The sequence below is a fragment of the Strix uralensis genome, chromosome 3 (genome assembly GCF_047716275.1).
Source record: "Strix uralensis isolate ZFMK-TIS-50842 chromosome 3, bStrUra1, whole genome shotgun sequence".
Taxonomy (NCBI): domain Eukaryota; kingdom Metazoa; phylum Chordata; class Aves; order Strigiformes; family Strigidae; genus Strix; species Strix uralensis.
Window position 1 is genome coordinate 16,134,552 of NC_133974.1, and position 288,358 is coordinate 16,422,909.

A 288,358-nucleotide genomic window follows, 5' to 3' on the forward strand; every position below is an offset into this window, starting at 1 on the left:
AAAGTCGCTTGGATCTGCAAACTTACTAACCTGAAATGTTCCGAAGTGTTTTGAATTCAAACAGCAGTGGGTTGGTTGAGTGCTTTCACAGGATTGCTTATCTCCCAAGTCAAAAGACAACAGTTCCTAGAGTTCCTTTTAGGAGCTTTGTTTTCATAATTGCATGTGATCTACAGAGCTTTGGGAAAACGGTGTTTTTAGCTTATGAAATAATTTTATTTGATGGAAAACATAGGCAGTTGATTAGTTCTGAAAATGAAGATTTGAAATTATTTCTGGAACGATCCACAATCCTTATGAGACTGTATATAATAGAGAAATGCACTTTTCAGTTCTGAGGCTGCACTACTACTACACAGGATTGTCAAATAAAGACTGTAACAAAGAACTGGTGTATCAGAAGCCTTTGCTATAAGGAACAAGATGTAAATATCATGAGTTATGCCTTACACTGTGTAGATGCTGTTTGCATTGTTTGCATCCAGCTCTGCATCAACTATGGTATCAACACTGAAGTTAAATAATTGGGCTTTTTGTACATACCTGTATCATGTCTAGGTAGTTACTGATGTAGATTTATTGAGATGGTTTGCATTTCTGCCTTTGTACAGCAAAGAAATAAAATGAGCTTATAAAAATATTAAAATAGCCTAATCGGTCAGTCCAATGAAACATGTTGGGTTGTCTTTGTTGGAATTCACTGGGTAACTACAAACATTAAAACTGATGTGAAAATTTTAAATCTGTTATCTGTGGTGCTGGCAGCTAGCAGTTTGTTTCTTGTGATGCCACAATATCCTAGCAATTTTCAGAAGAAACATTATGATCAATAATTACTTAAATTGTTCCCTTCCAGTTTCTAGAGTTTACATACAGCATAGCTTTAATCTAGTACCATGATCTCTTTGTGGCTTAGCTTGCAAAAATATGTAAAATACTTTAGAACTACATTTGTATTCACCTATCTTTAGTATCTGTAAAATGAAGCTTCAGCATTTTGATACTGGCTTTTCTAAGTGAATTGACTATCACTGTACAAATATCGTACTTAGGCTCATTTCACTCCAGTAATGAAAAGTGTATTTCGTAGTTTTCCATATGGGGAAGGATGGGTTGGTTGGTTGATTTTTAAATCAGAACTCCCAGCTCCTCATTTTCCCAATCACACAGTATCAGCAACTATCCATCTACTTGTGAGAGAGACCAACAAAGTTATTAAACCTCTGAACTCATTTTAACCAGCAACTCTACGGCTTTTTTAGACAGATGCTGTGAAATTAAATGCCCTATATTCTACTAATAAATACAGGTAAGGTAGGGCAGTTGACACTGGAGACCTTAAATATACCTAAATACAGATTGAGAGTTAATCCTCTTTTCTACAAAGTTCACTAGTTCTGCAAAACGTGTAGTAGTATACTATGCAAATTGGGAAATATACCAGGTTCAAGCTTCTGTCAGAAAGTAATCTTGACTTGTGTATGTGCTACCAAATTCCAGCTCGAGAATGTAGGACTTTGGTGTTGGATGCTATTTGTCTGCATCTCTATAAAATGCAAACTGCAGGCTGAGCTGTTACAACAATAAATAAAAGCAAAGTGAAGGCACATTTCATATGTAGATCACAGTAAAAATGGGGAAGGTGCTCCTCCAATGGAGCTGGGCCTGGGGGTTAAAATTAAGAAGGTCATCTTTTTGCACGGGAAGGTTGTCCTTTTCCTTCAGTGGCTGGCTTCTTTCCAGGTGGCAAACTCACTATTTGAATTTTTGTACTGCTGTTCTATTTTGGTGGGGAGAGAGGTCTGTGCCTAACAAGTATTTATTGATCCCCCTACCCTGGTTCAACAACATGGGATAACATTTGCTGTGAAACACTTACAAATTTCCAGCACCAACAACTACTGCTATGTGTTAGGGCAGGATTTTGTTACATGATGATACAGTGTTTTGAACTGTGGAGCAAGAAGTATACTTCTACAAAATAACTCTCTTATAAACGGAAGTCTGTCTTCAAAAGCAGAACATACTTTATTTAATTGAAACATTAGGATTTTTTGTTTTGAACAAATCTAGTGATTCTGGTTTTCCTCCCTCCTTTGTGGGGGTTTTCTAGCTGTAGAATTAATTTTTTAACTTCAAGCTACACAATTATCACACTGAAGTGGGAGAGGCTGTAATATAACAGTTATAATTATTTTCTTAAATACATTTATTGTTTTAATAGTGCACCTTCAGTGGAACAAATGGACTCTTGAAGATAAAACCACTTTGTTGTAGCTACTTGGATACTTAACTGTATTATCCACTTGTGATACTGTAAAACAATACACTGTATAAGCTCAGTACACTAACTAGCTGAAAAGATTAGACTTGAACTTGAGGAAAAGTTCCTGAGTGATGCTGAACTTAAATACAAGTTACAAGCTCACTTAAAAACTAAATGTGATAGGACCTGACTCTGAGTTTGTATAATCATGCTTGGTTTTTTTCTGAAAGGTTATTAAGATTAAAGTATTTTTGTTGAGTCCATATCTGTCCATTTTCAGCATATTTGTATGTGTAAGCACTTCCCTTGGCTATTTGAGGACTGCCTGTAATAAATTAAAAAGCTCTAATAATGCTTTTATCTTTCCTTCAATGAGAATGGCTGAGCATCTAAATGCATTAATCAGCAATAGCGACAGCCAGGATCCATAATTATAAAATGGCCTGGTTTTGCTGACTCTATAACTGGAACAAATGCCGCAAGTTGCCAGTTCAGCCCTTATTTGGTATGGGAAATTACTCGTCAGTTTTCAGATGTGAACTGTAGTTTTTAAATAATGTGATTTCTAAAGAAGAGGGAAGATTGCTTTAAATTATGATCTTTTGGAAAGCACTTAAAAGACAGCAAATTCCTTCATTTTGAATAATCTTTTTGTTGTGTGTGAAGAGCCTCGTTATAAGCATAATTAAATTACACTGATTTCAAAAGTCACTTCAGCTCTTGTAATTTTCAGTGGTGAAGTTAGCCTGCTTGCTAGACAACCGGCTGGTTCCAAGTAGCTGGAGTTGACTGCAAGCTTTAAACCCTTGTGTGTTCCCCAATCTTGGTGTATAGGCTGGCTCTGGCACTGTGCTGGGACTTAAGGAACTGCTGAAGTGTTTATCCACTATCCGGAATCTGCTATTTTTGGTTCCACTGCTGATCTGCCAGCGGGAATTTGTGAGAAGTGTGTTGAGGCTAAAATCACAGAAATTATACTTGATTGTGTACGGTTTATGTAAGTCTACACGAGGCTTCTCACATAGATGTTTACTGAAGGATTGGGATACTTGTTTGTAAAAAAACATGGTGTATGTTCGGAAGGAAATCTTAATGATGCTTGGAGAGAAAGAGGAGCCTGGTTCTCTCCATGTATCTCATAAGTGGTTCCTTCCCTTCCTTTCATCCCACCGCAGTCTGATGATGGGCTGTCTGTGGGCCTGTAGTTGTGCTCTCTGGACACCTGCACCTATACGTGGCTGTGAGAGACTGAAGTGTCCTATGACTGCCTCAAAGCTTGCTTGTGTCTGTGCAAACCTCCAAGAGAAGCTGCTGCCGCCTGTGAATTGGTCTGGGGGATGTCGCCCAGAGAAGCAGGAGTGTATTGAAGGATGCACCTCCCCACTTCCTTGCGGTTGCATTGTCCGCACTCTTTAGACAAGCCTCAAAGGGGCAGAGGTGTGCTGAGTTGGCCCCATCCTGTAGCCGTTTGTGGCTCTACTGTGTAGACCAGACCCCATACATGCATTGCTAATGAACTGACAAGAGGGAAACTTCCTGCCCTGAAGCCAGATGCAACAAAGCCTGTTGGACCAGAGAAAAAAAAAAAAAAAAAAAAAGGCGAGCAGATATGCTAATCAGGGGATACGATGAATTTAAAAAGGCAGCAGAAAATTTTGCTCAGTGTGCATCTACCATCGAAGCCAGATCCGTGTACACCCACCACCAAAGAACTGAAGACTGAGGACCAACGGGACACAGCTGGATCCATGGTGGTGACTATTCTTGCAGCCCTATTCTGCATCCTTGCTTTACTTCTGTCTTTTCCTTCCATTCTGTCCTATCGCTACCCCTCTTCACTTCTTTAATAATAAAAACCTGTTTTGGGTATACGGCATTTGACCTCGTTTGTGTCTTAATCTCGCTCTTGGGATCATATCGAAACCTCCCCCGACATTGGATCGGGACAGTGGCTTACAGTAGCTCCTCACAACGTGAGCCATGCGTGAGGCAGCATTTGTAATCACCCCTGGATTAACTGATGGGACTACAGGAGACGATCCTAGAAGCTATAACAGCAAATTCAAAAGATATAAGCTCAGGACATCATTAGTCTTTTAATGACTTTTATTAGGCCTCTAACATTTCATAGCATCCTTCTTCAAAAGGAAAACCTAGCATTAGCACTTCAAATTAAAAATTTAGGAATCTAAAAATTTGCAAGAAGCTATTCGAGCTTCTGGAACAGTTTTGCTTTCAGTCTTTTGTAGATTCTAATGTAAATCCTGCACAGATGTGCTTTTAGATAATGCAGTATTTTTATATATATATATATATATTTTTTAATTACAAGGCACACAAATTCTTAAGAGGCTTGCTGGCTCCTAAACCCAGGATAACATTTGTGTGCACAAAGTGTGACCTCAACATTAGAAGAGTTCATTCTAAATGTGAAAATAAAAGTTATCTGTCAGAAGAAAATTTCAAAGTCCAGTAAAAACATTTCAGAATTTATTTGGATAATAAAGTTTTACAGGGGATTGTAAATTAGAGATGGGCCCAGACCTTTAAGCACAACTTAGAAGCAAATATCTACAAACTTGAAGAGTAAAACAAGGTCAGTGGGCCCCATGTTTATTATACCAGTCATTAATGGTAAAGCTTGAAGCTAGATACAGACTTCTCTAAAGATCGAGATTTCTGGCTGAGATTTAGGGTGACAAAAATATTTGAGAGGCAGCTGGGATTCCAACAGAAGAATTCTGGATCTGGAAACATGAGTGAAGGGGGAAATTCCCTCCATTATTTGCAGCAGTAGCTGTTTGTAGGCAGTTACCTACTTTTTTTCTTTACAAGCATGCAAAAAGAAGTTCTTGAACATGGGTATGTGTAGCAAATATATTCTACTAAATACTGCAAGTGGTAAAATTTTAGCATGGCATCTGGAATAAGGGAAGGCATTACTGTGATTTTGAAAAGAAGGACTCACAGTCAGTGTCTCTAATGCTGTTACTGGTAAGAGCCATCATTCTGCAAACTGTGATGAGACTGTCTTCTGACGTTCCCATCTGCTAGGTTGTACTCTGCCTGTGCTCTTGTTCAGAACTGTCCAGAAAATAAATTGTATGTAGAATGAATGAATGAATGAATGAATGAACTCCTGTTTTCCCCTAATGAGACTCATGAACATTCAGACGATTTCCTCATGAACATACGGCAGCTATGAAAGTACTCTGAGTAACACCAGACACTCTGCTGGGCACTCACGGATCAAACCAAGCTTCCCAGAAGTTAGTTGTGATCTCTTCATGATCACTAAAACACCTGTGAAAACAGGACAATATACACTTACATGTCCCTTACACTAAAACAAGGTTGCACAGAATTCGTAGTCAGGAGCAGAGAACTGTGATTTACTTGATAATGCTACTCCCCACAAATCATCAAAGAACATTTTTACCAAGCAATGTTCTTATCACCAATGCTGGTAATACTTTAGTTTTGTGTAAGAAACAATTTTTCATGGCAAAAATCCCCCTGGTGTTAGAGACAGATTCAACCTTAACTGCCCAGCAATGTGTGCAAGGCTTTCAAACTGGTGAGAAGCTATCCTTACTCAGCTGAAGAGAAACACCTTTGAAATGATGCAAAATGATTCCATCCTGGGAGAATATTCATGAGGGAAATACAGAGATTTGCCTCAAGAACTGCGGAATCAATTCTTCCTGTGATTAGAGGTTTGAAAATAAAAGCAAAACACTGTGAAAACATTAGCATTGTCTTTCTTTTGAGATCAAACAAGTCTTAATTGCAGATTTTTCTTGGAGAACTGAATAAAGGTATAAATACAAATGACAATCTTTTAATTGCCAAAGTTGACACAGAGGTTGGCAGTCTCAATGCACAGATCAGCGGTTTTGTTTGGAAAGTATCAAAAACACAGACAGCCCTGGGCCACTGAACAGCATAAAAGGAAAATATGGATTACTGCGTATTTATTGATTAGTTATGTGTTTCTCTAGCCTGCATTATAAATTTAGTGCATATTGAAGCTCAGGAATCTTTCTTCTTTTCAAAAAGGAATTCAATTTGTGACATTAGATGATCACACTATAGAGTCTTAAAAACAAGTATTTTCCAAATGAAAGTATCTTTATATCCCCCATCTGTTAAATACTGTTCCTTTCTACGTGAAGAACATGTAGAGTGTTATAATCTGGAGAGAAGGGGTTGGAAGGCTGTCCAGATATTGTCTCTATGCTATGTATGTGTCTCTGAGGATCTGTTGCCTAGAAATGAAAACAAGACAACAATAATTGTTTACATAAATGTTGCCTGAAAACTTCTCAGGCATTTATGCTCCCTCTGCTGGCTTTATGCCAATGGATCATTTCTTAAATTGAAGTGGGAGCTATTTTTGGGGGGTAAGGAGGGAAGTCTACAAAATGGCATTTATGATTCGGAAAGAAAATGGTATAGCTGTAAAGGGGAAAAAAAAAACCCTGAACGCCACTTAAAAAAATTGTTATTACCTTTGAAATCAAACCTGATCAGTATGGTGTCTGTTTATTCAATTAATCGTCTCTTATCAGTTTAACAAAATTGAGGTTCACTAGAAATAGTCATACAGGCATATGTCTTATTGATGGCAAATTGTGGCTTTGAAATGAGTATGAATAAGCTGAATAAATTACACTTGGAGCTGAATTGTTACACTTCCATATTTTGTATAGGTAATTCTCAGTTTAATAATGGATTCACAGTGGTAATACTGGTAGTACAGATGATTACTGAGATACAGAACTAGGATTATCAGAAGGACGAGATTTGGGGTTTCTGTTTCCATATACTCAGAATCTCAGTGTGGGCTGTCCTCCAAGGACAGTTTTACTTACATATAAACCCATACATCCTTTCAACACCACATCACTCTGCTATCAGGCAGCTTGCTGCCTCTGGACATATCATTCCTCTGTGCTGTGCTCATCTGCAAAAAGGGGGTGACTGCCTTGATTGCCTTTGCAAACTCCTATCAGTTGTGGTCTGCAGTGACCCCTGAGAGCTTCCCCAGGATGCTCCACAGGATGCCCAGCACCAACAAGGGCAGTCCTTGGACTTCTTGCTGTGCTTCATGAAGCAATCACAGTGGCTGCCAGGACCACCCAGGTGCCCTAGAAGAGCATCCTCTCTGAAGACAGCATCAGAAAACTCTCTGCTATCTTGAAAGATGCTTCCCCAGGGCTTATGGATGCTCTCTGTCTCTACTGCATGTCTTTTAACAAATTAAATGGCAAAATAAATTCAATGTTCCAAACACATAATCAAAAGTAGCATCTTATTGACAATTTCAGTGGATAAGCCGAAGTGTGCAAATGTACAAATAAATATTCCTTATGTTTATTTTACATATACCGCAATTTTTGTTCCTTTGGTAGTCTACCAGTCGTGTATTATGAGACAGGAAAATCTGAAACATCTGATTAATCACAGAATCACAGAATCATCTAGGTTGGAAAAGACCTTGAAGATCATCTAGTCCAACCATTAACCTAACACTGACAGTTCCCAACTACACCATATCCCTAAGCGCTATGTCAACCCGACTCTTAAACACCTCCAGGGATGGGGACTCCACCACCTCCCTGGGCAGCCCATTCCAACGCCTAACAACCCGTTCTGTAAAGAAATACTTCCTAATATCTAGTCTAAACCTTCCCTGGAGCAACTTGAGGCCATTCCCTCTTGTCCTATCTCTTGTTACTTGGTTAAAGAGACTCATCCCCAGTTCTCTGCAACCTCCTTTCAGGTAGTTGTAGAGGGCAATCTTCAGTATAACTTGCATTTTTTCAATGACAACAAAATTGTTCCCTCTCTAGGTTAAATAATATGACATTTTCAAAAACTTAGAGATAAGATTAACCCTTTCCTCACACCTTTTTAATCTCCCAGTACATCTTTTTACAGCAGCCAGAGAGGAACTGAAATAGGTACATCCTGCCAGCATCGTGCCTTGCGTGAAATAAACACTCTAAACAACCTGACTGGTGCGGAGTTTCATGGGCAACTTTGGTGAAAGGCAATAAAAGGGAGAAGTGATCTGCCATTTCTTATCCGTTGATGTCAGACAGGTCCCTAGCCCCACACTGACTGAAGTGCACAGCATCTAAAGACCCAACGAGAGATAGATGCGAGCACTGCGGAGTGCCCGGGCTGCTCGCTGGCTCCCCGAGGCTGCGGCGCCACTAGAGGGGTGTCTACAACCATCCTTCCACCAGTTTCTGACTCGCCAAACCACCACTTCACATTCCTCACCAGCTGCAGATTACACTCAGCATCAAACAGTAATGAAAATGCTGTAAAGACTGTATCAGAGGGCTGCTCACCATGGCCTAGGGAAAGTATTTGGAAACCACCGAACTGGAAGGATGCGATGCAATGCTGGTGCACCACAAGGTCCAAGAGAGCTGATCAGAAATCTTCTGGTTGAACAGTTTTCCATGATCAAATTCCAATTTCGTGGAAAGCAAATGGCTTCCCCCCCGATTGCTAGCTGCTGCTCTTTCCAGCACATCAGACACGATCCACCCAAGTCTTTTCAACAGCCCAAGTTCAAGGCTTCCAGGTCTTGAAAGATCAGAGGGTCTGGGCTGTGGCAGTACCAGCTGACCGACTCTGTGGGCTATGCAGCTGCCTGCCTGCAATACCGGTCATGGGGGAATCTTGGACAGCTGCTTGGAAAATTCTGAAAAAAACAAATTTTGTTCTTTTCTGTACTGAAATCTCTCTTCATGCTGCTGCTCTGTGGCAGCATCACATCCAGCACTGGAATTCTCTTTTACTGTAATGTTTCCTACACTATTATCAACTACGGATAGATATATCTCTTTTTTTTGTTTGTTTTCTATGTTTTAGCTTGTATCTTGTGGCATGGCATAATCTAAACTATGTTACTAGGATGCTCAGTGACAAAAGTCCTTCTTTTAATTTTTTTATTAGTTGTAAATTAGTTGACTAGAAAAAAATGAAAATTTAATAGTGAAGAGTCCCCCCTCCTACAGGGACTGACTGTTGGAACTGACAAGACAAAAGGGGCTGCAAAGAGATGAAGAAATTGGTAAGCTGAAGAAGTAAGAATTAGTTGTAAGTGCTATAATAGGCCTCGTGCACTCCAGAACAGCATAATTAATGAGCCCTAATTTATTACCCTGGCTGGGTAGATGGGTCGAACTCTTATACTTAAAAGATAAAAACATGTTTTAATTTAGATGCAAAAGAAGCAGCATAGATTTTAAAAGTGGTAATAGTTAGAGCTGGATGATTTATTTATTTATTTAAATAGTTAATTCCCCGGAAAATGTGGTTTCAGTCATGTCTAAACTATTTGCTTCAAATTTGCTGAATAGTTTTGGCTGGAAAAACAACAAAGGAGGGGATAAACTCTGTTGGAGGAAAGTCCCCAATTACCCAACAGCTCAATGATCAGAGCATTTACTTAGGTAGCAGAGACCCCTTAGCAGAGGCTGTTCTGAGGCAGGCTACCCTCAGTCCTTCCTGTTACCACTCTGATTTTGTCCTGACAGAGAGGGATGGGGACACACCTCCCAAGGGAGCACGCTGGTTCCCAGGGTGGGAAGCCATGCTCCTCCCTGCTGACCCAACGAACTCCGTGCATTTGTGCAGGGAAACAGCTTCAAGGCAAGGAAGAATTTCCCCTTTCTTCCACTTCAGGTCTCACCAGTCCTTTGACATCTTCCTAAGAAGTAGAATTCTGCTTCAAATTCCCTTGTACAAAAGTAGGATTTCCTTAACCAAAGTATCTCCACACTATGAGATTAAAAAAAGAGACCGCCTCTCTGCTTTCAAGCATCCACAGCAAATATTCTACATTGGATCAAACAGAACATTTAATGGTCCACTCAAAGAAATACCTTCAGGTTATTTTCTTTCAGCAAGGAAAACCGGCCAGTTTCGTTACGTCCAAACTGTGCTAGTTTTTATTATATTCACTGTGGGTTTTGAACAAAAATGCAACCTCCACAAAGTCTTTAACTGGTCGTGAAATAGTTTGGTTTCACTTTCATCCAGGCTGCACTAGGCATCTTACAAACCATTATGTCTTACAAAGAACTGAAAAAGACGTTGAGGGCTCCCAACTCAAGTCCCTGCGATGGCAGTCACATTGTACAGCCCTTTCAAAATGCACTGATCATGCTGCAGGTAGTTATTTTCTTGCTGCCTTTACTTGTATGAAGGTTGTACCAAAAGCCCAACATTTATAGCTAGAGACTTTCTTATTTTCCATCTAAGCTCATCTGTGGACAATTTACATGCATATGTTCTTCTGCCAGCATTGGTTGGTAACATACAGAACTCTTAGTCTCCTTGGTGTTGGTGTCCCTACAGACACCACCACATTCTCAGTCAACCCTCTGCTGGACTTAGCAAATTGAGTTATTCACCTCACATAAAACAGGCTGCCTTGTTCCTCTATCTCTGCCCAATTCTCAATTTCAGTTCCTCTCCTTGTTAAACAAGACTGTCCTTCTTCTTTGACAAAATGAGGAGAAATAGGAAAATTGTATTTTTTCCAAACATGAAGAAACAAAACAGGATTCCTGGATATTCCTGGATATTCCCTGCCTCTCTGTGCTGTTTACTTTGCTGCTCCACTCTGATGTTGTTTAAATACAAAATGACATAATTTCTCCATGCCAAGTGTAAGCCCTTATCTACAAAGCTACATCTTCACTAGTGCACACACAACTGTTCTTATTCCTATTTTACAGCCCCTGCAAGTTCCCCAAGAGTAGGCACAGCAACCGTAGTTGTTTACACCCCATATCAGCTAGACTGGCTTGTTTTCCCCACAATTAACAGTAGCTAAGTCTTGATGAAAAGCAGATCATAGCAATGACAGTGCTAATAGAGAGACACATAATGTGGGTATTCAGGGATGCACACAGAACTACAGCAATAATCATCTTTATTTAGCCCGTTCTATACGAGTCATCTTCTACAGGCATTTCCTCCTAATTGCAGGGAGTGTTCGGTGCCCAGGGTTTTACTGTCACTTTCCAAGCCAGTTCCTGCATACTTAGGGCTAAAGGCCAGATCAAAAGAAGGATTTTTTACCTACGATGGTTCTTACACCAAAATCCAAGATCACAATCCAAAAATACTCTTTGCAATAGCTGTCTAACTGTGAAGGTCGCTAAGTTTGCTATCTGCCTCTCTGCCTCCATGCTGCTGAGCGCTCTCTTTGATAGACTAGAGAGCCTTTTCTTCCTGGCCTCTTCATCTTCTTATTAATGCATTTTTACTAGATAAAGACTGCTTCAGCAGAATGCATGCTTAAAGAGGCAAAACCACACACAAACCTGCATGATAATGGCTAGGAACTTTATTTGGAGGTAGAATATGCAGCACAAATTACTACAGGACGGAGAAAGGAGAATATGTATGTGGGTTCTCACTCTGCTAAAGAATTCTGGATCGGATCAGGATGGACATGCTGTTCAGATTACATATCATCTGGGAAAACACAGGGTTTCAGGCACATTTCTTACAAGAAGTTCTATTCAGTATGCAGTTGGGCACTCCTTTCTAACGTGTCTGATCCTCCCCAGGTTTTCTATAATGAGCCTATTTGCCCAATTCTGGACTTTGGCTTCCATTTAGGGAAGCAGGTGTTTAAATATTTGATCTTAAATCCAGGCTGAACTATCATCAGAAATGCTTGTGTTCATATGGGCACATGTTCACTGGAAAAGGTAAGTATTACAGGCATGCAAGTGACAGGACTGAATCAATCCTTAGTCCCCTTGTCAGAACTGAAAGGAGGCAGAAACAGCTTTAAGAGGCTATGGCCAGCACTTCCGAGGGACCAGCAGCTTTGTACGCTTCTAATTTTGCAACCTTTACAATGTGTCATTTAAAGAAACTGCTGGAGATAATGCTCACAGCAGAAATAAGAGCGGCAGAAACCCTCCTCTGCTCCAAGGTACTGTGAGGTATAAGCAGCCCATTGACAGCACGATGGAGAGGATTTCACAAATCAGAGCAGCCCCGTGAACTGCTGTGACTTACACCTATGGGACACAGAGGCCTAAACTTCGCCTAAATGCAGAAAGTGGCAAAGGAAAACTTGAGGTCACTTTGTTCTCACTCTCCAAGCTACGCTTACTGCAAGTTTCCTCCCGAGATTTACAGCAGAGAATCTGGCACAGCAGCATCACGTAAGCATTTCAATTAACCTAGATTCACAGTTTCACTTCTGTCTTCTCAATGCATCCAAGAAACTACGAAACTACCTTATTAACAAAGCAATGTTAGTTAGCTGGGGAGAATTATGTGGCCAATTAAAAGACAGGCAGAGACCAAGCCCTGCATTATCAGGACACACCCAGGCATTATGCAGCCACTTTTGTTTCACACCTCCTTTTCCTGATCCTCTGGTATTTGTGTTTAAGATACTGAACTGAACACAGCACAGACAGTACCAACTAGTATTTCTGCATTTATCAGCTATAAATGCTGTTTAAAAGAGCGGGAAGCAATGATACCTGGCATACCTATTAGAGACAAAGATATATTCCTTCCCAAGAAGAAACAGTAGTTGTAGGCCTTTACCTATAAAGTTTACCATATGAAGATATTTTTCTTTAACATTTGCTTGATTACTTTGGTTTGCATTTAATTATACAGATGGCTGAGTGGTTTTGTAATTTTATAGCTGGCCTGTGCTCTTGATTGATGTGGTAGTGTCATTCTTACTGAGGGCTGGTTTGGAAATACATGGGGTTTGAAAAGCTGCTTGTATTTAAAGCCACTAGTTGCAATGCAACAGATGCTGTACTATGAATTAAATGAAGGAATGTTAAAAAAATGGTTTTCTGAGGACTTTACATAACTATAGTATTTGCACCAAGACAACACTGGAATCAGCAAGTCAAAAATGATGATTGTGGCTGACTTTGCGACTCCTTTAAAAACATGTGCTTTTATATCTCCTAATATAGAAGTCATGTACCTTTCTTCCTGTCTGTTTTCATTAACCTAAAATGAAGAAAAGGGGGTTATTTTTAAAGGTTTTAAAGGTTATTTTTAACCCAGAAAAAAAATTATTAACCCTTAGACTGATTAAACACTAACATGTGAGAAAGGAAAATTAAAAAAAAGAAAAATACACAATAAACTTATATTCCTTTCCATCCCTATTTCACATTTATGAATCTAAAAAGAAAGAAACCCTTATGTCAGTGAAATAAATGTAAACTATATTCTGGAGGTAGAATGATGATATTGAGCTACAACCTCCAAAGCCTTGAGACCTCATTATGTAACAAACCACCTCTTGTCCTATTTCCGTCACAACAACAATGATTGACTGTGATGTTCAAACCGTCAGTGCAGCTGTCCTGGACACCCCAGAGGGGAGGGATGACACGGTTATGCACCTTTGCTGGTAGCAGTTTGACATGGCTTAATTTTGACACCTTTCAAAGACTGTGTATTTGCTTGGACTATTTTTTCTTTTTGTCCTTACTCTGTTGTCACAAGTTGGTTCTCATTCAGGATGAGAGTCAATTCATGTCTCTAGGCAGAGATAGGCCAAGAGATCACTGGCAACTCACTTTTAACTTCTCTATGCATCTGTCTTCCCATATGCAAAACACAAAAATGGAGTAGATCCACATGAGATGCTAAATCTAAATTTAGGGACCCTACCAATTAGCAGAATGAACCCGTCAGTAGTGCTCTTATGCTCTCTATATAATACCTGCAGAGAGTGGGAGCTTAAAAAGAGGCTTTGCAAAAGCCTTAACTAGTCAGCAGCAAGTGCTAAAAACACAGCAGGCCTTTCTCCTAAAACAGATGCACAAACGGGTAGTTTGTCTCCTTTTTCTTCTTTTGCAATAGCTAGTAGTGAAAGCATGCCTGAGGTCCAGAGCCAAATTTCTCTTCCTGAGAAGGCTTGATCCCTAGGAAATACCTGAAAGGAATGACCTGAAACTAATGACTTTCAACCAATAAGCCCAGTTTACCAACTTCTTACAAATCTGCTCATAAAAATGCAGCCGGTTCTGAAAATGGTCAACCGCAAATTCCTGACTGCCTTGGGACACCTAAGACCTATTTGAACCATAGACACCTAAAGAGTTAAATGGCATTTCAGGGAGTAGAGAGAGAGGTGAAGAACCCAACTGTGGACTCACAGGCTTAAAGCTGCAGCATGCACACTGGAAGGCTTGGACTTTGCCTTACGAAACATGGTAAACAACATTTGACAATTCACTGGATCGGACTTCAAAACTACCAGACACAGACCAAGTTAAAACAGTTCTTCCTTAGATGGTCAACATTAGTGACAAGTGTTATCATAAGACATATATGCCACTATAGGTAGAAAAGGTAGAACTGTAAAAAGACAGCAGAAGGTGGCGTTATTTTTCCTTTGGGACATATTAAAACAGTGTTTTTAGCAAATACTGAGGGAAAGATCTGACTTTCTGGGTACTCTTTTTGTCACTTAATCACTTATAACCAGCAATAAAGCTTCTGCTGATGATTTTGTTGAGGATTTGTGTCGTACAAAGGAATTCAGCTGAATGCTGCTGTCAATTTGTCCCTGTAACAGAGTAAAACTTGTTTCATCAGTAAACAGATATATCCTGAAGGCTGGAGAAACAGATCTATTGGATAAGAATTTCAAGAAGGTACTGTTTCTACACACTTGCTTTTGAAGTCGCAATCACACTTTTTTTTTTGTACGCAAAAAAGGCTGTTATGCTTATTTAAGAATTTGTTACCTTTGTTTAAATAGTGCTCTGGACAATGACACTAAATCATATAAGCTAGATAAAGTAAAGATTAGTTTTTACAAAGCTTATTTAATAGATAAGAAAAATGAGGAAAAGAGAAGCAGCTTGCCTATAGCCAAGGGGAAACTGAGAGCTTAGATCTTCACATCACCTGGTGCTCAACTCAAAGCTCATTGAAATCATCCCTATTGTTGACAGTAGCAAAACCCAGCGCAGGTTCCTTATTGATCACTGGAGACACACTCCCCATGTTTGGTCTCTTGTCCAAACCTATTTTAAATCCCTTGTTAAAAAACACAAAACATTTTTGTTGTGGCGCTTACAAGAAATGAGCCAATGAGTAGGCTGTATGTGAAGAAATCATGTTTCTTTTAGGTAATTTAGAGCTTTTAATGGTTGACACGCTAGGCTGTGTCACTTCATGATCCTACTAGTACCCACGTCCTAATCCTAGTAGCAACCCTTCTAGTTGTTGCACCTACTTCTTTTATCTCATTGCAAAGTAAACTGCTCAAGCAAATTATGTAATTTTTTTGTTGGTGTTGCAGTAAAGTGGATCCTAATCTGTTTTGGGGATGAAGCAGTCCTACGACATAAACAGTGCCTCTTGAAACAGATTTTCACCAGTTTCTTCAGAAAACTTACAAACTCAAATGTGGTTCCCTGAACGAAGCATGAGTCACAACGCCCAATTTGACTTTTTAAAATGTTCACGTGTGTGCGTCTGTCTTTTTGTCACGTTTGGGGATTTTGATTCAGTGGACTTACGGTACACACAATCCAGTTATGGGGTATGGGTTGATATGCAGACCTGACCTTCCCTCGAGCTGGGGGTTGTTCAGCACCAGAGCCTTGACTCAGAATATCAGTGATCTCACTCAAAACCATGCAAGTGACTCACATATTTACTTCTCTCTGACTCCCTCTCCTCTTCCTTTCAAGTTAAAATATTGGCCCATTTTCCTGACATCAGCTCACTGACATCCAGCTATCAGCTGAAAGCCAACACAATAAAACTGTTAACCTTTCCCCCCAGAGGTCCCTCCACCTCTGTGGACGGCACTTCTATGGTCTCTGTTGTTCTGCCCAGCATCGTCAGCCACATCCGTGGGCTGCTGGAACCACAGCTCGGCCACAACCTCACCACGTCACCCCGGCCGTCCAACTTGCCTCCTCCATCCCCGCAGACACAACTCAGGCGGCCAACGGCCCTCTCCCCACTACAGCCTGCTCTTGCCTGGGTCTGATAAACAGCACCCTGTCCCCCTCGAAATGTCCGCTGAGCGCAGCAAGGTGGCTGTAACCACGTCCGACACATCATCTTCCTCAGGGTGAATGAGGGAGGTCTGCATCTTCCCTGGCACAGCTCCTCACCTTCCAGCTCTCCATCCTCCCTCCTGAACATGCCCTGAGCACTGCTGCTCTACCTGAAACGCTGCTCACCCACTTTCTCAAATGTTTATTATTTTTTTCTGTGTGTGTGCTTCACACTGGGCGGACAGGAGGAAGTCTCAGCCAAAATTCACCCAGTCACCAGGCAGCCTTTTCTCTCTCGGGCTGCTGTGCCCCTGCCCGACCCCTCCACCGGGCCTTGCCCGCGGCGGCTGCCTCGGGGGCGGCAAAAACGGGAGGTCACCTTGGTGCTGCGGCCGGGCGGCGGGCTGGGCACGGAGGGGCGGCCCGGACTCCCCGGCCACGGGCTCCCCGGCCCCGGGCCTCCCCTCCCGGCCGCGGGCCGCTGAGCTCAGGGTTATAGTTAGGCGGTGAGTGAGCGCTGAGCTATGCGCCGCCGCTCGCAGCGGAGCCTTGTGGGTAAGGGAGGCCGCCTCCGCGGCGCGGGGCCGGGGGAGGAGGAGGCCGGGCCGGGCCGGGCCGGGCCGGGCCGGGCGGGGGGCGGGCGCAGCGGCAGCATTAGCAGCGCACAGCGGCCGGGCGGCGGCCGCAGCATGGAGTGAGCGGCGAGGTGAGGCCGGCAGGGATCGCAGCTCCCGGCCGAGCAGCAGCCGAGGCGGAGGAGAAGGAGCCGGAGTCCGAGCCCCGCTCCGCGGCGGCCGCTCCCCCTTTCCCTCCCCGCCTCCCTCCTCCCTCTGAGCGGGCGCTCGGCCGGTGCGATGGCCCGGCCGGCGGCGGGGAGCGGGTAGTGAGCCGGCGCCCGCTGAGGGACGCCCCGAGCAGGGGGAGAGGCGGGGGCACGGCGGGAAGCGCTCCCTCCCTCCCGCCTTCCCTCCCACCTACCTCTCCCCTCCCTCTCCCAGCGCCCGGGCGGAGCAGCGGCCGCTTCCCCGCGCCCTTCATGCCCGGGCGGCCGCGAGGCGGCCAACGGCCCCGCGCTGCCCTCTGCTCCCGCCTCGCCGCCCAGGCCCGGCCCGCCGCGGCCCCCGCCCTTCCCCCGGCTTCTCCACCGCGCTAGGCCCCGGGCCGGCCCGCCGGGCGACCCCGCTCAGTCCCCTCCTCCCGGCGGCGGGGGACGGTGTGCCGCCGCCGCTAGGCGGGCCGGAGGATGAGCCAGCAGCCGGCGGTGAAGATGTCGGCGGCTCCCCTCACGGCGGAGGCGCTGGAGCCGGCGGCGGGGATGCTCGAGGGCCGCCAGAGGAAGCTGGAGTCCATGATCCGCGACCCGCGCTCGCCGGTCAACGTGGAGAGCCTGCTGGTGAGGGGGGCGGCCGCGCCGCGGGGGGAAGCGCTTGGCGGGGTAACAAAGGGAGCGCTGCCCTCGCCTCGGGCGGGCGGGAGGGGGAAGGAAGGCAGGCAGGAAGGAAAGGGCTCCCGCGTCCCGGAGGAGCTTCCCTGGGGGGAGGACGAAGGCTCCTTCCCGGGGTGGGGGGCGCGCCTCTCCACGCCCCTGGCCGGGCCGCCGGCGGGGGGCACCCGGGCACCTGAGGGGAGGCCCCGTCGGGCGCGGAGGGGGCGGGGAGCGGGCCTTCGCCCCCCGGGGGCTGTTTTTGGGGGGGGGGGGGTGGGGGGTACTGGGAGGATTGCGCCGTGAGCCGAGAGCGAGCCCTCTCCGGTTAAGTACAGCTTATTTTGGGGAAACAGAAGTGTCTCTGGAAAGATCTGACCCCCTGGGGAGGAAAGCGCCTCTTTTTTTTTTTTTTTTTTCTCTCAGCATCGTTTATACCGTTTACTTTCGCGCCTCGTAATCATAGCGTGTCCGTTCCCCAAGTACCTGCTTTTGTGTGCGCTGCCAGGCCCCAGTGCCCGTCCTTTGGACCTCCCTGTAAAACCGTCCTCTGGTAAAGTTGAGGTTTTCTGTGCGATGTGGAAATAATTCAGGAAAAGGACACGCCTAAGGGAGAAATGTAACTGGGGGGTCCTGTGGGGTCACGTTTATTTTCCATTGGGGCAAATTGATTCGTCTGTCTCCTATTTCAAATAGAATTTTTCTGTGTGAGCGTATGAAATATAATTTCCTTTAGTAAGAAATCCATGCCCTCAGGAAGGAGTGGGATGGGAGTTATATTTCCCCATTTAAAACATCCAAACCCTGGAAAGGCAGTGAGAGGGAGTCTTTATTATTATTATTTTACTTTTTTTTTAACTGAATTTAAGAGTCTTCAAACCTTACATTTCCAGTCTGTCCCGAGATTTCCAATGTGTCCCAGTTATAAGGAACAGAAAAGGGGGGAAAAAAAAATCCCAGTCTTTCCAAGAGTTGCTCAAGGCACTTACACTGAGTCTTCTTTTTTTTTTTTTTTTTTTTTCTGCTTTCAAATGACTCAGTTCTGTTTGGCCAAAAATACAGGAACTGACTGAACAGTATGTATGCCTCTGCTGTGTGGAGAATATAGGAATTTCCTATAACATCTGAAAAATGTTCTCGAGGCTTTAGCACTGTATTACTCCTCTCATAGATGTTCAGAGGGATAATGACAGCCATAGTCAATGAAGGGGAGTGGGAAACAGTGCTACACATCTAACTGTATTCAGATAAGTTTTTGCCTAGGCCACAGCAAAGATTGCTGCCTCTGGGCTTCACTCCCGGCATTTTCACTTTGGTATTTTGCTAGGAAAACTTTGACCTGTGGCCAAAAAAGAGCAGTTAAAAATAGTACAGTCGTTCTGAAAAATGCATCAGGTTAATACTTAACCCCAGCAGACTTTTTCACACTCTGCTTTTATACTCAACAGTGTGTTTCTTTTATTCTCTTGCCTCCCCTGCCTTGGACATAGATTAGGTACACTAAAAACCGTTTATGTTTCTGAAGAGAAATTCTGATTGCGAAATTGAGACTGGGCTGCTTAGCACTCGATTTTTTGTTTTGTTTTGTATGCTGATAATATAGACCACTTCATGTAATACATTGGACAAATCAGCAAACCAATGGGAGAGTGTTAACTGGATTGTAAATACATATTTTTTTATGGTAAGGGTCATCACTTTGCTTTCTGCACTCTCTCTGTAAGTACTGTTAAAAAAATTAACAGCAAGTAAAATATAATGCTAATCAGTCAAATATCCTAGCTTGTGCGTTCTACATGTCTGTGTATGAAATAATTAACTACTTCATGTTATTTATTATTTTTATTTAGGAAATTTGCAATAGATTTCCCTTAAAAGCTTTTTCTTTCGGGCTTTGGTATATTTTTTTATGCTATTTGACATTAATTTTGAATTGGCATTCTACTAGGCAGTCTTGAGTATGAAAACATCGTATTCAAAGTGCAAAATTTTCTTGTTTACTAAACAGCTCACTTTCAGTGTAAATTATCATAAGTGGAAATGTGTTTTCAGTTAAAAGTAGAAATACAGCAACAGAAACTAAGAGTTGGGGAAAATGTCTTAAAAAGACTAGCTGGAATGCCTCTATTTCATCCTCCAAAAATAACATAACCAAAACTAAAAACGTGGAATGGAATTCAAAATGGAATTCATTTCCTTACACTGTAAAAAGTCATAAACAGCTGCTATTCTGCATTTTGTGTGCATACTTTATTTTTGGGAAGCTGTAAAAAGCAAAAAAGTAACTGTTAATCTACAACACATGCTGCAAATTTGAAAGATGTGAAAAGCTGAGGTAATAAGCTGTCTTTCTCTAGATACCAATTCCACTGCCTATCAAGAGATAATTTATTCAGTGGCTTTGAATTAGAAGAGACTTTCTTTATGTACCTTCCTGACCACAGGATGGCTGACCACATCCATCGATTTCTTCAGTAGGAGAATCTATGAAGCCAAATACATTGACTGATTATTTTCCTCCCATCCCCTTTTGGGGCTCAGGAGAGACTGTTAGATTTTCTACTGTGATTTTTGCTATACTGTATGCCTTAACACTTGTCTATTTATGCCTGTTTGAGCATAATCGTTTGTGCTTGATTAAAATACATCTTTGAAGAAGACATGCTGTCTCAATTCACAGGTGTTAAGTGATGTAGAACTCGCCATTTAGTTTGGCCGGGTAGTTAGTTATGAAGCCAAAATTTTTAAAAAATGTAAATTGAAATGTGTAGCATGGTTATCACCATCCTTTTTCTGCTAAATTTAAAAAAAGGTAATTACAGTGGACTTTCTACTCATTAGCATGGTTCAAATGCATAGCCTGCACCTGCTGGATTTCTTCTGGTGGTGGTCTGATAAAGAGATGAAAATGGCAATGCTAGAACTGTAGACATTGTTCCATGGTAGGTTTCAGCAAAGACATCTACAAAGGGAAGTGGTTTTTGCAACCTCCTTTAGACATCCACTGAGTGTTCTTTCTCATTGTATCATGTTGAAAGCCCGTGTTAGGTTACCTATGCTAAGATAAATAACTTTTTTATTGTCGTAGCCGTGATATGGTCTCTTACTCTTTTTGGTCATGTAACATTGCACTAGTGGTTATGAAAACCTGGTTTGTGTATTACTGTTAGATTGTGCAGATCACTTTGTAAAACTACTGTATTCTTATTATTTGCTCTTCTACCACTTTGTGTCATCTGCTAATTTAACAAAGTGACATTTTTATGTGTACTGCATGTACACATTGATGATAGCATTTAATGGTATTTGACCTTGGGTGATCTATAAGAAACACTTCTATAAATACATTCCTACTGAATAGTTCCTGGTTGACTGCTACATTTAAGAAGAGCTTAACAGTTCTCAAATTCATTTTGTATTTATGCTTTTGCATATATGCTCTATCTAAAGTATTAACTGAGTTATTTCATGTAGTATTAAATACGTGTTATTTAAGGGTGCACTGGTAAGTGTTAGCTGAAGATTTAATGTGTTCTAAAACTAGAGCGGACAGGTCAATGTAGGCTGTGTAAAACTAATCCAGACCTCCACTTCCTTGCCATGTGTAATTGTATCACTTCAGCACATGCTGAACTCGACTTCAGAGTTTTATGGTGGTGATGAACAGCTCTGATAAAATTTATCATCCTCCTCCCTGCAGTTGTCTGCCTGGTCTGTTTTGCTGGAGCTGCAGTCGAGTGCAGTTGCCTAGAGAAATAAACTGGTGTCAGCCCTTGGTCTCGTTCAGTGCAAGCCTTAGGATTTTAGTGTTAAGTTTAAACCTTGACATTACACTAGAGATGTAAAGTGTTGAGTATCTTCTGCCTGCTTTGCTATGGTTGTGTCAGCCCTTGAAAGAAGGAGTTCTTAAAACTTTTATTAGGCAGTGCAGCAGTGGAATTGTGAGTGCAGTGCTGGGCTATGCTGGGAATGCATTCATGGTGGACTAAGAAATGGAGGGTGCTTAACTGTTTCAGAATATATATGCCTTAAAACTTTAAAAAAAGAAACAAAACCAAAAACTAAACCAGAACTGCAGTAATTTGCTATTTCTTTCTTTGTTAAAATACAGCTGACAGGTAAACTGTATTTATACTAGTTTGAACATGTATAGATGTTCATCTAGAGCTGATCCTTGCCATTGAGACCCTAGAATTTTACTCCTAACAAAAAGTGGGTTGCAGATACAGCTGTGACTCTGAGCTGATGCACCCATCTGTCCACAGCAATCTCATCAACTGGATAGATACCAACTTTATACAAAGAGTGTTAATTTAGCAGATCACTAGCCAGAGTTCTGTTAATACAGGGCCTCCAGGTCATCATGGCTGACACTCATGTATCCCTTTGCAGGATTTTGGTTTTATGAGCTTTCAAAGCGCTTCATATTTAATATGAAGGTTGCATATTTAATATGAAAGTGATCTCATTTTCCTAAATTTGTTGCCACATAATTCTGAATCAGTAAGAACAATCTGTTGTGTTAATTTGAGCCAGCAAGCACAGGGAAGAGCTGAAAACGCAGCAATTAGTGGGATCTGATCTGAAATTCATTGCCCAGTAAGTAGTCGAAAGGCCAAATGATTCTCTGTTCTTGAAGAAAGTATTTTTTTCTTGTTTATTATAGTTCTTGTGCTGTTATTTCTCTCTTAGCTTCTGACTTGATGAATTTTCTATTTTTGATCTGTAATTTCAGAACATCTACTTCAGAGTTGAAAAAGATAAGCTTTAAAGAAACAGAATTGTCTTTTGTTCATTGTTCCAATGTGATGGATTTATATATAGCAATATAGTTAACTGGAAAAGGACAGTTCTATTTTCTGACAGTTTTACGTGTTCTTATATTCTGTTTTATTTCATGCTAGGATTAAAGCCTTTCACTTTTAGTTTAAGAAAGGAGAAAAGCCACTGTATTCAGCTTTAATACTTTTACTGCCACGTGAGATGTGTGCGGATTTTGTGTGTGTATTCACAAGAGGAATGTTCACTCCCAGTATTTCACCTGTATTGATCAGATTGCAGAGCGGGTCATTGGTATCCTTTAGTTGTTCAGTCTCTGTTAACAGATTCAGGGGAAAAAAAGAAAAAAAGACAGCCATGCTATCAAATGAGCACAGCTCTCTCCTGCTTTGTACATGATGGAGTGAAAATACAGGAACTCTTCCAAATATTAGTAGCCTCAGTGTCAGTTGGGGAGTGTGTGCAAATGCTGATTAAAAGTACATTTTCAGTTTTCAACTAATGGCAGAGTAATGCCAAAGCATTTGGCTATTTGTCTAGTGAAGCAATCCATAACAAAAGCTGCCTAATTTAAAAAGAAAAAAAAATGCTACCACAGTAACCAATCTCTGCAGCTATCAGTTGATGATTTCTTGCCAGTGTTTGATCTACAAAATATGATTGGAATTATATCACTGCCACAGAGGAGCTGACTTTGGATTTTAAGGATGAAAGTCACTGAAACTTGGTGGTAGAGTTTTACATAATGGAAGATATAATTTTTTTTTTTTAAATATATATGGTTTTATAACCCATAAGGGTGTTTTTTGGGGGGAGGATGCTATATTGTGTCCAAGGTTGTTTTAAACTGTTAAAGTGAAAAGCACCAAAAGTTTCTGGTAACAAATTTATTTAAAATACTTTTTTCTTGGTACATCCCATTGGTTAAGAACAAGAATACTATGTTTATATTGGCAGCTTTTGCTAGTAATAAACTTAATTTAATGAGTCTTTCACTATGTAAACAGAAAGTTGAATGTAGTGCTCAGTTCTGAAGCTATACCTACTGTGCTTGAAGCTTTTGCTGCTACCGTAGTGAAATGTCAAAACACTCCCGGTATTGCCAGCAGCAGTGCATCTTCGCAGCCAGTGACATGCAACCTTCTTCAGTGCAGGTGAAGTGTCACTTGCTTTCTTATTTTGGAACATTATATTAATTACCTGTTAATAAAAGCTTTAAGACCATATGCTTAAAACAGTGATTTGGTCACCACCTAATGTGCAGAGGCTCTGTATTTGGAAGATTGTGATTCTGTGAATTTTGTCCAATTTTCACTAGGTTGGATAGTCTCAATCAGTAACAGCTGTTTATGTGGTGTGGACTTAGCTTTTATTTTTCTGTGTTCATCTGCTATGGTTACAGCTGTCTAGGGAGGGGGCTTTTTTTTCTCATATGAAATAACATGGAGTTTATTTAGTTGTTTTGTTTTACATGAAGGGATGGATCCAAACTTCTTCATCAGTTTGTGAAATATCCCTCTGGTTCAGTCTCTGCTTCAGTTGTTGTAGGATCTGGAAGGTGATAGACGTGAGAAGAAAAACAATCTGGGTGCCACATGCAAGTGGTTTTTCATTATGTTTGTCTTCCAGTAACTTTATTTTATGTAGAACGATTTACCTAAGTCAAATTTTTTGCAGTCACCAAGCACATATTTTGAGTTTTCTGTGTGCCCAGATAAAGACTGCTGAGTTTTGATGTTAGTGTGCGGCATTGCTACTTTAATGCCATAGTCATATCATCATTCATTTTTAGTAGTAGGACGGTGTCGTTCAGATGGTACAGGCAGAGGGAAATAAAAAGGATGGCATGCAGAAGGGTCTGAATCCTTGTTTAGTACTAGCACTGCATGTCATCAGACAAATCTTTCTTCGTTTCCAACTATATGAAATACAGATGACAAAGCTTTTTTTTTTTTTAACCAGTACTGGAGAAGAATTTAATATTTAGAATGAACTTATGTGATATAAAAATGATGATCACAAGAAAACTTTATGTCAACATGTTTAATTCTGAGGATTCAGATAACTGAGTGGTTGCTTTATTGCCTCTTGACTGTTCTAAATCATGGGTACTGATTTTATTAGTCTGTATTTAAAGTACAGAATAACAGGATCCTGCATAAAGCAGGATAAAGTTTGGGTGACTCATCCAAACACAAGAATTTGTTTTATACTTTTCTTCAGGAGGATATGAAGAGGAGGTCGCATACAGACATGAAAGAATATTTGAACCACGAAGAAAGAAGAAAAGCTAATCTTTACCAAATACTCTTTTTATTATTTTTTTTAAATCTGAAAACAAATAATGTTGACTGTTACTATTACCAAATAAATAAAAACTGGAAGGAAAAAATGCTGAAGTTCCACACTTCTTCAGAATGGTGTTTAAAGTTTAACTAAAATCTTGATTACTATTTAAAGGCTGTAATGCATCGTTGTTCTTTGTCCATGTCTGTCTCTGCTGTTATAGGTAGTTGTCCAAAGTCTGTAGCTTAGTTGTTGATTAAATATCAAACATTGCTCTCTCAGCACCTTAGATTTACTCTAGTATGGCATAGATATAGAGAAATACCTTTGGATGTTCCTTGGAAATTACTTTTTATTGAATGAACTGTGAATTTGAAAAACCTAGTCTACTTGTGTTTGTTGCTACTGTAGAACTTGATTGACCCTCTGTATTTTTCATTTCATTTTTGTCCTTGGTGTTCAGGTCTGCAGATAGATTGCATCATGTAACATAAATAAAACCTTATACTGTGACATAAGGATCTGATAGGAAGGTCAGAAATATGATTGAAAGAATGTCTAAAAACACGTACATACCTTCAAAGAGATTTTTCAAAATGAAGAGTGCTGCATTGATAAATCCACTGTAGTCTAAAAGCTATACTAGCACAGGTTTTGGTCAAGGGGTATACTGTCATTTGGCTTGCCTGTGCTATGAAAATGTTCTATTTCATACGGAAACTAGTTTTAAACTGGTTTTCCCTGTGGTTTCTGAAACTGGTTTGTGCTGGTCTCCATTTTCAGTTTAGTGCTGATTATGTTGAGTACAAGATTAGGGAGACAAGCCTTGTCATTTGTTGCATGTATAGGGGACAGGTTTTTATTTGTAAATTACTTTTAGCACCATCTGGTATACAGGAAAGTGTATGTTGTAGTAGACTTCTAGTATGTGCAGTAAGTAGATATAAGATGTTATGGGGTTACTAAATATTGTTTCCACCCCATCTTACACAATTTTATAACCATGCTTGACTTCTGAATGCTTTTTTTTGTGGAATTTTTAAACTTTTTGATAGAATAAGCATGAAGTCTTTCACCTTAGGAATAGAATTATTCCCTCTAATAGCGCAAGAAAATGGAGAAGAGCGGGAAATAATACCGTGTTGAAAGCTGTTGGTTTAGTGAATAATGAAAACCTTTCTAATGCCAGCTGTATGCACGCACAATCTGTTTCCGTTAGTGAACGTTTCAGGACCTCTTCCTCCAACAGTAAAATTCAGCCCACTTGGGCATTAAGCTATAGTTTTTATTTCTTGGCCTATTCAATTTAGTGACCTCTTTAGGGTGTATAAGCCTGGATTGTAAAGTACTCTTCTGCCCCCCCCCCCCTTTTTTTAAAAATTTTATTCTTTCATATGAAAAGTGACTGAAAACAACTACTTGGTTTACTCACATGACAAGGAGGTGACAGTTTACTATTGTATTGCAGCTACTGCTAGTAATTTAAACATTATTCTGTGTTTAATTTTTTCTCCGTGAGTATGAAGTAGTTAGTAATTTTGTTAAAGAAGAGTTGCATCCATGCTGGTATTATATATACCTGAACTAACCTATAGATCTGATAGGGAAAGCTAAAAATAAGTGCGTTTTCAAGATAAAAATTCCTATTACTAAATTGGAAGGTTGTAAGGCCCTGGTTTTTTAATTGCTGTCAAGTTCACTGTTCAGTATTACTATGAATAAATTGCTTCAGTTATATGAAATGTGCTTCTTTTTTATTTATTTTCCTTAATCCCTATCCCTATGGCTTTCTGCACTGTTCATCTCCCCAGAACTGAAGGGTTTGTATTGACTCTGGAAATGATGGCACTTATGTCAGTGAGGCTGGGGAGCAGCAGAACTCTGGTTATCAGAATTCTGGTGGCAAAACCTGAATGTAGCAGCAAATAAGGTGTGCCTAGTGTTTATTGTTTTGGGAATATTTTAAGCTTAAATTAGAAGATAAATATATACAAAATAATAAATATACTAATACAAGCTGCATCTCCTGAAAAATACTATGCTGGCAAGTCCTTTTAATTGTAGACATCCAGCTAGTTCTCTGTTTTGAAAATAATTTCTAACTGTTAAGATTATGAAGAAAACCTCTAAATATGGACAGTGTTATGAAGAATGGTTCCTACGTGTAGAAGCCTGAAACAGTAGCGCCATGAGGTGTGAATCACTTCATCTATTTTAATGGTTGGCTGCCTCTGAAGAAAGGCAATTTAAGTGTCAAAATAAACTTCCAGTGCTCTTCATTTTTTTTAGAAGAAATACCAGTGTTTTTTTCCCATGTGTGCCCTGCAGTGTTTCTCAAGTGAAAAACTTCTTCCTCAGAAGTCCCAACTGTCCCCTCTCTACCTGTGAAAACACCATTGCCAAAATTTGGCATATTAAAAATGGAAAATGTAACTTTAAAACCAATTCTGTAAAGTCTGACATTGTTCATTATTGAAGAAACTCCTAGATTTATTTTATATGACTCTATGTAGGACTTACTTCACTGAATTAAAAAGCCAGAGACAATGCTGAGCCTAACTGTAGAGTTTATTTTAAGTTTTCTATGCAGTATGGTACGTTTTGGTTAGACTGTATTGTTGAAAATGTGTTTGGTCATGTGGCATTCACGTTTTGAAATCCCACTGCCTAAATTTATGAGGGAAGATTCACAGTGTATCTTTCCAACTTGGATGTAAATTGCTGAAATTTCAGTATACTTGCAATCCAAGTACTTTTTTATTAAATCAAAGCCAAGCAATGTACAATGACATTATTTCTGTTTATCAACATGTTACATCAAATGGATGCTGCATGTGAGGCATTATGTGTAAGCTGTTTTGACTTCTTGTAGTATGTAGAAAGCAGGATTGAAGAAAAGTCTTATACACTTCTTACTCCAAGGTAAAACTTTTTTGTTACATTTTTATTTCAAGCTTAATTTCTAGATCATAAATATCAGAGGAGGCTACCATGTGATTGAACTCCTTTCTTGACACATGGGAATTGTTTTTGGTTTTATACCCCAGGTAATTTTCTGAATTGTGGAATTGGTATTGTTTTTACTGCCATCATGTCTTGATTTATTTTCTAACGTATGAAACCTTACCACTATTGGGTTGTCTCCTAAAATGTAAGGGGAGTGAGGAGGGGAAAGACATAAACATGCTTGACGCTGTAATATTGTAGGATCACTGATGCTGAAAGTACACACAGATCATGAGAGATTGATAACATTTTTTTGTGTTTGATTCCATGCAAAATAGTCATGAAAGTAAAATATCACTGTATTCTATAAGTCTGTATCTATAACAGTAAACCAGTGTCAGGGTCCTGCCGTGCTCTAGCCATCATGGCATTGTCCTCTCCCCAGTGTTAAGTTCCTAGCATGCCGTGGTTATGGTGTGGGGAATGGAGGTCTTGCACAGGGACTCAGGTGCTGCTGTTGTTTCACTTGCTGCTACAGATGTGGTCTTGGAAACCATCATTCATCCTGAGCATTGTCAAGGTTCATTTTAAGCATAAATTACTGATTATTCTGCTGGTTTTGACTTAATTGCTAGATTAGACACAGTGTGACAGAAAAGGCTAAGAAATATTGTGGTGAAATTCTGATTGCCGTTCTTGCAGCAGAGCAAGAGGTAGCAAAGTAGAAGCAGGAGATCTTTTACTCTGAAATAATGCAACTCCAATTATCTGGTCTTAATCCCATGTTCACTTTCTGAAAATGCTGGTCTGTGAGTACATGGATGTAGCTCTATTCCATAATTAACTTTTGTTGTATTATTGAACTCCCTTGGACAGTGAGGTATGTATAGCAGATTTTCCATGAAGGGTAGTAAGGAATGACAAGAAACCTGAGTCAGTTAGAGACACAACTTCGTATGGAAGAGCCTGTAACATTAGGGTCATGCTCTTAAATGATGTGAAACGGAAAAACTGCCTTTTGTTGATGTAAGGACTTTTTTTTTTTTTCCCCCCAGATTTAAATGCTGCTTTAGTAGACAGCTGGTAATAGCCTCTGCTTGCTGTAGGGTAGTGCCACACGGGTGTGGCTGGCCTGTTTGTAGTTAGTTCAGGGATCTGTGCGCTGTATATGTGTATATATACATATAGGATGCCTGACGCAATATCTTACAGGAGACATATATAACTTTTCTTCTCCCCCACAACATTTAGCCAAGTGCATACACCTCTTATGACCCTGGTGATCTTAACGTACAGGAGTTTTTCCTTCAAATGTAAAAACTGTGATTCCTTGGGGAAGGAACTGATTCAGATGATTTTTGTGGGAATTGATCTGCTCAGGTCTAATGGAAAGGTGAGATAGTATTTGCGTGTCAGAATTGCTTGTTGCTGAAGCTTAAGGAAATTTTAGAAAACATTAAGTTGTTATCTATGGGGATACTATTTTCCACTTATAGAACCATAATGAACTTGAAGTCTATTATCTATTTTGCTTTGTTTTCCCAAGTAACTTGGGATATTCACTTAGCCCTGCATTTCTTGCCATATTTTTGTTTCACAGTCATGTTTTTTTATTCTTTGTATTCCAAAGACAAATTTGCACAGAAAGGGGGAACTGATCATGTTGGAATAAACACAAGCTAAATAAACTGAAAAATACTCTTCCATGTTAAAATTCCTTTTAGCTACCATAATCTCAGCTGATATTTTTAATATCAGTATGTAAACAAATTCTGATAGAATTGCAGTTTAACTGTCTTAAAGGCAGACATGCATGTCTTCTTTTAAGTGACATGATGATTAAGGCAACGTTTCACTGCCCAAATGCATGAAGGTAATACCACTACCTTGCAAAGGTACTGGAATAAAATCTATTGGAAGAAAATTTTTATACCTGGTTTAAGTTTTACAGTGCCTAGGAGTCTTTCCTTGTAATAGCTTTATCTTGAAAAGACTGTGAAATAGTCCTGTAATTCTAAAGATACAAGGTACTTAATTGTCAGATTGAGACCAAAGTTCCTGAGGATGTGGGTTCCTTTGTGAAGATCTCTATCAGCCATACACAAAGACCTTTAGAATGTCTTTCTGTCTTTTCAGATAAGCTCTGTCGTCATCTGTTTAAGAGCCATGAGTAGTTAGGGGATTAGGGAAACCTTAAAATGCTGTAGGATGCAGTATCTGTTTCTGAATGACTTCTAGAAACAGAAAGAGATGAGATTTTGCAGATGCAAGTTCACTAAATAGGAGAGTATGCTCTTGGGTCAGACAACTCTGGTCTGCAGTGTGAAGGTAAATACAGCAGTAATTAAGACTAGCCTAGCTATTTGCAGGTAGCCTATAACGCTCTGAAGGAAGATACAACAAAGGTGAACCTTTTATTTCTAAAAAGGTGGGCACAGCAGAGGACAGACATGCATTCTCAGTGGTATGTATGTGCAAATATTAATGGAGACAATTTGGCTTTTCTGCCTCAGGAGTAGCGTGTTTAGAAGAGGAATAGACATGGTGGTCTTGATAACTGAAATAAGGTTTTCTGGATTATTCTTTAATAGTACAGATTTTGATTTTTTTTTTTTTTTTTTTTTTAGAAAAAAAGGTGTGCATAGTTTTGTATTTATTTAAGGGCTTCAGTCATTAAAGATAGTTACAAACAAGTATCTGTATATTTAACAAAAACATATTTATCTTCCAAGAGTTTGTAAATGAACCAGTAAAACTGTACACTGTTGAAGGGAGATACCCAGCAGTTTTTAATTTTAGAGCAATACATGTTCAGAAATCTGAAGAAGACAGAAGTTTTTCAGTACGGGAAACTGAACCTGAGTGATCTCAGAAACTTTTAAACCTGTGTCATTCTCCCTTAGCTGTATGGATCCATTTAAAAACAAATGGCTAACAGAGTTCCACAAATAGTTTCACTATCAGTTAAAGAAGTAGCTCCACCTGCTTCCATGGGGCACTACCTTGATGGTGACGCAAATGTTTGTGCTGGTGTATTGTGAATTGAGTAACTAATCTGGATTAAAACTAACCTGAATCATTTTCCCAGTTAATCCTGGCAGATTTGCAGAACACAATGGTAATTACCGCTGTGACATTTTAAAAAAAACACAACCCACAATCCTAAACCCATCCAAAACATACTAAAAAAATCCACAGTGTATCTCCTTTCCTCAAAGAACTAGGTTGCAAATGGATGGTGTGTTTATTAATTAAAATATGCAGTGTTTATTAATTAAAATACGCAGCCTACTTTTTTCAAATGCAGCCCATTATCTGTGTGCCCTACCACAACGTTGGTAATGAAACCTTGAAGGAAGTGATGAGAACTAAGTTCCATGCACTGCTGTGCAAATACTGTAGCTATTTTAAAAACTGCAGAGCAATTCAGCTAGAATCTGCTAATATAAACTTAGAAGAAAAGAGAATTGGAATAAAAGAGTGAAATAAATTCTGCTGTTACATTCAGACCTATGTAAGAAAGTAACGGGGTAATAGCACACCATGTTACTAGCCTATGTACAGAGAAAGTTGTAGAAACTGGAAAGGTTTATTTTTTTAAAGAAACTTGAAACAGGCCAGTTCCTATTAGTACTTGTTTATGTTTGAATTCAGGTAACTTAAACCTGTTTTTTTGTACTGTAGTCTGTCTGTTGCTTTAATCTGTTTTTAGTTAAAAAACAGGCTTGTGTATGTGTAAACAAGCTCGTTTTAAAGATGAATACTGGCTCATATTTTCTTCTGAAAATAGTGGAATCCATCAACATATGAAATGCCAAAATGACTGATTTGAGGTCTTAGCTGCCAGGGCTTTATTTGGAAGTTGTTATTAGTGTATGTTACTGTTGCTCCATATCTAATATGTACGTTATGTTACACTGGCACAAAGCAGAGTGATATCAGTGCAGCCTGCTTTGGTACCTGACTGGATTAAATTATACAAGTACTAATTTGACTTTATACTTATGCAGTGTTTTCTGATTTCATATGCTCACATCAGGGCAACAACATCAACTACATCAGTAGTGTTATATTGAATCAAGTTTGGTTTAAGTTTAAAGAATAAAAGGGGTTACTTCTAGGTTGTTAATGGAGAGGTGGGTATTTTTATCACAGATAAACTATACTGAAGGTTCCACAGAAAATAAACGTTTACTTTTACAGTTGGTAAAAGAAAAAATATTTCTAATGATGGATACCATTTGATACTGATCATTGATGTAGACTTTTTCAGTACTGATATCAGAAGTCTTTCAGAATTGCAGAAGGGTTTGGCTTGGAAGGGAACTTTACAATCATGTAGTCCAACCCCCTGCCATGGGCAGGGACATTGTCCACTAGATCACGTTGCTCAAAGCCCTGTCCAACCTGGCCTTGAACACTGCCAGGGAGGGGGCAGCCACAACCTGTCTGAGCAACCTGTTGCAGTGTCTCACCACCCTCACTGTAAAAAATTTTTCCTTATGTCCAGTCTAAATCTACGCTCAGTTTCAAAATGTTACCCCTTGTCCTGTCACTACAGGTGCTGGTAAAAAGTCTCTCTCAATCTTTCTTATAAACCCCCTTTAAGTATTAAAAGGCTTCAATTAGGTCTCCCTGGAGCCTTCTCCAGGCCAAACAACCCCAGCTCTCTCAGCCTGTCTGCATAAGGGAGACGCTTCAGCTCCCCAGTCATCATCTTCATGGCCTCCTCTGGACCCGCTCAAGCAGGTCCATGTCCTTTTTATGCCAGGGGCCCCAGAGCTGGACACAGTACTGCAGGTGGGGTCTCACAAGAGCAGAGCAGAGGGGGAGAATCGCCTCCATTGACCTGCTGGTCACACTTCTCTTGATGCAGCCCAGGATGTGGTTGGCTTTCTGGGCTGCAAGAGCACATTGCTGGGTCATGTCCAGCTTTTCATCCACCAGTACCCTCAAGTTCTTCTTGGCAGGGCTGCGCTCAATCCTGCCATCCTTCAGTCTGTATTGCTGTTGGGGATAGCCCCGACCCAGGTGTAGGAAATTGTACTTGTCCTTGTTGAACCTCATGAGGTTCATGTGAAGGAACAGGCCGATAGTTTACTGGAGTTACAACTGGAATTGGTATTCTTGATTCTTTGTCTGAAAATCTTACGAAACTATGTCAAACATGTGTCTATTCCTTCCATAAATCTTGCAGTGTCACAACAGTTTTATGTTCAGTTTGTTTCGTATTTGTAGTCTGATATTAAGCAATTCAGAGCCCTGTTTTGGTAACAAAACAGATTGAGCATGGTACAAAAAATATTTTTTCACCATTAGAGTGCAGGAACCATGAGAGGATCACTTTTTGTAGATACCCGATCTCCTGGTCAGACATGATAAAGGAAATTTTCTTTCGGAGAAGTATGTATCCCAGGGGATGGTAGTAGTCAGTTATTTTCATAGAAGTTCTTTTTTTGGCAACACTAATGCAAAAAATCAAATACAGCAAATCCCAAATCTGTATTGTTATACTGTGCAGATTCTCTGTCACAGTGGGGATGTTGTCTCATATCTCTCTTTTATTATAAATTCCTTTCCCAAGATAAACAGATTAGATAGCTAGACTAGGATTTTTTTTTTTTTATTATTTAACAAATCATGAAAGTGAAATGGATCCTAGAGAGATGGATTCCTGAAAGTCTTTTGAAAGACACTTTGTGGTGGGGGTAGTGTTATTCAGAAATATTATTAGGGTGCAGTTTTACAAGCAATTACAGGCATGTTTAGCTTAAAACATTTTAGTAAATCAAATAAATGAGCCCTGTTAGACGTGAGCTTGTTTTAGTCTAGATGGCCTTGGATTTGGTGATTGTTTCTAGTGACCGTGTCAGGTTTTTTGGTCATCTCTTTGATATGTAAGGTACTTGTATCCACTTCATTTTAATGTTCTCATCTTAAAGCAACATGGAGCCATTTCAGTTGAGACTAACAAATGAAGTCTGTTTCTTAATAAAAATATGCTTTGTTTAAGTGGATTCACATCTTAGACTGATGTTTGAACATGTGTTTTGTTAGCATGTAGTTCTGTGAGCTTAGTCATTACTGCTTTGAAGCCAAACAGTTTACCTTATGTGAAATTTAGTAATATGTTCAACTTAGTTCTGTAGAATTCGACCCCTTCTTTCTCAGGTATTTCATTGTGATTTTGAAGTGAGTTTTGTATGCCTTACAGAGAAATAATTGGAGGAAGAGGAAAGGGCAGATGTCCTGGGCCCAGTGATGATTTTATTTTATTTTTTTTCAGACTCCAGATGTTTTGTTCTGTTACTAGAATATCCGGGTGAAACTTGAATTGGAGTGTAACTGGAATGTTTGTGACTGTGCCACTGTGATGAAAATCACAGAATTAAAAGTTACTATCACATCTTTGAATACAAATAGGTTGATATTACATTTTTTATTATTTTTCTTCAAGACATTGAATGTTTTCCATGCTACTGTCAGCTTTTCTTTGAGATCACTGGTAGGAGCTACAGTGTGTCTTGTTATGCATATATGTATGTGTATTTGGAAGTTAATATTTCTTTATATTACTGAAAGTGAAATTTAGCCAGAGATATGTTTCATGTGCATGACTTGAGTAGTTACAAAAAATGTGTTACCCTTCATATCCCCCATGATTATTTAAGTAATTGTTTATTTTCTGAGTTATTCATCTACTTCGACAAATATGAATATGTAACACTGGAAACAATAATAAAAAGTATTTTTCAGTGTTTTTAGTGAGGGAATACATACCTTACCTGTCTTTTCTTTCCTCTGAGCTTTTCAGTAGGTTTAGTCAGGTGATACTGACAGATGTCCTGTCCTGTTCATCTCATTTTGCCAGTCATTTAGTGAAAATCACTTCAGTTGTATATACGCTTTGCTCATCTTAGTGTGAGCTGCACTACCTTAATTAGGCTAGTCTTGGAAAAGCAATTTCAAGCCAAACTGTCACATAATAACCAGCTATTATCTCTTTTTCTCCCTTTTCTCTCCATATGCACACAGGCCATCTTTAAAGAATAAATATGTTTTAAAATTTTGAGCTAAAGATAGTATTTGCTAACCTCTTATAAGTATTTGTGGTAACTTCTCTTTATTGTACGTAAGAGAAACTTTCTGCAACAAACTTCAAATGTAGTTGAAGAACACACTTCAGTGTTATGAAATGCATTTTAAAAATGAGGTTGACATAAGTAAAGAAAACTATAGTCTGTCTCAGACTTGTGGGGCTGGCTGCCCTCAGAGCTCCTGCAATCTCTCCTTGTCTTTAGAGTTTGGGGAATGAGACTCTCTTTTCTGTAAGCTGTTATGCTGGCTTCCTCAACTATTATATTTGGAGACGTCTTGTAGCAAATAAGCACCATCTGACTAGGAAATGCAGCTTGCACTGGAGAAGTTGGTGAGCTTTTCTGTGATCCTTAATTTGTGTGGAATTTCATTCCCTAGTTTTGGACCAGGCTCTCAAAAGCTCAGACTCCTAGACAGAGATGATAAAACTCTGTTGTAGAAAGCCTCTTTGCTCAAGAGGAATATAATTATAGACCAGGATCTTCAGGTGGGAGATTTCTCCGATGCCTTCATACTGTAAGGTGCAGTTCATGAACACAGGGTTTCTCGAGGAGTGCTAAGATCAGTCTTGAAAGTCTAAATCAACCACAGGAGCCAAAGGCAAATGTATTGAGATGACTAGTCTGGCTGTGGAAGAATACTGCAATGTTTTGTACAGCAGGACTGGGTTCCAGAAGTCTTCATGTCCATAAAATTGTATGGCAGTACTCCAGCCAAGATTTAAGATAAGTGAATAACTAAGACTTATGTGCAGAATGGGGTAGGAAGTTGAGAAGGAAAAGTGTTGTTTGGATTTTTGCAGGGTGGGTTTTTTTGAAGGGTAGGGAGGGAAGAGATTTTCAAGTTGACAGTGCAGATACTCAGGATAAACACTCTTTCAAACTACTTAATATAAATCCAAACAACACTTTTATGAGAGGGGTCACGACTATTGTCTTAAACAGAATGAAAGACTAAAACTATTTGGAGAGGTGATGTTACCACTTCTCTGTAGAGGATGGATCAATTTAAAATAGAATTATTTAAATGACAATAGTTTGTGATTAATCTTTTCCCAAAATATATACATATTGATATAGCTGCGTGTGTTAATTTACAGCTGAATGTGACCCTTGTGCAATATGTAAATATGACTTTCTTACAAATTACCTCTTTTTCACTCTCTCTAAATTTCCTGCTCTATTTCCTAAGCAAAAGAAGGTACTGTATTCATGCTTGAACAGTTTTATATTTAATTATATAAATATTCACTATTTTTACATTTTGTCCTTTTTTTTGTTTGTAAGGAAGTAAAGGATGAACTTACTGGATGAGTCTTTAAAATATGTAGGGAGTGTTTTGTTCTTGAGACATCTATCTGTCCACTTGGATGTGAACCACAACCAGCAAAATGCAAACCATTTTCGATAGATAAACTAATAGCTATTGATAGTATGCTTAGCATATTTTTCTTGCAGAGTTACAAAAATATTTTCTGTTCTTAAAATAGACTGATTAGTATGACCAGAAACAATCAGTTCTAAAGGCTTAATACATCTTCCTTTCAATTGCAATTGTATTGGTAGAATAAAAGAAACAAGTTCTTTACTGTTTTTTGTAGTGGTGGATTTTCTTTTCCCCCCTCGCAGTTTTTCAAGTTTGAATGAAATTACATTTTCTCAGGAGTAATTACCCATGCATCTAACTGATCTGTCTTGGTTGCTGTATTCTTTCTGCTGTCTTTCCACTGATCATTTTACTTACCTGACCCTGCAGTGAGCAGGTTTCAGGGGCTAAATGGCCAAAAATGAAAGCTGCAAAAGACCTGTCCAGTTTAGCTCACTAAACTGGCTTGCTCAGGATGAGAAAGGCATTGCTGCTGAGTCAAAGGAGGGGTGGGGATTTTTGTTTCGGGGACAGGGAGACAGGTTTAGACTGTCCTGGAACTTCATCCTCAGACCTTGAATAGATCATTGCTGTATGCAAACATATGCTGCTTGACTGGTTAATCAGCAGCCCTGAAAATTACTGTGGGTTGCTATAATTGATTTACTCATTGTTAGATGCCTGCAACATACACATCTTTGGAAGCAAATAATATTGTTAACCTGCTTTCGAAGTTTGTTTTGGGAAGACTCAGGTGGAGTAAATTCTTGAGACATCCATTTTAACTGCTGTGGATATCACATTTCACTGAACTATAGCATAGGCATGAGCTTCTGATTTCTCTGCAGTTTTTATTCAAATGCTTCTTGATAGTGTCGACAATGTAATGGCTGTTTTCTACAGTTTGGGACAAATGGAAAGAAATAACCTTCAAAAAGTTCTCTTACACTTGTCTTTGATACAGCATGTATATTAGAATGCCATATAATGATAACAACTTTATTTGAAAATTATCAGAATTGGTCAGTTAATGAGAAGTACAAGCTGTTCACTAAATTCCATCTCAGAACTCCTCCCAGAAAACTACTTTTGATCATTTTTCTTCAGTGAATTAAAACAAAGCAATTACCAACATACTTTACAGTTTGAACATTTTCACATTTGTTATTTGTGGAAGTCCTTCAGGCTTTGTTAAAAGATGTGGCAAATAACTACTTCATCATGTATTCCAAGAGTCATGACAACGTCTAGGCTCTTTCTCCTTTTACCTTTAACACAATCCTATTTAAATTATTTTAATAGACTATAATGTCTATACATAGATTTCAAATTTATTAACTTTATTTTTTAAAACTTGCATTTTAAAATAACTTTCATACATTCAGTGTGTGCAATATCTGTTACGATTTGTTTCATATAAGCCAGATATTTTGAGATATTGAGACTTGGAGGTAGGCGGTGTAGGAGGGATAAAGTGCATAGATTTTATTTATAAAACTCTTAGGTGTGTTATTATTAATGTCATGTTAGGGAGGGAATGTATAAGAGGGGAGAGCTTGTATTAATGTTCTCATTTACGTAACGTTTTAATGAAAGGCTTAATTGGCCGAAAGGTGTATCATGTTAAAGAGGTGGAACAATACCACACAGCTAAAACTTAAAGATTGGAAAGACTTCTGTGTTAAACTATGAACTGCATTCCAAAGAAATTATGGAAAATAAATACTACAAATGTAAAGCTGTAACTTCATATGGCCACCCAGGCGCTCTGTTGATGCTGGTGTTCTAAAGCCCCAGCAGTTTATATAGTGATGTGCGTCTCCTTAGGAGATGGTGCCAGGCTAAATCCTCTTCTGTTCCCCAGTCAAGTTTTTGAGGTGCTCTTAAATAACGTTTCTATCACACATTTGCTAATTTACTGATAGCATTTTTCAGCTACGTTGTGTGCTTCTGTTGAATTTCATTGTGTAGTCTTGCTCACACAAAAATTCTCATTGAAGCACATGGAAGTTAAATGCTTATAATAAAGCTACAACTTAACTAAAATTGTGTGGTAAATGTAATACTTTCACAGAAAAGCTGAGATAGTATCATTCCATGTAACAGACCTCCAGAACCTCTTTATAAATGGTTATTAATAGTTATTTAGAATTTCTTTGCTTTTGTGAAGTTGGTAGAGTGCTGTTGTTCAGCTGTGAAGTAGGCTTGACTATTGTTTTTTGCCACTGAGTAGACTAAAAAGCGAAAAACCTTCAGAGAGCGATCTAAAGAAGGCACTAAGTTTAAGGAAAAATTCCTGGTGTCCTCCACAGGTCTGTATGTGCATCTAGGGGGAAAAAAGAACAGCTGAACTGTTGTAATGTAAAAAGAATTCTGAAAATTATTGTTTTAAAGCTTGACTTTCCTAAAAAAGTCTCTATCTTTAAAAGTTTGTGGTCTTTTCAATCTGATGGTTTGAAAAGGTCTTCTACTGTGTGATCTGATTGAGAAGAGCAGCATGCATTGTTAATACAGCAGATCTCTTCACATGTAACAAAAACAAATAGTTGTAGGAAAAAATGACATGGCAACCTGGACTGTGTAGATAAGATGAGTTAAAAAAGCTGTAAACATGCTGGCTGAGTAAGACTCTGAAGAAGATGTATAACTGTGGTCAAACATTTCATATTAAGATCAGTTAATGACAAATTATGGAAATAATGTAAGATCAGTTTTGAGAGAGTGAAATCTTGTCTGGGAGTCAAGCTGAGATGGAGCTATAGCAAGGAGAGAAACCCCAAGCAAAGCAGGAGAAAAGAGGAACACAGGAGCACGACTTTATTAAATAACTACTTCTGACATTGTATTACTGACAAAGCACCACTTTTTAAAAATTCTTAAAGTAAGACAGTTCCGCTGACTTCAGTAGAAATAAAGTGAATCTTGACTGAAGTGCCTTATTGTAGCATGAAGTAGTAAGAAACTTACTATTTCTGTAGCATAAAGAACTTCTGCAACTTGGTTTGAAAGTGGAAGTTGAAAAAGCACTTAGCTCATTTTCATGCCTGCTGCACAGAATAGCTTACCTCTGCATTTATGGGGACAGTACTTCATGTTCCTCTGAGTTGCCCAAAAAAATCACAGCATAAATTTCCATTGATCTTCATGCTTCTATCTTTAAAATGTGCATTCAGTCCTTTTCTGTCCAAGGAAGGACCTAGATCTTTTAGTGGGACATGAGGTGCTAGCGGAAGGTTGTGCAGCTGGTAGGTGGCTATGTCATAGGGCTTCAGGAGGGGTTGTTGAAGGTCTCTGAATACTTCCTCTTTTTTGACTTTGTGAGAAAATTTAAAAGGAGGGAGTTGGTTTACTAAGATTGGGGCTATTTGGAAGAATACAGTTAATTACAGTGTGCCATAATTATGTAGTCAGAAAGTGAGTTTGTGTAGAGCATTGTGATTTATGTTGTCACAGCTACACTGAGTGTAGTTTCACTTTTTTCTCTTGCCAGTGTCAGAGTTTAACAAATGTATGGTATCACGCTTTGAGTTTTAAGTTTGACATACGCATGGTTTGTATAAATTACAAGGCACTGCAATATTGTTTAAAAATTCCTGCTTTTCACACAAACATTCACACAGTAGCTCATGCAGATGGCTATGTGTTATGTAGTATCTTAAATTTGAGGCAGATCAGGAAATTAAATAAATTTCCCATCTAATCATGTATTTACTAGAGGATCGTATTTGAACAGCTGTTCACAGGGGTGGGCAGGTGCCCTATTCTGCCTTTGTTCAACTACTTCCTGTAGTGAGTGGAACATATTTTTAAAATGAAGCAAAGTATAATTATAATTTCCTAAACATTTTAAAAGATGAAAATGTCATACTGTTAACTTTGCACATAAAATCTTTATTGCAGCAACTGAGAGGTTAAAATTAATATATAGCAAAGCATGGTTGCAGGTTTCCATGTATATTATAAAGTAAGATTGGATTTCAAATTTATAGGTAGCTTCAGAACTTGGGAGACTTGGGAAAATGTCTTCCTGGTATGATTTCAACTTACTGCTAATTTTCCCATAGCAGATTTTTTTATCTAGTACTTTTTTTAAACCCAAAAAAATCTGAAATTGTAGTAGTAAGAGTTTTCATATTTAAAATATTTCTTCATGACAAAGGGAGTGCGTTAATATCTTCATTAGCATTCTTACTAATTGAACTGCATAACTGTAAATGTAAAATTGATATGCAAAACAGCACGTCCTAGTAAACAACCCTAATTTCTGGTAAACTGCATTTTGGTAAAGAAAGATTATGTTTGTTCAACTAAAATATAATTCTGTATCAGAAATAAGGATAAGGCTTCTGTTCTGAGGGCAGTGTTGGCCTTCGTGTGTAGCTGAAGGACAGTCTCCTAGTTTTGAAAATACTTGTCTGTGGGCTTGGGGATATTTATTTTTCTTCCCCTTTGTAGTTTTCAGACTGGCAGATGTTTCCATGAGGTGGAGGGGAAGAGCTGGCAAATACTGATGGGGAAACAGCTCTGAAGGCTTCCTTGGCACAGCGTGGGGAATTCTGGTTCTTACTCCTGAATGTGTAAAGGGGCGTAAAGCCCGCACTCCTGACCGCACCGTAAGTGTGGAGTGACGGGACCGGAGTGGCTGTCCCCTGCCCACCGCATCGGTTCCTGCTCCGTGCTCAGCAGGGCACCGTGTGTGTGTGACTGGGGACTGGGGTGCTGCTTTCCCGCTCCTGCTGCCGTGGGATGCACTTCTGCGCACCGCCTCGGCTGGCGGGCACGGGCATGGCTGCTGGTTCTGCTGAGAGTGCTCGATAAGGGTAAAGCGATAGATAGATTCCTTTTAAGTGTGTATTTGGATATAGTATATTTGCATATATGTTTCAAGTTGTTTGAATTTTTTAAAACAAAATAACAATCTGTAAAATTTCAAGCAGCAGATGATTTATATAGTAAGAGGGTCAACTTTTATGCATAGTTGTTAATGGGGGTGGTCCATGAAGATTTTTCCCAAGTTTAAAATAAGTTACAAGTTTTATTACTTTGAAAGATACTTCATAAAGAGATGCTATACTTTCTTGGTTTATTTAAAGTGATCTTCCTATATACAGCACTTGGCACATTTAACAAATGTATTTATACAACTACAACAAGGGACACTTCAAGAAAGTACAAGGTTTCTAAGCGTTGAGTAACTCCTGAACTGTAGAAACTCCTGACAAAGTGGGAATAAACAGGTGATGTAACAGAAAATGATACTATTAAGCTGCTATAGTTGCTTTCGTTGCATAGGTAGGTGTTTTCTCGCAAATGGATGATACTGGTAAACATTTTCTTGTTTTAATTTATGGCACCTCACAAGCTTACTTTTGGTCTTGAGGCCATTTGCCTTCCATTCACAGTGTACATTCTTCTGCTGGTTTTGGCTAATAAAGGGGTGGAAATGCAGCATTTTTGTTAAACTGATCCTATTTCCCAGCAAAGGAAATCAGTTGCTTACCCGAGTGTTGAGTTTGCAGCATGGATGAGGTATGAGCTGTGACATTGGTTCAGTGAAAATTAGTGAGAGGGAGGAGAAAGTGTGTGGTTGTGTGTGGTGTATCTTGTGTGGTTGTGCATCTACTCCAGACAGAAGTCACGATCTAGAAGTCTGCCTGCATTTCAAGTTACAACGGGAAGTTCAAGTAACAGCTGTTGATAATCCACTTTTTCATTTGCAGTGCAGCGATAAGGCTGTGCTGGACTCCGGGCGTAATCTTCACTGCTGGCATTGCTCTGAAACAGTCATTGGCATAAAATACAGTTAGACAATCTGCATGGGGGCTGAGTCACTGCTTTGGGTGTTTTCACTGGGGAAGGCTTCATTGACTTGTTGTAAAGTACCTCTCTCTGGGAACTCAGGGCACTTGTGATTCTGAAATCAAGGCTGTCTTCTTGGCAGAAGATAGGACTTCTAAAGTTGGAGTTTTTTTATTTGATTTGTACCCTACACAACCTGTGCTGTCTACCTGAAAGGCATCTCATTTGTGTCCTCATGTCTGAGGTGCTGTCATCCACACTCTTGCTTTGTAAGCCTTATCATAGAATTATTTAGGTTGGAAAAGACCCTTAAGATCATCAAGTCTGACTATTAACCTAACTTTACAAAACAAAAAACTTCCATTTCCAGATAATTTGTCCCCACGTTATTCCCATGGATGTAATGTGGGGGATCCTGGAAACCACTTACAAATAATGAATTATATACTGAATAGTGTACATGTACTAGTGAATGACCTGAAAGAAATCTATCTTACTGGGGGCACATGTATTTTTCCCTAATTGAAACTGGGAAGGACTCAGATAAGAGGTCATAAAATCTGATTGTCAATTTCTGATGCTTTATTGGTGTGCTGTATTTTATATATGTGTGTGGGAGTACCTGCAAAAAAATTACATGGTCCTTTTACAAGACATTTATGAACAGAAATTGTAAATAATTCTAGAACTAGTTAGTGGTTAAACTAGTATTCTAGTTTAACTATCTAGAATAGTTAAAATACTATTAAAATAAACACTGGTTTGTTTTAATAGTATTTTAACATTTTATGGGAAAGCTCACTTTTGAAATAAGCAGGCAGCTTCAGTTTCTCCCATGGTGTGGTTCAGTGGTAGTTACGGAGTTAAACTTCCATTTAATTAATCTGCTGACTTCTTAAAAAAATTTACTATCTAGTTACAATTTGTCATATAATTCAGTAACTAATGGGATTTAAAGTCAATGCAGAAACATTGATTTATAATTTGAATTAAACCAGATTGAAAAGGCCATAACACTTTTATCTGGTCCTTTCTTCCTTTTGCCCAAGTTGCAGTGATAACAATATTTAGAATTCCTTTAAAAATGTCTTTGGAATGATCTTTGGCATTTCCCTGTGTAATCCTTTTCTATCCTTTCATCTGTTTAACTGTTGACCCCCTTTGTTGTCTGCATTATGTCTGCTAAAACTCTGGCCTGTTTTTCTGGTCATTTTACTATAAACCTGGATTTTAAGTACCATGATTTACTGAAAAAAACCTGTGGATTTTCATTCTTCCACATCCTTTGCATGAACAAATGGAATCTACTCTTCAAGCCAAACTTTCAATATTGTGATGATGTTTTGTAATGTTTCAGGTCATAAATATCTCCTAATTTAATGACTGCAGTATTTCTTAGCCTCTTTAACACTTCTTTGCTTGTCCTTTGTACAAGGGATTTTACATTGCTGCTATTGGGCAAATACACATACTTTTCAAACAGGCACTCCATGGTCAATTTATTATTCGGATGTTAAGTCACTGTAGGATCAGACAAAATGACAGGGATTGGTTGCACATTAGTGAAGTTTCACAAATAGTTGTTGTTGTGGTGAAAACAGTAACTGTAATTCAGTGTTTCTGAAAAGTACATTTAAACATGGGTGATTTGAGCACATAATGAAGTTAGGTATATGCTTTCGAAGAACTGAAGTTGTATTTTCAGATAAATGAGTCAAGCATAAAGGATTACTGTTTCTAGGAGTTCTATTTTGGTATCTAAAGTATTTCCACTGAGAGTAATGGCATTCTGAGTGAAGAGATGGCTCAAATATAGAAATGCATAGTGTGTGTAGTACAGGGTGATACAAAAATTTATAAATAAGTATTAGAAAGTAAGCTGCATTGTGAGTTATTGCACCTTTCCTTTAAGTGACTAAAATCAACGCAGTAAGTTTTTATAATGCTGGGTTTGTGCATTAATATTGAAGTGGTTTTTTTGTGAGTTGAAAGTAAAAAGGGGATCTTTTTTTATCTCTCACCTGCATACCTTATCTTCCTGATTTGTGTACAGGAAGTTAGGGACCAGGAACTCTCTTAAAGAGTAAATGAAGGTAAAGATGTATGTTGACTTCAAAATGTAGTGGTTTTGGACCAAATTTATTCTTGGGAGCTTGAAAACTTTTATGTCCATCTGAAAATCCCATTACAGGTCTCATGGCTAAAATGATGAATGTGCGTATGTACAGCAAAAACATGAATTTTACTTCATCTGTAGTGAACAGAAGAGTGAGTGTGCAATGGCTCAGGGACATCTTTACTGTGAAGAAAATATATTTAGTACTTCTAGTTTCAGAACAATTTTGCAATGCTGCTTATGTTAGTAGAGAGAGGTCTTTTGAAAATAATAATTTCCTAGGTTGCTAAAATTGTGCAACTAACGCTGAATTGAAAATTAAGGTAGTTCTGTCTTAAAAGAATAAGACACTGGAGTTCTCTTAAAGATAAATCTTATATTTAAAATATTGCTACAACTTGTAACTGTTTTCATTCTTAGCAGTAAAAGACTAAGGAACTGCATCATGATTTTGAGTCTCTTCTGAAAAGACTGCAGTTTCCTTTGCTAATTTGATGTGATTCCTTTTGAGAAATGCAAACAAAAAGATCTTGTATACATAAGCACACCCAACTGTTTGATTTGCACCTACAGCTGGAACACTGGGGAGAAGAATGTTCTGGGAACTCGTTATGCAAATGCCAGACCAAGTGTCCCACTTAATTTCAGAGTTACCATCTAGAGTATTACCACAACAAATAGCCTTTTTTAACTAGAATGAGGTTTAACCAGCTGTAAAATTGATAATCAGTCATGGTATTTCAGAAACTGCAGTGTGAGTGGTTTTTGCATTGTCTGTGCGGTAATGAAAATCAAGTTCCTAGAACGTTGAGTGTACCTGAACTGTTGTTTTTAAACTACCAAAGAGAAATTTTATACACTTAGTTCTGTTGGTTTTCTTTTCACTGAATGAGAGATGAAGTCGCATGTGGGAAAGAGGACACAAAGAAATATTGCACAGCCATGCGTTCCATGCTGGAAGGATGATCTTGATGTGGAAGGGGAAGTGGAGTAAGGTTGAGCCCTCAACCTTTATTCTATTATATCCTAAGTTTTGAAAAATTTTCCTCATAATATAGCTGTGTATGTATGTAGTTGTAATGCCACTCCCAAGATTTGTAAATTAGCTTTAAATAGATGCAGTATGACTTTAAAATGTCACTAAATGGTAAATAATTTTCTTGTTCTGTGTATTGCTAAGATTAGAAAAATTGTTTTATTCCACATAGGGCTGATACTAAGTCCTTTCAAATGTTTTCTGCAAGCTCATAGCCTGCTTTACAGCAGTGGCACTTGGGTTGGCTGTTGCCAGAGCCTCCATTTTCTCAAGTTTGAGGCAAGATACAATATACTGCTGGTTTCAGAATGTTTTTTCTTAGCATCTGTTGAAACTCTTCTCTTTTTTTCCTTGTGTATTTTTGAGTTTGATATCTGATGTCCTCTTTTGTCTAGAGCGTTTAATACTGAAGCTGAAAGAAAGTCTCTGTCTTATTTCCTTGTAATTATTTGTAGGGACTGAAGACAGTTGCCCAAAGTAATAACATGAAAGTGGATCACTAGATTGAATCAGGAGTTTGTCTAGCCTAACTACCCTTTTTGCAGCAGCAGCCAATAGCTCAGAAGTGCCCTGGGATGCAGTGCAGGAGAAGGACTATTCTGTTACATTCTCTCAGCCTGTGGAGACAAGGCAGCTCGGGGACTCTCCGAGGCAGATGTGGTGTTTATCTGTCTTGTAGCTTTTGACAGCTTTATCTCCCTCGAATCGAGTAGCCTTTATCCCAGTGTAAACTTCTTGGCAGCAGAAACATCCCATGGCAGTAAGTTCTAGCTTGACTCTATGATGTGAAAAAACCTCTTCTTTCTGTTTTGAGTCTCTTGCATACTAACTTCATTTGCCTTCCATCTTCCTATTAATGGGGATCCAGCTAGCCAGTGAGTCTGAGTCACCACATACGTAGGAGACAAGGTGCCAGTAGATTGCCTGTGATACTGTCTGATGTTGTCTCTGCTTATTTCAATTTGTGCTTATCCATCAGGCATCTCTTATCTTAGATTTGGCTGCAGTACAAAACAAAACAAAGTCATGATCTTCCACAGACAGGCCTCGGGTCTGTTATCGATGACACTGTGATAATACAATTCATGATGAAATATTGTTTCACAAAATATCCTGTCAGCTCTTCTAACAGCAGTGTCTAGCCAAATAATTTGTGGTATTTCTGGAGATGCACATGGCACCTTGTCAGTAATTGAGCTCTTATTGAAGCTATATTCAGAATTGAATAAAAATACCCATCAAAGGATAATTTAGAATGCAAAGGACCTGTGGAGGTCTTCTGGTCCAAGCTGCTGACATGCTCTTACGCAGGTTCAATTAGATGATGTTTAAGAATTAGGTTTTGAAAATATCTAAATACAGAGATGCTATGTCCTCTCTGGGTAACCTGCTTCAATGTTTGACCATGGTGGGAAAAATGTTTCCATATACGCAATTGCAGTTTCCCAGGTGGCAACTTGTATCTGTTGCCTCTTGTCATACCCCTCTGCCACAAGGTCTACTCCTGATTCAGAGCCAGCTTCTTCTTCACCAGGACTCTCAGATCCTTTTCCTCAAAGCCACTGTCTAGTCAGCAAGTGCCAGCCTCTCCTGGTGTGTGGTGGTATTCCATCCCACATGTGGGAGTCTGCGTGTGTCTTTGAACTGCATGAGGCTCTCTTGGCCCATTTTCCCAGTCTTTCCAGGTCCTTCTGCATAGCAGCTCTGCCCTCCAGTGTATCAGCCTCCGCCCCTGGTTGTTGTTATCCATGAAGTTGCTGAAGGTACACTGTATGCTAACTTTTGGGTCATTAGTAAAAACATTCAACAGTATTGGTCCCTTTATCATTCCTGGGGAATGCTAGCGGTCACCAGCTGCCAAGTGGGACTTGATAGTACTGTTCATGATGATTCTCTGAGCCTGACAGTCCAGCCAGCTTTCCACCCAACTGATCATTCACTTACCCAGCTGGCCTATAGGATTATTGTAGGAATCAGTGTTGAATACCTTGCTGAAGTCCAGATAAACAACATAAACTGCTCGGTCCTTGGGCAGTGAAACTGTCATCTCATTATGGAAGACAGGTTGATTAGGCACAATTTGCTTGTGGCCAATTAATTCATTTATCTCTTTCTTCATGTCTTTGGAAATGATGTCCAGGGACCTGAAGTTAACTGGAATTCTGGCCCATTGTTCTGCAGATCCTTCTTGTTGCCTTTGTTGAAGATGGGCATGACACTTGCCCTTTTCCAGTTAATAGGAACCTCCCCCAGTTGCTGTAATCTTTCAGAGGTGGTAGAGAGCAGCCTGGTAATGATTTGACTGGCTCCTTCACCCCCCTCAGATGGATCCTGTCAGGGTCCCTGGAGTGGAGCTGTGTATGTCCCAGGGGACACCAGCAAAAAAGGCATTGAGTGTCCCTAGGTCTTCTACCCCACCAAGAAGGTGCGCCCACATTTACTGTCTTTTGCCACTGATTTATTCATAGAAGCCTTCCTTCTTTCATACCCTTTCACTGCCAGGATCTGAACCTGTCCTTGTGTGTGGGGGTGTACATGTCTGTGTGTATATTCTGGTTTTCTAGGGACAGTGTAATTCTAAATGCTTCCCAGTTTAAGAGAAATAGGTTTAATCTCAGTCATTCAGATATTTAGCTGCTCTCTTCTGCATGACACAAGATGTTTTACAGTAACTGAAGTGACAAATACGTTTATTTTATTATGGTCTTGTATGGCATTTGAGTATCTCACAGACACTGATAAGGTGATGTTTTTCCCCACTGAAGCAAAACTAAGGTGCTGCGTATTAACAGAAGAAGTATTTATTGATTATGGTTTGTCTGTTCAAGCTGCAATAGTTCGGAATTTCTTCTTGGTTGTCTGGTATTATGTAACAGTTTATTTTTAAATACAGTTCCTTCTGATATAACTTGCAATTGGCATTAAAAACTTCTGCAAATGGACTCATAAAGCAGAGGGTATAACACCCACAGACTGGAAGGTGTGGCTAGATAAACAGATCAGAAGTCAAGACAGTTATCTTCCCCAGTTTGTGGTCAGCTGTGGTAGAAATTTTAAATTTTGTAATGAGTTCTTCTGCTAGCAACTTCTAAAACAAGGTTTTGCACTTACCTTGATGTCTTTTAAACCTTAAGTGGATTTTAGTGACTAAACGAGTAACAGTTCTTCCGTGACTAAATTAGTTCATTGATGAAGTAGTTGAAAAAATTCTTCAGAATAAATTTTCTGCTCTGTTCTATGGCCCTTTGCATCACCTCCTCTTCAAAGAGAGGTGGCCAAAGGTCTTAATAAAGCCTACCCACAACTTTGGGAAGTAGCTGTTTGCAGTGTGAAAGTCCTGACTGATCTTGTAGGTGAAATAGCTAATTTAGATTTGTGCACAGAATGAACTTGTTGCTTAGGGAGTTGAAAAATGAGTAATTACAGCAACAGGTTGCAATAGGCACTCGCTTCCTCAGGCTTTCTGAAGTGAGTCTCAAAATCTGCAGAGGAAGTTCCTGTCAGCCATGCTTCTTTGCTACTGCTTTACTTCATACATTTTTACAGTAAAGAAATTCCTTATTTAAGGACTGCCTTTATCTTCCAGTAGACCAGAAGTTTTTGGACTTGATACAAAAACTGATTTAGTGGTGCTGACTTGCATATGCTCAGGTCAAAAAGTAATTGTAGCATCAGAGAGTAATTCAGCTTTGAAGACCTCAGGAGGTCATCTAGGTTCAACCCCTGCCCAAAGCAGCTGCTTAAAGTCTGTCCCAAGTGTGAATCTGGTCTCTTTTATACAGGACGGCCAGTTATGTGGGTTTGATAGGTGGGGGAGAGTTGTTTTTTCCCTCTTCTTTTCTGTTTTTCTCTTTTGGCAGGTATTTCAGGGATAGGAAGTTTCTCTGAGTTATTTCAGACGACAAAGACAAACTTACAGTTTTTGTTCCAGAGAAAAACATAGGAGATCAAACACTTCTAGTTGGACTTGTCAGGAAATCCAGCATGTTCCTTTCCAGTCCTAGAGGCTGAGGCTAGTGACCTCTTAGGTATCACTTTGTTATTTAAGTTGGTGAAAGAACTTCAATTCTTTGATAATACCTTATCATCATGGATTTTGCATATGATGGAATTATTACTCTAGTCAATCCCTAGAAGCATATGTATTGAGTTTCAACAGAAATCATCCTGAAAAGTTCCTGTTCTGCTTTTAAGCCAATAATGTTGTATTTGTAGTCCTGACACAGGAATTGAAATTGAAGTGTTATTTCTGTTATTTTACATATTTAAACATTATATTATATTTACATATTTTAACATTTACATGTAGGCTTATTTTATGGGAAAATGCATTACCTGTTTGAGAGACAAAATTAATAGTGAATTTGACTTCAGTCTAGGGTCATCAGTGAAGTTTGCTTCTAGGATGCATGTTGGACTAGAGTAGTGTATCACAATGTATTTATTTAAAACTCCAGATGAATCTAATGTATGCCATGGGAGTTATGCTATGTGAACACACTGTTCTACTAAAAAAAAACCCTAAAAAGCATTTCTTCAAATGGATTCCATAAAAATTTTTTTTCCAAGTTTACTCTCTTTTATCAATAATGGAGAAGATCTGTATTAACTAAGATTGTGAACGGATAGAACTACTTTCAAGAATGTCAGACTTTAAAAATAAGGCGCTCATATTTCAGGAAAATAATGTATACTCACTAATTAAATAAAATGATTGTAAATAATTTCCTTTATTGTCAAATTCATTTGTGAGCCATATTTTAGGGCTGCTTATAATTTTTCTAAATTAAAAAGTAATCTCCTTACCAATCAATAATGCATATATATTATTGCAAAAATAAAAACTTGTTTTTCAGATGTTTCTACTTTTATTCAATTTATTTTAGACTGGTGATTGGTATAAATGGATATACATATTCATTTTGTTTAAATTCCATTCGTTTTCCTTCAGTGTCATTAGCTAACTACTCATGGAAAGATATTCTTAAAATAATTGTTTGGTCCATATTACTAGACAATAGACTCAAGAGTAGGTCTGGGTTGAACAAGGTCTTTTGACTCATTATTTAAAATTAATTTTTACCTCTTTTGGTTTTTTTCCATGTTTATTTAATCTTTCCTCTGATTCTTACCTGCAAGGTCCCTTTCTTCCAGCAATCATTTTTACAACTGTTAACTTTTCCAGAAGTTCTCCACAGAACATGGCCATCTGTTCATATGCGCATAGCAGCTAAGTGGTAGGACTTCACTCTGTTTTGACTATTTCTATTTGACTTGAAATGTTTCTGCTCTGGAGTATAAACAGTACCTCTTTCTGCCAGCGTATGGATCAGCACATCCTGATACCTGCTGGATTGGTCTTGATATCTTGACCTTAAAAAAAAAAAACAAAACCCTCCATCTGCAGCAATAAGTGTTCTGAGTTTCTCCATACTTCATCCAAATTCTGTACTCCAAAGTTAGATGTGATTTTAATTGCTTTGGTTTTATTCATCATTTAACTGTGAATCTGGATTCATGGAATTATGGTGGAGTCCAGCACTTAAAATTTAAGAAATACATGGTGCAGCTGATTAGAATATGCTGCTGACATCAGATTTGAAGTTAGGCAGGAGATAACATGATAGACAGGCTATTATTTATTGGGTTAGAAATGTTCTAAAGAGTGATTTTAAGCAGTTGCTGATATTTTTAGTACAGGGAGATTTTGTAATAATTTCTTCTGAATCAGTGATTAGAAAAGAACAAGTCCCTTTATTACTTCTAGTCAATCAAGCTTTTAAGGGAGTAGGATGCTAGGTGGTATCTTGATTTTCTTTTCAATCTTTGTTATTTGCAATTCCAGTTATTGTAAAACATATTGTTAGATTTTTTAAATATTTAATAAGTATCCTTTCTTAGTTATTAGATTGTGTTCTTGCATCTTATTTATCTGACTGCTAAATAGATTAGTAAAAATATATAATATAATGCATCTGTTTGCATTAAGTGAAGGAGTGTATAACAAATACATTTATCCAAAAATAAGCTCACAGTGGAATCAAGGGATAAATGACTTTGATAGCATTACGTGCAATGGCTAGCTGCTGAAATGAGTTTCACAGACTGAACTGTTTTGAAGGTGCAGAAAGATAAGTAGAATAATTTTCATGATGGAGAAGTAGTACTCTAATATGAAACAAGGATGGCCTTCTGGTCAAAATATGATTTTAAGAATAGACTTTTCAACTGTCTCCTACCTCAACCACAGATGAGCTCCCTTGGCTTTTATCTGTGTTCCTGGTATTAACTTCTGATTCCTGCAGCTGTAGCCTTTGAAAGCCCTGATTCAAAAGAGAGAAATGAATCAGAAGCTGTGTCCTGCATTTGGAATTTTATGAAACAGCAGGTAATTCCACTTTTTCAGGGTGTCAGAGAAACAATTCCAGACACAGGTTTGTTTTCTGTGCATTTGTAGATAGTCTTTTTGCAGTTCTAGTACTTGTACTATTCTGCTTGACTGCTTGGGAAATCTTTACCTGTACTGATGCACAAATGGCTTGCTGCAGGAGAGGCACAGTCAAAATTACCAGACTGCTTTTGCTCTCTTGCTAAGGAACTAAGCTTGCAAATAAGGGCCTTGGAGAATTCCAGTTAATAGGAAATTATCTCTAGTGTTATTTTGACAGGTTTGCAATGCTGGGCTGGGCTTTGCTGCACATTGATTTTTTTGTTTGGTTTTTTTTTTGAAAGCAATACAGATTCTAAAATCAAAGGTAGCTAAAGAACCTGGAAGTGTACAGTGACTTCAGATGAAATCAGATTATGCTGAACAACTGAATTTTCCATGGCTACAGTAATAACCAGCAAAACATGCAAGACCAGTTTTATTTTAAGGCTATTATTAAGAAAATAACAACAACTGATTTGGAGGAGAAAAGTGCATTTTTGTAATGGTTAAGTGTTAATACATTGTTTTATTAAAGTGAATGATAGTGTAGAGGGCAATCCCAAGCACAAATACAGGCTGGGCAATGAGTGAATTGAGAGCAGCCCTGTGGAAAAGGACTTGGGGGTGTTGGTTGACAAGAAGCTCAACATGACCCAGCAATGTGCACTTGCAGACCAGAAAGCCAACTGCATCCTGGACTGCATCAAAACAAATGCAGCCAGCAGGTTGAGGGAGGTGATTCTCCCCCTCTACTCTGCTCTTGTGAGACCCCACCTGCAGTACTGTGTTCAGCTGTGAGGCCCCCAACGCAAGAAGGACATGGACCTGCTCGAGTGAGTCCAGAGGAGGCCATGAAGATGATCAGAGACTGGAACACCTCCCTTATGAGGACAGGCTGAGAGATCAAGAGAAGGCCAGAGAGACCTTATAGTGGCCTTCCAGTACTTAAAGGGGGCCCCCAGGAAAGATGAGGAGGGACTCTTTATCAGGGAGTGTAGTGACAGGACAAGGGGTAACAGTTTTAAACTGAAAGAATGTGGATTAACATAAGATGTAAGGAAGAAATTCTTCACCATGAGGGTGGTGAGACACTGGCACAGGTTGCCCAGAGAAGTTGTGGCTGCCCCCTCCCTGGAAGTGTTCAAGGCCAGGTTGGACGGGGCTTTGAGCAACCTGGGCTAGTGGAAGGTGTCCCTGCCCATGGCAGGGGGGTTGGAACTAGATGATCTTTAAGGTCCCTTCCAATCCAAACCATTCTATGATTCTTGACAGTCTACACTAGCACAAATTGCTTATCACTTCCCTGCTTTTGTTAACCTCTGTGGTTGTTTTCCAGCTTGTCTTTTGCAGTCCTCTGTATAGGAATTCACAAAGCTGGACACAATATTCTGGCTCAGACTGGAACAATATCAGCAAATGATTTCTGATCTTTATTTACAAAAGAACATTAGTTCTCTGTGAGGGCTTATACAATGCACCTCCTGTTTATGCATCCTAAATTGGACTAGTCTGCTATAACCCTGTGTCGTCTTCTGTTATCTTCTTGTTTACTCATTATTCCCATTTAATTTATTTGAAAAGCATATGTTGGTGGGGATTTCCCTCCTCTTTTTGTGCTTATCCTTTGAATTGCATCTGATTGTATTTTTTTTCAGATTTTTTTCCTTCATTTTGAGATTCTTTTAAATGCAATAAAAGCATGTACCCAGAACTATGATCTTGGTATCATTTCCTGATTTTTATTTGTTCTTAATAGATAAGTTACTTATTCTGTTGCTTTGAGGTAATGAAAATATTCTGTAGAACTGGAACAGGGCAAACCCAGGGAAATTTTTTTTTGACACACTTCTCCAAGCCCTGATAACTACCTTTTGAACGTTTTCTCCCATGATTTCCTATACAGTATTTTTTTACTTTGCTAATGAGAATGGTGAGTCTTGTGTTTTACTCTGTGTTAAGATGCTTTGCTTTATTGACTACATCATATATATTACATGACACCATTTTATTTTTGAGAAGAATACAAAAAACCTTAAACCCTGGGTTTTACATGTTAATCTTCTAGGTGTTTACAAATTGATTAACATCATCTTCTGTCTCCCTCTCTCTGAGTATTCTCATCTATAGTTTGGAAAGCCCTTCCCCTTTTAATGGTAGTGCTTTGATTTGACCTTTTCAGTCCTGATGACCTCCCTGTTCTCCTGAGTTCACAAAGAAAATTGATTAAGACAGTCTCCTTAAATATTTTAGACTGAATTTCAGTTGATCTTGCTGTCCTCAGCGCGTTTCTTCATGTGTAGTGATTTTTTTTCAGGATTTTTTTTTGTTCTTACACCTTGTAAATATGGCCAGATATGCAACATTAAAAAGAAAAATAATTACAGAAAGCATGGAAAACTTAAGCTTTTTGTGCATTCTTTGCCCTTCTTAACAACTTAATGGACTTTTATTTTAATTGTTCTTATATAAAGTATCTTCCATTCTTTCCTCTTGTTCATTGTAAACCACAGCTCATTATACACCTTTGCCTTTCTGATCTTTATTTACATGCTTTTGCTGTTCTGTAGTATTTTTCCTTAAAGTTGTTCTGGTTGCATCTTGAACACAATTTTGTGATTATTCTCTTTTGTTAGTATTTAAGGCTGAAGCTATTTTTGGTCTATTATCATCCTGTCATTAACAATGAAACAGTTTGACAGTGTGCCTTTCAAATAGCAAGGTAAATTGTATAAAACCATTAAAATATGCATGTAGGATGTAGCACATGAGATGACAGTCCTTGAACAGAATTGCTTGTATGATGAAGAAAAATTTGCATTTATTCAATAGTAGACAACATTAAAATCGTTTCAGTCATTTAAATAATTTCAGTATTTGTTTACCTCCATATACAGAAATCAGATTGCAAGTAAAACCTGTTGTTAAGTATTTACATACTTATTTGTGGACAGCAGCTGCTTTTAGGTTTCTAAACTGAACATACTGTTAAATCTGTTAATTAATGTAGAACTACTAAAGAACTTCTAGAATAGCAGGACCTCCCAGCAGTAAATGTTGACCGCATTATCATGCCCAGAATTATTCCTTCACATACTGATTACGCTTAAGTAAGAGAAAAATGAATTACAACGTATCCTAATGATCGCTGAGTAGGATAAGCTTGGGAAAATGGTATATTTGCCTTGCATATGACCTTTCAGTTGTTTTTCGTGTTGTATGCTCTTATTGAGCTGTGAACCTTATATCCAAAGGTAGCTTCTATGGAAAGAAGTAATTGCTTAGGAAAGACCAGAATTATTTAACAGTCCATTTGACATATGGAAGGATATAGTGGAGGTTTAATCATGGTGAAGTCAATAGATGGTCAGTTCCTGTGTGCATAGATTTAGGAAGTTCTGCTTTAACAAGCATGTAGGTCAAGTTAGAAAAATGTAATCTGAAGTTACAGACTTTTCTATCCTTACTTTCCACTGCAGCATAGTTTATTAAATTTTATTTTAGGATTTGGAAGACTGGCAAAGGGGAAAGGAATAGCGTTTTGGTTTTCTTATATGTAATGGTTTAGTGAACTTCTCATAGAATCACATGGTTTTGAGTCACAAGGGACCTTGAAAGATCATCTAGTCCAACCCCTCTGCTGTGGTCAGGGACATCTTTCACTAGATCAGGCTTCTTACATTTTCCAAGTACTGCAGGATTATGAATTGTTTGTGGATACTAAGGAAGCAACTGATACCTCTTATGTTCAGTTGTCTTAGTTTTTGGTCTTGAGTTTTACTTTTTCTCATCATGAAAGTGAGGAATAAATTGAAGTAACCAGAGCTGTTGTGGCATCCTGTGGAGTTTACATGTACATATCAACATTGGACAGGTTCAAATAGCTATTTTAATTTTAGAAATTGGTATCAGCACAGCATGGTTTAGTTCAGTGAAGGCTTCAGTGGGATTGCCTAGAATTAGTGTTGAGCTGCATATTTAGAAGATACCATTATTTTTCCCTATTACTGCCCCTTTTGTCAGAGAGAAGAACATAAACATTTAGTTCCTCTATCTCCTGAATAGGAATGAAGAGGAACTCTTGCCTGCTTTTTCTTCAGGTCATTCAGGCCTGTAACAGTGCAGGCTGCTTGCTGGGAAAGCCACACTCCATGGTGTTATCAGAGGTGGTCGTTGCTGTCAGAGCAGCCAGGAACTCTTCCCCTGGTATAGGAGGGTGTTGCAAAAATACCTAGTTTGGACTTTTCTCTTGGAAAACAATCTGTGGAGAACATTTTTGCATGTTTGCTGTAAGCAGAAGGCTCTTTGCCAACAGTGCATTTGTTTGGAGACTGCTATTTTTGGCCTGTTAGTTTCTGAGCCTTTTGTAATAGCAGAAAGAGGAAGCGAACAGTGAAATCACTTTAATAACATATTTCCTGGTTGAAGTGACTTATCTGTGAGGCCTAGACAGAGGAGATGTCATTTCCTGGATTACTTCTCTTCATTTTGAACAGTCTGTTTTACTGTGTAATCTTTTGACCCAGCTTCTTAATTATAGTGCAGTTTTCGTGTTAAGTAATGTAAACTAGGCGTTTTAATGAAAATGTAAAGCTTTAAGGAAACACCTTTTGACAAAATGCTAACGTGCAAGACAAGTCTTTCATAAACGACATGTTGATATGAACTTGAGATCCCTTACCTTAAAATTATGTTAAAGAGCTTAAAATCTTGTCTTTAAAAGAGTATGATAATAAGGTTTGTTCTCAGGGATAAAAAAATTTGACACACTTTCTATTCCTCATGATGCTGATACTAATCAACTGTCTTTGACGGCAGCTGTTGCTGACTGTCCTCAAGAGTTAGGACCCTTCCAAATAGTTAAGAATAGGCAGTTGTGCTGTTCTCAGATTTCTGCTTATTAATAGCTACTTGTGAAAATTCCATGAAAATGCAGAAGAAAACTAATAAAAGTTAACTGTAAATATGGTTCTCAGTTTTTATAGCCCACAAAAAGGCTGTGGAATCAGAATGACATGGGAAGAAACAGTGACATCTGAAGTGATGATATACAGCTCAATTTAAATTGGAAGTTACGGTTGTTTTGGACCTTGTGATCCAACTTTACTAAAATGTCTGTTGCGGATGATAAATTTATTCTTTTACCTGACTTTGTGCATAAGGTATAAGTAGAGAACGCTATGAATGTTTTACTTGGTCAACCTCTAAAATATCTTTGCATGAAAAGCATTAAAATACCAGATGACCTTGCCTCTCTCCTCCACAAAAATATGAAGAACAAAAATATGTCTTATTGATTTGTGTTAGCACAGAGTGCTTTTACATCTCCTTTAAAATGTCCACCCAGTTGTTAGTGATCATTAAAATATTGTTTCAATAGCAATGAAAGAAGAATGTAAAAGGAGCAATAAGGTATTAGACTGTGAAGAGAGAAATAAAGTAAGAAGGTGCTTAGAGCTCTAAAGAACTAGTTTTTATTTTTGAATCTGTGCAGTAGAAACGAAAACTGTAATTCATCAGAAAAATTATGTTCAGGACCAATTGTGAAATTGTAATTGCATTAAGGGATTCTAAATGGTAAGAAAGACTCTTACTTTGATACTGTAAATTGATGCTGTAAACTACAGGCATATATTAATGCAGTTATATTGGAAATATATTAATGAAAGTGTAGCTTCAAGTCATAGTTGATGTTAGAGTTAGGTCTTGTGAGTAGACTACCAGCTAATAGGAATTGAGACTTCATTGTGCTGGGTAAAATCGTAAAAGATGGCCCAGCTGTTCATCAGGGCATTTAGTATGGTCCTTTTTTACATGTTGCAAGGTGAAGATCTGTATTTCTACTGACACATTGTGCTACAGAATGAGTTAACCTTGTTTGAAGGCAGTGTTTGCCAAACAGAGTTTGCTGTTACAGATGCTATTGTGTTATTTTCTAGGAAGTCACCTCAAGTCAGTACTTTCTGTTGGCATTTGTCCAGATTATTGGGCAGTTCCTGTCAAATTCATGCAGTGACTAATCCATAAGTATTTAACAACTTTATTACTTTGGTTTGGTTTTACTGTATTTTTTGTAAAAATGTCATCAAATTTAAGAATAGGTACTAAGTCTTCTGTCCTGAAAGATGAGTACAATGTCCTAGTGTGTCACTTCTTTATCCTTAATGGGTCTTGCAGGAACAGTTATGGTCAAGGCTGACATAATGATGATAAATACTGTCTTAAAGTAACTAAGATTGATAGTGTGTCTTCCTCATTGACTTCTCTTTTTGCTTATTAACACTGTTTTTATAAGGAAGTTCTAAGATGTGGTGTTTAAGACCTTCATAATACAGTTCATGTTACATAAGATTCAAGAATAAGATTCCACCTTTGCTCTGCGTGGCAGTGGAAATATTTTAGGTGTTACATCACAGGATGGTTGAGGTTGTCAAGGACCTCTTGAGATCATCTAGTCCAACTGCCCTGCTCAGTGCAGGGTCAGCCTAGAGTAGGTTGCCCAGGACTCTGTCCAGTCAGGTTTTTAATATCTCCACTGACAGAGACTCCACAGTTTCTCTGGGCAACCTGTTTCAGTGCTTGACCACCTTCACAGGAAAAAAAGTGTTATGTTCAGATCGAATTCCATGTGTTTTACCTTGTGCCCATTGTCTCATCCTGTCAGTGAGCCCTACCTTTTCTTCATTCCCTCCCATCAGGTACTTATACATATTGATGAGATCCCCTGCCCTGAGTCTTCTCCAGGCTGGAGAGTCCCAGCTCTATGAGCCTTTCCTCTTAGCAGAAATACTCCAGTGCCTTAATCTCCATGGCCATTTGCTGGACTCACTCCAGTAAATCCCTGCCTTTCTTGGTTTGGGGAGCCCAGGAGTGGACTCCAGGTGTGGCCTCACCAGTGCTGAGTAGAAGGGAAGAATTGCCTTTGTTGACCTGCTGACAGTGCTTTCCCTAATGCAGACCAGGATGGTGGTGACCTTTTTTTTGCCTGCGAGGATGCACTACTGGGTCACAGTCAGCTTGTTGTCCACCAGGACCCTTGGGTCCTTATTTGCAAAGCTGCTTTCCAGCTTGTCACACCCCAGCCTGTAGCTGATGCCTGGGGTTATTCCTCCACAGATGCAGGACTTGGCATTTCCCCTTGTTGAACTTTGTGATACTAAACAGTTCTGGCCCCAGTGGTGGGTGCTGGGGTACACTACTAGTGAATGGCCTCCAACTGGACTTTGTGCCACTGATCACAAACTTCTGGGCCTAGTCTTTCATAACAGTTTTTAATCCACTTCATTTGTTTAACCCATACTTTGTCAGCTTATCTATGACACTTCCCAAGACACTTTCATTTGTTAGGAGCTAAAAAAAAAAAAAAAAAAAAATTGCAATTAAATTTCTTAATTTTGAAAATGTGCTTAATCGTTAATGTTTTTTGTGGTGAAAAGTGACATCTCCACAGATGAGGTAGTTGTATTTGTGTGTGTGTGTATTTATGACAGCCTGGCATTCAAAATGCATTTAATAATCTTGGGCCTTTCCTTTAACTCTATCCAGGTAGATAAATTATTAGAGTGAGTATAATAATTTTAGTTATATTTGCAACAAAAGATAACTTCCCAGATATATTAAGAAAAAAATAAATATAAAATCTAGTTCTGTTGCTTGCCTGTTAATAAACTTGATGTGGTCTCTGACTTAAATCTCTGTGATGCACTGTCAAGGCTCAAAAACCTGAAGAATCGGTCTTGGGATTTTGTTCTTAGAGCAATGAACAAAGCTGCCAGTTCAGACAGAACACGGGAGATGCTGAGTATGAATGGAGTCTCTGGCTCTTCTTAGTATCTGAAACTACTTTTTATTTTTAATTGTCCCTGTGTAACTGGAAAGGACTTTGGGTTTTGAAGAGTAATTTTTTACGTTTTACTAGGTTGCTGAAAAGTGGAAATGAGTTAAGTCTTGTAACAGGCGCTTAAAATACTATTTTTAGTTTAGATTTTGATGATCTCATCCCTTGCCATTTTAAGAGGTCTCAATTGTTTTCTATGGAGGCATTGATAATTGGTAGCAGAACGGCATGTAGAGTTCTGGCTTGTCTTCTGTTGAGTCACTTAGAAAAAGTAATCTAGTCTTTTGAGCTTGAATTATGTGGTGAATTGTCTTCCTAAGTTTGGGTCATGTCTTGCTTCCAAGAAGAAAAATGTGCAGTTAGTTTTTGAATATCCAGAATAAGGTAAGGTAGAGAGACTGTGATCAAAGCAATAAATAATATGGATAATACAAACATAAAGTTTTTGAATACGGAGGAAAAGTGTAATGTAAGTAAGCAAAACAGATTGACCAAACTGAGTATCTTAAATCAGTGTTTAATAAGTAAGATTGCTTACTGGTTAAGAGTAACACTACTATTGTAGTTTAAGTCCCAGTGCCACTAATCAGTGGTAATGTATCTGTACTGTTTATAGACCAACTTGGAGCCAGTCAGTGTGTGTTAGCTCCTTTGCTGGTTTGTAAACATACTTGAGAGCTTGTTTGATTTGCCTACTAGGAATGTAATGCATGCTTGAATACTATATAATCAGTCTCAGTGTAGTAGTTTTAAGAAAGCTGTTAATTAAGATTTTGGAACTCACTTAACTTTTTTTTTTTTTTTTTTTTCCCCCAGGATGGCTTGAATTCTTTGGTCCTTGATCTGGATTATCCAGCGCTGAGGAAGAACAAGAACATTGATAATTTCTTAAATAGATGTAAGTTGCAAGTTGCCCTTAAACAATGACATTGTTGTGATGTCAGTCATAGGAAACTGAGTGGTTAGAAATGCATTGCTCATTTTCATTTCACTGATTTTTTGTAACTCTGAGCTTCCATATTCAGAAGGCTTTAGAGGACCAGAGAAGTTTCATTTTGGGGAGTCATTGTATTGTTGAAAATATGTTGGAAAATACCAGATGTAAATTGTAATTTTTCCAACGGTAGCTGGAAAAATCCTTTTATGTTATTTTTTTATCTTAAGTATGTGCAGCAACATAATTTGTAAAGCATATCCCAGTTGCTATTCTTTAGGAATTAATTACTCAAAATGTCAACATTGTATACACAGTCTTATTTAACCTAACAGAGAAGCCTGCTGTTGATTTTTAAAACTGAATTATTATACCTTAATATCTGTTGGTGCATTTTTGAACCTTTGTGTAAATGTTTGTGATTCTCCCCAAATTAATTTTAGACAGGATCTTGGAGTTTATGGAATGTATGAAAATGGAAGACTGTTACATCAGAGTAGCTGTATATAAACAACTTTTTTTTTCTTGTAAAAATAGTGGATTATTTGCTCTAAAATGTAAGTTGCAGTGAATAAGCCTTCCTGGAACAACTATGCTTTGTAGTAAGCTTATTTTGAGATGTATTTTTTTAAAAAAAAACATTTTCTATTGCATATGTTGAGCTTACTGCAGATGTGGTCTTATTAGCAACTCCTCTTTTGATTCTTTACTGGTAAGAGCTACATGTGTCTGCTCTCCGTTGCTCTGGGACTCTTTAATATCTACTCATGCTCCTCAGTTAAATGGTGGCTGGTGTACAGTCATCTGTGGTGAGTTCTTATGTTTGGAATTCAGTGCCTCTCTGTGAGGTTTAGCAGAGCCCCATAGCTGCACATACAGCCTTACAGTTGGCAGTGAAGTCTCATTTGGAGAAGTCACTGAAAACAGAATAAAAAAGAAACAGCAGATTAAGAAGGAGAAGCATATCTTGGGATTTTTTTGTAGTTTGAGTTCAGAGGAATTCATCTGTGCTTTGTATGTGTGATGGGAGGGAAAAGCCCTATCTACAGCAAATATGAAAGTGACATAAATGACAGTATCAGTAACTTTTATGAGCTGTTCAGATTCCCCTTTACATTACAATACTATTTTTGCAGTAAGACAAAATTAGAAACCTTTTTGTAATCAGAAGAGCAATATCTTCTGGCTATTAAAAATAGCAACTATGGGAAAACAATTTAACCTTGGGAACAGGTTTGGTGGTTGTGGTTTGGTGGTTTGTTTTTTTTTTTTCCTGCAGCCCCTGAACATTCTTGCTGTCTTCCCTCTTCCAAAGGCTGTTGCTTGTTCTCCTACTCTAGGTTCTTTCCCATTGTTATAGTAAATATCAAGCGTCTAATGCGGCCTGCAGGCTACCAGCAATGGCAGAAACCTAAAAATATCCTTTCATCACAATTTTATTATTGCCTTTTTTTAAAAATCTGCTGACAGTTTATAATTGAAATAGCAAGGTATTAGTTAAAGAAAATTCTGAGATGAGTTTCAAAAAAATTCACAGTAGTTAAGAGTTTTGAGGGGTGCACTTTATCCTTACCTGCTGGACTTCAAAAAAGCATGTAAGAGCTGGCTGTTTTGGCTCACACATTGTAAGGCCATGCATCTCTTAAGAATCACCCATGTAACTTCTCTCCTGCTTCCATACTGCTTGGGAGAGAATGAAAAATAGTGCTGCGTATCTTCTGTGATTTATGCTTTTTTAAAAAAAGTGTTTCTGAAATGAGAATTTTGTAAACATTTGAAGCCGCTAATATTTTGGCATTGCAACTGAAAGAATCAGTCCTGCTACAGCGATTTGTTTCAGTCCTTTCTGACACAGGTGTTTGTGTGGTTTGTGAACCAAATTGGTGAACTGAGCAGAATTAATGCAGAGTGGAGTGGTTGGTTTGTTTATTTCTTTTTGTTAAAACTAGTCAGGCAAAAGAAAAGCAAAGACCAGTTTCTGATTTTCATTTCACTTCACTGGTATTTATGCCAGCACAAAGGGAGCTGCTCAGGTGCAGGAAAAAACACGACAGTTGAGTTCTTACCGGCATCACCATTTTATGCAATTTCAAGTTGCTGAACCCATAGCTCATGTCTTTTTGGAAATTGTTCTGAGGGTAGCAAGTATCAGTGGAAAGGAAGAGTGTACACAGGCCTGCTGAAGCCATTTGCTACCTTGGACTGGGAGGAAGAGTGAGAATTGTATTAAGAATTTATGCAACAGTAAGTTGTTGCTCTCTTAGGTTAGGGAACAGCGAGTTCTTGTCTCTTCCGATTTTTCTCAGCAGTAGCTGTAGCAGATGCCTAGATGATGTCAAAATGTCAATGTCGAAAGGTTGTGACAAACTGATAGGCTGTCTGTGCTGGGAGCCTGGAGCCTGCATCCCTTCTCAAGGCTTCCTGAGGCAACCGTGGAGAGGTGGCGGGGCCATGTTGTGAGTTAGCACTCTGTAGAGAAAAGAGCAAAGGGAGGCAGCTGGGGTGGAGTTGTTGCTTATGATTGTTTTAATCCATATTACACAAACATTTTTTTTCCACACAAAAAAATGGTGGAGAACACTGCAATAATCATCACACTTTCAGTCAATTTGGTCACAATTTTTCCACAATAACACCTTGAGATGGAAAATTTTTCTTCTACCATATTCCCAGGGGTTTGAATACATCCTACTTCAGACCTACTGCAAGTCATTATTAATCAGGTTAATGTTTTATTAATAGTCTATTGTAAACTATTTCATTTTTAAATTAAATCTCAGATGAGACATTAAATGATTTTCAGCTCAACTCATAGTTTCAAGCTGAAATTCAAATGTTTTAACTCATTTCACAAAGCTAGAATTTATTAATTGCCTACAATAGGAGTTTACTATATCCTGTTTCTGTGACCACTTCGCAGAAGCAGCCTCTTCATGTGTTTAATATGCAAGAAATTTTTTCATTTCCTGGTTTCCCTTACTATTCTGATTTCTTACCACTTTCTCTAAGGCACTGAATCAAAGCAGAGGCACATAAGTATCTCATATAATACAACCATTTATTTTCAGTCTTCTGTATTGCTTTAATCAACTGTTAGGAGTCTGATTAAATTGCTACATTTTTGGAGTATTCATAGGACTGAAAAGAAGCTTGAGCTTTCCAGCGTGGGCTTGATGTAACAAATCTTTCTTGGTCTTTTCTTTTCCTCTTAAGTCATCTAGGCTATGACAACAGGTTGAATAAATTCTTCCAAGTCACTTCTTCAGCCGTCTGAGATTTGCTGAGTGTTGAATCATGTCTTAGTGACTTGTGCCTTTTTTGGTGGTGTCCCATGCAGGTACTACATAGCCTGTTAGCTGCTTCAACTTTTGGGAGCAGAAAGTTAAATAATTAAGCAACAGTTTTAAACAACAGTTAAAAATATTTAATCATATATAATCTTACCATCAGGAATAGAAGGTCATGAAGAATGGATTTTGAGGAAGTTCAAATAGCAGCAGCAGGAGTGCTACTATCAACAGGCCTGGTACAATCCAAAAGCCTTGACTCGCTAAATGGATCAGTGACTTCCTATGCATTATCCAGCATCACTGAAAAATTGGAAACCTCTATTTTTAAAATTATTTGCTGATGTTCTGGAGGTTGGCAAACTTCTAGATGGCAATAGACATGTTTACAGTAGAAGGAACTTTTAGTACAGGTGTGTCACTCATGCAGCAGCTTTGTGAACCCCCTGAATAAACTTTCTGGAAAGTGGCTTTTACCATTTTCCTCTCCAATCAGATGCTGCTTACCTTGAAGTTTTATCTGCTAGGATTAATTTCTTGCAAAAGTAACAGTTCTGGTTCCCTCCCTTACATTTTGTTATGTTGCTTGAAGTTGCTGAATCATATTCCAGCCATGTGTTTACCAACAGAAATGCGTTATCTAGTGTAGTGTTAATGCCTATCATTAATGTAATTCTCTGTGCTCCATACTTCCTGTCTGTGACACAGATGAAATGTCAGATGCCAAGAAGAATCTTAGAAGTTTAGTGCACTGTAGAACTCACATTGAGTTAAGGAGCTAATTGCCCCTCTGGTTTTCTCTTGGCTTCTTTAAGGCCACTCCTTGCCAGGTCTCTGCAGTCGCCTCAGCAGGCTGGGCTCTGGTTCCATTCTTAATGATATTGTTCTGGTAAGAGTAGCAATGGGAGAGGTATCAAATAAGCAACTTTTCCCAAGCAGAGCATGAATTAGAGCACAGTGTTTAAGACAGAATGTCTTAGATGTATAAACAAGTCACATGTCAGTGTTATTAACCACTTTTCCATTTGGGTACTTCGTAGATACAAAGCAATTCAGTTCTGCCATGAGGCTTACTTTCATTAAGTCAGGGATGTGTCCTCTGCAAGTCAGAGGACTGCTGCTTTCCGTTTCCCTGTCTTCCGCTCCTTTCGTCTATGTAAGACAAAATACTTCTCGTGTCCCCTTTCTTTTTTCTGGAGGGGGAAACACTAGCTAGTCTGAAGCTATGCCTTCTAGTTTCTGCTGCTTCTGCAAGGTCTCCAGCAGCTTCTTGTTCCTCACACACCTTTGAACAGATATTATGTATGCAGTCCTAATTACTTCAGTCTTCCTGTTGTGCTTTTTGTTTGGTTTTGGGCGGGTGTGGGATTGCAGCACTTCCTGGCTGTACTTCAGTTTAACTTCTGGCTAGACTTTTGCCTAGGGCAGCAACTTTTGACTTAATGTACTCCATAGCAGCACTCATTGACTGACTGTGTCTGGTCTGTGGGGATAAAATTGCACTCCCTTGCATTTTTATTCCTCCTATATACACACCCCAGAACGGCCTGATACATGTTCTTTTTAACTTTTAAGAAAATAACCTGGATATGAACATTTTTTTTTTTCCTTAAACAGAAGAAAAACGTGGCTTTCTCTTCCTCCCCACCCCCCTTTACTCTTGTAGTCACGTATTTATTCCATTTTCACAAGCACTTGTAACCTTCAGCCACATTCTTGCTGCCAGCTGTCAGTGACTGATCCAAACACTCTGCCCTTTCGGAAAGTGAAGCTTCATTTGTTTAAAGGTTATAGTGCCATTTTCAAGTAGTAAATCAAAAGCTGTCTTTAAACACTCTTGCTATCCAGCATTCCTGGTCCTTCCTGTGTTAAAGAAGAAACGTGAGTCATAGGTGATGACGTTCTCACATTTTAGGACTTTTACTCAAACGTTACAATATTTTTGATTCCGTTATATTCTAGGGCTGGGGAGTCCATCTAATGTCTTCCTTTAAACTTAACATTTTTCTTCTGCTGAGCTTTGTGCTGTTGCAAATGAGGCTGTAAGATATCTGTGGATACAGGTACCACAAATGTACAAACTCATCTGTGTGAAACCTTCTGAAAATTCAGTCCTCTTCTAAAAGGATAGTGTTGGAAGGGTCTCCTGCACCTTGAATTAGAGCTTGTTATGTGATACATGAATGAATTCATATGATCCAGTATGTTGCAATTATGACATTGCTTTAGAGTTTCTCTGAGCTTGCCTTCTTGCAGCCCGTTTTTTGTTTCAAGTTAGTTCCATGCTTGGATTATCTGTTCCATATCTGGACAGAATAGACAGTCCATCTGTATAACTGATATCTCCGTAACACCTGCATCCCTAGGTGGTTGATTATTATTTTTAACTAAGATTATTAAATCTTTGTTAAAGGAGTTAGGAGGGTCAACCTCATTGCTTTCTACAGCTTTCTCAGGAGAGGACATGGAGAGGGAGGTGCTGATCTCTTCTCCCTGGTATCCAGTGACAGGACATGTGGGAATGGTTCAAAGCTGTGCCAGGGGAGGTTTAGACTGGACATTAGGAAGCATTTCTTTACCAAGAGGGTGGTCAAACACTGGAACAGGCTTCCTAGAGAGGTGGTTGATGCCCTAAGCCTGTCAGTGTTTAAGAGGCATTTGGACAATGCTTTAACTTTTGATCAGCCCTGAATTGGTCACACACTTGGACTAGATGATCATTGTTGGTCCCTTCCAACTGAACTATATCCTATTCATCTTTTAGTAGAGCAGGTGGGATTTCTCCATCCTCAGCATTTCACAGGGATGATAAAACTGGTAACTCTGCAGTTGGTATCTCATTTCCTTACTTCATATACTGTTGGGTTTTCCATTGCTTAGCTGCAGTATTTAATACTTAAACAGTTTCACTGCAGCTGTATTAATAATTTTTTGTAATGTCTGTATTATATTTTGAACACAGCAGTATTGCTGTGAATTTCTGACCAATAATAATGGAGCTATGTAAAACTACACCCTAGTCTTTCAACATGTTTAAATCCCTGCCATCTCATTTCACATCTGAAAACATTTGAAACAGAAACATTTGAAAATAAATTCACATGATTCCCCTCCCTTGTGAGATATAACATTGTGTTCAAACATGTAACTGCACATTCTCTCTGATATGAAATTTGCTGATACTCCTTCTCTGCTGCTGCGTCCTGTGAATTTGCATTTGTCCTCCTTGTCTTGTGCCAGAGTTTATGATCTGCAATTAAGTAAGCTTCAAGCACACTCTTCCCTTCTCAAACTGCAAAATTAGTTCACATCATGAACGAAATAATAAACTTGGTGTGAGTGAAGCACTGTGCTGTCCTATGCTTCCTGTCTAAACTTCCATGATTCACTGTAAAAAACAGCTTCAGAATTATCTCAACTCCTTTTCCTGTTCACACTCCGGATTACTTCACAGTCGTATTGGTACACCAAATGTAGCACATTTTTCTCCTTTTGAGATTTTTAGTTGCCCCTGTCCTTACAACCTTACTAGCGGACTCTTTTTTTTTTTTTTTTTTTTTTTTTTTTCTTATCTCTCCCCTTCCCCTTCACACCCAATCTTTTCCTCAGAAGAAATTTTTAGTTGCATTTTGTGTTCCACAGGTTAGGAAAGACCTCTGGAGGTCAGCTAGTCCAACTCTCTGCTCAAAACCAAACCAGTTTTGATATTAGATCAGGTTGTTCAGGTCCTTGTGCAGTTGAATTTTGAAAATTTCCAAAGACAGAGGTTTTGCAGCTCCACTGGACAGTCCCCAATTCTAGGGATTCTTTCCTACACAGTAGGATTTCTGATGTTCCAACTTGTGTGTTGCCTCTTGTCCTTAGAAGTGCACCTTAGAAGTGAAACCTCTGTTCAACTTCTGTTGAGGCCAACCATTTAGACTTCCCTAAGCTGAACAATTCCAGTTCTCTCAACTTCTCTATGAGGATAATGTGGCCTCACCCTCTAAGCATCTTGGTGGCCTTCCATTAAGCTAGGGAATGTTTTGATATTTTTCTTGCACTGAGGAACTCAAAGCTAGACATTGCATTCCAGATGTGGTCTTAAGTGACAAACGGAGGGGAAAATTCACTTCCCTCAACCTACTGGTTATGCATTTACCAATGCAGCCTTGTATGCAGTCAGTGCAAAGGTTTGCTGCTTGTTCCAGTTTGTTCATCTTGTTGTCCACCAGGGCTCTTGAAGTCCTCTTTCTCAAGGTGCCTTCTAGCCGGTGAGTGCCGTCCTGTACTGTTGTGTGGTGTCATTCCATCCCAGCTATAGGACTCTGCATTTGCATTTGTTGAACTTTGTGAGGTTCCTGTCAACTCATTTACCCATGCTGTCTGGGTCCCTCTTAGGAGCAGCCCTGCCCTCCCATGTATCAACTTTGAACCACTGACCGTGACTAGCAAGTTTTCCACCCACCTTGTAATTTCTCTGTGCAATCCATGATGGCCTGGTTTGGCTGCAAAGATACTTTGAGATGTTCTGTTGAAAGTCATGCTCCAGTCAAGGAATGGAAATGTGCACTGCTTTCCCCTTGTCTACCAAGATAGACATATCGTCATGGAAGGCAATCAGGTTAATCAAACATAGTTTGTCCTTTTTAGATCCATTCTGGCTATTCCCATGCTTTCTCATCCGTCAAGTGCTTGGAAGTGGATTCCAGAAGGATTTGCTCTGTGATCATCATGAGCAGTGAGGTTAGGCTGCTGTTCCAGATTTCTGGATCCCTCTTGGTGCCCTTCTAGAACACAGACATGACATTTGCCCTTTACTAGTCATCAGGAGCCTCCTGAAGTTGCCAGGACCTTTCAAAGGTGATAGAGAACAGCCTGGTAATGCTGTTGACTGGCTCCTTCAGCATACTCACATGCATCCTGTGTCATCTCAATGTCTGGTGTATGTCAAGTTTGCTTTATTGGTCCTTAATTCTGACTTCCTCTACTGCAATACTTCACTGCCCCATACTGCTCTTAGCTTCAGGGAGCTGGGAGGCCTGTGAGCCAAGCTTGCCAGCGAAGTCTGAGGCAAAAAAGGCAGTGAGTACCTTGATCTTCTCCATGTCCTTTGGCACTAGATCCCCAACCCCACTGAGAGCAGCGGGCCCACATTTGCCTCATTCTTTCTTTCATTGCCAGTGTATTTATAAAGGCTCTTGCTTCCTTTCATAACCCTGGCTAGTTTCAATTCCAGCTGTGCTTGGCTTTCCGAATTCCATCCTTGGATGCTTGGGAGATTCCTGCTGGGTAGCCCATCCCTGCTTCCATGTTCCAAAACCTTTGCTTTTTGTGCTTTAGTTGAGGCAGTGGTTGCCCATTCAGCCAAAGTGGCTCTCTGCCATGCCTGCTCGATTTCTAACTAACTAGAACAGACTGTTCTTCTGCTACGAACTTGTCATCTTTGAAGATCAACCCACTCTTCTACCGTCCACAGCAGCTTCCCACAGGATCCTGCCTGTGAGTTCCCTGAACAAGCCATAGTCTGTTTTCCTGAAGTCCAAGGTCTGCTATTTTCCTTCCTCAGTTCTCTCAGGGTCTTAAATTCCACCATCTCATGGTTGCTTCAGCCAAGGCTGCCACATACTTTGTTATCCCTGGTCAGTTCTTTTTTGTTTGTGAGTAATAGATCAGAGTGCCTTCCTGACTCGGCCTGTTGCTCACTTGGGTCAAAAGAAATGTTCTTGATGGTCAGGCATCTCTTGGATTGCCAGGTTGCTCTTCATGAATATGTAGGAATGGTTAAACTATTTACAAGTTGTTCGTTATCATTAACTCCCTGCTGACAATGTCATCTTTAATGTCGTACTGAATTAACTATATCTCTGATCCTTTTTTTTTCCTGTATTCAGAGCAGAGATCCCCTTTCCTGGGATCAGATTCCATGGTCTTTGACCCTAAACAGAGATCTCAAAATATATACCTCTACTCCTCTCTGAATATAAGCATTGACAGCTTTTCATACAATTTCATGCTTTTCCCTGGGTAGAGGTCTTGCTAGAACCAACCTGTTTTGTTTTGTTTTGTTCTTCCTCTAAGCATGGGGGGGGGGGGGCAGTGTCAAAGGTTGTCACACTGAAGAAAGATTACCTCCAGTGTCATGGATTCCATTCATTGCTCTGATTATCTTTGGTCCTTGTAAAAAGAATAGATTTTAAAAATGCATTTAGCCAGGAAATGCATTCACTAGCATGCTACATTTACAAAATTAAAGAGTCTAGGACCTTGCAGTGTTTTTAGAATTTTCAGAGGTTGAATTTCACCGGTTTCCCTTACAGATTCTTACAACTGCCAACAGAAAATACTGAAAGACAGACCTTATCTGCAGAATATTGCACCAGAGGATACTTGAACCAGAGCATTGTAGACCTAGTTTTAAAAAGTGTAGAACTACATATGCAGTGAAGACTAAAAAGCATTTTGAGATGGTTAGCAACACAGACATACATAAACTTGAATTAGTATTTCATATGAAAGGAGTGGATCTGAAGTCATACCCTTGCATGATCTGAAGTTGTACACAAAGGTTACTGAGTTCTATTTGTTGCCGTTTGACTGCTGTTGAACCCTCCAAGTGTGTAGGAGCAGGTTGCACCTGCAGTGCTTTTGCGTGTACCAGGTACTTTCACACTCCTGCATTATCAGTGGAGTGTTGGTGGATCCTGGCAGCACAGTGGGTGGCAACGAATTTTCTTGAAAATTCAAGATAGGCATCTCGGGTTCTGTTCCTTACTGGAGTCTTCCTGTAAGCTTGTGAATGATAATTAGAGGTGTGAAATGAGAGTCAGCAAAATCCAAAAGATATTTCAGTTGTTATAGCTAAAGGTAGATGGTTAATGGTTTCCAGGCAAAAATGAAAGGGGATATTAATAGTGACTGCAGATTTCAAGAATTAGCAAGAAGGCTCTAAATATTTAAATAAAAATAGCTTATTTTGACTCTAAATGAAAAACGTTAGTGAAAATTCTTGTATTCTGTTGATACATGCATTATCCAACTTCTATTTGATTTGTTTTAGATGAGAAGATTGTGGAAAAAATCCGAGCTTTACAAATGAAAGCTGAAGACTATGATGTTGTTAAGGTGATTGGAAGAGGGGCTTTTGGAGAAGTGCAGCTGGTAAGAGTGTAATGATTTAATGATTAGACAGATTTACGGCTCTAACCAAAACCTTCCCAGTCTCGCATGCTTTATAAGTGCATTCTTATAAAGAGTAAGTGTTATTTTCGTTGTATCATGAGGTCATTTCTGTGCATAGTAAACAGTACACTAGAGTTTAAAACATTGGATTGGGAGGGAAGGACTTGTGAAACTGTTTGCTATCCTTTGATCAAAATGGAAAAAGCAACTTCATGGCAATTCTAAATTTCTTTGCCTGCAAGCATCACTGTATAATAAAATCTGAAGCCTTCCTATGAAAGAGCAAGCTGATAGTGCAACAGGTAACTTTTGTTTTGCTCTTATAGTTGAGGTGCTTGCATTGTATTTAACTGATATGACTGATGTAAGAACTTTTAAAAGACTTTTTTCTTAGTATTGTCCACTCAGCATTGTGTCCTATATAACATCTAATGTAAGAATGGGATTACTTTTTAAATTTATATTGCAGGAAAATTCTATTTTTAAAAATAAAATACAATCACAATACAGAAAATAACTTAGTATATCGTGCATAGTCTGCTTTTAATTTAATTTTGTTTTTTCCAGGACTTCCAAGTCATACTGTGTGATAAATAGCACAAAAATGTGAGCATATGTATAAAACAGATTAATATGTCAGTTTTGAAATAAGCTATGGGTGTAAGCACCAAATAGAATTGAGAATACAAACACCAGGGACAAGTTATGAGCTAACAGATAACTGTACATCAGCTGATCCATGATAATTTTCTGTGTAAGCATTTTTAGAGGAAGAACGATGTGAAGCAAGTCAATGGAAGGGGGATCAACTAATTTGCAGCAATTGAAGCTTGTTATCTTGTTACCATAAGGTAACAAAAATTACCTTTTTGCTTGTGCCTTTTGACATGGAACTGATCTTTTACTGTTCTGTGCTAATTCTGCACTAGGAAGCTGGGAAAATCATACTGTCTTGTAATGTAAAGCAATTCTGGAAAATACAAAGATGTTTTGGAGTTTTGTTAAGGAATGTGTCAAGATCTTGTCTCTGAAGTGCTTATAGAAGGTACACAGAGTGTAACGGCAATAAATTTATTATCAATTTATAACTTTATGTGTTTTCCATATTAGTATTGGTGAAATTGGTTGGAACTCAGGGGGAAAAAACGCCTGCGACTAGCCTAACACTATTTGCCCAACTCATGGGTAATTTGGAAATTCAGATGTAATTCAGGTAGCAGTTAACATTTAATCAGCAATTTTTATTCATTTATGTAGTTTTTTAAGGCAACTAAATCCAAGTGTGGTGATGTGAGAACATAGCTCCCTCTTCCCTGTTTCTTTCTGCATCGCTTGCACTTTGTTTTTATCCAGAAGAATTTATGAAGTATGGAGAGGAGTATTTCCAAAGATCCCCATTTTTGAACAAGACTTCAAAGAATTAATGTGTGTCTTCATATGCTTTTATATCCTTGCTGGCAAGAGATTAAAAACAATACCAAAACCTTCCGCAGAACCTTACTCATTTGAGAAGGGGCTGCTGCAGGGAGCTTTGTAAGAAGGCGGTCTACTCTTTGTCTTTTCACTGACAGTCACGTCAAATGGTTGTTTTAAAGTCTTTCATAACACTTTTTTTCATTATATATATATATCCACTTAGAGTAGCTAATAGAGATGCTCCTTTTTCATGCACTTGCATGGGAAGTCAGTGAATAATCAAGTTGTAAGGAGCAGAGTTCCTCTGAAAAAGAGAAGATGCTAATAACAGAAGTCATGCGCATTTTTTCAATGTCTCACTGATATATTTGCTGGAAGCATCCAAGAGAATTGTATTTTTAATGTGCTTCAAAAATCAAAATACATTATTTTCATACGTATATTTCTAAGAACTTAAGGGTTTTTCTAAATAATTTTTCATTTTCTTTTTAACATTTCATTTAAAATATAACATTAATTTCTTCTCGCTTAGAATGGAAACTTTTTTTCTTGATTCACTGTTATGAACAATTTAAATTCTAAAGTAGAGGTGATTTTTCACAGTGTACGTACTGCAGTTAGGTAGTTTGAGGGGTCTGAAGACAAACTACCTCTCATTTGCCTCATCATTATAATGGTAGAATGCATAGTAACTTGGTCATATAATGATGGTTTTTGGTTTTTTATTGTTATTGGTTTTTAAAATTCTTTAAATAAGCCCTTCAAGTCCCAAAATAAAAAAAGCTAAGAATGCTTGGTACTGGAAGGGAACTTCTGTGTGTTCGTACAGAGCTCTTCTGTACTTCATGTTAACTTAAAAGAACATTCTTCTTCTGGAATGTGAAAATATAAGTAGAAATCGTAATATTATGCAGTCTTACAGCTAAAAAGCAGTGGGTTAATAAATACAACTGTAGATCTGAACTAATATTAGCTGGTGATGAGGGCATACATACCTAAATTTTTTGCCTCACAAGGTATGATACAAGTTTAAACTATTGAGCTAAGCTATATCTATTTCTACTCCATTCAAAATGTTAACACCACAGTTGCAGATGATGGATTTGCAGTAATCAAAGTATTTTGCAACATGTTCTGTGATCAAAATAGAAATTTGCTTCAGTGGGGGCTAAACGCAGAAAGAACCATAAATAAAACATGATTAAGTACATAAGTTAAATTCATGAATGTCATGTTATCAGTGTGTGCTGTTGTGTGTAAATATTTGCAGCACAAATATTTGTTAAACTTTTGTAGTAAATATAACAAGCCAAAAAATTATGTTAATATACAGCATAAAATAGTCAGCTATGACCTCCTTCATTTAATTTTGTTTCCCCCAAGCTTTCTGCTCCAGTACAGCATTTTCTTGTGAAAGAAGTGGTGTGGAGAGATCAGCTTTCCAGATTCTAGCAAGAAAGCAAAACACATTCGCTGCTGTTGTATCTTAGTGAGATTTTTTTTTTAAAAGCCTCACTTTTCCCCCCTTCCTCCCCTAGAAAAATTAAAAAATTCAGTCCAGTAAAGAGAGATCAGATGACTCTGGTCTGAGCATCTGTCTTTGGAAAAACAATTTACTTATAACTCCAGAAGTATTAAACTCTATTCTTGAGCTCTGGCCTCTGACTTTGCTGGGTCTGTAGTAATGGGGAAAGCTAAGAAAATAATTGCCAGCTGCCAGATCACTTCTTCTCTTATGCAGTGCTGTGGATAAACGTGACTGGTGTCTAGGGCAGACAGAAAAATTGAATTATGGTCCTTAATATGTTACTTGTGGTTTATGCAGAAACAGTAATTTATGAAAGCTCATCCTGAGTGCCTCTTGTTTGTTTTCACTCGAAAAATCCTCTTGATTTGAAATTGAAACATAGCCTTAGTTCCTTCTGCCAGGTCTAATCACGAACTACTGTAACATTGCAGTGACACAGCAGATTGACTTGATCATGTACTGGAATAGAAAACTAAAGCAAGGCCAACTCTTTTATGTATTTGGGTAGTAAAGGATGGTCTGGGTGATAGTCCTTACTATGTGATTTCTTAGTTTTGCAAACAAGCGGTTGTCATGGCGTATGTAAACAGGTGCTGGTTTAGTTTTTTCCATTAAGTGCTTTGTTTATTAGGTTTAGTTCCCCAGCCACTGTTGATGTAGCTTCTCTAGTAATGCAAATAAAGCAGTCATGGTCTATTACCTGAAAATCTGTCAGGACATGAACTTTGGTACCCTATCGGTAGTAATTTCTTACAGCTTTCTTAAGTATTAGGATATTTGTGATTATTTCAAACCTTAAGAGTTCATTTCACAACTCCACTCTAGGATCTTCATTTTCTTTAATCATGGAAGAGATAGTACTGTTATCAATACTGCGTACTCAACCTGATAACTTCAAATGGATACGTTATTTTCTTTGCCTACAGATTGTCTTCTGACACGAATGCTGTAGAAATTATGGATGCGTTTTGTGTGTCCTTGTTTCCTGAAAGTCTTACGTTGATGAAGCAGAGTAGGGGGACATTCTTACTTCTTAATGCATTTTCATAAGTTAAACGAGGCCATGTTACTCAGTGCTGATGGCACGAAGGGATTTTCCTACCTATTTTGAGAGTTACTGTGGTGAGCTGCAGTTTAAATTTGGCAGTTCATTTAAACAGTTGGAAGAAATTGAAACATCATGACAGTTTAATACATGAATAATCTGCTATATGAGCCAATATATGTATGTACAAATATAGCTCTGGGTAAAGAGCACGGTGGCTAGCAGCTAAATAGGCTGTCTCTGGAGGCCATGGTGGCGATACAAGGAGTAACATCAGCGATAGGTCTGTTCACCTGTATGGCATGCCAAGACATACTCACTCTTTGGGTGTGCCAGTCTGCTAGTTGTTGCTTTGGTTCCTTGATTTTTGTAGAGAGAGTGAACCTATCTTGACACTTTCTCAAGAAATAATTTAGCCAACTAATAACCTATTGGACCTTAGAGAGGTGCACAGACTGTGATTGCTGGTCCCCCTACCCCTGTTTACTTCGCTTCTCCTCTGCATGAGCTTGCTTCAGGCTGTGCTGACTTCCTGAGATTCTTTTTTCCCAAGTAGTGGGAGACAAATGCAGGCAGCTATACTAACTACATCCAGGCAAGAGTATACAATGCTTTTAGGAATTGTAAACTACTAAATACATTGCAGAGCTTTATGTGAACTTCCACAGAAAATGCATCTTCAATTAAACCTCTTTTTGAGGTCGCTGGTCTTTGTGTTTCTTCTGGTTTTGAGCAGGATTACAAAAGCTCTACTTTATGTATAGTATGTGGTGTGCCACCAAGTCTTTGTAAATAATCCCATGTGGGATTAGTAAATGGTAAGGAGGTAGTTTTCAAAATCCTGTTTTAGGACACCTTCGCTAGCTGGTTAACTGTTAATGTCTTAAAATATACATGCTTATAGAGTTGTTAATGCATGTAGATAATGTGTTTCTGTTTTGGTGTATGGTTGGAGTTCTTTTGGATCTAGCTGTACAGAAGGTTGTTGGTTAGTGTTAGACTATGCAAGATACTAATCCTAAAACTTTTGTACCTATATCTTCAGAGCAAAAAGCCCCAATTTCAAGAATGGTAAGTTCATAAATAATAATGTTTCTCTTCACGTTCTCACTCTTTTCAGGATTTCCCCCCACACCCCTTATGCTTCTCCTGTTTCTAGAGATCATACTTGTTGGCTTCAGCAACACTAGTGTTTACAGCTCCTCAGGAGGAGACTGATGCTCCCAGATCTGTAGACCACGTAGGTGCCTCTCTGTAGCTTTGCACTGCAGACATAATGGACCTGAAACATTTACAGTTGTTCAGGAGAAGAGCCTATTAAACACTCTTTCAAGTAGCGTAATTAAACTCGGACATTGTGTAAAACCTAGAGGTTGGAGGATATGGTTTATTTTACTAAATATGAGGGTTTTAAATGTGCCAGAAAACTGTAACAGTTTGGTTCTGATTTCACAAATTAGTCCACTGAATTTTTTATTTTAATGTGAAGAAAATATGCAGAAACTTAAGATGCAGTTAATTTCTTTTTTTCTGCTGACTCGGACATCTTGCAGCTGAATGCTTCTCACCTTGATTTCTGCAAGGAACACTCAAGAATGTTAAAAAAAGCCAGTCGTTTCGGTAGTTGTTTCATAAACTAGCATAAATCTAATGCTGTTTCATTAGCAGAGTAATGACTTTACAGTCTGTACTTTTAAAGATTTTGTTTCATGTCCATATTCAGATGAAGTTTTAAAAAAAGTTTTAATTTCAGTTTATGTTATTAATTTTACACCATTTAAAGTGAATCTAAGAACTACTTAAGAAATAGGAGCAATCTTTTATTTCAAAAATAAAAATTGGAAGAGGCTGAAGTGGACTGCTTGCAGAATTTCTGACATGAATGCAATGGATATAGATGGTGTTCACAATATGAAAATATAAGCAGAGTTGCATTTTATTTCTTCTTACACAATGGAACTTTTCAAGGTGGAATAGACAAACATTTCCTTTTTTCTTCTGTAAACGGAATTATTTCATTTTTTGTTTTAGTGTTCTGGGTGATTTGAAGTAGGCATGTTCACTCAGAAAACATTAAGAAGAGCAATCCAGTTCTTTAGAGAAAGATGGTACTTTTCTCATTCTGAGTTTTGGGTTGGGTTTCTTTTTGGGTTTGGTTTATTTTGGTGGGTGTCCCCCCCCCGTCCCCCCCCCCAGTTTCAATTTGAGTAAGCAGACTATTGGAGTCAGCTGTCATTTTTATGCTCATAGCCATAGGGAGGAAGAACATAGGCTTGTACCACTGCATCTTCAATTAAACAGCTACCTCCTAAGAGCTCCTGCGGCATGTTCTTCTCAAGGCCCTGCAGTTCCTCTTCTGGGGTTGCAGCGGCAGCTGCAGCAGTTGGCCAGGCTCTGGTGTATTTTCCTTCGTTTGGCATCCTTCTTGTTCCACCCCTGCTATGCTTTTTTGGAGCAGCTGTTAGAATTTTCTTTCCAGGTTTGGAAGTTCTCTAATCCTTACTGTATAAAAAATTGGGTATATGAAGACCTGGAGGCATTGCATCCCAGAAAGCAGTTTGCACATTGGAGAAATATACTATGCTGGTATTCAATTTTTTTACAAGGCATTTTAAAAAAGTTGTTTCTCTTCTTTCTCAACCAACAGGTTCGCCATAAAATGACACAGAAGGTTTATGCAATGAAGCTACTTAGTAAATTTGAAATGATCAAGAGATCAGATTCGGCCTTTTTCTGGGAAGAAAGAGATATCATGGCCTTTGCCAACAGTCCGTGGGTGGTTCAGGTAAGGAAGAAATGTAAGAGTAAAACAATAATAATTATAATAAAGCCATAAATTTTTCCCAGTCTAAGGCTGATTTTGATTTTACATCTGAACTCAAATCATGGTTTAGGTTCAGATTTTACTCTTGAAAAATGCATATTTACAACAGTTTCACTGAGTTTTGTGTATTTGGCTGAGTTAGAAAGTAGATTAATTTACATTTTAGTCATTACAAATCCGTCATAAAACAGTATTAAACAGATTTTTGACATATCCACATAATTATTTGGAATAGAGAGTATACCTTTCCAACTAAGAAAAATTCTATATAGAAACAAATGTCAGCATTATTTCCAGTCTTTCCTCATGATACAGTCAGTTTGATCACAGACGATAGGTATTAAGAGTGCTTTAAGCAGTTACTGTCTTTTCATCTGCAGTTTGGTAGATGGATAAGTGTATACTCCTGGTCTCCTGCAAGGCAGGAGGTTGTAGCAGTGGTTTGCTTGAAACCATCTTCTTTTTAGTGGTCAGTTACTGCATCTCAGCTCAGAAGTGATATCCCAGTAATGGAGAGCTGACAACTTCAGCTGGTCTTGAACACTGTTTCTTGCAGCTAGCTGTATCATGACATGTATCAGCATCATGTTTGTAATATGAATTATGCCTTTGGGAAGAATTAGTACTGAATATTGCAATTTGTTGTAACTGGGAAATTACACCAATTAATAAAAAAAGTAGTGAAAGCATATGCTTAGAGAAATTGTATTTCATTTTATTAAATAATTAATACATTCAAATGCTCTTGCATATATTGCCGTGCTTCTTGTATTTAATAAGTAAAGACTGGCTTTAAGCTTTCCATATAGTCCATAAAGTCCATAGCACTTCATGTGTGCAAGAAATGCTTTACAATGTTTTTTTTTCTTTAGGTGTTTTGCCCATCTGAGCATATTCTGTGTTCTTGCCTATATTCAGCAGCAATACTTAACCAAATAGATGAATCTTTGACTCCTTTGTTTTTGATAGTAGTTGTCTGGAATTATTTTTATTATTCACATGCAGTTGAAAGTAATGAGAATTGTATGACACTCAATTTTCAAAGGAAGGCATAGCGAGCGAGATATAAAAGTGTGTATTTGTAAATAGCAAATGAATTAGTGTAGTTGCAGTTGTGCCTTCTGTGATGAAGTGTATTAGTATGCTATATTTAGGTAATGTGGTCCAGTGGGATAGGACATTGAGCTGGTTTTAAGAAAATGTAGGTCCTGTTCTGAGCTAGAAACTAGGACAGATCACACTGCTTCTCTGTGCCTTCTTTTTTATGTGAAAAGTGAAACCAGAGCTCTAGATAATTTTGATTATTTTTTTTTTAAAGAAATCTCTTGAGGGCAGTAACGAAAGTGCTGTATAAAGGCATAGCATTGTTATTTGTAATTGTGTTATATTAATATCTTTGCATGTGAATACAGAGACTATTTTGGATTTTTAGATTTAATTGCCAAATGCATTATCGTGTATTGTATATGCTATCAATTTATGAAAACAAATACAGGGCAATATATGTATATTAAAATACGTATTTATAATATAGGTCTTCTGTCACTAATATACAATAAGTTTTAATCTAAAGGTCAAATCTTAATAACATTCCTGGCTTTCATGGTTCCTCATCTCCACAAACTCCATGTTTTTGATTTCCTCCTTTTCACACATCCTCTTTCTCAATTGTCTTTGAATTTTGTGTGGGTAACTTAAAGATGTGAATGATTTTAGTTTTTAATGTAAAGGAGCAGTGTTCCCTGAGAAATAAAGCAAGAGGCTTTCGGAGACTTTTTCACACCAGTCATTGACAATTGATAGTAATGCTTTTTGCTGGTGTGGGCCATTTTCAGACCTGGTGATCTCTGGGTGAAATCTCTAAAACTTCAGCACTCGGAGTCTGAAGAGTCTAAAGAAACTAACCTTAGATTCACTGTCGTGCCACTAGGAAACACACTAGCTGCAACCTATACCAGACCATTATTTTATTGTTAAGGATAATTTCTTTGTGTTGTGTTATAGTTGTGTTCAGGAATATCTTTTTTTTTTCTTTCTTATTTCAATATACATGTTGATTTAGGACAAAATCAGTAGTGACAAGTATTTTTGTAAATATGTACAGAGATAAGATTTATAATAAAATTTAGAAACAGTCTCAGATGCTGTTCACTGTTGAGCTACCTTCAAATCAATACATGATGCTCCCTTTCTCAGATTTGATGTTTTGCATTTTGACTCAGTGATACTTTTTAATATCAAGAAACATGGGTATATAGAAGCTCATACTACTAAAATAACGAGGAAATCTTTTTTTGCTTGAGGAGGTTTTGAAGTTCAGTAAATTTCAAGGTACTGTCATAATTAATAGAAAATGTAGATTGAACATAAAAAATGAAGTTACTTTTCATCAATCTTGGAAACATATGCTCAGGTTTAATGAAACTTCAAGATAAAGTGCTTTATTCTTTTTCCTAGCTGTCTCTGAAAAGTAATTGTGCTTTTTTCTTTTCCTTTTTTTCAATGTTGCAGCTATTTTGTGCCTTTCAAGATGACAAATACTTGTACATGGTAATGGAATACATGCCAGGTGGAGATCTTGTAAACCTTATGAGCAATTATGATGTGCCTGAGAAATGGGCCAAGTTCTATACAGCTGAAGTTGTTCTTGCTCTTGATGCAATTCACTCCATGGGCTTGATACACAGGGATGTGAAGCCTGACAATATGCTTCTAGATAAATATGGGCATCTGAAGCTGGCAGATTTTGGCACTTGCATGAAAATGGATGAAGTAAGTATGCAACTGATTAATTTATCATCTATAAAACTGTAATTCTGAGGTTATTTTCTTATGAATTATAATACCCAAAGGAGTATTCATCAAATGGTCCGCATGGTTGGGAAGCTGTTCCTTGTCTCCTAGTTTTAAATACAAGGGTACTTTAAATAGTGTAACCTTGTCTATAATAAACTGTTCTGGCACATGGAAGAAGGATGTAAACTTACTTTTTGTTGTTTTTGAAAGCATGTGTGTTTATGAATTTCAGAGGTTCATTCTTTTTGCCAAATGTCTGAAAAGCTTATGAGACAACTCCTAGTTTCAACATTGGTAACCCTGGAACAGTTCATAAACTGACATTTTTCTGTAAATGAAATTATTTTATAGGCAAGATACAGTGTGTATTTTTTTTTTTTTACTGTGTCTGTTCTCATAGCATCCTCTAGTGGTCATTAAAATCAGGTCACAGTAAGGCAGCAGTGGTATGTGATACATTGATTGAAATTTGTTAGCTGTTTGTCAAGATGTCATACATTTTAGTTTCCCAGATTTTACCATGTACAGCCAAATACAGTTTTCTAATGAGATTGTATAAGAATATTTCATTTCTAAGAGGATGTAATACTTTATATTATTAAAGGAGACTTAAAAATAAAGGTACCCTTCGTAGTTTACACTTTTAAAATCTTCCCTGACAAACAATGTTATGCTGTAATTTACGCAATATATTCTTCCTGTGAAAAATTATAATGGATTCTAAAAAAACTGCATATGAATGTGTGTTACGGTTTGCCTGGCCTTTGAAAGGTTTCTGTATTAATGTTGGCAAGGATGATCCTTTTAAGCTTATTTGCTTTAATGTGTTAGATTTTTTTTTTTTTTCTGTATTGTTTAGGCAGTGCTTGGTATAATCTCTGCAATGTCCTTAATTTGCATTTGCATCATTAAGTTAATGTCTCTTCAGCTGTATCTATAAGTACTGTCTGGTTAGGTTTTCTTTACTGTGACTATATTAACTTCTGTGAACAACTACAGCTGTTTAGTGAGGTTCAGTAGTCTGTTTAGTTCTGCTGTAGTTGTTACTCTGAAGGCAGATAGATTGTTTACCTTAACTTTGATTATTTACTTGCCTATATTTTAGGGGACAGGATTTACTTTAGTTGAAAAAATCAAAAGCAGTACATGATCTCTTAATTTAGTCCTTAAAAAAATTAATCTTGGTTTTGAGCCAGTGGACTGTAGGTCTTAAGAGAATCTGATGTTCATCAGAACAGGCAATAAAAAAGCATCAAAAAGTTCATAATACAAATCTACAGAAAAGGGATGATCCTTTATGCTATTTTAGGGATCCCAGAAATGGTGAGCCCAAGACTTTTTTTCCTTTTTTTTGTGGTTGTTGTTAAAAGAAATACTAAAATGTGATGATCATATTATAAATGTGAGAAGTGCATGCACATTTCTTGTAAAGAGTTATAGTGAGCTCCAGTTTGGACTGGGCATCATCAGTGAACCAGTGATGTCCTAAAGAAGTTAACTTTTTAACAGATGACATTTTAAGTTCCTCATGTTTCTCAGACTCAGTGGAATGGCAAAAATTTTTTCATACAGGAAGCTTTAGAAGTTGAGAGGTTCTGGATTGTCTCCAAATCTCATGCTACTTCTTACAAAACATGAACGCATCCCAGCTGTGTAAATACAATATTGGTGTTGGCAGGAGGATTTCTAGAAAAGACATGCTTACCCAAAACTTACTTATTTTTTCTGATTTGGAGTTCTTTTAGCAGTTGTGCACATTAGCATCTTCCTTATGCTGTTGAGAGCCCAGGAAATTTCTGCTGCAATTTGGTGAGAGACTTTTTTTGACCTTTGCTGTGGAATTGAATTCAGTGTCCTCTTAAGTCTTCCAGGCCAGTCCAGACACTTGCAGCAGAATTCCTCCTTACCTGAAAAGAATTGCTAAGTGTTTTGGTGATCTTTTCCAACATAAAAGGAATTGGCCTGTTAATGTAACTCATTTGTGATGGTTTGGGGGGTTTTTTGATTTTTTTTTTTTTTTTTTTTTTTTTTGCTTTGCTTTTTTTAAAACCTGCAACAAGGTGAGTACCTCTATACTTGAATAAAGAATGGAGTTGGCCTCAAAGGTTTAGTAGGAATTGTGGTTCTCTTTTGGGGTATGATAAGGTAGTCCAGGTCAGGTTTCACCAGACTCTGTAATCTTTGGGTTTTCTATAAGAAACCAGACAGTAGTTGGCTTTGCTAGCTTTCACAGAGCTAGGAACTCTTAGTGTTGCCAGGTTCAGTACATAATGCTGTCTTGTGCTAACTAAGCTTTTAGAATAGCACAGGTTTAAAGGATATCTATTGAAAAAAGATGTGACCGAAAGAAGGGATGTTTACCATTTAGGATTATCACCTCAGCTCAGGCAGTTTAGCTGAAAGAAGGAACGTGTTCCTCTTTTTAGAACTCAATTTATTTCTCATTGAAGCTCGTCCAAGACTCTGCTGGATCCTTCTTGCTTCAGTTCATTGTCTGCAGCATGCTGCACAAGTCCAGGTGAAGTGTTAACACCTGATCTGAGCTATCATAATGTTTCAACACAAGCACTCTCCAGCTCTTGTTTACTGAAAAGAACTTCATGAGGAGCAGTGCAAGCCTGATTCTCAGCCTTGGTTCAAGACAGCAAGTCAGTCAGGTTTGATGGAGATCCTCCTGAGGATGAAAACGGAACTGCTTTGTATTCAGCAATATATTTCTGAATGATACTAGGAAACACTACAGCCTCACCACCAAGTTGTCATAAGCTGTGAGAACATGCTGTCTCTCCTAGGCAGCCTTTTTAAAAATTCTGCACTGTACATTTCTCACATAGCTGCAGGAGATGAGTTCCAAGATCCACCTTGATCTTTTGAGGTGATAAGAAAAGTCTTAGGTAAAACACTGGCCTGAGACTCCCAAAAGGAAGCTTTGTATGAGAACTACTATAGTAAGTGTGCTATTCAGGAATAAAACAGAGGCTTAGTATTTGAAACACAGGAGTAACACTTTGCCCAGAGAAGACAGCACCCTTTAGATCTATCTCTTCAAATGTTGAAATACAGATGGCGGAAGTCATCATGCAGAACCTAGGGACTGTCAAGATGTCATGTACTGCACAGAGAGAGGACTTCCCTGTTTACTTGGCTTTGGTGCCAGAGATCATAGAAGCTAGTCTGACTGTGGTATTAAGAGTATCCAGTACTTATAAATGCATACAGAGCAATGCCTAAGTTCTTTGAAAGAACAAGTGTATAAATGAGAGGAACAGAAATCTGGGAATATTATATTCAGATGATAATGGACCAACCTCCCCAGGGATGTGGTAGAATCCCCATTGCTGGAGGTTTTCAAGCTGCGGTCAGACAGGGTCCTAGATAATATCATCTGGGCTCCCTTTCCCCTGGCAGGTTGGTCCAGATGATCTTTCAAGTTCCCTTCCAACCTGGGCTGTTCAGTGATTCTGTGAATGCATTTTTAGATTTGTTCCTGAGACAGAAGGTAAAGAGTTTTACGGGGAGTAAGTACAACCAACTCCGTGCTTCAGAGAGATACAGTCTATTGAAAACTGATGTTAGCACACAGGACCTTTTTAACTGTAGAGATATTTTTTCATTTTACTACTCAATTCTTTGACATCTTGTCTGAAAACTTAAAGCATTGTTACTTGCAGTTCTTTAGCATCTGTAATGTCGTTGGAAAGAACTTCCTTTGTTGCTACATACCACCCATCAGACTTGGGTAGGCCTGGCTTTTTTTTTTTTTTGGTGCAATCTTTGCTTTGTTTGCATAGGACTTCATAAATTATCAACATGTATAACATATTAAAAAGTGTTCTTGTTTTGGTGTATTAATTATAGAGGAATGGGAAATGGGTGTTATTAAGTGCTTAGGTGTCGAGGTGATGAGGCTGTGATTGAAGCTGTGGTCTTCAGAGAAATCTTTCAGAACTGTTTTGGTGACTTTGTATTTAAAGCAGCTTCTTACCCAGGGAGGGTTTCAGGTGTCTTCAGCCAGTCGTCACTATGTGAAGATTCAGACTTTCCCTTATTTTAATTTTGCACTTGCGTAAGGAAGAGAGAGACATGCACCAGTGTTGGAGGCCTCATTAAGGTGCCACAGTCCTACTAAATCAGCAGAACTACATGAGCCTAGAGCAATTTCTCCAGTGCTCAAAGAAAATAGAGGCTTAAGCTTCAGAGAAGACCTGTAGGTTTGTGCACAGAGTGCTGTTACAAGCAGGATTTTCAAATAATGGTTCCTGCCATGCACCAGATCTATTTTTGACTGTTCTCAACTTGAGATTTCTGGAGCCTTTGGGCTTTAGTTTATTTCCTAGTGTTAAAATGTATTCATCTGTACTCTTCTTTGTCCAAAGAATGCATTAGATCTTCTGGAAAGAGTTAACTTCATTTTCTTATTCTAGTATGATCAAGCTATGAGCTAACTGGTTCTTAGTATAGAAAGCAGGAGTTAGTTAACTTGCTCTTTGTTCTGGAACTGAGAAGTTAAAGCTTCCTTTAGATATAAGCTTCAGCATGGAGTTGTAGGCATTTGCCAGGAGGACATCTGAAGTACTCCTTAAATCAGTCACTGCAGTATTTAGTCATCACTTCAGTTTTGCCTGTCACTTCATGACTTTCCAGGATTCTGGTTTAGTACATGAATAAAAGCTTTCAGCAGTTTGTATTGTGTGTGAAAAGAAATATTATAATTTGGTGTCTAATTTTTACTTGTCAATACAATTCCCAAAGCAAAATGTTTCTCTTCCATCTTTAAATATGTTTTGACTTTATTTGTTGCTATTAATATTCTGTATTAATATTCAGAATTAACATGTATTGCCATTCATGCTGATGGCAAAATGCACCAAGAATTTTGTAAGATGACTTAAAGAAGATTTCAGGTTGAGAGATGGACTAAAAGCTGGGTATATTTTTGGTACTTCTCTAACTTCATCCAGGATTTCGTTTCATTCATCCATCTGGTCTCTCTGTAGTGAATGCAGTGAATTTTGTTAAAGGAAACAAGGCTTATAAGCCTGAACCAGCATGCTGACAGATCTAACGATGCTTCTGCGTCATTTAGCCCCCTGCATTTTCAGTTTCTCAGTGTGAAGCAAAGAGGATGAAGAATCATGCCATTAATACAACTGTGTTAATATGTTAATGAAAATAACTTTCTTTTAAAAAAGCTTTGCTGTTCTTTAAAAATTGCGCTTACTTTTACAGTTTTCCTATCTTTAAATAAAAGCCAGGGTGTGATATAAAAATTTACCTATAACTTGTTTTATTGTCTGAATTAGACAAAACTGTTAGGTATCTACGATGTAGGGCCTATAACTCATAGCATGTCAAAACTATTCTGAAGTTTGTCCCTGAATTTAGTGAGATAAGAAGCAGTCTGATACGGTGTGTAGCTTCATATTGAAACCAATAGTAAAAGTAATAAAATTGGTCAATTCTTGAAAGATGTAATCAAGAAAAACTGCCAGGGAGTAGGCAGGGGAAAGCACGTTACCAGGAACTGCCATTTCAGCCCATATTGCTTCTGGAATAAAAACCAGTGTCTTTCAAACACATTCCTCAAACCAGCTATTTTGGGCTATATTTTTTATGTTTTTCTGGTCTGCTAATAGACAAATCATTTAAAGACTCGGAAATATTTTTAATGGAGCTGTTTGAATTACTGTTGCACAGACAGGTATGGTGCGCTGCGATACAGCTGTGGGAACCCCTGACTACATATCGCCTGAAGTTTTGAAATCACAAGGGGGTGATGGTTATTATGGACGGGAATGTGACTGGTGGTCTGTAGGAGTTTTCCTTTTTGAGATGCTAGTCGGTAAGTAGTGATTTCTTCTATTAATGAGATTATCGTTCATTCTTTACTGTGCCTTTAGCTGTAATTTGCTGCAAGGGAGCTGGTTGTACCTCACTATCTAACAGCTTCTGACTTTTGGCTGATGCTGTTGTTCCATTCCTGTTCTCTTTGCTGTTGCTCTTATGCTGTGACAGCTGTTTGCGTGCTTGCTCAGTGATTAGTTCCCTGACTCGGTTCAGCTTAAAACTAATTCTTAGAATAGTTCTAAAGGGGATCAACTACCTCACCATCTCATGAACATTTGTGCCACATCGGGGGCAGTCTAGAGTATTCAGGGATGCAGAGATGGGAAAGGAGTGGGAAGGGCAGAACTGCCTTTTTTTTTTTTTTTTTTTTTCCTTCCCCACCCCCGTACTAGGAATGGCTTCTGTTAGGTCAAAATGACTGTGGAAGTATGGCTTGACTCTTTCTTTTATGCTTGAGTCAGGATTTTTCAGTAAAATATACTGGACTGCTATGGCAACGAACATAGAATATAATCTGTTAAGGAGATGAGTCATTTGCATCTTAAAATACAGTGAGGATCAGTATTATAGTCTGGTAGCAAAATACTGATTATAGAAGGATGGAATTGGGCATATAATTATTAAATATCCAAATCGGCATGTTCTGGGAATATTGCAGATCGGATGTTTCTGGTATCCTGAGCCAGGAAAGACATTAGAGTATATGATGATACTGCAATCTCTGTGTCTTTCAATATTGAGGCATTTTGACTTGCAAAAAGTATGTTTTATAATTAAGACTCACAAACAATTTTAGCAATAAAGTTCTTTAGTTACTAAAATTGGACATAGCTGTCCAGAATGTTTTCTCAGAGCCTCTTCTCTTTTCTTCCTCTTGTATCTGAGAGAGAGAGGATTCTCCCCTTTTATCCTTCTAATGAAAACATATTTTTGAAGTGAAATCTTACTTCGTTTCTCCATATCCCACACACTGTTAGTGTTTGTGTATCAGGTTCTGCCTATGGTCTTCTAAAACTTTATGCCTTAAAGCACAGGAAGCGTTGTGTTGTTCTGGTTTTAGTAAAGATGCAGTACTAATGAAAATAGTACTACTTTTTATTGTGTGCTTAACTAAAAGCTAAAATGTTGGTCATGGGATGAATCCTAACATTAGTTCAGTGACTTAGGATGGTTTTGAGGTGTGGCATAAATCAAAGCTGTTTCTGAGACTGAAGACAATTGAGAAGGGGAAGTTTTGGAAAGAGGGAGACAGCAGCAAATATCAGTGATTTCCCCTCCCCCCAAATATACTGATATGGCAACCTAATCAATTTACTGAAAGTCTAGGAGTTTAATTCAAGCTGGTGTGTACTAATTTCTTATTTTGTCATAAAATAAGAATAAATGACAGAAAGAGGCTAAAGGTAGGCTGCTTGTGTTCTTGTTTTGTCCATTGGTCTGTTCATAATTTTTTTCATATACCTAGCTTTTGCAATTTTCGTACCTTGTTGGAAGCATGCAGTCGGCATGCTGACCTCCCTGCCAGGTGATCCCCACCTGCACACAACACACCAGCACGGAGGAAAGAGCCTAGCTCACGTGATTGATTGTTCACCTTCTCTCTTAAACCTATGGATTAGTTGTGAGAAAGGATTTATGTAAAAGTTGCAGCCTCTTGATTACTGATGCAAACCAATACAAAATATTCAGAATGTTGTCGGTTAACTTGAACGTCAGTTACCTTTATCGATGCTGACTCTTTTCAGTTGTCCCAATTTTACCTTTCTTAAGGATATTTGCAAAGAAACTAGATTTAACTAAAGCCTATGCTGCAAACCTTTAGGTGAGAAAGGTCTATGGTTTTAAAAGTCACCTGCCCATGTTAATATGTGCACCCAAGCTAATATAATTTATCAGTCAACAAGATTTATTCATGTGAGTTTAACAGTGCAGTAACACACTGTGAAGGCTCCGGCTCAGAGCTGACTTGCCTTAGGCAGCTCCAGGGTTAAGTAGGGTAGACCTATGTGCCTCTGAAACAGTCTTTGGAGAGCTTTGGTGGATTCTTTCCAACAAATGTGCATTAGCAAATCTTTAATGAGTTTTGGTCCGTTATACCCATGGGAACTCTTAAAGATGGGGATTTATGTGGGTGTCAGCCATCATGTAAATTAGAAAACACAGTGATAGTCTTCAGGTAGAACAAAAGATGTAATTCATTGGGCAAAATTTTGGTAGTGATATGCAGGATAGAAAATAGTTTAGTTAGTAACACAGGCATTTTAGGGAAGGAATATTTTTAGTAGTAGACGTTATTTTGTACCATGCATTCCAATTTTACTGCGTTTTAAAATAAAAGACAGTTTTGGGTAAAACTACTCCTAGAATTTTCTTTATATCTTTTGTCTTTTTTAATTTATGTGACTTGAACATGACTTAAAATCACAATCACTTTACTATTTTATTTTCAGGCGATACTCCTTTTTATGCAGACTCGCTAGTAGGAACATACAGTAAAATTATGGATCATAAGAACTCACTACATTTCCCAGATGATGTGGAAATCTCTAAGCATGCAAAGAACCTTATCTGTGCCTTTTTAACTGATAGGTAAGTGCATGTATTATTCTAGTACTGTTTTTATTTTGGATGGTATTAGCACATTATAAAATTAATTCCTTCCATTTCTTTTCCTAATCTCTGTTCAAATATCTTCTGCAAAATCTCCTGCTCTCTAGTTTTTCTTCTGGGGTGTTTTTTCCAGGTATTGTATTTTATTTCTATGAGCAGTTCTGTCAGCTCTTGTTAACAACACAATTTGTGCCAAACAAATCCTTCCAGTGGCAGTGTATAATACTGTAACAAACCTGTAAGGTTGAAAGTAATTTGTAAGCTCCAAGGCAGGGACCAGATTGTTGTGCTCAGTGTCTAAGTGGGTGTTACTTAAAAAAATGAAAGCAAATACTTTTATGAAAATAAGGATGTATTTACTGAGTTTGTTTAAGCTTGCTTAGAATGTTTGTACTTTTTTTTCATTTGCTTTGTTGTATTAATTGACAAGTACAGCTAACAAACCAGTAAGGATATTGTTTTGGCTATAAGTAGATCCTAGAGGTCTCCCTTTGTGGAACCGAGCCGTTTATTGATATTAAGCTGTGTAAACTTGTTTTTAACCTGAACACTTACATTTTATTTAGTTCAGGAAAGCAGAGATCATCTTCAATTTCTCTGACTTAAAAGAAGAACGCTGTAGGTCCATAGTTAACTCTGTATCGATGATGTTGCCTTCTGCTTTCCTGCAGTCACCTGAACTTGGCTACAGCAGAGCATCCAGCCTTTACAGAATGAGGGATTAGGAAAAAAACCGCCTTATAATGGGTTTTGCGTTCCAAGAGAGATTGTTTGCTCTGTTGAGCAAGATTGTGGTTACTCAGGAAGGATGTGCTTTAACAGCATTTTTCACCCTTAGTAGCTGAAGGGTAGAGAGAAAATATGAGAAGAATTTAATAATGTAAATGTGGCGAGGTGTACTTCCACTACGTGTGTCCGTCTTCCTGTTTACATTTAATACAGTGCTCGAGGGATTTATTTGAAACAGATGCCTTTTTTCTGTATGTGTGATCACTGCTGAAGCACTTAAAGAAGGAATAAGCATCGACCCTATGATTTATTAGTTCTTTTGCACACACTATTTTTATGTCCTGTTCTTGTAGATAGTTTTAAGAGAGACTCTTCATGCAAACCAAAAGTTTCTTGTTACACTTAAGATTTACTTCACTGCAAATATCAGCAAAAGATGTGTAAGGGTTAGTTATGGGGCAGAGGATGGAATTCTTAAAATATTTATTTCAATCCAGTTTTGAATAACTGTTCTGTGCAGTAAGTTAGACCTTCCTTCGCTTGCGTCTTAAGGTTTGTCATGTGGTTTGGCAGACATGGAACTTATGCAGTTCTTTTCCCCCTGAGGGTGTTGGGTTTTTGTTTGTTTTTTTAGTTTTTTCTTAGTTTTTGCCTCAGCACTTGCTTTCTTGATTTACTCCCCACGTGGCAGACTCCAAATCCTGGACATTTTAGCAGTCGCAGGGAGAGTGCCTGCTAAGAAACAGAGTACATTTTATAGAAATGTAAAGAAACTACAGATCAGTGGTTGGTGGCTTTAAAATTTTTTTTATTTATTTGAGCATTAATGTGGTTAACACAATCTTTACTGAAAGTTTCTTTGCTGCTTATGAGCAAGTCAGAATTTAAATAGCAAACAAGTGCTATTATTCCAAGTGTGAATTTGGCTTAATTGCTATGTTTAGGGATGTGCGACTTGGGAGAAATGGGGTAGAAGAAATAAAGCATCACCCTTTCTTCAAGAGTGATCAGTGGAACTGGGACAACATTCGAGAGAGTAAGTAAATTAGCATCAGAGTTCTATTTTTATTCAGTATTTGAAATAATAGAAATAAAAAAACTTATCTTTTCTATCAAGAATGTTGCTCAAACTTCCATATTACTCATTTGCATTCTAAAAATTCTATCAGTAAGGGTTAGTAAATACACATTTTTTCCTACTGGAATTATTCTCACTTTTATCATGCTTTTAATGTATAGATTTCAGTTTTGAACAACAGAACTAGATGTTTCAGAATTCTAGCTCCAAACAGTGCATGTTAAATTCTTTGAGGTTTTTGTTGTTCTGGGGTGGTTGTTTTTTGTGGGGTGTGCTTTTTTTTTACCTTCTGTAGTTAAGACAGTAGTTTGACAGCGGTCTTGTCAGTTTTACCACTTTTCATTTAAAACATTGTGAACTTGATAGCTTTAGCCAAAAACGAAGTATGTCAGTTCAGATCATGAGCTTGATCGTAACTTCTAAGGTCACGTATTTACTGAATTTTCTTAAAATTATGATTGTATTTAGAGTTCTATTTTCACATGTGATTACCTTAGCAAATACACTTTGTGCTTTAGATACTCTATGCATTAGGCAACTAATGTAAAAATGGATTTCTCTAGAAAAAACTGTTCACATTAATATTTACAGATCTGCTACATGACTAATACATATTTAACTAGCAGGACAACTTACATGATAGTCTTTTTAACAGTATAGAGATACTAGTATATAGCAAGTGGCTGAATCTTGGAGTAAAGTTGATATTTTCTCCCCTTTTTATAGCTGCTGCTCCTGTTGTTCCTGAGCTTAGCAGTGATATAGACAGCAGTAATTTTGATGACATTGAGGACGACAAGGGAGACGTGGAAACCTTTCCAATCCCCAAAGCCTTTGTGGGAAACCAGCTGCCTTTTATAGGATTTACCTACTATAGAGACAATTTGTATGTGATACTTTAATATGCATTTTTAGAAATACACCTGCAGATTTTTCTTATATCCTATCCCTTTTTTCACTCTAGATACCGAATTTATTCGTTCCATTATATTCATTAACATCCATTTGTGAAGATACAAAATGCAGAGTTTAAGTAGAATATATAATTTGCTGCTATTTTGGTTATTTTGATAGTTCTGATTAAACACAGTATTTTTATAGGTACAAAATTACATGGTCTCTTAAAACTTTCAGGGTTAAAATACTGATTTGTAATTTAGTTCTAAAATGGACTTTTATGAGTAGCTTTAGAAAAAAATTTACATGAGATAATAGCTTGCTAGGACTCAACTTGAATAGTTAAGAAATAATTGTATTAAAAAAAAAATATGCTATGGATTTGAAAATATATTTCACTTAAGATTCAAATCAGAAAGACACACTCACACTGAAATAAAACAAGCTTCATTCTGAGAATAGCATAGGACAAATTAAGACTTGAGAGAATTGATTAAAATGAGTTGATTGGCAAGGTTGCCAGAGTTGTTGAAAACTTGAATAGGAGCTGGAGGGATTTGTTTTTGTTTTTGACAGGTTGCTAAGTGATTCCTCTCAGTCTTGCAGAGAAAATGAGTCTGTGCAATCTAGTAAAAATGAGGTTAGTGCCTTTTTTCATAAGTATTAATGGTATGATTAACTAATTTTGTTAAGTCTGTTAAGAAAAGACAAAGTCTAAAATAAGTTTTCAAGAAATTTTGTGGGAGGCTTTTTGTCTTTTAATGATCCGCAATAAAAATATTTTCTGTTTACAGGACAGCAAGGAGGTACGTATATTGTTTGAATCATGAAAGGAATAAAAAGATTCCTACATAATTTATACAAATGTGAAATATCTTAAATGTTTATTCACCAAATTGCTAACAGTAAACCAGTTGTGTTTTGAAACAGTTGTACTCAAGCATTAGATATTGTAGTTTAAAGATGAATTAATACAGATTTTTCTCAAATTCTTTTGGCATCTAGAATTTGTTTGGAAAATAAATGTTTAAAGCTCTGTTTGCATCAGCAAACAGCATCACTCTTGGGAAGGTGGTGAGTTTTGGCTCCACAGTTTCCTGAGTGATTCATGATTGATTTTTTCAGAGTTTGGAAAAGTAAATTGTCACCTGCAGTGATAAAGGAATGTTTAAATCGTGTTCTTAGTTGAAGTGAGTGTATGGAGCATGTTTATCCAGCTTTTGAAGATTGACAATTGAAATCAAATTTGCAGATGACAGGGGAATGCTATGGAATTTTCATGTACTTACTTCATTATGTTACTTAAACATTTTTATTATTCAAGTGTAGATAGTTTATTGTTAACATTTCTTAAAACTTACAAGTCCTTTTCAAAGTTCAAGAAATAAATAAAGGAAATGTATTATGTATTGACCGGCATAAATTTAAATGCAAATGTTTATTAGACTCCACTTCATTCCTTCCTGTGATTGCTGAATAAAAGAATAGTTTTAGACATTGCTGAATAGATTAACAGTTTGAGAGTTTCTCTTTTAAAAAGAAATGCTGCTGCTGTTTAAAATACATAGTGTCACATTTATTATATTTGCTTTATGTTGTGTTAGTAAATGTAGTTGGTAAAATTTTGCATTTCACTTCTGACAACCTTTTTTATTCATATTTTCTCAAGCAATGAATGTCCAGTTTTGATGTCCTTTTCAGTGTCCCTGTGTGGGAGTCTTCTAATTGTAACAATTATAAAGTGTTTCAGAAAACTACATTTTAACATTTCATGTTTGGCGGGTAGAGGAGGAGAGGGAAGGGAGGAAAGTAAATGCTTTTGAAAGCCTGAAGACGTGCAATGAATCCAAACTCTATTATTTAATTTATTTCATGAATATTTGGATACTTGGCTCACAATTTCTTTTTAATATTTTAGTAAGCAGAACAAAACATTCCCAAACCTGAAAAATGTTTGTTAACTTCTGTGTGTTAGACTAAGAAATTCTTCTTTATGTGAGGTCATTGAGCATGCTTAGTAATGTTCTCTGAATATTGTCCAATTTGGTCATGTGCCCTCCTTTTTATTTTTTAACTTCATTTAGAAAAGACTATCCCAAAAATCCTGCTGCAGTGGAAGGTCTGTCTACAGAGAAAGAGTACAGCAAAGGGCCAGTAACAATATTCTTTGCTCGTAGAAATTTTATGACTTACAATATGTGGCACATAATTTCCTGATGGTTATATTTAATGTAGCGTGCAGCAAATTTTGTTGCTATGGATCTGTATCTTTAAAATCATCAGGATTTAATACCTTGTGAAGATGTAACCTTCTAGTGATGATTTTAAAATAATATAGTAGAAGATTGAATTAATTTTCCTCACTTTCCCTTTTTTTGTTATTTAATTGAATTACACTTGTTTATGTGATACCATTTTTATATGTGGGCCTTGCTTTTTTGACATTTTACACAGTTTCAGAAAAAACTAAGCAAGCTGGAAGAACAGCTCAGTAATGAGTTACAAGCCAAAGATGAACTAGAACAGAAGTACAGGTGAGACTGTTTTGACATGTTCACTGTGTTTATAAAGAAGTTTTATTACACCTTTGGGTTTTGAATGCTTAAAGGCATTTTAATCCACTCTGGGGGTTCCTGACCCTGCAAGCAGAATTTACTATAAATTGCTGGCTTAATTCTGTTACTCCTGTGACTACTGTTTTATTTCTTCTTTTTTTTTTTGCCTTAACTCTCCGTAAGAATCTGTCTATTGTTTGAGCGATTTCCCCAGTCCTTGAAGTTTCATGTGGTTGCTGAAGATAGAATATCTTAAGTAAAATTAATGAGACACATCCAAACATTGTAGTATCTGTATAATCAGCAGGGTTTAAAAATATGTTTTAAAATTTCTTCAGGTCTACTAATACTCGTTTAGAGAAGATAGTGAAAGAACTAGATGAAGAGGTAAGTCCATAGTTTTTTGTACTGATATTAGAACTTTAACATTTGTGTGGGCTTTTTTACTTAGGAAACACCAAATTACTTTTGAGTAGCTGCATATTTATAGCAAGTAGTACCAGTTGATTTCTTGATATTCACAAGCATGAAATTGTTGTCACTGCTAAAATATTTTCATTGTGATTTCTGTATTACAACTACATATTTGTTTCCAGAATTTGTTTTTTTACTGTGTTTTTAATTTGGAGGACAGCATGATATAAATATCCCATATATGATTCTAAAAATTTAAGATGTGAGAGTACTGCTGCTAGAAGAGGAAGGCCATTCTTGGCATCGTTCAAACAGTGTCAGTAAAAGGACCCTATTTGTTGCACAGCTTTGCATCTTAGTTCTCCCACTAATTTGTCATATCTTTAGTGTATGTGTACAGCTTTATGCGTTGCTCATCCTGGCGCATGTCAAGACCTTACATTACATGTTTCTGTGCTTCCGGAGTGGCTGCTAGGCAGGTTTACCACATTCATCAAACAGTCTTGAAATTGTAAAAGCTCCTGGCCGTAATAGTCCTGGGCTGGATTTGACAACGTGTTCTGATACACTGTGTTTGCAGCAGGCAAATAGACTGTGTCTTTCTCCATTACAAACTAAACTGAGTGTGTGAGCTGTCTTTTTATCATTTAAAGAATACCACTCTTCTTTATGTAATTAGTGGTGTTTTTTTTAACATATCCAGATAACTTCAAGGAAGAATGTGGAGTCTGCAGTCAGACAGTTAGAAAGAGAGAAGGCTCTTCTTCAGCATAAGAATACAGAATACCAGAGAAAAGCAGAACATGAAGCAGATAAGAAACGCAATTTGGAAAATGAGGGTATGTTGAACCATGCTTGAAGGGTTCCATTTTGATAAGGATTTTTAAAAGATAAAATAAATGAATTATAGTTCAAATTGAAGCTTTTTCATGACATTCATTAACCATGTTGAATTGTTTTTATTATAGTTAACAGTCTGAAAGACCAGCTTGAAGATTTAAAAAAGAGGAATCAGAACTCTCAAATATCCAATGAGAAAATCAATCAACTACAAAGACAGGCATGCCAACTTTATATATGTGCATTTTAAAATAATAGCTGTTTGAAGTACAGATTTTGTTAGTAGTGGAGGGAATTGAAATGTGTAATGGAGTTTTTAAAAGCTGTTCTTTCTTGTCATGTTGGTGTTAAAAAGTAATCTTAAAATACACTTCTTTTTATTTTTTTTAATCCATAAAATCTAGTACTCTGTAGTAGAAATGGTAGTTGTTATATTTTAATTGTTGTTTGTGAAGTATGTTTTTGTCTATCTTTAGTTGGATGAAGCCAATTCTTTGCTGCGGTCAGAGTCTGATACTGCAGCCAGGTTAAGGAAGAACCAGACAGAAAGCACGAAGCAAATCCAGCAGCTGGAAGCTAATAATAGAGAACTACAAGATAAGAACTGCCTGCTAGAGAATGCAAAACTCAAACTGGAGAAGGACTTTCTCAATCTTCAGTCAGCTCTAGAATCAGAAAGGAGAGATCGAAGTCATGGATCTGAGATAATCAGTGATTTACAAGGTATTCATGCATATCTTCTGAAGTTAACCTTGCTTACCATTTCAGAAATAAAAATAGGTTTTGGTGATGTTTTTTGAGCTTCAGGTTGTGACTAGATTAGTGTGCTGTTCTATACAATTTTATGCAAGTGTGGACACACATTTAAGAGAAAACGTGTGATAACATTTGTAAAATGTTATTGATAACTTAAAATCACCCAAAGGGAGATGTTCTTAATAGTCAGAATTAGAAGCTGTTAGGTTTGAAAAATTTTATCTCTAAGCAGATAAAGTACATTCTTTTTTCACACACTGCCCAGCCTTCTTGATGCTTTGGTTGATTTTAGGTCGAATATCTAGCCTCGAAGAAGAAGTAAAAAATGGAAAGAGTGCATTAGCCAAACTGGAAATAGAGAAGAGACAATTGCAGGAAAAACTTACAGATTTAGAAAAGGTAATGGCACTTCTAAGTGAACATTGGTGTTACATTCTTACGGAATTTTTAAATTTGCGCTTTTATTACTTGAGACATGGAGACAAAAAAGCCTTGTTTTCAGTGTTTATTCTTTTTCTTTGCATTTATTGTTTTTGCAGTTTGAGAAGTGGGGGGGAAACAGACATCATTTCCCTTATGATTATAATACATTATACTTCTAAAGTACATAATAATGTACTCCAGTGTGTAGCTTAACAATGCAGTAGTAACATTACATCTGTTGGGAGTTTTTTTGAACTGTCAATATTGCCAAAAATAAAAAAGCTTCTGCTAATATTTTTTCCAACAATTTTGTCATTGAAAAGTATTTAAAAAAATTCTTCAATAAACTTAATCTTTGAGCTGCTCTTGTTACAGACTGTTGGTTGTTAAGGCATTAATTCTATAATTACAACTGGGGACATCACTTTGCCATGCATAGAAAAACATTTGTAGAAATGAGTTCTCAGTTAGCTCCTTAGAGTCTGAGCTCTCCCTTCTATGCCCAGCATACTTCCAACTAGCGTGCTACTGTTGTCTAAAATTCTGTCTTTAACCTGATGTATTTAATGTTTTATTTCAATGTAATTTTTTCTTTAACAGGAAAAGAGCAACATGGAAATAGATATGACATATAAATTCAAAGTTATGCAGCAGAACCTTGAACAAGAAGAAGCTGAACATAAAGCCACAAAAGCACGATTAGCAGACAAAAATAAGATCTATGAATCTATAGAGGAAGCAAAATCTGAAGCCATGAAAGGTATCTATTTGACCTTACAGCTGGATTTAGGTGTAAATTACTCAAAGTAGATAATATAATCTTACAATGCTAGTGGAAGCCCAAGTGTAGGCTTTTTTTCTTGATTCCCTTGTTCTTTTTAAATATTATCAGTGTTGTAAAAATCAATCATAGTCCCTTTGTCCTTGCTTTTTTGCTAGGTTAAAGATGCACTGGTTTAGTCTCAGAGTAAAATAGGTTCTCCATTGCACACACCACTAATTCATTTTCTGTGCTAGTGTATTCTGAATTAACTTTTCTTAATTTATATTACTGAAACTGCTTGAAACATTTTTATTGAGAGCTTATCTGTGTTCTTACTCAGTGTACTCATACCTTTTTGTGCCTTCCTAAATAAAATATAAGTCAGCAACTTAATGATTTAAATACGGTAGACCAGATTTAGAAATGGCAGAGCCTTTGCTACGCTTCCATAGTCACCATGCATATTCTGGTGCATCTCATGACAACTGAAATCTCTTGGAGAGAGGGATAATTACAAAACAATTCCAGAAGATGTTTCTCACTGTTGAATTAAATGGCTTATGTTTATTGCAGCTACTTAAAAAGCTACCTACAGATGCTCATTCCAACTGCAGAGCATTTACAAAAATTTTGAGCATGTAGATGTTCAAAAGAAGCAAAAAAGATTCAGTAATAATGGCTGGATCACTTGGCATATCAGGTTCCTGAACAGCTTCAACTCTTTAAAAATGATTTCAAATTAATCATAGTCAAAGCAAAACTTCAGTAGGTTTAGATGGATTGTTTTTAAAAATTCACCCTATCTCAGATGTGTTGCAGATAAACTGGAAATTATCTTGAAACTCAAAAGTAGGAAGTTTCTATCGGTCAGGAGTGCTTGCAAAAGCATCCTCTGGGTGTGAGTTTACTCCAAAAATTTTAATGAATCACTTTTCAGCAGTCCTTCTCTTCAGTGTTAAAAGGATAAATATGTTGCTTACTGTTAATATGGGATAGACACCCTCCTCCCCTCGGCCTTCAAAATCTGCTGGTTTACGCTGACTGACATCTTAAATCTCTTACTTCACAGAAATGGAGAAGAAACTTTTGGAAGAGAGGGCTTTGAAGCAAAAAGTAGAAAATCGGTTGTTAGAAGCTGAAAAGCAGCGCTCCATGTTGGACTGTGATCTCAAACAATCACAACAGAAAATCAATGAGCTCCTTAGGCAAAAGGATATACTAAATGAAGATGTAAGGAACACTGACAAAAGGAGTCTGGAGTGAAACCTGGTTTTCAATGTCCTAATATTTTCCCTGTTACAGCTGTATTTAGGAATGTCTGTGGATAAGAATGGCAGCAACTTTTTCCTTCTCTGTATTTGGAGCTTTAAAAAGTCCACTTTATGGAGTGTATTTTCATTTTTCTGAAATATTTCAGCATTACTGATCTCAAAAAGTTTTTCTTCTGGAATGTAAAATGCTTTCCATGAGATTGACAGGGAAAAACTAGCTTATTTATCGTGTGCTAATGCCTTTATTCAGGAAACAGCTTTGACTTACCAAAAGATGTGAGCATGCTGTACAAAAATGTAGAGGAAGTCAGTAAGAGACACTGTTTAAATGTTGCTTTCCTGTGTAGGTCTGTAAAATTCACAGCTTTCTGTTTATTTTTCAGGTAAAAAACCTGACATTAAAAATAGAGCAAGAAACACAAAAGCGCTGTCTCACTCAAAATGACCTCAAGATGCAAACACAGCAGGTCAACACCTTGAAAATGTCAGAGAAGCAGTTAAAGCAGGAGAATAACCATCTTCAGGAAATCAAATTAAGTCTGGAAAAACAAAATAACGAGCTCCGCAAGTATGCAGAGTTGCTCTATATTTTTTAGTAATGTTACTGATTTGTAATTGTTTTTGGGCAGAAGCTGAGAGCATTATTGATTTTAAAAACTTGCTGCATAGAATATGCTATTCTACAGTGCAAAACTTGATTGTTGTTTACAATAACTTACAGTGACTCTAATTGAGATTTGCCCTAGTGATTCAGGAATGTATAGATTTGTAGTAAAAGGTGGATGTTACCCTGAAAATCTTAAAAAACCAAGCTTAAACACAAGAGTGTGAGGACTTCAGAGAAACCCTTCCTTAACAGAAAGTCTAGGTACTTTTTTTTACTTAAATGATGTAGGACTTCAGTGAAGAGGAAAGTTACTGGCATTATTAGTCCTGGAGAGCTTACCAGAGTTAGAAATGAATACTAATACGGAGCTGTGAAGCGTAACCATTGGAAATGTATAGTACTAGAGATGTTTAAACATATCTGTTGGACCTTCAAACAGAATTGTGTTAAATCCTAGCATTTCTTTAAGGTCTTAGAATATTTGCACCTGATAATAAATTATTATTTTTTTTTACATAAACAACATTCTTGTGAATGAAAACACAAGTTTAGCACATACATTGGATGAATCTCATTCTTAGGTTCTTTCTGACTTCTGATGGGTTTATCTCCTTGTGCTTTATCTTTTCTGTCAGCAAGATGTAGTTACGTAGACAGTGGCTACATGTGACGGTTGCTGTAACATGAAACACTGGCAGAAGTCTTTTCTGTTTCATTACTGTTCTTTGTTATGGGACTGACTAACTAATTTTCTGAGTTGTTTTAATAACAGACGAATTCAAGGAATGACACATGTCAAAGAATTTTCACAGACTGAAGTCTAGTAAACGAAAGACCCAAAACAATCTGTCAGATCAGTGACATTTTATATGGAAATAAAATTCTGTCAGTGGCTGTTTGCTTTACCAGTGTCTTACTGGTTAAACTATGTGACTCTGTTGTAGTTAGTGTGTAAACTGACTTCTTATTAGTGCAGTGTTCTCAGCTGTACAAGTGAAAAAGAGAGCCTGGTACCCAGAGGAATCCTCAGAGAAATCGCCAACCATGTTTTGGTCAGGAGATGACTGAAGATCTTAAGAGTGTGGATGCCATTTTTTCTATTTACTGGTTTGGAATATCGTCGTATCTTTTCTTTTAAAGTATTTTATTCCTTTCTAGGGAACGTCAAGATGCAGATGGACAAATGAAAGAGCTTCAAGACCAACTTGAAGCTGAACAGTATTTCTCGGTATGTTTTATGCTTCTTTATACTAATCTGTTTACTAAGTACAATGTTAGCTTTTCTTCCTCCTCAGCCATCAGGCATTTCACATCTCTAACCTAAAGTTAATTCTTTTTCTTGTGTCTGTCTGCAGTGTTGTCTGCAGCCTTGTCATCACTTCTTGTTCTTGATCAATGAGCAGTGTGAAAGAGCTCATGTTAAGAAATGGCTCAGCTTTGGAAGGGAGTCCCAAACACAGTTCAGAGGGAGGGAGGAGTCAAGCAGCTCATTTTTCCACAGTGTGAATAATTTTCTGCATGTTTCAAGCCTTTTGCATTCAGCATGTCTTCCACACTGCATGGAGAAGAGCTGTGTACCACGAATCATGTGGTGTGACAAAACATGTGCATTTAAGGCTTGGAAGGAACTTTTTGCATTACAGCCAAACTTGGTAGAGATCTGTTGGGAAATTTTGCTTTATTGTGATAAGGTACAACAGAAAAAAATTTACTGTTGTTAAAAATCATCACTAGTACATGGAGGTTAATTTATATTAACAGTGCATGGCGAGTCGCACTGCAGGTAGAGGCTAAAAGGCTTATTTCAGAATTAAAGGAAAGAAGAATTTACTGTAGTCTTTAGGTCAGTGAGGACTATCTGAAGTTTTAGTAGATCAAGAAGTTGCACACATTAAAGGAGAGAAAGGTTGAGTAGAAGTCAGTTGACAGCTGTGGATGAGCCAGAGAGAGACAGTCTGTCTTGAAAACCCTGCAGTAAGTCCACTTGCAGTTGTCACATGACCTGTATTCAGTCATTTGAGTGTACAGAGCAATATAATTTTTCTTTCGTTTCCTTTAGAGCTCTAGATTTGTATCGATTTCACAAAATATTGCATTTCAAGTGCTTTTTCGAATCTGTTTTTCCCTTCCTCCTATACTTTTTGCTCTTTAACTGTCACGTTCGTTTCATGGATTTGTGTGGTTAAAGTCTAAATTCTACATACTTACATCAGACAAAGGTTTAAAATAGTAGAGAAAAATAAATTAATGATTTTCCTTGCTTTGGATACTTTTGATTTTCTGTCAAGTAGTGATTTTCACATTTAAGAGTCTCTTTAACAGTATGTTTACAAAGATATAAAATGTGTATCATACATCTATCTCTTCACAAATATCCAAGCTAAAAAAAAAAACAAACCCAGAAAGTAAAATAACTGAAACATACTTGTGAATGATGATGTTTAGTTAAATTTATAGAAAGCATTGCACAATTATACTCTAATGGAGTGTGTGATTAAAGAATTGCATACAGGGTCATCTTGTATAATTTTTTGTGTAGCTTCAAGCTAGAATATGCAAGTCACATCCTTTTCTTTCCAACTTTGAATTCTAGACTCTCTATAAGACACAAGTTCGAGAACTTAAAGAAGAATGTGAGGAAAAGACCAAACTTTGTAAAGAAATGCAGCAAAAGATACAAGAGTTACAGGATGAGAGGTAGGTTTTACTAGTTGTACTACTAATACATTAAAGATTAGGATGGCATTTTGTTCTGTTCTTCTTCCCGCCCCTGCCCCTGTAACCTGCCATTTTTTAAGTTAATAGTATATATCAATAATTTGCAGAGATTCCTTGGCTGCTCAGCTAGAGATTACTTTGACAAAAGCAGATTCAGAACAACTTGCACGTTCCATTGCTGAAGAACAGTACTCTGATTTGGAAAAAGAGAAGATTATGAAAGAGCTGGAGATTAAAGAGATGATGGCTAGGCATAAACAGGAACTTACTGAGAAAGATGCCACCATAGCCTCTGTGAGTAATATGAATTGTAATCTTGGTGGAGGTTTACATGAGCTTGAGTTTTATTTGCAGTTTGAGTTATCCATTGTTATTTAGCATAATTAGAGGTAAATGATATACAAGTATATCTGATGTTTAAAAAATATTTTTCCCATGAATGAATTTTTTTTTTAAAAAATAGCTTATGTTTCTTCCACGCATCTCTCTGATCATTCTTTCTTCTGTGCTCCTGCCCCTCTTACAACTAGTCCCTTTATCCTTATCCTGGTTTCACTCTGAATCATTTCCTTCTGTCCTGCAATGCTTTCATATGCCAAATGAGTTTTGTTACATAGTCATGTGTACTTCTTGTTTTGTAGTTGGAGGAAGCAAATAGGACGCTAACTAGCGATGTGGCTAATCTTGCTAATGAGAAAGAAGAACTAAACAATAAACTGAAGGAAGTACAAGAACGTATGTATTCTCTGAACCAAATGTAATTTATTATGAAACCAGTTTTGTTATTTAATAGTACTGCTTTCTTCTGTAATGAGCTTTCATAGATTTTTTTTTAATTATCTTGCTACAGAAATTACAAAACTAAAAGAAGAAGAAGCAAATGTAGGAAATATTAAAGCACAATTTGAGAAACAGTTGTTGAATGAAAGAACATTGAAAACCCAGGTAAGCAAATGTCTAAAGGAATGAAGAGATAGTGTTCATGAATCAAATAATTTTTCATAGAAAACTTTCCGTGGTAATCTATTTATATGAACCGTTAAAGCTTTATTCTTTTTTGCCTCTGAAACAAAACATACTGATTCTTTTTTCCTTTTTTTTTTTTTTTTTTTTTTCTAATAAGTGGACTTTCAGTTTAGTGAAATTGCATCTTCATGATTAGGATAGATAGAGGAACCTAAGCTAGATGCAGTCTAGCAAAACTCTTCATTTCAGTCAAATGAATTAATACTTTACTGTTTTCCATCTTGATTTATATTCCTCTATCAGTTCCATAACCCAGTATATTTCTGCTTTTAGTCTGGATTGTTTTTTAGAACCAAGTGGCATTTTAATCCAGAAATATATTTTGGGGATAGATAATGAAAATGGAAAGGAATGTTTAAATGAGTAAAGTGTTCACAGCTAATGCTTACTTAAAGTGAAAATGACATCATTACCTTCTTTTCAATTTTGAGTAATACATTGAATTAAAGCAACTTTATAGTACTGGATTGAAGAGGTCTTAGCTTACAGTTAGATTAAAAGTGTCTGGTCATGGATAGGAGAGAAGACTTTATTTCTTCATGCTATAACTGTGTATTTGTTGGTGTGGATTTGTCTTTTTTCTTCTTTTCCATGGGAAGGCTGTGAATAAATTGGCTGAGATCATGAATCGAAAGGGTCCAGTCAAACGTGGAGCTGACACTGACGTGCGGCGGAAGGAAAAAGAAAATAGGAAACTGCATATGGAACTGAAGTCTGAACGAGAAAAGTTAACCCAAATGATGATCAAATATCAGAAGGAAATCAATGAAATGCAAGCAGTAAGATCCTTTTGCAAATAGAAACATTGATAGCATTTTCTGTAATTCTCATTGAATTGATACAAGCTTTAAGGTAGTGTATACAGTCGCTATTTCTGAATTTCCCATGACCAAAGGAAATATGCAGTATATGTATTGAGATTGGCTGCAAAGTCTGTGTAATTTTCTACTTATGTTTTCTCTGAATAACTGAGTATTGGGATAATAGGAAATCTTGTCATTTATCCTTACAGCAAATAGCAGAAGAGAGTCAGATACGGATTGAACTCCAGATGACTCTGGACAGCAAAGACAGTGACATTGAACAGCTTCGTTCACAGCTGCAGTCACTGCACATCGGTCTGGACAGCAGCAGCATAGGCAGTGGACCTGGAGATGCCGAGGCAGATGATGGATTCCCTGGTATGTTAATTTTTATTAATATTTCTGCATTAATTGTGTTTATATCCATGTTTTACCATAGAAGCTGAAGTATTAAATTAATACTCTGATGATGCTGTAGCTTTTCATCCTCCTGTGTTTCTACGGTACTATCAGCACTTTGATAGTGATCACTGTCCACCTACTAACTAAATCTGTCTGTAGTCATACTTCACCTTACATTTATTTAAAGAACTTACTTTAAAAAATTCTATTGTACCCCATTAAAACTAAATGGGTTTTTTTTTCATTTTATTGTGGTGGTTACTTTGCAATTACTGTGTTACGTGATTAAATGTAAAACTAATACTCTCTTCTTAGAGATTCTATTTTGACTTATTTTCTACCTTTTTCCTCCTTTATGCTTGATGTTTAGTCCATATCACTCAATCCCACACTATGGAATCCATGTCCTTTACCTACCAGCACTCTTCTACCTCTGTCAGTATTGCCACTAAGCCTTCCAGTTCTCGCATGCTTCTCGATTCTGATTCTGACTCAGAGGAAGAACCTTTGTCTTGTTCCCACAGCCCTACAGAAGTTGATAGCACAGGTGACATCCCTGAGAACTGTTTGGTTTTGTTCTTACCGTGTCTTTTTCTCTGTTTCAAAACTAACACTATTAATACATTATTTAAAAAAAATCCCAAAAAGCAAATCTGGCAGTAAACACACTGCAGTGGCAGTAAACGTTGCCATCAAAGACATGAAAAAGTTTACATGAACAAATAATTGGCCTGTTTTCTCTAAACATTTACAGATGCTTGCTGCCATTTATAAACCCACCGTTTTTATTAAAGCATTGAATAAATGAGCCTTATGGCCTTGTTTTCCAGGTAGCTCTATCCAGTATCTACAGCTATTTGTATGACCCTAAGATACTGGATACAAAAAAGTCAAATCTTTGTATTTAAGTGAAGTGTGGAGATATGTAACTCCTCACTATCTAAATTTACATTATTTGTTCCCAGAAATCCAGTCTTCTGAGTATTACATTGTTTTGCCTTAATTTGAATCTTATATTTGATTCTTGTATGGTAAGACAAGCAAAATGTATTCATTTTTCCAGATACATAAAGCATGTAGTGAAATGATATGACTGGTAAAACAGAGCTTTGTTTTACTCATTCTATATTCATTTTATACGACTACACATACACTGTGTTGAACAAAACTTATGCTTAACGTTGATGTTGGAGCCGGGTTTTTTAATTACATTCAAATTTCTGTATTTCACTTGAGGTTCCTTTTAAAGTGTGAATACATTTTCACTGAAGGCAAAACTTGTTTGGGGATATTGACATTACTTCATCAAACTAGAGTAAAGAATAATGCATTTCGTCTATTTTCCTCATTCTCTGTTTTTTGCTGTGAGATTTCTAATAAAAGAATCATTAAGTACATACATAATTTTTTCATTGTTAGCTGCTGTTGTGGTATCTGCATGGTTTTCTTCTAAAGTAAAAATTGTATCTAAGCTAGGACTTTTTGCTGACATAATTACAGCAGATTTGAGGTATGATCGTTGAGTTGTGTTGTCTTTTTCCCTTCTATTGCTTATAAGCATGTACTGTAAAAATTTTGGAATATTCTGCCCTTTCTCTGATCTGTTAGTATAGAATGGACACCAGAAATGAAGAAATGTAACCCAAAACACTAATTTTGTCCAATTTCATGCGATAGTATTAGAGATTACAGAGAAAAATAAGGAAAATACTGGGTTTTTTTCCACACCATTAGCAATACATGCTTCCTGGATCTGGGGAAGGATTTTTTTTTTGCATCAGCATTATGCTTGTATGGGGTGTAGTTGAAAGGAATAATTTGAAATGGTGGGCGTGAGGCAAAAATATACGTTATAGAACTGCTTCATGTACTTGGTATGTACTTTAAAATGTGTCATCAACAGCAGTGCTTATAGAGAATAAACTTTGAAGACAGTGCATATCTGAATAAATACCTTGCTTCAAGAAGTCTCTCTAGACAAAATGAGAATTGTATGAACATCTAATAACTATTTGTTACACTGTGTTAAACATGGGCAGGAGCCTGCAAATGCTCTCTGATAAGAAGGAAAATAGCTTTTGCAATTTTGGAGCATGTTTATGCTCTTTCATGGTTTTGTGTTTGTTACTACATAAGGCTTCAGTATTTTTGACTTGGAGGTTTCTCAGCAGCAGTAGAGGTTATCTGCTAGGGTGGGAAACTCGTTAGAAAAATATTATTGCAATTGAGTAGTTCTTCTTAATAAAACATAGGGGAAAGAAATGCTTATATTAAGTGCAGGTCCTAAAAATAGGGTGAAAGGCTGTGCGATAAAACGTATTACCAAACGCTAGGAAAAGTGTGATCCTGCTGAGCTTTTGGTTACTACTGAAATGTGTATGTCAAACAACAGCTGAGCTGTTAATACTGTTGATAAATCTGATCTGACCAATGTGTCAATGTAATATAAAATATTGCAAGTGTGTGAAAGGGCAGTTGAATTTAGGCAAGGATTAAGGATTAGCGAAAAATTACTTCTTTTGGATTGGAAAGCCTAGGAGATATAGGCAAAATTAGAAAAAAGAAACATTTATGGAGCAAAAAATATGAATTAAGATACTAAACTTCTGACATTTTACCCAGCATATAGAGTATATGGGTTACTTGTGGTGGTAGTTTGCCTTTTTTTCTCTTGAACTGAATGTTGTATGGTCTGTACTAATATCTTCAGATGCTCTTTGAAAAGGTAAAAGGTTGATAGACTTACGCATTTTAAGTCTTGAAAAAATTACTAAAGGGCATGTGTGTGCTATAATTGCAAGTTTGCTCTTCCCCTTCTTCCTCGTGCCTACTACTTTTTTGTGATTGCATTGTTGGTTATTGGATGTATTCAGGAATACATAATTTAATTTATTGTGATATGTTTTGCAAGACCTTGTAGTTCATGTTCTCATGTTTGCTCTGTGGCTTTATTATTGATATTTGATAACTTTAAAAGTGCACAGTAATCTCAAGAATAAAAAAGTTTTGTGAATATGTTCTTTAATATATATCTCTTTTTCAGAATCAAGATTGGAAGGCTGGCTATCACTGCCTGTTAGAAATAACACTAAAAAATTTGGATGGGTTAAAAAGGTAAGAAAACCAGATTTATGATCTTGTTTCATGTGTAGTCTGGATTTTAACCTTACTGCAGGTTTTCAACACTTTAATTTTTCTTAGATACATGTTCTCTCATTACTTAAATGTACAAAATACGTTAGCTGGTATAGCTACATCTGAGGGGAGCAGGTTAAGACAATTGTAATGGGTTAAGACGCTTTGTCCAGCCAGAGGTGGGAACAGCCATTCGGGATCTTCAAACGTTTGTACGTTCAGCCATAAGCGTTCCCAGCAGTATTATGTAGCTGGAATTCAGCAGAGCTTGGAAGCAGATGCCCTTGACAGATCCTTTATTTTATTTAGGAGATAAAACTAACTACTACTCTTCTGCCTTGTGCAGCCTTCACTCATTTACTGATTTTCAGTAACCTTTTCAATGGGTCTTTGCCCAAAGAGTAACATACACGTTTTCATACCAATTCACTTACTGCTCAGTCAAACTGTTCATTCTGGACAAAATTCTGGAAGTAGGAGGTCTTCTAGGCAACAAGTTTTTTTATGAAAATTGCTAGCAGTGCTGGTAAGTATAACAGTGATCTTTGTGAGTATGATCCCTATTAGTTCTGAACTGCATGTGTAGAGTAGACATCATAAGATGACAGTTACTCTCTCTACCTGTCCAAGTGAAAATTAAATCAGTAAAATAAAAGTGAAAAGCCTTTATCTTACTTTCTTCTAGACTTTCATTTTTATCTCTTCATAGGTGCTTAAATCTGTTTAAATATCAATTAATCTGATAACATAAATTGATTTAAGAGGTAATCAGAATTTTGTTTATTGGCAAGTCATGGAGTTAGCATACAATACTACTATTGTCCATTTAGCTACCATTTAATAAAGTTGTAGAAAAATACTGCTGTGACATCTTTGACATCTGTAATGAGATGGTTTAAAATGTATATTTTTATCCTTTTCTGTCTCCTAACAGTATGTAATTGTAAGCAGTAAGAAGATCCTGTTCTATGACAGTGAGCAAGATAAAGAACAATCTAATCCCTATATGGTATTAGATATAGAGTAAGTATTATCATGTGAGATGCTTTCTTCCAATTTGTCAGTGAACTTTTGGAAAGACTTTGACAAAAGGCCTTTTGAGGTTCAGTCTGGGAGCACAGTGTCAAATGGGGCGTACTTTTCTAGTTTGAACTACAGAGCTGGGACTTCCAGTGTCTGTTGTGATGAAGAATTGCGTTTGCTGTAAGCAGTGGTGCAGCAGTTGTGTGCTGCTCAGTCTGACACAGGGAGCTCCGTTGAGCTCTGATGTAACTGAACTGCTTCCACTAGCTCAACTAGACTTACCTCATATACATGTTGTAGCAAAAAATGTTAAGAAAACTGTAGCAGAGTGGCTGTAATTCTCAGTGTTTGTACATTGTCACTTACAACATGCTTTTATAGGTGGGTGGTATAGTTAATTTATTTTCGTAATGACTGCAGAATGTGGATATTCAGAGATTGGAGCATGGGGAGAGGATTCTGCTAGAAAGCTACTGGCAATCATTCAAGTCACATGATGTTTTTTCAGTGCTGCAATTTTTTTTCACAAATACGGCCGCATACTTGTGACTTCTTTTTATTTAGGGTTTTTGGAAATTCATATGTAGGATTGAAAGATAGGACTTTAATCAAGTGATGAGAAATTTGTACTGACAAATCTTTAATGGCTCTAAGTCTTAATGTTGTATGTTTTATCCTAACTTACTCTGTTAATTTAAATTCATCATTTTGGTAACATTAATTTTCTTATTGAAATAATTTCCCATAGCAAACTCTTCCATGTCCGCCCAGTCACTCAGACTGATGTGTACAGAGCAGATTCCAAGGAAATTCCTAGGATATTCCAGGTATTCAGTAATAAATTAATATTTCTAGTGTAACAAACATGGTATTTCACACATTGTCAAAAATGTTTTCATAACTTTGTCTAATGAAATATTTACTAAAAAATTCTTGGGAAAAAAATTATTCCAGTGTAATTGTTCAGTCTTTCGACTAAGAAATTTACATTTGTCATCTAGGAGTACTGAGATTCTTTTGCTTTGGTTCTAGATTCTATATGCTAATGAAGGAGAGAGCAAAAAGGAACAGGAATTTCTTGTGGAGCCCATGGGAGAGAAGTCAAATTACATTTGTCACAAAGGACATGAGTTTATACCTACTCTTTATCACTTTCCAACCAATTGTGAAGCTTGTATGAAGCCACTGTGGCATATGTTTAAACCTCCTCCTGCTCTAGAATGTCGCCGTTGCCATATCAAATGTCACAAAGATCACATGGATAAAAAAGAAGAGATTATAGCACCTTGCAAAGGTAAACAGCAAGTATTTGAATATGCATATAGCCACTGGAGTCACAAGGTGTTCTCATAGATTTAGAGGATTCTAGTAATGGTCTGACACCAACTAAACATAAACAGGTAGGTTTTTCTTTTGTTAGTATGTAGCCATCAGAACCTTTCTAAGGGTGTCTACGCGAGGATCAGCTCACTGCTGTGAGTTAATGGCACATGGCCAATATAAGGACATACCTGTTGTGTTGTCAGCCTGTTGTGTTGTAAAGCATGGTAGTTGTAAGGCTGCTCACACTGTGTGTTGTGCTGCATTGCTATGCAAACTGATAGTGTGAGTGCACATTATGAAATAGATGACATACAGTGAATTTTGTTCTTTGTGACTCACATTACATAGTTTCTTGGGCTCAGGCGCACCTCTTTGTGTTACCCTTCCCTGATTTTTTCCATGTGAGTGTGTGTCTTCCATAGTACTAAGTTGTTACCCTCTAGATCTAAGGAGGAGGCGCTGTCAGCAGCCAGGAAACTTAGTCTGGCAAAATCTCATTCACTTTGCCTTTGATTTCTCTGCTGATTTCTCTGTGTGTGACTGTGAGAGTGTGGTAATCTGACAACTAATTTTTGATGTAGGGATATGTTTAGAATAACAATATTCATTCTTATTAAAAAAATTCTTATTGCAGTCTACTATGATATTTCAACGGCAAAGAATCTACTACTGTTAGCTAATTCTACAGAAGAACAGCAAAAATGGGTGAGCCGACTGGTGAAAAAAATACCCAAGAAGCCTCCAGCACCAGACCCCTTTGCTCGATCTTCTCCCAGAACTTCCATGAAGGTACAGCCAAACCAGTCCATCAGACGACCAAGTCGACAGCTTCCTCCAAACAAACCAAGGTGTGACACAAGAGCTGCTATTTAGTTTATTGCTTTAAACATTTTACTACCATTAATGTTGTATATGTTAATAAGGATAATTGACCACAAATGTTGTCAGCTACTGACATGTGATCTAGCATGTCTTTTATAAACCTCAGTTAAGTTATAAGAAGAGCCCCTATGTTTGTTCCCTTGTTTAAAGAACCTTGTGTTACCTGTTAGTTAAGCCTACCATACTGAGAGTCTATCCTATTGCTCTTATGTGTAATAGGCAGAACTTGTAGCATCATCTGAGCCTAATAGTTCCTGTGAACTGGCAGCTGGTAGGGAAAATGGGGTTTAACTAGGCAAAGAGTCAGTGAGAGGGGTGTGAAGATTTAAAAAAAGAAAAGAGAGAAAAAGGTTTAACAGTTTTCAAGATGGCCACTACTATACCTGATTTGAAATTGAGAAATGAAGTTAAGTGCTTGTGGTTCTAATGAACCTTGGAGAGAATTAAGTGCCTTCAAAAGGCAGTCTAGAAGGCCTTATGTGTAGTAAAAGACTACATGTCTCTTGTTTCTTCTTGCTTGATTTTGAGGCATGTGTTTGAATTCCTGCCCTGCTCTGTGCTTAGACACCTCATTGTGGATTTGTATGTTAATGTGTGTTTCATGTGACCAAATGTAAGTATTTCTATGTCTGACTCCATTTACAGTTGATGTTTAGGAAGAGTTGGTTTCAATATTCAGTCATCCCAGTGTGTGAACAGCATGTTCTGGGACACCTACAGTGAAGAGCTACTTCAGATGAACCTCACTTTTGCATCTTTGCCCATGTGGGTTCCACAGCGTGGAGCCCATTGCTGCAGTGGTAGGCAGCTTTCTGAGCATCACTCGTGCCTTTTGAAAGAGAGCAGGAAGGTGGGAGGTGGGGGGGGGGGTCACCATTTGGTCAAGTAGCTGGAGCACTTACCAAAGGGTGGGAGAATTGGCTTCAGTTCCTTATTCAGCCTAGAAGGACTCATGCACATGTCTCATGATTCCTAACAGAATAATCTTAACAAGTTCTTCTGATTTGGGAAGAAAAGTCCGTACGAAAAACAATAATGTATTACTGGATCAGTTTTAAGGAGCAAAATCCTGTACTGCATTGTGGAAGTGATAACATTCTGCAGGTAGTGCTTATGTGATTGCACAGTATGGAATTTCTAGGTTTTTTCACTTTGCCTTTTTCATCACCTAGAATACTAGCTAATACTTGGTTATATCAGTGCCCAGTTGTTGACAGCCTGTGAAAAGTTTGGTCTGAGTTGTTTTGTTTGTTACAGTATTCCAGCAGCAATGGACAGTTCAGCAAAGGCTTAACATTTTTCCCCAAAGAGATAATTTGGCAGTGGCTAGACAGTATTTATCTCCTTGTTTCTGTGACCAGACTGCCACCAATATCTAAGCTGGCTGGTTGAAAACTGGCTTGGGTGAGCCACCACAGTGGGGAATGCAGTGTAGTGTGCTCTTACTGTGATGCTGCTGTTACCACAAAACGGCCTTATGCTACGAAGAGTTAGAGCTTAAAAAATCACTGGTATTTTAATGTGCGGAAATGCATAGTGAAAGGACTCGAAGTAACTTAATTTCACTTCCCTCCTAACTTCCATACAGTCTAATTTTTGGTGATTGATTTTACATATTTAAAAGAAAGTCAGACCTCATAATTTGAATTTTAAATTACTCGATTTTTTTTTTTTTATCATAACCATTCAGGTAAAAAGTTTTTTAGTCACTGCTTTTTAGGGACTGATTATTGAAGAGTTTGTTTGCAAAACTAGCCAAAATATCAGTGATTGGGTTGAAGCAGGAATCAAGGAAACATTCATGACAACTTGGGGGACAAGTAGAATGCTTTTCTTCTGTGTAGTGTTTACAGTCTAATTCAGTATTGTTACTCTGTTTCTTACTGTTGACATATAACAGGTATATTATAAATTCTGATTTTTATTCCACAGCAATTCTTAGGTGTTCTGAAAATAATTTTTCTCCTTCTAACACCTTTCTTTCAATCTTCATGACCTTTTTTATAAAATGCTTTCATAACGCATTTCATTTACTCTTACCATTCTTTTTAGTTGTGGTCCTCCTCCACCATGAATCAGTCTTGAATGGGTTTTTTTCTGTGTATATATTTTTCTATCTGTATGTTTTTATAATGGTGGGAAAAGGAGGAGTATGAATATTTTTGTGTGTAAACCATTTTATTTTTGCAGTTAAAATTTCCAAGTTAGCTTTGCATATACACCTAAGAGATGAAAAAGTGTAGTTCTGTGAGGTCATGTCACCTATCACCTTACTAATGCAGCTCTGTCAAACCAGTGGAAATTTGTATGGATTTAAACACTTTTAATTAGAAACTACATACTTATAAATTACTGTAATTGCTATGGCCAATTTATATCTGACTGGTGCTTCTATGAGGCTTTTGTGCAAGGGTTTACCATATGGAATAATTCATTTTTTTGTTATGAACTTGATTAAGAATGAAGATGCAGTTGCCAGTTAAATCTGGAGACTGAGTGGCTGGGGACAAGTTGGAGATGAGCCAGCAGTGGGCCCTGGCAGCAAGGCAGGCTCTGGGACTGCACCAAGAGGAGTACAGCCAGGTGATTGAGGGAAGAGATTATGCCCCTCTGCTTACTCCTTAGTCTTCAACAAGATCCTGCCTCCGTGTTTGGGCCCCCAAATTCAAGACAGACATTGACAAACTGGGGAAGGTCCAGCGGAGGCCACCAGGATGGTCAGAGCAGAGACTTGAGGAAGCTGGGCTTGTTCAAACTGGATGAAGGACATCTTCAGGGGGTATCATAGCAGCCTGCCCCTGCCTGTGGGGAGGTTATCGAGGAGAAGGAGCCAGGCTCTACAGTGCTGCATGGTGGGAGAGTGAGAGACAAGGGACTCGGTTGAACCAAGAGAGATTCCAACTGAATAGAAGGAAAAGCCAACACAGACAGCCGGGCAGGGAGTCAGGCTGGTGAGGCTGGACAGGCTCCATCCCTGGAGGCTTTCAAGACCTGATAGGACAAAGCCTTGAGCAGTCTGGGCTGGCCTTGCAGCTGACCCTGCTTTGAGCAGGAGGTTGGTCTAGAGAACTCCTGAGGTCCCTTCCTGCGGGAGACATGGACATGCGAACAACCAGATCGATTAAGCAATGCCGATTTTATTATGGTGGAGCAAGCCTTTTATAATGCAGGTGAAAATCACATGATACAATGACATGGTATAATTCTTTCTGATTGGACAGTTAGCTTTGCACATGCTCCTTAAGCTCTCTTCTGATTGGATGAGAACTGCCACATCGACACTGTACAAACTCCTTCTCCGTCCAGACCCACACCCTGAAGTTCTTTAACTTCCTGGGTTCTTCCTCATTCTTCCAGGGTCATTTCGTCACATCCTTGCCGACGCTAAGGCTTTACCAGCCTTGCTCATGTGCAGGATTGCTCACATGCCCATTTCCCCGCAGGAAATCCATCTGAATCCCCACACCTTCCAACCTGCATGGTCCTATAAATGCTGTCCCTGCTAGGAATTTCACACAGTGATTGTTTCTCCAAGGTTTTCATGGCTGTTGTCCTTTGCAATGGTTTAAGAAAGGGCAAACCTGTTTTTGATACAGACCATACAATTTCTGCTTATCCATTCAGTTGGATTGTGCCAAAAGGATAATTCCAAATTGGAAAAAAAAAAAATCAACTTTAACATGTTTCAATAGCCATAGTTCTTATAGTAAGTGAATATTGAGCCTTTTCAGGGATATATCAGATTTAAAAGTGTAAAAACTTTTAAAACCTGAAAACCCAAAAAACCCCCGAAACCTATTTTGTTTAAAGCATGTGATGAACTGTATTAAACACAGTAGCATGTTTTAGTTAAAACACACTGAACTTTTTTAGGGTAAGGTTTCTATCTCTGCCTCCTATGGTTGGCACATAATCCTGATTTAAAATCCATTGAGCTTACTGGAGAGGTGACTAGACTGGGTTTCATTTCTTGTAGCTATAGCAATTGAGGAGTTAGTACTTAAGATATTTGTCTAAGATCCTTTGATAACAACAGGAGAGATGAATGCTTCTAGCCAATGATTCATCCCATCCCAAAATAAATGCCTAAAAGAGGTAAAATGACTCATTTACTGACAAGATTTGCCTCGCCTTTTTTCTTTGTTCTATAGCGACCATAGAAGGAATGCAGGCAGCAATGCATAGAGAACAAATTGATATGTCCTCTTTTTTGGCATTGCTTAGCTTTAAATAATGATCTACAGGACAGCTGTATAGTGAAATCCCACTGTATTTGAGATATAGGAAAATCCTACTGTATTTGTTTGTAAATTCAGGTGATGCTATTTTATTTGATGTTCTGTGCAGCAATCAAAGTTACTTTATTGGAAAAATTGTTAGCCTTGTGTTACTATCTGGAAAGGGATAGCGGGAGAGCATAAAACTGCACCTCAGTCAACCAGAACAGCAGCAAAACAGAAAGCAGCTAATTTTATGAAATGTACATTTTGGTCTTTTCTACTGAAATATTTTGGGGGAAAACTCAATATGGTAAGTGTTGTATGCAACTGAATGATTGGTGAGATAAATTTTGAATTAATACAATATTCCTGGCTTACATGAACACTTAACTGAATCTTCATATTCCATGATAGGCAAAGGAATGAACACACCTTAATACAGTCTTTTACTTGAAAGGTTTAGTGATAACAAATGGAATTTTGAAGTCTTTTATAGAAGTGTGACACACATTAAACATCAAACCCTCCTGTTGCAGATTACTTGATCTGGCATTTAAGGACTGGGATTGGTCATTTGATGATGTTGATGATATTGATGGTGATGATGATGACGATGTTTTTGATTTCTGAAGAAGTATAAGGGGTAAATCTAAATAGAGAGGAATGGATTTGTTTGCCTTTGAATACAGCATGCTATGTTGGATTTTGTTTCTCAAAGCCGAGAAAATACAAGATCTCATTTTAATATTTTAAACAGTAAAAATGAGATTCTGTTCATGATGTTGATGAATTTTTAGAGGAGTCATTTTCATTAAAATGAAGTTGTTGCCTTTGTCGGTGTTTTTATTTTTCTAATTTTAGATCTTTTTTCAAAATTCATGTCTGCCTGCCTGAAAAAAAAATACTGCTGTTGTCAGAGTAGTTGCTCATCTATAGTGCTAATATTGCTAACCTTTGCAGATAATTTTTGAATGCTAAAAGGGAGATTGTAGCAGTTGGATGTTTAGCTGAAATAGAATTGATATTTACAAATACTTTTCATTTTTGAGCTTTTAATATAAACTGACTGGTCTATGGCTAGCAGACATGAAATCACCAGAGTTCTGCATTTTGCTTTTCTACCTGTGTTATGAAGTGAATTTGACTTGGCTTTCCTTTGCAGTGTGCTTTTTGGGTACCTAACCATGCATTTGAAAACTACGTAAACAAATGGGCTTTGCAGCTTCTGTGATACGGTTTTCTTGACTGCTTTACAAAAGATACGGCCGTTTTATTGATCTAATTTGTCCTATGGCTTACTTAAATATGCAGTGCAAATGTACTGGAAATAGTGATAACTATTTTATAGTTCTCAACGTTTAATCATTTTACATGTTGATGAAGTGTTATTTTTACACAGAAAAACTGCATAAATGTTAAACTCCTAAGAATTCCTTTAAATAGTATGTAAGGTGTGCCTCAGCCTTATAAAGGAATGGGCGATGACAGCAACACTAGGGCTGTACCTCAGCTGTGTACTCAATTAACTGAGATGCCACCTCTTGTCGAATTTAACTGGCTTAGTGTTTACAGTAACAAGCATTATGTTAATTAAATATATGCATCTTTATGTATTAAAAGCTTACAGTTTACTAATCTTTTAGAAGTGACTGTTACATTGTGCAATTTTACTTTACCCTCATATATTACAAGGGGGTTTAATTGATTTGGGATCATAATGCGTAAGGATGTACTATACTTAAGTAAGGATGCTGTTGAATGCAAAGGAATGACATTTCTTCTAAGTATGCTGATGAGCCCATCTTAAATGAAGACTTTGAGGAAGTGTATTTTTGTCAGATTTACATTTGCTGCATTTACTGACCAAACTTCCTGCTTCTTTTTCAGCTAACTGCTTTCCGTGAATGCAGACACAATTCGAGGTGATAATTTTCTTCCCGTTACGGCAAGACTGAAACATATCCCAAAATATATTAAAAATATATATTTTCCTGAGAGATTGTGCTATATATATCAGAGGTTTACATTTTTGCTGCAATATAAATTACTAATCTCTGAGGGTTTTCCTGTATTCCCCTGAGTGACTGATCAAATGAGGAATGGTTGGTAAATAGTAAAAGGATGTTAGGTAATCTTTTAAACTCTGTTCCACAAAAGCTTTCTTGGCAAGACACATACACTACATTTCATAAAAGGATCGAGAAGAATGACTATTAAAATGGAAGAAACTGACTTTTCAGCTTTCATAAAGATGCCACCAGCATGCCCGCAAAAACAGGAGGAAGATCCACCATAGTGATATAGACTGCATCTGTAAGAAGTGACCATTATACTGTGTATATATATTGTACTGTAATACTGCAAGAGGGTTTTAAAAATCTTTCCACTTTATTTTTTTATGCTTATTAATCAGATACCGTTACTTATTGCAGTTGCAACTATGCACTTGTATAAAGCCATAATGTTGAAGTTTATATCATTCATACACGTCTATCAAAAGCTGCATGTCAGTGTTCAGCAGCTAGTATAAGTTTGAAGTATATGCTAGTTTCAGCTACGTCATCATGGGCAGTCCTGTTTTATCTGTCTAATTGCCTTAATTTAATTTTTTTCAAGTTTTTTGCCCATTCTCTCTATTTAAGGAAAAAAGAAGGTTTACCAGCTCTTAGGATGCAATTTTGCTTTGTGGCAGAAAAAATAGTGCACTATTTTTACACCTAGTAAGTATATCAATGTCAGCCTACTTTGAATGTATATCAACTGGTTTTAAGGGTGGAGAAGCGTTGGTTACAGAAACAATGTCTGATACCATTGGAATTACTAGACCATTTGCTTGTACATGTAACTGCTCATTCAGCCCTTTTTACAAACCTCAATATTAGTTATTGACTTATATTAACCCTCTTTAAGTGCTATGAAACTTCATTTTGCCTTGTTTTTTGCATACTCTCCTAGATGTGTGTTTTATTTCTGGGAAAAAAAAAAGAATCTGTGACTATTTTTACATTTCACAAAACAATATCCAAGGACTGTCACAATCTAAGAAAAGTAAAACATACTGTAGATGTATTTTAAAATTTTAAATCTGGTTCTCTAGCACATAGCTGTAGGCATAGATAAATATTTCAGTAGTGTGTTTTGAGAACTGATAGCTGGGAAGAAAGGGCCTCAGAGGCACTTAATCTGACTTTTTTTTAACTTGGACTTGTACAAAAAATATAATTTATGTGGGCTCATTCATGATGTGTTCATAATTATCCCAGAAAATGCATGTTTTATACAACTACAGTATGCGATGTTAAACATATTGACAGTAAAAAATGTAGTCTCCTATTTGGTCTCTTTATATATATAAATATATATATATATTTAAAATATATATATATATAAAATATTGTGTGGGAGTGCAGTAATTTAAAATATGATCTAACACTTCAATGAAGGAGGACATTTCACTTTAAAATTTTGTTTGTTTGTTTTTGTTTTTTAAAGAGTGTTGAAATGTTTGGAAGGATAGGACCATGATTTATTTAACACTATCATGAAAGGTGGACTTGGAAACACTGAAATACTGAAAATTAATAAATATATTTACATTTTGTAACCTCTTCTACAGTTCAGCTTAACAGAGCCAGAATGTATTCCGTCTTCTATTTATGCACTCGCAAAGTAAAATGTGGTTTGTGAGTTCTTAAATTCAAAACTAAAACTTTCATATCATTTCTGTTAGGTATTATAACCCAGCACACAGCTACAGTGTTTTTTCCCTGCTTGTTTTGATTTACAGAAGTACGGTATATTTTTAGGTAATGCAGATTTGCATAGAGTACAACATTAAAAAATGTATACAGTAAAACTGTTTCCATTCACTGAATGCATAAATATTTTATATATATATAAAAAAAATGTTACATTGTGGGAAGTTCTATCCTTTTCTGAATTGGAGAATATTATATATATATTTTTAAATAAACTATTTGAGTAAGGTAAAATAGTTCCTGAACTTGAGAAGCTGATAATTAATTGAAATATTTAAATATATAGCCAACTACTGCGGCAGATATGGGAAAGGCAAGGGTTGCTCAAAAGGAAGCCAAGCAAAGGCTGTGTGCGGAGGAAGCATGGGCTTCGAGGGCGCTGTTTTGGCAGGCCACCAGGTGCTGGGCCTGGATCTGTTGCACTTACTCTCCTTGGCTTGCCCTCACTGTGAATCCCTGGGGCTCCATTAAGCCTGACATTTTAGGAAATGTACTGTATTAGAGTATTTACTAGCCACAGTTTATACATTCTATACTTGTACAAATAGTTATTAGCCATACATGCAGCAGGCTGTATTGAGATGGTATCGTAGGATGATACGGGCTGATAAGGAGCACTGGAGGTCCTCACAGCAGGGCTGGCTCCGCACAGGTTCCTCAAGGCTTTTGAGGTGTCAGTGCCCCTAGGACTGGAAGTATCATAGCATTCATCAGTTCTCCTTCATGCAGTTTGTTGCAGAACAAAGGAGCATCCTGGGCTGTGTTGAGCTGCATTGTGATGATCATTTGGCCAGTGCTATGATGTGCACAAAGCTTGTTTGGTACCCAGGACACAAAAGGCAAGGCTGCTTTTCTGTTCTTCTCACTTCTGCTTCAGACAGCTTCCATCTGCTGATCTATGGAATGCAAAGAACATTTAAACATTAGTTCCTGGAGATTGTGTTGTTACCTTATTGTCCAGTGGTAACCTTTTAAAATTTTTGAGAGAAGAACTGAGGAATATTGGTCTTAAAGTCACTGATGTTTAAACACTTTATTTTTGTCACGGGGCTGTCCCAGCAAACAGGACGTATTTATGGCCTGGATGACTTTATCTATAGAAATTCTTGCATTGCAAGTCCTTTTGTTTCACAAGAGTAAACAAATAGCATAGCCAAGCTGCAGATTAACCTTCTGGAAAAATCAGGGGTCAAACTTGGAGCGAGAAGCTCAAGACACTTGTAGGGAAGTTGCTCTTTGGTTCCCATCCAGGAGCTCACCAGCACAGAGGCTGAACAGGAAGACCCCATCAGAGTTAACGTGTCAGTTGTCACAAAGACCTTTCTGCAAGGAGATTTCCACTTCTGTCCTAGTTGTGTACTGCAGTTTCCTGCTTCTAGTGGTTCCTGCCAAAGCTCAACTCCTCACAGCGCTGCCAGCAATCCAGCACCAAGTCTGCAAACTGAAGGAAGCATTGTGGTTCTTGTGCTTCATGGTTGATGCTGTAACCAAAACGTGACATGGACAATAGTACCACGTAGGACTTGGAAACGTGCAAAAGGCACAGGTATCTTGGCAGTCAGTGACAGTGGCCAAATTTAAAACATCACTGAAGTTTCACTGCAAGTGTCTAAATCTCTTACTACCTCTGTTGAAGACGCTGAACCCCCTGTATTTTTGACAGGCATTCAGTGACTCTCTGAAGTCACCACAGCCAGGAAAGCTGCTGCTAGAAATTAAATGCTTTCTCTCTTTAGTTTCTCAGGCAGTGCTGGATGATCATTACCAATTTGAGCATTCATGTTTATAATCTTACATGTATTAGTTTCCCACCTAGCTTTGTGAGAATCATCTGTGGAAGAAGATTTATATATCGTGGTCTCACCCATCCTGTGCTTGTGAGGTCGTATTTGGGATGCTGCTGTGAAAAGGGGGAACTTATATGAGAAAAATTTTCTTACCTGCATTGCTCTTACAAACCCTTACCACCTCCTTATTCCATTTCTAAGGCAGGAGAAACAGCAGTCCATGGTCCAGTTCAGGGAATTGGAGTATTTCAGTCTTCTCCACATTCCTGGATAGTTTTCCTTGGCATTTGTGTTTAAAATGGTGATTCATTTATTTTTTCATAGAATCATAGAATATCTGGAGTTGGAAGAGACCCATAAGGATCATTAAGTCCAAGTCCCTGCTGCTTGCAGGACTGCCTAAAACTAAACCATACAACAAAGAGCATCATCCAGATGCTCCTTGAATTCTGACAGGCTTGGTGCCTTGTCAGTGATCTTCAGAATAGTTTATGGACCATCATCTCTGCATATACTACACTTTAAATTGAAAACATTATTTGTTATTTTTTAAGATGATCCTATAAAGCACTTAGGGGATTATGGGGTTTTGCCTACTGCTTTGAAGTATCCCTCATGAGAGTGGGAAGGAGTTTTATTTTGGATTTCCATAAAAGATGTTGATGGAGTGGTTCTGAAACTAATTTGTGTTCTTTGCTGAACTTGCCTATAAAGTGGACAATGATGTACTCCGACATGCTCAGCTGAGAAATGACACAAGTCTACTGAGAAGTGTGTGGCAGAAAAGAACACTGTGTCTGAACACATAGAATCTAGTTCTTCCCAAAACCTACTGCAGTGAATGGAAAAGCTCATTGTAAAACCATAGCTCCAAGAAGTGGGGACTCAGAGGAACTGTGATTTATTAGCACAGGGGTACTAATTACCAGGCCTTGTTATGAAGATTGGGGCTTTGTAGGCAGGAAGCAGTGTTTTCAAGGGTAAGAAAGTCAAGTTACTACCTGATACTTGCTACTGCAAGTGTGAAGCTAGATTTGACCACTGCTGCTTTTGCTCCAGTAATCTTGGAGAAGCATAAGGATTAAAGGGATCTTTCAAAAGGGAAGTCATGGTGAAAAGTAGCAAAATTACAAAGTTATAAGTGTACGTAGTCCTGCATACCTCAAAGAAATCTGGAAAGACACATTCACCCTGAAAAGAAAGGGCAGTGTGTGCAGCAATTGCATGTCCCTGCAGCCCTTTTCAGGTTGCTTGGAGGACCTATGCAGAAATGCTTTCACAGCCAAGGCAACTGCATGTGATGCTTCAGTGATACCACCCCATTTTGAGGTCTAGGCCTTCAACATTTGTTCAGAGATGTGAGCCTACTTGTATGTGTAGTATTCTGTTACCATGTCCCAGTGTGCCTCTTGGGTCCTCCAGTTCTTGTCTTTTGTCAGCCACCCTTGCTAGCTCTTTGGGATGTTTTTTTGCCCAGGATGCTGTTGCACCCCTTGGTAAGCATGCCAACTCAACAAGAAGTACATCAGGCTTGTGGGATGACTTCCACTCATCCTCTTCTCCTTTGGCTTGCCAACTCTTGCACTGAATTGCCATGTTAGCAATGTATCTAGGATATGTGCTACTTTTTATTAACGAGTGAATTGGAAAATTTTTTTTTGAGGCATCTAAAATATTGAATACCTTAACTGGTTTAAGGCTGAAGGAGCCAGGAACGCCACTGTCTGAACCGTTTTTCACATTCGCTGGCCCTAGTGTCATTTCTTACCTCAACTGTGTTCCATTTTTTGAATAGGCTCTCTAAGCTGATCTTGTAGCTAGGGGCAGGTCTGGCTGCAGCTTCAGGGCTTGCATCTGCTTGCTGGATCCCGTGACCTCATATGCCTGTGTGATGTTGTCCAGCACATTACAATCCCCATGTACTGGGGGCCAACTGAGATTCAATAGGATCTGTGTAGCCACTTGTCTGCTCTGGAGCGATGGAAGGGTTTGATAAATACAGTAAGGAATCTCCCATATGTGCTTCATATACCGCTCAGAGCTACAGCAATGGTAGTTTTATTACTGGGAAGGCATATGTGCAAGTGTAAAACAACCATCAGCACTGAGAAAGGAAAATATCTTTCAGCTCAGAGAGACCATGAGGACTGTACGTCATGCTGACTGCATTTCAAGGAACACAAAATCACTCAAGTCACTGTCTTGGAAGTCAGCTCAGTGGAATATGTATGAAGTCAGTTGCTCAAAGGTGAAAGAATTTCTTTACAGTAATTGGGTAACTTTAAAATACGCTTTACACAAGTTCAATTTGTACTTCTTTAGACTCCTGATTTACATGACGGGGACACCGAGGCACAGGAAGCGTGTTCTTCCATTTATGCTTTTCATATCGTACGAGATAGGTCCGCATCTTGCTACTGCTGGCCAAAGCCTCCAAGTTCAGAAGCAGGAACTGTATATCCCAGAGTAGGCATGTTGATTCACAGTTGATTCACAATTACAATAAGGTGGCAAGTAGGATTTATTTTCAGCATGGAATCATGTTACTATTCATTTTGAATCATAATCATTATTAGCTAACTTTTCTTGTCACATTTTAGGCTGGTGCAGGTTCTGTCATTTAAATTAGTTTCCAGAATATTTGACAGATAAAACAAGATGTCTTGTTTTGACCTCTTAAAGCTCCCTTCCTGTGAGTCAAGAATACCACATACAATACAGAAGTACTCGTTTAGGCCACTGACAATTTAAGACAGTTATGAGCTGAAATAATGAAACAAAACAGGGCATGAACAAAATTATAACAATTATTTCAATTGTGCTTTAGGTATCCCCAATTAAATTTCATCAAGAGTATCACGTAGTGTAAAAAACCTCTTACATTACCCCTGGTCCAAAGACTGGATTATTTTCCAAGGCAGAGCTGGTGCTTGCCACAAGCCGCTTTCAAGGTAGAATGGAATAGTTAACGTCTTTAACTTGAAGAGGTCTATACGTCTGTCTTGCCATCGGGCAGGAAACACCTGAGGTCCATGAGGACTCAGGTCTGTCAGACTGCCAAGGTCTTGCAACTGGATCCAGCACAGGTGATGAGCTGGCAGGTTCTTACGGTGATGTTTACTGTGGCTCCCAGACACATACTTGACATCAAGATCCATCATTCTGATAACTCTCTAAGTATCTTGGAGAACTCTAGCTCAAAATTAAGCAAATTAAATTCAGTACAAACCAAGAATTCAGTAACATCCTGTATTTCATGTTCATAACTGAAATTTCATGTTCTGCTTCATACATAAATATGAATCTCAAGTATCGAAGAATCTGGAAGGGAATAGAATAAACCAGCCTGAAAAGAATTAGTAGGGAAGTAATTATCATTTATCATCACATGGCTGGGAAACTACCTCATTTTGAGTTGATCTCCACATCTGTGTAGCTTTTCATTTATAATAGTTCTTCCTGTGGGCTCTGAGGTGTTATTTCCTCCCCCTCCCCCCCCCCGCCCTATTGCATATGTCTTTAAATGGATAATGATTGTTTGGTGGAGGAAGACTAATTTTACCTCATTTAAAGGAGTGAATGAAGGCTTTCTACAAGTTGTAAGCTGTTTGGGTCCTTTTAGCTAATAGTGAATTACTTTCTCCAAAGAGTCAAACTGCTCTAAAATCCAGCTGCTGAGCTCCAGCGGGTGAGGTGTGTGTCTGCCTCCCCACCCCACGCCTTTCTCTCCTATGTTTTAATAGATCAGATGAGCAGAACCAGGTTAGGGAGCAGCTACATGCACAACGTAAGGCAGCAGAAGAGGCTCAGGGGTGAGACAGGGACTTCTGCACAGTCCAAGCAATAACATCTTCTGCTGTATCAGAGTAACACAAAGGAACACATCAATGCCTACGTAGTTGTACTCTGCACAAAATGCGAAGCGTTACAGAGGCCCATAGGGTGGGGACGACGATGGGTTTGCATTTGTGTACGATGTTCCTGTTTGCTGAGGACAGTTCAGAAATAGGCTTTTGGGAAAAGTAAATTACACCCATCTTGCACTGTCTACATCCTCACTTTCAGACCTACAACCTGCTGTCTCTGGAATTGTGTCCTCATTTCTTTTTTTTGATAGTAGATCTCCTGTTTTCTCTTTCATACTGTTAAACTGAGCTTTGTGGCTAAGTGCAGCTTGTAGCATATCGGTTACCAAATGCAGAGTCATAGTTCATCATAGCCATAGCTGGAGATACTTGGGGTTATTCAGTGGACTCTACGAGAATTCAGATCTTGTCTTTTCACAGGCGAGAATACTCATACTTTTTGAAAGCCCTGACAGCACCCCAACTTTATCAGCCAGACAGGAAGGGCTGTGTTACCTATGAGCATCCTGTGAACTGGTACAACTGGACACTGAGTGCGTAATTCCGCACTTAGGCAGGATCAGTGGATGGAGACATACTGCTTCCAGCCCTATGGATAAAAGTTGCTTGCTGGCTTACACACATGGGAATAAATCCAAGACGCATTACGCAGCCAACAGCTTGCGTCCGCCCTGGTACTGCTGAATGACAAGTTTAACAAGATTCATCCACCCTGTGTATCTTGTCTAAAGCTATTGCCTTTAATCCAGCTACTGAGAAGATTATGGTTTACATACTGGAAAACCACAGGGTCTGTGCTATCGTGGGGCTTGCCCAGGACTTGAGCATACGTCTGTCTTATGCAAGTGAAATAAATTGTTCTCTGGGGGGAGAAAAAGGTGTGTAAAACTATTTACTGCTACCTACTCATTTGTTCCTATCTCTTGCAGCTTGAATGAGAACTCGTAGTCCAGCTTTCCAAGTCCACAAAATTACTTTACCTTAAACTTGTGAATTACCCAGCTTTGTTTTCCTTAGTCTCTTTCTTTCCACAGGTTTCTAAGACAATTTATTTGAAATATGTTAAGTAACCTGTAAAGAACTTTTCTTAAATGCATTTTCTGTGTTTTATAATGAAAAAAACCAACTTGAAGTGCTGATCCTCAAACCGAAAATGGAACGTCTTCGTTTTGCTGCAGCATCACTCAGGACTATGAAAGATGTCCATAACAGAGAGGGTTTGGACTCTACACAAATCTTTCTCTATCAAGAAGAGGATTTAATTAAAAAAATGAGATGAGGTGTGTTTTTTTCCTTTTAAGATGCTAGAGCTCTTTAGCATTTTACAGGTTAATACACAGCCTGATGCTTCAAATATTAAGGTGAAAGCTGCCCATTATGACCTGTAATGAGTATTTAATTTTTTCTCCATATATGGAAACAGAATAAAAAATTAAATGTAATGAAAATTAACTGTAAGAATGACATTAATCAATCATGAATAATAGTATTTATTAATATGACCTGGAAAATGTATCACGCCCCCTGCCACCATTTATACCACTTCAGAAACAGCATGTTTACAGTTACTCTCTCAACCAACAGAGAAACATTTATACATTTTATTAAAGCAGTAAAAAATCCTAATCTTTGAACTTGCTCTCAATAATGTGAGATACATGAAATCTTATGTCCACAGACATACCTCTTCCCACCCCTTCCCGCACTAAAATCAGAGTTTACAAAGCAGCTGTGTTTTCTGATGGTGAAGGTCTCAGTCTGACTGCTGAGCGTACACCGGCGGAAACATCTGCTTTTGCAGATCCCGCTCTTCCACAAGAGTCCAATGATTTAGCACATTGCAAGGAAAACCTGCCTCAAATGTTGTCAATGCAGTCTTCCCATAGTTTTCAAGGGTGTCAGAACCAAGGGTGCCTTGGTTTTAGCAGTGATACTGTAAGAACTCTTGAAAGGGCGTCTCTTTTCATTTTGGAGAACGTAATGAGAATTGAAGGCAAGCTATATGATTACTTCTGTAACTTCTGGGTGGAAAGGCATTACTTCCAAAAGCAAAATCCCTCGCTAATAGTTCACAAGAATATCCTTTTCCCTTTTTGATACACTTACTACAAACTGGAGTCTCCAAAGCAGAAATTTAAGTGAAGTCTTTATGTTCTTCAGCACACTTAGCACTGACAGGCTAAAAACTAACAAAGCACAGAGCGGTATCACCACAAACTGATAACCATTTGAGATGAGTCTGCTGTGACGCCCCAAGCTGTACATGTAAACAGTCACTGTCGGTAGGGATTCCATTTGGGGAGTCTGGGTGTCAGTTCAGGAACTTTGGTCAGAGTTTCATTGATTCCTATATATTGTAGTCTCTGCTGCTCCCAAAACAGTGTGTTCAGTGAATGAGAGCTCGGGTTGAAAAAGAAGAATTCATAGTGGAGTTTTTGCTCTTATTCTAATAAAAACCAGGTATATTGAAAGTGGCCATGGGTATCCTGTATCAGCTGTATAAACTGTACTATTTAAGTGTTGCATGTAAGCACTACAATCCCAGCTGGATTTGTGACTTAGTAAAACACATTTAGAACCTCATTTTGGATTGGGCCTTGACTCCCAATTTTCTTCATCCTAAAATACACAGTTAATGTCTAACTGATTGAGTTGCTTGCAAGAAGATGACAAACATCTGTTGTTTTTCAAACTCACAGCAGATGCAGAAAGATGAGTTGATATGTTGGTGCAAAATTGCTCTTGTATAATTGAAGAAAATTTCTTATATGTAACCAAAAAGTACTGAAGTGATACGATAATATATAAACATCTAAATATGAAATACCTTGTTCATTTAGTAAAAAAAGTCCAGAGAAAATGTGATACCAGTGAAACTTGTCTTAAATGACCAATAAAAATATGCTGCTTAAATGAAGTATCTTATCAGAATTATTTCTAAGAGAAAATAAGCATGACTCTACTAATTATGCTTAGGGATAAATACTAAGCTTAAGAGAAAGAGAGCTCCTCAACATTTGTTTTGTTGTTTAAGCTTAATTATATCAGGGTTTTTTGATGGTAACTATGTTATGTGCTGATGAGTGTCTTCTAATCAGTCTTTTTAGTTTTCCTGTAGTGCAGGATAGTGGCTGTGACCCAAATATTGAGAATGAGCATGATTATGAAACGGATGAGAACTAAAAGGGAAAAAAAAATCTTGTAAGCATAAATTGAAAAGAATCAACTGCTGTCATTTTCAGAAGACACAATGTTTTATAAACCTTCACTGGTGTACAAACAGGCTGGTTCCCATTCTGCAACGCTTTTCAGTCAATTAGTTTAATTACCATGTTCAGAAACCCAGACGTTCTCAAAGTAAATATAGCAGTGAAGAGCATTTAGCACTTGCAAGTGATGCCTTAAAATAATACAGCACAGTGCCTTTAATTCCTTTGTGACAAAACCAGGAGAACAGTACAAGTTTGAATAACCTCATACAAATTTATATTTACACCTAAAATTAAACTCAGGAGCCACAGCTCACGTGTCCTTTATAATCGCGTGTGTTGTTTATAATAAAAGAATTATTCTCTACTGCCATCTGTTAAGTTTAGACTTCGGGGAGACAGGAAATACTTGTATCTGTCAGATTTTAATGAGAGGAAATCTGACAACTGAGAAAAAAATCAGTTTTTCAGTTTCCTAATTAACTTTCAGATTTTTTTAAAACCAAAATAAGCATAGTATACCTGGTGAGACCACAATGGGAAGTAGAGGTATATCTAATATCTATCTGGTAATTGCAATACCAATACCAAATATTCACAGAAATGTACACAAAACTTTGTTTCAGAAATATGTGGTATTTGACAGTTTCATGATGTGTATGAAACTAAGATGAACATGCCAAAGTGTTCAGTGTTAGAACTGGAAACATTTTCCATTAGAGCAGCGCAGTATCAATGTTTGCTGCCATCTCTTCCATGTTCCAAAGTGTATTGTGCTGTATTTTAAAAAGCAGCTTTACCCAGAGCCAGCTTTACTTTCAAGAGCCAGCTTTGTACTTTCATGGTGTTTTTCTCCCATCCTTCCTCCCCTCAATATACCTGTCTCACTTCTGATCAGCGTAAGTGTGTAACTGTGGGTGAACCGGACTCAATAACTGACCCAGACTATATTTCTATATGCACATTATGCCAATTTTTTGGTGATCCAGTTAACCACATGGCTCCAAAACGCACTCTGGCAAAGAGAAAGCAGCAAGCGCGGAGGTGAAAATAAGTGATTGAAAAGGGGACTTCCTTTTCCAATGAAAGAGCCACTTGAACTGCTTGTAAAACTAGATCCTAATTGTGCTGCAGGGGGCTGCTTAAAAAAAAAGAAAATCCATTCACGATTCTGATGAAATACCAGTTCTGAACTAGAACAAGGAACCACCAAATACAGTACAATGTGATTTTGTTACTGTTCTTATATCCACAAAGTCTTGATTTCAAGCCATTTCTTGAAAAATCTGCTGCACTCCTTAGCTCTTTCAGTTTTGTCAGGATGGTAAGAAGCTGTTAAATAAATTTGCTTTATAATGAAATCAGCTGCAAAATACATATTTTAAGCCAGTTTTTTGTGAGCTTCTTCCCAGCCTACCATTTCATTTTCAGCCTGCCATAAACTTTCTAAATGTTGTGCCTAAAACTATTCATATACTAAGCTGAACTTTAGTTTTCTAGAAGAATTTTTTAATGCACAAACCCCACAAAAGGAAACACATTATTTGAAAAGCTATCGCTCAATTATTACAAATTTTTTAAAGTTGTATTTTACTAAATTTCATTTATGTATTTAAATACTAAAGATTTTTAATGCTTTATTCTACTGTTTTCATAATTAAGTTAATTTTGTAGTGCTTTTGCCTTTTGAAAAAAATAATGGCTTTTGGACCACTTGTCACCACGTGGTAAGCGTAAGCAGGTTTTTTTGTTTTCTCCAGGTAATTTGTAATCCTGTGCTACTTTTTTAGCAGTAACTCCTTCCGTCAGTGTGCTAACCCGCCAGTTTCATGGTTTGTTCTCCTGAGACCAGATAACTGCTTTCAAAAAACAGCTAAAAACCACCATGGCAGCTGTTATCTTGGAAAAGCAGGCAGTTCCATGCTTTACTCACCTGCGACATCATTCGTAGTCACTACAGTTGTAAATATTCTTGCTGTAAATTGAATGAATCCTGATTAGCAGACTAGATACAACATGTTTATACCTTCAAAAAATTATATCTATTTTTCAATAGACAAAATATACGTTGTATAGACATTCCCACTCTTCACTATTTTAGCTTCAGAGATCAAGCTCTCAAAGCTGAGTGACACTGTATTAAAGGTCTTTTTTAATAAGGAAATCACTGATAGAATTTTTTATCTGTATCTATCTATCTCACTAGATTGGATGTGGTCAGAGTTTACTGCTTCTCCTTCTGTTCAGCCTCCTCCTTCAGTAGTTGATACTGAGCTACACCCACAATCGAGTTAGCATGACTTAACCACTGTGAATGTTCACATGCATGCTTTTAGGCTTCTGCAAATATGAGGAATTCAGCTTTCCTTCCCACAACAAATCTAAACATTAATTATTTCACATTTGCAGCAGACTAAAACCATTACAAAATTTATTGCCATTGTTCAACGAATGTACCACAACTTCTAATTATTGACTTAAAAACATTTGTTTCATGGGGAAATAGATCCAGCATCACTGTTTTACAGCAAGAGTATTTTAAACAAGTTTTGTTAATGTGACAAAGGCACTCCTGACAAATAGCTGTTTGAAGAAGTGTTCATGCAGACCACAAGGTAATTAACACATGAACTTCGCAAATCACTGTTCTTGGTACGTTCTTAAATTCTCCTCTGTTGAGAAATGTATTTATATGTAGTCATAGAGCTAAAGGTATTTAGCATGAAGTGTGTATTTATTTGTAGACGACTTTTCAGAATCAGAGTTGCCTGATTGTCTAACTCAAAATTTAGCACCTTTTCATGCTGGACCACTAGTAATTTTATTAAATCCTAGAACATGGAAATCTTTTCTTTGTAAAGACACTCTTTCAGTTATTTCAACTGTATCAGGTGACCTTGGCCATATTTGCATGTTTTCTAAGTCAAAGTGTCATTGTGACTGAGCTGGTGTCAATGATAAAACTTGATTTCAAGAGACTGCGTCGTATCCGAGTCTCAGAAGTTGGCACTAAGGGAAACTACATTAGGCAAGATTCTTACCTGCTATGATGGAGTAAAGACCTAGTGAAAGAGGCATTAGGAGGAGATACGGCTTTAAAAAATCAAAACTCAGTGCTTCACACCAAGTTGCCCATAGCTTACTTGCGCAGGTATATGCAGACATACTCCAGGTCAAGGCGCTCACTTGTCCGGAATCTTTTGTCTGCCAGAGACACCGCAGCTGAGCCAGCTTACTGGCCGCACTGATGAACGTGCACAAATTCTGAAAAGCAGGTAAAAAAAGAGAAAGAACCTCTGCCATTGTATTATCTGAGTGTTTAGTTTATGGCTGTTAGTATGTAACTTACTAAAAAGCAGGACTTGCTTTTTCCTTTAGAATAAAACAACAAAACAAACCAAAACTTTTTCGGTGTTTGGCAACCCAAGCATTTCAGCTTCTTACTAAGGAACCATGAAGCAAAAAACTGAAGTTGCCAGAAGCAAGGCACTGATTTCTGAGGTACTGCCCAGAAAAAAGCTCGAAGAGCACAATTGCTACTGCTGTTGGCAAATGCTTGATAGAAGCAAATACAGTAAGAAGCAAAGAAAAAAAAAGCCTCTCGACCTGCTACATAAAACTGTTTATGAAAGTTAGCTAAAATGAGACTGATCTAGTCTAAACAGCAAGGTTGATTCAGACCATCTGTTACCATTATGTCTGGCAAACTAAACCATAAAAGAATGAGAAAACTGACAAGAATGTGTAGAAAATGAGTCCAATTGGTGGGAAAAAATAATGAAGGGAATGGACTATTCACTCTGTCATCCTTTTAAGGGGGGGTTTTCCAAAGGCAGCGGGTAGAGGGGACCTCCACAGGGGTCTCTGTGCCATGCCCGGATTTCCTGTGCAAGTAAGGATTGGTATTATGCTTAGAAGCTTTTATCCCCATTTGTATCACCTTTGGTATTAGCAACTCCAGTTCATCTCAATTAAATTTTAACTTTCTCTCTTCTTGTAAAAAGACCATCTTTAACCTGCATAGGGCATTATCAGATGATATTTTTCTTGCAAAATTCTAGGACTAAAGGGAAAAAAGATCTTGTGAAATACTGAACATTCCCTATTTCAAATGCTTTAACCGATGCTCTATTCTTTTTCTCTCATGTTAAAGGTTTATCAGTGGGGATTATGGCATTAGGACTAAAGAGGAGATCTTTTTTCAACATCTTAAACCTTTGCTAGTTTTAATTAAGGCACCACAATTAACAACTTTACCTCTGAACAATTTTTTTTTTCATCGAGTCTCTATTGCCAGTGCTATGTTTTCCAGCTACTCACAGAAGTGAAACAGCAGTATTTGAAAACTGGGTTTGTTCTGAAAGCTAACCGAAATGATTAATTCTTACAAGGACAAATACAAGGAGATATTTCACTAATCAAGATGTCCAGAAAAATAGTTATTTCATATGTGGACCTAATTTCAAATAATCACACAGCACTTACCATGGCCAGGTCTATTATCCACTTCCGCAGTGTTAGCATGTACCAGCCCCCCCAAAATCTTACATTATGTTAAGTTTCATAACACTGAAAATTCTAGGATACCAAAGCTCTTGAAACTGCCTGGGGAATTAGATTTTTTTAAGCATCTGGAAATAATCTTATTGAAACTTTAAAACAGACTAGACAATCTAGATAAAACATTAACCACTGGTTGAAACACTAAGCATTCCTATTTTTCACACTGTCTTTGGCTGAGCAGTTTCTCAAGATCTGCTCCAAAGCACAAGATTTAAGCCCAAGTCCTATTTTTTTTTTTTGAAAAAACAAACTCTGCTGTGTTCTTCAATCAAAGAAAAAAGATTCATCATTTCCACCCTGTATCTCTATAGTTAAGATGCAAATTAAGAATTGATCTTACTCCTTATCAGTTGTGGGCCTTCTAAAGCACAGCTACATATAAAGTTTACTTCTTAGTATAGAGATATTCTGTGATCCCAGAGATTAGCATGTGAACGTGAAATGCATGTTGAGGGGCAGCTGAAAATTATTTACAATGGTAGCACAAAACAAATGATGACATAGCTGCTATGCAAAGAACTACCAAACAAGCTACATACACCAAAATTCCCAGATTTCAAAGGATACGTGACTGCAAAGAACAAAGCTCGTTTCATGTTTCCATTGAAACGCAGAATAAACAAAAGGAGAATGACATCTGAAATAAATAAAAGATCGCTCGTCACAGAAGGGAGAGAAGGGGCCCAAATGCAATCTTTGACAGTTCCACTGGGCACCATGTCTATGGAAACTTGTTTCTTTCAGGTTTTGTTTCTCAAATTTGATTGATGTCCAAAACCCTGCAAGCTCCAAAATGAAGCTTTTCATAAAGTCTGGAGTGTTATAGTGCTTTTCTCCCATGTGGAATCACTTACACTGGTGAGGATGAACTTACACTGCAACTCCACTGTGTGTGTATTAATTAGATTTTTCTCCTCTACCTGACCATCTATTTTCATAAAATTTGTAAGAATTCAATTATATTTGAGATGTTCATTCCCTCTTCCCCCTGACTCCAGCTAGAATTGGTCAGTGGATTCATATCACTGCAGTGTTGTACCTACATGCAGAGCCTTGAAGTGCTGAATGAGCCCTGCTTTATTTCCAAATCATTACTTTAAAAAATTACCTTGTGCAATGATGATGGGGTATTCCAGGTATGTCTGCAGAGGGTAACCATAATAGATCTGGTACCTCAGAAACACAAGGAAGCTGAACAGAAAGACACAAAACAGCATGACTGCATGAAGGGACAGGACGGCTCCTTCACAACTTCCTTTTTACTGTTTGTTGTGCCAAAAGGCTCCAGATAGGTGTAGCTGTCAAACTGATCAAACCAATATGAAAACAAAGTGCAAGCCATCTAGACTACATTGTTATAAGATTGCCCAGTGTAGCTGTACTGGTCAGACTAGAGTCTGTAAGTACACCAAACAATGGCAATTCCCCTTCCTGCCATTCCACAATATAGTATCTAAAAGGAATTGAACTTTTATCACATTTTCTTTACTTTCTTCAGCTTTCATTCAAGTCCATGGGGTTAGACAGAAACTTCAAGGCTGCAGAGAAAATACAAAGGACTCTTAGGGCATAGTTTTATATAAGGAAAAATTGATGGTTTCTGGCGTAGGAAGATGGCATTAAGGAACTGCCTGCCTTGTAAGAAACTGGCTTTTATAGTATTCAGAATTTAAATATCTGAACTTCCTAGAAGTCTTATTTCTTGTAGGGTCAAATTAGACTCCTTGCCTCATGTTTCTTGTGTCACTCCTCTGTCAGGTCACTGCATGCTAATTCCACAGAACCATCCCAGTTTGCACCAGTAGCCCCAAAGATCTCTGCAGCTGCACAAATAGTCCAGGATAAATAGTCTACTAAATAAACAAACAGTCCCAATAGATGTTGCCTCCTTGCAACTCTTCCAAAATAGTTTTGCCCAGAGCAGGCGCACAATCTGCAGCGGTGTGGATACTGTGGTTATCACACAGGTGCTGAGGAGACATCTATGGCTCCTCCACACTCACCTGAGACATGACTTGCAAAGCCTTTTCAGTTCACACCAACACACATGAATGATTTTAAAATGCTACCACCGCTTTTTGGCGGGGGCTGTGGGGTAAGTTATCTTTTCAGGAACTAGAATTTAGTTCACTTACTCTGAGGAGTATTAACGGTAAACAGCAACAACAGGGGTTCAGTGCCGTGGATAAACGTGGGCGACAAAATGGCCGCAGTGGAGCCCAAGGGGATTCCTCACAGCTTGGTGCAGAAAGGTGTCTGTACACCTAAGCCTCCGCAGAGCCAGACCAGCGGGTGCCCCTAACTGAAGATGAGGCACAGGTGCATGCAGAAATCACATATCATTTTTGTGAGGTAATTTTTCTGATAAAAAGCCCTTTTTTAACTTGGTGCGGCGTGCTAGCAGCCATGAGGCTGGCTGTCCTGGCCACCTCCATCCCTCAGTTCAGCAAACAAAAACCTTTTCAAGGGATCTTCTCACATGCTTGTACCCACATTTGAACATACATACACGCAGTTTATTTAATATTTTTCAATCCATACAATCCTCTTTAAGCAAGATTTAATAAGCCTAGCCCTTGTAAGCTTATTACAGACTGACAAATCATTGGGGTTTGACATGGTTTATAATTTTCTTAAAGAATGATTATGTTTTACTTACTCAGGTGAGAGAAGCCTGTCTAACTAGTACAACTACCTGCACAACAGGGCACACAGACCATCAAATAACCTAAATACGTGGCTTAAACCCAACAGCACGGGCTGTCTCCAGCTACATGGGTGGCCCGGGTTGGTTCTGGGCACGTTAAAAAAGCCGAGTTTTCCTTTAACCAACAGCACGGAAACACTACAACAGAAAGTTCCTGCTCGGCCCCGTGAAGGCAGGACGCGGCGCCGGCACACGAGAGGCGCAGGGGAGCCGCCGGGCTCCGCGGAGGGTGACCGTGAGGGACAGAAAGGAGCGGTTTTAAAACCGAGGAGAGCAAGGGCTGCTCGCTAGCCCCTTCCAGCAGCCGCTCCGTACCCCCTCCGCCCAGACCAGCGCTGTGACGGGAGCAGCTGAGCTGCCAGCGGCTGCAGTAGAGCCCGCCCCGGCCCGCAGCCCCGCCCGCCGCTGAGGGAAGCCCCGCTGAGGCGAGGCGGTGCCGCCTCAGCCCCTGAGCTGCGCGCGCAGCACCAGCGCCCCCGGCAAAGGGGGGGGGGGGGGTGACGCTCCGTGTTGTCCCCGTGTGTCGCGTCGGGTGTTCGTCCCCCCCCGCCTTACCCCGCCAGCTCCAGCAGGACGCTGCCCACGCTGACCCCCCGCGCCGACCTGGCCGCCAGCACCGCCGCCAGCTGCGGCAGCTTGATGACGGCGCACACCGCCCAGGTGCTCCAGTGGGCCAGCTCCAGCAGTGTCGGCGCCATCCCGCTGCGCTGCGCACCCGCGGAGCCCGGAGTGGGGAACCCGCCGTGCGGTGTGGCGGGGCGGGGTGGGGCGGGGAGCCCGGCCCGGCCCCGCTGGCGCCGGGGCAGCGGTCACGGGGCGCTCGTGGCGGCCGCGCCGCCCTGGGCAGGGGCGAGCCGGGCCCGGCAGAGCCGCCGGGCGGTTTGGCAGCGCGGAGGAGGCCGGTGCGGCTGCCTCGGGAGCGCGGGTGCTTCCTGGCAGCCGCCGGCGGGGGAAGGGGCCGGTAATCCCCCCCTCCCCGTCCCCCTGCGGGCGTGTGGCCGAACGCCGTGGTGACCGGGGCAGCGGGGCGGGGGCTGCCGGGCCGCCTCCGTGCCTCTGGTTGAGGCCTACCCCCAGCTAACGCTCCTCGGGGTCGGGGCCCAGAAACGGTAAGCTCCAGGTTGAGAGCGTTGGTCCTGAAATTACTCTTTGTTACCTTAAACAAACCCCAGGAAACAGTCATCATCAGATGCTGTGTTGGTGTAAAAGGTTAGCCGCGGGTTGTGTTCACTTTGGAGTAGCGTGGGTTTGGAGCTGTAGGCTGGATTTCAGTTTTCTCCCCCAAAGTGCAGTTTCCAGTGCTACAGCTCCTGTGTTTTTTCAGATCACGCTGTCTGGATCGCTGTGGTGCCGATTCCATCAGTAGGGATGGCGTAGGTTTGACAGCGACACTTTGGTTACACAGAAAGAAAGTGAAGCAGAATTAAAAGTTCTGAATGTTGGACTTGTTGGATTATCGGAGATGGAGCAGCTTCCCCGGAACACACACCTACCCACCATACACAGTGACACACAAAAATAGTGAAGCATGGTTTTTAAAGCTTTTGTACTTACCAGCTTGTCAGAACTAAATAGGAGCAATTATCCCAGCAATATACATTTGTACTGATCACACACGTACAGAATTTTGGCTATTTCATACTTGTATATGGCCGGGACTACTCAGAGTGTCAAATCCATGCCATTAATTCAGATTTTTACCTACATCGTAATTGCTTTAACACAAGGGGTTACTCACGGGCGTAAAATTTCTTCTTTTTCATTTTAATGAAAGTTATATTTCTGTTTGACTAATAGTTCTTAACGGTTAGGTTTCAGCTGTTTTGCATTTCTCACAAATTGTTTTCTGGTTTTTTGATAATATGATTTGACAAACAGGTTTGTTGCATTCATTCCACATACATTTAGTGGTATTTTAAAACAATATTACTAATGCTTAATTTGTAAATCATGTTACTGTGTGTGTAATTCAGTCATAAAAAAAAAAGAAGCATATACATCGGAGTACATAAAATCTCACAACTCTGATGGAAATAAATACCCCCAACATGAACTTTAATTTAACAACTGTTTCTGTTAATATAATTCAACTTAATCGAAGACAATATGCTCTAAAAGAAGAAAAGAAAATTTGAAATTACCTTAAAATAATAACTATTCCAAGATTTTCTTGGTAAACTGAGTTTGCAGCCTTGTGGGAGTATTGTGTACTTGAAAAAGAGTTGAGTAACCCATCACACAAGATGAAGTTATCTCATTCAAAGTTAGGTCTGAGGTGTAGATGTGTCTGTCATTTCAGAGAATCTGAGAATAATAGAGAAATATTTAAGGTAGAAGTTGTGTATCTGCATTACTGTGTGGGTACTGATCCAACAAAATGTTGTAAAAATAATAATACACACTGCCTTGTATCCTACTAGAATAATAAAGAGTCTGAACTGTCTTCAAGCTATTTAGCAGGTCCATGAGTATATTTTCATTCAACTATTTTTAAAAAAGACACGAAATGTTTACCTTTAGTCATTATTTCAGCTTTATAAAGAGTACATGCTGGTTTGCATTGCAAGCAATCGGTTAAGCAAAATTTTTTACTGTCCTTCCCCTGTCCTGTCTGTATAATGATACCGCTCTACATCTTTACTGGCCACTTTTACTAAGTAGCAGCTTAGGGAAAGAACAGACGTCACAGTGCTGTACAGCCCTGTTCAAGGTTACAACAAAAAAAAAAAAAAAAAAAAAGAAGGAATTATTCCTGTTCTGTTTAAATGATTTAGTTTTATATCAAATCTCAGACTCTTTTACTTGGTAAATTCCAGCAGAATGCAGAACCACTTTACAGTTCAGTGAATAAATTCCTTACATTTGAATCTACAGTGCAGATTGCCTATTCTGCAGCAGATGGGCAGTGGTTTAACACTGCTGCACCTCAAATAGGAATGCAAATGTTAATTCCTGTTTAAAAAAATGGAGAAGGAAAATAATCTCTCTGTAATAATGAAAGACACAAGCCAAACCAGAATTTTTTTCTGGTAATGATATGGGTTTATCATAGCTGAGTTTTTAAGCAAAATAATGTCCTGAGTTTTGTGGTTTTGCAAGGAATGCAGAGAGTGCTCTCTTGCTCATTGTTTCCACAGCCTACCATGCTAACAGGGAACAGTTCATTTTATGGATAATTGGTGTTTCAAGGTCCAGGTTAAAATAAAGTTTCACAACTGGGGAACCTGTGAGGATGAAGACAACTCCCAAGAGATGTGTGGAGGAAGGGTGAGGGTGAACAGAGTTGGCCAGGGACAGCAGGCAGCAGGAGGCTCACTCGCTTGCCCTGAGAAAAGAGTGTGACACTGTGAACACACACAGCCCAGGAAAGAAACCAGAGGGGTTGGAAGTATGGGCACAGTTGCAGAGCTGTGACCTCCTCGGGATCACAGAGACAGGGTGGCATAGCTCATGCTGAGTGCTGTGATGGAAGGATGTAAGCTCTTCTGGAAAAGCAGGCAAGAAAATGAGTGGCAGTTGTGTTCTACACAAACAAGTGTCTCTTTGCCTGGAGCTTTCCTCCGCTTTGGAGTGAGCAACAAGCCAACTGAGATCTGAGGGGTAGGGATCAGTGGGGACACCAGCATAGGGAACACTGCTGGGGGACCTGCTGTAAATTGCCTGATCAGGAAGAGGAAGCACATGAAGCCTTAAATAACTAGAAGAAAGCTCACAATTGTAGGCCCAAGCTTCTCTGGGAATGTAAAATTGCTCTGACATCTGGAGGAGCCACCCGGCGAGGTAGAAGCAGTCCAGCCAATTTCTGTGGGGCATCAAGAACAATTTTTTTTTGACCCAGATGCTGGATTTGTTACTCAAAAACAAGGAGGAACTAGTAGGCAATGTACAGGTCGAGGACAACCTTGGCAGCAATGACAACCTTGGCAGCAATGACTCCAGGACCTTAAGATTCCAAAAGAAGTGAGGAAGACAAATAGCAGAATAAAAGATTCTGGGCTTCAGGAGAAAGGAACTGGGCTTGGTCAAGAAACCTGCCTGTCTAGGTGATGGAGCCTAAAAGAGTGAGCTAATACTCAAAGACGCCATGCTCATAGCACAAAACCAGTCTTTTCAGTGAGCTGAAATGTGAGCAGGCATGGCAGAGGAACAGCTTGGCCAAATGGGCAACACTTGCGTGAACTCAAACATCAAAAGGGAGGGTTTGAAAGGTGGAAGCTGGGATGAGCTACCCAGTCAGTACGAAAACATTGCCCAGGCATGGGGGGATGGAGTTCAGAGACCAAAGCTCGGTTGGAGTTGAAATTGGCAAAGGATATGAACAATACCAAGAAAAGTGTCCGTAGGACCTACCTAAGAACAGCATAGAAAAATCCAAGGTGCTCAGTGCCTTGTTTGTTTCAGTTTTTACTAGCAAGGTCTGCTCACAAGCCTCTGAGGTTCCCTGAGCCTAGTGGCACAGTCAGAGGGAGTGAAATACTAACCATGTTGGAGGAAGACAGAGCTGGGAACTACAGAAGCAAACTGGACAAAGACTGCTTCATGGGACCAGGTGGGATGCATTTGAGGGAGCTGAAGGAGCTGGTCTTTATTACTGCAAGGCTGCTGATCACTTAATCTTTGGAAGGTTGTGGTTATCAGAGAAGATTTCCAGATGACTGGAAAAAAACAAATCTGTCTTTTTGCAAGAAGGAGGATCCAGAGCACGATAGGCTGGTCAATCTAGCCTCAGTACCCAGGAAAATTATGGAGCAAATCCTCCATAATGGCCTCCTTCCCTTTTCAGGTGCATAAAAAACAAAATGGTGACTGGGAACAGCCAGTTTGGATTTACCAAGGGCACACTGAACCTGAATTGGCCTGGTTGCCTTCTCTGAGAGACCTGGCTTGGATGAAGGAAGAGCAGTAGATGTCATTTACCTTGACTTTAGCAAGGTCTTTGACATGGTCTCACTTAGCATCCCTATAGTGAAAGTGGGGAGATAGGCTGGATGGGAAGACTACAGGGCTGGTGGAAAACTGAGCAGCTGGGCTAAGAGAATACTGGTTAGCAGACTGACATCCAGTGGGTCACCAAATTGTGAGTGGTGATTCTCAGAGGCTGATACTGGGGCCAATACTGTTTTAAGTTTTGCATTAACAACCTGGCCGAGGGGTGGAGTGTGTTCTCAGCAGGTCTGCAGACAATACCACATTGTGGGCAGCCTTCAACATGCTTGGCAGTTGAACTGCCACTTGGAGGGATCTTGGCAGGCTGAAAAGATGGAGTGGTAGAAAACTGATGAAGTTTAATAAAAATTAAAGCCTGCAGCCTATGACGTACTAACCACATGCATTGATGAAGGCTAGGGGCCAACAACACCAAAAGCTATTTTAAGGAAAAAGACATGGGGGTCCTAAGGGACAACAAGTTGAATGTGAGTCAGTATTGTGGTCTGCCGGCAAAGATGGACAACTTCAGCCTGAGCTGTGTTAGCAAGAGCATAGCCTGCAAGTTCATGGAAGTGATCGTCTCTATTTGGCACTTGTGACACCACACCTGGAGTACTGCTGTACACAGGAACAGGAGTCCAGAGAGTCTCTGGAATCTCCATCTCTGGAGATTTTCACGATGTGGCAGGACCAGGTCCTGAACAACCTGATGTAACATAAACGTTGGCTTTGCTTTGAGCAGGGGATTGGCCTAGAGGCCTCAAGAGGTCCCTTCTGGCCAACATAACTGTGATTTCACGTACTTTAGTCCTTGTGCAAGCTGCATATTTGAGGTCCTGTTCTGCCGCTGGAGGCATCAAGGTGAAAATAAGGTAAAAATGATCAAGACTTTTAAAAAAACGATAACTGTGTTTCTAGCTACTGTTTGTATTTGGTCGTATTTGCCAAACAATTTTGTAGTGCCCATTACTATTGACTTGAGTAGTAAGACCGACGCAGAGTTGTCATGAAAGCTTGCCATGAGGAAGGAGGTCATGTCTGGGCTGAGAGACTCCTCGGTGACAGAATGACAGTGTTTCAACTTTGATTTGAAGAACCTCCTCTTACTAAAGAAGTCCAGTGGATCCCTGTGTACTTCATGTTTGAGGTTATGTTGTACAAGTGTGCGTGACAGGACTGTAAAAGAAACATAGGAGGTTGCATGTAGTTCATTGAGTTTGCGTACAGTGTGTTATATATATTTGTGGCAAACTGAAAACATGGCTGTATTTATATAAGGTTTACTTGATGTTAGGCAGAACAGAAACATCACAAATTGAAAGAAAGTATTGTAAGCAGAAAAAACCCCAAACCTGTTGACTCAGGGTTTGCTCTGTGAAATGGTTTATTCAGTTAACTGAAGGCCATTCTGGGTAGTGGCATGTTATCTAAAATAATATGGTTAGCTAAAAAGTAGTACTGAAAGAGCCTAGAATACCAAACACAGACTTAAAAACCTTACCCAAAACCTAACAAAGCCAAAGAACTGGGAGGAGCAAAAGAGAAGGAAAATATATTATCTAGTTTGTACTGGGACTTCTTAAATTTATTTTCATATTAAATTTGGAATTGTCCCTTCTGTGTAGAAAATCTACATTGAGCTTGTAGCCCAGAGAGAGGGTTGAGCTGTAGCATTTGGATCTGGAACTGGTGCTGTTCTGCATCCATGCTTAAGCTGATGGAGCAGCTCATCCAGAGTACCATCACACAACACATGCGGGACAAGCAGATGATCAGGCCCAGTCAGCATGGGTTTATGAAAGGCAGGTCCTGCTTGACAAACCTGATCTTCTACGACAGGGCAACCTGCTTATTGGATGAGGGAAAGGCTGTGAATGTTGTTTACCTTGACTTCAGTAAGGCCTTTGACACCGTTTCCCACAGCATTCTCCTGGCAAAACTGGTTGCTCGAGGGTTAAATGATCGCACGCTTTGCTGGGTAAAAAACTGGCTGGATGGCCGGGCCCAAAGAATTGTGGTGAACAGAGTTAAATCCGGTTGGCGGCCGGTCACGAGTGGTGTCCCCCAGGGCTTGGTTTTGGGGCCATTCCTGTTTAACATCTTTATTGATGATCTAGACGAGGGGATCGAGTGCACCCTCAGTAAGTTTGCAGATGACACCAAGTTGGGTGGGAGTGTTGATCTGCTCGAGGGTAGGGAGGCTCTGCAGAGAGACCTGGACAGGCTGGAGCGATGGGCTAAGGCCAACTGTAGGAGTTTCAATAAGGCCAAATGCCGGGTGCTGCACTTGGGCCACAACAACCCCCAGCAGCGCTACAGGCTTGGGGAGGAGTGGCTGGAGAGCTGCCAGTCAGAGAGGGACCTGGGGGTGTTGATTGACAGCCAGCTGAACATGAGCCAGCAGTGTGCCCAGGTGGCCAGGAAGGCCAATGGCATCCTGGCTTGCATCAGAAATAGCGTGGCCAGCAGGGACAGGGAAGGGATCTTACCCCTGTACTCGGCACTGGTGAGGCCGCACCTCGATTACTGTGTTCAGTTTTGGGCCCCTCACTACAAAAAGGACATTGAATGACTCGAGCGTGTCCAGAGAAGGGCAACGAAGCTGGTGAAGGGTCTGGAGCACATGTCGTACGAGGAGCGGCTGAGGGAACTGGTGTTGTTTAGTCTGGAGAAGAGGAGGCTGAGGGGAGACCTCATCACCCTCTACAACTACCTGAAAGGAGGTTGCAGAGAGCTGGGGATGAGCCTTTTTAACCAAGTAATAAGCGACAGGACAAGAGGTAATGGCCTCAAGTTGCGCCAGGGAAGATTTAGACTAGATATTAGGAAGTATTTCTTTACAGAACAGGTTGTTAGACATTGGAATGGGCTGCCCAGGGAGGTGGTTGAGTCCCCATCCCTGGAGGTGTTTAAGAGCAGGGTCAACATAGCGCTGAGGGATATGGTGTAGATGGGAACTGGCAGTGTTAGGTTAATGGTTGGACTGAATGATCTTCAAGGTCCTTTCCAACCTAGATGATTCTGTGATTCTGTGAATTACTCAAATAAGAGGCTTCAGTAAGAGTTGAGAGTGTGAGTACATTATGGCAGCCCTTACTAAGGTCCTGGTGTGTGATGCCTGCTGCACTCTTGCTAGAGGTCTTAGGATTCTCCCAGAGCATGCAAATGGATCTGCAAGCACTGAGGAGCAGCTACAGTATAATCATGCTTGTTCCAGCAAGGAGGATAGTTGTCTTACCAGATCTGAATCACCACTGTGTGCTGGTTTCATCCCATGGCTTTTATGTTTTTCAGTGAAAAGCAGTTGAGTAGCCCTATGGTAATATGGTGCTAACAATGTGTCAGCAATGTGTTAAGTTTTGCTATAGAAGAGTTGATATAAACATTGCATTTGCGGTCTGTTTGGCTTTTAAGAGACATAATCGTATAACTGCTAATAAGCATTGTAATAGTTGCAGATGGTTCTACACTACATCATTGGTTTGGCTTGTTTCTCAGCAATACCTGTAGCTGAAATAAGTTACTGGATGAATATATTTGTTAATTCACAGATTATATAAAATATATCCAGTGAAGATCATTGGTCATTAGTAAATGGGGAAAATAGCCAGTGATCTGGTTAAAGTCATAGAGCGAAACCAAATCGTGTCGTTTTTATAGCTATTGTGCCTGTATATTTGCAGATTACTTCTTAATGCAATTTATCAATCAGTATATGTCAACTGAGAGTTTCCTCTGGGCATTCCCCAGGTTAAGAGACCTTTTCAGTGGTTTTGCTCCATCAGCCTGGCATAAAGGTCTTGTGCTGAGGTGAGGCTGTAACCCCAGATACTTGGAAATTCTGTTTTTAAGTACTGGTGGTTTTGTGGATACATACAGCTTCTAAGAGAGGCCTTGAGAAGTTACAAGCTGAAGTCAGTCTATGGCATCTGTGCCCGCTGACGGAAGAGTGCTGTGGGCAGGGCTGTGATTGACAGAACTGTGCAAGCGCCTCTTCAGCCTTTGGCAGAACTTCTGAGTTTCATGAAGAACCATCTGTGTTTCAAGGAATTCATCCAAGCAGACATGAAGTTTTCTGAAGAGGGAAAAGCATACCTGACATGGATTCAGAGTAGCGAGTAGAGTTTTTAAGAGAGACACCCTGCTTTAGGAAAGGTTTACTGGTTTCTGTTTGGGAAGGATTTAGGAAAAGCAGCTTGAGGCCCTAACATATTATTGTTGATTTCTAAAACCAACAAACTAAAAAATGCCCCACTTCAGAAAACTATCGTCTGATTTAAGATGAACTTCAATTCAGAAATTTTGTTCTACAGTGTTCTTTATAGAAAGCAAACAAAGGAATGTGTATGTACATAATACATACAAACATGGTGCTGGACTGGCAGTATTGTCCGTCTAATGTTCATACATTATTATCCTCTCCCTTCCCTATTCTTACTGTTTATGCCATAATTTCACAGCATGATGAGACCTTCTTTGTAGAAAAATGCATTTAGTTATTTTGTTTACTTTAGAGTAATTTAAAGGTCAAAAAATAGTTTTAAATACAGTTTCTAAGAAACACAATTGGATTTACAGTCATCACTGTAAACAAAGTTTTACAGTTAACTTGCCACCTGGGAACTATATACAGAGACTATTCTAAAAGTATGAGAAATACAGATTAATATGAATTTACATGTGTTTTGTTAAAAAATATATTTTCCACACTTTTTTTTTTAATAAGCGGAACTCAGAACACACAAAAGTTGGAGCGAGCATCTATGCACCAAGTTAAATTAACAGTAACAATCCTCAAAAGTCTACCAGAGAGTGCAGTGTACTAACCAAAGAATTAAATTAATAGCTGCCCACTTGTGCTGTTTAACTGATGGAAATACAGAAAATGGAATTGTCTAAACATGTATAATCTCTTGTCTGAGTCTGACAGCAATAGGAAAAAAAGCTTATAAAATTGAAGCACAAGTGATACATAATAAGAAGTCTTTACAAGAAGCTTACAACACAGTTTAATATCTACACAATCTCTTTAATAAATTACATTTCCACTGTTATTTACAGATTTCAATGGAGTTACCATTTCATCCAGTCTTTTCAAGAGACCATGCTTATGTAAATAACTATTAGTTGGCAAAGTTGATTATGATAAAAGAAAAATGATTGTTAAACTTGGGATGAAAATTGTGTCTAGAGGATATCTGCTGCCTTCTATTCACAGATGCTAAGGCAGTTTTGATTAGGACCTCAGATATTCCCAAAGGGTCTTTTCCAGAGGTTGCTGTACATGGTAGAGACACCCAAACCAACTTCACTGGGTACCAGAGGAGGGCTAACTGCAGCAGCATAAAATAATTTGTATTTCCAAGGAAGGTTTAATAATTGAACAAAACAAGGTGTCCAGCTCTACACAATGTTCCCATATCACATGGATTATTGGATCTGTTCTGCATGGGAAACTTTTGTTCTCTAAACAGTCACTTTCCCCTTAGAGATAGTCATTAAGATGTCAAGTTACTACTGATTTCAACAGGAAATAGGAATGAACTGGAGTTCGGGGGGGGGGAACAGGGCTATTCCTAACCAGTTGTTGCCCACCAGTATTTTAGAGTTATTTCAGTTAGCTTAATCTGAAAGTCAAGGCATTAACTTAATTCCACATCAGAACAGGCAGTACAGTTGTGGGTTGCTGTGATCTTGCAACAAGGCACAGAGATACATTTTCCAAGGTTGCACACTTCAATGATTAAGCCAAAAATCCTTGCATATTTTGTCTCCACTTCAGGTATACCTACAGTATTTCCTGTTCTGATCTATTGGACTGAAGTGATCTGTGCAAAGTACAGCTGAGAAAGAGTGCAGAGGTGTAGAAGGCTCTTACTGTGCTGTATACATGTAATCACTGCAAGTAACTACTGCAGGAGCTGCCTGGCATCTCAACAGATGCTTTATCTGATTAAGGGCACAATCAAATCTACACTTCATTAATAAAAGCTTCCTGAAATTGTTAAAAGAAAATTAGTTATTGCCGTTCATAGACATGACATAATGACATGAATGTGCTCTTTGAGATGTGTTCTTATGTGGCTGTCAGGAGGGTACTAGTCAAGCCTCTCAAATGTGTGAAGAGGCATGTCTAGACTTTGTGAAAAGCATTTTCTATATGAGTAATTAGAAGAATTAGAAATATATTTTCTATCAAAAAATTAGGTGATTAATCTGTATTTTAGAGGTGCAATCTATTTAAACCTGGTGTAACTGAAATAGGTTTTTTTTTAAATTCTTTTTGAATGTGTTTGAAAAATGTTTGCAAAGTGTGTTCTGATCCCAGCAACTCTGGTGTAAATCAGAGAATTGATAAAAAGCTCTTCAGGTGATCATCCAATTTATACACTAAAACACAAACCCTAATAAATACATCATTCTTGATGGATGTGTGTGTTTAACCTTCAAAGGTGGAGATTCCTCAGAGAATCTATTCTAGTGCTGTATTTAGCCATACCACTAGCTTCCCAAAGAGTTAACACAATTCTTCCCTGCTATAATTTAAGCCTGTTATTTTTACTATTGTCTGCCACTCACATGAAGTGCAGATGATTCCTTTTCTCATTCCAGATCTATACATGTATCTAAAGACTGCTATCCCCTTCCCAGACTTCTTTTTCTTCTTCAGGTTAAACTTTAACAGTCTTTTTAATCTTTCCTCATAAGCCATATCTTCCTGTACTCCGGTCACCACCATTGCTTCTCTAGACTCTGCTTAGTGGCCCATGTCTTCAGTGTAAGACATGGAAGGTCTTGTCCAAAACTGGGAGAAGTGCTTCAGCTGAAACAATGCCAGTGCTAAGTGAAGTGGAAAGATTAAATTGTGCACTGCTTAGACCATCCTCTTTCCCATACCCTCCAGTTTGCGGGAACTCTCTGGGAGAGGGATTCTCTGGACACAGCAAACAGAGTCAAGAATCTGAAATTATTTAATGTCCCTTGAAATTAAAAAGGAATTGTGTAACACTGCCTTGCTATAACTTAGTGTCCATTTCAGTGGATTACTTGATGTGGATCGAGTGCCATCTGGAGGTAAGGAAACATGGAGCTCTGTATGCTTTCATACTGAAAAACAAAATCCTCATGCTTTATAAATGAAATCTTCTTACATGAATAGGAGCTTGAGCCTGACAGGTATTGGACATCTGCCACTCAGTGTAGTTTGTGACCCATAGCAAGAGTTGATGCTGCTCAGGATGTCCCAGAGTAGAGCATGCGAGTGTAATGACTTTCAGTACTATGCAATCACCAGTAAATATGTAACCTGTGAGTGGCCTGTGCAGTTTTTAGAAGCAGCTCTGGACAACATAGGGACAAGGAGAGGCTTGATCTGCTCTCTCCTCTCCCTGTTTCAGATGTTTGATGACAAACTAGTTCCTGGTGCAGTTTTCTGCTCACAGGAGAGAGCAGAAAGCATTTTAGCTGAACAGTATGTCTTTTTTAAAGAGTAGGTACCCATTTGGTATGTCTGAACACAGTTGTCTATCACAGTTTATGTCTGCACAGAGTAGAATCAGTCCTCCTCACTTGGGCTGATTGCATCATGTGGTCTTCCTTCTTTAGGTAGCTTAACTGTCATCTTGAAAGCCTTAATCCTCCAGTTCTTGCTGTGTCGAGAAAGCCAGGAGGTGAACTGCCTTGTGCCATGACTTCAGTGAGTGGGATTTGGCTGTTCTTGCTACAGTGTCTTTTGGTTTGGTTTTTTTTCCACAGACCATTTGGATGTTGACGGTGACCACATTGTTCCATACCACCTCTTGTGCTTTTGAATTGCCTTTTGCTGCTGAAGTCTAAACATAAATAGTCATAGTTGCAAATAGCCATCATCATAAAAAGCCATAGTTGCAAACCATAAGTATGTCCACCTTAGTCTGGTGAGAGACTGCAGCCTGGTGCATCAAGGCAATGATAATGGCTTCTTTGGTGATCTCCACCTAGGACTGAGCATGATCCTACAGAAGCTACATACAGTTCAAAAGTCAGATATTGTATGTACACTCTCCTTGCTTTGCTGATTAGTGCTTTTTCCCTACAGAACGACAGGTCATAAAGTTTGCACCTATGTAATGAAGATGCAGTAGTGAACAGGGTTTTGGTATTGTGTCGATTTAGCTTGATGATGGTTTCCCTGGGCAACCGCTGATTTTAGGAACTATGAACCTGTTAAATTCAAGGTTGATGATCCTAAGAGTGTAAGACAGGTTGCTGAGCCAACACGCCCTCAGAGCAAGAAGTGAAAGCCTGCTGTGTTGTCAGTGAGTTTCCATCAGCTAAACCAGAAAAAAAAGAGTAAGAGAAGGGAATTTGAGAACAGCAAATCTAAAGAAACAAAAAGGAAAACTAGTGTGAAAAAAATTTGGTCTCCCCTCCCTCAGCAGGGAGGGATGGAAAAAGCACAGGACATGTCTCATGTGCTTTAAATTTTATTCTTTAGAGCAAGCTTAAACACGCAGATGACAGAGTCTGATGAATACTTGGCTAACTACACAAAACACAACAAGCTTCTGCATTTTATTGCGCTGACTTTCAGAATTGAAAGTGTGTTGTTTATGTTGGGACTTACTTGAGTGGGTCTCCATTAATTCTTTATTTTCAGGAGATAAAAATTCAGGAAGAAATTGCCTTTGGGCTGTAATCTTACTCTTTCTGATGTTAATGGCAACCTTACTGTAGACTTGCATGGGAAGATGGATGAGATCTGTAGTCCTAACTCTCTGTATATGGCCCGGTCACCCCAAATATGAAGAGGATTGTCTTCTATGGCATTGTTGGACATGCTCTTGAAAGAAAATCCATACTAGGCAGTAGTATTGGTCTCTCTGAGTAAAAGATTGAGGAATTTTTTTACATGCTGTGGAGTCTTTTGGCTAGAACCATTCAACTTGCTTTGTTGCTGTTATATTTCTATGGAAGCCCTAGGAAGGCTGGAGCTCACCCTCGAGTTTCCTCTTTCGTGCTCCGCTGCTGAAGAAGTAATCCATGTTTATGAGAGCCCTGCCAAGTTCAGTATTCATTCGACTGCCAATAGTCTGGTTGGTTGAGTTGGGAACTTTGCTTGAGAACACAGGCATATAGTTTGGCAGTGGCTTCTGCTCCTTTTTCTTACCCTGGATAAAACAAAGACCATTACTAAGTTTTCAGAATTGCATTCATTGCTTGTTACAAAAATGAAAGCTACCGAGATTATTATAATATCAGCACTTCTGCTTTTGAAATTAGAATTTGAATGTATTTTAAAATGTCATACTGAATGTACATAAAAGTGTTGAAGAAATAAAGTAAAACGATTGGTTTTTTCCTTTTGCCTTACATGGGAATAGGACAACACAGGGAAATTAATAATTTTCAAATGTGTTGCATAAAATGTCAGCTGCTCTAGAATGGTCGTGGTGTGGAAGGTTTTTGGTTTCATTTTTATTAAGTGGCTTGGATTTCAGCATGATGACATTATCTTACAGATTTTCTCCAAAGAAGTTGGTTGTTCTAGCACCTGTCTTTCTATGGAGTTGTTAATACTGAAACAGATTGAACAAACGCACATACTGTATTTCTTTGTGGCATAGGTAGCAGATGAAAAGCACTTCAGTTCTCTTTTATTTTTCCTAAAAATTTTAGTCTTAAAGCATTTGCTGCTTATGCCTAAGTATGCTTCAGTTTGAAATATTAGCCTTGCTCAAGTTGACGAAAACTGAAAAGAGCCTGGATTACAGTTGAATGTTAGTTCAAAACTTACCATTTGGTCATAGTCCTTTAGGAAACTCCAGTTCTGGTGCCTTAGAATAGAAGTAAAAAATGCACTGTAAAATTTTCTGTCTTTAAATAAAATAGTTACTGTTGGTTGTATTTGAATGCCTATTTAACCGCTCAATTTGATACTTACAGCCCAGATCTTACACCTGCAAACTCCTTGTACTGAAACCTGTCTTTTCTGTGATGAAACCCAGGATTTTCTTTATTCCCGTATAGAGCCTATACTACATGAGGAGTGGCAGGGTTTTTTTGCTAAAGGAAGATGAGAATAGCATGTCCACAGTGTATTCCTTGTGCAAATGCAGATAAATTAGCAAAGTCCTGAGTCACTCTAGCAAACTTTTGTCCCATACCTTGAGTGAAACACAGCTTCTTATTTTTTTTTAAATGACTGATACTCTGCTGGCAGAAGTCCCTGGTAGGAATTCTCAGAGCTGTAGTTGCTGCAGGCAAACACCTATGGGAGTATTTTGTGCAGGTAGGCAGCTGTCCTAGGAGCAAACTGAGTCGGAAGACCTGAGTTTTGCTCTTCAGCTCTGTTCTATACCTGGTATGGGACTACAGGGCAAGTCCTTTGATTTTCTGTCCTTTGCTTTCTCTGGCCTGAAATGGAGAAAACAAAAGTTGACCTGCTATTGTAAAAGTACTGTGAGGTTAAGAGAGGAAACAGTTATCTACAACTGTATTTGCAGCAGGGCTCAAGGGACACCTGGGCTGACTCTGAGCTGGTTACCTGTGTCTGTACAGTGCTGCATCTAACCTCATCGATCTAGTGACGAAGCTGTACATCCTTCCAAGTTGAGCTCATCATTACAGCACAGCCATGTACCACGTGGAGCTAGGAGCATTGGATTTCTGTGCTGCTCTCCTCCATCTAGTGCAGATATGCCCTAAGTACAAATAAAAGCTAATTTATGATTGTTGTGTTTATCACTAGATGTCTTAGTGTACCAACACAGCATAGAGGTCTTAAAATTTTTTGTCTTGCTATGCCAGCCACTATTTGAACATACCAGATTTGAGTGTTACTGGATGGTGCTAATTACTGAGAAATGCTTGGGTCTCAGACATTTACCTACATCCACTTCAGTTCAGAGCACCAACACGTAGCAGCCTTTCCCCATCATTGTGTTTGGATGGGAATGTGGAGCTGAAGGACAGTTCTCTGCAGGCTGTACAGATGTAATCTGATGAATCCATCTTTAGGCATCTGTCCTTCACATGTCTGTCTCACCCTTTTACAAGAGTTTCTGTCTTTGTAGCTAAGACTGGAGAGTGGGACATGCATCAGTTGTGTGCTGTGTTATCTTACTTTCCCATGAAGGTGAGTTTGCACCAATATCCATGACTGTGAACCCCAAGAGGCAGGCAGAGACAGAGAGTGCATCCTGCTGCCTTAGGTAGGGAATGGGTATGGAACATACTGGGCCTGTTTGAGAAGAGTCTGAGTGCACAACTGGCAGAGAGTAACATTGCCACCATGGCCCTGGCTTTGCATGAGTCAGAGTCCTGGCGTCAGCCTTTCCCTCAGGTAAAAGGAGCCAGACAAGACTGCAGATGTGTCTCTGGGGAAATCAGAACTGTGATTTGTATGTCCTCCAGAAGGCTGAGGAGGACAGGGCTTTTCAGATGGTTTTTTCTCCCATTCTAAAAAATCCTGAGAGTGATATTCTCCCTTTCCTTTAGCTTAGCTAGTACGCAGTTGGAACTGGATCTGATTTTACTTTTACCAAGTGTCTTCTAATAGGCATGCTCATGCTGTGTACGGAAGTATGAACATAAACACTTCTTCAAGATATGTGACAGAGACAGAGAGGATATTAATGTCAGGTTCCTTCAGGTCACTGGTGCATACACAGTCAAAGCTTAGGTTTTATGTATGCAGTTCAGGCTGCTGAAACACTAACAATGGGGCATGTTCAGCAGATTTACAGATTGGGAATACAAAATCATATTTTGGCAGAACACTCTGTTCAGCTTCCATTTCAGCCATTTCCAAGAATCTGAGAAGAGGTGATAATATCAGTGTGTCTGCAATAAATTATAAAGGTTGGCACATTTATATCTTCGTTGTGGAAATCTCTATAAAGCTAAAAGATACTTAGCATGCAATTCTTTGCATCTCTTTTCAGTTTAAGCCCAGCATTCCAGGAGATATTAGCATAGATTTTGTCCAGTGAAGGAAAATAGAGATAATCTTAGAAAGAAAGGTGTTAAGGTCTGATCCAAAGTCCCCACCAAAGAAAATTTCCTTTGATAGTGTAGGCTTTGAGTCAAGCCCTAAGACTGTCAGGGAGCATCAGTACCATTGTCAAGATGAGGAGAAGAGGAATGAACTGCAACAAGTGACTTACCAGATTTTTCTTCCTCTCTGTTCAGCCTCCACAGACTCTCTCCAGATCTTATCCTGTTGTACCTGGTCCTGCTGCAGTGCTGCCTGCTCATCTGCCCAGGCCTGAGTAGACAGTTGTCCAAAGACAGATCTCGGTCTGGTGCTGCCAAGAGACACAGATGGAGCCGAGGCTGGTTGCCCCACAGGTGTGGTTGCTGGTTGCCAAGACCTAACCAAGGTATTTCTCCTGAATCCAGAACTCTTTCTCATCTTGTCCATTTTGAGAGTTACTGTATCCCCAGTATTGTTAGTTATATTGTGACTGTTAGGAAAGTTAAATCTGCTGTTGTTTGCACTTTCAAACCTCCTTCTCTCCTAATGTATTCTTTTAGCTGCTGATTTGGAGTGCTTTCAGAAAACAAACATGCAGGGCAGCACTGACTGGCAGTGCTCAGCACTCGTTTACTTCCCTCTTATTTAATGCTCATTTCCTACTGCTTTATGTTGCTTCCTTGCTTGAACGCTGAGGGAGTTTTCATGGTAATAGCAATTTTCTAAGAAATGACTGTTACTGAAGGCCGTTGAATCTCCAGCTGTAACCAGCAAACTCTCAGCTTATGAGGCGATTACTGCTGCTTGCAGCTGAGACCACCTTCTATTCAAAATCATCAGAACAATAAAGTCTGGTTTAGTAGCAAAGGGTACTGTGGAGATTGCTGCTGAATATATCAGGAGGACTTTTGTTGTGGTTATGTAGCAGAAGCAAAATCTGAAAGCTGCTGGTTTCCCTGGTGTGTTTACTGTCTCCATTGGAAACGAGGCTGACTTGTGAATATTCACCAGAAAGGGAGCAGAGACCCAGTGGGACAGCTCTTGGGGCCTTGAACTCTATTTGGGGCAGAGCTTGTTTGTTTAAAATAAGGTATTTCAACGAATCTGTGCTTTGCAAGATCCTTATTTTCAGATTTAAAAAAAAAAAAAAGCAGCCAGAGATCATCAAAAGTCTTTTTAAGTACTTAAACATTTCTGCAGAAGGTATTAAGCAACTATAAGAAGTAGTTTTTAAGTAAATTTAAAGGTTTATTAGTGTACAAAGGGAGAATTTTCAAGAGTGTCCAAAATGTCAGTGTTTGTCTTTACAGTCAGCCTATTGGGTTTTTGTGGTATGAAGTTACTTCCTCAAGTATTTGTGACCTTGCAGGAAAACAAGAGTATTTTAAGTATAAATTTCCTCTGAAATTCTTGACTGACTTGTTTTTGAATAGTGTGGATTAGCTCCAGATGAATTCTAGCCTCTTGCTTCATCTTCCTGGTAAATGCTAATGAACTCTGAATCTACTTTTTTAGAGGGTTTTTGGCAAACTTACTTGCTTGCAGTATTGGGAAATACGTACTGAATTTGGCAAATAATTTCTTTTAAAATAGTTGCAACTGTACAACCACCCAAACACTTCATGTAGGCATATTTGAGCAAGAAATACTTCTATATTTGGAAAAATTATTCTGACTTTGAAGATTGCAATAATGTAACTAAAGAAGAGATAAACTCCACCTCAAATCACAATGTTTGCTTTGGGCTTGAAATTTTAGTAGACTTTTTGTTTGTTTGTTTGTATTCTGAGATAATTGAAACCTAAATAGTGTTTTTCATTTCTTTCAGCCAAAAAGCAAAAGAAGTCATGTATCCACATGGCATTATCATGAACTGAAAAAATGAACTGTTTGCCAACCTGACCTGATAGTTGTCTCTCTTGTGGAATCTATTTATCCTGCTGCATGCGTTCCAGGGTCTTCTCCAAGTTGGAGTGTGTGCAGCTGGTTAGAGAATGGAGTTTTAGCAGCATCTAACTGCTTTAAAAGGAAGCTGAGGCTGTTTGGAAGACCCAATGCATTAATCAGTGTGCATGGGATTTTAGCTCCTGATCAGGTCAGGAAAGGATCCTGATGGGAAGTCTATTCCTGTTAATAGAATGCTTTTTAATTCTTGTTTACAAAGTTCTTGTGTTATTTTAATTCTAATCCTTCCTTCAAGTCAATTTCTGCAAATTAAACATAATAATGAATGGTTATTATGCTGAGTACATAGCTTCCAAATGACTACTTGTAGCCACTGAATAAACTGGTCGGAAAGATTACAAGTAGGTGTTTTAAAGTCTGTGCCATTGAGTGGTGTCTGCAAAGATGCAGGAGTTGTAACTACCCTGGTTTTCATGCAGGTGTAGGGCTATGAAGTGCCTTTCAGAACATCTTACTGAAAGTGAACTCACAGATTAAAGCCAGATCTGTTGATCTGAGACACCACAATCTCAGAAAAGAGGGAAGTCTTTAGGCTTTAAACAAAAGTGAGTCTACATGCAGGTATTGGACATTTCAGAGTGTTCAAGCCATTTCTCTGGAAATAATGGATGGGTGTGGGATCATGACTGTTTAAATAAGTTGGGTTTTAAAAAATATTATAATAATATGACTTTAAAATATAGCTGCTGTTCCAAAAACAGATCACTAAGAGCTGATATTTTGAAAATTATCCCCTTTTCTGTTGGGACCAGAAGTCATTGAGTTAGTGATTATGCACCATTAAAGCACATCAAGATGAGTGCCATTTACTAGATTAACAGCTCAGTAGTACTGCTGCAGATGCTGAACTGTTTCCCCTCATATTACCGTCTGCCAATTTAGCATTTCTTGGGGCATTTAAGCAGGGAACTCGTTTGTATTGGTACGACTGATTTACTGTGTACTTCTTTTCATCCTGTGGTAGAATAGGTTGATTTTATTGTGGCTTCATGCCTTATGTGTCTATGTAAATTGATTATAGCACCTTTATTTTTTCTGGTTGGGGACATGAAACTTGAAAAAAGTCACTGTAGGAGCTGGTACCTTTGCTTAGGAGTTTGTTTTGGGACTAGTTTATCTGACAAGCAGTGTCGTGCCCATCATTCTTAGAAAGAACTTGACTGAGGTTATTCTTTTGTTGTTGCCAGACAAGTGATGATACGCACTACAAATTAATCTGTGAAAAATATGTGAGTTATTTCCCCCTGTCAAAGGAAAAGGTGTCTAGAGAGGCTTTTTATGGAGGAGAAAGTTCAGGTGTTCAGACAAAACATTTTCATTTGACCACAAGAGGGTATTGCAGTATCAGTTATGCAAGACTTGAGCTAATGTTTGCCTTTATATGCGCTGCCTTATTTTTAAAATACACATTTCTCAAAATTGATCACTTATGTTAGACAGTAGTTAAGAAAATCAGGTTTTGTATGTCAGTATTTGATGTCCTTGTCCAGAGGAAATTTCTGAGCTGTTTTTTCTTATTTTGTTTTGTTTTTCACAGTAACAAGTTTCTTGAAGCTCAAGAAGTTCTTACAGATTTCACTGGAAGACAGGGACTTCAGAGGCTTATTCTGAAACACTGAAAAAACTTAATGGAAATTGCTTGGTTAAATGCAAGCATTCATCAGTTACAGAAGGGAAATAATAACAGGAGATGAATGTGTTGCTGCTTTGGTTGGAAGTGCATGTTGCTCCTGGATGGGCGCTGTCAGAGTCAGTGAGACTCTGATCTGATTTACCCATGTGGTCCTACTTGCAGGAATAAGGTCTGAAATCTTTTTTAGCTCATCTGTGTTTCCCAGATTTCTCCTTTACATCCAGTGTTGGTTTTCACTTTTTTCATAAGTCAGTACTGTGTTGGGATACTTCCCTACAAAAGTTATGTTTTCCAAACTTTAAGGACTGCATTGCCAAACATTTGTGCCATGTTTTGTACAGTTCAGACCATGGAAGAGGGAGCTAGAAGGGTTTCTGGATTCTCCCACTCCTAGATCTGCTGCTGAATTTAGGAGAAGCTGCATGGTATGCCTGCCTGTCTCTCAACAAGCCCACCTGTAAAAGAAGAAGGATCACAGCTGTATCACATTAATTATGAAGAACAAATTTCCAAGGGGTGTGATAGTGATTTGATGGACAGCAAAACAATTTTCATATAAGAAAGTCTGTGTTTGTGAGATATTGCAGGGATTCAAGAACACACACATTTAAAAACACAGATGCAGTGTATACATCATGTGTGAATAAGAGGCAGGAGCAAACTTGGAGGCAGCGTCAATTGGAGGAGAGGGCAGCTCTCTGGAGACCAGCTTTTCGGAGCAGATCACCATTCGGAAGATCTCTGCCACTTCAGGAATGGGACGGAGACCCCCATGGAAATCTTTCAGTATGAGCAGTGTTTCCTTCCTCAAATAGTGACATCTTCATTGTCATCATCATCTTCCTCAAATGAATAAAGGTTAATCAAGTCAGTCAAGATTGCAGGCTGGAAGATGGGTCATGTTGATGGTGAGCAGAGCAGGGCATTAGAGGTCTGAGGACGCTGAGCATCCAGCAGAGAAGTGACAGCAGAGCATTACTGCGGTGCTTCCTCACCAGCCCTGGATGTTAACCACAACGGGCCCTAGAAAGCCTGGAGGTAACAGATCCTGCTGACAAGCTGTGTCTTGATTTGGCAGGAGCAGAGTGCCTTGGGTTGCTGTATGCAGCCAAAATGAAAACAAATCCTGCAAACTACCAGTCTGGAGTAAAACTCCTTTTAAATGATTATGTAGCTGCTTGATTAAAGGCCTCATGCATTAAGTTTTGCTGTAGCTTTCATAAAAAAATATAAGCTGCTTTCTTGTCTTAATGGAGTTCTGCTGAGAGAGCCTGGCAAGTTGAGCGTCTGTTGCATCGGCAGCGTAAAAATACCACCAAGGGAATGTCTGCTTTCAGTGACACAGAGTCTGACACTTCAAAATAAAATCAAAGCTGTAATGCAGACTGTAGAAATCTGTTGTGATTTTTTTTCATCCTCTTATAATATAAATTCTAGTGTTACAAAATATGTTAGCTACTGATATGCAGTTTGCTTCATTTGAAACAAAAATGATTTATTTGAAGAAATATTATTTACTTGAAAAAATATTAAACAGCAGCTATTCCATAGAATATGCAGGCCTGTTACATTAGAGTCTTCTGCTTAAACTTGCCACCCGAGCAAGGTGGGGATTTCAGGGCAGGAGCACTGTAGGGCTGGTGTGTGAGTAGGGAATGTCTGGAAGTATCTGGTTTGAGGAGAAAGAACTGTAAATATAAGAAGTGTTCCTCACTGGCTGAGGAATGTTTTCAGTTCCTATTTCACATAATTTCAGTCTTAAAGGTTAGACCCTGCAAGAAGTGCAATATTGCATGGACAACCACAGTCTTCCTTAGTCAGAGTTGTTCAAGTCACATCCTCACCACAGTAGGGAGCTCTGGTAACTGCATAGTGGAGCTTGGCTTTATTCTGTTCATCCTCACTGTTTTATTGCACAGTTCATTAACAGGTCTAAGAGAATTTCAGTGTATAAAGTGATTAAGTACTTCTGAAAAGGCTGTGCTTCCTACAGCTTAAGTACCTAAGGCAGCAGTTTGACCTCTGAAGTCCGGCGTAGTCCTGCTTTTCTGTGCTCCTGTGATATGCATCTGTTAACAGCATCAGGTTACAGGTCAGTTTGTAACAGCCGAGGGGGAGCTGCTTCACAAATGCTACAGAGGTTCAGTTTTCTCTCTGTGCTATCTGGGGCACTGTAGTAATTCTAGAAGTATTTTATCCTGTGAATTACAATATTCCAGATGTGTATCACTATATATTTCAATGCTCAAGGTGCTGTTCAGTTATTTTTTGGATTATTGTCTGTTTCTTAGATATCTCCTTCAGCAGCTAAGAGTCTATTTGTTGATCTGCACTTTAATAAACTAAATGGTTCATTTACCATCTGCTCACCATATTCAGAAAGAACATTAACTTTCTGTTTTGATGTGAGATATCAAAAATTCTCTGCTGCAAGTTAGGCAAAGTTTTCAAACTGGAGTACCTAAAATTTGTTTTAAATTGTGTCTCTGGCTATTAAAGTGAAAGGGACCTGTTTTTTCAAACGTTCTTAACCTTTGCAAGTTCTGTTGGCTGAGAATTGAGCTACTTCCTTTTAGTTTTTCTCAAGATAACTGTCAGAGTCTAAAATTGGAAGCCTTTTCTGAACATGTCAATCACAAGCTTTATCTGTTTTTCAGCACAGCTTTTAGCATCTTCATTGCAGCCATTAGTGTAGGTTTCCTTCTTAACTGTAGAAGTTAGTGTTAAATCACAGTTCAGGTTGATGTTTGGCCACTTCTGACTGTTGGGGATTAGAAGGAAGTTCTTCCTAAAGGCAGGGTGTTCCCATAACTGGATGTAGGAGGTTTTGTGTATAGCCTTTTCTTTGATACGCTAGAATCTGGTGGCAAGTTTCCTGAGATCATAGGAGAATTCAGGTCTGAAGGGACCTCAGGAGGTCTCTAGCTCAACCTGCTCCTCAGAGCATGGTCAGCTCTGAGGTCAGACTAGCTGGTCAGGACTTTATGCTGTTGGTCTTGAAAGCCTCCAAGGACAGAGACTGCACAAGCTTTTTGCGTAATGCATCTCACCACTTGGCTGCCCTCACAATGGAGAAGTTTTTACCTTAGAGAAGTCAGCACCTCTCTTGTTTGAACTTGTGCCCGTTATATTTCATCTTCCCACCAGGAACCACTGTCTTTTCAATAACCTCCTTTCAAGTACTGGGAGACTGCTCTTGGGTCTCCCCACAGACTTCTCTGCTCCTGACTGAGCAGGATTTGATTACCAGTCACATTGCCTGTGTTACACAGATCTGTCAGACCTTTACCTAACTCACATCGTTCTCTATCCCTTCCTGATTTGACCACATACACTCATGCCCAGCAGGGCAGATGCTCCATGAGACCTAGAAAGGAAAGTAACAGAGTGTACTGGGAAGGCACAGTCCATTTTGCCATTCTTCTCTTGGATCACCTGCACTGTTCTGTAGTTCAGTTCAGCCTTATTCCTTCTACGGTTGTAGAGAGCTTCTTTGTTTTGCTATGGAGCTGAGAACATTTGCTCCCTGAAGAAAATGGACAGCCAGAACAATGTGCAATCTTCCTGGATGTGTTTGGAGCTTTGTATTTTTAGCTCAATTGTGCAACAGTTCACATGCGAATACTCAAACAGTAAGGCAAAAACGAAAGGAAAACAGCTAGGCCTTATGGCCAGAGCAGCCAAACAGACTTTGAACAACTTTCAGACCAGACTTTCATCGTACCAGACGCTTCATTAAAGATCCTGTTACACTTTAATGAAGAGAATGGGAGCCTGGCTCTTAGGATGGGCTATATTTCTGTTTTCAGGACAGGTCCCAGTGTTTGGGAAATCTTTTGCTTAGGTTACTGCATAAGTTTAGAAAGCTTCCAAAGCAGTAGACAGCTGTGCAATTAAAAATACAGTTGCAGAATTAGGATAAAATCCTACTTTCTTACAACTGGCCACTTAATGAGAAAAGGACAAGACCTTATCCTACTTTCTGTGTGAATTATCCACATAATCTGCACATGTACAGTATGAGGATTATATACTTCTCTTTAAAAACCCAGCTCTGATCACAGCATTAACATAAGTGCACCTACCAGCCTCTTCCATGTAGAAATCATAAAAAACTTTTCATCAAAACTGAGATTGTTGAAGATTGTTGACCTGTTCAACGTGAAATATTTCAGCTTGAAATATAATGAGATCAGTGATTCTTTGATGAATGAGAAGCAGGGTTTCCAAAATGCTTCCAGGATCTGGAGTCCCAGGACAGAGAGCAGCGTAAAGCCAGCAGCCTGACAGCATGGAGAACCCCATGTCAGGTGGGGTCTCCTACAGTTTCCAGCATTCCTGCTGCTGAACATCAGGAATCTCAAAGTTCTGGGATATTGGGCTACCCGCATCCTTGGTTTCTAGGCAGACTACTCAAGGCTTCCATATGTTTTTGAAAGAGTGGAAAAGATAGCAGCCAAAGTAGGGGTATTCAGATGTCCTTTTTCATGCTTGATGATCTGCTGCAGCATTTCAGGTTGTTGGTAGTTTAAACTGTGCATTCCATAAATCTTAGTTCTTGTCTGCTGTGCATGCTAAAGATCCTTTAAATGTATTCTAAATTGTTTAAGATTGACTAACCTTTGCAAAATTAGTTGTGTCACTTGAGTTGGTCACACACAGAGGCATCTACTGCAATTTAGATAGTCCTAGGATACTTGAGAAATTCATGCAGGGCCAGCAGATCCATAGCAAACCTGCAAAAGACCTATGTCTTTCTATGACAGCAGGAGGCAAAGGCAGGAACATCTGACTGTCAGACTGCACTAGATGGCTCTGCGTGCATCATTATTCACATCTGACGTCCAGTTAAGAGTGTTTTTCAAGCAAATCTCCCAGTGATCTCCACTTCCTGTATTTTGGGTTGTGCCACAGGGTGGTCTCGGAACAGGCAGGCTGCGGGGACTCCTGGGTTGCTGCTGGGGAAGGCGAGCTGCACCTGCTCTCCAGCTGCTCATGGGTGTTACTGCTGCAGACCAGGAAAGAGCAGGCAGCCCCTCGCTCACAGGGTGGGTTAAACGTCCTTGTGAGTCCTTAACAACAGTTGGTTTCGCTCCACAGATCCACATTACCTGCTCTTGCAGACATGTTCCCTAGACCTCCGTTACCTGTAAGGTCAGTGGAGATACCCTTATGGAGTCCTACATTGCGCATGTCGAAAATGAGATTTCTTAATATAAAGGAAAGATATAAATACACCTGCACTAGGAAGATAGTGTCAGGGCCCGCTCTCTGGGTGGGAATCAGAAGCATTCCCCACCTTAGTGGAAGAAGTTTATTATTAAGTGATTGCATTATATTGCATGATATTTTCTGTTACTTATTTGCTGTTTAAAAAGGGACTTATGCAGGAGTAAAGGGAGAAGTTGGCTGGGGGACTTCATAGAAAAATAACTTGAATTTCCAGTCTTGTGTTAGAAGAAGGTATGTGTTTTCTCTCTGTTTGATATGGTTTATATTCATAATTCCAGCCATTCATCTTTCATAAGAGTTTTGTCTATATACTTGAACCTGACAATGGAAGAATTAAGGATGTGTTTGGACTGCCTTATTTGCAAATCTGATTATGAAAACCACTTATGCCATTAGCATAAAATAAAAAGCAGAAATTTTCTTATGCTTGTAGTTCCAGTAGGAGAGCAGTTCACAGGAGCCAAAAGTTTTGCTGGTGAATGAGAATATCTATTTTGGAAATAGCCTGCACTAGTTCTGTAGTTAAAATGGTACCATACTTTTGCAAAAGGCTAGATTAGGGATTTTGCAAGAGGCATCTCTGTGCTGTATCTGTTTGCTCTTTGCTCCTTGCCCATTCCCATTCCTCAGAGTCTCATTAACTTGCCATAATGTGAATATTCACCCGCAGACCTTAACTTGCACAAACCTACAATTTGCAGGAGGACTACAAAACAGCAACAATCAAAGGCAGACTTTTCAAACTGCTTCTTCTTTTTAAAACTTTTATCACAAAATACAGATTAAAATACCAGTTTTAACCTAAAAAAAGAAAGAAAAGTTTATCTTGATTTTCTACATACCTTTGTTTATGGTGAGTGTTCAAATTCATTTTCTTAGAATAAGGACTTCTCAGTGCCATGGTGTGTGACGGCTGCTTTACTTTATACTTTCTGTTTTATGGAGTCCACTACTGGTACTGTTGTTGGCTGGGAGAAGTAAATAGACTTTGAGAAAAAGATCACACCATAGCAACCCTCAGCTTCTGTTTACAGCTCAAATAAACGTCTGTGCTGTGGAAATTTATGTCCTGAGGAATTTTCTAAACCAGTACGCTAATTGGTTTACTAACAAAAGGATTAATGCAGATAAGTTGAAGACAAATTTACACTCAATATTTAAATGATGAATAATTTTATTTTTTAAAAGCTGCCAGTAAATAATACATCACAGCCACTCAGTAGGGAGAGGATATTATTTGACGTATTTATCATACTAAAAAGTGCATGACAGTTCCGAGGGAGAGGTTCATGTAAGCACTGGGCAGAATATATGAGTTCCCCCATTTAAATATTAAATTAAATATTAAAACTCTCTTTGCTTATTGGGAGCAACTCTGTGTGTGTTTTGAAAACCCAAACCCATTTGTTTATAATTTCCTCACCTTTTGGCTAAAGAAGTAGCTTTTACTCAAGCAAAACATCTATTGACTGAGTTGGATATTTTGCTCAAGAAAAGCTAGTGGAGTGACATGCCTCTGAAAATCCTGGCTGCAGGTGGATTTTAGGCCTTTAAAGGGTATGCCAGGAAAGGACATTTTTTCCTTTCTGCAACTGATACTAAGACACTGTTGCTAGCAGTGCTTTGGGTTGGTTTATTTTTTAATATGCAGATTGGCAAGTTTTTATTCCAAAGTGTAAGCATTCCTTATTCCTTAGAGATTTCACCCATACATGTTAGTGCTTCAGCTGCCTTGCCTTTATACTTGGCCAGTGGTGCAGAAAACATGGTCAGGGGAAGGATCAGTTTGGGATGGAGTCACCGTTTTGGAGGATCTTGTATCTGGTGAGGCCCTCACGGGTTTTGACAGAGAGGGTGGCTGGAGAAACTGATTAGAAGGCAGGGCAGGGTTACACATGTGATGACCTGCTCCTGATTTAGTCCCTGCTCATGTCTGTGTGTACTGTGGGATAATCTGTGTTTTAATTTAAATACAAATGTTGTATCTGGCCAGCTGATGCCATAGCTTCTGATGATCTCACTGGACAAATGAAGCATTGTAATCCCAATCAGTGAGCTGGGTTTACTTTTCAAAAAATTGCTGCTTTAGCACAAGAAGCTGTATTGCAATGCTATTAGTTGTTCTTAAGCAACACGCTAAATGGAGCAATGTGGCGTTGCATGGTCAGAATTTAAAAATATCATCTAAGTAGCAAATCTGACATCTATGATCCTCAAATGAACCGGGTAAAATGTACTTTGTAGAATATTATTCTTCCTCATTTGTATTGGGGTGAAGAACTGAGGGTCAGGTTCAACTCCTGAATTCATTCTGGACAATATATAGAGCAGAAGGATGATGTGTACAGGAATCAGACGCCACCAGGTATAGCATACCCTACATCTGCACACCCTAATGAGCTCAGCAGAGTGGGGTCACTTTTTAGGCTAGGGGTGGTGGGCAGCCTGTACCTCTGTGCGGTGTTGGCACAGAGTGGGTGTGGGCTGGCTGGTACTGGAGGGGTGGGAGGCCTATGGGGCAGAGCATGGGGCAGACCTGGGGAGGGCTGGGGAGCTGTGGGATGAGGTATGATGTGAGTGGTGGGACGCAGGTGTGGAGCTGTTGGGGTAGTATTGCAGCAGAGGTGGTACTGATGAATATTTTGGGGGATGTAGTATGTGGCACTCACGGGGGGTCCGTGCCTGCGGGCGTAAGCATCAGGAACAGCCCCCATCAGCACAGGGAGCTGAGGAACAGAGGTGGTTTTAATATGGAGCAGCTGGGAAATTGGGAAGTTCTCAGGGCACCTCCTCCCTGATAGAAATGATCAGAAAAAATAATAGCTACAGACATCAATGGGACCATGAGTCTTGAAATCCAGGGGTAGCTGATCCTCACAGAGCCTCCAGTGCAATGCTTGTTCGGAGCCTGCCTGCAACATGGACAGATGCAGGTTTGTGCCTCTTCTCCCCCAACTTCCTTACATCACGTAAAGATTACCTAGGCAAGGGAAAAGTCAAGCTTTTTATATAGCACTCGCTGCTATAGAAACCACTAGCTCTGTGACAATGTGCCCTGCTATGGAGGCACCACCAGCAGCAGCTCTGGACTAGGGGATGCCATAACCTGCACTGTCAGTTTTTGGTATTTTCGACCAAAGCCCAGCTACCTTCTGAACCACTGTGTGTCTTTCACTTCTGCAACATGCAGCTTTTTAACACTGGAAATAAAGACAGCAAACATCTGGAGTTGTTTATGCTAAAAAAGAAATCCATAGCTTTTGTAGTATAAAGGTTTATCTGCTATTTTGTGTCTGTTGCAATGTGTGGATGACATTAAGCATCTGCTGGTTTGAATTATGGCTGTAACTTTCCCTGGAAAGTCATTTTCAACCATTTCTATGTCTTTCCAACAGGAAAGGAAAGGCAGCATTAAAGGAGGTGATATATGAAAAGCATTGTGTCTGCTAAGCCTTTCATGATAGCGTTAAGATAAAAAGTCTGTAAAATGACTCTAACTCTGATGAATATTTCTGAAGTCAGAGGAGGATGGAGCTGTCGGCTGTGAGGGGAGAAAAGCAATCTAGTATTGATCCTCAGTCAATAAAGCAATCCTGCTAATGCTTGTAATTCTAATTTCTGTCACTACAAAACAAACAGAACAATGAGAAAACAAACGTAGAACATTCCAAAGACACCTGAAGTGCTCTCTGCTAAAAGTAAAAAGGAGATTGGATTCATGAAGTGTATTAAAGCAGTAGATGTGCTTGCTTCTTTAGAGGTTACAAGATCTCTAGATGAAGGAAAAGGTAGCTGCTGCTTTATTGAAATCCAAATTCTGGATGTTACAGCTGAGGCAGTATCTCAAAAACGTTTACCTGGGAAATGGATCTGCAAATAAATGCTCTGATGAGAACAAAAAAACAGCTCTTGATGCTCTGTCATTGGCCTCAGCAAGAGTTTGCATTTGACTTCTATAGTCCCGAGCAATGACAGTTCTGTTAGGTTTGATGTGTTTTTTGGCTCACAGAGAGCCCTGTAAAGAGTTTAACAAATGAAGCTGCTTATTTCAACAGATATTTGGTTGCTTGTTTAGGATCTGAACTTATTTTGGGTTCCAAAGCAGTTGTCTCAGAGGAACTCCAGTGTCCCACTGGCAAAGTACTGAGTGGGGCAGAGGCAAGGCAGGGACTGTGTATGGAGACTGGGAACCTGCTGTGGAGAGGAAGGATGAGAGCTTCAAATCCTGACTTCTGCAAGTTAGAAGCTAATTCTGCAAGATTTTACACTGCTTTATCCAACTCCTCTCCTTTCAAACACTAGGACAGGCTATTCTATATGCCCAGCAGCCTTCCTTTTGGGGAAGAAGAGTCAGAGGGGAAGAAATGTCACATCAAAGTGTTGGTGCTTCTCCAGGTACCCCTGAGTACCTTCTGCAAGCCCAGGGTGTTCTTGAATTGTGAGACCAGTACAACTCAGAACAGGCAGATACGTGGGGTTGACAAACTGCCATACACAAACTATTGGAAAGTGCCTGCCGAAAGAAAGATGCTGGCCCACCACCTCTTCTTTGAAATCAGTAGTTTATGTCAGGTGTTTTGAGAAGTAAAGATGCTCTAGAAGTATTGAAGTTCATCCTCTAGTAGGATGAGGATTCTGTCAAACTGCAAAACCAAGTCTCTCTAGAAATTCTGCATGATTTACACACCCACTTCTTCTTAGTTTTGAATAATCTAGGATTATTGCTGCCAGACAAACTAAATTAGTCCTGTCATAAGCTCTCAAAGCCAAGCAATAGCAAAACCAACTCAAGGGGTTTTGTTTTCTTCTTCAATTTTTCAGGGCTTTGCAAGCTGTGAAAATGATGAAATACCTAGAAGAGTGCAAGAGAAAAGATTGTATAGGATTATACTAAGTAAGCTTTCTGGTGGGAAGCATGCAATTATATATTGTACTGTCAGCACATGGAGCGTGATGGGACTAAAATTCTACCTATGTTATTTCCCCTGGTTGCCAGAGAAACCATAATAAGAAAATTCAAAGTTCTCCTGTCCTTATTGATCTTCTTAACAAACTCTCACAAACAGCATCAGATGTTATAATTTTCTCTTCACTAAGCTGATACCTGATGTCACACATACGACTGTCAAAATCAGCTGGTTTACCAGTGCAGAAATCAAGACATAAAACTTTATAAAAAAAGCTACACTAAAGGAAATGGAACAAGCACATTAAATAAAAGTAGTCATGCATGTAAATGCTTTCCTTTGCCTTTTTTTGAAAAGCCTTATTGATGCAGATAGAAATAAGAATAAAGGGCTGCCAAGTCCAAGAAAATTAATCCTTGTCAATTTTAAGGTGAGTGAGATGGTAATGAAGGTCTTGTTGATGGCCAGCAGTGTGCAACTGTGAGGAGCTGTGTTCAGGGAAGAGCAGGAGCTCTTTGGAGACCTTTTTTTCTAACCACAGGCCAGAGCAGGTTTGCTTGACAGCCTTGGGAGATGACAGCAGTCTCTCTTGGATGGACTTTAGGAGATGCAGGACTGGGAGGATAGTGGCAGGGACCTGCTGGAGGACAAACAGCTCTGGGACAGCAGTAGCAGTAGGGAAGAAGGAAGCCAGAAGGACTCTTCAACCCCTCTCCCTGTGAAACCAGCAGCTAAGCAGGTGGATGAAGGCTTCCTCCTCCTCCTCCTCTTCCTCTTACTCCTTCTCCCTGTCAGAGTCTCATGGGGAGTGAGGTCTCTGGGGCTCTGTGGATGAGTGGGGTAATGTGACCACACCAGGGGAATGGGGGAAAGCTGCCCATCTGGGAGATCCTGGAGTTAAAATTTTAATATGATTTTTTTTTTTCCCTTGTTCCTTTTCTGTTCTTTGAGAAGGGGTGTTCTGGGCCTGAAGCAGCAGTATCTCCATGATCAATGCAATCATATTTTTTCATCCAGAAATCTGAGGGTACAGATAAACAGGGAGTGATGGCTAAAATTAACCTAAACTAGAGTGGCTGCAAACACATCTCATGCTATTTCTGCAGCCTCTTGTAACAGTGGCCTGTGGTCCCACACGTGAGAACATCTGCCAAGTTTTAGATACAGAGAAGAGAGACTTTGAGTCTTATTATTACTGTATAAATGAAAGCACAGGAAGGCCAGAGAGAAGGAATTTACTTTGTAGGGGAAACTGAGCAAAATACCAGATTTGGGCTTTAGTTGTGGAACTAGAGAGGTTTTTGGTCTTTTGGAGCATGCAACCCATGGATACTCCCTCCCTCAGGTTCTCATGTTCACCCACAAAGTCTCTGTGTCCCCTGTTGCCTTCAGATGATGAGCAATCACGGTCTCCCCAGGGAAGTACAGCTGTCCTGGGTGGCTGGAACTGAGAAGTCGGGTCTCTCAGGTCGGAAGAGTGCATGGCATTGACAAACATAGCATACACCTGGCTGGTCTGCGACTTTTGTTGGGAATTGCAAGATAGAAATGCCAGTTCAAATTTGTTCCAGGTGGTGAGTGCAAAGCAAGTCCAAGCATTTGGAAGCCTCCAGTGAAAGCTGAGAGGTGGACATGCAAGCAGAAACGTTAAAGTTGGGTTTGTGTGCATGTGTTTGTCTACCCTTTCCTAAAGCTAATGGAAAGCACAGGTTTTCCCCTCATTTTTGGAAGAATTTTCTCAAGTAGGTCTAATAATATGTGAAGAAGAAATGACAACACATCCCTGACTGATTGGCAGCCCACAGCTAACTTGTAATGAGTTTTTCTTAATAACATTTTGATTATTCTCCTTCCTACTGAGGGTGAGTGCAATATATAACTTAAGTAAAATTATTACAGCCCTATTTTTAAATGTCCCTGTGCAGAGTAACAGTTGGGGTGTTGAGTGGCTCTGGTGTTTGGAAATTATGTCTGACAGCCCCAGGAAAGCGTGGAAGAGAGCTGTCCTCTTGAAGCCTGTGAATAGTCATCCCAATAGCAAGCATGTGAACAGCCCAGGTTTGTGTCCAAGAGAGCTTTTGGGTCTCTTGTCTTGATGGAGATTTGATGAAACTGAAAATAAACCATTTTTAAGTAGGTGTTTGGAAGAACAGAAAACATTTTTCTTACTGCATCATATAATTAGTAGAAGAAACGAGGTAGCCCCCACTGGCTAACTGGCCTGCTGTAAATCCTCTCTGAATAAAATTCCATCAGATCTTCAAAAACATCTTCAATCCTTCAGTGCTGAAGGAAAGTCCCTAAAGATAGCCAAATGGTTTTTATATTACCACAGTGGCTGCTAGCCCTGAGAGGCACTTAGAGCGGTGGAAGTGGTTTTCAAATTATTTCAGCCTCCCCTCCTCCCATGCTGGTTTAAGTCTCTTCACACAGCACACGTACCCACCACTGAGAGTGTGACGGAGGATGGAATTACACGCTTACTGCAAACGGACTTTTGCATCACGTAATGCATTGGGCAAATCATCAGCCATGAGACTGTGGTCAGTGGCTGGTGAAATTGGATCTGAAATTATTGCAAAATCTGTCATTAGAAGCAGTTATTATGGTATATAGACTATCCTCTGCATATACCATTTTCCCATTATTTTCTGCTATGCAAAGTGTCTCTTTGTTGAAACATACCACCTTATCAGCCAACAGCAGTTTGTTATGTATTTTTATGTTATTGTGTATTTTGCCTGTAATTTGTAACAGGATCATAACTGCGTGACTGACACAGCAAGCAAAGTGGCCAACCATGTATTGTTGCATTTCTGTGTGCTTTTATGTTGGTGCTTGATTTGTAGCTTAAATATGAATTTACATAAACCTGATAATTTTAATGAAAACTTGATTCAAACAACCCCCCCAGCATTTTGTACTGTTTTTCGTTTCCTTGTACACAATGTTGGCCCTATTTTGTGTTCAGGCAAGTGGTGAAATTAAAGTTCATTATAATAAATCTCTCTCTGCTTGACCAAACAAGGATTTTTTTTAAAAGGTCATTTAGTCAGTGTACGTAATTGAATACATGCATGTTCTGTGAATACATCTGGACACATGCATTATGCACGAATGCTCCCATATTACACAAAAAATGTTGAAACAAGGTTTTGATCAAAATCCAAAGACATTCCAGGACCAAGGCAGCCTTTATTTTCATTTCCCTTTGGGTATATGAGAAGCCCTGAGTTTTGTGCCTGCATACTGTTCCTGTTGTAGATTAGGGCTCCCATTGAGAAGATGCTCACTGAGTGCCAGGGATACCATGTAGGCAGACCCCACCAGACAGTTCAGGCACAAGAAGATCACAGGTGTGTTCCTGGGCTGCAAAGCTCTGTCAGAGGGACAGCATCTGGTCCCCCAGGTAGAAAGCTGCTCTGAGAGACCCTGTTCCTGGCATGCAGGATAGCCCTTCGGCCATTCCTATTCTGCAAGCTGGGCAGACACACTTGTAGCTCAGGACTGCATCTGTGTGCCTCTGGAAGACATCCTTATCCCCGGTGTTTAAAAGTTTTAAGAGTCTATTATTCAGGGCATACATAATTTAATACAAATAATAGTAATAATATGAATAATGGTAAGCAGCTTCCTTTCTTGGCACTGAGCCAGGTAAATGAGACTTCTTTAATTTTGTGGTATTTGAATTGATTCAGACCAGACCTCCTGTACTTAGAAAGAAATGCCCTTCATACAGAGTGGAGTTTAAGCACTTTTCTTATTAAAAAGTCATTCCCTGTTCTCTTGAAGTCAGTAGCAGAATTCCCATGATCAGAAAAAAATATCAAATTCCTAACCAGATAATATAAAAGCATGCTTGAGTTATAGTTCTTGCTTAAGGATATAATCAAGCTTTGAATGTGCTGCCCTGTTTTCAGGATGCAATCTGAGAGCAATCCTGGGCTCCTTGTCCGGGCAGCGCCCACTGAAAGCACTTGGAGCTTCTCTGGGTGGGAGGGTTGCTGCCATGTATTCTCCCAGCAGGTCCGTTGAGCTGCTGTCGTCAGTAGGAAGGGTGTTACTAGCTCTTTTCGGGCAGTGTTTTGACAAGATGCTGGATGTGCAATCTCACAGAAGGGCTAAAAACAGCAGTGTACTCTCAGCACAGACAAGCTCTTTGTAGAGGTTTGCTGCCAAACTCTGAAGTCTCTTGCTGCTCATGGGCGGAGAGGCATTTTTTGATTCTGAGTTTTATAACTTGGCTACGTACTTTCTAGCTGGTGGTATAAAGCAGTTCCTGAACACATGCTGCCAAATTTCAAGTTTCTGCTGGAAAATGTTGTAAAAAAACAAACCAAGGAGCAAATAATATCAAGGAGAAAAAAAATTCTCCTCTTCTCTAATTTAATTTTCAGAAATTGCTGAACTGTTTTGGTAGGAAGCTAAAAATAATTGGTCTGAGGTAAAGATCTGACAGAAATTTTCAGGCATAATGATTACAGTTTATAATTACAGAATTTATAATCACAGAAATTTATAACCACAGTATTTATAATCATGGAAAACCTGGTGTTTGCAATGGGAAGGTCAAGACATCCTGACCCCAGGCAGTACAGCCAGTCCCCCTGCAATAAGTTACTGGTCTCTGCCTAAAGAATTTGTGAAAATTGCTTTGATGTGCACTTGCCCTTGTACAGAGTCACACAAGTGCTGATCACCTGCCTGGAAAAATATTTTTTCATGATTATGAGCAGTTTGGGCCCTGGTTGCTTTTCCGTTGGTGGGTAACGGCCCCGGGGGAGGTCCGGCTGTGGCTCTGTGCTGTGTCCAGGCACCAGCCGCAGAGGGGAACCGACAGCTGCGCATCCATCTCTGCCTGGTGCAAGAAAGCACAAGCTGCAGAGGAATGAATGAATGTCTCTGCCTTTGCATTTCCAGCTCCTCTGATTTTTTGTTTCCTGCTGTGTTGTGGAGGCTCTGGAATTGGGCTTTCTAGTGAATTAGGAAATCTAGGAGTGATGTGTTGATGATATAAATATACATGAATTCCCAAAATACTGAACACTACACGTTCATGCCCTGAACATTTTATACTAGAAAACACATGACATGAAACGGTCTGTCTCAGACCCTCTAAATGAGTCTTTAATAAAACAGCAGGTTAATGAACCAACATTGCAGACAAGATCTTGTGAGAGAACTGCATGTATGATAATCACATCCTTGATAATTTTATTCTACTGAAATATTCCAAGTGTCTCTTTTCATCACAAACCGTAAAGGGCCAGACATAAATGGACTGGAAAATATAATCTAGCTGGCTGTTTCTGTCCCTTGCTTATGTGATGACTCTTGCTTCCTCTTCAGTTGGTTGAGTGAGTTTCTGATTTGTTTTGCTGGCAGATTTAGCCTCCACAGAGCCTGCAATCACCTGCGATTTAAGGGGAAGCAGAAGGGCCCTGCTCTGCTCACAAACCATGCTTCTTTTCCCAGCAGGAGCAGAGAACAGGAGGTGAGCAGCAGGAAAAGCTCCAGCAGTATGGGTGGGATCAATGGAGAGAAGAGCACTGATTAGGGAGGAGGATGCAGGGTCAGTGATTACTGTGCAGCATCAAAGGAGAAAGGGAGGATGCAGCTTTTGCAGTGGCACTTTTACAAAAGTATGTATTAAAGTGAGAGAGGTGATGTGGAGAAAGGGAGTAACACTTAGAAATAATGGTGAGAGTGGCTTTTGGAGTGGATGGCAGCTGCAGGTGGAGAATATGGATTAGTGAGGTTACAAGAGTGGAAGGCTGAAAAGAAGCAGATCAAAAAGTGAGCGGGAGGAGGATGAACAATGACTGTGAAACAGGAAAAAGATGAGCAACAACCACTGTGGGTTTCTGGTGCTGCCCCAATGCCCGAGGACAGTGAGTTTGCTCAGCTCTTGCTGTTCCTCAGCTTGACTTTTGCAGAAGGATGATGTCTTGCCTTTATGAGATCACAAGATTATTTAGGTTGGAAGGGGCCTCACGAGGTCATCTAATCTTTGGCATCATCTTCCCTTCCCCCTCTCTGTCTCCTATATGTAGTGTTACCACAATGGTTTTGTGTAGATATAACCGCTATATTACAAATAATAAAAAACCCCCTGTTACCCAGAGAGCTCAGGCTTGTAGATGCACAAGATCTCAGCACCTGTGCAAGGGAAAAAGAAAGATGAAAACAAGCAAAGAGGAAGTGTAACATTTCTTCTGACTTTAATGTGGTTATTTCTGCTGTAGCAGCAAACTTCCGTTACCTACTTGAAGTGTACTTCCTTGTCAATCTGTACAAACTTCATCACAGGTGTAATGCAAATCAGGGGTGAAGTACTGTACATATATCTTATGGCACAGAAGAGCTTTGCATCACAGCCTCTGCTCAGACCCAGATAACTGCAGTTCCTGGAATACAGCGCTCACTTTAGAACTGCTCTCAAGCAGTTTCCCTAAATTATCTGTCAGCTCCAGGAGGGCTGTGTTCCCTTTGTGTTTTGTGTTATTATTCTCACTGTTATCATTATTCTTTTCAGACTTGCCCTTGCTTTCTGAGATTTGATAGGATACTCCTACTAAACACCACAATTATTGATTTAAAAACGTGCTGCCCTGCTGTAGTCAGGAGGACTGATGGGCTTTGAAAAAACCAGCTGTGCCTGGAAGGTGGAAAAACTGCTTCTCTGGAAGAAGGAGGAAAGTATTTCAGAAGTAATAAGGTGTGCTTCATCCTAAAATACCAGGGTCATCAATACAGAGAGAAAGACAAAGCAGTGATTCTGCACTCAGCTGGGGGGGAGGGCAACAGGGGTGACTGCCCAGCCCTTCCATTTTCCCTTGCTGGCCTGGTAGGTTGGCAGGTTGGTTGGCAGGACTTCTTTCCCTAGGAGCCACAGTTTCAGATGACTTTGCAGAAGGACTAAAGCACTCCCTTGCAGGGCTGCTGGGATTGTCTGGTTCCTGGCAGCACTGCCGCTCAGATCAAGGATGGGAGCCGAAGCATTGACTAACCTGCTTCTGATTGCCTGGATTGCTGCACGTTTTGACCTCGTCAGTGAGGATTCATGATTGCTGTTGGAGGGGCTTTCTGCTGCAAATAAGCATTTCTAACTCTTCTTTTATTCAGGGGAATCATCCTCTAGAAAGACAAAGTGTACATGGTAAATGAGAAAGAAGAAAGACATTGATCTTTTGCTTTCTGCCATTCTTTGTTAAATTCACTCTCTCCTCTAAGTGAGCTCTGTTTAAGGGTGTCCTGGAACCAGACAGGTACGCACACACACATATATATATTGAAATAGTACCAGTCCTCATACCCATTATTAATCCTGGAAAGTAATTTTAGCTCCCCTCTCCATCCACTGTGGATGATTTTTAAAGGGCAAATGTCATTTGCTCAAGGCAAGTTAAAAAGCCTTTCTCTGTGGGTTGACTAAGCCTTTGAAGTGCCTTCAGTGGGCCACAATTAATGAAGCACGAAAGAGTCATCATCTGGCTGTTTAGAGAGAATGAAATTATAGGCTGTTACGAGCCAAAGTGTTGTGGTTTCCCCAAAGTCTCCTTCCACTTGATCCAAAAGAAAATTCTTAACAGAAAATAAACTATTTATCCGCTGTGAGTGGTTAAGCCTGGCTGCAATATGCACATAATTTTTCATATTAGAAATATACATTCCTTTCTGCCTCCTTTTCCTGTGTTTTCTGCAAAGTGAAATGGGGATGAAGTCAGCATCAAGTCAAATTTTGAGTTGTGAACCCTCATCTCTGAGGATTATTAAAATTTGGCAAGATGAGTTCATCAACCCTGAGCATTTTTAGCTCAAATGAACCATGAAACTCTGAAAATATTGGAAAAAAAGTAATCTTAAGGCCTTCTGCCTGATTTTCCAGACCTAACTGTGAATGAGCCTCTGGATGTATTTCTAAGCCCTCTTTGGGCTGCTCTTCACTTCTCAGAGAGATTTTCCCAAGATGCTTCATTATCCGCAGGGCGGGCAGGTGACTAAGCAATGACTGAGCGACTGTGCCACTGTAAAACAAGACAATAAACTGGGTTTCCTGAAAAACTAAGACCGTTCAAAAGTAGAAAGATGCTGTTCATATGAGCACTGACTGAGAGGCTTAAGTGCTCACAGATCTCCTGTGAGAGCCAAGCTCCAGCTGAGGGGCAGAGCATGCCATTGCACAGCTATAATCTCAATTATATTTTATCATCCAGGTCACGATAACACAAGTGTCTGAGGATTTTTTTGTTCAGTGCAGATTCACAGCCACACAAACAAAATCTTTTTTAAAATATTCTGTCAGCATTCCCTAAGGTTCTACCTCCATCCTTTGAATTTCACAGACATATTTCTTACGGGCAGCAGAAATGGAGCCTGTCCTTTGTCGAGAAGGAATACCTTCTGCTTTGACCTTGAGTCTCCTGTGTGATTTACAGAAGTGTACTGAGATTTCTCTCCAGTTCTTCTTCCTAGCTAATCCGGTTCTGCGTCAGTACTATTGTAAAACTATAGCTAGAGCCAGACTTTCTTTCTCGTGCTCCACACATCTTCAAGTGTGGCTTTTTGCATTGTAGCTGTAATAAACTCTCGGAGGAATATCACTGGCTGTTTGGCCACATCTCTGCTGCCAGCTGTCTAGCAACAATCTCAGATGTTATTTTAGCATCCAGAATGACTCATTACTGTAGGAATATTTGAAATTCTCCCAGTCCCATCACTCTGGACTAGCTGTATGGGAATGTGTTACATTTCCCAGAATATCAATATCAGGTTAAAAGACAACTGTTTATTGATTCTGTGTCTTGACTTGATGCTAGGAGTTCAAATATTTACAGACTTCCTGCTTGTAAGACTCTTTTCATTATGGAAACTAAGTCGTGCAATTTAAAGTAAGTGCAGATTGATGAGATGAAGAGCTCAGAGTGTTTCTCCAAATTAAAGAAGCACTAAAATTTTATTAGGCATATAGGTGCAGTTAAAGTTAACAAACCAACACAATTTTGATTCAGCTTGGTGTATCCTTATTATCCAGCCACAGACTCCATTCTGCAATGGGACGAGTTCCATTTTACCTGAGTTACAATTCCTCTTGCATATCTTTTATGGTGTCATCTCTCCAAAACCTACCGAGGATTATGCAAATTTAGTTTTACCTTATTGGAAATCCAGGGATCTCAGCACATTGTTGCATTTTGGAGCTAACAGATGAACCAGAGATCAAATTAATGTGAATTCTTTGACTCCATAGGTGATTTGGTAACCTAAAGCATTTTTTCTTGCGTCATGTCAAGTCTCATTTTTTATTTTGGAGACAGTATGTTTTGTGAATCCACCAAGCCTTTATCTGGCCTCTACTCTTCTTCAGACCTTGCTTTATATCCCAGATAAGATTCTGACTGTGATAGTGTCTCTAAATGGACTTGTAAGTAATTTACTGAGCAATAGGTGAATTAAACTAGTTTTTAACTAAGTCCCTATATATCAAACCAGAACATATCCCTAACTAATATATTCCACACATTAGGAAGAGTGTAGATGGACTCACTTTGCAATGACTGGACATTGTCAACCTCAGGCCACTGGCCACCATTCTACACAGAAATCTCCTGAGTTTTCTCTCCCCATTTTGAATTCTGCTATGTGGGATACCCTCAAAACCTGCAGAAATAGAGGAAAGTTTTACTAAAAATACTTGTCTCCTAACCAGACAACTCCAAGATGCTCCCAGTGACAACAGCAGCAGTTGGATGGAAGTCCCAAGTGCTATTATTTCCCTTGTTTGTCCTGATTCAGCCTCACACAATTTGAGATCTTGCCAAACCACCTTACTCACTTGCGTTTCCAAGGAGCCCTATATCAAAATTCAGCCTTCAGATCCCCACTTTATTGCCAATTGTGGAATAGGCAGAGAAAATATAAAGCCAAAAGAAAATTGTGGGAGCAAATTGTATTACCCCACAGCTGGATGTGCTGTGGATCTTCCTTTCTGAAGTTCAGCATGTGGAGAAGTACAATGCAAATTTTATTGCTTATCTTGTTTATTTTGCAGTCTTGAGAGTAATTAGAAAGGATGATGGGACAGAAGAAAGGTTCCTTTCAGAATTTTAATTTCAGCTGTCAGCTGGTAATTTGCTTTTCCATTTTCTTGTGTTTTCTGAGTTTATTTTTCATGGATGATTCAGTGTGGGTGGAAGAGTAGCCCTTCTGAACAAAACTCCCTGTGTCCTGACAGGTGTTGGTGTACAGTAGATCAGTTTACTTGGGCATGCTCAGCTTGTGGCTGACAGCTTGCTTGCGGGATCAGCTCGGCAGTCTGGCTCTGATGGCTCCAGTACTATAGATTAACCCCTCTGGTTATACATCTGCTTGTGCATGGGATGTCTGTGCCCCGCGCGCAGAGTGCCCTGATGATCCTGGAAACATTGGGCTTGTTGTGGGCATCCTCCACATACAACGTGAGTGCAGCATTAGTGCTGGACTTGGTACACCTGCATCCATTCAACTGCACCCTCCAACCTTTGCTTTCTCAGTTCTTTCCCTGTTAGACTAACAAAATCTTTAGTGCATGCAACTTCATCCCCAGGGACCTCCTTAAGCACTGTAATCAAGATAGCAATCTGAGAGGAGGATCAGGCTAATTGTGTTTCTCCTGTTATCCCTTATATTGCATTGCCCAGAAAAGGGAATTGGGATATTAACAGTTCACAGCCTACCAGAAACATGCTGAAACAGATTTGGCCACTCAGAAACACACACAAAATGTTCCTGGCTCACGGGGTTTTTTTTTTGTATTTTGTGACCCACAGAAGACCAAATCTAAATACGAAATATTAAACTAATGCAGAAACCTTTTTAAAAAAAGGTTCTCTGTGCCCTTAACATGCAAATAAAAGTAATAAATGATTCTATAAAGCATTTGGGTTATTCAGGGTGGTTTCTAACATTTCTTTAGCACTACAGAGGCTCATATTAATATTAACATCCTCAATGTCAGACCAATCTAATCCTGCAAATAATCTAATCTTTCTCATTTCCTAAATATAAATCACTCCTGACCTTCCAGATTCATTCCAATATGACAAATTAACACATCTCAGTACTTTTTCTTTTGCTGAGTTAACAAGTGCTGAGGTTTGTTTTTGTGGCAAAGGCAAATCACTCCTCCTTCCACTGTGATAATTGTGTCCTCCACCAGTACAGGCTCACAGGAGATGTCTCACTTTCTATGACTGATACAATTATGATCAACTTTAGAGAGTACATTCCTGTTTAATTTTCTTAATAATGAGCACCAGTTCCTCTACTGTGACTGCTGAGGCTGAATGCGTTCTTTTTAAAACAATAACTGATGTGTACAGTACTCTTCATTGGCATCTTTTAAATGCTTATTCTTAAACATTGGATAGATGGTGATACTTTAAATTCTGCCTTGGACCTTTAGATAAAATTCTGAAATCCTGAAGTGGCATGTTATACAGAAGCTGCAGAAAGTCAAACTTCAGTTGAACTATTCAATAGGTGATTTGGGATTTCACTGGTGTAACTTCACTGGGGTCCTGTGGAATCAGGCTTTACTGGACAGAGACAACAATTGTAATATGACTTGTCATGTTTCAAATAATCTGGAGGCTGTTAAAATCTAACACTACTGCATTAAACCTGCGGCATGCTCTGGAAGACCTCAAATCCTAGAGACCTTCCTACATGCACAGCATGACATGTAACTGCCCTCCTGGCATGATCTCTCTGGAAGGAAGAGCTCCAGTGGCTGCCTCCTGCTTTAGCAGCTTCGAAGTTATGATTTTGGGGGCACTATGCCTTCCTTCAGAGGGTCTCAAAGACCTTCCCATCTTTACTGGATACAGTACAGTTAGCAGCCATGGCAGAGGAAGACAGTTGTGTCTCTGGATGAAGTTACAGATATTAGGTCAGGGATTCCTTGTGCTAATAAAACTCATAAATTTATGTTTTCTGTGTAAGCATCTATAGACATGCTAAGGTTTATATGCTCCAAGTTCCCAATAAGCTCCCAGTAGAAGCTGGTAGCTGGAGAGTCCAGCAAGTTTTCCATTTCTGAGCTGCCCACAAGGGCTTGGGGAGCATCTCGAGTTTCTTTTTGAATGTTTCCTGAGACAGCATCTGCCTGCGGGGCTGGAGCAGTCTGCTCATGGCATCTTCCCTGGGTCCCAGAGAGAGGTGGGGGGTGTGGGGTAGAAGAAGGGTCCTTCTCCTAGTACGGCCATTGCCAGTGTGGAAGAGGCACACCTGAGATAGCAGCGAGTACAGAAGGAAAATGTTCAGCAAAAGAGTTTAGAGAAAAACAGCACAGACACTGCTGATGAGTGTGTAAGACTGGCAAAGGATTTACTGGGGTTTATCATTTCTGCACAGAAGAGTATTAGAAAAGGCTTATTTTCCAAAGCTGTGTTTAGAGGGAGAATCCTCAGTATCGGATTGATGGTCCTTTGGGTCTTGAATGATTCCCAGGGTTTGAAAGAGCAAAGGGGAGATTACAAAGAGGGAACCCCAATGGAGACCTTGACAAACTGTTCAGCATGTGGTCCCTGACCCCCAAGAAAGACTGAGAACATGGAACAAACACTGACTGAGAAAATGATTGCAAGGGGAAAAGAAGAGGAGAAAAAGTCTCCACCGCTCATTGCAGTAAGAACCATCATAGAAACAGAGCTACGTTCCCTGGGGCTGCACATCACTCAGTCCTGCACTCTCAGGCAGCACAAAGCTCTTCCCGTACCTTATTCTGTGGCTCTGAGCTGTCTGAATGGTTGCAACACTACATTAAATCTGTCTGTAGCTAGCTGGAGGTCTAGAATTAGTACTTGAAACCTGGCCACCTTCTCTTTTTGTTAGAGGAAATGGTTTCATAATGAAGAGGTTGAAAAGAGCTCACATTTTTTGAGAAACTGTCTTGACAGCCATCCCAAATACATTTTTGGTTAAGTTTATTTCAAGTAGCAGATATGCTCTAAGGTCTCGTTCAAGATCAAAACCAGCCAGAACAAGTGGCCAAGGAGAGGAACTGATAAAACACGCACATACAGAAATTGTGAGGATGTGATAATCCTGAGAATGCCCTTGAGATGTACCTGTTTCTATAGGTGGTGATGAGGTATATTACTGTCCTGCCCATATCATTGATTCCTGATGGGTTCTTTCCAGTCTTTCTACTGGAAAAAATAACTTGCTGTGGCACAGCCGGCTGCTTTCAATCCCTAAAAGGCAGCATGGCATGATCTATGAGGGTAGCACATGGGATACCTGGACTATTTACCTCTGCTTCCAGCTCACCACGTGTCTGTGGCTGAATCTCTCATCCTGCTGTGCCTCTGGCTCTCTTCATGTATTTGGTTGGTGTTTTTTTCTGGGTCACCCATATGCTCCTTAGGATTCAGAGCTTTGGGCTTGCAAGCCTTGTGTCCATACAGCACCCTATGGGCCCTGGTCTCATCCACAGTCTTCAGGGTAATGATGATGGCAGAGTAATGCCAAAGTGATCTAGGGAGAGAGGGGCCACTGCTGTTTTCCAAAATATGTATGTTGGGGTCGCCTGCATATCCTTTACTGTGAACTGAATACTTTGCTGCTTATGTCACTCTGATCTCTCTACTGTGCTCAAAAATACATCAAGTAATTGGGAAAGAGAAAGATTTTAAAGCATCCCAAATGGGGCCATTTTGCTACACCTGCTTATCAACTCATATTTGATAAGCTAAATGGTGCCGGGACCAGGTCTCCATGCAAAACAGACACAGACTAGCCCTGTGTTAGGAGCGCAGGAGAGGCAGTTTTCGAGCATGAGAGTGCAATAGCACAGCATGGCGTGGCCATGTCAGTAATGCCATGCTCTCTTCTGCTTCAGAACAGGGACTGCACTCAAACAGAAGCTGCACTGAACTCTCCTGCTGGAAATAACTCCTGGAGATATCTCTGTGCTGACCCCTGAACCCTTCTTAGAAATTGCTTGGGGTGACATAGGTGGCCTGGGAAAAACTGCACCTGGGACTCTTCACCAAGGTGACCTTTCTAACACTTCAAATTACTATGTGAATGCAGTTGGTTTTGGCAGAGGAAAAGAAGACAAGAATAGCTGACAAAGGAGACAACCACTAGGGCTAAAAATGCATAAGGTGGCAGCAGTGGAAAAGAGACAGAGGCTGCAGAAACACTGGGTGAAAGGAACACAGTGACAGATTTTGCAAGGGACTCTAGAGATAGCACAGGCTGCTGCTGATAAATGTGGCAGATATTGAGGAAAAGAGATTTGTCATGCAAATGTCCTTGGGATACAGAGGCAAGTTTGTTTGGAGTAGACATCAGCCAGCAGTCCTTCCCTTTCGTTTCAATCACTGCCTTTTCCAGTTATACCAGTGATTTAGATCAATTGCAAACAATGCATGATGGATTCACTCCTAACATCAGTGTGACAGTGAGAGCTCTTTGTTAACCTTCAGATGAGCAGCTGCTGTGAAAAACTCAGCTTTCTCTGAGCCACACAAGTTACATCCATACCAGTAAGCTAAAGAAGATGAGGACATGAGGCAGTGCTGGCATGTGGCTGCCCGTACTGTGGGATTGTTGACACGTCCCTGGCACAGCCTTGGGGCAGCTCCAGCTCTGCCACACAGCGCTGGGGCACAGCACATGGGTGAGCAGGATCCATCCCTCTAGGCAGTGTGAGTGCTGGGGACAGCAGAGTGTACCTGTATGGGCGCAAGCCAAGCCATGCCATTCACCCTCCAAACTAGACAATGGTATATGGGCATGGAATGGGTTATTCCCTAATGTGCATGTAGCGTATTTGGGAAAAAAAAAATTAATTCAGATTTCCGCGTATCAGAACAACAGTGGAAAGGCTAACTCTGTTTACAGAATTTGCTGCCTACGAAAGGCATGCTACAGAGAGCTAGTTGAACTACAACATAAAAATGAGATTATTCTCTTTGGTAATTTTGTATGGTCGTCACCTAGGTAAAAAGATTCCTTAAAAAGCTTTTATCATTTTTTTTTCCTTACTTTCTTGTAATTAATAAAAATCCCCATCCACTGGAGATGGCATCTCAGTCAAACCCCTCCCTTAGGAAAAAAAACCCAACAACCCACAAACAGAAAAAATGAACAGTATTTCTTTGGAAACTATTATATACACACAAATTGTTGTCCTACTTCATGCACTTATATATAATAATATATATTATTATATTATATATTAAATATATCTATTACATATTATTATATTATAAGCTGTAACTATTCACCCATCCTTCTTGTGAACTGAAAAATATAGTATAGTGTTTTTATTTTTCCCAGCAGCTCAGTGTTCACAATTTTCACAATGCTCATGATAATATTATGTTACAGAATGTTTTCTTATTCCTGGTACTTTGATTAGAAAAGCTGCTTCTTCATACATAAAGTTCCAAGAACTTTATGTGCTTCCGATGCTATGTCGCCAGTGGAACACATTATAAGATTTTGTATTACATGATTTTACATTACAAATGCAGTGCAATTCACTGTACTTAAAAGAATATTAATATCAAATGAAAGATAATTATTATAATCAAATTTGGTATCCATTTCACAAGGAGGAATTTAATGACCAACAATTAATTATAAGCAGGAGATGAGAACATGCAAATAAACACAGATGTGACTGGGATACAATACTTGCGGCAGCTTGTCGCCTAGGCATGACATTTGAAATTTGTATCCCAGCCCTAATCTCCTGAACATGTAGAATAAAAATTACATAGGGCAGCAGAACTTGAAATAAGGGATATTTTCCAACTGGGAATTAAAGGTAGGCTTCTATATATGTGTGATGGTTACTATTTTCCAGACAATATTGTTGGGCTCATCAACATGGTGATGTAACTTCAACAGATAAAATGGGGATACTAACGCTGACCTGCTGCTCATTGGCATTCAGTGACATGTATAAAGTTTCACAGAAGAAGCGCAAACATATTAGTGTCAACAGGTAATTTACAGATTGTCAGCAATGGACCAAGATCCTTTCTAGATCAGAATGCAAACTGCCCCAACTTATTTCAGTTAACACCCAAGGCATGCACTGAAACCTGTTGCTACACATGGAGAAATGCTGGTCCACTTTGGCTGGTCATCTATGTGATTTTTGCTGATTCTTGACTGAGAACCCAAGCACTCTGCCTTCACATGAGACAAATAACAGTGATCAGGAAACTATAATTTTTACTTTCTCCTGCTAATGGAATAAATGCTTTGTGAACACAGGGAAGGGAAGGGAAGGGAAGGGAAGGGAAGGGAAGGGAAGGGAAGGGAAGGGAAGGGAAGGGAAGGGAAGGGAAGGGAAGGGAAGGGAAGGGAAGGGAAGGGAAGGGAAGGGAAGGGAAGGGAAGGGAAGGGAAGGGAAGGGAAGGGAAGGGAAGGGAAGGGAAGGGAAGGGAAGGGAAGGGCTACAGCTGGTGCAAAACAAAGCTTTTTGTTCCATAAGTTTTTCCTTCCATCTTGGTGTTTATTGTGTGCAGGGGGAAAACACTTCCCAGCAAGTTGGAATGATCCTGACATAAATCATCCGACCACTTTTTCAAGTAATTTGTTACAGTCAGTTCTCACTAGGAGGATGTTAATTAGTTGACAAGATCTAATGATCTGCATTTGTTCCTTTCATAGCTTACAAATTGCCACCTTGTAAGATTGTCACTTTAGAGATTGTATTGGCTCTTTTTCTGGTGTATTCTTACCCTGCTGAGAACTGACACACTGGGAGGTGTCCCCACACATGAGCCCAGGGAAGTGCTCACTTTCCTAGGCTGTACCTACAGGAATGACTGCTTGGGCAGGACTTCATAAACAGGACCTGTTACATCAAGGAGAAAGTACACAAGGCGGGTATAGTACCACTTACTGTGAAAAAGAACACTGATGATACCTGTTGATATTGCCTGGTATTACCCTTGAGGACCCAATGCCTATGGGTTCAGCTGCAGTTTGCTTGAAACCCCCATCTGTCTGTTTCTTACACTGTCATCTCAATTTTGTTTTACAAAATATAATTAATAAGCATTCCTTGTTTCCCTTCTCCTCACTTGGCTTTCTAGACTCCTGGTGTAGCTGCCCTCAGTAGTGACTTTTTTAAGGCTGGACATTCCAAGTCTATTTAATCTCTTTTCTGGAGCCGTTTGGTACTTCTCCTCATCCTGTTCCCTAGCATAGCCACTCTGTGCCCACCCTGGGAGGTGGAGAACAGACCAACACGTGCCCTTGTTTTAGGCAGTTGTGTAGCTGCACTTCAGAACTGCTGTTATTTCAGTCATCTCCTTCTATATAGAGGTGGGCTCGGTGGCATCCCCTGTGTACCTGTGGTGGGACACTGCAGACACTAGCCTGAGTAGTCACTGAGTAACACTTGAATAAAATGAACTCTCCCCTCTGTGCTACCCCACAAGCATATGAAGTTCAATTCTAAATTTAAGCACAAAAAAGACAAAGAAAAATGTATGAACTACTCCATATACAGTCAGAGAGGGACAATATTTATATTTTTTTAACCACCAGAAAGCTACCATTTTGTGGCTGGTCCAGTTAAGCTAAGTTTCCATTACATGTCTGCTAGGTGGGGTTTTATCAGTGAATGCAGGATCAAATGTCATCATTATTTTAGCTACTTATGAAGCATCCAGATACCAAATTTAGTAAGCTTAAAATATTGATACAAGAATGAGAAGAGAGAGAGGACAGATACTGAGCTGGTATGAACTCTCTCGTCTCTACTCAACCGATCTCAAGGGAGCCCTAGGCCAGGTGGTAAGGTGGTCTGTATGGCCTCTGCTCCAAAATGTTTCCAGATCTGCTGTAAATACCATATATCTTGCACAAAGATAATAATTTAAAGTATAAGCAGGAATAAAGGTTAAAGCCTCTGGCCATACTCTTTCTATGCAGAGGGTTCATCTACCACACAAGCTCCAGGTGTGTCTGTTTACTAGAAATGTAGAAAAAAACTCAGGGAGAAAGGCCATCCAGAGGAGCAGAAGACTGACATATTTAGTCCAGAATAATGAAGACTGGAAGAAGATAAATGTGTAAAGTAGGGGACCATCATTAAGCCCTCATGAGCCCTAGAGGAGTTCTCACACATACTTCGAGTCATACCTCTCTAGATCCTGATGCTGCAGCGTTAAAACATTATTCCTTGTTTTATATAATCCAGCACAGTAATTTATATTTTTACCTCATGTCTTCTGGATGCTGTGCAAGAAGTTAATTACGATTTTGAAATGTAATAATACAGTATCAGTATTAGCAATGTTGGGAAAGTTAAAGTTATTTCAGTCAACTAATCTCTCCCTAAAGGACATTTTATTCAAAAGTCATTTGGAGCATATAGTACATTAAATGGTACAAGCAGGTGCCAGTAAAAGTGTAGTCACATACTTTAGGTCTAAAAGTGGGCATTTAAAGTCTGCTGGTTTACAGTGAAAGATTGCAATGCTTTTTTTTATGTTCCAATTGCATTTGTCCTTATTTCTGTCTAAGCATGGGAATCTTGCCTAGTTTGACACTTGTGGACTTTGCCAGTGGCTGTGCCTGATGACAGGAGAAATAATTCCTCATCAAGCCAAGCATCCAGGACCAAATCCATGATGAAGAGTTTGCAGTAGTGTGGAAGAGCTACATTAGAAGTCTGTACAATCAGAGTAAAAACTTGCTCCTTTCTAGAGCACTACAAGATCAGAAGATTAATTTGTGTTTGTACAGCTGTAGCACAGGACTGGCAAATACATAAGACAAATGCCACACAAGAGAGGAAATAATTTTAAGAAACTCATCTACATCATGTTAGATGTTGTAAGGTATGAGTAGTTTCAGTTTTTAACGCAGCATGATACAAAAAATTGTTTTTAGCAGAAAGTAGGTCTTGTGTCTCAGCAGCAGCAGAAGAGACAGATGACCGGACACATGGATTGACTGTTCTCCTTAATCACCATCATTAGCCTTTTCCCTGGAGATGGGCAGGCAAGGAAAAGCCAGGTGTAAGGAACTGAAGGAAGTAATGCCTCAAACATTCATCGACACAGAAAACCTCAAGGACGAGCTGTGACCTTTGGGTTAGTCTGAGGAATGTCACCCAAGGAAGTGGGAAGAAATGACCCTCCCACTCCCTTGCAGTTGTGTTGACAAACTCCTTAGATCAGTCTCAAAGGGGGAAACTGGACTGAGTGAAACCAAATGTCTGCCATCAAGGAAAAGTACTGCTAATCACTGGCTCCCTTGTGTAAACCCCATACTATGTGACTCTATTGTGTAAACCAGACACCATGCATGCCTTGCTAATGACTTTGGGCCTTTGCCGTTGAAGAGGTGATCATTTCTGGGATGGCTGATAAGAAGCATGAAGTCAGCCAAAATCTCTGGGAACAGAGGAAAAACCAAAGCTGGGCAGGGTGAGTACACCACCAACTCAACTGGAACCCATGCTCCACCTTTTTCCTCATCTCTCATGGAAAAGAATTGTGGAATACCTGCCCCTCCTCGTCTAGTATGCTAATCAGCCGATAAGATGAACTTAAAAGGGGACGGAAACTTTGCTGTGGGTGCACCCACCACCCAAGATTACCCAACCTGAAACAAGGCTGTATCCAGGGGTGGTGATCTGGATTTCTTTGACTCTCTTTCTCCTTTCTTTTTCTTTCCTTTCCTTTCTTATAGATTTATAAGAGATCACATTGCTTGTTATAATTTTCCAAGTTTAAATTGTTTTCTACTGCAAATAAAACATTTTAACCAGTCGTTTAGTGTCATTTCACCTTAATTTAACCTGAGGGGATCACAGAACTGGTGAACTCTTGGGCTTCCAGTCCAGGTTGTGACACCAGGAGAAGCTGAGCGTGTCCACCCACCACCTGTGCTGGTGCTGGCAGCCTGGCTGGCAACCCGGGAGCCTGCTGGGAGGCGAGGGGCTGGCTGGGAAGGCTGGGGATAAGCCCATGTTTCCATGCTGTGCATTTCCCCTTGTTTCCCTGTGCGTGCCTTCAGAAAAGGCCCAGGGGGGCAGACCAGGGTGCTATGAAAGTGTAATGGACTTATACAGAGCTTGCTGAGTGTGGACATGTTTCCCCGCTGCTGGGTCTGCTCACCCCAGAGCAGAGACCACCCCAGCACAGAATCCAAGCCCTTCCTTGCCTGCCTGCTGAAATATTGGGGCACACTGAACTGCCTTATGTGATGGAGAAGAAAACCATGTTCATTTGCAGACAGTCTAGCAGTCACTGTCCATTTCTGTTGCTATGGGTACAACAAAGCAATAACTTTATTCAGAATTAACTATTTTTACTGTAATTAGACAACAGGAAACTATTAGACTATTCTTCCCTCCTTCTCATCCATCCTGTACTGAGACCCCAAGTATTCAACTGCTTGCGATCTGGGGCTGCTACTCTGCTGGGGGTTGTGCAGTACTGACATCTTCGGGGGGGCTGCCTGTGGCCCTGTCTGCAATCAAGAATTAGTGTTGATAAATACATTTTTTGCTGTGGAATTAAGTGAACTGCAGAGTTAGCAGAGATTAGGATCAGGCCTGTTTTGAATCGTTTGCTGGGAGGGATGTTGGGATTGCCCCTGAGCTTCCAGGGCACGGGGTCCCAGCAGGGCAGGACATGGTGTGAGCACCCAGCTGTGGTTTTCATTGACGGGTGGTTAAACCTCTGCATGAGTGCATGAGTACAGGGCTTGTATAAAGCCATTGGAGCTTCATAGAGTCCTCTGATATTTTGTTCGGGCGTGCCACTGTGCACACTGCTGCAGGGCTTCCTAAATCTTTCTCTTACCACGGTGGCATGTGGCTGGAGAAGTTCAGGTCAGTGGTAGGTAGTAAAAAGTAGGACTTAACCCTGATTTTTTTATTACGTGATTCTGCAGGGTCCTCAGTCTAAGATCCCTATGAGAAAAGTCCTGTAGAATTTAACAGAAGGTAAAATATCTGTAGATTTCTATAGGTTTTTAATAACCCTGTAAGATTCGGCTATGGAATTGTACAGAACAGCAAAGGAAACATTAAAAGATAATGCATTTTTGTTTGTTTCTGTTAGACTTTAGAAACATTTTTCTTGGTCACTGCCTTCATTTTTCCAGCAGTTGTGTAACTGGTGAGTGCAGCAGCTTGTGTCCATCTCTTCTTGCAGTACACACAGGGGGACAGGATTGTGAGCACGTCTGTGTGAAGGCAGGTCTATGGAAGCAGAGTGGAGGGGAAAACCTGTCAGGCAGTTAGCATTAGGAAGTGTGACTTTGCCAGTGATGATGGACAGGCAAGTGAACACACTGCATGATAACCAAATGCTGATGAGATGCTCTGAGAGGGGAGCGGAGGAGCATGCAGGCACCCAGGGCCTGGAGTTGTATCTAGCCCAATTGTGGAAAAATGCATCAGGGAAATGAAGCCCAGATATTTCAAGCCTTTTGTTCTGTCCAAAGGAATCCAGCCATGGGTTAATCCATGTCATCCTGTGTCAAGTGTAACAGGAAAAAGTATTACCATGTAAACCACAAGCAAGTATCATCTCACAATGTACGGCTCTGGGCTGGACTCCACATCTACCTTAAAATTCATAAAGAGAAAAAAAATCCTTAAAAAAGGACCTTAAAAAAAAACTTTAAAAAAAAAAGCATGAAACCCCCCATCACTGGACATGAGGAAGTTTTGTCATTGCAGCTACTTCTGCTGCAGTTTAGAAATTATTAGTTTTTCAAGTTCTGCAACACCGATAGTTTTTGTCCATTTTTTGGCCTTTAGCTACATTGACCTAATAGAGGATGTTGAACCCGGATTTGAGAGTCATGAATTAAATTCCTGAATTTGCCCTGGCCTCTGTGGGGCTGCGTCTGACTCAGTTTTTGCACCCTGCTCCAATGTACCTCCTTGCACCAGCCACACTTGGCTGCAAAACTGGGGCCTGTCAAAAGCCCCCAAAATTTCCTTTCACCTCTGTATTGGATTTCGTCATGGTTCAGGGAGAAGACTGTATGCTCAGGAAGTCTGGATCCTTTCACTGGTTAATGATAAAAATTATTTTTAAAATTGCTTTAAGGACAGTGGCATAAAAGGACATTTGAACTGATGAAAATTTCTGAGAATCGAGAGCTTTATTTGATGCTTTTTGCTAATGAAATTTCTGGTCTTGATGCCATTTCTGTAATTTTTCAATTTTCAAAAAGTGATTGAATTTAATTTACCTAAACTTTCAGCCATCTTAAGGCATTTCAAGACTGCATTTTTCATAGGTGATGAAAAATAATAAATGCAAAAAGAAAATGGGATGAATGATTCAATGCAGAGCATTAGAAGCAATTCAAATTTCTGAAAAATAGGTATTTAGAAATGAAATAAATAAGAATGAAAGAAAAATCAGGTAATTCTCCTGTATGAGAGCCCTTTTCCAACACTGTCTCATAGGGAAAATTTCAGAGAATTTGTAATTACTCAGTAGTTTTATTATTCAGTAGTTCTAATTCAGTTTTATTTTATAGAGAAATACCACTAAAATGTGAAAAGTGTTGCACTGAAAATATATTTTAGATTGATACGTGCAAATTCTTGGCTGTGTGTGAAGAAACAAGGAAAGAAATAGGAAGGTAATTTAAAAAATAATAGAGGCAATTGCTAAATTATCACCTTTACCCACTGAGGTGTGTGAACCACATCAAGATATGGGAAATGCAGAATAGGGTCTGATGCCTCTACTCTGACTTTTTTGTTGCCATCAAATAGACCTGTCCCAAATCTTAAATTTCATTGTTTAATATTAGAAACTGACTCCATATTTGGCCATGTGAGTAAGTGTGACCTGTTCTTCCGATTTGCTGAGGACCAGTTCATTAAACAGAACAGAGACGGAGATCCAGCTACATTTAGCTGGTTAAATTTAGGCATCTTATATTTGGCATTTAGCTTTCATTTGATCAGAATTATTTCACAGGATGTGCTGTCTTTCTCTACTAAGGCACCCGCCAGCATTCATTTTAATTTCATTAACATATCACTCTTAATCAAAGCCAGTAGTCAGACATCTCTGCATCCTGTCATCTTGCCAATCATTAATGCTCTTCACATGAGTATATTTTTGCCCTACTTAGTATGCCAGATAATTTTGCCTGGGTCTTTCAAGACCCTAGAGGGACACATCCCTGCTTTCCATCTGCTTGCTGAAATCTGCAGGACTGCAGTCCATTTGCACTCCTCTGCAAGACCAAGCACTGGTGGAAATCTTATCTTTAAGAAAAAAAGCAGACTTTTCATGACATTAACAGTAGGACTGAGAAATTAAGTATCTAGTTATGAAAGGCCAAGCTTGACAGTGCCCTTAATCCAATTAAAACTATGTCTGAAATACTGTTGTTATTTTGGTCTAAGTGATTAAGTAGTGCTTGGAGTCTTGCATTGGGACAATCAAGAAATAAATGATTAGGGTGTGACAAAAAGTCTTGGGTTTATGATCAGTTAAGGCCTACAATCGATTAAGACAAATAATTGGTTAAACCACAACACCTATAAACCCAATTATCTCCAAGACCAGAATTCTTCATTTTCAAAAGACCAGTCCTGTGGTTTATGTTTGTTATCACTTTGTAGCAGTGGATGTTAGCTGAGCGATATGAAGATTTTAATTAGAGCCAGAAGCTTATACATGATGAGATTAAAATAAAGAACCAAAATGGGCTGTTTAATATATTTTATCAATTTTCATTTTCTTAAAGCACATGATGCCTCTTTCCTCAGGTCACTGTGTTTACAGATTTTTCAAAATTGTCTCTTCATTTCTCATTTTGGGAGCCAATTAATTTTTTTTTAGGGATGCTCTTTAGATTTACATTTGTCAACTCACAAAGCCACAGACCCATTGCTGACAACATTTTCTCAAGTTGAAAGTACTTTTTAATAACTGAACTCTACATACCCAATGGCAAGGAAGTTTGTGCAAATTCAATTTTACTTGACAAGTATAACAAGATCATAACTATGTGGAAGTTAATTTAATGGACGTAGATTTGGTAGTTTTAGACAGAAAGCTAATCTGGAGGAAATATTTGTGGAGTTTGGTGGTGATAAAATAATTATATTGTGAAGCACAAACACACCTGTTTGCGGTTTCCCATATGAATTTAGCTCTTCAGCCCTTTGGAATTTGCTCAATAGGAATTAGTGGGATTAAGCCTTTTTATATTAGTAATTCAGCAAGGCGTTCCTTTCGTTCTCTATTCCATGTGACTCTCTCCCTACCTTGCAGATGACATGGTACTTTGAGCTTTCAGGTCTTCAGATTTAACTCTTCAAGTTTAACTCAGAGAGAATACATTTCTCTCCCTCCATCTCATTTCTCCAAATTCATCATCAGCACCCCTTGCCTAACGATCAGACTCACTTTTCATGTCAATAGAAGGATGTTCTTATGATCAAGGCTCTGTGGTAGTACAACTATGTCTTGAGCTGCAGAAGAGCCATTACCTGAAAACTCACTGGCTGTGTTAGGGTGCAGTTACCCTGGTCTAGAGCAGGTCTGGCTGAGATCTGTATGATTCAAATCGAGTGCCAGCCATTGGCTTGGATTGGTCTGGTTTTCTTCCCATTTTTCCTTCTCACAGAATTTATTTTGGTCATATTTGCCCATATAAAAATGGTTTCCACCATTGGTTGCCATCAGTGGTTGCTAAAAAATGTTCTTGTGCAGACAACTGCAGATGGGAACATCAAGTATGGAAGGAAGATATGGAAAACCAGAAGAGGACAATGATAGAGCTGGAAGATGTGACGTATGAAAAAGTTTGGGAGGGCAAAAGGATGTCAGGACAGTGAGCAGCTGAGAAAAACTGCATGGAGTAAGGCTAGGGAAGAAAATAATGGGAAACTGGAGGGACCCCTAGGAGGAACAGGAATAAACACCATGAGAAGAGCAGAAAGTCTTGTGGATGCCATAAGAAGCAGATGTGGTTTCGTTTTCATGAAGGAAAATGTGTACCTGTGACTCACTGAAGGCAGAGTTGCAGATAATTGTGACTCAGATCTGCAATCAAGTGAGTTAATTTTCCCCAAGCTGAAGTTCTGCCAACTGCAGCATCCAATCACATCTGGCTGTGTCTCTAAAGTATTTGAAAGGCATTTCTGAGGCTAGCTGCATTCACCTGCATTGTATCAAGCCAGCGACGTGCAGTGCCTAAGATCTCTGTGTGGGTCCAGACTGTCCTTGCGATCACGTTATATGAGGATATTGGGTGGATCATGGCGTTGGGTACCCACAGCCCGATTAGTGTTTTTTGATCTGCAGCAGGTGGGGTTCACAGCAATCTACATTTGGCTCAGTTTGTACAGGTCAGTGGAGACCATGACAGGCTTCACACCTCTCCCAGGACTGGGCAGGTCACATACAGCATAGACAGGGATCCTTCCTTTCCCTTTGCAGACCAGGTGGAGACAAGACGTCACTGCATTTCCTCATGGTATACACCAGGTTGAAGGTCTGAATTTCAGACTATTTTTTCCATTCTTCTGTTATGGAGACTTCTTTGGGGATTTTTCAGGATTCATTTTCCTCGGACATTCCCTCACCATGCAATGTAAAGTGGAGTTCAACCCAGATCTCATCACCAGGGCAATGAAAATAAATTTGGCCTAAGTTTCATCTGAAATCACTGTAGAAAAAGACACATCTTCTGGTAGTGCTTATATTTTCTGTTATGTCTAGCTAGGACAGGTAGGGTGCTCCCAGGTTGGACTCTGGGGATGATCTGCATCTGCTAAGGTTATACAGAGAGAGGTGAGAAAGACTGACCTCAAACTGGCTGTCTAATTCAGAGTAGATGCCCAACTATGTGGTTAAAATTTGGTGAGACATTATTTTATTAATTTTATTAATTTGTGGTAGCAACTGTATTAGGAAAAGTATGGTTTTGTTCCCTTTTGTGGCATCAGAAACAGGTAGTCTAACATTTTAATGGAAATTGCTATTACATTTAAATTTGTGGAAGATTAGACTGGATCTTTTCCAGAGGTATGGTGATTTCTTTAAACCTGCTTGGCACTTCTGAGTTATCATTGTTGAAGATCAACCAACCACCTTCCTCTCTCACAACTCCTATTCTTCCTGAAGGTATAACACATATTAAACCACAACATTTTGGGAAATGTGTTTGTATTATTTATATCAGATTGTTTGTGAATAGGAAGTAATTTTTCTACAAAAAGATTAGTTACTTATGAACCAGACTTCTGTATGAGCTTGGATTTCTTTATTCTTATTAGGAGATCTGTAAATAAGAAATGCTGCTTTGTGCTGTTACCTGTTGTACCAAACATGGGCCTCTTCTGAAAACATTTCTTCCAGCTAAGTATTAATTCAACAGACATTATTGTCTTTCTGGTTTTAGCACCTTTTTCAGGATTTGTGAAGGCAAACTAGTTCCTTTAGTCTCCCTTAATAGTCAATGAAGAAAAATAGTACTTTTATGATACAGTTCAATTGCCCTGTTGTGAACATTTAATTGAGGATGAGATAAATCATACATCAGTGACTGTTTCTCTCCAAGGGAATAAATACTACTAGTGTGATCTAGTAGTTGCTAACATTTGGTTAGCAGTCCACCCTTGTTTGAAAGATGTGTTATATATACATATCTATATATGCTCTGTGTGTGTGTGTGTGTGTGTGTATACATACACACACCATATATCTAAGTTGTCTCTTAGTTTGAATATATGGCTTGGATTTTGTAGTCTTACTGCTCCTGAAGCATAATTTCTTGGTCATCTCCCAGACTTTTGTTTCTTTTTTCTATGCAACAATATTATCAGGCTGAAATCCTTTCTTTTCTTGGTGAGATGAAAAGCTCTCCTTTCATATGTCTTTATGTAGGACTGGAAATCACCCCAGCCTTGGGGCAGAGAGGATGGAAAGAACAAGGAAGGTGCACAGCTATGAAGCTGTGACCACACTGACTAGTAGAAGAGCTTGAGGGCTTTACTCAAGGCTTCCCATGGGCAGATGGGAGGGAAAAGTCCCTGAGGATCAAGAAACAGTTGAATCAAACAGATTTTTTTTCTTTTAGATTTAGAAAGGAACTTCCATTGGAAAATTACTGTTATGCTTTTGACCTATGTCCTACCAAGAGTGCAAACCTTGATGTGAGATTTGAAATCAATGATCAGTTTTGTCTTCTATCTTCAGCTTCTTAAGCAAGATTTGAAGCACTATAGGCTGATGTTAGCTTTTTCTGAATTACTTTCAAACTGTTGTGATTGGTATTGGATTTGGAATATTCACTGTTTACAAGTCAAACAATATTTGGGACATCTACCCTTCACATTTCTCTTGGCATTTATATTGTGTCTGTAGGTAAAGAACTGGTGTCCAAGGACACAGCATCTCTCTCTCTCCTCAGTTCATTCAAAGATGTAGGGAGAAGGGAAGCCATAGTAGGTATTTTGTTTTCTATATAGAGAAATCTGTTACACATGCAATTAAATTAAATATCTTGGCATGCTGTTGAGTCTTTTTTCCCCCCTCCATCTTTTTAAGGCATTCCTATTCTTCCTTTTTTCTCATATGTCCAGATGTGCAAATAATTAGTCGGCTCTGCTGAAGTTCATTAACCATTGCTGAGCCTTAAATTAAACCATGGTTTCCTGAAGCCAGAGCAGGCTGAGTCATTAAAAAATGACTGAGTACACAATGTGGTGGGATGTAACTTTCTGATCCTGTCACACATAAAGACTCCTTTATAGCACTCATTAATGACTCATGCAGTATCTTTCATATCTAGAGAGTTTGTAACCATTTTGGTTACTCTTCTAAATATCATAGAATCACAGAGTCATGTGATTCTTTAGTTTAGGTGGTTTAGGTTGGAAGGGACCTTAAAGATCATCTAGTTCCAACACCCTTGACATGGGCAGGGACACCTTCCACTACACCAGGTTGCTCAAAGCCCCGTCCAACCTGGCCTTGAACACTGCCAGGGAGGGGACATCCACAACTTCTCTGGGCAACCTGTTCCAGTGTTTCACCACCCTCACAGTAAAGAATTTCTTCCTGATATCTAATCTAAATCTACCTTCTTTCAGTTTAAAACCGTTACCCCTCAGCCTATCACTACATTCCCTGATAAAAGGTCCCCACCCATCTTTCCTGTAGCCCCCTTTAAGTACTGGGAGGCCACTATAAGGTCTCTCTGGAGCCTTCTCTTCTCCAGGCTGAACACACCCAACTTTCTCAGCCTGTCTTCATAGGAGAGGTGCTCCAGCCTCCTGATCATCTTTGTGGCCTCTTCTGAACTTGCTTCAAGAGGTCCATGTCTTTCTTTTGCTGGGGGCCCCAGAGCTGGATGCAGTACTTCAGGTGGGGTCTCACAAGAGCAGAGCAGAGGGGCAGAATCACCTCCCTCAACCTGCTGGTTATGTTTCTCTTGATGCAGCCTAGGATACGGTTGGCTTTCTGGGCTGCAAGCGCATATTGCCAGGTCATGTTGAGCTTCTTGTCAACTAAAATCCCCAAGTCCTTCTCCGCAGGGCTGCTCTCAATCCACCCATCACCCAGCCTGTATTTGTGCTTGGCATTGCCTCGACCCATGTGCAGGACCTTGCACTTGGCCTTGTTGAATTTCATGAGGTTTGCATGGCCTCACCTCTCCAGCCTGTCCAGGTCCCTCTGGATGGCACATCCCTCCAGCATGTCAACCGCACCACACAGCTTGGTGTCATCAGCAAACTTGCTGAGGGTGCACTCAATCCCACTGTCCATGTTGCCAACATAGATGTTAAACAGCGCTGGTCCCAACACCAACCCCTGAAGAATACTACTCATCACTGGCCTCCACTTGGACATCGAGCTGTTGACTGCAACTCTTTGAGTGTGACCATCCAGCCAATTCCTTATCCACTGAGTGGTCCATCCATCAAGTCCACCTCTCTCCAGTTCAGAGACAAGGATGTTGTGCAGGACAGTGTCAAATGCTTTGCACAAGTCCAGTAGATGGCATCAGTTGCTCTTCCCTTTTCCACCAGCTCTGTAACCCCATCATAGAAGGCCACCAAATTCGTCAGGCATGATTTGCCCTTAGTGAAGCCATGTTGGCTGTCACCAATCACCTCCTTAGTTTCCATGTGCCCTAACATATTTTCCAGGAGAATCTGCTCCATGATCTTGCTGAGCACAGAGGTGAAACTGACTGGTGTGTAGTTCCCTGCATCTTCTTTATTTCCCTTTTTAACAATGGAGGTTATGTTTCCATTTTTCTAGTCAGAAGGAACTTCACCAGACTGCCATGACTTCTCATATGTGATGTATCCATATTTGTGTGTCTTAGCCACTTCATCTGCCAGTTCCCTCAGGACTCTCGAATACATCTCATCAGGTCCCACGGATTTGTGCACCTTCAGGTTCTTTAGATGGTCTCAAACTTGATCTTCTATAGTGGGCGGTTCTTCATTCTTCCAGTCCTTGCTTTTGCCTTCTGCATCTTGGGCAGTGTGACTGGAGCCATTGTTGGTGAAGACTGAGGCAAAAAAGCCATTGAGTACCTTGGCCTTCTCTATATCCCAGGTGACCAAGTCTCCCTTTTCCTTCCAGAGAGGGCCTGCATTTTCCCTTGTCTGCCTTTTATCACTGACAAACCTGTAAAAGCTTTTTTTGTTGCCCTTGATGTCCTTGGCCAGATATAATTCTATGAGGGCTTTGGCCTTCCTAACCTGATCCCTGGCTGCTTGGACAATTTCTGTGTATTCCTCTCAGGCTCCCTGTCCTTGCTTCTAACTCCCGCAGGCTTCCTTTTTGCGATTGAGCTTGTCCAGGAGCTTCTTGTTCATCCATGCAGGCCTCCTGGCATTTTTGCCTGACTTCTTCTTTGATGGGATGCACTGCTCATGAGCTTGGAGGAGGTGATCCCTGAATATTAACCAGCTTTTCTGGGCCCCTTTTCCCTCCAGGGCTTTATCCCATGGTACTCTACCACGCAGATCCCTGAGGAGGCCAAAGTCTGCTCTCCTGAACTCCAGGGTAGCAAGCTTGCTGCGCACCCTCCTTGTCACCTTTAGGAGCTTGATCTCCACCATTTCGTGGTCACTGCAGACAAGGCTGCAATTTTATCAGTTGTGAGTGCTTACTTTTTTCATGTTTAGCATCTTGACTGAAATGTTTTATTTTCCTGCAAAAGAGGAGATCCTGGATGACTGGAGTCTCTTCTTAGTTGCTAAAAGCAGCTAATCCAGAATCTGGTGGTGTTCTTTCATTGCATCAGGAGCAGAAACTCTGCAATGAGTTTAATCTTTCCAGCCAAGCACAAAGCCATCAAAAATGTCTGCCTCATGCCCCTAGATGCTTTTGCAGCACCCAAGCAGTTTCTGGTTGGCTCTGTCTGCTTTTGCACTGAATTAGTGCTTGTCCTCAGCAATAAATTTGCAGATCCACCAAGTTTCATGCATTATACATGAGCCTAAGTTATCTGGCCCTCCTCACTCACCCCCTCTGCCATATTTCTGTCTCACATACTATGAGTGATGCCTTGCAACATCTCACTCTCTATTCTGAATTTTCACACACATCAGATCAGTGTGTGTGATCTCCTGAGCACTTGTATCCAGCAGGTGACATCTCTCTGGTCAAAGAGGCAATAATGTAGCAAAGGCTGGAAGGACACTGTCTGGAAAAACATCCTGAAGTTATGGAAAACTTAATCTGTATCTTTAAACTCATTTCAACAAATCAGGTTCTTCAGAGAAGGAAATTTCTATTGTAGAAATTTTCTTTGGCTTTTGTAAGTAAGTAGCACTTTGGTGTCTAAAACACCATTTTTTGGGGTGTTACACTCTGTGTTCTTTAGACCTGTGTTTCCCTACCATCTGGAGTGCCAAGCCCTCATTCACCTTCCCTTTGCTTATAAGCAGGCAGGTAATTAAAAAGGGGTGCTAAAACCACAGGGAAATGGAAACTGTCCAGAAGAGAGAAAAATGTAGGTTAGCTAAGGGAGCTGAAGGGACTGGGGAAGAGGAAAATTGGAGATAATCTTCTATATCCACCTACCAAGTCCTTGAATCTTTAGTTCCTCTTCTGTTTGGGGCAAGAGCTGTAGGGTAGGTAGCCTTGTCCAACCCTACTGCTAGCAAGAAATAACAGGGACAAGAATACATCTCTCTGTGCCTATTTAAGCCTCTAGGGTGAAAGAATGTATTGAAGACTGGATGAAAAAGATGTAAATTTCTAAAAAAACCCCCAGTAACTCTTGAGCTAACAGGAAGAAGAGAAGGGACCTGAAAGGGGATTGAATCTGCTTCTGAAGAAACCATTATGGGGATGGAAATGGTCAGTGGCTCCTCAGATATCACTCAGAATAACAGCTACTCCTTCCAACAGCACCACAGCCATCCCAGCCCCAGCTGCATATTTTCTGTCCTTCACAGACCTCCTTTTTCCTTGGAGGTTGGAAAGCTTAGTGTGTCACCATGCTAAGGTCTGAAGGCAGAAACCCTCTGCACAGAAGCTTGAGGGACACACAAACTTCGAGCAAGAAGCTGGCCTGACATCTGGGGAGAAATTTGGAGGAGTAACAGCAAGCAAAGTTTGGGGAAAAAAAATTCCTTCTTCTTGGAAATGCTCAGAGATCTGTGAGATAGACAAGGGTACATGCTCCAAACCCACGGTGCTAGCACCTTGCTCATCTGGCTGCCTGTGCTCATCCCTGTGCTGAGTGTGAGACACAAGTCCAGGTTTACCCTGCACTCATGGCTCCTTTGAGCTGCAGGGAGATGGGAGAAAAGAAGAACATTCAGCCTGTTCTGCAAAACGAGCCTTGCAGCAAAAGCAACTATTTTCAAGGTGCTATTCTGATGTCACTCAATTCCTCTTATGAAGTCATCACTTAATGCTTGTTGCTATAACAACCTGTTAGCCTTTTTTGCTATTACTCATGCTGTCACTGTTGTGAAGTTCACCTTTAAAATGTTCATTTAAAAACATCTCTCCTATGCAATATCTCTCTAGGACAAAGCACACAGCTTTACAGAAATATTATTTTTGAAGAAAAGCCAACTCCAAGTCATTCTGTGTTGTCTGAAGAAAAAAAAAAGGAAACTAGAGGAAAGAACATTCTTTGAGTGAACCAGCATTTTAGCTGAATACTTTTCTCTTTTATGTTCAATATTTCCAAAAGGTTTTTCAAGAGCTCATTTTAACCACTTAGTTTCTGGTTTTCAAATTCTCATTCTGTGTAAGGGAGTTCAAATAAAGCACCTTTGACTATTGTGATCAAGCCTGTGGCTTTCTGTATTTGTCTTTTTTAAGGAATGGTGATAAAAATTGCAGGTGCCCCAAGGAACAGTGTTTATCACTTTGCTGAGCATTATTAAACTCATGTGAAATATATGTCACTTTGGTAACACTAAAGACTAGCAGGAAAGAAACCAATACAACAGGTCATATTATGGATGGGAAATCCCTTTCAGTGGCATTTGAAATGTGGCTGCTGGTTCTGGACCAACAGTTAACTCCATGGAAGCAATGAAAGGGTGTAAGAATGACAGTAAGCCAACAGATTTAATCATCTTGGAAATATCTTCAAACATTCTGGGGTGTAAACAAGCTCATTGAAGTATTTATTGTCTCTCATTGTCTCTTGCTGTGGTGGAGTATGACAGTTGAGGGGATCCCATGACTGTGCTGCCACAGACCTCAGCACTTGGCACTCATCTCCTGCTCCTTTCCCAGTCACACTCTCTGACAGCAAACACTACACAGATTGCCAACAGAAATCTAAAACAAATGGTGCCAGCAAACATGGGTTGGACCCTTAGAGATACCTTTCTCTCTCCATTGACTATAGGAGAAGTCTAGGGAGATAAGCCTCTGATTTCAGGGCCAGATGGAAGTGTGCCAAGCTCACACGGCATCGTCCGGCCCTTGGTGGCTTCTACCTATGGTGTGGAAGCAGCTATGGCTGTGCTACCTTTTGGGACACTATCCTTTAACTGATGCAATATGTGTTGTCTGAGTGTCAGAAGTTTGAGGGATGAGCACTATAAAGTAACCACTTCCATGAAATATGCACAAGCTTTCAGACATAGTATTTTTTAAGAGTTCATTTGTATTTTGACTTAGAGCTGCTTCTTCTTTCCCCCCCCCCCCCCCCCCAATTTTTAAAATGTATTTTATGGTTTTCAAAGATTTGAAGCTCAAGCCAATTGTAATTTTACTTCACTTTTCTGTAAAGTGGAGCTATGAAGTGCTTGTAAAGAGACATCAGTTTGTCCCAGTGAAACTGGGTACATATGTGAAGCTTATTTGTATTACACTGGGACTCCATTCCCAACTCGCATCCCTGGGGGTGCAGATCACTGCTCCAATGACAGGAATACCTGGCAGCGGATGACTGACCTTCAGGCAGCCCCTGTGTCCCAGCACACAGCACAGGGGTCAGCCTGGAGCTTTTTATGGGATTGCATTCAGATGAACCCTGCTTGCAACATCATTCACTATTATGTCTCCAGCAACAGATTTGGCTCATGTCTTGCCAAATATAAGTGGGCTAAACTCTCCAGAAGGGGTTCTGGGAAACATCATAAACAATGGAAGTTACAGCCTAATTTGTTTGCCTCTCAAAAAGGTAATATTCCCTCATCTCTGGAATTCATGGAAGCAGCTTATGAAGTGGTATCCAGACTTCTCCTGTGTGAGGTTAATGCCTGGAAAAGAAGTAAAAGTAAGGATTAGAGGTACTTAAAGACAAGTCTTATTTCAGAGGAGTAAATCTACCATTAATGGCTTAATTCTTCCAGTTTTCAGTCAGCTAAACTTTACAGTTTAAAGATGGTGCTCCAGTCAGTGACTTATAAACTAATAATACTTTCTTTTTCTGTTATAGACAGAAACTCATTCAGAAAAAATGCCATGGAATCAGTCCAAAAAACCATATTAAATAGATGGAAATATCAAACAAGTGTCCAAAACAGTCTTATGCCTTAATAAAAATACAAAGTTCAGCTTGCGTCCCCATGCAGTCATATTCATGTAACACTGGTTTAGCTACAGGATTCATGAATCAGTGTTTCCACTGTCAGGTTTCTGAAACGTGGGCTGTCAGCACTTAGCTTGGCCAGTACAATATCACAACATCCAGAGTAAATGACTGCTGAAATTTGTTTCCGTTCTAGTTCAGGGAGATCAGAGAAAGAAGCTGTGAGAGATCTGGTATTGCCTGATTGACACATCTGAGATTAAGACTTCTTAAATTCTTGTTTCAGTGTCACTATTGATTGAGCATGCTGTTCTTGCTCTCCTCCATTTTTTCTTCCATTACATGATCTGACATCAGTATTTTGTGATTAACATTGTTAGAGATGTAACTAGCCTGGGAACCGGGGAGGATGGTGAGATTTGAATGGCAAGGGAAGAGAAGTACTCAAGAAACCACACATCAATGATTTAAGCACAAAACAAACGATTGTCTGAGCTGGACACATCTGGGTGCACATTTTAGCCAAATCTTTCCCCAGGTTGTACACCCCACCCCAAAATGGCCCCTCCACTTATGGCTTTGATTGGCTTACTGAATAGCCAGGGAGTTGCAGAACTTCTTTGCTTCTACCTTAGGAGGCAGCAAGAGGACGCAAAATGCTGCAGTGCCCCATTGCATCTTTGAAATGTTTTACATCATTCTGGACTTGAGACTGCACAGAGATATGAGGAGACTTCATGAATAGGGATTTTATTAAGTTAGGGGAGAGAAGAAAGAGAATGGTGCCCAGCTGATGGCATAGCCTTGGCCATGTTGGTTTCATGGGGTGGGCTGGAGGGGGGCTACAGAGAAATCAGGAGCTTTGCTTCACTGCCAGAGGGATGCATGACAGGGAGGAAAGGAGCTGCTAAATGGGGATGCTGAGCAACTTCAAGCACGATGTCAGTCTCTGTATATTTTCAGTTCCAGCTCTAAAAATGAGGCAGGTCTCTGTGGCATGACATTGGAGCGTTAAAAGGGTGATGGTCAATCTCTTTCTGTGGTCCAAAGTGATTCCCTATTTAGGTGCATGAGAAGCCTGTCAGAAGAGCCTTTCATTTGTGGGTGAATGTTAAAAGCTGTATGTAGTAAAGGAGTGTGTGGGGAACAGTGTCCTTGGGTGATCTCTGTGTGCACCAGGTGGGCACAGGTCCAGGGTCTGGCTGCAGCAGTCACGTTTCTTGCTTAGGGCACCTCATCAGCTTTTGCTGAATTACCAGGCAGCTCCTCCATCTACAACAGATATCAAATTATGCCGGAATCAGCTATGCATTACCTGAAACTCTGGGAAAGGCAGCACTATGAAAGTCTTTGGGGGTTATTTATGTCACCATTGGAAACCAGTGCCTCTGTGAAACCTGAACTTCACTGTTCAGGAGCAAACCCCACAAACACTCCTTCCTTTTCTGTTTGTAGCTCAGCCCTCACCAATTCATGTTTCTCAGTCATCAAAAAGAAAAACTGAAAGGAGAATGATGCCTCACCTCCAAGTATGTGCCTGTTAGACTATGAGTATACTTCTGCTTTCTCTCTCTGTTCCCTTCCATGTATTTATGAGTATTGCTCCTTGTTTGATGAATATGTCCATTTGCTGTTCTCTTGTCAAAACAGATTGTGACTCTCACAAATGTATTACAAGTAATTGCCAGATATTTTTTATGTGCTGTACTTGAGCTGCAGCTTAATCATTGGAGATCTTTTTGAAATTTTGATTAAACTGTATTTCATAACTTTAAAAAAACCCTGCTTGGACTGGAAGCAGAAATCATGTGATAAGTTATAGTTTATATTCATGTCCCCATTCATATTAACAGGTACACTCAATACTCTGTAACATTAAAATCACAGAAGTGTAGAATCATTTAGGTTAGAAAAGACACTTAAGATCATCAAGTCCAACCATTAACCTAACACTGCCAAGTCCATCACTAAACCATGTCCCTAAGCACCACATCTGCATGTCTTTTAAACACCTCCAGGGATGGTGACTCAACCAGTTTCCTGGGCAGCCTGTTCCAATGCTTGACAACCCTTTCAGTGTAGAATTTTTTCCTAACAGCCAATCTAAACCTCCCCCTGGTGCAACTTATAAAAGATTAAAAAACATAAAATATTTTTATGATAATTTATGTCATATTGCTATAATGTGCTATCAGGTGACTTAATAAACCTTTAACAGGCCCCTAACATGTATTATTTCTCCTGGACAGCGTATGTTATGAATGAATGTTTCAACAGAAAAGAGTGTCATAGTCAAACATGCAAACGTGTTTGTTGGTTTGTTTTGGGAATTTCTGCATGGTAAAACTGAGATGAAAAGTAGTCAGATTTGTATTGCTTGTTATGAAGGATTTATGAATAGTTCTGATTTTACCTATGAAGGATATTTTTTCACAGTAAATGTTATGTACCGAGGAATAAATGCATCATAGGTACTCTTGAAAATCAGAGGCAAAATTTGGCTTTCAAATCAGTGAGGGTTCACACATGGATGTCACCAAGAGCAAGCACAGACCATAGCTTAGCATGCTGCTAGGGATTTTGGAGGCAAAACTGAAAGGTGTTGATCAAGTAGACGATCAGAAGCCCAGGTTGTCCCATCTCCTCATGTGCACACAACTGCCTGGTTTCTTCCAGGCTGGGTGACTGACAGCCAAATAGGACTTGTTGTTGTGTTACAAAAGGTGTTTGGAATTAATCTCTCTGAATTTTCTCTTCCTAAGATAAAAACATTGACTAATTTCCCAACCCACAGATGTTCCTTCTTCATTGTCAATTAACTTTCTCTAGCCCATGATACCATGCATTCTGGTGGGCTGGTGCCACTTCAAGCCATTGGCTATACTCAAACAGTATTCTAATGGCTCTGATCAGATTTGAGATAGATTACCTTTAGACACTTATGGTGAAAGAATTTGTGCAGTGACTGGAGGATATCTATAGAATACGGACATTTATTCACACTGATCACTACCTCCATCACAAGACCTGCTTTTCTATAGTTCCCTACACTGTAATAGAAAATAGTAACTTTCTAAAGCTTTTTTGAAAAACTATTTTTTAGGAATTATACTTCTGTATGAGAATTTAGAATAACTTGAAAATCTGTAAACTGGGATCCTAGGCATTTTTTCAAGAGATAACATTCAATTCCCAAGGCTGCTGCAACTGTAAAATCCTTCCACTATCTGTATAATCTCTTTCTCTTCTCTAAACTAAAGGTTTCCCTCCCTCACAGCAAGGTCCATTTTTCCACAATATGGGGTTACCCTGTCTGATGGATTGTCTCTAGCCCTTTAGGTATATTAACCCACTGATATATTTCTCTCTGTGCTGGTAGCTAATGTTACTAGCCTCTAAAACAAACCTTGCACACTGATGAAAAACACATTTTGAGGGGAATTACAGGTACTCAAAGAACATGTCTGCCAAGCACATAACATGTTGCTGGTGTGGTCTATCAAATGATCAGATTAATCAACTGTCTTTAATGGATACAAGAAATCTTACTATATTATGGCAAAGTGTTAAATTCTTAATTAACAAAATTCTAAACAAAATTACTAAAGGAAAATAACAAAACATACTATGTTTTTGCTTCTATGGTTGGGAACAACTAACAACCTTCACTCTCTTAGGCTTGATGTTCCTGGTGAATTTTTAAAGTTACCCATCTGTGCTTTTTTTTTCCTGGAATTGCCCTGCCTTGCCAAGCTCACCTTCTGATCCTCCTCCAGTGAGTGGAAGCCAGTCTTATGAAGGGAGAGAGGAGAGCTCTTTTCAACTTGTCATTTTATACACTTGCCCATGCCTGAAATCCTCTCAATCAGGTTTCTTCATTTCTCTGTGGTTCTTTGCACTGGAGTTTTCTCATCTTCTTTTTAAAGCTGTAATGATCTGAGGCAAGAGCCTATTGGGTGCTATGAATGAAGCATTCTGGGGTTTTCTGGAGGTGGAGATATCACAACAGATGCAAGACTTCTTTCAAACTATCTAAATTATGCACTGAAAGCTGTATTCACTATATAAAATATTCATTATACATGGATCTTGCCAAACTCATATTTTCTAGTTTATTATACCGTCTTCTTAGAGATAGCATATAACATAGCAACAATTTAAAATTTGACACTTAGACCACTTTCTAAGTTACTCTCTCCCTCTCTGTTTCTTTCCTTTATATCCAAAGGAAGAGACAAGAAACCTTGAAATAGGTAGCCTAAGATAGTCAGTTTCTAGGGAAGCCTCCAGTAGAGACTAAGCCCTGAAGCATTCAGATAAGGCTAAATCACAGAAATATAAAAACAGTCCATGAGCCACAGTTCAAAAATCCCATCAGCCTTTTCTTTCTAAGAATCCATAAGGTACATCTCTCAAGCAATACAAGCACATTTGTCTAACTTACAGCATCTTCACATCTTCATTAAAAGCATGAAGATACTAAATAAGTTGTCAGATGTCATAAATTCTATGTCATTTGGGCAGTAAGTAGCCTTTAGATGCTATGAAGGAGAGTAGTAAACACATTATTTAGCTTCTTTTAATATTCCTTTCTTTCTCTTTTCTTTCTGCTTTTCCTTTGTGCTCTGTACAATTGGCATTTGGATTGCTTCCAGAATGGGAAAATCAAGTAAACGGATGACCTGAGTATATCAGTGAAAAAAATGTTTTGCCACAAGGTTTGGGTTTCCAGAAGAAGAAATTATCTGTTGCCTCAAAAAATAAATATCCATTAAGGAGCTGCCTTGCATAGTGCTTTATTTTGGATTTGGGAGAGATTCACTTTCACTGAATAGTGGAATCATTCAGGTTGTAAAGGATCTTGGGAGGTCTCTAGTCCAGACTCCTGCTTAAATCAAGATCAGCTACAAGATTAGGCCAGGTTGTTCAGGGCTTTATTCAGTCAGGACTTTCTTATTTTTTCATGATAGATAGTGGTGCTGTTCTTCTAAAATATTGTATTCTAGCTGTTTGGAATAGAATAATCTGCAGTCCTAGTTTCTTATAGAGTCCCTTTACAGCATAAATGCCAGCTTGCACAAGTGCCCTGGTCATTGCTGGCTTTCAGGTGTGGCGGCCTGAAAGTTCAAACAGAACACCTCAGTTAATGTTAAGGGATAATAGTATTACCATTGTAATGGTCAAAGGATGCAGAGAAGCAACGCTTGTATGCACAGGTAACACCTACATTTAATGCCTTATTAGACAAAGTGATACAGTTGAATAAAGGGATCAAATTTTCTAATTGAGTCCCTTTGTCATCTTTGCTTGAGGAACTAAAAAGAAAAAAAGTCTTTTAAAACAGCATGCTTAATATTTGATGAATAGTGTGCGGACTGAAGGAGGAAGGAGAGCATCATTTCCTTTGGTAGTGGAAAAGTGCTTTGAAATGCTACATGGAAGATGATGGAGAATGTAGGTTCCCTGCAGGATTTCTTAGACATCTTTGACATTTTAAACTCCTTCTTCAGTCTCTTCAGTCTTTGATTTAGAAGAATATCCCTCTTGCATATATGTTATAGAGCAGCCACAAGTTTGAGTGTATGAAGGAATTATTGGATAAAGTTCCGTCTTCATCTAGGACCATTCTAGCCTAGTAACTATCACAGAGGGCCATGACAATAATAATTGTTCTATGAAAGACTCATTCAAGCTTAACATCTACTCAAACAACACTCATATAGACCTGTTGTGAAAATGCCAGCATCATCCATTATTACTATTACCGACTGTATTGACAGGGAGGTCTCACCTTGGGGGCAGAAAGGGCTGACTGCTCCATGGGGAGAGACAAACTGGGAGCCAAGCATGACCCAGTGCAAACCCTGCCCTCACCCACAGGTACAGTCCCACAGAAGTAGATAACAGGGTCTAACAACCCCTGAGATGGCAAGCAATGAACCAGGGCCAAGAATGATCCAAAGACTCCAGCCAGAAGCAGTGTGAAACAAGGCCAGAGACAGGGCTGGGAAGAAGCTGCTACATGGCTCCAAAACCCATTCATATGGGTACACCTGCAACGTCACTGAGGCAGGGATTGACAGCTGAAATGGGGCTAATCCAGTGTAAGTGCAATAGTAACTTTTTGCAGTCAAGCAAAAGAAGACAAATACATCTTTATATCACAACAGTTAAATGTTCATTTTTGTTGAGTGTTGTTCCAATATCAAAGAGCCCTCATAAATAATCTACTAACATTGAGCTTTCATCATAAGGTCACTTGCTTAATCCCATGTAGGCAGTGACAAATAGCAAGCTGTGTCTGACTCAACCATTTCTCTCGCACCCTCTCATTATATATATTTGGAATAAAACTGCTCTATACCCTGCTGAGTAACCTTTACAAAGCATGCTACTTGTCGGATAGAGTTCAAGGAAAGACAGAGCAATTCAGACTTGGCATAACAGAAGCCAACTTCTAACTGGATTGAATTTCCACAGTAAAACTACCAATTTTGGTACTAAAATGCAAATAATTGCTGTTACAATTGTTTTCCAGCATCCACAGGTGTGCTGGCTGCCTCTCAATCTGAATGAAAGGACCAGGACTCCAGGTTTAAAAAGCTCACATTTCTGCTTCTGCAAAATTCACTGAAAGCCAATGGAAATAATTTTTGTAGGTGCACAAGTGTCCTTAAGAAAGGCCACAAACTCTACGTTCACTCAGGTGTTTGGGAAAATTTGTTCAAGGTTAAGATTAAGCTACCAGGCAAGGAACATACTTGGTCTCTGTGAATAAGCTGGAATTTGATGCAGCCCTCCCGTGTCCCATAAGAACATGAAAATGGTCATACTGGTTCAGAGCAAATATTCACCTAGCCCAAAAGTGTCTGTAAGCAGGTACCTATGAAAGCATAAAAGCAGAAGTCTGTGTGATATTTCTTCCTGCTACCTTACTCCACCTTCACCAATTTCAGCTCAAAAGATTTCATCTGCCTGTCCTGGCTTGTCTGTTCAGTAACCTCCAAGGGATCTTTCTTTTATTGAATTCCCCATTTTCCCCTTGAAACCATTGTTTATCTGATATTTCCTTTCATTTTCTTTCTTTTTTGACTTCTACCAAACACTAAGATGATGGTTTTAAGGAAATAGCTACCATTTCCCAAGGCCTCACTCCTGAGTGGTCATGCTCCGCTCAGAAGCCAGCATTTTATGTGTGAACCATTCGCCATCATGTGCATCTTTATACGTTTATCTATATTGCACTTCATCTGGTATCTTACTCCTTGTCAATCATTTTCCTAAGGTCCTTCCTAACGTTGCTCTGTCTACCTTTGACCTTACTACTTTGAGCAGCTCTGCATCACCAGCAAACCTTTCCAATGCTCTGACCTTACTGACCCTATGAATATGTGATGGAGTTGGTCTGGAGGGCTTCAGGGCTGGTAACTTCTTAGGTGTTCTCCTTTTATCACTCATTCAGGTTATTCCTACACACAGGACTATCTTTTCTTTCAAGCACACTCCCTGCATAAAATACATGCAAATTTTAAAACCAGAAATTTCTTTTAAGTATTTTTTAGCTTTTCTTTTCCGCAAATGTATTGGTGTCTTGGCTTCTCCATGTTTATTTATAAATATGGCATTCACTTTGCCCAGAAGGCAAATGGTATTACCTTCACAAACAGTTTTTCTGCATCTTCAGCATGTGTACATTTCTGTGCGTTCTCAAATATGTGTGTATGGAAATACTGAAATTAATATTTAATGTGAGTGCCTTTGACTCTATTCTCAGAAGGCTTTTAATAATTGCTATACTTCTAGATGTGGCTAATATCAGAAATGTAAGAGAAGGACTAAACTACCAATTCAACATGCCTTTCCCATGATGTTTTGTTTATTTTCACTTCATAGATCAAAGACTGATTACAGGGACTAAACATGCTGAAGACACAGGCTTTCCCTCTATGAAGATGCAGCATAATGGACAAATTAAGCATTAAATTGCTTTTCTTGTATTACCTACAGTTTTAATTTTTAGAAAAGCAAACAAATGGAGTGTTAAATTAGTTTATCATTTATCAGTGCATGATTAGATTCAAAACAAGTGTCCATCCTGCTCCAAAATGCAATAATCTGTGTATTCCACTTTGTGACCACTGCTAAGCTGCATGCAGAAATTTTTTCTCCAGGCAGATAAAAACCAAAACGAATTAACTTTCTTAAAAGCTCAATAAATCCTAAAGCCTGGCAAACATTACTGATCTTATGCTCAGCAGTACTGCTTAAGAAGGGAGATAGCATTATAATGTCTTTTTTTCAATGAAAGACTTAAATTAATTCAACAAAGATAAAACAAGTTTGGATTAATAACTGCAGTCACACTAACAAATATTAAGTCTGTTGTCATGTACCATTATAAATTATGTCTTATTGTACAATTCATATCCACACAATTTTCATGCAAACATGCTTATAACAAACTTTATTATATTAATAAATTCATCTTCACTCATTACCTCACAGAGTTGAAAGTATTTCTTCTTAGACCTTCTGCATTAAGATTTGAACTACACTAGCAGCCACCTATCTAGTTTGCAAATGTTCTCCTAGAGTCTCCAACTTCTGAAATCAGAGACTTCTACCATATTCTGGCTAACCCTAATTTAGTAGTTTTAAAGCACATATAAGTTAAAACCTTGGAAGCTGTCACACTTCATCAGGCAAGAAGGAAAAGGTGTTTCAAAATGAAAAGGGCAGTGGTCCAGTCTGAAGTCTGGAAATATATAAGCTGAAGACCAAGATTTAAATGTGATCAGACATCTGTATGTCCTATGATTGCTAGTACTAGTATTGCAAATGTATTGTAAGAATGGTTTCTCACAGTGTATGTCAGTGTTTTTATTTAGGAATGATATTGAATATTATCTCCACTGAAATATGAGACCCTGCCTCAGAAATATCACTGCGACTCTTTGAAGGAAGAAACCTGATAAGAGTGTTTTATTTAAATTGTATGATGGGTAAATTTTTTTCTCTCAAGACACTGTTCACTGCTACTGCCTTTATTTTAGTTAGCTACCTAAATACATATTTTATCCTAAAGTTATGCTTTGCATTTAGCTAGATGTTTGGTGATAATGAAATAAAATGCACACATATGTAATTACATACATTATATGGGGCCTTAGTTTTTTACCTCTTCAAACTTTCTCAGATGCTCATGTCTACTCACAAGATGATAATCTGTCTTCAAGCACTATCTTTGCTCCCTCCATTAGGCCAGGGCACCTGCCTGTGGTGAAAGCACCTCCTGCATAACTAGGGGAGCGGGTTTGGGGAAACCCAGCAGCTGTGTGTCCCTCCACGTCTGCTTAGTCACCTGAGGCAGACGATGCTACATCATTTGGCATCCAATATCAGCATTGCCAACAACAATGAATTGGTGTGAAACCTGTTTCACATGAACTGTGTTAGATTTGGAGGTGACATGATCTGTAAGTACTCAAGTACAAAACTGTATGAAAGACCAGAGACAGTTCTGCATGCTAGACTAAATTCTTCCATGGCAGTCAGCGAGTTCAAGGGAACCATATGAATGAGATGTAGTTGAAGAAAGATCTGATGTGACAAGAAATGATAAATGTAAGTGATATAATATAAATTATATGATATAACGATGAAGCATGGAGCTCTCCTGCATTCATAGCTATAAATAATGCATGATTAGGTTATTGCAGAATTATCATATTGCTACCTTTTAGATGTTTTATATGGGTCATCCTCTAGCGCTTTTGGCTGATGTGGCTTTTTACCCTCTTGGGCAACACTTCAGCTTCTGGATGGAAGAGGCAGCTTCAGGCACGGACAATGTGTTAGTGCTGTTGCTTGGGAGAGGAACAGGGAAGGCAGTGGGCAGCAGGCTGGCAGGACAAAAGTATACACCTCCTATTTCTCACCAGAACGGCATGTCTCCAGAGCAGGCAGAAGGGACATTGGAGAAGGAAATGGGTGGGAGAAGTAATGGTAAATTCAAGCTATGGGACTGAATAGCCTCTTGATACTCTGAACTCATCCCAATTTAGAAATGCCACTGAATCCTTCTCATTTCTGTGCTGAACCTGAAGAGCCAGACAAGTCACAGAATCACAGAATCGTCTAGGTTGGAAAGGACCTTGAAGATCATCTAGTCCAACCGTTAACCTAACACTGACAGTTTCCAACTACACCATATCCCTCAGCACTATGTCGACCCTACTCTTAAACACCTCCAGGGATGGGGACTCCACCACCTCCCTGGGCAGCCCATTCCAATGCCTAACTACCTGTTCTGTAAAGAAATACTTCCTAATATCCAGTCTAAACCTTCCCTGGCGCAACTTGAGGCCATTCCCTCTTGTCCTATCGCTTGTTACTTGGTTAAAGAGGCTCATACCCAGCTCTCTGCAACCTCCTTTCAGGTAGCTGTAGAGGGCGATGAGGTCTCCCCTCAGCCTCCTCTTCTCCAGACTAAACAACCCCAGTTCCCTCAGCCGCTCCTCATACGACATGTGCTCCAGACCCTTCACCAGCTTCGTTGCCCTTCTCTGGACACGCTCGAGTCATTCAATGTCCTTTTTGTAGTGAGTGGCCCAAAACTGAACACAGTATTCAAGGTGTGGCCTCACCAGTGCTGAGTACAGGGGTAAGATCCCTTCCCTGTCCCTGCTGGCCACACTATTTCTGATACAAGCCAGGATGCCATTGGCCTTCTTGGCCACCTGGGCACACTGTTGGCTCACATTCATCCGGCTGTCAATCAACACCCCCAGGTCCCTCTCTGACTGGCAGCTCTCCAGCCACTCCTCCCCAAGGCTGTAGCACTGCTGGGGGTTGTTGTGGCCCAAGTGCAGCACCCGGCATTTGGCCTTATTGTAACTCCTACAGTTGGCCTTAGCCCATCGCTCCAGCCTGTCCAGATCTCTCTGCAGAGCCTCCCTACCCTCGAGCAGATCAACACTTCCACCCAACTTGGTGTCATCTGCAAACTTACTGAGGGTGCACTCAATCCCCTTATCTAGATCATCAATAAAGATGTTAAACAGGAATGGCCCCAAAACCGAGCCCTGGGGGACACCACTCATGACCGGCCGCCAACCGGATTTAACTCTGTTCACCACAACTCTTTGGGCCCGGCCATCCAGACAGTTTTTTATCCAGCAAAGCGTGCGATCATCCAAGCCTCGAGCAGCCAGTTTTGCCAGGAGAATGCTGTGGGAAACGGTGTCAAAGTCTGCCCTGGGGAGTGTCTGAAACAACAGTTGCAGTTTAAAATGGCATTCTGAGATTAAGCAGGAACTGAAAAAAGACTAATAACCCCTCAATCATGGCACTAAGCTTTCCCTGCAGAAATGTGAGATCCCAGCTGGTTCAGGCACTATCTGGGGCTAGCAGATCTCACACAACCTGTACTTTCTTCCCAAAAGGTTGTTCTCAATGTGGACAAGGCAAGGGGGCTTTTATGGGCTGATGCATGGCTTGGCTTGCAATGCTGCTCAGCTGAAGCTTGTCTCCCCACTCCTGGCAGATTGAGGGTGAGCATCCCCTGCTGAACTGACGGACAGGCTCTTTACTGCGTGAACCAGGCAGATGGAGCAGGCTGCAGGTGAAGCCTTGGCTGGGGTGGGGAGGTGCAGCTGCACTGGGCTACATTTGCATCCCAGGTTGCTCCAGGGCTGCAACTCATTCTTCAGGCTGGACTTGCTAGTCTCTGGACCTTAGCAGAGAAATTGGAAGGATTCAGTGGCATTTCTGTGTTGATGTGAGTTCAGAGTATCTAGAGACTGTTCGACCTATAATGTGAAACACTGCAGTTTGCTCTAATTCTCTTGCCTTTAAGCTGGAGTTAATAATTTCCTGATGTCCCCCACATGGTGCCAGTGTCTAACATAATCCAGAAAATAATTTAATGCATCAGAAGTCTTTCAGTTCCCTCTTGTGTTAACTTATCCTTGCATAAACTGGCTGTTTAAAAACCCCCTTTTTATGTCTTTCCTTAGTAAATATTAGAGCAAAATCTTGCATTGTCTCATCTCAGGTCTTTCCAGCTGGAAGCACCAGTTCTGCAAGGAGGAATGTTGGACGTGGACCAGAGAGTGAACTCAAATTGATAAAATGAGCTAAAGGTAATTGCCAATTTACACTGCAAAGTGATTATTCCTTTGGAAGTTATTTTACCCACAAATGCTATAAGTAACTTCTGTCTAACATAAGTGAAAAAACCACAAAAGAGTAAACTTTTTTGGGTCTGTCATGTTAAAAATTTGTACATGGTCACTGCAATGCTGTGGTCAGTTTCTCCCATTCCTTCATTTACTTTAAAATATTTTTACATATGATACAGAGAAATCAAATATAAACAGCTGGGGAACTGCTTACTATTATTTGTTGCTTGCAGTTTGGCCCAGGTGTCCCACTTGGAGCTTCAGGCTCCTGTGATGGTAATTGTCATATGTGCATACAAACAGTGATAAATCGGTTTCTGCCTTGAGGAGCTTAGAGCCTGCTAAGAAATAAGAGAGGTTGTCTCGTCGTTGTACATTTAGATATTACTGATCTGTCAAGTCTCTTGTGCTGGGGAGAGGTTCCCACAACTGGTGCTGCACCCCAAAATCTGCCCTGTGATCTGCCTGCCACCAGTTGGTGGTGTGAGGAACATGAGGTGCAGGAATGAAAAAATTCTGCAGAGCTACACGAGGATCAGGGGTATGCTGCCTGACAGAGACCTGCCCTCAAAGGAAGATGAGGTTTGAGGTGCTGCTCCATAGAGCCAGCCCCACCATCATGCTGCTGCCCATGCTGCTGTGGTGTGATCTGATGAAGAAGGCTGCACGCACGGGAAAAGGAATAAATGAAGAGATCCCTCTGTGAGAGTATAGGATAGTCTTAAAAGATACAAAAGACCACAAAGGTTGAATGTTGAGGACAAACACTCTATGTGAAAGCATGTTTATTTGTTTCAAAAAGTTACTGGGGCTAAATTGATACTTTAGGGACTGGATGTTAAAATCCAGTACATCACAAGTGGATTATTACTGCTTATTGTCACTTTCTTCATTAATGGTTACAAACTCATTTGAAATCCCCAGATGACTCCTGAGGAATAAACAAGCAGATATTATTCTGTATTGCAAAAACTAAGACATGAGATGTTTGCTACTGACTTGCAGCTGAACCTGGGATGAAGCTACCTGGGGCAGTCTGCAGACTGTCAGGGTGGATCTGCAGCCTGGCAGACCATTTTTTTTTGTTTGTTTCATTTGACCTATTTCCATTTTTTTGCAAATTTCTGTTTCAATTGGTTTAGTCTTATGTCTGGGCTTTCAAGAGCCAGGGGTGGGGGTCACATATACTTGCCTCAAGTGTGTGAGGAGCTAACTCCCTTGAGACCATTGAATTAATGGATTTCAAAAGCAGGTCTAGGAGAAGCTGGAAAAAAAGGGGGAACAACATCCAGCAAATAGTTGTGACTGATAAACTGATTTCTGAAGGCAAAAATCTTCTCTGTTTCTGGCTGTCAGGGAGAAGCAAGGTCAGGCTGCCTTGCAGGGAAGGAGCGCCGGGAGCCCAGTGCAATGCAGGAGTGGCAGGGCAGCCGCATTGACCAACCACAGCAATGGAGTAAGGTGAGCAGACGGGTCAGATGAGAGTTCAATGAGCACCCAGCAAGTCCTCAGCAGTGGGGCAGGTCCCAGTCAAGCCAAGGAGCCAAGTCCACAGCTCCTGATCAAGGAAGTATGAGACTAAATGTAGACATACCTGTGATGGAGGTATGGTGTAACCCTTCCACGAAGTGCAAGACCTTCAGCTTAAAAGAAGCCTGAAAAGGTGGGGAGAGCATCTGCAGACACTTCCTCCAGCTCTTTCATTCAAGGCCACTGGCTGTTCTCTTTCATCTTACCCTGAGCCCAGGCAACCCAGCCCCTGGGATGGCCCTCAGATTAACATCCCAAATCCAAATGACTGTCCTGGGGCCAGGATTTTGCCAAGGGTCAGCAGTAATGCCCAAGGAAGCCCTATCTCATTGCTGCCAAAGATTGGTGGTAAACCCAGGCACCATGGATTAGGTGCAAGCTGGGAGGCACCAGTTAGGGAGGCAGATGACAGTAATTACCTCACAAGTTCCAATGCTTCTTATTGCTTCAATCACACAATTCAAATGCGTGACTCAATGTTTTGCTGATTAGGGATATCAATTAAACTCAGACACCAGAGTGAAAAGAGCAGACATATTTTACTAGAAATAACTAAATAATATAACAGAATAATATAGAAAACATACAGTAAGAAAAGACAGAGTAGCGTGCTTAAACAAACAGGAAAATACAGGGTAATGCATCAAATCATTACTACAAGAGAGAGAGAATAGTGATTAAGAAAGATCCATCACCACTTGCATACGTTACCATCATCCAGATCCGCAGTCGCTGGGCAGCCCCGGTTACAGCGAGGATTTGGAGAGCCTGTCCCAGCAAGTGGGAAATCCTACGCGGTGTGTCCACCCCTAGGTGAGGCTTCCAAAGTCGCTGTGAGCGGGTCCAGCCTTATATACTAAAAGTCAGCAAGCCAGAATAGCTGGCACCTTTTGTTTTAAGTGGAAATATCTGGTTTCAGTCTCACATTAGATTTTCCCAGAGCCTGGCCAGGGCTCAGGGGAGAAACTAAGGGAGTTTCCCTGCTTATCTGGTTGATTTATGAGCAAGGTCACACACCAGGTCACAGGGCCAGACAGCTGTCTCTGTGGCCCTGTTATCTTGCTCACACACACAAAGACGGATACATGTTTTATGATGTTTAAGCTACATCTTCTATGCATATTTCACTAATGACTACATACTGAGTTAGCAGTTTCTGTTTAGGGCCTGTTGCTCAGGCTTCAATACTCCCACCTTTTACATCAGAATAGTTGGTTTGCTATAACTTAGTATAATACCTATTAGCGCAATGGTTATCAGTTATAAAATATACAGGATTCATCTATAGGTCAACTCTGGCTTGGGCTTATTGTCCAAGCCTTAGCACTTCACTCAATTGTCTAAAATACGCACATTTTAAGTATATTGACTGTATTTTTCATTGATGTGAAATACTGCTTCTCTCTGCATTCACTGGAACCACAATAGGTTATGGAGGACTAGTTTATATACTGGTTGCAGGCTCTACCGCAGCTACAGACAGACTTCACAGTATAAAGGCTGATCTTTAAAAAATGAAGAGATACCATCATTGCGAAAAATCAGCACTTCCCAAAAATATATTTAAGCAAAACTTGCTTCATCTGTACATATCAAAAAATAAAATTACTTAATAGAATGAGAAGTCAGGAAAGTCAACAAAAGGTTTTACCCCAAGTGATTTGATGGCATTTTGTACTGCCTGAATGGTGCCCTCTGGGGCTCTTAATTCTAAAATATAATGTAGACACTCTCTGAAGTCAGACAGTTTTAGAAACCTGGATGGAGACAAAATGCAGAGCTCTATAGATTACAGCACACCATTTCCCCCGATCAGCCCAGTGCTACTGATCCTGACATTTATTGTATTGCTTTTATCTGAAAGAAGCAGCACATTGCAGCAACTGCAAATAGATCCAGTGAAAGCAGAAGATAACACTTCTGAGCTGCAGAATTAACGTTTTGATGTGCACTTTTTAAACCATTATTTTGGTGAGACCTCTGCTTTCAGACTGAGAGTCCAGGTGTCTCTGGATTATGACAATCCTCTATCTTATCTGTATATCTTTCTAGGCAGCTTTCACACCCTATTTATGGAGTGCATACATTACTCAGGACCTCATCAGTAGTAAAAAATCCAGCTATGTGAGCTGAAAATGTGAGATGTTTTCCATTTTTTGTGCAATGAGACTGAGACAATCCTGCACTGTAAAGGTCATGAATGAAACCTGACCATTGCTAAAGGCCATTAAAATTCAAATTAAGGAGAGGTGTGGTTGCTCTGCCTTAGGACCTGATTGAGATGCAGCGGAAAGGTACAGGACTGGCAGGCACAGAGGACCAGGCTGGGGTGTGAAAGTCTGGAGTAAGAAACCCTGGATTTTCCCTCAGCAGTTTTGGTTTCACCATTGCTCTCAGGACAACAGAGGGAAGTGAAAAAAGTCAAGAGACAAGCCTGAAGACAAGACTTCTGGGTTCTACGTACACCTTTCCCAATCACACACACATATTCCTTGCAGAAGGCAGTGAAATAAATTAATTATTGAGTTATAAATGGGGACCAGAAACACCTTTACTTGAGTCAGAGAAGGGAGCAGCCCCACCCAGAGGCCCTGGAGAAGGTTGTTTGTGGAAGGAGAATGTCCCACTGAGGATGGATGCTGAAGCAGGTACGTGTCTGAGGCAGTGCTGTTTTCTGCATGAGTAACTAATCCCTGAGGGTCTTTCAAAATCATCGCTGGCTGGACTTCTGTCTCCAAATTCACAGTCATGCCTGTCACAACGAAACTGCTGAAGGAAACACCCAGAAAAAGTACACATTAAGGATTCCCTTCTAAAAAAGTATTTAACCTCTGCTGGAGCCCTTCAGATACTCTTGACCATTCTTCCCCTGCCAGGGTCTCTTTAATTAAGATAACCTCTGTGATTTAACTGAGAAGACAGATCAACAGACAAGTGTTGTATAAAAGCTCCTTTACCATTTACAATTGTGGAAACTTTGGCATTGATAAGTAGCTGAAGGGCCTCTTGAACCACCAGCATTGCACATTTATGCAGCAGCTGCAATGCACCTGCAGCTGTTTTAGGATGTCTTCCTTGCAGGTGCTTCATGGCTGCCCATTAGTGGGGGCCCAGCCACTGCTGCTCCCACCAGCAGCCCAGGCACCAGCAGGGCTGGATGCTCTCTTCCACCCCTTCCCAAGCAGGTGGCTGGGACCTCAGCTGAGTATCTGGTGTGTAAGCAATGGTGGGCTCTGAGCTAGCAAAGGCTTTCACGGAGAAGGACTAGACACTGGTGCTTTTTGTTATGTCCCCTGCATAAGATTTTTCCTCTTTCTGCAACTCTTTCTAGTCTGTACATGACACCTAGACCTGGAATTTTCATGGACTTCAGCTCCACCTATTTTTCATGCCAAATCACCACAGTCTCTTTAATTTTATGTCCTTAATGGGGTGAGCAGCTTAAGCTATGCCTTACCTATGACACCACATCCCACCTTTCTGAGGAGCTTCTGTGAACTGCACAGGTTTACTTTGCTGCTATACAGGGATATACAGCTCTCATAGTTGGTGTTAGCAATGTGTAGGACTGTAACAGTTCTTTTTTCCTTCTACTCTTTTCCATCCCCTTTTCCCTTTTCATTTCCCATACTCCTTACGTGAGTAAGTGTGGTTCCCCTTGAGTGATTTGCAGCTGTGAAAATGGAATAATTCATCGGTGAAGAGGTGATGAAACCATTAAACATAATTATTATATTTAATGGAACTATAAAGATAAAACTATATGAGCCTTATTATCTGGTATTGTATGCACAGAATACACAAGCATAATTGTAGTGAAATACGGTTATTTCATGGAAAGATTTCAGTGGAAATATTAATGGATTGAACAGTATAATCAAAAAGAAGGATGGAAAGTCATAACATTAAAAATTAATATTTCATTTTTTTAAGAGAAATTCATCTCTCTGAGCATGATTCTGGAAACATTCTAATTAAGCCTAGTAAGTTTTAATACCTGCTCTTTATTTCACCCCTTTCAGACAACACAAGGAGAACTGTAATTTACTGACAACTTTTAAGTCTAAAAGATCAAAAATGTGACATTTCTTATGGCAAAGAACATGAAAGAAGATCATTTTGAGGAATATCTATATATGTTCCTTTGACATGCAATTCTAAGAATGCTTCTGTTTTCTTTTAGGTAAATCTAATTCTGGGAACAAATGGAGTGACTCTTGGGGAATGTGTTATATGCCAGAAATTTGTAATTCTACATTGTCCCTGTATCGTGCTCTTTTCAACCAGCCAGTGAGAGACATTAAATTATTCCAGTGAATGATTAGATGAAGAAAACTTTTTCAATTTTCCTTTTTTCCTACCTTCTGCTCCTTCTGTGATTTTAAAGATAGGGATTTATGATTATATTTTAAAATGAAATTTGCAAGCTTAGAAAAATAATTCTTAAAATAAATTCTCCTTCTTGCTGCTCCCTTCCACAAATGTCACTGTTTATCCACAAGGGCAAGTCACACTGCTTGGCTGAATAAGTCTTCAGCTAGTCATACTATGACCCTTTTTGTCATGTGTAGTCATGAAAGATTTTCTGCAGAGGTAATTTAGGTCTCTTCATTCTTCCTATTGGAATACACGTGATCTTTCTTCTAGGTGCATGAACTCATCCTAGCCCTTGCTATGCTCCAGGTGAACCTCCAGACAAGTTGCTGTGAATTATAATGACTATATTCAAATGTGTGATGGGTTACCACTGACAAGACTTTGGTGATTTATGTAGGAACTCTTAAATACTTGACTTTCTAATAGAGTCTCATTTCCAATTACAGTGAGTACACTTCTGTCTGGTATTTACAGGTCTCGGAAATGTTAAAATAATTGTGTCAAATCTATAGATGTTGGATTACATCTGCCAAGGAATGTGCAAGTCCACCTACAGTTTCAATGGAATGTCTCTAAGTTTTCAATTGCAATATTTTCTTACTGTGATGCAATTACTGCTGAAATGACATTATGGCATTTTTTGAATGCATACTTTACAAACTGGTATTGTAAATGTGCCATCACTGGCACCAATACAATAAAAGCTGTGTTTGGAATTAAGTGATGACTCAGAGCACACCAATGATTTTCAATTTGCTAACTAATGACTTGCTCAGTTACAAAACTTCATCTGAAATTCACCTTCTATATCTGAGAGACTTTTGTGCTTCCTGGACAAAACTAAAATTTTAAATGGTGCTTTTCAATTATAAACCAATAAATATCCATTATGAAAACAGCAGCATAGATTCAGTAAAGTGCCAAGTGTTACCCACAGCTGGTTTAGCTTTACAGAGGGTGTCTGGGGCAGATTCCCTCCCTCATGCTCATGCTCATGTGTGGTCTGTGAATAGCAATGGGAATCATCTGTCACAGTGATAGAAGAGGAACTCCTGTAATATAGGTAATAAAAAATGCTGTATTGAACTCAAATTAGCATTCACCAATGAAGGATTAAGAAGCAAGGTCAGAGAAAGAAAAAACACCAAGACTAAGAGATGCATAGGTAAAAATGTATCTTTTATGTTCTGCTAGGCAGAATTTGGGGATAATAACCTGATTTTGTGTGCTAGTGAATAGCTACTTTTATTTTCTCTCTGTGACTTGATTATAAGCATGAATGAGAAGATTTATTTTAAGGGATTTTGATTGATTGGGCTGGGGGTGGGAGGAGGTGCAACCTGTTTTAGAGAATGCGATGCAAAATTGATACAGTTATTAATAAGCATTTGTGGTTGCATAAGCTCGAAGCGGTAGCTGCTGGCATGAAGACTAGTCTGTGCAAGGTGCTGTACAAATGTGCAGGGACTCACAGCCCCTGCTTTGAAAAACTGACCCCAGAAACGAGGTGTCCACTTCTGTTTCTCTACCTTGAGCTTAAGTTACCCAGTTGGGCAACTAGGTGCCTTCCCTATGATCACCAAGCATCTAACCCTGTTGTGCCCAGTTTACATGACCCTGCATTTAAAGATTCATACAGCTGTAAGGTCCCTTATTTTGCACAGTGGCAGAACATGCACACACTGCACAGGAGCCCTGTCATAGCAGAGGTTTTGCTTTGCTTCTTGGATGCCCCAAGTTAGTTTCAGGCCAGCCAGTTGTGGTGTCTTGGCTTTGGCCATTGAGGTTGATTTGTGCAAGACAAGAGAGAGATGCTCTCTCCTGCTGAACAGGTCCTCCCAGTGTGTGGAGGACCAGCACTCCCCAACAGACCCTCCACACCACCTTTTGCAGAGGACAGTGTTCTCTGGTCCTTTTGGAGGGGATGTGCAGAGCAGAGGACGACTTCTCCCACCCTGGGCAGCTATCTCCTACAGCCTGGCCGTGTCTAAGGCATGTCAACAGCTGAGAATGATTTTTAAGGTTGGGCTCCTGTAAACCTGCTGGAAAAAAAGACTAAAATGAGCTGTTTAACCTTTTCACACACTCCTTTGCAGCCTTACATCTGTGAAAATAAATCCTAGAGACACAAGTACATTATGATATACAAACTCAGCCTCTTAACTCCAGTCAGTCTATTCTTCCACTGCAGTGCAGCACTGTGAAGTCAAAATATATTTCTTATTCTCAGAGCAATGCTATTCTGTGCTGAAACATCTTCTACTTCCCAGCACTTTCTCTTCTTTACTTACTTATGTTTTTAATTGACTGTCTTTTGACAGTCAGAAACAAATTGATGCCATTTAAGTAAAAAACCCAAACAACATAAACATCCCCCCTGCCCCGGATCTGTAGATGGTTGAGGTGAGATTCTTGACACCTACAAAGAGCACTTTTTTATTTTCCCTGAGACTTTGTGATAAAACACACTCTGAAGTTGTGCTCTAGATTTTTTTAAATTTTTTTTTTAGCTTAACATGTTTTGAGGAGATTAAACAGAAGAGTATCTGAAAGTGAAAAATCCAATGTCAGTCACAGATAGAACATGATTTGTCTCCAATTAATTCCCTTTGTCCTTGACAGATTTACTCCTGCAGGTAAGTTTTTCTCTTTTCCATTAAAGATGCTGAAACAGAAGCTGATATCTTCCATGTAAAACCTACACCCAGTATCTTTCTTTATGTCAGGCATGGTTCACTTTTAAGTTAAAAATATAGAATAGAATCATAGAATGGTTTAGTTTGGAAGGGAGCTTAAATATCATCTAGTTCCAACCCCCTGCCATGGGCAGGGACACCTTCCACTAGATCAGGTTGCTCAAAGCCCCGTCCAACCTGGCCTTGAACACCTCCAGGGAGGGGACATCCACAGCTTCTCTGGGCAACCTGTTCCAGTGTCTCACCACCCTCACAGTAAAGAATTTCTTCCTTACATCTAATCTAAATCTACCTTCTTTCAGTTTAAAACCATTACCCATCATCCTATCACTACACTGCCTGATAAAGGGTCCCTTCCCATCTTTCCTGTAGCCCCCTTAGGTACTGGAAGGCTCCTATAAGGTCTTGAGCCTTCTCTTCTCCAGGCTGAACAACCCCGACTCTCTCAGCCTGTCCTCATAGGGGAGGTGCTCCACCCCCCTGATGATCTTTGTGGCCTCCTCTGGACCCACTCGAGCAGGTCTATGTGAAAAAGCATAGGACAGTGAATGAGAAGTGACAAACTAGTGTCCCTGGAAGTCAGCTGAGGGGTTCCTGCTTTTGGGCAGGACTGAGGCATTCTACGACTCACTCCCATACCTGGCTGAGAGCATGACTGTGCCAGGCTGCATGGGGGGAGGCAGAGCAGTGTAAGGGTGGCTGTGGGTGCTGGGGGTGAAAGACAGCACTGGGGGCTGCAGCCACCACTTCTTCCCCCAAAGGTTGGCAGCTGATACCTGTTCTGAATTCAGAGAGGAGGAGGCCTTGAAGAGGAGCTTTTCTTCACTTCCTTCTGTAGGTAATGATCTCATTTTCGCTTCTCTTTTTGAAATCACTTTTATCTTTCACTACTATTTCCCTATCTGGTAGTATTTTTCCAACTATTCTTACTTTCTCCTTTTCAATTTTGCTTCCTCCCATTCATCTCAAGATTTCCTTTAATGCCCTCTGTCCTTTTTACATCAATCTTTCCATATTCCTCCTCTAGTTTCTTTGCTATTCTCTTTCCCAGGTTCACTTCCCTCTGTATCTTGCTCTGTGCCTCCTTACCAAAGGCTGGGAAGGTTGGTCCTTGCATGCATAACAGCTACAACAGCTCTGGACAGCCTCCACCTCCACAGGCTCCCTTTGCTGTCTTCCCCTGTTCTTCCAGTTGATGGAAGGTTGGACAGGTGAGGGACTGTGTAGTCTATCACACAATTTACCTCTTTAAACTAAGCTTAGCCTCTAAAAGCCAAGAAAATAAGAAATAAGTTGAGCTGCACAGTAGAAGCTGCATAACTTCCGTGAATTAAATGCTCATGTCTCTGACAATGCCGTAAAGCAGATTTGTAGGAAAAAATATAGGAATAGGAGAAGCACATGTTATATTTGCTCTGAGAATTTCTAGCCTCCATCCTGCACTGTCAGAAACTTTTTGAGCCTGCATTGCCTTTATATATTTCTCTTCAATGCATAGTATATGACAGTGACTGTAGGACTGAGGAGAAAATGCTATCTCCCAAACTAATCCCTACACAGCTTAGCTCAGGCAATATGTCTTTCTGTATCTTTCTACCGCAGCTCACAGAGAATGGCAAGGGCAGTGATCAATGCTCTCAGCGATTTCGCAAGTGAGGAGAAAGAACATGATTCAAATCACTTGCACAATGATTCTATTTCCATAAAGTTAATGTAAGACTTTCAGTGCTAAATATGGAAGGTAAATTGTTGCTACCTCTAATCTGTGATATTGCTTGGGTTGCCATTGCAAGAACTGGATACCCTTTTCTTTTAACAACATAGTTGTGAATGATTAGCCAGTCCCCGCCTTTTCAATCAGAGCATGGCAGTGTGCCAGAATGCAGAAATTAGGCACTCAGCCCCTAATGCTTCTTATTTCCTCTCTGGCATCAATTTAGACTCAGTCTTTGCTGGCATTTTACCAGTTGTAGCAGAAAATTGTTAGAATCTAGGTTTTAACTGGTTCATTCTAAACTCCATGTTTTTTTTCACTGAACTTTTTATTTGCTAAGAAGAAATACAGATTTGTTCACCCCAGGACCATGTATGAATTTAATGAATTGTTTTATTTGGAAAAACATTTTTTAGCAACTAGATTGTCAATATTGGAAACTTGTGCTTCTGACCTTGGTTCTACCCATGTATTTTCCCCTGTACTCACTAAACACAGAATAACTAGTCACCCAAAATGTAGTACATGGGGATTCATTTTTTTCTCCTTGCCTCAGTGGGTGCCTTCCTAGAGAGTGGCAAGCATTGCTTTTCACTCAAATACTTCTTCTGATACAGTCAGTGAATTAGAGATACTTGTTTACAGGTGACTGAGTGCATCCCTGGATCCCTACCTCTTCTTGGGTGAAGTATTTAGATCATCTGCATGGCCCCACACTCCAAAGCCTGAATACATTCGTTAGCCCAGTTTTACCTGTTGGACACTTTGTCCTCTGTGGTGGTTGGTGTAGCCTTCATAAACAGACAACCATTCAATCTAATGGCTATGAAGACTTTGTCCTTGATAATCCTAATTGATGTTTTTTCCAGAGTTGCACTCCTCTGAGGGTGGGAAAGTGTCCTAACTGGCACACTGTATACATGACCCATGTATGCCCACCCTTTGCACCTGTGCACACTTGTGTTTTCTGTTAGCTCTTCTCTTTTCATCCTCCAGCTATGCTTGTGCAGTAAATATCTTGTTCCAGCCTTCATCGTGCTCAGCTAAATAAGCCAAACTGCTAAGTTTCATCTATAAAAAAAGCTCCTCTTTAGCCTAGTCATCTCAATTATCCTTTGTTCATCTCTTTGAATACACATGACTGGAATACTACATGGTCTTCAGAATAAGATACAGTTTCATTGCAGGAATAATTTCGTGGTTTTTGACCCTAAACAAAAACTCTTAGCTTTTATTTTACTTCAAAAAACTTTTTGCTGTTGTGTTTTGGTTCCTTTTTTTTTTTTTTTTTTTAATTGGGTAGGCCTCTCCAGAAACTACTTATAAATGTTTTGCTTTGGCACCTGAATTGATAAAACAATTATTATCCTGCTAGGTGTTTTCAGGTGTTGTTTTACTTAGTCAGTGCATTTACAAAACCTAAAAAAGTACATTTTTAAAACCTTGAAATGCTTCTGCGTTCTGATGATCTAACCTTCCCAGGGTGCTAAAATGTCAATTAGGCCAGAATCCTTGACCTATCAATCTAAATGGGAGAGACACCTCAGTACCAATGAAGATCTAGGCCCTTGTCACGACACCAGTTTTATAAACTCCTTGGAGTGTGCCAAACCCTCCTTACGTTGGGCTAGCAGATGTCATTTAAAGGCTCACTCTGAAAACTGTTCTGCTGCAGCTTTTAAAAGACAGAAATAGGGAGGAAGAGCTCTGTCCTCTTGCGCACTGGATTCAAAAGCTCTTTGGCTTTCATGCAGTAGCAGCTGTTGCAGCTGTCAAAACCACAGTTCTGAAAGCTATCCCCAGTACTGTAGACATAACTGAGGATAATACAGCTGAACAGGAAACACTATGAGGAAGAGAGATCTTCAGATATGTTCTTTTAAAACTCCAGAATTCATTAAGCTTTTGGTCACGATATTTCTGACATTGCAGGTGCTTGCAGATTTATACACAGGAATGATTCCTCTTTCATGCTCTTCTCTCTCTCTGCGAGTGCTGGTAATGTGAATGCAAACAATCATTTTCATGGACACCAAAAACCAAGCAATTATGGAATAAAAGCCCTTCTGCTTCTGCTGGCAATGCGTGAAGTGGCAGGAACCTTAATTATGCTTGAATTCACAGTAATATAATATTCAGGAAGTGAGAAAATCATCAGGGCATGAAAAAAAATGGGCTTTTTTGCTTTTTTATGATATTGTGAAATTGTTATGGACATGGGCCAAATCCACTTCTCAGTGACGCTGATGTAAATTAACAGGCACAGTTTACTTGCAGTGAAACCTTAACTTGCATCAGTGGAATGGGAAGACGAGTTTGCCACATACTGCAAAGGGAAGGTAATTTTGACCATCTGTCTAATTACATGTAAAGCAATTGGACAAACTGTCCTCTGTATCTTTGAAATTTGAATTCAGCTGAGCTGTAGTCTTAACTTACCACTGAGAGAGGCTGCACAATGCCATAGAGAGATTCAGTCTCTGAATATCTTTGAATTAGAGGGGTTGAAGTCCATAACCAAATGCCATGACTTGAGTCTCCCTCACTCAATGAACAAGAGGGATCTCTGCAATCCAACTAGAAAAACAGCATGAAACTCAAATATAGCCAAGTGGCCAATAACTATATCAAAGTGAATTAGAGGGATGCTGATCAGAGAGTTCCATCTAGAAAGCATACTTCAAAGAGCTTCATTTTTGTCTGATCTACATATTTCTAGCCATTTCCTAAGTCACCATAGTTTATTTAAAAAAAATCAACACTTATTTTTGAAGTGTGAATTGAAATGTATGGGGGCAACTTTTTCAGTAATAAGTAGTCTGAAAAGTTTGCAATTGTATCTGTCACCATGTTTCTATTGTGTGGCTTTTAAAAGTGCAGATAATTGACCTCTGAATTGAAAAGGAAAAAGAAAAAAGCAAAAAGCAAAAATGATATGTGGTAGGATGGTCAGAGCTGGGGTCTGTTCCTGGGTGACCTGAACAAGTCACTTCAATCCGATGCAAGTACTGGAGTTTTTGTGGGTGGTAAGTGCATGAGATCAATTAATAAGAAATTGTATATTATAAAGTATGGTTATAAAAGTTTTTGTTAAGTGAAATGGCCCGTGGAAGGCTAACCTCTATAAAATGTTCCTTACAGTATTACTTAATTAGAGCTTTGTGTTGCATTCCTGAACTTGTCAGCCGAATGTCTCATTGAATCACTTTGGAATTACTAAAATGCCAGTTGTTTCAGCAACTGACTGATGCTGGGAAGATGTGAATTGTCGATATATCCAATGCTAGTTTTTAATAGGCATAATTTTAATCAGAACTGCTCCTAATTTCCTAGTTCACAAACGGGGAACCTGAAGCCATCTGGAGAAATGTAAGTTATTTCTAAAAGAAAAAGACTAGACCTTTAAGAGAAACTCTGGAAAATCTTGTCTCATTAGTTTAAAGCACATTTTTTCTACTCCATTTTGTCCTGGTCTTTTTTTGTTTTCTTTGAGATTATAATTGGACTGAAAATGAAACTAATTGGAACTGTTTGTGCAAGATGCTGGCAGTGCCTAGCTGGCTGATCCATCCATTTATTTATAAATGAAAACAAAAGGAACACAAGACATTTTTGACTTAAAAAGGTTAACAATCTTTACATTTTAAATGGTTTCTCTATATGATGATATTGTCTCTGTTTTCAAACAGTTTTCTGATAAAAACCTTTCAAACGCTCTGTATTCTATAAGAACAGGATAATCCAAGCCTATAGTAACAAAGCTGTTGATTCTGGCTGGGCAAAACAATGCTTTAAAAAGGTTTCTAAAAAGGGTTTTATCAAATGACCTTTGAAGAACAGACAAAGATAAGCCATATAATATAAACAACTAAAAGGGAGAACTGAAGATGACAAAGAAAGCCAAAAAATCACTTTTCTAACTTGTTAGAGTGTCTTTCCTGAAATGCTTAAGTGATTTGTCAATAACCAAATTTTAATTTTTTTCCCCCAGATGTATATTTGAGCAAAATAACGGAGAGGTACTGAATGGTATAGAACTGAGCCTGTGCTTGGCTAGTAGGCAAGATGAAAGGACCTCACTCTTTATACTTTTCAAATGCCTTTTCTTTTTTGCATTATTTATTATGTGGAATAACCCTTTTAAAACCTTGAATGAGGCAGTGTTTCAATCACACACTGGCTTGTCTGTTGAAAGGTCAGTCTCTCTAAATGTCAGCCAGCTCTTCCTTTTGTATTTATATTGAATTTGATGATTTATCTGGTGTGTTTCCCAGCATATCTGTCATTAGACAACTGGGTTTTAAAAAAAAGGCAGTGAGCAGAAGAGAAGTTTAATAAATGGTAGATGGGGGTAGAGGATTATTTGGAAAAACAGTGCAATTTTCCCAACTCTAGCAGACTGAAATGATGTATTTTAGGTACTACATTACAGCAGTTTCTGCATACCTTGAGTCACTAAGTCCCAAGAGCACTATATCAAACAGGGAGGTGATGCTTCCTCAAACTTGTATATGGTTAATGAAGCATAGAGACCCCCAAACCCATTAAAATCAGAGAAATCTTAAGGAGGGAGTTGTCTCCTTGAGACAAGTCTTCCTCTAGAACACACCTCCATCTGAGATTGTCACTTATGTGTCCCTTTGTGGCCAGTGAGAAGACAGGCACTTTTGGGGCATGAGTCCTTATGTCTGCGTAAATATCTACCTTAAGATGAGAATTGGATCTTGGATGCATCCTGTTCTTATAAAAACAACCATAAAAGGAAGGTAGGTGACTCACTGAGATGTAGATGTTTACACTGGAGACCTCAGGAGGATTTGCATTACTCAGCAGTGACCTGTCTGGACACAAGAAGGGCCTGGCACCCTGGGTTACAAAGTCCTGACTTACACCCTGCCTAAAGGACTGTCCTTCCTTTCCTAACAGACAAGTAAGCAAAAAAACCCCCAAAAAAGGGTGGGAATTTGTACTTTTGGATCAATGCAGCACTACGGTTTTGAAACGCAACTGCAGTTCTGAGCGTCCTGAATAAAGATATCTGACATTTGCTGAGTGCTCAGTGATGCTGAAGATACAGTGAAAACTGAGCTGCAAAATTCTGTACCCACACCGGGGATATGACTAAGGATCACTTTTCTTAGAAATACCAGAATCACATACTGTATTGAGTCACTTTAAAAAATAGGTGGATGAATTAAGATCCTGTCCATGTAGGTACATGAGTTATGCTCAGCTCTTGGCATCTAATGAAACATCGTTCCAAAAGTGAGTGCCAAAATTCACTTTATAACTAACAGGGAAAAGTAAGTGTCTTTGAGGACCTCCAGAGGGAAATCCAATCTGCTGAAATGAAGTCATCTAAATTAAATGTCTGGTTCCCAACCTGTGTAAATAGCTGCTGTATCCTTTCATTGTGGCAATATATCAAGCAGATATTAAATGGCAATGACACTGGCTCAATTCAGTTGTCTCCACATATACATACAGTGGAACTGTATTATAGACATCACAGGGTGTCCTATCTAGTCTCCAGCTGCTGCTGCTAGAGAAGAACATCGGTCTCCCATAGATCCAATGTCTTATCTGCGCTACCACAGGGACATCTCCAGTACCCTCTCCAACCGCACTGCATACCTGTGTGTGGGCAATTGAATTATGCCCTAAGAATGACTCATCTTGACTGAACTGAGATTTCTGCACAGTAGAGGTCTACATCAGCACTAGTTATGCTCAACTGTCTTTATAGACCTGGAGAGAAACTGATACTTTGAGAGTGCGATTCATCAACCTTTTTTCAGAGATCTACATAAGTAAACTCCACTCCACAAGTGCCCTTTTTGCCCACTGAATATAAAGGGAGACTAAAGTTATCAGCTCAAAAGTATATAATTTAAGTAAATGAATCCTATGCCAAGTTACTGATTCAAAATCAAATCAATAACATAAAAACAACAACTGGCTTTCTTATCATTAATACACTGGGTGAATCTGTCTTGACATTTTTCTCTTTGAGGAAATTGTATATTGAAAAATCAACAAAATATAAGTGTGGTTTAAATAATCCCATGCCTTTCTGGAGTAATTTTGCCCTACTTAACGATAAGAAGATAGTTACAAATATGTTCCCATACTCCCACTTATTCCTTTTATCAGCAATTGAAGTTTATTATTCTAATTTTTTTCTCCCTTTTCTCTTTCAGCATATATTTTCTTTAGAAGTATTAGAAATTCTAGGGTGGTAGGAGGGAATGAATTTAGATGGCTTATCTGGAAGTTCTACCCAATTCCTCTGTATTTGCCATTCCAAAGACATTTTTTTGGGTTGGTTTTAATAATTTATATTAAATGATTTTAAATCTCTTTTGGTTTTAATTTGTGAGAAATGTCCTGTTGAATATTTATCATTCCCCACCAGATAGATGATTACACAGCAGTTTTGTTCTCAATCCTAAATAACTCATCCCATGAGCTTTTAAGATAAAGTCTAAAGGATGATGAAATTATATATAAACTGAAAAAGAAAGTTTGCAGGTAAGTTTAACATCACAGCTGCAGATTTGGTCAAAGGAAAATTCTCTTTTGATTCCCTCAACACAACACACAAGGGTACTTGTACAGTCTTTCACTGTCAGCATTTACAGGTTGCAGTCAATGAGTACAGCTAATTAAAGATTGATCTGGGTCTGTATGGCTTTTGTGTTGTCTCTTTAATTCCTTAACAGGTTTACTAATCCAGCTCAGGAAATACGCTTTAGTTATACAGAAATTCTCCTGATGTATTAAGATGAGAAGACTTACTATGTACCCAGTTCAGCCCCGAAATAGTTTGCTTTTTTCCCCTCCCACTATCCCCATGGGAAGATTGTTCTACAGCCTTACTGCTTTAAGGAGTAGGATGTCTCTTCTGATATCCACCTTCAGGTATTAAAAGACGATTGAACCCAGGTGTTGGATGCTCTGGTACTTGCTGAATTAAATTAGTATCCTATCAATTATGGTTTTGTCCATATTACCTGTGCTAATCTCAGTCAGCAGCTGTTGCTGTCCCAAGAACACTTTTTCATGTCTGACACTCCATATCAGTTCTTCTCCAAATTAAAACAGAAATGTCCTGATTTGCAAGAATTTTCTTTTGTAAATGCATTTGTTGTGTATGAAATGAAATTTCAAAACATTGCAATTTCTGTTTAAGTGGAAGTCCCAAACTCCGTTCAGTGCTCTTCAACAGCTCAATACCAATTATGATGCAGACCAAGACTGAGCCAGCGATTTTGCTTTGACCATGCCTGTGCTGTGTGTAAACACAGGTCTTTATATGCTCAGAGTTAGCAAACTAGCAGTTTTCATGCATACTAAAGAAAGATTCACTTAAAGAGATAATGTTACAGAATAATGAATTGTTCCCACAAACCATCTGTTCTTCTCCTACGCTAAAAAAAAAAAAAAAAAATCTGAATCCAATTCCTTTGTTTTGATTAAAGGCTTCTTTGCAAATTATTGTTTCTGAACTTCAAGAAGCAGAGAATGCCTTAATGAAACCCTGGATTGGAAGAGAAATGTAATTCTTCCCTGTATACTGTTAATTAATGGATGTTACTTATCTGTGGGTTGTTAACAGTTTTAGAACCCAAATCTCTGTATTTTTGCTGTAAAACAGTGAAGCTATTGTTTATATCCATCCTGACAGAGAGTTCAAGAGAAAGGGAATAAAAAGTCCCAGGGTACAAGATCTGCCATTTGTGAGAAGCTTCAGCACTACTTAAAGATGCTTCTCTGATTTAGGAAAGGAACATGTTTTTAAAGGCATGGGTTTTGTGCGTACTTCACAAGCTGTCTCAAAAAACCTATTTAATTTTCTCATCTGGGAAATGCTCTGTGCAAGCCTCAAAGTTCACAAAATGCAGGACCTAATCCTTCCTTGCTCTTCTGGCTGGTCCCTCTCTCTGCTCTCCCTCCTCAGTCAAGCTCCCCTGCAACCAAAAGGCCCCCATCAAAGTGACCCCCACTCTGGGGGGCGTCAGAAGACACCAGACATGCCAAAACATACCACAAGATAGTCCCATCACAGGTCTCTCTGATGACCAGGATCTGATTTTTTAAGACCCAGCCTGAGCCAGGCAACAAATGTGGGAACCATATTTCCTTAGAACCTCTCTTCCATAGCCCCACATTTTAATACCTCAAAACCAAGAGTCTTAGTATATATAATAAATGTAATTCTCCTTGATTTTCCTGTGAGTTGGGCCCCAGAAGCAGTGCATCTCAAGGGACTGAGGATGGCTGACAGAGGAGAATGGCTAAGCCAACAGTCCTTGTTACTGCAGGTAAATTTCTGTACCCCTTACAGATTTATCTTTCCTCTCCTCCCCCTTCATGTCTTCCATGAGTTGATACATGGGTAGGAAGGATAGCTTGCCTCCTCTGCAGCATCCTCATTCTTGCTAATGGGATTATTCCTTTATCATGTGTATAGTAGAAACTGGACATACCACAGGAGAAGGTGCAAGAGAAATATCACAAACTCCTGGGAACCTTGGATCTTGGCCTGTCTGATAAGACCTATACAGTGGTTGATTGCACAGCCTGCTCATGAGGTACCAAGTCCTGTGAAGGAGAGGTATACTTTAATTTCTAACCTGTGTTACAACTGCTTATAGCTACTCCTGTCCAAAACCCAGCTGAAACAGCTGATGTCCATTGAGCCCATTATGTGACAAGTCTGTTCATCTGTTAGTTTATAGATAAGTACATCAAATTACTAAGACTGCTTGCATTGATCTGAATTAGGACAGAGGGTTTCAGAATCATCAAAATAAAATCCTTCATAAATGAAGAAGAGCTGGCAGTTTCTACTTCCCTACGGTAACAAGCAGGATGCATTCAGTGACAGAAGACTGTATTTTTCATGTCTGTAATGATGAGAATATTTGCCTGGATCCAGTTCTCAGGGATTCCCAGTGGCCCAAATCACAAGGGAAAATATCCCTCTTTTAAAGGAAGGTTTACAGTTATCGAATGGATGAGGGTTTCCATATGCTTGTAGATATCAAGATTACTTATCACACTCTGTGGGCCTTCCTTAGGATCACAAAAGCAACAAGATCATAGACTTTCTGTAGGAAAAACCTATCTGCCCAGTACCATCAACCCTCTCAGAGGATTACAGGATCTGTCAGGTGCAGACAAGTTATCAGTGTCAAGAGCATGATAGAATCTCTGTCAATGTCCTGTTTCCTTTCAGACTTTCTCCTCTGACTAATGTGTTTTTCAGGAAATGTGAACTCCAACTTGCCTTTGGAGTGCTAACAAGTATGCTGCTGCTCCCTTCCTAATGTCTGTGCTGGAACACAGTGCCCCATAACACTGCCTTTCAGCTTCTCTTTGAGGCTGGCTCACTGCTTTATCTTAAAATGTCCATTAACTTGGAATTGCTTCTAATATGAAACTTAGTGCTAGTAGAGCTTCTTACCCTTTTTGTCCTTCCACAGCACCCAGGAAATCCCCTAAAGGTCACCTCAGCAAATGACTATCTTGTGTGCCGTGACCTCACAGCTCTTTCCCTGGTTGGCCTTCAAAATCAAAAGAAGGAAATCTACAGTTTATTCAGGAAAAAGCATCAAGTTCATAGCAGTTATTTTGGATTCCAGGCCACAGAGAGTTTCTCTCTCACAAGACAGGTAAAACGCTATCACAGATCTGTTCTGAAACCTTCAAGCTCAACAGCTCCATAAGTCCCATTCTTGGGAAAGAGGGTTACTGTAGAGGAAGTTTGACAGACTTCATCTACAACTTCATCTAAACTATGGACAACAGATTAAACAGATGTATCATACTTGCCTCAGTAAGACTTTCTTCCCATGAAAGAAGTAGGAAAAGTTAGTCCAGCTGTGCAGTGGAGGGCTCCTGTCCGCACTCTTAGTTACTGATCATGGTCACCTCTACTCTGGAAAACATCTGAACACATTTGGGCTACTAATGCCTTGGGGCTCAGCATCACTTACTTGGCATGCAAAACCTGTCTGTAGCTCAGAGGGCCTAATCCCAGCAGCACTACAGGTTGTTCTTCATGCACTGAATAAAAGCAAGATTTGTACTGGGTAGGAAGTTGTATTGTGCAAGTCCCCAGAGATGCACAAGTTTTAAAAACTGACCACACAAATTAAACAGAGAGAGACTGGAAAATATCCATCTTTCTTGTAAAGTTAATGACAATCTTTCCAGCTTCCAAAAACATACTACTGGTTATGTACTTTGCTGCCAATAGCCTGGTTCTGTATTTTTTTGTCTCCATGCTAGATCATAAAGCTGTTCATCCTTAGCTCTTTCTACATCACCCAATGTACATAAAGAAAACAACACAGCAGGTTTTCCCCTTAACCAATCTGTCTTCTGAGTCCTGGTGAACATAAATTAGGATAATCTCCACTGAAGTCAGCAGTGATATATCAGCAAAAGCAGAGATGTGAAGATAAGTTCAGAGGAGAGACAAACAATAGGGGCTGAACCAAAACAGACTCTGAACATTGCTGAGATGTTAATACCAACATTTCATAAACGTCTCCTTGTTTTAAAAGGCTGGATTGCAGGCCTGGGGAAAGTAGGGTTGGAACAAAATCTCTGGCAGTGTCTGGGCTAATAAGACAGACAAGACTGTGCTAATAAGGCAGACGAAGAGTCTGTTTTCCAGCAATGACAGCCAGTGGCACAAAACTCCTTGTCTCCATAAAAATAAACACCCTTCTGTCCCAAATGTGAACTCGTCTATACTGCATAGAGGGATATATATGTCTCATGTTATCCAGAAGTGTATTCTAGGAGTCCGCTCTGGGCACTAAAATAAACTAGTCTAGCATGAACTAGACTAACAATTAAACAATGTGGACAATCTTTTAAATGTTCAGGTTCTTATGTCCTTGTTCCAGCACTATTTAGTTTACAAGCCCAGCTGCAATTTCATAGAGCCCTGCAGTCAATCCCCTGGCCAGTACAAGATCAGCTCTACCACCTATGACATTCCTGAAAAACTGCTGTTTAGCCTTTTCTTTAAAAAAGGTTGTATTGGAAACTCTGCACCTGCTCTAGGCAACCAAGTCCAATGCTCTGTACACACATTAATAGAAATTTTTTTCCTATGGTCCCACCTAAGTCTCCTACTCCTTCAATTTATGCTCATTATTACTCATCCTGTCCACTGAAAGTGCAGATCCAAATATAGACAATTTGCAGCACATATATGCCATGATTCTGGCCCATCATTTGCTTACATTTAAGTGTGGAAATATGATGAAGTAATTCAAATACCATCATAAACACACATTCTCTTACATGCCAAAGGAAAGGAGCAAGTGCTATGCCATTTAATAAAGTCTAGTTCAAAATATTATAATTTAAACAATTCATCCTAAGATAAATAAACTGTGAATGAAAACTCTCCACAGTTCCACCTAGAAAAAAAGATCCAGCACTAGAATGCAGGAATGATCTTTACTTCTGTGAAGCTCAAATGAAACTTTTTGTGACTTTGCTCATTTATAAAGTGCCTGTTGCTATAGCAGTTAAATGCTAGTAACAAACACAGATAAACAAAAATTCTTGTTATCAAAAGTGTGTTGCAATAGTTAATGGCTGATTTTATTCCTATTTCCCAACTAAATATGCATGCCATGATCTGACACATGTGAAAACACTGGCCATTGGGATTGCAAAAGCCATATGTAGGGACATTTTTGTTTTATTCCTGTCATTCACCTGAATTGATATATATAATCCTGTGCAAGTTTCCAATGCTGTTTAGCACTTTAATAGAATAAATATCTGTAAGAATGTTTTGGAAATTTGTTATCTGGATGTATACTGCACTCAGCTCCTGGGATGAAGGACTACGTGCACTATCAGTACAGAACAGTACAGTACAGTCACAGCCTAATTTGGAAGTGGTGTGTTAAGGAATATAAAAGCATACAGTAATGATCTAGAAGGTCTTCAGGCCAGCGTGAGCTTAGGCAAGCAAAATGTCCCAGAAATATGTCCTTCACCCTCCACCCTTGTGTGCATCGAGTCACCTTCTGAACTCCTTCCCAGGGCCATGTCTTTCTGCCAAACTTGTACCTGCACCACTGCAGTGGTGGGAGTACAACCCTGCATAGAAATGACTTCCCAAATGAGTTGCTCATCAGTGCAGACAATTCTGGAAAGAAAAGCAAACAGCATTTGGCAACAAGAAATGGTAATGAACATGGCATTAAGGGATTCAGGGTGCTGTATACCTGACTGACCTATTTGTTTGACCATCTTTTTAATCAAAATGGTACTTGGGACACTGTCCAAAGCAAAGGCCTTGCAGATCTCCTGTGGCAGATTTTTCAGGAAGCCGCTATCAGCTTCTGACAAAATCAACATGGAAAAATGTCCCATCTGTTCAGATACTGGATGCATAGCTTGAACTGAGCACAGAGCTGAAAGGCAATACAGGCAAGGAGAGGAGTGCAGCAAGGCAGCAGAGACCAGGAAGGACCAGGGGATATGACAGCATTTTCTCTGCAAAATAGAAGGTAAAAAGATTTCTGTCTTTTTCTGGCTGTGATTGAAACATAACACTTGGAGCACTCTGGTTTGGCCAGGTTGCTTACACAGCTGTAGGGTACCAGCTCATGACAGTCAGTCACCTCTCTCCTTCACAGGGTCTTTCCACCAACACGTCTGCTTACGCGAGGCTTCCCTTAGCCCTGCGGTGTGACATGGGCTTCACAGTGCCAGCACCCAAGGACACACAAAGCAGGCTGAAGCAAAGCCTGAACACCAAGCCCGTACTCTTGGCTGTGCATCTTGTGAAGCACCCTGCTGTTGCAGTTAAAGGCCCATCTGTGGGTAGCAGAGGGCTTACATCTGGGCATGAAGTAGGACTGTAGTGACAGCACCTATATTTGCCCATCAGGGGGATTGCAAGGCAACTAGTGGGTCTTCTGCTGAGCCTGGTAGCACAGCTGTGCTCCAGAGGAATTCAGCTGCTCAGCACCATAGCTGCAACATAGCTGGGGGACTCTGCTGACAAAATGTTCCTGGTAAGGTGAGAAGTGTCCTGCTGGCACTAGCACCACTCCTCTGACTGCTACTTTCCATGTCACTAATTTGCTCAAGCCACTTCAAATGGGATAGTAGATGTGTGTTGATTTTTATACTATTATACATTATTTTGCATTATGATGTACCAGGCAGGCTGCACCACAGGGACATGAATCCTCAGCTTCTCCTGGATGTGTATCAAAGAGCCAGTAGAGCATGTAACTGGGTACGTTAGATCTTGGATTAGGATATATATCTTTATAGACTATGGTGGGTTGACCCTATCTGGCATCTAATCCCCCACCCAGCTGCTCACTTACTCCCCCCTGGCAGGATGGGGAAGAGAATTGGAAGACCAAAAGCTGAAAACTTGTGGGTAGAGATACTAGGTGAGAGTTAATAGTTTAATAGGTAAAACAAACCTGCATACAGAAGCAAAGCAAAATAAGTGAAAGCACTTTTAAGTGTAAGCACTGCTCAGCAATAACTAAAACATCCCTGTGTTATCAACACTGTTTTAGTCACAAATTCAAAACACAGCACCATATGGGCTGCTGTGAAGAAAATTCACTGCATCCCAGCCAAACCCAGTATATATCCTCATATATGTTTCTAGCATAAGTCCCTTTGCTTAGTCTCTCTTACTGCTTTTTAGGGCTTTTTTTTTTTTTTTTTTTTAAACACAGTGATGGTGCTAGTAATGTTGTTAGCTATGGGTTATTAATTCAGCATTTAGCATAGAATAATTAATGCTTTTTCATCAGAAATGCAGAGCTTTTTTCTTACAGAGAGCTAACCAACAAGGGGCTGTCATTCTTTGCAGTATCCCAGCTGAAGACTTCTCCACTTACGTCACTTTCCTTTAGTAGCTGAAATTACATGCTATAGAAACATATGGGTAGGAAGGGTTTTGGTTAGGAAGGGCAATGTCTGCAATAGCATCATGTATCAGCTGGGAGAATTAGAGTAAGGTGCACATTATAACAATTAGAGACTCATCACTTAATTTGACCAGATGCACATTGTTTATTTCAAGTGGAAGTGCAAATGAATTAGGTTTGACTCTGATTACTCTGACAGTAGTTTGACAGAGGAATGTTTGTTGATTCATGAAACAACAATGATGTTATTCAGTCTGAACCGTTCGTAGACATACATCAGTAACATATTCCAAGAATAAGGAGTTTAAAATAACTAAATGCAGAACCCAGTCTTAGAGCAGACAGCTGTGGGTAAGGCTGATAGGTTTTTAATCCTTGTATATACAAAAGGGAGAACTTAATTTATTCTTTTTGCTGTCTCTGTAGTGACCCCAAATTCCTTTAATGAGACTTTGGCATATGCAGTTGCATTTCAAGAAGTGAAATACCTGCTGAGGGGGAGCACCAATTAGTGCAATTCTGGAGGAGGACAGTGGTGACAACAGTGCCAAACTCTGTTGCAAGAGGGAAACAATGAGTGGAAAAACCAAAAAATACTCAAAGACCACAGAACATAGTTGATTAATTTTTTGCCAGTTTTGTAGGTCATAGCAGACTTTCTGTTATGGGAAGGTATTCAAGCATTTTGTTGTCCTCAAGAAGATGTTATCAATGGCATTTACTGCCATAATCTAGTCCAAAATATCTTTCATTGCGATAAGATTAATTACTCAGTTGGAGAATACATCTGTAAATGAAGAAGGATCCCAGCGCAGACCTGATCTCCTAAAGTGACCACAGAGTCCCTGGTGGCATTTGGGCTCACTGTGGGTATCAGCCCCACCAGCTGGGTTGGATGGCTGTGTTGGCGAGAAGACATTTGACAGCCAGTCTGTGTCAGCTGGCCCAAAGGCCAAAGCATCTTGTTTCCAAGTCAAGCGGTAGCCAGAGAGTAGCAAACAGAATGTAGCCACCCTTCTCCATGATGGAGACTTGAGTTCATCTCCCTTCACCACTGGTGACTGCCTGAGCTGGACTCCTCTGTGGTGCCTCTTTGGATGCATTTGCCTCCCATTTATGTCATGATGAGGCTTTACTATGCTGGGGGATACCAAACAGCACACAGCCTATAGGATTTCCTGCATTGAAGCCTCATGTGCTATCACCCCTAAAAAAATACTATTTTTACTGCACTTTGTTATCTGCAAACAGGATTAAGGTCCACTCTAAGTGAAATGAAACCTCCCGCTTCTCTCTGTTGTGTGAAGCTTAAAATATCGAGCTGAGGGTGGTACCTGAGCCAGGGCACAGGGAGAATCTCAGTTCTGCTGTCCACTGAGCAGAGGTGCCCCACACTGCTGCTCTTGTACAGCATCTGCTCCATCCCCGGGGCTGGGGACTGCATCACACTCACTCCCTTCCCACAGCAGCTCTCTTCTGCCACTGCTCTCCTGAGAGCAAACCTGAGGCTTCATCCCTCCCTGGCTGGTGTGCACAGAGAGCACTGTCACACTGCCCAGCCTTGCTACTCTCCAACTGGCTATTTTGGGTTTGCATGGCAAGGTTTTGGTAGCGGGGGGGGGGGGGGGGGGGGAGGGGGGGGGGGGGGGGGGCGGTGCTACAGGAATGGCTTCTGTGAGAAGCTGCCATAAACTTCCCCCATGTCCGACAGAGTTGATGCCAGCCGTCTCCAAGATGAACCCACAGCTGGTCAAGATCAAACCCAACAGAGATGCTGGTTGTGCCTCTGTGATAACATATTTAAGAATTGCAACAGCAATTGAAGCTGGGGAGGGGAGTGAGAATATGTGAGAGAAACAACTGTGCAGACACCAAGGTCAGTGAAGAAGGAGGGGGAGGAGGTGCTCCAGGTGCCAGAGCAGAGATTCCCCTGCAGCCCTTGGTGCAGCCCATGGTGAGGCAGCTGTGCCCTGCACCCATGGAGGTTAATGGTGGAGCAGATCTCCACCTGCAGCCCAGGGAGGACCCCATGCCAGAGCAGGTGGATGCCCAAAGGAGGCTGTGACCCCATGGGGGACCCACGCTGGAGCAGTCTGTTCCTGAAGGACTGCACCCCATGGGAGGGACCCACGCTGGAGCAGTTTGTGAAGAACTGCAGCCTGTGGGAAGGACTCATGTTGGAGAAGTTCATGGAGGACTGTCTCCTGTGGGAGGGACCCCACGCTGGAGCAGGGGAAGTGTGAGGAGTCCTCCCCCTGAGGAGGAAGGAGGAGCAGAGACAACGTGTGATGAACTGACCACAACCCCCATTCCTCATCCCTCTGTGTCACTTGGGGGAAGAAGGTAGAGAAATTGGAAGTGAAGTTGAGCCCGGGAAGAAGGGAAGTGTCCTGGTTTAACCAGGATAGGGTTAAGTTTCCCCAGCAGTGAGGGGGGAGCTCTAGCCGGGTTATTCAGATACCATGCAGACGGCCGTCACATCCTGGCAGGTCACATTTTTCCTGGCGCGGGAGCACGGTGCACGCGTGGTTTTGTACATCGTGCTTCCCACTGCTGTATTTGGTAGCTATTTTGCTCTGTTCATTGCTATCACTATTACTGTTATTGTTGTTATTTGTTGTGTTGCTATTGCACTGTTGTATTAAACCTTTCCTTATTTCAGTCTTGGGGCTTTGTATTTCACTCCCTTTGTGGGAGAGGGGCAGCGGCCGCGTGGTCTCAGACCCCGGCAGGGGCTAAACCACCACAGGAAGGGAGGAAGGTATTTAAGATTTGTTTTATTTCTCATTACCCTACTCTGATTTGATTGACAATAAGTTAAGCTACTTTTCCCAAGTTGAGTCTGTTTTACCCTTGACAGTAACTGGTGAATGATCTCCTCCTATCCTTATCTCCACCCATAAACCTTTTGTTATATTCTCTCTTCCCTGTCTAGCTGAGAAGGGGGAGTGACAGAGCGGCTTTAATGGGCACCTGGCATCCAGTCAAGGTCAACTCACCACACTGGCGTTTTCCATTATAAACCTAGTAAATCCACAGTGCTGAACCAAAGCAAATGCTGTTGAGTTGATGCCACCTTGGAGTATCCAGATAGCTCAAAGGCCCCCAACACCAATCTTTACTCTCTATATCCTAGCAGGTAAACTCCAGGAAATAGCAAAAGAGTCTGGGAGTCACCATGGGAAAGCAGAGGAAGGAGCTCAAGGAGCAGACTGTTGAGTTTTGCAAAATCCAGGAATTTTACAAGGCCACAGGTTGTGTCCCTTCAGAATGAGCCCAAAAGCGGGATTTCGGCCTGTAATTCAGAGATGCTGTTTCTGTGTCAATATTTTTAAAATGTTTGAGAAAATGGGCAACATCTTCCTAGAATAGTTCATTTCAAAGACTACAGGGGAAAAAAAGAACTGTTCAAACCAAGAGCAGATAAGATTAAGGTGGCAGTTTCTGGTGAGAAAAGAACACCATGAATGAGCAATGCTAGAGTAAAGGATTCAACAGACCGTTTGAAAATCCACAGTGCTGGAAAACCCTTCTTTTTGGTAATTAATCAGAGGTACAGCTTCAGTCTTTCATTTGAAATGGATGTTTGCCCTTTTTTTTTTTTTTTTTTTTTTGCCTCGTTTGAACAGCTACAAAGAAGTCTGAAGGGTTTTGAATAGTTTATGTTTGTCCTCTTTTCTCCTTTCTTTCCATTTGTGCACATCCCCCTTTTTCTTTCAGATGCTAGGAATATGAAGACTGTTTTTTCCTGGGGCTGCCTGGGGTACTCTGAAATGGTTATTGCAAATTTCACATTTGGGGAGCTGAGGATGCTGAATTCATAACACAGGCTTCTTTTGCTCTTCATTAATTACCAACAACTAAGCAGGCAAACACAAAGACTGAAGTTGATTAAGTTCCTTCCTTCTCATTTTCAGTGATTTTGCATGTGCCAGTCACCAAAATATTTCCAGAACAGAGAAGATCCACATTTCTGATGTGAAAAGCAATAGAAGATATTTTGTACAAATCTCTGGGCTGCCTTTGTTCAATTACAAAGGTGAACATAGACACCCTCCCCATCCCAAGCCACTTTTCCCTCCTTTTGCAATCCATAACATTGTCCATGCAGCTAACGCATAAAGGATATAATCTTCTAACAATTGTAGGTAAGAAGGATAAATTAAAGCAAAGTAAGATTTAATTATCATATTTTCCCCTGACCTTTGAAATGGGAAATGTCCTGATACTTCAATCATTCAGCCTATGGTAAAGTGGTAAAGCAAGTCCTTCATCTGGGTTCCTGAGGAGTTTAGATATATCAAGAGAGGGGTTAATAACTAAACAAGAGAGAACAATGGTGAATCATGTCCGTGTGAGAAGGGAGTGCTGTACTACTCCCAAAGGTTTTTCTCTCCATCTCCAGTGGCTGTCTGGCTGCCCTGGTATTTACATCAGCTAATTTCTGTTCTCATTTGATGCATATATCATGATGTTTTCTGGAGATACAATTTTTTGGGAAAGAGCTATAATGTTTGTGAGAGATCCTGCACTGACAGTGTAGGAAATCTTCATTATTTACTCCAAAAAGCAGGAGTGCTGCAGGGCATTGCAAAGCCAGACCCATCCCTGGCCTTGGCCTCTGTCTGTTATTGTGGAGTGATCAGCATAGGAAAGATGGACATTCAGTCCTTGGGCATGGGAATAGGACATTCAGTAAAGTTCAGTCCTCAGGCTGGTAGCACTAAAAAAGGGATCAGTGAGTGAGGTGGCTTTTTTTAACTTCCATGGCAAGATTATAGAGCAGATCCTCTTGGAAACCATTTGCAAGCACATGAAGGGCAAGAAGGTTTTCGGGAGCAGCCAGTATGGAGCTCCCAAAGGCCAGCCATACCCAACCAACCTGATATTCTGGCATGAGATGGATGCTTCAGCAGATACAGGACAGAAGCAAATGTTGTTTATTTTGACTTTAACAAGGCCTTTGACACACACCCACAGTATCCTCATAGCCAAATCGGTGACATAAGGGCTGGATTAGCGGGTGATGAGGCTGGTAGAAAATTGTCTGGTCCACCCAGGGTTGTGACCAGCAGGATAAAATCACTTAGGGTATTCCTCAGGGGCCAATGCTGGGTTTAAGACCATCCAATGTACTTATTAATGATCAGAAAGATGGGATGGAGCAAGTCTGTGCATGATCAGAATTGGTTAGTGTTTGATATACTGGAGGAAGTGATGACATTCAGCAAGACCTGGCCAAGCTGGAAAAATGAACTGGCAAAAACCTCCTGAAGTTCCGCAGTGGCAAATGCAGAGTTAAGCACTAGGGTTGAAGTACATTATCATTCTGTGATTCTGAGTGAAAGACATACTTAAAAATGAAAAAAAATCCCCAAACCAAAAAAGCACCTTTCTCTGAAAGCTATAAATTGCAGCATTAGGACATCAATTATCTTGCCTGAAATTTCTGCCAGCTCTTCAAGCATCTGGTTAATTGTGAGATTTGGTTGTTTTAGTTCGTTGTTAATTAGCTTGTTTTCTGGCAAAAAAAGTAGGATGGCCAGTCTGGTTTAACTGGGGTGCATAGAGGGTTTAGAGAGGGCATTAGAGAGTTATAGACCTAGGGTGACCAAAGGGGTTTTTTTTAATAGGGGATATGACCTTTTCCTCAGACTAGACAACACAATTTTGCTTGTCTGCACTGAGTTAAGAGATCTCACCACCAAAGCTGGTAATCCACTTCCGTGCCATGATCTTGAAAATGTATCATGTCTTTGAGGGACACAGGGAAAAATCCCATGTCCTGTAAAAAACTGAAACCAGATGGTTTCCCCAAATTTCCCTTGGGTAACTGTGACAGCCATAATATTTTGGCATCCCTTTTTTAGAACTACTTGCTATACTATATCCCTTATGTCATATGATTCAATTGTGGCTGTGTGGTTATAGAAGATCCTTCGAATCATCCACCATTTATCACAAAATAATTTAGGCAGAGGTTTCAGGATTCAAAGCAGGGCCAACTTCTAATTCATGTCAGGTTGCTCCAGGCCTTTTTTGCTCAGCTTCTGAAAATCTCTGCGTATGGCGCAGCTGGCCTTGGTTATAATTTCTAAACATGAAGGCAGGTTTGGGTCAACAGAAATAGAGAACCATATTGGTTCTCCAAGAACTGAACTTCTTGCAAATGCAACAATTTTATATAAATTCATTGCAGTTCAAATATAATACAGATTGTGGGGTTTTTTAATTAATTCATATAACTTCTGCCTGTTGTGCATTTTTTTATCCCATTAAGCGTTCTTGTCCCCACACCTCTGTGAATTTCATTATTTGGAGCCTAGTAATTTTTCTTTGATAATATAGTTGTATGAGACTAGCTTTATTTCCTTTTTGGATCATTTTCTCTACTGTTATTATTGCTCATGTAACACCTATCGTGCATTGGCACACTGCCCCTAAGTTCTTATAAGGAAAGGTATACAAATATAAAGTGGTAAAGCTTTTTCAACATCCTGTCCTTCCAGGTGGCTGATGGGCTGCAACACTTCAAAACAGTAGACTCCAGCCAGACTCAGCACAAGGGGACGTTTGGACTGTTAACTCCAGTTATATTGTGTAGTTATATTGTCCAGCTCTTCATATGACTCTTGCTGTGAAGGTGCAAGGCTTTTTGTCGTGTGTCTACAAGTCACTGGAAGGGAAGATGCTCCCTGCTCGTGAGAAGTAGTAGAGACAGTCCATAGTGAAGAGAAATGGAAGACTTACGTTGCTCACAGCACCACACAGAGATGAGCAAATGCTGGACTGGCCTGGTAATCCACACAGTACAGCGGTGTGCAGAAATGCCAGCTCAGCCCCTTGGTTTGGGTTATTTGCCCAAGCGCTACTTCTAGTTCTGGACCTTGTTGGTCTTGCTAGCTCTGATGTAGACATGACCAGACCAATCTCGTGACATGAGATCAAGTACTTTTATTTTCTCTCTAAATGGAATGAAGTTCCCTACACACACATAGGAAAACTAGGCATGCATACACCTATTCTATGGTTTGAGAATATATTTAAATACTCTGAAATGCATTTGTTTGAGCAAATTGTTAGGAGTATCTATCAACTGCTCCCTGAATAGCTGCAGTGCTGTCAGTGAGCTACAGGGATCTGCAGATGGTGGATTTACCTGCCCAGGGCAGATTTCCATATTCTGCCTCAAAATATGTCATTGCTATCAGCCTGAGACATTGCTGGAGAGCCATCACTGATGCCATAGAGTGTGTCCAGCTGATCTGGGACAAATGACAGCTCCCAGACTGTTTTAGAGCATAAGTACAATATAGGAATACAGAAACAGAGGCATTAGACAGAGGCATTAGTGTGCCTCACCTTACCTGGATGTATTTGAATTACACAGCAAAACCCTCCTAAGCCTCCTTGCAGGGTACTTAGCATGCTATAGACTCAGCCAAGACAAGAAAAGGCAGCACTGCATTTATCTTCTTGTGAGGTATCAAATGCAGGAGCTACCATCCTGCTACATTTCAGCACTAGTATTGACAAGGCTGCTGAAAGAAGAAAACGACAATAAAAAATTAATCTTCTCTATAGGGTTTTCCAGTCAATTTCTGGTCCAGCCTGTTTAAGTGGGTCACCTCAGATATGTTTTTCCACATTCAGGCTGAGGACATTGTAACCAGTCACCATGGTGGACATCGCTGTAATACCAGTTCTCCCCGGAGACAGTTGCGGCTGATGGTTATTGCATTTCTCACTGATTTGGGTATCTGTTCTTATGATTAATTCTTTCTTTCACTTCTGGATGGATGACATACTTCAGCCTACCCCTGAGAGTAAGATAAGCAGGTGCTTCATAGCCTGGATAATAGATCTTAGCTGGATGGCAGCAAAACCAGAATCAGGCATCAAGTATGCAGCACTTTGGCACCTCTAAGTAGTGCAAAACACATTTCCTCACCTGTGCAAGTACCAGGACACCACCAAACTGAATTAGCTCCTCACAGAAGGTTGAGACAAGCTCATATTTTCAGCCCTTACTGCTGAAGTGCTTTATGGCTCAAGGCTAAGGATATGCAGAAGGCTGCTTACAGGCTTGTGCAGGCATGCAGATGGCTGTTGCCAGACTTCCTCCTCTGGTACACCACTTCTACGATAAGAAGAAAGCTTGTCTGAGCAGAATTCACCAAAAATATCACTCTGAGACCCTTGAAGAAACTCCCTAAGGGCCAGAGGTATATCACGGACCTTGTTGCCTCCAACTTTAATGGAAAAGTTCAATTTTTCAGCTGCCTTTTCTGCCTTAGATCATAAATTTGTCTATTTTAGAAAAGTACTTGTAAACCCCACAACACACTCTTTCAAAATAAGTCACTTCACCTCATCTGCTTTTCTCCCCAAGGGAAATCCCAAAAAGGTAAACCCCATATATGAGAAAGACACTCATGTTGATTAATGCGCTATGGGAAAACCTTTAGGTAACACAGTGGTGAGTGTGTCAGGAACTTCGATATAGAATGAAACATAAGCTTCTTGTAACCAAATACTTCATGTGCATTGAAAATATTGTATACAATGGGGTTTTTTTGAATATTCAGGCAATTTTACAAACAAACTATTCTAAGAAGCACATTTTGCTCTTACAGAAACTTCCTTTATTATCCATATATACAACAGCACATGGGTACATGTTATATGTATGTTTATTTTTATATCAAAATAGCTCACAAAACAGATAATTTGCAAGTACATAAATACTGTTTTCTGAATGTTTCTATGCCTTTCTTACCAAGAGGCTCATGCTTCCCTCTGATTTCTTGTAGAGGAGAAAGGCAACCTGCATCTTCCTCCCACTGCTTTGCCCCCTTTCATAAAATAAAAGAAATCAAATACTAACACATAAAAGTAGACCAATTGTATTTTGGACCTCTGGAAGACAATCTTAGCAATATAGACATGCAGATACGTGTAGCTTTTATGGATTTGGCTGATTAACCAGCTCACAGAAAAACTTATTTTTCAATGATCTTGTTAACAGATTTGGACAGGGATGGGGGATGGAGGGCACATGCTCTGAATAGCAGAGTAATGCAGGTGAAACCACTGGTAAATCTGTCCTGCAAAATTCATATTCCTGGAGATGAGGTTTGGTTGAAGTGAATATTAGTTACTGGGAGAAGAGTTAACTTCACCTTGTACACGTTCTGTATTTGCTTTCTTGTTATGTATTTGTGAGCTCCTACACCAGTGTTTTTGCAGAACTCCAAAGAGGGTAGAACAGTGTTTTAACAAGTTTTATATCCTGAGAAACAGTCGTGAGCTGTAACAGATTACAAAATGCTGTCAACTGCCTTGGAGTACTGAGTTGGATGGACTCCAGCAAACAGTACAGAGAAAGGCTGTCCCAGCCTCTGATCCTCACCAGGGAAGACTCACACAGAAGATAGCTATTCTCTGCTGTTCCTGGCTCTTTTCTTCTACTGCTATCTACTCATGTATATTGTGAATAAGTAATTTTTTTCAATCTAAATGCTTTGGTTAAAAAAAAAAACCCACAAGTATCCCAGGAGAGAAAGATACCAGATTTCCTCTTGTGGCTTCTTTCTTCACAAGTGGATCAAAAATTCCTCACAGAAGATCCCTTGGAGTGACCAGCCAACACACTGGTTGGTTTACCCCAACAAACTGTGTTGGGTTACTCCAAGTTTGCTCCCGAGACGTGCTGAGCACCTGCAGATGAAACTGAAACTAAAGAGTCTTAATTTTTTCACATGTCCTTTTATTTACCAGCAATCTGGTACTTTGTACCCATCTGGTGTTGCTGAAGACGGGGAGTTGTGCTGGAGTGTCTGCAGGGAACACCCTTCCTCTGGAAGGCAGGAGTGGAAGGGGAATCAGGCACTCCAGGCTGCCTCCTGCTTACATCCACTGTCTGCAGAGGGACTTGGAACAGCTCAGGCAGTTGATGGTGCATTGCATTTCTCCACAGCTGTCAAGGTCAGTGAGAATTTGGTGTTTACTGTGTGAATGCCTCAGACAAGCACTATAAGTAGCTGTATCTTTAAAAAACCTGTCTAAAACATTTATAGTTAATTCTTGGCTGCATGCTGTAACCTTGAATCTTAATCTCATATTTTGCTCTTTCACAGAGTGTAGAAGTCAGAAATGTCCCCCAGGGTGGATGTACAGCTGAGATGGGGTTCCCTCCAGCCCTAACTGCTGATGAGGCGAAGCGAGATTCATGTTCATGTTAGAGCAATAAGAGGCTGCTGTAACCTCTCTCCCGGGACCTAGAGAATCCTAGATCCTGGTCCTTTCCCCCTCAAATGGCATCTTTATATCATCAATTGCATTGATGTATATCCGTGGGAAAGTACCTTCTAGCACGCTAGGCTGAAATTGCATAAAACCAGGTTCTGTCTGAGCAACTGGCTCTGTGATATCAGCACCCATGATGGGAGAGGCTCAAAGCTGGTGTCCCTCCTCCAGTTTATGTACTGTGCTGGAAGAGGAGATCAGTGCATGTGACCTTCCCTGTGCGAGAAGAAAGCTGAATCCCAAGTGCTCCTCACTGAAAAGCAGGTGCTGTTTCCCAGCTGCTCTGGCTCTGGTGTTTGAGTGAAAGCAGCTGTAACATATGGTGGGTCATCTGCAGCACATGAAACGCTCCACAGCATAAGCATGCCTATGATGGCATTGGCCTCCAGGGTGTGTGAGGTTGAAATACTTCACTTGTGAGTCCCAAAGGGATGGGACACAGGTGGGTGCTGAGCTGGTGGGATCTGCCCCGGTGGTGCTGTGAGGGCTCTTGGAGCTTCCAAGGTCCCACCACCTTCCACTGTGTAGGAAGCTCCTCCAGGTGCTAAGGGCTAGGGAACGGGTATGGGCATGTCAGCAGCAATATAGCACCTCTTTGGCTGTTGCGAGAAGAAAAATCTTGTAGCATCTGAAATACTTTGCTGTTCCTGAGTCAGCGGCTCACAGTACTGACACAACGAATGCCAAGGGTGCAGCTGTATCTTTGTGTGACTAAATACTCTGCCTTTCCCCATGATACTGACACTGCTGAGTCACTATCTGCATCCTACCTCATACCACCTACCAGACCCTTGCCCTGGCCCACTGTTTGTCCTAGAGATAAATATCATCCTTGAGGGTTTTCAGCAGCTGGAGATTCAAAATAGCTGATGGATTAAAAAAGCTGAAGGTATCCAGCATTTTATTTTTTTTTTAACTTCTAGGTAAATTAGCAGAGCAAAATCCATTGCTGCTATGCAATGGCTTAAGTTGCTGTCTTATGCAGTGTGGAAGATATTCCCCTACAACCTGTCAAAGCGACTCTTGAGGAAACCTCAAGGAAGGAGCTATAGTCAGTGGTTATGTATTAGTTCTACAAAGTAAAACAATGAAGTGCAGAGAAACTCTGGGTAAAAGGCCTTGAACTCAACAGTGTTTTAATTTTTCTTTTTTATTTTTTTATTAATCAACCTTAAAGAAATTGCTGTGAAAGTAAACAAATTGTGCAAACCTTGTTCCTGGCTGATTTACCAGTTAGCGTGTTTTTAACTGTACAATTGCATGTAAATCCAAGAAGAATTAGAAAGACAGTCTAGCCTCAGGCTGAGAGCTGGTTTATAGGCACTTTTGAGGTTTAATGACTGTTGTTATTGCAATGTTTAAACGATTTATGAGATAAATGGCTGAGATAAAATCTAGATATCACTGTTTCTTAAAGCTGTGGGGATACTTACATGCCTAGACAGCAACTTCTTACGGATAGTTTGTGGAGAGTGTTTGCTTTTGAAAACTCACTTAGCGTATCAGATCCTCTGTCTCTGATCCCATTTACCCAAAAAGAGACAACAGAAGTTTGGTGCCCTGAGTAAAACCCTACTATTAATTCATACCCTCTCTACCATGCTAGCTGACTTCTGAAAAAGGTGTTCTTTAGGGTACCATGGAGAACTCAATTCATCAAACTTTTCCTCCCACTATACCCCCCTGTAATAAAGGGAAAATGCCACAATGGAAATTTTTCATGAGGTTTCTTTTGGAAGAAATGGTATAATGAGATAATAGGAGAGTTTGCCTCTTGAAATCTCTGTCTAAGATCAGTGCTGTCTTTGAAGCTTCGCTTGGAGAGATGTCACAGTATTGGAACAGGCAACTGCTGTTGTGCTGTCTGCTTTCAAATATATGAGATATAAACAGGTGAAAAATTCCTTTATGACTTTTATCAATGACTTTTCTACAGGAGAAAACCTAAGTTCAAGTTCTATGAATCTCATAGGATTTTGTATGATGGAATTTGCCCAGGAATGATATCTGAGATGTGAAGGACTAGAACTGGGGCTAAGGGCTAACTGCTGATCTGTGTTATTTAATTAAACTGCACTCTGACCCCTGCCCTAGGTCTTGGTTGTTGATTTGGCTCACTTGTGAGACTGATGGTTGCCATTGGTTTGGCCACACCAACTAACTCCCTCCCAAAAATTTCCCAGTCACGGTCTCCAAATAAAAAGATATTTTCCAAGTGCCAGGTAAATAGAGAGTATGAGAAGACTTGGACTATGAGCCCATGAAAGTTGTCATTCAGCTTTGTTCCTGGTGCTAAGGGGGAGGCAGGACTAAGGGTTCATCTTTTTCATGGGAAGCTGTATATCAAAACCACATTAATGTCTGTTACAGTGGTTTCCATTTCTGTCTGTCCAGCTGGGCATTACAGGAAAGACAAAACAGTTTCAAAGGAACCATTTTAGAGGGTCAGCTCTGTTTGAAGAAAATGAAATGACAGCAAAAAGTGTGTCTGAGAATCAGCCTGATGCAGCAGTAGTTAGTGAGGCAGACATAGGCTGGAAAAGGAGATGTAGAGCAGCCATGAAAAAGATGCTCTAAAAGACCAGAGGTACTCTTCTCAGCATACAGCAACAGAGCATGGTTATATTGCAGAGTGATGGCAATTTCTGCACCATAGACGGGTGTTCCCAGCAATAGTGTGCACTTAATGGGGAAATATCTTCCATCAGCCTAAAAATTGGAAGGAAGAAGAAGATTAATGGTGATACAGCAAAGCTATAAAAGGTTATCGAGCAGTGCAACGTTACCATCTTTGGTCTGTCACATGTCACTGAAAACAACTCTCTAGGGGGTTTTCTCAAGCAATGCAGAGCAACCTGAATGCTGATGACAGCAGCTGAGAGCAGAGAATGCTGCTTTCAACAGTAGCTGTCATACTTGAATGAGACACATGAAAACAGTGTGCACTCACAGCCCAGAAAGCCAACCATATCCTGGGCTGCATCAAGAGAAGTGTGGCCAGCAGGTCGAAGGAGGTGATTCTCCCCCTCTACTCTGCTCTCGTGCAACCCCACCTGCAGTACTGGGTTCAGCTCTGGGCCCCCAGCGTAAGAAAGACACGGAACTGTTGGAGCAGGTCCAGAGGAGGCCATGAAGATGATCAGGGGCTGGAGTGCCTCCCTGATGAGGACAGGCTGAGAGAGTTGGATTTGTTCAGCATGAAGAAGAGAAGCTCTAGGGAGACCTTACAGTGGCCTTCCAATACCTAAAGGGGGCTACAGGAAAGATGGGGATGGACTTTTTACAAGGGCATGTAGTGATAGGACAAAGGGTAATGGTTTTAAACTGAAAGAGAGTAGATTTAGATTAGATGTAAGGACGAAATTCTTCACTGTGAGTGTGGTGAGGCACTGGAACAGGTTGCCCAGAGAGGCCCCATCTAGGTATGACAAAAGGTGCAGACTTTCTCCAGTAGCTGCAGCTGTTACGATATTACCTCTTTTATGCTGTACTGTATACTAAAGAACTTAGTTAAAAGTGGAAATGGCTCATGCTCTCTGGCTCTGAAGTTGCATTTGATAAGGATCAAGAGACTTTGGTGATTAAACTATACAGGAGAATTATTCAAAGATAGCATTTCTGATATAAGGTGTGCAAACACTTTCCTGTGTAACTGATGAATTTCAAATGCCACGTGCGCTGGAAAGGAATGTTAGTGTCTGGCCCAGATTCTTCTCAGGAGGAAGATGGAGGGTGAGGCTCTTCAAAGAGCTCTGGTGCACTAGGATGGATGGAGTGTAAAACTCTTACAAACTCTTTCCTTACCTTTGAGAATGCCTTCAGATAATATGTGAACAATAAGAGCTAATACACACAGATTCTGGCTACAAGAAATGATCCAATTCTGGTGGGTTATGAGCATTGCAAATTACCCATAGAAAAATCAGACTGGAAAATCAGTGAGTATACAGTGACTGTTTCTGAAGTTGTTCCAAATAACCATAATTCCTGTGTAGTTTCTTTGAGCCCAGGTTTTAAAGCATTTTGCAGACATTAATTACTTCCACCTACCATGTGGCAGGGCAAGAGGAAGGATGATGATGCAAGGACAAATAACAGTAAGTGACAGTCTGCATGACTGTTAGAAGATACCCTGGTTAGGCTGAGATATGTCCCTAATGCTTTGTGGCCTTCAGTAAATCAATGCCAACTTCCAATTATTTTCAACTGGATTTCTCAAATGATGTTCACTTCAATGGCACTATATACACATGAATGAGACAAGTACAGAAAATAGAGAGTTCAAAAAGTGTAATTAAAAGCAGTTTTTCTCTTGGAAAATGTATCAACTCTGGGCCCACTTACAGCCAGTTACTTAGCAAGAGTTTAAGTGCTTTGTCTATATGGGACCTGTAGGTCTGAGTAGCCCTAATTACTCTTCATTACCCCTGCCCCTGATTATATAATTACCCTTTAAGGGTCATTTATCTACTAAAGTGTCTTCTCACTTTTAAAAACCCCATGTATTAGTGAGTGAAGGGAGAGAAGGGAATATCCCTCTTTACAAAATAACCATGGACAGAATTTCAGTACTGATGGTCTAGGAGCCAAAATGATGTCAAATAAAGCTGTCATGCATCAAAGACACAGCTCTATCCTCCTGCCCAAAGGCAGAGTAACGCCATGTGCCAGGAGCATTGTCCTTGTCCATTTTCTTTCTAACCTCTTGTAACAGGGCCTGTACAGACCCCCTGTGCAACCTGCTCCCATCCTGCACTAATTTCTCATTCCAGGAAGCTTTCAGCTATTGATAGCCCCCATGCTGTAGTTAAAGCCCATTAAGTTTTCTATGCTGAACACAGAATATGTTCCCTTATGTAAGTGAGCGCTGATATCTCTCCCCTTGGGCCACAAGGTAATAGTAGGTTTCTTTTGGTGTCAAAGCTGTCTAAGAGCAGTTCTGCTCTCCTTCTTGTTGGGTAGTCCCCTCTTCCCTTGCTTGTGCCAGTCCCTGCCTGCCTGAGGCTCTGCAGGGAGCTCAGCACAGTGACTGAGAGCTTCTTCTCTGCTTCCCTTACAGGGGCTTATCTAAAGAAAACCTCAGACCTGGAGCCCACCCCAGCCCTTGAGCCACTGATATCAAACTGCAGTGGAGAGGCCACTTCCAGTGGCTTTACACCTGAGGAAAGCACTACAATATTGATATTCTGTCTTCTCCAGCTTTGAGAGCCCAGCTATGGACTGCATACTCCTTGAAGCACAGAGCCCAAAGCAGTATACGATTTGTCAGTCCCCATAACTCCTCACTGGAGTGCAGATTTTTTCCATGTGTGTTTTCCTAACATGCCCCTAGATATGTCTTTGTCTTCCATAAAAGTGGTATAGACTGAGACACATGCTGTTTGTGACCTACTGTGTTTAAATATGTATCTTGACTGTGTTCCTGTGTTCACCCTATGTGTTCTTGAGTATACAAAGTGTAGTTGTTTTTCTCATATCCTCTGTACAATGGGTTTATTTCTGCCTGAAATGAAACCTGTATACAATACCCCACTATAGCGAAAGAAATGTCCTAAAGAATGCCTGTTTGCTTTTTTAACTAAGTATCTTAAATGTCGAGGCCCGTGTGAATGTTCTACTTGTTCGGGGTTTTTTTCCGGAGTGGGTTTTTGTGGTTTTTGTTTTGTTTTGTTTTCATATGGGGGCAGAGTTTGACTTGGCTTGTTAGACTGCTTAATTATCAGGCACATAATCCATCAACGTCTTTCTGTGAACTAAGTGCAGTCCTGTAGATTCCACTCCTGGAGCTGTGAGGAGCTACCTGGAGACAAGCTCAAAGCCTCTGGCACAGATCTCCCCCTCCTCTGCCCCCCAGTCTAGGAATGATGGGGTGTCACTGGCAGGAGGTACTGCTGTCCGGGGGTGGACAGTGCTGTACAGAAACGGTCCCTCTAAAATCCTGCTGGCCTGTGGCTTACTGCACTCCTGCATCTTAGAGCAAAGCTTAAGAAGAGATATTTGTGTGCTTGGCGAGTCACCCTTGCGTTTTGGTGATATGCTATGAAAGACGAAAAGAAAATCAAAAGCTCTTCTGACAGATCTGTCAAACTGCATTTTTCTCCCAGCAAGAATTTTAGGAGATCCAAGAGCTTCTTGTGGTGTTGATGGTGACTTTATACTTTTTTCTTTCCTGAACTATATTTAACAGCAGCAGAACAAACTATAAATATCATTTTTTAGAGAAGTGGAAAGATTCTATTCTATTTCTTCGAAGAGATCTACTTGCTACTTGTCAAGACCAAAATACTTTCAGGAATCATGAATCCTCTATCAGGGAAAACTCAAAGCATGTTAGTGCCTGTGATAGTCTGCCTTACCAAGTAAAGTAGAATCACAAAAAGGGGCTTGCTCATATTCTCTGTTGTTGCTAATGCTCGAATCACTTCAAACTGAATTAAGATGTACTTCATTTGTGCTTATGTCATTAACAAAATGTTTGTGTGTGCAGGCTGTCATATGAATAAACCTGAGCTTTTGATTCAGGCCTGTCTTTAAGAGGCAGATATATTAAACCTACTTGCCCTGGAGTACTTGAAATCTGATACTTCATTGCCTTGCCTTATATGCCCTTACACAGATATGAAGGTAAATAAGAGACACCTTTTCAATGGAGAGGGTGCTTTGCTTGTAAGCCTAAGTCTCACTTCAAATGGCCTGTCTCTTCTACTGTCATTTTATGAAAAGGAATAAAGTCTTAAATATTTTTTGAAATAGTTGAATCATTCCTCTTAACTCACTTAAAGGAGTTTGACAAAGATATTTATAAACGTTTAACCTATTTTCCTTCTGAAACTTATGATCTTAGAGTCTTTGCAAGATGCTTTGAAACTATAGGGTACTAGTAACTTGTACTGGCCATGAAGACTTAATTCTTCACAACAGTAATATGAGTATGTATGCATCCACATATATTCATATCTATATCATTCTGGAGGTTTGGTGTTGTAAGAACTTCAGTGGGAAGCTTTTATTTAAATGAACTGGCTCACATAAGTTTGTATACATTCTAGTCTATCAATATTTCTAAAGATGGGCTGAACTGCAAATTTTTGATCTAAGGTTAGGGTGCATATTTGGACCTTCAAATCTAGCTTATTGTTTTAATTTTAGTAACTCAGATATGAGCAGAATAATTCATACACCCTGCTCAATTCACACTACAAAAGTAGCAAAGTATTTAAATAGATCTACTATTCTTTATGCTCTTGTGTAAAGAACTCTCCTCAGTTCTTGGAAGATTAGAAATAAAACAAAGGACCTAATTTCACAGCAGTGTTCCCTCTCTGAGTTCATTCAGCAAATTCTGATCTTTCACAGCTGACCTACAGCAGTCTTCCCCCTGTAAGTCCATTAAACAATTTGTGATACATGTTGTTGTGAGACCAGAACTGAGCTGGGGGTATTTTGCATTCTGTCAAAGAGTTGAAAGCAGGTGAGACTTTGACAGAAGAGGTGGCATCATTCATTAGTGGAAAGCTATCTGAATGAGCCTGATATCTTAAATAATTATAATTGTGTGCCTCTTCAGTGAGACACCTCATATTTTGAAGGCTAGTAACATCAAAATAGAGGCTCATAAAGAATTGTTCCCTATAAAACCGACAAACTTCAAGGATGCATGTGAAACAAAGCAGAGGAAATGTCACTCTTCCTCTTTGAGGAGTAACAAACTGATGGAAGATGGTGGCATAAACTTAATGTTCTGGGGTCAAGATGGAATATTTTAGATAATATAAAACATAACATTTAATTATATTAATGCAGGAAAGGTCTTAAACATGTCCCTTGGACTATGACCATTTCAAGTTAAAAATTGTGGAGAAATTACTAGATCACATTTGATACCTGATCAAAGGCATAAACCAGTGATGACAATGTTGAGACCTGTGGGAAGGATCAGTGCTTATAATAATAAGCACTAATCACTAATAGCAGGGCAAAGTAATGCTCTCTTGACTTGAAACTAGCAGCAGTGAAATAAGAAAGTTTTATCAGGTGCCCATCAGTGTATTGCTTGGCAAAATATCCTTAAATTGGTAGAAGAGACAGTGAGTACAGCCACTACTGGCTCTTCAGCAGTTCACTCGCCATGGCCTTCCCCACCTGCCTGTTCCCTTGTCCCACAAAAGAAATTATAGTAGATAAAATATCCCAGATTTCCCAGTGTCATGTGTGAGTGGCCTGGTCATGCAGTTTGACTAAGTCTGTTGTACTAGTAGTTGCCTTGATAGCAGAGAATAGCAAAATGCAGGCTTACGCCTACACCCTTCTTGCCCTCACCCATCCTTTCTAAAAGACATTTCTCCAGAAACTCCTAGTTAGTTTGAGAGTCATTTTTCCACTTTATTTTTCTTAGCTTCATCAATAAGGTCAACAAAACTAACAAGTTTGTATGAGTAAGAGCTGAGAGATTCATCCAGGTATCCCTTGTCACTAATATCCTGGGTAGCAATGAGGAAGGTCAGTTATCAAGTTCAAGTCTGTGCTTTGAAGGAGTACCCCCTGTGTTGACAGCCTGAACGCCACTGAAGCAGGAGAGCAAGAGCCACATCTTGTATGAGATGGAAGCAGGTTAGTACTGGAAGGCTGAGTTGCTCCAGTGTGTTTCATCCCCCAACTGCTCTTATAGCAGTGCTGTGTGTGCTAAGTTCCTTTCTATTTCTCACACTGAGCAAACCAGTCATTTTTTTATGAGACTGAGGTTCCCAAGACCTTTAAATCCTGTGGATGTTACATGAAATGGGCTAAAAAATAAGCCTAATTCTTCTCCCTTTTGAAAAGAATTGGACTCTTGTTGACTTGTGAGTGGGATCAGGAGTGGTAGGTGCTTTGTACCAGGCAGAATTCAGCCCATAAGAAATCTGGCTGAAATAAGGGATAAAAGTGTTTGAGTTTGGTCAGAATGTCTGAATGTGCAGTGCAGGCCCTTAACATCCTATCTGGTTTGCTGTATTTCTCTGACAACTTTGAACAATGTTCAACAGGGAAGTAGAGTTGATTTTTGGAGAATAACCAGAAAATTCCTTGGTATTTACAAGACTGAATTCTTAACTATAGTACTTGGTGCTCTTTTCTGTATCTACTGAATTTCTATGGAACAGTCATACTGCAACTTTTTAGACCAGAAACTAATACACAGAATCACAGAACCATAGAATGGTTTCTGTTGGAAGGGACCTTAAAGGCCATCTAGCTCCAACCCCCTTGACATGGGCAGGGACACCTTCCACTAGACCAAGTTGCTCAAAGCCCCATCCAACCTGGCCTTGAACACTTCCAGGGATGGGGCATCCACAACCTCTCTGGGCAACTTGTTCCAGCAACTCACCACCCTCACAGTAAAGAATTTCTTCCTTACATCTAATCTAAATCTACCCTCTTTCAGTTTAAAACCGTTACCCCTCAGCCTATCACTACATTCCCTGATAAAAAGTCTTCACCCATCTTTCCTGTAGCCCCCTTAAGTACTGGAAGGCCACTATAAGGTCTCCCTGGAGCCTTCTCTTCTCCAGGCTGAACAACCCCAACTCTCTCAGCCTGTCTTCATAGGAGAGGTGCTCCACCCCCTGATCACCTTTGTGCCCTCCTCTGAACTTGCTTCAACAGTCTTTCTTATGTTGGGGGCCTCAGAGCTGGACGCAGTATTCCAGGTGGGGTCTCACAAGAGCCGAGCAGAGGAGCAGAATCACCTCCCTCATCCTGCTGTTCACGCTTCTGTTGATGCAGGCCAGGACACGGTTGGCTTTCTGGGCTGCAAACACACATTGCCAGGTCATGTTGAGCTTCTTGTCAACCAAAATCCCCAAGTCCTTCTCCGCAGGGCTGCTCTCAATCCACCCATCACCCAGCCTGTATTTGTGCTTGGCATTGCCCTGACCCATGTGCAGGACCTTGCACTCGACCTTGTTGAACTTCATGAGGTTTGCACAGCACCACCTCTCCAGCCTGTCCAGGTCCATCTGGATGGCACATCACTTCCCTCCAGCCTGTCAACTGCTCCACACAGCTTGGTGTCATTGGCACACTTGTTGAGGGTGCCCTCAGTCCCACTGTCCATGTCACCAACAAAGATGTTAAACAGCACCATGTACAGAATATTATATGAAAGACAATTCCTACGCTTTCTTGTAAAGGTGCTGCTGCATCTGGGGTACTGTGAAAGCTTACTTTTGTGGGGAAAGAAGAAAGAAATCTGCTTGTCTTTTAAGATTATTGGAAGTTCAGCAGTGTGTGAAACCCAGTTTACAATTTGCTGCCATAATTACTTAAATTTAAATTGTAGAAACAATAAATTTTGTTAATATTTGTGAAAAACCTTTCAGATAGGAGCTTTTGCTTTTTAGCAGTTGATTTTGGACTGTCTTGAAACTTTCAGACAAGATTAGTAGCCTGAATGCAGCCAAGTTTCAGAATGCTGTACATCTCCTGTGGCAAACTAGCATTTCTATGAATTTATTCACTTGTCTTGCAGAATTCCAAACAGACTGTTAGGCTGTTCTTCTTATGAGCAAAACCATGCTTCTGTGAACTAGAAGTTACTGATGCATAGATGTACCTTCCCTTCTGAAAATCAGCAGTGTGGGAACATATTTATTTTGTTAAGCTCAGGTGTCTGGTGGGAATGACTTAAATGCCTGCTAGCAACTAAATGTCTTAAGTGGGAATAAGATGATGTCTTTGCGTGACTTACCAGTGAAAAGTTATCATCAAACTGTCCTGTAGCAATCAGAAAACCTTTTGAAAATATTTAAATTTTGGTAATAACCTAACAGGAGTTTATTCTCCGTTTAGATGCTTAAACAAGGCTTATTTTGAGCAAGTTCTTGGAAGCCTCTTGAACCTCTTCGTTCCCTTAACCAAACTCCCCTTTTTCAGCTCTCCTGTGAGCTGAGCTTAAGCCTCCCACATACTCTGCTGCCCTACTACCTGTGATCTCATAGACTCGAGGCAAAGGACTCTTTCTAAAAAAAGGTAAGGAGAGCTAATAAGGAGCAGCATGTTGAAAGATGGGAGGTGCATGCTCTGGGAAGTAAAAGATGATGAATAATGAAGGATTAAACTATAGCCAAGTCCCATTTGATCATGCTGGTTGGGCTTTTTGAGCATCTTCATGTACTGAGATATCTTGAGAAAAAGTGGTGTGGTGAGTTGACTCCAGCCAGCAGCTAAGCACCCAACAGCCACTTGCTCACTCCCCTTCCATGTGGGATGGGGAGAGAACAGGAACAGGAAAAGTGAGAAAATTTGTGGGTCAAGATTATGAAAGTTTAAAAATGAAGGAGAGGGGAAAAAGAAAACAAATGATGCAAAAGCAATTATTCATCACCTTCTACAATTAATGTACCAAGCAATGGCTACCTTGGAAGACAAAAGTCCTAACCTTTTTATTGCTGAGCACAGTGTCATATGTCATGGAGCATCCCTTTGGCTAATTTGGGTCAGCTGTCCTGGTTGTGTTTCCTCAACTTCTCGCCCACTCCTGACCTACTCACTGGGGTGACACAGAGTGAGAAACAGAGAAGGCCCTGTTCAGCAATAGCCAAAACACCAGTGTGTTATCAACACTGTTCTGGTCACAAATCCAAAGCACAGCACCATATGGGCTGCTATGAACAAAATTAATTCCATTCCGGCCAGAGCCAGAACAACAGCAAATTGGGAACTGCATACCTGATAACATAACTTTGGTGAGCAAGCCAGTGCCAGGTGGATTTATTTTTTCATATTCCTCATTTCCAGCAGGCAGTAGATTTTGCATGAACTGAAGCACTCTTGCTCAGCACCCATGCCTTGTAGAAGACAGCATATACAGAATTGCTAGACAAAATGGTCACACTCCTATTTTTCTCTAGAAATCTCACTTTCAAATTACTTTTTTTTTTTGAGAAAAAACACTGATAGGATTTCTCACACATGTTACTCTAGATCTTTAAAATTTGTTTCGCTTGATTTAAACTCTGTCCCACCTCATTTACACAAGCATGCCCTCAAAATCCCCATGTGCTCCATATAAAGTACTGATGGACTGACAAGGTAAATAGAGTTTGAGTTTTCTATCTGTTGGGGTCAATGTGAAGGGATCATAATACTTTCCTTTAGGAACCATGATAAAGTCCCCATCTCATGGATAATTTGCATTCCTGTTGGTTGCTCTTTGTGGGTTGCCTGTTTAGTGCAGTGATGTTGTAAAATGTGATTGCATTTACTGAAATTACAGTGCTGGCCTCCAGCCCTTTCTGTAAACTCCGGTGCAAGACTTCCAGTTACTGTTTCTTGCCAAGTAGGAATAAAATTAGTTCATAATGTGATGCTCTAAAGCAGTTGGCTCCACAAAGTCATTTGGTTAATCACTCTAACGCAATAAAAAATGGAAGCTTTTCTGTATTTAAAAGTGAATTTGGAAAGCTATTCCCCTTGAGGTAAATGCCCAATGATTAGACATGGGTTGAAGTGAAGAACCTGGGGGCAGGACACTCCTGGATTATGGGAGGGCTCTCCCTGCTCCCTAAAGCATAAAGAGGTTTCAAGAGGTTTTAAAGGCCAGTGTAATATCCAGCCTCACTGCTAGATCCAGTGCAAAGGACACAGCTTGGACTGAAGTTGCAGGCCTGGAGGAGCACACCAAGTGACTGATGAGGTGAAAGTTGAATAGGTTAATTTTGCGCAGTCTTTGTTTCATAGATGAGGTCCTGGTACTTGGTGAAAGCTTGCCTCTTAAAACCCACAGCTTAAAATCCACAGACAATACAGAGGCTTACCCATAGCCTGCAAACTGAGAGAAGCTAACTAAGCGTTCATAAGGTCACTGTGGATGACTTGTCTTGCTTGTTTTCACCTGGTGTTCTTTTCATTTGTATTGTTGTATCTCCTGCAGTGCTATGGACAACTGCATGGACCTTCTGCCCAGGCAAGGGCTTCTACTGGTGCTACATAAAGTCTGAGAAAAAACAAAGTTTGGAAGGGACTTATCATTCGTTCAGAAGCACTGGAATCCTCCCTTAACAGTGTGCAAATAAAAGGTAAATCAGCTTTGACTCTGTGCACCTTACTGTCTTTTTGTCACCTCCAAAATTTGAATAACCCCAAAAGGGCTGTCACTTCCTTTTGGACTTGCCTAAACTCTGTGGGTGTTCAGCACCTCTGCAATTAAATTAGATTAATTTCTTAGGGGTGTAAAAGATGAATTCTGAGTCCAACACAACCCAACTCCTGAAGCAGAGTCTTGAGGAATGTATACATGCTCTCTCTGTGAATATAGCATGGAATGACTGAAAATGAAATTATTGACTTGTCAATCCTACATTAACCCACTATAGAGGGAGTTTTCTGGGATATGAGGAAGAAGTATATTGGATCATTATCCCTGCCTTCTTTGGAAGAGTGGACTATCCTCTGAGTTACTGCCTAAAGGAGTTATCCACCAACAACTTTTCACTTTGTAGAAAGGGTTTGCATAATTCTTTTTTGTGTTGTCTTTGCAGCAATGGACTTTACATGCCTCATGGCAGGAATGAGGCAGAATTTAAGACAAAGCAATTGTCTCATCATCCTGTCATAGCTGCTAGCTGAGAGCGCCTATTGCTCAGATGCTGCGTAAGAACTTACCTTGTGATAAGTATAATATACAAGGTTGACCGACCACTACACATGGCAACATCTCACTGCCAGCTGTTTGATGGAATTTGAGCTCCAGGTCGAGTGCTTGGCTCCTTCACAGCACCGTTGTTAGGCCAGTGCCCAACCGGCTATATCAAACCCAGCCATCAACTGAGTCAGTAGCCATGCTCCTCTAGCAAATGTCTTGGTCATCATTTTCTGCTGAACAATGCTTTGTTCTTGCTTTTCCTTCTGTTTGAGTAAGAGTAAGCAGACTAGTAACTGTAAAATCTTTCAGGAAGAATATGTCTTTGCTATGTGTAATTCCTTTGAAGGTTCATTTTCAGGGTAATTCCTGGTTCTGCAAGTCGTCTTTGGCTCTTATTTATTCCAAGGATACTTTTGAAGTAATCTGGAAGTCATCTGAGACAATGGGTAGGGCTCATGTGTCCTATGTTAATAAGTAGGTGTTTATCAGGTAGACCCCTAACACTTCTGGTGGGAGATCAAGCCTAGGTTAAGTCCCCTAAATACAAGCAACTACACATAAAATGTCTAAGCTCTCATTACCATTAATGAAGATCTAGTAAAAGCATTCAATGAACGATTCAGCTGACCAGTCACTAGGTATCTACTTTATGGTGAGCTGAATTGCTCTTCAGGCTCCAGTGACGGTAATGGGAGCTTAGAAACCTAGTGCACCCAAAAGTATCTAAATTTAGGCTCTTGTGTCAAACTGATTCCTGAACCCAATGTTCCCTAGTCAATGAAGAACAACAGGCAATTTTAAAGAGTGCTTCGTCTGACCCATTTTAGAAATCTGCCTTAGGGAATGCATTAATTTCCTCTTATCTAACAGGAATGTAAGGCTATACCTTTAAGATAGGTATACAGTTAAGCAATCCTAAAACTATCCTGTTGGTTGAATCCCCATATTGCTATGACCAGAACCTAAACTAAGATATAGTTCTTGATACGTGTCAACTATTTCTTCAAAAAACACCTGGAATAGAAAATATATCTCTATCTCTATCTATCTACCTATCTATCTCTCTATCTATCTATCTATCTATCTATCTATCTATCTATCTATCTATCTATCTATCTCTACAGCTTCAGACTCAATCAAGGGCAGAAAAAACTTTGTTTTTCTCCTATATCCATATTTAGAACAGATTTTCTTTTTTCATAAAATACATTATTAGTGTTGTGCTCATTCCTGTAAGATGTCTAAACTAAAAGTTCAGTAGAATACAAATTGTTGGGTTTCTATGTGTCCTGTACATTTAGAGATAAAAATATGTCTCACTTCTGTATTATTAATCAGAACTGTTTAGTGGTAATATCTCTTTAATTCCTAATAGGAAGGCAAGCCATTACACAAATTAAAGATGTGAGACCTGCATAGAACTCTGAATAGCAGCTGTTAGAAGATGAAGGACTAATAAGTTTCGTGGCTCTGGCCCAATAAGGCAATTCACCTTTTATTGGGAAATCCCTTCTTTTATATATGGAACATAGATAAATGAGCATGGAACAATCTGACTTCTCAATTTTTGGTATATACTAATCTAAAATTACTTTCATTACTCCTTTTGATACAAGTAGTCTTCAAGATATTGTAAAATGTCAATCTCTATTCTTCTGAAATCATGAGCAAAAGGTGTGTGATGAATAGGACTTTTGTAAGGCAGTCAATATAAATGAAACAGTTTTTCATTTAATGTAAAACCTGTGTCTATATCAAATGATGCAATGGAAATCAAACATCCTAGAGAAGTAAAAATTCTTCACAGTCTGTCTCTGGTGTTCACTCACAGGACTTCAGTCACTGATGAAATGATGCTGAAGAATCCTTTTAAGCTCTAATTATCAGCATTCACTTAACATTAATTCCTCTTTATTATCTAGTAGACGCATGATTAATTTTACTGCTAGGCATTTGCTTGTCCTTGCAGTTTAACTGTTTCTTCTGGAATGCACATCAGAAAGAATCAGCCAGTGCTGGAAAACAAATTAACAAGCTTTATAGGAGCTTAGATTTAGGGGAGCAGAAGTCAGATCCTCTGGTAGCTGTTTCCCACTGAGAGCGCAAAAGTTTGCCTGAACTGAATAAAGTGGATAACTGAGCTAGAGATGCTCAATTATTTCTTTGAGGAAACTTCCCTGTTCTGACAGAGATCCCAAAACTGATCAGCTGCAGAAACGCTGCTGTCTAACTCTACTGAAGACTGCCTACGGAAACAACCAAGCTCTACTCAAGAAGGAAAATAAGTATTGGCTACCTTCCAAAACCACTGAGTTTTACATTATGTTCTTCTGTAGATTGTATTTCTGGTCACCTTGTGACTACTAACACGATGTGGACACCTAAATCTTGAGGGTTTCAGACACTCACCAAGAGCTGCAGTGGTACCACTTTTTCTGTCTTAATCTTCATCTTCTATAACACCCTCCTGAATATAAATTCTGACATTTTAAAGTGATAGCCTATCTCACACCTGACTTTCCCACCTTTCAGGACCTCTTAAAAATAATTATTTTGGCTTCATGTCAGGAATGGCAGACTTTGTTCTTAGAGAAATACCTCAAAAAGTTCACCTATCTCTTTTTTCCTAATAAAAGGAAAGTGTTGGCAAGAGAGTGCACTTTGGTGCTTGGTTTTTTTTTTCTCTATATATTCAATTTATCAAGACTTGCATGTTTGTATGTTATGCATGCACATACACACAAATCTATTTTGGTAACAAAATAAGTCCCTGATAAACATTTTAAAATGCTTTTTTTAGCGAAGATTCTATTTATATAGCAATGACAATGTGAAGATAAGCCTTAAAGACAAAATGAGACTTCCAGCAGAATAATTAGTTTCCTTGGAACAGCAGGCAAACTACTCAGCAAGAAGGTGTGAACTAGGGTTGCAAAAAAGGGTTGTAAAACGTTGCAAAAAAAGGTTTTAAACTACAGGCCTGCAAAATAAAACAAAATACCCCCTTCCCGGCTAAACTGGTGAGGCAACGAACTCTAGTTCTTCTTGTAATGCGTATGACTCATCAGGACTTTGCATTACCACTACGTATTGTATTTGTCTGCCATTACTTCATAGGTCTTCAATTATGCAGGACCTCTTGGATTCCAAAATCTGCTTTAGGAGTGATGTGATTGCAGGATCTTTTTATAGACCTGGGTTTGCAGTGTTATCAGATGGAGACAGGCTCAGTGCTTGTGCTTCTCAGGTGGGCAGTGTCACCACTACTGAGCTGCACCGGAGCATGTTTTCAGAGTGGAGAATCCTACCAAGCCAAGGTTCACACGATGTGGGGTTAGCAGACTATGGGGAGCTCTGTGAGTATGTGTGTGTGTGCTTAAATGTGGTTGAACAAATTCAGAGTTGGTAAATATGGAAAGAGTAAGTCTCTGCATAAGTTTGGATGTGATAAGGCTGCATGATGCTGTTGTACACATAGGTTAACTCCACTGGCTCATAGTAATTTTTAATTTGAGGCTAAGACTGCAAAACAGGAAGAAAGAACTCAGCGTTGTGCTTTGGCATCATTGCCTGTACACTTCTGTCAGTGATTACTCAGATAATTGCTCAAGTGCACAAAAATATTTTAGAGTAATTCTGCTCTAATTGTTAATAATGATATTTTGTCTCAGCAAATGTGCCAAAGATCAGTGCCAAGATTTTAGATGTTAGCTTACAGTCAGTGAACAAGCACTGATTAAAGAAATCCTTTTATCCGCTTGCTAAAAAGAATGCATGGATTTTTATCATGTGGAAAGGCTAATATTTTATTTCTCATTATAATCTTACACCTACCCTAACTTCTGGTTTTATAGGCTGGATTTAGCAAATCACCTTTTGCTCATTAATAAATGAACTTCTGAGACGTTGCCCCAGAATGGGATGTGATGCCTTGTCTCCTTCATAAGGCATCTTAACAGCAACACACGAAGCAGGAGAGCTGATGGTTGTGTTTCTTTATACCTGATAGGAGATGTGAGTCTGCCTGGAGTCCAGGCACAGTGTTTCAGATACAGAGTAGCTAGAAGTAATTTTTATTAATGAAACTGCAAAGAGCTCTGCAGCTAAACTTTGCCATGAGCATTATTTCAGCAGCTTCATTTCTTTTGCAGAATGACCTTTTTCTTGCTGCAGGAGATCTATATCTAGTAATTATTCAGTCTTTTCATTTCTAAGGTGTGTTACTATGTGCGTGCAAGTCTCTGTGCATTGAAGCCTAAGCTCAAGCCAGTTTTGCATATGTATGACTTGGAGCCATCCAGTGTGGAGAAAACAACCTGCAACATCTATTCCCACCAATAATGGCATTGAATTCAAAACCACCAGCCTGATAAGCTTAGGGAGAACAGGAACCTGAATACCATCCAGCGGTATACACTTCACATGGCTGCAGCTCTTGCCAGGTTATCACCCAGGAACTCTGGAAGGAGTGGGGCAGCCCTCCTGATGTGCCACCTCAAGGATCTGTGTGACTGTGCAGTGAACTGGGGTGGGAGGTGGCCCTGTCCCCCTGGCACTGCATTATGCACCTTGCTTTGGTTTGGCACCCAGCCAGCCAAACCTCTGCCAGCCCTAGGCACTGAGCAGAGCTGGGCCTGGGGAGATGGGAGTTCACCAGCTGCTTTAGGGATGCGGGAAGTTCATGCTGTCTTAAAGCAAGTTTTTGAACAGCAGACTGAGGCTATGGCTCTGAGAACAGTATTTTTCCCTGTCTGGCTCTCTGGAGGTCACAATGCAAACAGGGGCAGCAAGCAGGGAGCAGGGGGACAGGAGGTGTGTTTGCATGTCTGCAGGAATCTGCAGCACAGCTGGGCTGGCACAACTGGTGTATCACCTGGGGATGGGAGCAGATGGGACAAGAGTGCTGGTGCTGCTGCAGGAAAGAAGGTGAAGATAAACCTGGAGCTTTGGAAATGCATACCCATGGGCTGTGTCCGTGGCTGAGCGGGAACTGTCTGCGGACAAGCAGAAGACATGCCTGTTGGCTACTTCTGCTCCCTTCCGCAGGCTCTGGAGAGATGATAGGTGCAAGAAAGTAGTTCCTTGGTGACCCCTGCCCAGGGAGCACTACCTAAGGAGCAGCATCTTGCCCTTGAACTCTGGGTTTCTGCGAAGTCTTCCCTGCTTTGCAAGAAAGCTGTGCATTCAAAGCACTGGAACAACTTCTGAGTTGTGACTTTGGGACCCCCTGGCAGAGCATGGTAAAGGGCTGCATCTGTGTCAAATGCTGGAGCTGGCCTCTGCCTTTAATTGGGTTTTTCTCGTCCCCTCTCAGACCATCCTTGGTCACAAATGTGGCACTACGCCTGGCCTTTGCTGCTGATGTTGCCTGCAGCCCAAAGGGTGAAGTGGCATGGAGCTGCTGCAGGCAGCACATGCTTTGTTAGGTGACGTTCTCTTGCCACAAGGCAGGGGCAAGAGCCAGTGAATTACAGTGAGCAGCACGTCGCTGCAGCTTGTTTGGGATGCACCCAAAGCCCATTAAAGGCAATGGAAAGACTCCATTTTTTCACTGTGTTTTAAAAACTATTAGCCTTTATTTCTGTCAGGAGTCTTGTTTCACAGTAGATGGCATGCCCTGTCACAAATCACTCAGAAGAAGCAGCAAGCACGTAATATAGGGTACCTAAAAGTGCATACTCAAATGTGTCTTATCTGGCCAAAGCACATAAAGCTATTTCTGGACAGTTTTCTGCAGACTACTGCTCTGTGTTTCTCTCAACAGTTTATAACCTTTCCTTCTGAAGTCAAAATCTCAGGACTTACTGGCACTCTAAAAAATGTCTGTTATACTATATATATCATCTAACAAAATAATGACCAGTGTGTCATTAACTTTCATTTAAAGGTATTTCAAGCAGGTCACAAGTTAATCAAACAAGTTATGGCTCTCAAGTGTGTGAGTTATTGCTGTTAGTTACCTCTCAGCTAACGAAGAGCACAGCTGTGTGGGTTTTAAAGTTGAATAAACCTGTCTGTTGCTACATGTCTAATCCCCAAAGAAGAGGGTCAGCCCAACCCTGTGTATACTAACCAGCTCCTTCTCAGCTGCCCATTAAAATACTCTGTACTATAAAGGTGCAAGTACTATCCATTAAGGTGCTTGTTCTTTTGGGTCTCTTCAAGTCACATTGTATCGGTAATAGAAAACTCCAGCTAGTTTAAATACCAACTATTTTTTGGAACAGAAAGCTAAGATTGAGCAACCCAACAGATACTTTTAGCTAGAAAAGAGTATATAAAACAGAAGCACTGGGAGATGAAGCTGTCCCCTCTGTACTGAGCTGTGTGATCTCCAGGGGGCCCATTTGCCATGTGAGCAGGGGCAACATGCTTGTATCTTGGTGCAAATCCCCGAAATTGTCTATTTGCCCAGTCCTCCATCTGAGTGTTAATGTTCCCTCTTGCCAGTTGCTCACTTGAAAGTCAACAAGAGAAACCCCCTTCTTCAAGCAGGGAGTGCCACTGGTGCTCATTCAGGGTTATATCTCTCTCTCAGATTCTGTTGCAGTTCTCAGAAAAACCATCCCTCGGGTTAAATGATAATTCTGTTTTAGGATAGCAGGAAGGACAGGTCTTTTCTGCACCACAGGCAGTCACTTTGCTCCCAGTCAGGATGAAGATTAATCCAGAGGGACAGCTGAGGATACTCTGCCAGTAGCAGAGGAAAAAATGTACCTGATATTTCAAACAGTGAGACCAACCCCTGGACTGGGATCCCTTTGAGCCCAAAACTAACTTGCTGTTTGGCCTCCAGGTGCTGGCATCCATTGCTGGGTACCCACATCCCCTCTGGACATGCAGTTTTCTCTCACTTCTGATGAGGAAAAAAAAAAAAAAAAGAGGCATAAGATTGAGCAGAGAAAGGGAAAATAAGAAAATGCAAAAGCTGCAAGGGAAGGAGGGACCACCTGGGGTTGACCAAAATCTTGCAAGGCCAGTGCCCTTCTTCCTGCTCATCCACAGTGGGCATGAGAGAAGCATAAAGACCCAGCTTACTCCTTAGGTTTGTGCTGGGTCCCCTGTATGAGGGAAGATGTTGCTGGTCAAGTAAAAAAGTATGTCAGACTGAAGGATCCCAGCTGAGACTGGCATGGAGTGATGGCCACTCAGGCTGTATGAAGTGAATAAAGTCTTCCAAGTACCTTTCTCTAAGCCTGTAACCTGTATGTGATGTGTTCCTGCCTGTTGATCATAGCAGAGACACAAAGCCTTATTCACATAAAAATTCATATAATACAGAAAGACAGTTTTGAATAATTTACTTTCATATCTTAGGTTAATAATTTCATTATTGTGTTCCCACAATACAAATGTAGAGAAGAGAGAAGACCTTTGTAACAATTATTGTAATAAATACAACTTCTACTTTTTCCTCATAAAACAATATGTTTTGGGCTTCGGTTTTCTTCATATTCCCTCTGGCTTTCTTGCATGCACTGAGAACCCCTCCTCCTTACCATTCAGACATGAAACCAGAAGGTCTACCTGAGGTCAAGTAGATTAGCTGAATAAATCAAGTTAGGAAATGAAGAATCATCACTCTTCAAAGCAGGCTTGTGACAGAAGAAAAACATTTCTCTTCATTATTTGATTTTTATAATCAAATACACTCAAAATGCTAGTCTTGAAAAAAAATCAATCACCTAGAAGTCAAGCTAAGTTTCTGCCACTATTTTGTTAAATGTACTTGCATGGGTAGGACACATGTGACTTTGAGTTTTACTTAACTGTATCAGCCGCAGCAGCAGTTAGAGGCTGCAGAGACATGCAGTGATAACAGGGGGGTCTCCAGGGGATGGAGAGCTGACAGAGGTACTTGTGATACCTTCTGAAAGACTGGTGCACTGGCACGGAGCTCTCTGTTTGAACTGGAGCCTATTTCCACATCTCTCCATTCCTATGAGAGACATAGCTGATGCCTTTCGCAACCCCTGGATGTGAACTATAAATAAGCAGTCAGCTCTGGGATTCGTGCTGCCTCCCATGCAGAAGTGGGAGAAAAGGCAGTAGCTCCCGGCCGTCCTCATGCAGGAGCTGCAGGGTCTACCCTGCCTGGCTATTGCTTTTCACTGCAAACTGTAGCTGGAGAACTATCTTGACCCAAATATTTACTGTTTTAAATTGACAAGGCAAGATTGTCAGGAAACAGAATGAAAATGTTAGAAAATTAATTTTCATTCATACCCTGGGCAAAGGTTTGGTTTCACCTTTCTCAGACATGTGATCAATTATACAACTTTAATTATTTGATAAGACAAGATACTTCTTGTACCAAGAAGCTTACAATTTTAATTGACAGAACAGAAAATAATTAGAAACTAAGTTCCAGAGAGATTCACTGGTAGAGACCTACAGGTCTTTACTTAGCTGAAACCTGGTGTCAAGAAGCTCTGTTCACTGCCATAAACTCTGCTCCTGTGTGCAGAAGGGAGCTTTGAGGACACTAGTGGAAAGAGAACTGGACTTTTGCTTGCACAGGCATTATATACGCAGGCATTTTGCAGGTGCAAGTAAAATGTCTCTGCTGTTGGATTTCAATATAATCTTGTCATTTTCTCCTCTGCTAAAACCCTTGGGGTTGGAAACTAATAGTCTTATTATTTGGAAATTTGGGGGTTTGTGAGCTGTGTCATCATACTGCCACAAAATAAAACTCCTTTTGTTCTGTGAAATACAGAACAGATGCAGAAAAGAAATATGCTTACTTGAAACAATTTGTGTTTCATAAAATAATTTACAAGATGTTTATTTTTAAGCATGGTATAAAGCTTTTTCAAATTTAAAAATGAGAAACTGGAACAAGTGGCTCTGCTTTTAAAGGATCTGTTCATTTGCCCTCCTCCTACCAGAAAACCTGAACAGAATGGGAAGCATCCTCATAACCTGAGGCCAAACAGTGAAGACTAGCAGGGTAAATTTGCAAAGCTCTGGGCAGAAGAGAAAGGAAATTTGCAGTCCCCAGATGAGGTGGCTTTGCAAGAACCAGTTACATGTGCAGCCCTCATTTCCTGACATATAAACCTTCAGTCCAGAGAGATCTTGCACTGCAAGTGATGTTAGCTCAGCTATTATCTGTACAGCTCTTCAGTATGCAAGTCAAAGCTGCCTTTGGTATTCACAGCTAAAGTTGGTTAATGAGCAAACCCCTTGACCTGTAGCATTTTCTTTTAAGAGTTTAAAAGCAAAAGAGAACTCTGTGAATGAAGCGATCACTCCCCTCTACTTTTATCATGACCGCTTTCTCATCTCTCCTCTGCTTACCCTCTTATTCTGCTGCTCCTGGTATAGTTGCACCCTAGAGATTGCAAACATGAAATGGGAGAATCTCCACTTTTGTTCACCACTGTTGTGAATATCTGCTTTTACCTTTCTGAGCATGTGACTACTTATGCAAAATTAATTATCTGATAAGTTTGAAATTTCTCATTATATTCTGAAATTAAATTTTATTTCTGTATTTCAATGGGAAGTTGAAAATCTTGCTTGTGGGATTCTAGAAAGCTGCAAACTGCTTACTGAAGAATCTTTTTGTAACCATCAGTGATTCTCACTGCATTGCAATATTACTAATTCTGTTAGACCTAGTGTGTATCTTGGTACAACTAAGGAGAGGGGGCCTGACTCTGCCTGCCTTTGCACCAGCCTGGTATGGATATAGTCCTCACTGCTGCTGGTGCTGCTGCGCTGCTCTAGAGCTGCCTTTGGGAAGGAATGAGTAGTACCAAAGAGAGGAGCTGCTGCTGTTCAACAATCTAAATATAAACTCTTTATAATGGCAATTTCAAGTGAAAAATTATTAATAACAAGAAAAGAAGAATGAGAAATATTCATTGCATTTACCATTAGATTAATAATGCTGATTTTTCATTAGAGTTACAGAAAACATATTGAAATGTAAAACTAATTACTTCCATTTGACCCTTTCTTCATTTTTTATTTTTCACATTTGCAAAATATGGAGGGTAAATTTCTCAACTGGAAGGACACCAAAATTCAAGTGTTTTCCTAGTTTAAGTGATGAGTTTAATTCATGCTTTTTGTATACAACATGAAAATAAGGTGCCTTAATCTGCACAGTAAAAGAAGAATTGGCTACTAGGTCTAGTTCTGCTCTGTCACTGTGAGCAGAAGTGGCACAAGCAGTCCAAAAGTTCTTATTTCTTTTACCACAGTGTGCACATACAAGTGACAGGGCACAAGAGGCTAGTCAAAACCCACCAGATTAAATCTCCTGTTTGCTAAACAGATTTTTATTGGATACTTGGGCTACAGATGGCTCAAAACTGTCATCCACAGTCTGGAATAAGGGTGACTTTCCCTCTCCCCAAAGCATCAACACTTTGGAAACAGTCTAAGTGTTGTTCCCACAGCAATCAGCCCTGTTTTCATTTCACTTTTTGGAAGGAACTCCTAGTGACTTCAGGACAAGCAAGACATGCCTTCACAAAAAGAATTTCATCCAAATACCCGCTTCCCTGACACTGACAACCACTCTGTTATGACCCTAAGGAAGCTACCCTAACTTCCCTACCTCTTAGAAGCAGTCTATGGACCCTAAAGAGTTTGTGCGCTGTGGACTAGAAGTGCCTGCCCTTGGTTGTCATTGGCAAGCAGTTCACAATGGTTCCTAAAGACCAGAAATGCACTGTGTTGGTATAGTACAGTCCATCTTGTTTGATGTATTATTATTATCAGGTATTATTTCAACATGTATTATTAAATGCTCTTCATTGTGCCAACTGTATTATCAGTGATTTTATCATCTGTCCTCATAGTCTTCATAGTTTCCTTTTGATTTGTTGCTAAATTATGGCAGTTGGGGCGTTTCATATGGACTTGGCATTTTGTCAGTATCAAAATAATGTTCTGTTCAACTTTAATTGTGCAACTTCTTAATATCTGAGTCCACGCCTGAAAAGACTCTCAGGTGGAGACCCTGAACCCCACTTTGTGTCCATCACTACTCTGGCACGTTCTCTTTCTCCAGGGAATCACACTTTTTAAGTAATGTGCATCTTACTGAGTGGCTGGAAGATGAAGTTCCCCAGCACTGCAGGAGCTCACTTAAAGGGATAATAATTGGTTTAATGTTAGATATTAATTTAAAATTTTCCCCAGACTGCATTAAAGACAAAGTTTTTCTTGATTTTTATTGGTTTACTGCTAAAAGTTGATCTTGAGCCTCTGTTTTCATCTTCTTTAGTCTCATTTCATTCTGAGTAATCAAATTTCAGGTGGTAAAAGTTTTCCCTTTATCAAGTTCTCTGTGCCAACACTCATGGGTGATTTGATGCCAGTAGCATGAAGCTGCCAAACCACACAGAAAAGCTGTATCCTCTGAGCAGCCTCAAGCAGTGAAGCTTTGGTTTCAGTGATGACAAGTAACATATTGCTTATTAAAGATAATATCTTGCCAGCTCCCATCCCTCACTCCCTTTTGCTTTCTGCAGTTGCAGAGCTAGTGAAACCAGGCTTGTCTGTCAGCTAGACAGTCTTTTTTGTTGTGTTTTTTTTTTTTTTTTTTAATCTGCTTAGTTGTATATCTGAAAGTTTCAGGGTGCAGCAACTATGCATCAGAGGAGCAGGCCAGTCAACTTGGCAGGTTGTGGCCATGCTGCTAAAAACAGCACCAAGACCTGGATGTAGACACTGGACCATGACTGCCTTTGTGGTTAAACTGCTGAAGCCATTCCTGGCATTTGGGACCATTCTCAAAAGGTGGTTTGGATGCAGCCACACTGCTTTGAATGTTTAGATGCATGGTGATGGCCAGATCATTCCACCTGGCCGTGTAGAATTAGCCTCTGAGTAGGCAGGGGTGACTGATCTCTTGCTCAGCCTTTGGTAACTCCTTAGGGCTGAGCACAAGGGACCCTCTCAGAGGTGAGGACCACAGCTGAAGAGAACTCATTCATTTTAAAGCCTGCCCAGCAATGACATCTGCTTTTCCATATTGGCATCAGGAAGTTGAAGATCTGGGTTCAGTTTCTACCTCTTCCTGAATTGGAGGAGATCTGCATCCCCCTTCCCACTTTCAGCTGAGCACCCTGCCCACCAGGCATGTATGCCAAGCATCCACCTTCCTTGCTTCTGAAGCAAGGTGCCTATGCAGAGATCACAGAAGGAGAACCTAATGAGATGGAGGTGACACCACATCATAGTCCTTCAGAGCACCAGCCTGATGGTGTGGAGAACAGGGAGAGCTGAAATCTGCTCCCCAGGCCCACCTTCCAGGAATGAAAACACCTATAATGGCTGTGTTCTCTTTGGGCTGGAGCTTAGGCTGACAGCATGCAGTCTCTGGGGGTTAAGCAAAGTTAAAGCAACTTCTCGCCTTATTCCCAGATCACAACAAATTTCTGACAAGAGCTGCCTTCTGGCTCCTTAACTTGTGCACTCTGGGTTGCATGTATCAATGCCTAGGCTATCAGACCACTTCATTTTCCAGGCTATGCTGAAAATTACATCCAAGTTCTGTCTAAAGCATTGAAGAGGATTGTTTGAAAGCTGAGAGGAAGTAAATGGGAACTTTATGTGACTCGCTCAAAAAAAAAAAAAAAAGTGGGAATCATTGGACACAGAGAAGCCCAAACAGGACATTAAATGTCAGCAAAGTAAACAGTCCTAGAACTCACCAAACCTTGGAGGTCTCTGGCTGCTTCCAACATGAATATCTTTGCAGTAAAATGTAGGGCTGCTGTTATGATATGCTTCTTTTTTTTTTTTTAACTTAGGTTTGGGAAAGATTTATTGGCAGCTACTTCTACTCCATATTGTTGACATTTTGAAATAGAGGAATGTATTATTAATTTGGGTCATTGTTATTAGTTCAACAGCTTACTTACGAAAGACACTACTGAGACTATAAAACTGAGCTGCACAAAAGTAATTTGGGAATTGAGCTACTAAACTAAAATAGATCCTACCAAACCAAATTGAATAACAGAAATGTTTGTCAAAGCCAAAAGTCAGGACTTAATATTACATGCTGACAAAATAACTGTACATATTTACACAGTTGATTCATTGAGAAATACTAGGGAAGAATTGAAAAGACAATCATAAATATTTTGAATTTTTTCATAGAATCATAGAATTCTTTAAGTTGAAAAAGACCTTTAAGATTATCGAGTCCAACCATAAACCTAACAATGCAAGGCCACCTCTAAACCATGTCCCTAAGCACCACATCTACACATCTTTTAAATACCTCCAGGGATGGTGACTCAACCACTTCCCTGGGCAGCCTATTCCAGTGCTTGACAACCCGTTCTGTAAAGAAATGTTTCTAATATCCAGTCTAAACCTCTCCTAGTGCAACTTGAGGTCATTCCTCTTGTTCTATCACTAGTTACTTGGGAAAAGAGACCAACACCCACCTGTCTACAACCTCCTTTCAGGTAGTTGTAGAGAGCAATAAGGTCTCCCCTGAGCCTCCTTTTCTCCAGGCTAGACAACCCCCGTTCCCTCAGCCGCTCCTCATACAACATGTGCTCCAGACCCTTCACCAGCTTCATTGCCCTCCTTTGGACATGCTCCAGCACCTCAATGTCTTTCTTGCAATGAGGGGCCCAAAACTGAATATGGTATTCAAGGTGTGGCCTCACCAGTGCCGAGTACAGGGGTAAAATCACTTCCCTGTCCCTGCTGGACACACTATTTCTGGTACAAGCCAGGATGCCATTGGCCTTCTTGGCTACCTGGGCACACTGCTGGCTCATGTTCAGCCGGCTGTCAATCAACACCCCCAGGTCCCTCTCTGACTGGCAGCTCTCCAGCCACTCCTCCCCAAGCCTGTAGCACTGCTGGGGGTTGTTGTGGCCCAAGTGCAGGACCCAGCATTTGGCCTGGTTGAACCTCATACAGTTGTCCTCAGCCCATCTATTCAGCCTGCCCAGATCCCTCTGTAGAGCCTTCCTGCCCTCAAGCAGACCAACATTCCCACCCAACTTGGTGTCATCTGCAAACTTACTGAGGGTGCACTCGATCCCCTCATCCTGATCATTGATAAAGATGTTAAACAGAACTGGCCCCAGAACTGAGCCCTGGGGGACACCACTCATGACCAGCCACCAACTAGATTTAACTCCATTCACCAAAACTCTGGGCCCAGTCATCCAGACAGTTTTTTAGTCAGTGAAGAGTATGCCTGTCCAAGCCAGTTTCTCCAGGAGAATATTGTGGAAAATCATGTCAAAGGCTTTACTAAAGTCTAGGTAGACAACATCCACAGTCTTTCTCTCATCCATAAGCAAGTCACCTTGTCATAGAAGGAGATCAGGTTAGGCAGGACCTACCTTTCATGAACCTATGCTGACTGGGCCTGACCACCTGATTGTTCTGTACATGCTATGTGATGGTACTCAAGATGATTTACTTCATAACCTTCCCTGGTGAGGTTAGACTGACAGGCCTGTAGTGCCCTGGATCCTCCTTACAGCTCTTCTTGTAGGGTGTCACAGTTGCTAACTTTCAGTCAACTGGGACCTCCTTAGTTAGCCAGGACTGCTGATAAATGATTGAAAGTGGCTTGGTGAGCACTTCCACCAGCTCCCTCAGTACCCTTGGGTGGATCCTATCTGGCCCCATAGACTTGTGTGTGTCTAAGTGGTGTAGCAGGTTGCTAACCATTTCCCCTTGGATTATGGGGGTTTCATTCTGCTCCCTGTCCCTGTCTTCCAGCTCAGGGGCTGGCTATCCTGAGAAAAACTGGTCTTACTATTAAAGTCTGAGACAAAGCAGTCACTAAGTATCTCAGCCTTTTCCTCATCTGTTACAGAGGCTCTCAAATAAACAACCAACCACCAAAAATAAAAAAATTAATTATTAACACAGTTAACTAGCTCTCCACAAATTACAGGTTCAAATGTCTGTGAGAGAAGAACAGAACAACTTTCTAGGGTTTAACGGCAACCCAAAATGCATAACAAAGAACTCCATAGGGTTTAAGGGCAACCCAAAACACAGAGCAAAGCACCACTCCCTAGGGTTTAACGGCACCCCAAAATGCTTTATCACTCACCTGATAAGTGAGGGCTCTCAAACTCAAGGACCTGCTCAGGGCAGCATCTCGACCCAAGGCACCTCGAGGAGTTTCCTTGGGCAGCATCCTTGACTGCAGTGTGCTGCTCCAGGGGACAAGCTCCAAATGGCTCCCCCAGGGGACTCCATTTATACCCAGGCCAAATCTGACTGTAGTCAATAGCATCTCCCATTGACCAAAGGCCCCAACTACCGCGAAGCCCTGAGAACAAAGGCAGCCAGGAGCTGCCACACCTCAGCAGCCAAGAAGCTCTGTTTTCATTGGGCGGATGCACCTGCCACATCATCCTTTGTCACTGTTTCCCCCCGCATCCCATAAAGGATGGAGATTGTCCTTAGCCCTCCTTTTGTTGTTAATGTATTTATAGAAACTTTTTTTATTGCCTTTTACAGCAATAGACAAATTAAGTTCTAGTTGGGCTTTGGCCCTTCTAATTTTCTCCCTGCATAAATTCACATCCTTGTAGTCCTCTTGAGTTGCCTGCCCCTTCTTCCAAAGGCCCCAAAAATCTCCTTTTTTTTTCTGAGTTCCAGTCAAAGCTCTCCATTCATCCAGGCCAGCCTTCTTCCCTGCTGGCTCATCTTTCGGCACATGGGAATGGCCTGCTCCTGTGCATTTAAGATTTCCTCTTGAAGAATGTGCAGCCTTCCTGGACTTGATTGCCTTCTTGGACTGCATCCCAAGAGACGCTGTCAACCAGGTTCCTAAACAGGCCAAAATCTGCCCTCCAGAAGTCCAAGGTAGCAGTTCTGCTGACCCCACTTCTTACTTTCCAAGAATCAAAAACTCTACATGATCACTGTGCCCAACACAGCCTCCAACCACCACATCACCCACAAGTCCTTCTCTGTTTACAAACAACAGGTCCAGCAGGGTGAGTTCCCTAGTTGGCTTACTCACCAGCTGTGTCAGGAAGTTATCTTCCACACACTCCAGGAACCTCCTAGACTGTTTCATCTCTGATGTATTGTATTTCCAGCAGACATCTGGTAAGTTGAAGCGCCCCATGAGAACAAGGGCTGGCAATTGTGAGACTTCTCCCAGGTGTTTATAGAGTATTTTGTCTGCCTCTTCATCCTGGTTGGGTGTCCTATAACAGAGTCCCACCATGATATCTGCCTTGTTGGCCTTCCCCCTGCTTCTTACCCATAAACACTCAACCCTATCATCACCATCATCAAGCTCTAGACAATCAAAACACTTCCTAACATACAGGGCTACACGACCTCTTCTCTCTCCTTGTCTATCCCTTCTGAAGAGTTTACAGCCATCCATTGCAGCACTCCCCACCATGCTTCCATGATGGCAACTGTATCATAGCTTTCCTGGGGCACAATGGCTCCCAGCTCCTCCTGTTTGTTGTCCATGCTGTGTGCATTGGTGTAGATGCACTTCAGTTGGGCTATTGATCCTGTCACCTTTTTTGGGGGAGAAGCCCTAATTCCTATGTGATCATTCTCAGGCACTTCCATGGTTTCTAACACATCAATAACTCTTGTGTCTTTGCTGCCACATGGATCTCCATCCACTACCTCTACTGAGACAGCAGACTGAAGGACCTCATTAGCATTTGTCCCTCAAACATTGGCATGCTGCCCCCAGGCTTATGTCTAATGAGCCTGTTTTTATCCCTTTCTCCCTTTGAATTTAGTTTAAAGCTCTTTCAATCCCTACCAACTCCTGCTCAAAGATCCGTTTCCCCATTTGAGACAGGTGTACCCTACCTGTTGCCAGCAGGCCTGGTGTCATATAAACTGACCCATGATCAAAAACCCCCAAATTCTGCTTGTGACACCAGGCTTGGAGCTACATACTGATCTGTTGGCTCTTCCTGTTTCTTCCCTCATAATTCCCTGCAACTGGAACGATAGAGGAGAACACTACTTGTGCTCCTCATCCCTTAACCAGTCATCCCAAGGCCCTGAAGTCTCTCTTGGTTGTCCTCGGACTTCTTGTTTCTACTTCATCACTGCCTACCTGAAAAATCAATAATGGATAATAATCTAAGGGCCATACCAGGGTAGGAAGCTTTCTCTTCACATCCCTAACTTGGGCCCCATGGAGGCTGCAGACTTCCATAAGAAGTGGGTCTGGTCTGCATACTGGGCCTTCCATTCCCTTCAGAAGGGAGTCTACTATGACAATGACTGAGATTTTTTTCTTTGTGGAAGCAGTTTTGACCCAGGGCATAGTCCAACTTAACCTCGGTGACACCTTCAAGCTAGATGAACCACCGTCATTATTGTTCTTCCACTTGCAGAACCTATTATTCAGGGGCACTTGGAAATGTGGGGTGGTCACAGAGGAGTCATAGCACTGAGAGATATGGTGTAGATGGGAACTGGCAGTGTTAGGTTAATGGTTGGACTAGATGATCTTCAAGGTCCTTTCCAACCTAGTTGATTCTGTGATTCTGTGATTCTGTGATTCTGAGTCGAGCCTGCTGTGCTGGGCAGGAACTTGTCACCATTGGCCCCTGTCCCTGAAGTCAGTGTGCTCAGCCAGACGGAGAGAGGATAGGGAATCCTCCATGTCATGCATCCTGTCTGCCTGTCTGGCCTGTCCCAGGGAAGGTAGGTGCTATTCCTGTCATCTACCTCTCTCTCACGCTCCCTGATACTCCTCAATTTACCTCCTCCCGGAGCTCTGTCACTAAGGAGCTCCTTTCCCTGGGCACACCTCCCACAGCTGTGCTCGCTGCTGCTGTCCGATACTGGTGTAAGGGCAGGGCCCACCCTGCAGCCTGGCACCGGGTGGCAGCGTGTTCCCACCACAGCTCGCTCTGGGCAGCTGCGTCAGTCATGGCGGGTGCAGAGTTTAGAGAGGCCATGGCTTTCTGCAGGGTGGATACCACTGCTCCCCGGTTTAGCTGGCACAGCTTCAGCGCCCTTCCTGCACGCCCTGCTTGCGTGAACTGCTGTGCCATGCTGTTTGCCCACCCTGGTCGTGGCACTCCTTGTTGCTCGTGCTCCCTAAGGGCTTCTTTTATATGTGGTGGGGGACTTGGCCGCCATTGCTCCTGGCCCTGCCCAGGCCCTTTCAGCCACTGCGGCACGAGCTGAGGCCTCCTGGAGGGTCTCCCAGCTCCCCCTCAGATTCCCCTGGTTGAGAAAACCCCCCTGTGCACCATGCTGGAGCACTCCGCTTTGGATCCTGCTGGCACCAGAGCTGCTCGCCCCTCAAATATCAACATACAAAGAGGCAAAATACATAGGATTTAAATCAGACAGCAGGAACAGAGATTAATTGCAATTTTCAATTAATATACGGGCCTGAGTCACTATAAACACTCAGAGACTTGATTATCAGGTGGAAAACTTTTGATGACAATCTCCACTGAGATAGAACAGCTATTTTTCCCTGTATGTCTCCTGACCTAATGGGACTACACCAACACAAAATACAGTTCCTTGTTGAAGGCTGTAGGGTATCTAATCACATTTCCAGTGACAGGGGCTGTGGCACAATAGTATCAAAACGCCATGGGCAATGGCAGTGATAACAAACACGTGCTCCATGATCGAAGCTACTCATCACATGCAAATCACTGAACAACTCAATCACTTCATATAGTAAACCAACATCTTTTATAACTTTAAAAAATACTACTTTTTCTTTGTTTTTACAACAGAGGATATCTGACCTCTTACTTGTATGCTTCTAGTCAAGATGAACAAACCATTCATTTCCAAAAGGAAATGTTGCAGAGCAAATGAGGGTTGGAGAGGGAGAGTATACTGTATGTTAGCTTTGCACTGCCTGTTCCTGGGGGGCTCAGGGAGGGCTCAGGGGACATTTAAGAGCTCCTCAGGTTTCTTATGCCAGGAAGGGGCGATAGACCTGCCAGGATTTATGTGTGCAAGGAAGTCCTGCCCATGTTCTCCTCCTTCCCTGAACACTTTCCTTAAGGCAGGTCCCAGAATAAATGCAATATGACAGCTGTCCTGATGGCCACACACCATGTGAAGAGCTTCTCTAATATGGGAATGTTTTCACAATAATATAACCAGCCTCAGGAAAAAACAGCTTTGGTAAGCCATGTTTGCCCAAGTCCATGTGCAGCCCTGGAAACAGAAGCACACCAGGCAGCAGAAATTAAATAATGTACGAGGTTCCTTTGATGTAATTTCTCATATTCGGTTTAAGAGGAATAGCACATATCTTCAGCCTGTCTTCCTGCATTCAGCCCCAGTAACATCAGTAAGCATGAATCCAGTGAGCAGAAGGGATTAGACTGTGCTTCTCTCACCATCCCCTTCCTTCCTCCTCCAGCCCTGTGAACTTCTAAACAACTTAAAGCATGGGAAAAAATGCAAATGCAAGTTCTGGCCAGTTCCGAATTCTGTCTAGATTGGGTTTCCTTTGGAGAAATTTAAGCTTTGGTACTGTTAACATACCTATTTCTGATGAAGAGTGGAAAAAAACTTCTGTGAAAGATGTTACATATTTTCTATTAAGGAAGAATGTTTTCAAAACACAAATGAACACAGGAAAAAAAAAAGGCAGTCTATCACTACAAATGAGGTCCAAAATGAACAGGGAATCCTACAGTTCCTGAGAAACTGAATTCTGATTTAAGAATCTAGCATGAGAAAAGCTACATCTGAGGAATGGTAGAAGGAAAAGGGAGACCTGGATACATGCGGCATGGGCCTTCGTTCTAGGAGAAATTTTCAACAACACTAGAAAATTCAGGTACATACCTAGAGAATTTATAAATACTAAAGTGCGCTTCTAAATTTTACAGGGTATATGGAACATTTTTCCCTATGTTATCACCCCTTACTGTTTGCAGAGCTATTTCCTTTCTTTGTGAAGAGTTATACTAGGGATTATAGGAAAATGTGGTAAGTCCAGTCTCTCTATTAGTCTTGCAGTTTGATAGATCTTTTAGGAGGGAAAAAAAGTATTTTAAAAAGATATTTTTTCAAAACATTTCAATAAAAAGAGCCAATTGTCCTACCAAAATGTGCATAATGTAGGAAATATGTAAGGAATCTTATGCCTTCTTATTTTAAGTTTTGAACAATCTGCATTGACTGTGGAAAGATAAAAACCTTTATAGGTATCATCTACCCACCTGACAGCTGTCTATCGTGAAGCTGCATTAAAACCCATCACTTGTTTTGATTTCCCCTCATAAGGGGAACTTGGATGTCTTTTTAGAGGACTGATAATTAAGAAAAAATATCTTTATGCTTGCACTCTGGAGACTGGGAAAGTAAGCAACTCAAATGTTAAGTGCTTTCCTTCTTAACAGATTTGTCATCATGAAGGTGGTTCCCTAACTGGTTTGCAGGTGAGGAATCTGGGATATCTTTTGTCTCTTCTGTAGTAAATGAGACTGCTCCTCCATTTGCAAGACTATTCACTGCTATCACTCTATAGTGTTAAATTTAGTTATAATTATACTTTTTATGGGGATGGGACCATTGGTCACCTAAGGGAACGGAGAGACTTTCACTGACTCCAGTGGGTGCCAGATTGGTCTCCTTACAGATCATAGTATGAAAAATTTGCTTCAGACGGTTTGGGCTGAAGTGACGGTACAACACAAAACCTACTGTAGTCATAGCTAACTATCAGCAAAATTTACTGGATATCAGCAATGACATTTTCATTAGTTCGGTGAACACATTGCTTACAGTATGTCACTGGCAATGTTAATTACAAAATTACAACAGAAATATAAAAATAATTTCAACTAATTGAATTCTCAAATGGCTAATGGATCAACTGGGAAACAATGAGAAATAGATCATGGCCTCATGGGAAAAGGAAGGAACTCTACCACGCACTGAGTACAGGAAATAATAAAATAGAGAAAAGGGCATTTGCAGGCTAGTAAGATTAGCAGGAAACTCTTGAGGTTGTTGCAGTGGATCGCTAGTTTATATCCAGCTAGGACAGGCCTTAAGATGTGCTCTGAGGTCCTTCTGTGGGCTGTAAGAACAAGAAGGTAATGGCTTTGTGCCAGTCCCATTGAACAAGTTGTCACAACAAGGGGTCAAGTTGGAAAGAAAGACCTGTGCCACCATGGTCTTTATAGGAAGCTTAGTACCAGTCCCTTCCTGATGATGCACCATGCCACGGCCACCTTAAAACCTCTTTGTGCTATGTGCTTACACTGTGGGTTAGGACTTGCCCCTGTGCAAGCATTGTTTCTTGTATTGGACCTTGCATTGGACCTTGTATTGGTCTCATTTAACGTCTTGGTATCCTGGAATAAGGGGCCAGTTTGCAATCCATACTGAATAAGGAAACACTGCAATGCTCTTGGGACCAGAGGAATAAGGCAAGAGGATGGAGGTCAGTGCTACAGGTAAAAAATTACTTAGCAATGTTGCACTTGGAAAATGCAAGTAAATATGTAGGGGAAATGTTTGTATTAAATAAGATAGCAAAACCTAGAAAGAGTAAATATTTATATGTAAGTGTTAAAGCAAAAGCTGAGAATGAGCTGATAATATCTATGTCAGGTTGGACATGATGGTGGTGACAAAATTAATCTTGAAATTACAATGTGGTAGTGCTGCAAAGGCAAAGATATCTTGGACTGTGTTGCCCTGGCAGGACAGGACCAAACATGCCCCAGAGACCAGAGGATGGGTGTATACCCTCTGCATCCTGTGCTGTGTGAAGAGGCATGAACGACCCGCTTCTCACTCCATTCTGGAGCCAGACCCAGTACAGGAGCACTGATGAAGCTCAGATCTCTCTGTATTGGTACTTCTGTAGTCCATGGGGCTGTACTGTTTCAGGAGCTTAGCCGACATATTTGTTGCAAGAAGTGCACCCAGAGCAAACCTCATGAAATCTGCTCTGTTTTCTGCTCTGGTGTGGTAATACATTAAGGTCTGCCCACAGAAACTCAAGACAAGAGCGCTTTTTTGTGTCTATGTGGTCCTAGTATATGGATGCCAATGATGTGATGCTAGGATGTGGGTGGTAATTAAAGTGAATTGAAAAGATAGGGAAGTAACAAAAAGGAAACAAAATTATTATTGACTGAAAAATGACCTGTGGTTATTTAGTGTGGAGCAGATGAATCAGAGTTGAGAGACAATGGAGACAACATGATGGCAAACACTTAGAATCATAAAATCATAGAATCATAGAATAGTTTGGGTTGGAAGGGACCTTTAACGGTTATGTAGTCCAACCATGTAGCAGTATAATCAGTCATGTAGTCCATCTTCAACTAGATCAGATTGCTCAGAGCCCTGTCTAACCTGACCATGAATGTTTCCAGGGATCTACCACTTCTCCGTGCACAGGTTTCACCATCCTCATTGTAAAAATGTCTTTCTTATATGTAGTCTAAATCCGTCCTCTTTTAGTTTAAAACCATTACCTTTTGTCCTATCACAACAAGCTCTACTAAAAAGTTTGCCCCCATCTTTCTTATAAGCCCCCTTTAAGTGTTGAAAGGCCGCAATAAGGTCTCCCCAGAGCCTTCTCCATGTTAAACAACCCCAACTCTCAACCTTTCTTCATAGGAGAGGTGTTCCATCCTTCTGATCATTTTTGTGTCCCTACTGCTCCAAGAGGTCCATGTCTGTCCTGTGCTGAGGACTCTAGAGCCGAACACATGTGCTGGGTTTGTGTGTGTGTGGTGGTGGGGTTTGGTAGCAGGGGAGGGGGCTACAGCGGTGGCCCCTGTGAGATGCTTCTCAGAGCTCCCCTGGCTCCAAGTCGGACCCACCTCTGGCCAAGGCCAAGCCTATTAGTGATGGTGGCTACACCTCTGTGATAACATATTTAAGAAGGGGAACCTGGGAGGAGGAGCTGGAGTTGTGAGGAGGAGTTGTGAAGGGGACACCTATGCAAACATTGAGGTCAGTGGAATAAAGGAGGAAGAGGGGTAGGTGCATCAGAGAAGAGATTCCCCCTGTACCCCGTGGTGAGAGGGCAGGCTGTGCCCCTGCAGCCCATGGAGGTCACTGGTGGAACAGATGCCCACCTGCAGCCTGTGGAGGACCCCACGCAGGAGCAGGTGGCTGCACCCAAAGAAGGCCGGGACTCTGTGGGAAGAAGCCCCAGCTGTTGTAGTTCGGCACTGGGAGGACTGCAACAAGTGAGAGGGACCCACATTGGAGCAGTTTGGGAAGAGCTGCAGCATCGTGGGAAAGACTCATGTCAGAGAAAGTTCATGGAGGACTGTCTCACGTGAGAGGGACCCCACGCTGGAGCAAAGGAAGTGTGCAGGGAGTCCTCCTCCCGAGGAGGAAGGAGCAGTAGTAACAATGTGTAAGGGACTAACTACAACCCCATCCCCTGCCCCTCTGCACCACTGGCGGGGAGGAGGTAGAAAAATTGGAAGCAAAGCTGAGCCTGGGAAGAAGGGAGGGGTGGAGGGAAGGTGTTTTTAAAGATGTGATTATACTGTTCACTATCCTATTCCGTTTGTTAAATGTTGTTGTTAGTGTTTGAATTAAATTAATGTTCTTCCTCTAATGAGTCTGCCTTTTGCCCATGACCATGGTGGGTGAATCATCTCTCCCCATCCTTATCTTGATTCCTGAGCCTTTTGCTTTATTTTCTCCTCCCCATTGTGGAGGGGGAAGGAGTGAGCGAGTGGCTGAGTGGTGCTCAGTTGTCCTCTGGACTCAAACCATGACAACACAGTACTTCAGCTGGGGTCTCATGAGAGCAAAGTAGAGGGGCAGAATCACCTCCCTTGACCTGCTGGCCAGGCTTCTTTTGATGCAGCCCAGGATATGGTTGGTTTTCTAGGCTCTGAACAGACATTGCCAGCTCATGTCCAGCTTTTCATACACCAGTAACCCCAAGTCCTTCTCAACAGGGCTGTTCTCAATTCACTCATTGCCCAGCCTTTATACCCTTGAGAAATTGCAGCAATAGAAAGTCATGGTTTGTGTAGGATGACAATAGGATAGGGAAAGTTTTGAGGAATATTCCCCAGAAGAGTTGCTGAGAATCTCATTATCTGAGTCAATAAAACTAGGGAGAACAAAGGGTTTCAAAATATTTCTTAGGGAAGAATGCTGTCCAGATGGAAAGATGTACCTAGAGACATGACATTTTTCTTCCATTTCTGGATATGGCAACTATAACCTTCAGGGCTGCAAAGAAACATATGGCGTGTCATGTTCTTTTCTTTTGGAAATGAAGTGATGTAAGTTATAATCATAGAATCATAGAATGTTTTGGATTGGAAGAGACCTTAAAGATCATCTAGTTCCAACCCCCCTGCCATGGGCAGGGGCACCTTCCACTACACCAGGTTGCTCAAAGTCCCGTCCAACCTGGCCTTGAACACTTCCAGGGAAGGGGCATCCACAACCTCTCTGGGCAACCTGTTCCAGTATCTCACCACCCTCACAGTAAAGAATTTCTTCCTTACATCTAATCTAAATTCACCCTCCTTCAGTTTACAACCATCACCCCTTGTCCTGTCACTACACTCCCTGATAAAAAGTCTCCACTCATCTTTCCTGTAAGCCCCCTTTAAGTACTGGAAGGCCGCTATAAGGTCTCCCTGGAGCCTTCTCTTCTACAGGCTGAACAACCCCAACTCACTCAGACTGTGAAATAATAATGAAAGGATAATAATAATGAAAGGATATCAAGGATACTTTTGACAATTATGTGTTTAGGGTTTGTTTAAATAACTGATGTATAGAAACCAGTAAAGACTGATGAGAATGGAACTTGCAGTTGTGTAATAGGTAAAAAAAAGTTTTATTCATACGTTTTTCAGTTCACATGTGATGATTTACTGCAAACCTAACCATAGGTGTAATTAGGACTAGTGGCCTATAAGATATTTTTTCAGATTGCTGAAGTAATTGATTATAACTGAAATAGAAAGAAAAGTTCAAATGAAGCTGTCGAAGATGTTCCTTGGGCAGTACACATAAATTTGTTAAGCTGTTAAATTTGTTAAGCAGAAGGAGAAGTGTACCACTCCAATTGCACAGTCATCTCCTCTGGTCTGTATTCATTTAAAATTACAGAAAACAATAGATAATTAGGGTTTGCTACATGTTAAGAAATTATTAACTTCAAAGATCCATGAAAGAACATGAGGTTGCCGTCAAAGGTTCTTTCTGCAGGATCAGGACCAGTAAGTCATGCCTTTCTAATCTTTCACTTTTGGCACACCATTCTGACATCTGATGAGCAACACTGTGAATTTCTAACCACCTAGTAGCTATACTTGTCCATTTACTGCATAGGACAGTGGCTGGTATTTGGAAAGCTTTGCATCACATCCACGTTCTACCCAAGATTTTGTGTCAATCATTTCTGTGGATGAAGACAGTTACTTAACAACTTAGTACCATCGTTTTCATCTCTACCCTGGACAGTATAACACATCCCAGGCAAGCTTAGTTCAAGACTGAGACCTCCATTTCAGTGTCCATGTGTGAGTGCCTGCAGGCATATGCAGCTCAGTTCAGGTGACCAGAGGAGGTGCCTGGAGCCTTTTGAGATACTCTAGGGTACCTGAACACCCACATGAGGTTCATAGTTATGACACAGAAAATGTAGGGGGCTTGTGGGGTGTCCTAGGGCATCTCAGATGGTTCTAGACACTTATGTTTAAGGACCTGAATCACAGCCTGGATCTGTGTTGACTGGAATGGAAATTTGGAAGCACACACAGACACCTACATGCTGACTCCTCGGTTTAGGTGTCTTGAACCATAACCTGCCCAGTTTTTCACACTTCTCTAACCCTTTGAAAAAGACAAAAGCATACAATCTTACACATTTACATGAACCGCCCACCATGCTGTTTCTCCTGTTCCTGTCACTATGGTACTGACCACCTTCCTTTGACACTCTCCTTTGAGTGATCCCCAAAGCATTGGGACAGTCTGGAGCACACAACCACTTTTGTCAGACATATTAAATAACCCTTGATGGGTGACCTCACACAGCATAACCTGATGGAGAAAATCCCCTTCTTCAGAGAGAAAGAAATAGTTGCAAAGGGAGGAAGCAAATATTTGAAACGTTAAGGTTTGGGCTAGTTCCAGGCCTGAATAAAAGTTTGGACCATTTCCTAGTGTAGCCAACCTGGTTTACACAGTGCTTGTTACTTGCCTGAGGGAAGCTGATATTAGATCCCTGCTAACAGAGGGCAGCTTAAATTTAATTCCGCTTAATACAACTAGTAGTAACATAAGTGATGTTTATCCAAGATAAGAGATGAGTACAGAGGCCAATTTACTTCTTAGCGATCATATTACTGTAGAATTCTAAACAGCAAAAATTAATGGTGATTCTAATGTGCTTTCCCTGAAAAGAGAGATGCAAAATCAGTTTTTCTGAAGAAGTATCAGGACAAACAAGAAAATATATTCAGGGCAAGTCCCAGGAGATACCTAATTACTTCTGGGATTAAAAACGGGTATCGCAGGCTGCATGACAAATTACTGAGACAGTTATAGTGTGATGAGGTCTTCCAAAAAATGCTTTCTTAATTATGCCAGAAAAACATGTTTAAATCACGATCATGATAACATGTCTGGTGGGCATTTGGAACACTGATCTGACTTTCCATGATGAACACATGTAGCCAGTTAATCTGTTATTCCTAAAGACTCTCATATGCAAAATCCAGACCTGCTCCCTTCCAAGGGAGGAGGGAAGTCTCTGGTACACTGTTCCATTTACATGGCACACTGGAAAGAGTACAGAGCCAAACATTATATTCAAGAGCTCTGAAAAGACAGATTTTTTCGTGTTTACTGTAATCATTCCTCATTAACTTGAAATAGGGTTATGGAAGCACAGGACAAAGGAAATACTTTGTGTGGGATGAAGTCACAAGATAAAATTAACCAAGGCAAATACTTTGTTTCCTTGGTTTCCTATGTTCTTAAATTTGTAAGGAACTTGGAAATGAATGGAATATGCAATTCCATCATCATTCTGTAGAAACATATGAGTGACAGTAAAAAGGGGCTTCTTCCACAGGTGATTTAAATCATTTGTTTTCTCACCCACTTAGCTTCTTTATGTTTCACTTAACAAAAATGTTTAAAAGAACTGAGCATCTTTCTGTGTTTTGCATTTACACAGGCAAAATACCCTGGAGAAATGAAGGCAAATTGCCAAAATCATATCAGATAAGAGTGAAAACTGACTGAAGACAGGATTTTGGATCATGGTTAAGAGATGCTTTCCAGCATTGTACTCACTGTTTTGTAACTGATTTTGACTTGTTGAGTGTAAGTACAAAACTTTCTAAAATAGCTTGAGCTGCAGGTGATACAATAGCTCTTCCTTTGGTGAAAACAGAAAAACTGCTCAAAGTCTTTTGATGTGGAGGTGACACACATTAGTCAGGGACCTGTCTCATGTTCAGCATCATGCTCTGGCTGAATATTCCCCAAACCACATTTTTATTACCTAAAAACTGACTTTACAGGCTGAGTTCTTTCTAAGGAGCCTAGGAGATTAAGCCTCCTCACTGAATTCCATTGCACAGTCAAATGTCTGTACATGTCAGTGTGCTCCAAGTGCAGAACTAGTGCTCATCATCATGTGTTTTGTTTTTCTTCCCTTGTGCAACATTAAAGTCTTCTATGGAAATCCTAAGGCTGTCTCAGATCACTGTTGGATCTTTTATGAATCCAGTGGAAGCAATCAAAACCAAAATACCCCCCTTCTGCTGATGGCTGATCAATTACCAGTTTGGTCCAGTGCAAAGCTAATACCCGCCCTGTTGGAGTTCAAACCCTGCTGACTTTGCATTGGTGCGGATTAGGGAGCACTCAGGAAATCAGGTCGTGCAACTCCAAGATGGTCACAGTGCCTGGAGGATTGTCACTCATTGAATTTTTACAGCTCATAAAAATGTAACTTCACCTTAAAATTTGCTACACAGGAAAAAGACTTCTTGCTTGCTGCTAATGTGTTGCCTTACCTGAAGAAAAATAGGCATTTTCTTAAATATATGGCACTGAAAACCTGGCAGCTGTGTTAAATTACAGTTCAGGATCTCGCTGATCAGTCTAGTGTAGTGGACAGCATTGCTTGTTCCAGTGGATAGACTTGCTCAGGCAAGAGTTTTCCTCCCCACCCTGCAAAGCCCCAAAATCTAACTCAGCTGCATCCAAACCATCCACTTCATCGAACCTGCTAACGGTGCATCTGGTGTGGGGTCCATGGCTGAACACGGGACTACAGTTGGATTAGGAGCAGAGACTTTGTTGCTAAGGCTGGCATTAAGTGTCCTGCTAACACCTAAGTGATCATTCCAGTGTCCTCGTGCCAAGCTGCCCATGCTGATGCTGTGTGGGGATAAAAGGGATGATACATCTGCTCGTGCACCCTGTCAGGCAGGAGGAGGAAGAGTGTCAGAGAACAAGAGAAATGGTTTGTTCATGATAATGCCACCACCCCAGGTTGCTCACTGAAGCTGCCAAGACTAGCGCACATGTTGAGAAAAGTGACTTTCTCCATTTTAGGAAATTTGTATCACTTGCCAATAAGCAGGTTCAGCAGAGAATTTCCATGAAGATTTTGAGAATATCATTTTCCAGAGGGTGATGGGCAATTTAGAATTTTCCCCTTCACCCTTCTGTAGAGAAATAGCCAGGTCCAACAGAGAGGCCTGCCTAGTTAAGCTGCATTAATTTCCACAGATCTGAAGAGATTGCCAG

General features: G+C 40.1%; 4 protein-coding genes and 1 long non-coding RNA gene across 13 annotated transcripts in view; 3 read left to right on the forward strand and 2 right to left on the reverse strand.

The window, feature by feature from the left end:
• E2F6 (E2F transcription factor 6) overlaps window positions 1–672 on the forward strand; it is a 9,987-nt gene extending 9,315 nt beyond the window's left edge. For all 6 annotated transcript variants that reach the window (XM_074861557.1, XM_074861558.1, XM_074861556.1 and 3 more), the window contains one exon: window positions 1–672. This exon is cut by the window's left edge and continues 107 nt beyond it. The gene's annotated coding sequence lies outside the window, so the exon portion shown is untranslated.
• Window positions 673–16,933: 16,261 nt separating this feature from the next.
• On the forward strand, window positions 16,934–118,081 carry ROCK2 (Rho associated coiled-coil containing protein kinase 2). 3 transcript variants are annotated; one of them, XM_074861553.1, is made up of 32 exons: window positions 16,934–17,716; window positions 60,252–60,333; window positions 70,696–70,796; window positions 77,454–77,591; window positions 80,142–80,402; window positions 86,124–86,268; window positions 88,724–88,862; window positions 90,557–90,648; window positions 91,417–91,576; window positions 92,164–92,227; window positions 94,042–94,121; window positions 94,481–94,529; window positions 95,260–95,395; window positions 95,525–95,616; window positions 95,873–96,119; window positions 96,445–96,551; window positions 97,176–97,335; window positions 98,408–98,568; window positions 98,993–99,177; window positions 100,375–100,444; window positions 101,810–101,913; window positions 102,042–102,228; window positions 102,576–102,669; window positions 102,785–102,879; window positions 103,560–103,739; window positions 103,973–104,141; window positions 107,209–107,279; window positions 108,235–108,323; window positions 109,072–109,150; window positions 109,356–109,617; window positions 110,281–110,494; window positions 116,636–118,081. In XM_074861553.1, the coding sequence occupies exons 1-32, from the start codon at window positions 17,567–17,569 to the stop codon at window positions 116,637–116,639; spliced, it is 4,167 nt and encodes a 1,388-aa protein (XP_074717654.1). In that variant the 5' UTR covers window positions 16,934–17,566; the 3' UTR covers window positions 116,640–118,081. The 3 variants fall into 3 exon arrangements, 2 of the variants coding, with proteins under 2 accessions (XP_074717654.1, XP_074717653.1); XM_074861552.1 differs by lacking the exon at window positions 116,636–118,081 and adding an exon at window positions 115,285–116,607; XR_012628006.1 differs by lacking the exons at window positions 109,072–109,150; window positions 116,636–118,081 and having other exon boundaries at window positions 110,281–110,441.
• Window positions 118,082–126,913: 8,832 nt separating this feature from the next.
• On the reverse strand, window positions 126,914–135,447 carry SLC66A3 (solute carrier family 66 member 3). The gene is made up of 7 exons (XM_074861554.1): window positions 135,194–135,447; window positions 133,040–133,122; window positions 132,499–132,568; window positions 131,854–131,911; window positions 130,512–130,632; window positions 129,302–129,343; window positions 126,914–127,338 (listed from the first exon to the last, which is right to left on the reverse strand). The coding sequence occupies exons 1-7, from the start codon at window positions 135,334–135,336 to the stop codon at window positions 127,250–127,252; spliced, it is 606 nt and encodes a 201-aa protein (XP_074717655.1). The 5' UTR covers window positions 135,337–135,447; the 3' UTR covers window positions 126,914–127,249.
• Window positions 135,131–156,506, forward strand: LOC141940538 (uncharacterized). 2 transcript variants are annotated; one of them, XR_012628008.1, is made up of 3 exons: window positions 135,131–135,298; window positions 151,739–151,929; window positions 155,026–156,506. It is a non-coding gene; the product is annotated as an uncharacterized LOC141940538 (long non-coding RNA). The 2 variants fall into 2 exon arrangements; XR_012628007.1 differs by lacking the exon at window positions 135,131–135,298 and adding an exon at window positions 135,610–135,747.
• On the reverse strand, window positions 148,338–152,054 carry CIMIP5 (ciliary microtubule inner protein 5). The gene is made up of 3 exons (XM_074861555.1): window positions 151,714–152,054; window positions 149,343–149,382; window positions 148,338–148,716 (listed from the first exon to the last, which is right to left on the reverse strand). Exons 1-3 carry the CDS (start codon window positions 151,968–151,970, stop codon window positions 148,525–148,527), a joined length of 489 nt encoding a protein of 162 aa, XP_074717656.1. The 5' UTR covers window positions 151,971–152,054; the 3' UTR covers window positions 148,338–148,524.
• Window positions 156,507–288,358: the final 131,852 nt, after the last annotated feature.

Bases quoted from the DNA above. Each gene is read 5' to 3' on its own strand.
- ROCK2 (XM_074861552.1), top strand. From the start codon at position 17,567: ATGAGCCAGCAGCCGGCGGTGAAGATGTCGGCGGCTCCCCTCACGGCG. The intron at 102,229-102,575 runs GTGAGTAATATG...CTTGTTTTGTAG, and splicing joins AAGATGCCACCATAGCCTCT to TTGGAGGAAGCAAATAGGAC. The intron at 107,280-108,234 runs GTAAGAAAACCA...GTCTCCTAACAG, and splicing joins AATTTGGATGGGTTAAAAAG to TATGTAATTGTAAGCAGTAA.
- SLC66A3 (XM_074861554.1), bottom strand. From the start codon at position 135,336: ATGGCGCCGACACTGCTGGAGCTGGCCCACTGGAGCACCTGGGCGGTG. The intron at 132,569-133,039 runs GTAATTTTTTAA...TATTTATTTCAG, and splicing joins CCCCATCATCATTGCACAAG to ATGTCATTCTCCTTTTGTTT. The intron at 129,344-130,511 runs GTAAGCTATGGG...TTCAATTTACAG, and splicing joins GTCTGCATATACCTGCGCAA to CAAGAATATTTACAACTGTA.
- CIMIP5 (XM_074861555.1), bottom strand. From the start codon at position 151,970: ATGGACAAGATGAGAAAGAGTTCTGGATTCAGGAGAAATACCTTGGTT. The intron at 149,383-151,713 runs GTAAGTCACTTG...TTCTATTCTAAG, and splicing joins CAGAGAGGAAGAAAAATCTG to GCACCAGAACTGGAGTTTCC. The intron at 148,717-149,342 runs GTAAGTTTTGAA...TGTTTTATCCAG, and splicing joins TAAAGGACTATGACCAAATG to GGTAAGAAAAAGGAGCAGAA.